A 288,358-nucleotide genomic window follows, 5' to 3' on the forward strand; every position below is an offset into this window, starting at 1 on the left:
GCTGTGGGGGAATGGTTTCCTCCACCTGGATTTCAGTGAACATTAGGGACTACCTGGGAACACAGGCAGTAGACGGTTGCAGGGCTGGAGCCACCGTCGAGAGCCCCCACTAGGGCAATGGCTAGTAGAGCTATAAAGGTGGGTCCACCCCCAAGACACTAGAATTACAATGTGCAACACCAGCCTGGGATAGCTGCAGTCACCTGACTCCAACCCATATACCCAGCAAAGCCATAGGAGTGGGACTAGCTGAGGTCTTAGGGGCTCAACTCCCACCCCAGTGTACCCAGAAGGTGGGCATAAAGTCAAGGAGGATTATTCTTGGAGCTTTAAAATTTAATGTTGTTGGCCTGGCTCAGTGACACTCATTCCTATAATCCCAGCACTTTGGGAAGCAGAGGTGGGTGGATTGCTTGAGCCCAGGAGTTTGAGACTAGCCTGGGCCACATAGCACAAACTCCTAACCCTATTAAAAAAAAAAAATTGTTAGGCATAGTAGTGTGCATCTGCAGTTCTAGCTGCTCTGGAGGCCAAGGTGAGAGGATCACTTGTGCCTGGAAGGTTGAGGCTACAGTGAGCTGTGATCTAGCTACTGCACTCAGCCTGGGCAATAGAGTGAGAGCCTGTCTAAAAAAATTAAATCGATAACATTGTTTACCACATTGGCTTTAGGACTTTCTTGGGACCAGTTATCTCTTTCTCCTTGCTTATTTTTCCCTTTTGGAATGGGAATGTTGATGGTGATTGTGAATCCTAGGTTTTTGTCTTCTAGGTTAAAAGAATTTAAACAAGAGACACACAGCAATAAACAGCATGAAGCAATATATTGCAAAAGAATAAGTATATTCTGAAAGGTAGGTGCAAAAGCAATAATAGTACACTCTGAGAGCTGAGTCAGAGTAGGCTGCTCGAGAGTGAGACAGCATTGACTATTACAAGGGAAACTCTCTTTATGGAAGTCTTACATGATCATTCATAAGGGGGTGGGAAAAGACATTGCTATTGGGTTGGTGCAAAAGTAATTGCAGTTTTTGCTGTATTTTTAATGGCAGAACCACAATTACTTTTACATCAGCCTAATAGTAAGTATATTACAGGTGTTCTCTGGGTACACATGCTCAGTAGCTGTACATGCTTGCTTTGTTTTTGTTTTTGTTTTCGTTTTTGAGATGGAGTCTCACTCTGTCGCCCAGGCTGGAGTGCAGTGGGGCAATCTCAGCTCACTGCAACCTTCACCTCCCAGGTTCAAGCAGTTCTCTTGCCTCAGCTTCCCACATAGCCAGGATTACAAGTACGTGCCACCACACCTGGCTAATTTTTGTACTTTTGCTAGAGATGGGGTTTCACCATGTTGGCCAGGCTGGTCTCGAACTCCTGACCTCAAGTGATCCATCCACCTTGGCCTCCCAAAGTGCTGGGATTATAAGTGTAAGCCACTATGCCCAGCCATGTACATGTTTGTTTATATACTGTGGGTCCCATTCACATCTTAAATCTCCTCCCAGTGGTGTGTTTTTTACTATTATAATGAGCAATGAGTCAGTCTGCGGACAAGTAAAATTAAAATGTGCATACTGTCTACAGGATAAATTTCCTGGCCAGGCACAGTGGCTCATGCCTGTAATCTCAGCACTTTGGGAGGCTGAGGCGGGTGGATCACTGGGTCAGGAGTTCGAGACCAACATGGTGAAACTCCGTCTCTACTAAAGATACAAAAATTAGCTAGGCATGGTGGCGCATGCCTATAGTCCCAGCTACTCCGGAGGCTGAGGCAGGAGAATAGCTTGAACCTGGGAGCCAGAGGTTGCAGTGAGCCGGGATCATGCCATTGTACTCCAGCCTAAGCGACAGAGCGAGACTCCATCTCTAAAAAAAAGAAAAAAAGAAAAATTCCTACTGAGGATAGTTCTGTGCTTGATTATGAAGCCAGTAGTGAGTGCTCTTTGTTTGTTTGTTTTCCAGAGTGCCAGGGTTTTATCACAAATGGAGTTGACTGCTAGAGAGGCCCTTCTCCAATCTTTCTTCTGTACCCTCTTCTCTCCCAAAGACATCCCTCCAGGGGAAGTCAGTAGGCCATTAGAAAGGAGGAAATATGGAGAGTGAAAAGGGGCACTGCTTTTGTCAACATCCTCTGAAACAACCACTGAGTCCTTTGGGCTCCAGTTGAGAATCTTCTAGTGGAAGAGGTTTAGCTCTCATCTTCAAGGTCCTTCATTTCTATGTCCTGGGGGACTTTTGTCCTCTTTTGCATTTTGAGCTGTGGTTCGATAGTCCTGGCTGGCTTTGACGGGCTTCCACCTCCATGGCTGCCTTCTCCATCTGGGCAAGCCGGATCTGCCGGAGGAGTTTTCTAGGCTTCTTCCCCTACAGAGTAATGTTGGCACGTGCACTGGATGCCTGCTTCTTGAGGTGGTGCCGCGTGATCAGCGCTTGATCTATCACAGCTTCGACCACCCAGTGCCTCAGACGCTGCTTGCGGTTCAACACCGGCCTGCGCTGATCAGCTTTTTCTTCAGCTCGGTTCGGCGCCAGTTGATTTTTCCCCCCGGGATCCCCCACAGTTGCTCGGCGACGCCAATATGCGGTCCGTACTTCCGCCTGGGGTTTGTTGTATTGGTGTGGTTTTCACTTCCCGAGGACATGGTTGTGGGGCTTGCTGTTGTGGTGCAGTCGCTGAATCCCAAAGACATGGTTACTTCCCTGACTACCTATCTTGCCTCAGGAATGTCTATGCTATGCCTGTCCCACCACTGTATTTTGGAAGCACATAACGCTTGGAAGCACATAACTTGCTTGATTCCACAGGCTCATGCCTGAAGTAAATTGCCTCCTTGCCATCCTGCCTTGACTTTAGCCTATATCTTATTTAGATGAGACTCTGGGCTTTGGACTTTTGAGTTGATGCTGGAATGATTTAAGCCTTTTGGGGGCTATTAGATGAAATGCATGTATTTTGCAAGAAAGACATGAATTTTGGGGCCCAAGGGAACAAAAAGGCTATGGTTTGAATGTGTCCTCAAAAAAGCATGTGTGGGCTGAGCACCGTTGCTTACACCTGTAATCTCAACATTTTGGGAGGCCAAGGTGGGAGGATTGCTTTAGCCCAGGGGTTCAAGACCAGCCTGAGTAACATGGTGAGACTCTGTCTCTACCAAAAAAAAAAATCATAACAAAAACTTAGCTGGGCATGGTGGTGTACACCTGTAGTCCCAGCTACTGGGGAGGCTGAGGTGAGAGGATCAGTTGAGTCTGGGAGATTGAGGTTGCAGTGAACCATGATAGTACGACTGTACTGCAGCCTGGGTAACAGAGTGAGACCCTCTCTCAAAAATAAATTAATTAATTAAAAGCATTTGTTGGAAACTTAATTTCCAATCTAATAGTGTTGAAAGGTAGAACCTAATAGAAGATGTTTAGGCTATAAGGGCTCCACCACTTATAAGTGGATTAAGGTTGATTACAAAGGGGCTTCAGGCTGCAAGTTCAATCTCTTGCCCCCCCTTTTTTTTTTTTTTTTTTGGAGATGGAGTCTAGCTCTGTCACCCCCAGGCTGGAGTGCAATGGCACGATCTTGGCTCACTGAAACTTCCACCTCCCAGGCTCAAGCAATTCTCCTGCCTCAGCCTCTGGAGTAGCTGGGATTACAGGTGCATACCACCACACCCGGCTAATTTTTGTATTTTAGTAGAGACGGGGTTTCATCAGGTTGCCCAGGCTGGTCTTGAACTCCTGACCTCAGGTGATCCGCCTGCCTCGACCTCCCAAAGTGCTGGGATTACAGACGTGAGCCACCGCGCCCAGCCTTCTTGCATTTTCTTTGCCCTTTTGTCATAAAAGAGTGCAGCAAAAAAGGTCCCTGTCAAATGTCAGCCCCTTGATCTTGGACTTCTCAGCCTTCTGAACAGTGAGCCAATAAATTTCTGTTCATTATAAATTACCCCGTTTCAGATAATCTGTTATAGCAGCACAAAATCAAGTGAAAAACTTGGTGAATAACCCTATTAATGTCTTATTGAATTCAGTTTACTAGTATTTTGTTGAGGATTTTTGCATGTATGTTCACCAGAGATTTTGGCCTATAATTGTCTTTTTTTGTAATGTCCTTGACTGGCTTTGATTTCAGTAAAGTTGCAGGATACAAAATTAACATATTAAAATTAGTATCATTGCTATACACTAACAACAAACTATTCACAAAAGAAATCAAGAAAACAATCCTATTTGTGATAGCATTAATGAAAAACTTAGAAATACATTTAACCAAAAATAAAATTAACCAAATACATTCAGTGTATGAGAGATCCATACACTGAATATTATAAAACATTGATGAAATAAATTTAAGAGAAAAACAAATGAAAATATATACAGTATTCATGGATTGGAGGAATTAACATTGTTAAAATGTCCATATTACCCCAGTGATCTACAGATTCAGTGCAATCCCTGTCAAAAGTGAAATGACCTTTTCCCAGAAATAGAAAAGAACAACCCTAAAGTTTGTATAGGAAAACAAAAGACCTCAAATAGTCAAAGCAATTTTTAGGAAAACAAAGCTGGAGGCATCACAATACCTGACTTGAAAATGTACCAAAAACGTATAATAATCAAAACAGCCCATACTGTCATAAAAGCAGACATATAGACCAAAGAAATAGAAAACAGAGCCCACACATTTACAGTCAACTGATTTTCAGCAAAGCTGTCAAGGACATACAATAAGGAAAGGACATTCTCTTCAATATGTTGGGAAAATTAGATATCAACACCCAGAAGAATGAAATTAGACCCTTAATCTTGTCCCAAGTACACAAGTCAAATCATAATGGGTTAATGTCTTAAATATAAGATCTGAAACTATAAAACCATTAGGGGAAAACAGAGGGAAAGAGCTTCTTAACATTGGATTTGGCAAAAATTTTTTGGATACAACCCCAAAAACACATGCAACAAAAGCAATATTAGACTAATTGGATTGCACCAAACTAATGAGCTTCTGCACACCAAAGGCAACAATCAACAGAGTGAAGAGACTATCTATGGGATGGGGAGAAAATATTTGCAAACCACATATCTGATAAGGGGCCAATATCCAAAATATTTAAGAAACTCAAACAACTCAATAGCAAGAAAACAACCAGTTTAAAAAATGGGTAGGAACCTGAATAGATATTTCTCAAAAGAAGACATGTGAATGGCCAACAGGTATATGAAAAGATGTTCAACATCACTAATAATCAATCAGGGAAATGCAAATGAAAGCCACAATGAGATATCGTCTCACTAGAATAGTCTTTATCAAAAAAATAAAACATAACAAGTGTTAACAAAAATGTGGAGAAAAGGGAACCCTAGTACATTGTTGGTGGGAATGTAAATTAGCATAATTATTTTGGAAAACAGTATGGAGGTTCCCCCCAAAATTAAAAATAAAACTATTGTATGATTCAACAATTATCTTTCTCAGTATGTTACCAAAGGAAATGAAGAGATATTCCCTCCTCCATGTTCATTTCAGTATTATTCATAATAGTAAAGATATGGAGTCAACCTAAGTGTTTATCAACTGATAAATGGATAAAGAAAATGTGATATATATACATAGCATGATACTATTCAGCCTTATGAAAAGAAAGATATCTTGCCTTCCACATGGCAGTCTTGCAACAACATGGATGAATGTGGAAGACATCATCCTAAGTGAAATAAACCAGGCACAGAAAGACAAAAGACAAACTGAATGATCTCACTTTTATGTGAAATCAGAGTAGAATGGAGGTTACCAGGGACTAGGGTGGGTGATAGTGAGGTGGAAAATGGAGAAATATTGGTTAAAGGATAAAAAGCTTAGTTAGATAGGAGGAATAAGTTCTGGAGATCCACTGTGAAGCATGGAGGCAATAGTGAATAATAATGTATTGTATGTATATTTGAAGACTGCTAAGAACATAGATTTTTAAATGTTCTCACCACAAAAAAAAGATAAGTATGTGAGGTGATGGATATGTTAAATCATTCTACAGTGTGTGTGTGTGTGTACATATATCAAAGCATCATGTACCCCATAAATATATAGAATCATTTGTTAATTAAAAATAACTTCAAAATGACAAAAATAAAGATGTTTTCACATGTACATAGGCTGAAAAAAATCAAAGACCAGCATATCTGTATTATAAGAAAAATTAAAGGAAGTCCTTCAGGCACAAGGAAAGTTTTATCAGATAGAAATATATTTATTTCTACCCAAAGGAATGAAGATACCAGAAATGACAACTGTGTGGGCAAATACAAGTATAAGAAAACTTTCTCATTACATAAATATCTTAGATGATAAACAAAGAAACAAAAATAATGTAGTGTATGTATATATTTGTGTATATATATACACATATATATTGCACTAACATGTATGATAACAGCACAAAGCTTAGAGGGAAGAAATAGTATGGCAGTTTTATACTATATATAAAAGGGTACAATAATATTTGAAGCTAGACTCAAGTTAAAAAGAAATACTATAAATCCAGAGGTAATAGCTAAAATCACAAAATAGAATTATAGCTAATTAGCTAATAAACTAGATATAAAGGAACCATAAAAATAATCAAAAGATGGCAAAAAAGAGAAAAAAATGGAATAAAGAACAATTACCAAATAGAAAACAAATATCAAGAAAGTAGGTTTAAATCCAACCATATCAATAATCCCATCAAGTGAAAATTGTCTAATTATCTCAAAAGACAAACATTTTTGAAGTAGATTAAAAAAATAAATGAATACTTGACTATATGCTGTCTGTAAGAAACACACTACCATAGAAAACTACAAAAAAAGTTAAAAATGGATGAAAAAATATACTATGCCAATATTAATTTCAAAAAACAAAACAAAACTGGAGTGCTTATTTTAATATAAAACAATGTAGATTCCATAGAAAAGCCACATCCAGGGATAAAAAGGTCATTTAAAAATGATAAAGTGTTCATTTCACTAAGAGAACATAATAATCTTAAATATTTATGCAACTAATGACAGAGCTTCAAAATACAGACAGCCTCTGACTTACAAATTTTCAACTTTACAATGTGCAAAAGGGATACACATTCAGTATGCTTTTTGACTTATGAAGTTGTGCACAGATAAACACACTGTAAGTTCAAACAGTGGGTGTATCCAGACATAACCACATTGTTGAGGAGCATCTGTACTTAAAAGCAAAAACTGATAGAATTACAAGAAATAGACAAATCCACAATTACAGCTAGGGATCTGAATACTTCTCACTCAATAATAGCACAAATAGATAGACATCAGTAAGGATATAGAAGATATGGAGAGCACTATCAACCAAGTTGAACCAATTGATATTTATAGGTCATTTTACCAAAGAACAGCAAAACACACCATATTCCCTTCATAGAGCGTATTATAGGCCAAAAACAAATACTCAATAAATTTGTAAGAATTGAGTCACACAACTGTTTTCTCTGACCACCATGAAATTAGAAGTTAATAAAAAGATATATGGACAATTCCAGAATATTGGAAAAGTAAATAACAGACTTATACATAACCTACACATCAAAGAAGAAATCCAAAGGAAAATTATAGAACACTTACAAATGAATAAAAAGAAAAGGACAAAATATCAGATTTAGTGGTATGCCGCTAGAATAGAATTTGGAGGAAACTTTTAGGACTAAATATTTATATTAGGAAAGAATAAGGGTCTGAAATCAATGAACTCAACATTTACCTTAAGAATCCAGAAAAAGAATGTAGAAAAAGGGCAAATTAAAGTCCTTCAGGCACAAGGAAACAGAAGAAATAAAACAAAAAATCAATTATAAGGAAAAACAGGGAAAAATCTGAAACCAAAAATGAGTTATTTGAGATCCATCTAAGTGATAAACCTGTAGTCAGACTGATCAGTATAAGGGGAGAAAAGACAGAATTTATCAATATTGGAATGCAAGAGATGACATTAATACACATTCTATAAATATTAAAGATACTAGAATATTGTGATGACTTTATTCCAATAAATACAATAAATTAAATTAAAAATGCATTGAAATATACAAACTACTAAAGCTCACTCAAGAAGAAATAGATAACCTGAATAGCCCTTTATCTATTAAAAAACTGTATTTCAAACATCTTTTCACAAAGAAAATGACAGACTCAGATGGTTCCCTTGTACAATTCCAGCAATAGTAAGAGAAGAAATAATACCAATTCTACACAAACATCCAGAAAATTGAAAAGAAAAGAATATGTCCCAAAGACATTGTATGAAAGCTACAGACCAATATTCATCATAAATATAAATACAAATTCTTAACAAATATATATTTATACATATTTAAATATATAATAATGTTTAAAAAGGATAATACATTGTGATGAAGTGGCATTAACCCCAGGAATGCGAGATTGCTTTAACATTTGAAAATCAATCAGTGTAATTCATATTAACGAATCCAGAGAGAATAACCATATGGTCATATGAATTGATGGAGAAAAAAAGTTGACAAAATCCAACAGCCATTTCTGATAAAAATTCTCAACAAACTAGGAATAAAATGGAACATCATCTTGATAAGAGGATATGTGAAAAACCTACAGCTAACATCATTCTGAATGTTTTCCCCTAACATCTGGAACAAGGCAAGGGTATCTTCATCAACATTTTTTATTTCTATTTTACTGGAGGTTTTAGCCAGTACAAATTGGCAAGGAAGATAAATACAAACCATATAGATTGAAATGGAAGAAATAAAACTGTATTTATTTGTAGAAGACAAAAATCACCTACAGAGAACAAGTGATAGACTTTCAATTATAACTGAGGTTTGCAAGGTTGGAGAATACAAGATCAATATAAGAATAAATTGTATTTCAATACATTAGCAATAAATCATTGAAAATTGAAATTAAAATGCCATTTACAATAGCACAAAAAACAGGGATAAATCTGATGTAAAGTGCACAAGACATACAATGAAAAGATAAAACTTTGCTAAGAGAGATTTTGAAATATGGAAATCAGTGGAAGAACTCTATGTTAATGGATTGAAAAACTCAAGGTTGCTAAATGTCAGTTCTGTATAAATTGGTCTATAGATTCACTGTAATCCCACTGAGCCCACGCCCACCCGGAACTGGCCCTGGCCCACAAGCACCGCGCGCAGCCCCGGTCCCCACCCACGCCTCTCCCTCCACACCTCCCCGCAAGCTGAGGGAGCCGGCTCCGGCCTTGGCCAGCCCAGAAAGGGGCTCCCACAGTGCAGTGGCGGGCTGAAGGGCTCCTCAAGTGCCCCCACAGTGGGAGCCCAGGCAGAGGAGGCGCCAAGAGGGAGCGAGGGCTGTGAGGACTGCCAGCACACTGTCACCTCTCAATGCTATCCCTCCCCCAGTCCCCCAGCCCCAACAGGCCCTGGTGTGTGATGCCACCCCCTTCCCCTCATGTCCATGTGTTCTCATTGTTCAACTCCCACTTATGAGTGAGAACATGTGGTGTTTTGTTTTCTGTTCTTGTGTTAGTTTGCTGAGATTGATGGTTTCCAGCTTCATCCATGTCCCTGCAAAGAACATGAACTCATCCTTTTTTATGGCTGCGTAGTGTTCCATGGTGTATATGTGCCACATTTTCTTTATCCAGTCTATCATTGATGGGCATTTGGGTTGGTTCCAAGTCTTTGCTATTGTGAATAGTGCCACAGTAAACACACGTGTGCATGTGTCTTTATAGTAGAATGATTTATAACTCTCTGGGTATATACCCAGTAATGGGATTGTTGGGTCAGATGGTATTTCTGGTTCTAGTTCCTTGAGGTATCGCCACACTGTCTTCCACAATTGTTGAACTAGTTTACACTCCCACCAATAGTGTAAAAGCTTTTCTATTTCTCCACATCCTCTCCAGTACCTGTTGTTTCCTGACTTTTTAATGATCACCATTCTAACAGGCATGAGATGGTATTTCCTCGTGGCTTTGATTTGCATTTCTCTAATGACCGGTGATGATGAGCTTTTTTTCGTATGTTTGTTGGCTGCATAAATGTCTTCTTTTGAGAAATGTCTACTCATATCCTTCACCTACTTTTTGATGGGGTTTTTTTCTTGTAAATTTGTTTAAGTTCTTTGTAGATTCTGGATATTAGCGCTTTGTCGGATGGATAGATTGCAAAAATTTTCCCCCATTCTGTAGGTTGCATTTTCACTCTGATGATAGTTTCTTTTGCTGTGCAGAAGCTCTTTAGTTTAATTAGATCCCATTTGTCAATTTTGGCTTTTGTTGCCATTGCTTTTGGTGTTTTGTTCATGAAGTAATTGCCCATGCCTATGTCCTGAATGGTATTGCATAGGTTTTCTTCTAGAGTTTTTATGGTTTTAGGTCTTATGTTTAAGTCGTTAATCCATCTTGAGTTAATTTTTGTATAAGGTATAAGGAAGGGATCCAGTTTCAGCTTTCTACATGTGGCTACCCAGTTTTCCCAACATCATTTATTACATAGGAAATCCTTTCCTCATTGCTTGTTTTTGTCAGGTTTGTCAAAGATCAGATGGTTGTAGTTGTGTGGTGTTATTTCTGAGGCCTCTGTTCTGTTCCATTGGTCTATATATCTGTTTTGGTACCAGTACCATGCTTTTTGTTACTGTAGCCTTGTAGTATAGTTTGAAGTCAGGTAGCATGATGCTTTCAGTTTTGTTCTTTTTGCTTAGGATTGTCTTGGCTATGCGGGGTCTTTTTTGGTTCCATATGAAATTTAAAGCAGTTTTTTCCAATTCTGTAAGAAAGTCAATGGTAGCATGATGGGGACAGCATTGAATCTATAAATTACTTTGGGCAGTATGACCATTTTCACCATATTGATTCTTCCTATCCATGAGCATGGAATGTTTTTCCATTTGTTTGTGTCCTCTCTTATTTCCTTGAGCAGTGGTTTGTAGTTCTCCTTGAAAAGGTCCTTCACATCCCTTGTAAGCTGTATTCCTCGGTATTTTATTCTCTTTGTGGTAATTGTGAATGGGAGTTCACTTGTGATTTGGCTGTCTGTTATTGGTGTATAGGAATGCTTGTGATTTTTGCACATTGATTTTGTATCCTGAGACTTTGCTGAAGTTGCTTATCAGCTTAAGGAGATTTTGGGCTGAGACGACAGGGTTTCTAAATATACAATCATGTCATCTGCAAACAGAGACAATTTGACTTCCTCTTTTCCTAATTGAATATCCTTTATTTATTTTCTTGTCTGATTGCCCTGGCCAGAACTTCCAACACTATGTTGAATAGGAGTGGTGAGAGAGGGCATCCTTGTCTTGTGCCGGTTTTCAAAGGGAATGCTTCCAGTTTTTGCCCATTTGGTATGATATTGGCTATGGGATAGTCATAAATAGCTCTTATTATTTTGAGATATGTTCCATCAATACCTAATTTATTGAGAGTTTTTAGCATGAAGGGCTGTTGAATTTAGTTGAAGGCCTTTTCTGTATCTATTGAGATAATGATGTGGTTTTTGTCATTGGCTCTGTTTGTGATGGATTACGCTTATTCATTTGCATGTGTTGAACCAGCCTTGCATCCCAGGGATGAAGCCGACTTGATCATGGTGGATAGGCTTTTTGAGGTGCTGCTGGATTCAGTTTGCCAGTATCTTATTGAGGATTTTTGCATTGATGTTCATCAGGGATATTGGCCTGAAATTCTTTTTGTTGTCTCTCTGCCTGGTTTTGGTACCAGGATGATGCTGGCCTCGTAAAATGAGTTAGGGAGAATTCCCTCTTTTTCTATTGTTTGGAATAGTTTCAGAAGGAATGGTACCAGCTCTTCTTTGTACCTCTGGTAGAATTTCAGCTGTGAATCTGTCCCTTCCTGGACTTTTTTTGGTTGGTAGGCTATCAATTACTGCCTCAATTTCAAAACTTGTTATTGGTCTATTCAGGGATTCGACTTCTTCTTGGTTTAGTCTTGGGAGGGAGTGTATGTCCAGGAATTTATCCATTTCTTCTAGATTTTCTAGTTTATTTGTGTAGAGGTGTTTATTCTCTGATGGTAGTTTGCATTTCTGTGGGATCGGTGGTGATATCCCCTTTATCATTTTTTATTGCGTCTATTTGATTCTTCTCTTTTCTTCATTAGTCTGGCTAGCGGTCTATTTTGTTGATCTTCTGAAAACATTAGCTCTTGGATTCACTGATTTTTTGAAGGGTTTTTCGTGTCTCTATCTCCTTCAGTTTTGCTTAGTTCTTTCTTGTCTTCTGCTAGCTTTTGAATTTGTTTGTTCTTGCTCCTCTAGTTATTTTAGGTGTGATATTAGGTATCAATTTTAGATCTTTCTGCTTTCTCCTGTGTGCATTTAGTGCTATAAATTTCCCTCTATACATTGCTTTAAATGTGTCCAGAGAATGATACCAGAGAATCTGGTATGTTGTGTCTTTGTTCTCATTGGTTTCAAGGAGCATTTTTATTTCTGCCTCAATTTCGTTATTCACCCAGTAGTCATTCTGGAGCAGATTTTTCAGTTTCCATGTGGTTGTGCGGTTCTGAGTGAGTTTCTTAATCCTGAGTTCTAATTTGATTGCACTGACAGCACCTTACTTGTAACAGCAGGAAATGGAGTAAAGAGCCAAACATCCATCAACTGGTGAACTGGTATATCCAACAGCATACTGCCTTGTAAGAAAAGAGCATTAACTACTGATGCACACGCACAGATGAGTGTCAAAATAGCCTTCAGTGAAAGCAAACTGACTCCATTTATAGAAAATCCTTGAAAAGTCTGCAGTGACAAAGATCAGTGATTGCCTGGGAGTTGACAGGAGGGACCCTCTACCTTAGGTTTTTGTTGAGACGAAAGGCAAAGCCCTTAAACATCTTTGGGGCCCAACTGATAGCATCCGAGGCCCACCCTTGAATCTTTGGAGGGCCTAGTCTGAATTCAGCCTCTTAGGATTTCCCCATATTCGTAATTGAAACTGAAACATAACTAACTTTGGAATTAAGGAATAAAGACATCCTTGTTCTGGGCTCTTGTTATTAGCACAAATGTTTGACTGCAGCCAAGATGGCATCTTATTCTATACAATTTAAATCCTTCTAGCTTTTTGAGGGGGATGGGGTGCTATTTAATCCATAGTTCAGCTGGTTTAGTGATAGACAAATTAGCACATCAGTATTTATCAGTGTCTTTTATGGCCTTCCTGTATTGAATCATCTCGAGATGTTTATCTCAAGACCCAACCCCACAACTACTGAATTAAGCTATTAAGTGGGAAAAACCGGGATCAGGGTACTGCCCAAAAATCTCACAAGCTCCCCAGAAAAACCATCACAAAAATCCATTCAATGCCTTCACACAAACGCAGTCTACTGCAGCTTCCTAATTCAGTTGTTTCCAGGATTACAATGTTTATAAAAGGTATACATTAAGCTTACAATTTTATTGAGCAAAATTTATTTTTATATGTACATACAAGAGACATATTCTTTGACATATAAAAAATACAGAAATATTTACATGTATACAAAAATATTAAAACAGATTTCAGAAATAAGGAAAACAAGCAAGTTTTTACAAAGGATACTTTCTTGGGAAATACACACAATGAAAAAAAGCTTTAGAAAGGTGACAACACATTTAATAGACTCCAGAAGTTGATATTTCTGTTGGTATCAATTGAGTAAGAGGAACATAAAATGTCTGAAATGCTAACAGATGGAAAACCAGACATATTTAAGACTGTCTAGGTAAAATTGCATGGGTTTCCTTTACCATAAAATTGAATCAATTTTTTTTTACCCTCAGTATCACTATCTACTTTTCCTTTTTTCTTAAAATATTTAAATTGTTTGATTTGTATTGAGAATTTTAAACTTTTTCTCATTAAATTGTAAAAATATTTTAAGAGGTTGTCTATCCTCTTTATCTTCTGGGGGGAAAAAAACCTCAGGATACTACACCGATTTCAACATAAAATTGAAAATCACAATACAATTTTTTTTAAGTTAAAACCTAACATTTTCTAACTAACATTCATGATCAGTAACAATTGATTTAATAAGAGATCACAATCTTCGTAAATTCTTTTTGCTTTTCTTTGTACCAGGCAGGGGACCTATTTTACAACTGGCTTTGAGGAGCTTGCCATCTGAACAGTCTTTAGTAGTATGATAATTACAGAGACACTTCGTACAATAATCAAATCCACAGCCTTCTCGTTTGCAGGTTGCCCGTTGTAAATAGCAATCATATTTTGCAGGTGAATTACAGCGAATACAGGCTTTGAGGCTTTCGTTCTTTTTCAATGTCTTGGCAACCTAAAAAGAAAAAAAAAACCCATTAACAAATTTCAGCAAGAATTACATGTACTTTAGTTAATAAAACCAAGGACACCCTTGCACCTTCCCCAATTCATGTATGAAATATCACTGTCACACATACGATAACTACTGCCCTAACTATTGCCCTTTATCTATGCATTATCTGATAGATGCTCAATAAATGCTTTTTGAATAAATCTGTATGTTGCATTAGTCATTATGGCATAAAATTTAAGAATAGTTTTATTATGTAGGATTTATATTTACTGATCAACATGAATCAGAAAATATTCTATAATTTTGGTAAGTTATCTAAATTAAGCTTGCAAAGTTATCTACATTTGAGTAGAAATTTTAGCACACATCATTCACTGATCTGAAGGTATAATAGAAGGCCTTCAAGTTCAGAAAGCTTGCCTTTTTCCACTTAACTCTCTTCCTCGGTTCTTAAAAGCGGAAAATGCAAAATGTAGTACTGAGTAATTTTATAAGAAATCTAGGTTTTTCATTATTTCTTCAGTGTTTCTAAATTAGAACTCAAAATCACTGAACTTTCAAACAATGCCAAGCAGTACCTAATATTCATAGAAATACATTTCTACGTACTTTCCTAATTTCATGTTTCTTTTGTTTTCCACATTGAGAGCGAAATGAAGAGGACACTAATGAAATCCCTAATAGTTCTAATTATACTATAATTAAATTTAAATGATCATTAATATCAGGTTTCTTAATGTCAGAGAATAAATTAGTTATTATCTAGAGCAAAGTTACATTTTGACCTTGAAAGTTCTTTTACATTTCTTACTCTAAATCTCTTATGTTTTAAGATTTATGATTAGACAAAAAATTACCTCAGAGAATTCATTGTGTCGACTATAAGTAGAACCTTTCTGATCACCTTGATTGGATAACTTGGTTTGAGCATCTTTTTTGAGAGAAGTCTGGGCTGCTGATTTCTGAACAGAAGCCAGTGGGGTTCTGAACATAACATATTCTCTGGTTGAAGCATGAGGTGAAAATTTATTGTTGTTTTCCTAATTTAAAAAAAAGTTTTAATAGAATTTAGAAATTATTTCCTGTATCCTCAATGAGACATTTTTATGTTTGTACATATAAGAAATGACAAACAAGATTAGGTAAGAGACTTATCCCTACATGCAATTTACCTGCACGTACTTAAACAAAGCAAAACCTAAATACTCACACATATCAAGCCTAACTTATAGACAGAAACTGTGAACCAAATACTATGGGAAATCACTTTAGATGCAGTCTATATGGTACTTAATACCTAAAAAGTAAAACAGCTTTTCCAAATTTTCCAGATGTTATAAAATACACATACACACAACTGGCAACTAAGATTGACTAAATGGTCGACTCTATCTGAGAAATGAGTAATTTTCCCTTTGTTACTTTAGACATTCTATTTCTAGGAAGAATCCAAGAAATAAATGTTGAGTTGAGATTTCTTTATTTTTGAATGTGGTTTCTAAGTTCCAGTATAAGGCTGAAATACTTTATGACTGTAAAGAAGGGTTTCCAGATTACCTCTTTTCTTTTCTATTTCTAGAAGAGCACTAACAGTGCATTTTTAACTAAAAACATCATCTGCAAACACTTACGGTAACTCTTTGTATTGCTTTACTGTACAACTGGAATGCCCCCTTATCATCTTCTAGGATCTTCTTCCAAGTTGTGCTCACTTTAGACACACTGGAAAAGTAAATCACCATAAATGAAATAATTAAAGCATCACAAAGAGCTAAGATGAATACAGTAGAAAAACATCAGCAGTGCAAAAAGATATTTTATATTATTAGTGCTTCTCAAACCTGACCACATTACAATTGCCTGGCGGTTTTAACTGGTCTAAAATGAAGCTCAGGGCTCTGTATTTTTAAAAAGCTCCCTCCTCATTAAGTAATTCTGAGTGCATTGAGGCTTAAGAACCACTGCTTTGTACAGTATTTTTTCACAATATCTGCAAACATCAAATAGTAGCCCCCACTGTATATATGATACCATGTTAGCTATCTGGTAAAAGTAATAGACAAATTTCAAAGTACTCTAGGCACACTGCTATTAGAAATCAACTTTAGAAACTCACTATGTTAACAGAAAAAGTAGAATCTGTGGTACTGATTTGACTGTCCCTCAAGAAGCTGTTTAGGCTCATGCCTGTAATCCCAGCACTTTGGAAGGCTGAAGCAGGCAGATCACGAGGTCAAGATATCGAGATACCCTCCTGGCCAACATGGTGAAACCCTGTGTCTACTAAAAATACAAAAATTAGCTGGGCGTGGTGGCACACGCCTGTAGTCCCAGCTACTCAGGAGGCAGAAGAATCACTTGAGCCCGGGAGGCAGAGGTTGCAGTGAGCTGAGATCGTGCCACTGCACTCCAACCTGGTGACAGGGCGAGACTCCGTCCCCAAAAAAAATTAAAAAAAAAGAAGCTGTTTATATCTGTTTTGCTTTAGCTCTGTTTCATAAAGACCAGTGTAAACTCACACTTGCAAAGAGTACCTCTAGATAATTTTTCAAAAAGCCAAAAAAAAAAAAACAACTCCAGTTAAGTCCTATCTAATTCTAGCCTGCATAATCACCTTAATTCTCAAAGTTATCTGACTAAGTGATTTTCCTTGGTAGATTGAGAAAGAAATGGTGGTTAGCACCAGGTTTCTAAGAAATTGTCATAAACAGAGCCTGGGAGGTGGAGGTTGCAGTAAGCCAAGATTGCACCATTGCGCTCCAGCCTGGGTGACTGGAGTGAAACCCTGTCTCAAAAAAAAAAAAAAGTCACAAATCTCTATTTGTGGATCTTTATATTTTCATCACTGTCAAATCTAGGAGAGCCCTAGCACCAAAAATGGCTTAGAAAGAACAAAAATTACTTCATACTTTCTGGTGTGACAAGTCATAATGCCTATTAGACATGTAGACTGGAACTAGGCTGTTTTACAGTTAAGCCCCAAAGATGTAACTTACATATTAGAAATTTCAAAACTAAAAGGAACAAGGATCCTAATCCAACAGAAATAGTTTTGTAATAGCATGAATATAAAATTTGAAATGACTAGGTTAAATGCATAATTCAAGTTTTCTTTCATCTTAGTGGCACATAGGTAGCAAAACACCAGCAAGTCATTACCGCAATTAAACAACATTGTAAGGTTATCTACAACAGGTTGAGCATCTCTAATCCAAAAATCTGAAAACTTTTGAATGCTGACATGATGCTCAAAGGAAATGCACATTGGAGCACTTGCGGATTTTGGATTAGGGATGTTCAACTGTTTAACCTGTAGGGTATAATACAAATATTCCAAAATTTGAAAAACATCTGAAATCCTTCTGGTACTAAGCATTTCAGATGAGGGACACTCAACCTGTACAACAGCCTTTGCATGAGCTGGTGGTACTGAGCCACTAACAGCAATGTTCAGTGTATTATGCTAATATGTATATTCAAAACAGTACTTACTTGATTAAGTCCATGTCACTGAGTTGTGCTAAAATAGTTGCTAAGACATGTCTGAGTCCCCTTCGAAAGAGTTCGCTGAGAATATCTACACATTCTAGGCCCATTTTTCTGCCAATTATATTCTGCAGTCTAAAATTTCCTCTGGCTATAATTTCCTTCAGCATCTCCCGATCTACTTTAGGATTTCGTTTTGCATTCTTTTTTAATGTTGAACAAACCACTTTTTCAAAATGAAGAACTGGCAGCAAGTTTTTGTTGGGATATTGGTCTGGGCTTTGTATTTGTAGCAGGCAGGATTGTAGACTGTCACCGAAATTCTCCTCCAGGAGGCTACCTTCTTCATGTTCACTGAGGCCACTTTGTAGAGAAAATGAGGAATAGCCACTGTCTTCATAAAGTCTACTGGTCTCTAGTGCTTCTATTTCATTTGTACTATTAAGTGTCTGTTGCACATGTTGATTTTCCTTGTTATGCAAGCGCTTGCTTTCAGTTTCAAGTTGTACAATCCTAGGGCTCACAATCGGTGACCCAATACATGACAGCCTTTCATAGTCTTTAATGCAGTCTTTACAGGAACCTTCCAAATATGCAGGGGTGTAGGAAACTAGTCTTCCAATGTCATCAGGTTTTACCAGTTTAAGTCCGGAATGAACATGGTTACAATTAAAATCACACTTCATTTTGACAGAAAGGGTAGAACTTTCTTCTTTACAACCTATAAAAAGAACATAACATTTACATCTTAATGGCAAAATTTCCACACATCCCTACTTCTTAAATTGGGATATACAAAGATTACTTTGCAATCTCTCAGCATTAGGTATTGTCTACATGTACTTGCTTACATAGCTGTGATGTTATTCAAGTTTAATTATTGATATGACAATAATATGTGAAAATATTACTTAAATCTTATAAGTACATACATATTATATTATTCTTGAGAAGGCACTTCAGAACAGACTGCTTTTGGATCTGCCTGGCTGTAACACCTGACTGTTGTCTATAACTGATTGAGTAAAAAATAGTGGAAAAAGGGGCTATATAATAAACATCTGTGTTTATGGAACAAATGAAGAAATGTGATGTATCAAAAGAGTAGGCGCTATGGTCAAAGTTATCCTTAAAGTAACCACAAATACTTTTAGATTCAGTGTTTATTCCTTGGACTTGAAATGACATTATGGTTCTCTTTGACGTAAGCACAACCCAAGCCACTGACAGCAAAAGTGGTTAAGATTAGTACAGGAGGACAAGGTATAAGGGTGGGAATAATCTTGATAAAAATAATAAAAATTTTGTGTATTATTTCACTATTAACAATGATTGCAAGCCTTAAAATAACTATTCAAGAAATCTATAGGTAGCTTGGAGAAAAGAACTAATAACACATTTAAACATCTATAAATTAAAGTCTACCTGAATTCCCACAGCTCTTATCTCCAAGTTTTATTCTGATGGGTGCTCCTGGTGACCTTCTAATATATTCAAAGCGTTTGTCTACCTTACTGGATAGTAAACTCGAGTACCGGGACATCTCCCTGTACCTTGTCTAATATGTGCTGGAAACTGCTCTTTAATCACTGAACAAAGACATTCCACGACTAATTTACCAAAGAACCGTAAGTATGAATAGTTCTGCTATCAATCAAAAGTAAGTGTTGGTAAATAAGAATGACACTCTAATCAATTAACCAGATTTAAGAATATGAGTGATAGGGCAGCAGGTGTAAATTACTGTTCAATTGCTTTAAATAACTTAAGATAAACTTGCTATTAATGATAAATAGAAAAAAGGGAAAGACTTGTTCAGGGTTTTATTACCACCCTGCTCCAACCCCCGGGATCTAAGAAATCAGTTAAGACACAATGGAGCAGGCAGCATCTTAAGATAGCTTTAAAGCAAGATTTCACCATCCCTGTGCTACAGACATTTTGCAGTGAATACCTCTTTGTTCTCAGGGACTGTCCTGTGCATTGTAGGATGTTAAGCAGCCTTTACCCATTAGACACCAGTGGCAGCCCCCACTCCCAAGATGCAATGTCTCCAGTTACCAGTTATTGCCAAATACTGGGCAGGGAAAAAGGCCAGATGCAAAATTTCCTCTATTCTTCAGTTGAGAACCACAACTCTAAAAAATGATTAGGATTTTGTCAGACAACAGTGGCCTGGGAAGGGCATTCACAATTTGAGCAACGGCACAATGCTGGGAAGGAATATGGTAGATGGGTTCAGAAAACTGTTTAGCATTGTTGAAGGCAGAGAGTAAGAGTAGGCAAACAATGGGGACATGAGCTAAGAAAGCCTGAATCTTAAATGCCAGGTTAAAATGTGCCCCATCTACCATCCCCACACAAGCCAATCATATATAGCTAACAATTTATCCTGTAAGTAAATGTATACAGCATCAGTATGTTTAGTCTGCACTAAATATTGGTAATGCGTTCATATAAAACTTAACCATTTTTTACATAGAGCAAAACTTTTTAACTCAAAGTAGAAATGGATACCTTCATAGAAAGTAACTTGTAGAGAGAAACTGCTTGTAAATTCCCAATGTTAATACAGTGAAAGACACATAGTATGTGCTCCAGGATCCTACTAAACCTAAAATTAAGGGTTCAGCTGCATAAAAAGCAAAGAATATACAAATTCTAGCTCCCTAATTAACCCTAAACCTAGAACAAATGATTCTGAGTGGTTTAGTTTTATTCAGAGGAAAAGTAAAAAATGCCAAGAGATTGCCTCTATTTTTGCCTCAAATCAACTAAAGAATTAGGTTTGATTTATATATGACCACAATTTACATGACAGGATAAAAAAGCAGAAGCCACTTATGAAGGGCACACTCTGCTTTGTTTAGCTGCCTAAACCAAAAAGGCCTGAAAATACTTCAGGAATTCAAAGTCATTCTCTTTCTGCTGTCTTTAGAACAGTTACTGGGGGGTTGTCCTATAGAACCTCTTTCATTCAACACTGTTCTTTGAATATGGACAGTTCCTTAAAATTAGAGCTAATAATGATGCAAATCCTTTATATTTGTTTAGAAGTTTGCAATTTCCAATGCTTACAAACCTTTTGAGGTAGGATGGGGAATTGTTATTTTTACAATTGAGCACACTGAAGTGTAGCTTAGTTTGCCCAATACAGGCAGTTAATTAAATGAGCCAGATTTCTCTTCCTCATTATAATGAGGTGCTCTGGAAAAACAGATCTTACAAATAACATTCATACTGTTTATAAAAATGATAGAAAAGTCAGAATTTATGTTGCAAGCGCACTTAAGGTACTAAAGAAGAAAATGTGTACGTTTCTTTTCTCATGTGAGCTGGCCCTTTTCCAGTCCTTAGTAACAATGACCTTTCCATCCCAGGGGCTTTGTACATCATGCCTTTCCCTGCTTAGAATCTTTTCCACTTCCTTTGCTTATTTAGCTTCTAATCCATTAATCATGGAGAGCTTCATTTTTTGGGGGGGGGGGGGGGGCGGGGGACTTCTCAGACCTCATCAAACTCTACTCTAAAGCACTACCAAATTGAAATTTTAAAAAGTACTTTAATTTCCTTAAAGGCCAGACATAACTGTTACTGCTTATGACAAAATCCAAGCAAATGGCAGTGCCTGACACAATGAAGACATATGATATAAAAATGTGTTTCCCATTTTTTTTTGTTAGCTAATACCAACATTAGAATCTGTACTCTTCCTCACGAAATTAGCACTTAAGGAGTTAAAATGACTACCACGTTCCTCTTGCAACAACAGTATTTTCACATGGATAATTAGATTTAGTATTTAGGTAAGGTGCAGTGGCTCATGCCTATAATCCCAACACTTTGGGAGGCTGAGGTTGGGGGACTGCTTGAGCTCAGGAGTTCAGACCAGTCTGGGCAACATAAAGAGACTCCATCTCTACAACAATTAAAAAAAGAAACTAGCTGGGCATGGTGGCATGTGCCTTTGGTACCAACTACTAGGGAGGCTGAGGCGGGAGAATTGCTTGAGCCCGGGAGGTTGAGGCTGCAGGGAGTTGTGATCATACCACTGCATTCCAGCCTGGAAGACAGAGGGAAACCCTGTCTTAAAAAAAAAGAAAAAAGAAAAAAAAAGGTTTAGTATTTTAAAAGAATTTTAATAAACTTATTTGAATTCACAGAAAAGCTGCAAGGATAGTGCAGAATTCCTGTACACCCATTGCTTAACTTATATTACTAACAGTAATGCATGTCACAACAAATTAACCAATATTGTTGCATTATTAACTAAAATCCCTATTTTATGTGGACTGCTGTAGTTTCTACCTAAAATCTTTTTTCTGTTCCCGGGTCTTATCCAGGATACATTACATTTAGTCATCATATCTCCTTAGGCTCCTCTTGACTATGACAATTTCCTTGTTTATAATTACCTTGACAACTCTGAGAAATACTGGTTATTTTGTAGCCTGTTCCACAATTAGGATTTGTCAAGTTTTTCTCAGCCTTAGTCTGGGGCTGTGGGTTTTTAGACCAGAGGTAAGGTGCTATGATTTGAACTGTTGTTAGCCTTGATTACTTGGCTGAGGTAGTATTTCTGAGCTTGCTCCAAATGTAAAGTTACTCCTTTTTGTTCTTTTTCCATTTGAAACTTTTTGGAAGGAAGTCACTATGTACACCTCACACTTAAAGGAGTGGGGAGTAAATTTATAAATCATTTGGAATTCTTCTTTACAGCAGATTTGTCCATTAATCTCCTATTTATTCATACTACCAATCATTTATATCAGTATAAACTCATAGACTTTGGGTTATAATCCAATACTATTTACTGTATTGCTCAAATTGTTCCAGCTTTTGCTATTGTGAGCTCTTGCAGTTGACATTGGTGTCCATTTCACATACTTAAATCATTTTGTGTTTTGAACATCCCTTACTTTCTGGGACTACAAGATGCTCTAAGTGCATCTTATAATTTCCGTTTCAGCCCTAGAATCAGTCATTTCTCCAAGCACTGTGGTTTCCTTTTTTTTGGAAAAAGGTATTAAATGAGAGTGAAATCTGGATGTTGGTTGTAGATTTAATTTTAAAATATGAAATTAATGTATTTTTCATTTCCATAACAATACTGCAGAAGAAATAGAATAGCATCATATTTTATAAAAATGGAAGCTGAAGCAACTGTTTGCAAAAGGTTAAATCCATTCCTTTTAACTAGCTAAGTGTTTTCCAATGACCAGGCCAAATTTGGGAAATATGTGAAGTATTCATATAATTATTATCCAGAAAGACAGAAAACATTATATGGCTTCATAACCTCTTGAATGAAACAGATGAGGGCTAAGAGTTCAGTTGAACCATTTCACTTATTTATCCAACATCCATTCAGTGACAGGGTAGGGAGAGAGAAAGATATTAATTAGGGATGATCTTTCAGCAAAGCTGACATTCTGAGATCTGAACACCTTATGGAAATCTGGTGGAGGAGTTCCAGATGGTGGGAAACACAGGAAGCAAGGAAAAATGTGAGTGTTCAAGGAAGAGAAATATCTGTAGGGCTGAGTTGGGGGAGGTTATTGAAAATTATAGTTGAAGAAGTAGAATGATCTGCAGATTTGTGGGGTAGGCTGGGTCAAAAGTGGAGAAATTTGGTTTACATTTTTAAAAGATCATTGGCAATTGTGGAGAATGAATTGCAGGAAGGTAAGTAGAAGCAGAGAGAATAGTTAGAAGTGTTTATGACAGAAGTAGAGTGTGGGAAACCCAGACTAGAAGGATTGTAGTGGAAATGAAAATAACTGCATAAATTCAAGGTCTGTTATTTAGAAGGGTAAAGTCAACTTGCTGCTAATCTACTAGATCTGGATATGAAGAAAAGGAGAGTAAAAAAACACCCTGGGGTTTAAGTCTTGAGTATCGAAGGTATACAGTGCTATTTACTGAGTATGGAAAACTGAAGAAGTTAACTCTTAAAACCTCACTTTCCTCATCCATAAAATGGGAGTAAGACAATGAAACAGGACTAAATGCAAGGCAAAGTCCCTATCACAAGGGTCTAGTCAATACAATCTATTTTTAATCACATAAGCCAAATCCCTTCATATTCCTTACATTGACAATCATTAACATTTGAAAGTAGTAAAACACATTTCACAAAGAAGTATATATTTCAGAGTAACACATACTTTTCCATTAGAATGTATAGATTTAAGAATCAGATCCAAGTTTGAATGAAAATCCTTGCTTAGCCTTTTGACTAGCTTTGTGAACTTGGAATGTCCTATTCCTATTTTTCCCCCAAGTGCAGACACTAATAAGACTCATACATGGCATTGTTTAAACTTCTCATTTACCAACTCCCAGCCCAGTCATATAGAGAAAAGTAAATTTTACAATGTTTGATCTTACATTTAACTTTTCAATATAGACCTGATCCTCCATATCAAATATCATAAATAAGGCTGCAGTCCTTAAAAATCTTTGTAACTCTTCTGTTAAATAATTAAGTTCCAGTCTCTAATACCTACAGATAACGACCATGTGGTCAACGTTAGGCATGGCTATTCCTTAAGAATTTAAGAGGCCCAATGCTTGTGACCATAAAGTAATCTTTAAGAGAAAATTTTACAAAAGCCTCCTTTGAAAACTACTTGGAAGTAACATATATGTATTTTTAATTTCATCTCCTCAAACCTGTAAACTGGGGAAAAAATTCCAACAGGCAGTCATTTCTTTCTGAGGAGCAAGGTAGTAAAGACAATTAGAGTTATCAAAAAAGAAAAAAAAAAAACCCTCATAAGGCCATCAAGCTTCAGAATTTCGATGGTAGACTGACGATCCAGGATCTTCTAGAAATATATTTAATCTATTAAAATTAAAATTAAGTATTTTTTTCTAGAGTTCTTTTTTAATAATAGAGTCATTACAAAATAGTACAATGCCGAATTGCTAAATTTTTTCATTTTGGGTTATTTCTCAGGTAAAAATAAGTGCATATAGATTTTATTTAGAGGTAGCAACAAAGAGGATAAAAATAAGCATTTGAGTGCATTCCATTCTCTGCAAGCTTTGAAATAAAGGACTATCTAATTCTTCATGAGTTATCGGGAAAAAGTCACCAATTCTTCGATTCTTACAAAATCATCTTAATACTATGGACAAATTCAAGGTTCGTAGTAAAAATTGCTTTTTTTAAAGTCTTCCCTTTCCACTCCAGGCCCTGAGACTGGGTTAACGGGCAAAGGGAGAAAAAATTGGGAAAAAGTAACGTTTTTGTTTGGATGTCCCAGTTGAGTTTGGTCCAATGAGTTGGGGGGGTGTCTCTCCATTTGGCGGGAGTGGGGAGGGAGACCCTGGAACTCCTGAGGGATCGGTGGGGCTGCCCCTCAGGGCGCGGGACACGCGGAGGAGGCGGGAGATAACCGCGAGCGCGATCTCCCGCGCCCGCCAGCAAGGCTGGGACCGCGAAAAATCGGGGAAACTGCCTTTGGCTGTGAGGGTGCGGGGCAGATGTAGAAAAGGGGCGCAGGGGGAGAAGGTGAGGCACCTGGCCAGGCCCTGGGGGCTTCTCGCTCGCAGCCCTGTCACCGCCGGGGGCCCCGGGGTGGGGGAGGGGAGGGGCATTTGGCGCCTATTCAAGCAGGGTGGGGTAGGTGGGTCTTCCGAGGAGGAAAAAGGGCGCCCTGGGATGCCACGACCCGCACCTCCCGGGGCTGGAGTCCACGGTCGGCGTGGGTGGCGGGACCCCGCGGCCCGCCATCCCGCCCCTGCACATCTGGCTCTTCTGGCTTCCCCCCGACACCCAGCCGCCCTCCTCCCGGACCCAGGAACCGCTGCCGCCGCCCGAGGCCGGGCGTGTGGCATGGCCGCGCGTCCAGGCTCCGAGGGACGTCGGGTCAGGGTCTCAGGCTGCGACCCTCCCCGTGCACCCCTCCTGGCGTGCGCGCCCCCCTCGCGACCGCTCCCCTCACTCACTATCCGAGGGTCGAGGGCGCCCGGCGGCTGTCACTGCGCTGGGGCTGGCGCTGCAGGAGCAGCGGGGTGGCCGTAGGGCGCAGCTGCAGGGGCGCCGGCTCATGCCAGCCGACGTGGAGTCTGCCTCAGGTGGAGGAACCGCTCCGGGGGCAGCTGAGCAACCTGCCTGCTTCACAGACCTGTATCTCTTAAAAGGCGCCAGCTGGTACTTTTAAAATCTTTGAATTTGGTGCCTAAATCCGCGCGGTCCAATGAGACGCGTCGCTTGCATGCGCGCACCAATAGGAGGGCAGTGGGTGGGGGCGCCCTCGTCCGCGCCCAATTGGAGGCTGCCGAGGCGGGGCCGAGCCGCGAAGCCCAGCCCCCTTCCAGCTTACCGGCTCCCCACGTCCGGAAAGATGCTACGGCCGGGGGCGGGACCTCCGAGCACGGGGAGGCCGCGGCCCGGCCACACGTGTGGAGGGTCTATCACGCATGCGTGCGCCCGCCAAGATTCCTTCCGCCGTCTTCTGGACCGGCCTCCTGCAAGTCCTAATCTCAGCCCAAATTCAGCGCTGGCTTCCATCTGGAGATCTTTGATGGGTACAAATGGTAGCCGACTTTCTTCGATCATCTCTCGAACGGGAGTTCGGTGAGCAGCAACTCGGCTCGTCCGGGAATCCAGACTTTCCGGAAGACGGACCCTCCCCCCAGTCCAGCTTAGCCCGCCTCTCTAGGATTTACGCGCGCGCTCTGCTCTCCCTCCTAACTCGACCCTCCCCTTGACCCACGCCTCTGCGCAGGCGCCTTGGCGGGCTGTGGCTGCGGAGTTGGCGGGTCGGCGCCTGCGCACTGGAGTCCCCCGCGATTTTTTCCTCCGGGGTGGGCGAGGAGGCTGTGCGGCCTTCCCCAGCGGCTGTAGCAGGAGACCTGCGGCTGCATCTCCCAGGGCCTTCCGGCGGGGCCGAGGGTAGGACCGAGGCACTTCTTCCTTGCAAGCGCGTTTATTTGTATTTTCAACCACACTTCAGACGCTACTGGTTTATAGGAACGTTAAGTTTACTGAGTGTGCAGCTACGCTCCCCTGGGTTTTTGTTCCTTTCCTTAAAGGGCCAGGTGTAGGAGACAGTAGTCCTGCTCCCAAAAAAAGAATAAATAGAAGTGCCCGCCCTCTTGGGCTGGACCCCCGTGGCCAAGGGAGTTTTTAGTGATGGCTGGCATGGACGTCAGTATGAAAGTGTACCGGAGTATTAGTGATGCTTAACTTTTCACAATTTGAATATGCACTTAAGTAGGGCAGTGCATTCCCTGAACTCAGCTTTATGGCTACAGCCCAGTGAAGCAACGGGATGTGAACTCCAAAACGGCGAATCCTCCTTTGCTGTTTCCCTCTGGTGCCTTTCTGCAGCCTCGGAGTGAGTTCTTGGCTGTAGTCAGTTTTCAGTACCGTTAGTGACGAGTCCGGTGGGGCGCGGCCAGGATTAGGATGAATCATACAAGTGCTGGGTGGATCCTGTCTTTACCTAAAATTTTGATAATTAGTTGTGGGGCGCGGCCAGGATTAGGATGAATCATACAAGTGCTGGGTGGATCCTGTCTTTACCTAAAATTTTGATAATTAGTTCATCATGGGTTTTTTGCCTTTTTCATTTTTAAAAATGTTAAAATAGTGTCACTCTTGATGACTTAAATTTTTTTCATCCCCGTAAACGCACCTGAGGCCTGTGCTTCCTTGCCTCACCCTAACCTGGCCCTGGGGCTAGATCCTGGAGATTCAGGGTTGAAAAGACAAAGTCCTGTCCTTTAGGGAGTTTACAGAGACCAATGGGAAAGAAGTTGACAGTGAACAATTTCAGAACACGAAAGAGGATATGAAAGAATGTAATCGGGGGTAGAGAATGCAGATTAGTATAGGTTAAGGATTTTGGATGGTCAGGACGCTTTCTGAGGCTTTGAACCCAGATGCGTTGAACTGGCAATGCAGGGCTGCATAATAAGCAGAGGGAATAATAAGCAGAGGGAATGCCTGACTACGACTTAGTGAACAAGAGAGAGAGGAGATGAGGTTAGAGAGGTAGGCAGAAGCCAGATCCTGTGGGACCTTGTAGTTTTTCCATGCAGAGTTTAGACTTTCTTCTGATTGCAGTGGTTAGCTGTTGGAAGGATTTTGGCAAGGTAGTTATTTGTTGATAGAATATTGAAATTATAATAGCTTTTTTATGTAAAAAAAAGAATGTAAATGTTAGCCTTTCATTCTCACAATAGGTTAGCATTATTTTCAGTGTACAATGGTCGTGCTTCTCAGTGTGAGTTAATTCTCACTGTGGCTACCAAAACCACACAGCTAGTAAGCGGAGATTCGAGTGCCCGTCTGCAGGATTCAAAAAGTCCATGTCCTTTCCTCTTATGCTATGCTAGCCTATAACACTATCTGCTGGAGTCCTGGTTGGTTTTAGTACATTTCACATTACTTCACAGTTTGACCTTAGAGATAATTGTATTCACCTCTTCTATTTTCAGATGCTGGCATAAATACAAAATTCGAAGCAGGCAAGGTTTCTCATTACATTAGTTTTTATTTGTATTTTTTTGAGACTGAGTCTCGCTCTGTAGCCCAGGCTGGAGTGCAGTGGCGCGATCTTGGCCCGCTGCAGTCCCTGCCTCCTGGTTCAAGCGGTTCTCCTGCCTCAGCCTCCCAAGTAGCTGGGATTATAGGCATGCGCCACCACGCCTGGCTAATTTTTATATTTTTAGTAGAGACGGGGTTTCACCTTTTTGTCCAGGCTGGTCTTGAACTCCTGATCTCAACTGATCCATCCACCTCGGCCTCCCAAAGTGCTGGGTGGCATGAGCCACCGAGCCTGGCTCATTAAATTAGCTGAGCATCTGGAATATAACCTTTGGATCTTATCCTCAGCTTAGATTTGTTCTTCAGCAGTTTTTTTATTCTCTAGAAAAAGGCTGATATATTATTGGAGAAATCAAAATTTCTGTCATAATGTAATATAAAGAACCAAGCATGTTTTGTTGCATGCTAGAATAATTTGTTAGGTTTTTTTTTTCAGCTTATTGGGTTACTGCATCATTGACATTAAATAATGTTTGAGCTTTAATTATTATATTATTCATAACTGTCGATAGGTTCAGTTCACTGGCACCTGTTAAAATTCTCATCTAAGTGAGAAAGTTAGGGCCACTCTGGCGGGGTGTGGTGGCTCATGCCTGTAACCCCAGCACTTTGGGAGTCAGAGGCAGGAGGATTGCTTGAGCCCAGGAGTCAACATGGTGAAACCCCATCTCTACCAAAAACAAAAAAAGCAAAAATTAGCCAGGCATGGTGGTGCATACCTGTAGTCCCAGCTACTTGGGAGGCCGAGGTGGGAGGATGGCTTGAGCCCAGAGGCAGAGGTTGCAGTGAGCTGAGATCGCATCACTGCACTCCAGCCTGGCGACCAAAAAATAAAGGGCAAGGGGACATTCTGAATTTTACTAGAAGCCAATAGATGTATACACCTCATTTTTCAAATCAGCATCAATCAGTTGTTGGGTGTTTAGGTGGAACATGAAGTGCAGAGAGAACTGCCCTCATTCTTTCGTAAAATTCTTATCGCAGACCTATCACATGCAAAACAATGGGATATATGGAAATAAATGGGACATGACACCTGCCCTTGTGCTTATTATCTGTGGGCTTGCCACATAATAGCCATAATAGGTGTTCAGTAAATAATTTCTGAATACCAATCAGGCATATCTGTGGGGGTAAGGTGTATAAAATAAAGCTATGTGGAACACTGGATGAGTCAAATACATTTAAATTTGTGGAAATTTTGGCCGGGACTGGTGGCTCACACCTGTAATCCCAGCACTTGGAAGGCCTAGGTGGGCAGATCACCTGAGGTCAGAAGTTCAAGACCAGCCTGGCCAACATTGTGAAACCCCATCTCTACTAAAAATACAAAAAATTGGCCAGGCATGGGGGCGGGTGCCTGTAATCCCAGCTACTTGGGAGGCTGAGGCAGGAGAATCATTTGAACCTAGGAGGCGGAGGTTGCAGTGAGCCGAGATCACGCCATTGCACTCCAGCCTGGCCAGCAAGAGTGAAACTCCATGTCAAAAAGAAAAAAAAAAATTGTGGAAATTTTCATAGAAAAAAAGGAGTTACTTCTATGTACCAGGATAAGGGAATAATCTGTAGGACAGGGTTTCTTAACCTCAGCACATTTTTGGCCAGATAATTGTTGTAGGATGTTTAGCAGCATCTCTTTTATTCCATCTTCCAGTTGTGGTAACTGTCTCTAAACGTTGTCAGATGTCTCCTGCGGGGGCAAAAGACCCTCTGGATGAGAACCATGGCTGTAGGGGATGTCTTCTGAAGAAATGGGCACAAAGGAGGCCTACAACATAAAGAACAAAATAAGGGAAAGGGTAAATGCAGTTGCATTTATCAGGATAATTTAATTTGATGTGGCATGGGGGGTGGTGTATAAAGTGAGCTAATACAAAATGATGCTGGATACAGATCATGGATGTATTGTATACACAGTGGAAAGCTGGTTTTATTTGGGAGACAATGGGAGCTTTTACATTGTTGAGCAAAGGAGTGACGAGATCAGTCTTGCTTTTTAGAAAGATTAGTTTGGCAGTTACTTATTTGTAACCAGAATTAGACAGCAAATCGGATGCAGGGGAGAAGTCAGGTGACTATTAGTCTGCGAAGTAATTCTGGACAAGAGCAGTGGTAATGGAATTGAAAAGGATTAAAAGTGTTTACCAGGTTTTAGCAATAAATCCAATGCGAGGAAGAGGAACGTAAGATGACATTTTAAATTTGAGAGTGGTAGTACCATTAAAAACTAATGAATTTTGATTAACTAGTGCTTTAGGCCCTTTGAAATTATTTTGAATTTTGGTTCTTTCTGAACAATGCACCAGATTTCTAGACAAATACTTAAGGTGTTTTTAGACATCTATTTAGTGCCTATTATAGCATGGTGTTAGCTTCCGAAGAGACAAGAATGATGAAAATACAATCTTATCCATTAGTGGCATTGTGAGAGGTCTAGCAGTAACTTGTTCATCCTATGCCCTGATCCACCCTTTCTCATTTCCTTATTAAGCACACAATACTGAGACCAGAATAAAGCAGTGCATTTACTACCTTGTGAAGAATGTTCAGGTGTTCAGGTATGGTATCTTCATTTTGTGCTGCTATAACAGAATACAGGAGACTGGGTAATTTGTAAGGAACAGAAATGTATTTCTCACAGTTCTGGAGGATGGGAAGTCTAAGATCAAGGAGCTGGCACTTGTTGACTAGGGCTTTCTTGCTGTGTTCTCACATACAGAAGGCAAGCTAGCAGGATGCTCCCCGAAACCTCTTTTATTATGGGCCTTCATCCCAGTCCTAAGAGAATCCCTCATGGCCTAGTGATCTCTTAAAGACCCCACCTCTTGATGCTGTCACATTGGCAACACTTGAATTTGAGGGGACACATACAAGCCATAGCAAACTGAACATTTCTCCCATGCCAGATAGCACCATGTTCTTTGTCAGTAGGTGGTGGTAGAGGGGCACTGCAGGATAAAGGGGCTTCTTTCACTTCTAAGATGATACTGTGACAGTTAATTTTATGTGTCAACTTGGCGGGGCCACAGGTGCCTAGCTACTGGGTCATACTTTTTTTTTTTTTTTTTTTGAGATTTAACTTTTGCTCTGATTTTCCAATTATAAGGTCAAACATTATTCTAGGTGTTTCTGTGAGGGTGTTTTATATGAGATTGACATTTAAATCAATCAGTGAACTCTGAGTAATGCAGACTGTCCTCCTCGATGTTAGTGGGCTTGATCCAGTCAGGTGAAGGTCTGAAGAGAAAAAAAGACCGTCCTCTTCCCAGAACAAGAGAATCCTCCAACAGATACCTTTGGACTGGACCTTGCACCATCAGCTTTCCTGGGTTTCCAGCCTCCTGCCTCACACTCCAGCTTTTGGACTTGTTAGACTTAATAATAACAACACAAGCCAATCCTTTTAAGGAAGTTTGTCTGGAGAATCTTGACAAACACAAACATCTACTGAGAGTTCCTGTCCAAGTTTTGCTCACACCCTAGCAAGAGGCTTCTGGCTTACCAGTTGGGAGTGTGAGGTTCTTTGCTTGTAAGACCTGATCCACCAGCGGTACACCAGCTCTGGCCCAGGGCAAGACAGGGAATTTCCCAATCACTGAGTAGGCTGTAGCCACTCTCTCCATTAGGCCTGACTTCACCATGGGGAAGGGGAGACCCTTTCAAGGGTATTCTTTCCTGGGGTACTCTCAGTCCTAGGACATCATAGCTCTCTTTCATCCCTCTTAAAAGTTAATACCATTATCAGTTAACAGTTTTTATATTAAAATTATCCCTGTTCAAGTTAATGGTATGGTTTCTGTATCCTGACTGGATATTAGGATACAGTATTTACTGTCTTATTTCTACTACTTTATGTTTAAAGTTTTTCATAATATTTAAACTGAAGTTTTGATCATTCATTAAATATTTACACAGAACAGGACAAAGGATGATTTTCCTTTGTCTAGTTATTGTAAGGTAGCGTCCAAGATTTACCACCACATCATGATTACAGATGGTCACCAACTTATGTTTTAGGATTTTTTGACTTTATGATGGGTTTATAGGGATGCAGCCCCATTTCAAGCTGAGGAGCTCCTTAGGGCTTAGGAATCATACCTCTTTCACACCATGGTAAAGTTGGAAAATTGTTAAGTCAAGCTGTCATTAATTAGGAGACTGCTGTGTTGCTAACGTTATATGCATTTTTAACTTATGATGGGTTTATTGGGAATTAACCACAATGTAAATCGAGGACCATCTGTATATTGTATGATTTTTGCTAATGCATTGAGAGAGATCTGTGTAAATTATCTATGACTTCAGAATATGCATATTACCTCCAACTGTGTTAACTCAACGTTTTTCAAGAGAGTAAGGGTACTTTCACCCTATGTGGATGTACTGTAGAATTTTTCTAAGCTACGAAAGTCTATAAATAACAAATCAACTTAAACTTTTTGGGAAATAATTTCTACTAAAGATTCATAATCGGCGTATTCCTTCAATGACTGTACAAGTTCATCCAGTAGATAATCTCCTTGCATAAAAGTTTCAAGATCATGCAGCGTCTTGTTTATTCTGTGATCTGTGACCCGGTTCTGTGGAAAATTATATGTTCTTATTTTCTCTGATCTTCCTTTACTTCCAATCTGTATATAGAGAAAAAGATGAGATGCAGCTAGATTCAGGGCAATTTAAACCTACAAATTTAACTTATTTGGAGACTTAAGTTCTTGATTTATAACATGAATCAAATGCGAGAACCAGGTTTTAAACACTTAGAATCTCAAATGACATGGGAACATGATATAGAAAAAAGAACACGTGCTCTAAAATCAGATTAATATCTGAATCCTGCCTCAGCCACTTCAATGTTCTATGACCTCGGGCAACTTAGTTTCCCGATCTGCAAAATACAGTGTCTACTACACAGTGATGATGACAATAGAGCCTGGCACATAGATGCTATTCCTATAGTCGCTGAATACATATAATCTCTGTGAATTAATGCAGTCATCTTCCGTGGTAACAAGGTGGTGAGTTTCCCATATTGAGGAATTCTTAAAAGGCTCTGTAGTTATAAAATTAAATACCGGCCAGGCGCGGTGGCTCACACCTGTAATCCCAGCACTTTGGGAGGCTGAGGTGGGTGGAGCACCTGAGGTCAGGAGTTCGAGACCAGCCTGCCCAACATGGCAAAACCCCGTCTCTACTAAAAATACAAAAAATTAGCCGGGTGTGGTGGCAGGCGCCTATAATCCCAGCTACTCAGGAGGCTGCAGCAGGAGAATTGCTTGAACCCAGGGGGTGGAAGTCGCAGTGAGCTGAGATCGCACCACTGCACTCCAGCCTGGGTGACAAGAGCGGAACTCCATGTCAATAACAAACAACAACAACAAAAATTAAATACAGGAAGAAAAAAACAGGAAGAAAGCCAAGTTGAGTTTGCTTTCCAACTTTCTTGCGTAATTAAAATTTCAAAGGATTAAAAATGAATGAGGACTCAGTATATATCTTTATTTTTAGTAACGGATTAAAAGTCTGAGAAAAATACCTTTGAATATAGAAAACAGGGCAGAGATGTAAGATTACTATCAAAGAAGGATAGCCCTTAGACTACTTGAATTGTTTTCAACACAGGTTAAAACAAATATATAAAAACCAAGTTATTTAAAAAAAGCTGAGTTATATAAAAATATTTCTATCCTTTAAAAGCATTTTTAAAATTCTTTTTTTACCTGAATTTTTCTAGCATTCTGTCTTTTATTTATTTCTTCTTCTAGATGCATGCTGTACAGTTTTGCACGTAACTTTGTCATAGCCAGCTCTTTATTTTTCAGCTGAGATCTCTCTTGTTGACATTCAGAAACAACACCTGAATAGTGTTACGAGAATTAAAAAGTTTTAATAAAAAAATCTTCTTTACTTATTATCAAGGAATACTTTTCCTCCTCATCCTTTTTCTTCTTCCTTTATGAGGGGAAAAAACAGAGGACTCTAATAAAAAAGGGAGAGACTATAAGCTTAACTTTTGCAGAGTTTATCAGAAAACTGAAAATTTAAGTTTTGAGCAATAGCACAAATAGCACAAAGTCTTTCTTTCTTTCTTTTTTTGTCTGAGATGGAGTCTCGCTCTGTCGCCCAGGCTGGAGTGCAGTGGCGCGATCTCGGCTCACTGCAAGCTCCGCCTCCCGGGTTCACGCCATTCTCCTGCCTCAGCCTCCCGAGTAGCTGGGATTACAGGTGCCCGCCATCACGCCCGGCTAATTTTTTTTTGTATTTTTAGTAGAGACGGGGTTTCACCTTGTTAGCCAGGATGGTCTCGATCTCCTGACCTCGTGATCCGCCTGCCTTGGCCTCCCAAAGTGCTGGGATTACAGGCGTGAGCCACCGCGCCCGGCCTAGCACAAAGTATTTCTATACTGAAGGCATACATACTAAACAATAAGCATAAATCATTTAATACAGATTGTTTCCCCTCAGCTAGCCACCATGTTTTAAAAGTAACAACTACTTATAGAAACTACGATACATGAAAAATCCTATTACCAGAGAAAATCACTTAACTTTTTTAGGCTATCCATTTTTTCCCCCAATTTTTGTTTCATATTCTGTATTACCTAAGACATCATCCAGTTTAACATAAGGATATTCTCATAATTTAAAAGAACAAAATCGTTAACAATCCAGTACTGGCCTCAACCACTATTAGTTAATAGGGACTATGCCCATTTGAGATCAGTCACAGTAAGAGATTCTTGTTTCCTTTCTAGATAACTGAGATTTGCTATCCCTATGCTCTTTATCACATGTGAATCACTGTGGTGATACCTGTGAAAGACGTTTAGTTCGAGCTACAGTATACTGGAGATTTCGATATAGTCCCTTTGCCTAACTATCTAGAATCAGATCCCCTCGAAGTATGTGAATGAACTTAATGGAAAGAAGCCCCTGCAATTATATGCAAAACTGTATATGTGTTTCTGAGTAGGAGGTCCAATGCTTTCATATCATTTTTTTTTAAAGGAAGCCATGTTCCCCTCCCCTGCAAAAAGGCTCAGAACCAACAATTTAGAGCATTTTCTGATAAAGAACCCATGATAATTACTTCATTGTGAGAATTTTCTTTTTAAGTGTAAAACTCAGAACTCCACCTGAAAGGACCATCCACACCTTCTATAAATAGTAATTAATACAGACATTCCCTGAGTTTGGATCCCTCCCTCTTCCTCGCCTTGCAGTTATCCCACGGAGTATCAGGTAAGGATTCTAAGTAAATCAAATATTTAATAACAATCCTTAGAAGTATATACTTCTCTGGTAACCGAGGATCTATTTCAGTGGAAAATTAGTCATATTATTCCAAAATTGATTTCTTTGGTGTCATATATTGAAGGAATAAGTACACACCTGTTGGAAGATGAACTATCCGGACAGCACTGTCCGTGGTATTTACATGCTGCCCCCCAGCTCCACTGGCTCGCTTAGTGTCAATTCTCAAATCTTTCGGATTAATCACCAGATTAATCTATACAGAAGAAAAGTTGGGATTTTAAAAGATTACATGTATCAACTTTATAAAGGCAAGAGCGACCCATTTATGAATATACAACATGTACAGAATTCATATATTTGGGAGGTTTAATTTTAAGACTAGAGAGTAGCTAGAAGGATACCATTTTAAAACTTTTTTGCTTTTTGGAAGAGTAGGGAATCGAAATAGTACAGGACTGTACAGTTTTGAAAAACAAATCCTTTCTAGTCCTCAAAAACCTGGCTTCCCTTTATCCATTTCTTACCACAGAAACAGCAGAACTTGATACTATTCTGCCTACTTTTAGAACTGAATGTTTAAGGTTTTTTCAAATTTTTCTGAGTTTAAAGAGCCTAGCAGCAGGAAAAAAAAATGGTAGCGTGAGAACTGTGGGAAGGGTCTGTTTTGTTTTATTTCAAACATATTTGGAGGCAAAGATGAGCCAAATGGAAATGGGAGTGGCCAAGAAGTCATGAGTCTCAATTCCTCAACACACTGGGATCTGAGGTCAAGGTAATGCTTTGTCCTAGGAGCCACCATCAAAAGCACTGTTTCATGAACAACTAAGAACCATTCTGTGACATCTCTGCAATGCTGACAGTAAGAATCCTACCATTCTCTGGGCCTTCTACCTCTATGTCTCCCTGTGTTGACTCCCTCTTATGGTTGCTAGAGGAATTAGATGATACATGGACCTCAGTCTCTCATCTTTTCCTGAAAACTTCCACCCCAAGATGGTTAAACATAAGTGACTAGGTTTCTAGATGTGGCTCTTGCCATTTATTCTACTTTACTCTCTCCCTTAACTGCTTAGTTTCTCACCTATGCTTCACACAAAAATTAGATCTAAAGAAACTAAGACCTAAAGAAAGGAACTCCATTAAACCTATTACAGAGCCAAATAGCACTTTTTCCCAAAATTAGCATAGGAACCACTAAGAGTTCCTTCTCAAAGCATTCACACTTCATTCTGAAAAACAAGTCAGATATCTGCTATCACTTTTCAGTAGAAGGGAAATGAGGCAAAACAGAACTCCTACACTAAGTTATCTTAAAAATATAGACTGAGAATTTGCTTTGTGAGAATAAAGTATACTCATTATGAACAGTATAACAATATACTTTCATTTTAATGTAACTGGGTTATGAAGCAGCAATTCTGTTAAGTAATTACCTTTGTTAAATAGGATTGTTGCTGTTAATACCCCACAAACCAGTCACACAAGGCAGAAGTCATTATAAAGGCAACCAGTCCATATTTAAATAGGTTATTATTTCACCCACAGAGATGATCTCACAATAACTACTTATTAGGAAAATACTAATACACAGACAATGCAACATTGTATCATTTACAAATCCTTAATTTTTTAGCATTATAAAATTATATTTTTTAGACTGAGATAATATGCAACTCAAAATACACAAGGAAGACCAAATAGATACTCAATTCAGTAAACTCTGAATGTTAACTCTGGGGACAAGGCACTGTGCTAGGCCCGGGATTCCAAGGAGAGGGGCTTATGCCTTACCTCAGTAGGCTGGGGTAATATTGCTACAGTCATGGTGCTAGTATGGACGCGGCCTTGCTTTTCTGTCTTTGGCACTCTTTGTACTCTGTGAACACCTCCTTCAAATTTCATGTGCCTATAGGCTTCTGAACCCCCAATGCTGGCAGATGCATGTCTAAGGCCACCTTGAAAATACAGGGAAATAGAATTATTTTTATTATTCCTGCCATTTATAAATAATTGACCATCACATCTACTATCTTGAGGTATATTTTTAAAGTCATAAAAGGAGATGAACATGGAGACTGTAAAACATATTAAAATATTCAATGTTTTAATATTTATCTTTACTGCTTACAAGTACTAAACAAAGCATTTATGGGGCTAATCAGTTGACATCAGTAACACATCTAAGACTACTTTTAAAGACTGTTAGCAATTTGATGGTTAGTATTATTGAAAGACTCTCCATTAGATTTTATAGGTCATCTCAAAATTACTGTATGTGCATTCAAATTTATTAGGTAAATGATGAGCATAAAACTACATAAGCATCCTCACAGATAAGTTCTAAAGCCTAGTCATGGTCTTTCCAACTCTTTTCCTAAACACTTTACCTGAAACAAAATGAATAGTTTACTGACCTAGTTCACTTGGAAAATATTCCAGGGTTTCAAAATGCCATCTTTTAAATGCAGCATATTGCTGATACATATCAAATATCTCTGATGTAAACAACATTGCCTCCTGACCTCCAACTCCTGCAGTTACTTCCAGGATCAAATCATTTTCATCTGTTTCTTCTGAGGGAACCAAAAGTAAGATAATCTGTAAATATAAAAATATCACCCCTCCTATAATTAAGATTTAAAATTTATCAAAAAATAAAAAGCTAAATGATTCAGGAATTTTAAATATTTAAGTTTCGCCAAGCAAATAATGTAATATTGCTGAGTACTGTTCAACCACCTTGCCAATTAGAACTGTATAATGTGTAACTTCCATAAAGTATTAATGTTACAACCATATTATAAATGCTGTTAAGATTCAGCTAAAATTTCAGGCTTGTTTTATTGTCTGTTGGAGTTCTTGTATGCTTTGTATCAGTTCTCTCTTCAGTTAATAAGAACTAAGTACTTGCTCTGATTCGGAGATTATACTGTTGTGGAAAGCAAAAGAAGATTCTAGATCCATCCTCTTGAAAATTAAGGCCTAGTATGGCAGAAAACCAAAAGCACTCAAAACTACATTTGTATTATTTTAAGATTTCTTATTATGGAAGAGAAACTTGTAATTTTGAAACTAAAAAGGCCCTTAGAGATTATCTGGTCCAATTCTTTAATTATACATGTAAAGGAAACAGAGCTTAACAGAGATTAAATGACTTGTTTAAGGGCAAAGTGTTAGTTACTGGCCAAGCAGGCACAAGAACACAAACCTTTGTGCCTAGATCAGTCTTCCCTCCATTACAATAGTGTGTTTCTAATCAAGGGGATCTAGAACAAACACTTCTTAGATTAGGTCAATTAATAAGAAAAGCTACCAACATTTTATTGGTTCTTTAATATATGGCAGGCATTCTAAGCACTGTACATACTGTAATTCTTAAAACAATCTTGGGTAAGTATTATTAACAGTTCTACCTTAAGATGTGAAACTAATTTTACAGGGGTTGAATAATCTAGTGGCTCAACATTACCCAACTCAAAAGTTAAGTGGAAGAGCTAGAATTGAACCTGAATATACCTGAGTACACTGCTATCACACTTGACATTGGTCAGAAGCTATGCTAGTTACTACTTTTCCATCTCTCTAGCCTATGCCAATACAACATTATCATTCAAATTTTGAACAAATAATGGATTTTACTTCTGTTTGTTGATTACTAGACACTGAACAGAAACATTTAATACACATATCCTTCTTATTCACACAAAATTTAATTTAGAAAATGGGTAAAATGCGAGCTATACTACACTTTTCACCTTATAGTGGAATTCTCCCCCTCTAACATAGGTTATAGGAACATTAATTTTTAGTAATTTTCACATTTGCCTAAAGGGGAAGCAGATTCTCAAAAATAAGTACCCCCTTTCCTGGCTCCTTCCTTACCTAACATATTCTTTCACTTATCCCCAACGGTAATTGCTGTCAACCTTTAGTCTCTGCTTTACAGAATTAGCAAAGAGTGGCTCTAATTTCATATAATTATTCTTCATTAACTCTATATGTTCTGTAATTCACAAAGATGTACAACCAAAGCAATGTAATCCAATTCTTAAAATCGTGAGGGCTTACTCTAGGTCTGGTATTCCAAATAGTGTCAGAGATGCAAAATAAGTATTCCTGGCCCTGAGGAGCTCACAGTCTACTATCACTCTAACAGGGGACTTCAAGAAGTTGTATTTCAAAGTTATTTTGTAACAAAATAAACTCGTGCTAACTTGTTATAACAAGTCACAGGCTCTAGTTTGAGGTACTAAAAAGGGTATCAGTTTGCAAAGAGCCCCATCAGAGCAATATGAACTCTGTTAAATTGAAGCAAGAACAAACATTAAATTGCTGGTGAAGCTTGGGTGGAAGAATGGTGAAATCATTGATGCTTTATGAAAAGTTTATGGGGATGATGCCCTGAAGAAATCAGCAGTTTACAAATGGATAACTCATTTTAAGTAGAGACAAGATGATGTTGAAGAAGAAGTCCACAGTGGCAGACCATCTGCATCAATTTGTGAGGAAAAAAATTATCTTATTCATGCCCTAATTGAAGAAGACTGATGATTAACAGAAGAAACAATAGTCAAACCACAGACATCTCAACTGGTTCAGCTTATAAAATTCTGACAAAAAAATTAAAGGTGAGCAAACTTTCCACTGGATGGGTGCCAGAACCTTTGCATGCAGATCAGCTGGAGGCAAGAGCAGAGCTTTCAATAGAAATTTTAAACAAATTGGATCAAGATCCTAAAGCATTTCTTTGAATTATAACCAGAAGTGAAACATGGCTTTACCAGTATGATCCTGGAGACAAAGTACAATCAAAACAATGGCCACCAAGAGGTGGAAGGGGTCGAGTCAAAGCAAAAGCAGACTGGCTAGGGGCAAAAGTCATGGCAATAGTCTTTTTGGGGATTCTCAAGGCACCTTGCTTATTGACATTCTAGGGGCCAAAGAACAGTATCTGCTTACTATGAGGGTTTTGAGAAAGCCAGAGTTTTAGCAAAATACCAGGGACAGCTTCACCAGAGTCCTCTCCTACACCAGTGCTCCTGCTCATTCCTCTCATCAAACAGGCAATTTTGAGAGCTTCAATGGGAAATCCATAGGCACTCATGTTACAGTCCTTATTTGGCTCCTCCTTTTTTTTGTTTCCTGATCTTAAAAACTTTGTAAAGGGTACCCATTGTTCTTTAGTTAATAATATAAAAAAGACTACATTGACATGGTTAAATTCCCAGGACCCTCAGTTCTTTAGGGATGCATTAAATGCTGGTATATCACCTTTTTGCTTACCAAAGTGTCTTGAACTTGATAGCTGGTGGCACTTATGTCAATAAATTAAAGTTTATATATATATTTTTTTATCTTTTAATTCCAGTTTTCCACAAACTTTTGAAGTCCTTTCATATAACCTCTTCTGCCCCATGTCTACCTCCAGTCTTCTTAAAAAAAAAAAAAAAAAAAAAGGGAAGATATGCCACTATTTCGCTGCCTTTCCAGAAAATACTATCACTGTGACATTTATCTTTCTGTGAGAGCGCTACAGTACTTTTAGTATGATGAAAACAGGACCATGTGAAGTTTGTTCTTTAAAAACCAGTTTATTGATAGTCATAATCATTTCAAAATGTATGCATATATCAAAACATCACATCATATACCTTAAATATATGCAATTTTGGGGGTCAATTTATACCTCAATAAATCTAGAAAATAAATTTAAAAAACCCAGTTTATTCTAAACAGTAACAAGCTAGTCACTTGTTTTTATAAACCTTTAATAAACTTTAATGCCTAAGAATAGCACAAATGCTTTATTCTTTGCAGAAATACCATACCTGATGCTTCAGCTGAGTTATTTCTTTTTGACACAAAGTGATTTCATTCTCTGCAAGTTTCCTTAAATCTTCATTCTCATCTAGGAAAAAAAGGGCAGAAGTTAAGGTTTTCCTTAATTAGTGTTAAATTGCTAGCAGACTTCTAGGAAATAGTTTTATGGTTATTATAGCTGAAGGGAAAAATAAAATGTATATCTTGTCCTTTCAATAAATACCATTCAATAAATGCCTTTCAATAAATGTCCTTTCAATCAATTTCACCATTTTATACATTAGTTTTCATAAGCATGTAAGTATAAAATTTTTTTTCTGATAAAGTACAAGTACAAATTTCTATAAAAATATAAAGAAGCTAAACTCTTCCATAATTTCATCTCCATGAAATATTCACCTTAATAAATATGCTTTTAGACTTCCAACTTAGACTGTATAATAACGAATGCATTTAGCTAATAAGACAGAAGGGATACAGAAGGTTACACCAGTAAAACTAAAATTCAATTAAAAAGTAGAAATTTATTCTCTTATAAGCAAATGTTTCATTAGTATTTTAGTATCCACCCAAAAACATTTATTAGATTCTGCCTAATGTATACAGAATGTTTATACGAAGTACTCCTCTGTCTCTCTCTCTGGCTTTACCTTTATTGTTGTTTCATCTTTGAATTTTCATTTTTACCTTATAAAACATACTTTCTCATTCCTCTACCCTATAGATGATATGCAGCATATATAAAGGAGGAGGAAAGGGAAAATTTCTGGCTATTAACAAATTGTTCTCTCTATTGAAAGTTCAAACCCTTACAAAGCATCAGTTTGTATGCTTATCTATTAAGAAACAACCATGCTGGGAAGTGGGATAATACATATATAAGACCTGCCCTCAAGAGAGCATTATAGATAATTTTAGTTTCCTTATATTTTTCTAGAAGAGAAAAACAAAAAATAACCTAAACCCTTATGTGACATGGTTTGGCTGTGTCCCCACCCAAATCTCATTTTGATTTGTAGCTCCCACAATTCCCACCTGTTGTGGGAGGGACCCAGTGAGAGGTAACTGAATCATGGGGGCAGATATTTCCTGTGCTGTTCTCATGATAGTGAATAAGTCTTACAAGATCTGATGGTTTTATAAAGAAGAGTTCCCCTGCACAAGTTATCTCTCTTGTCTGCTGCCATGTAAGACGTGCCTTTTGCCTTCCACCATGATTGGGAGGCCTCCCCAGCCACGTGGAACTGTTAGTCTATTAAACCTCTTTTTCTTAAAAATTACCCTGTCTTGGGTATGTCTTTATCAGCAGTGTGAAAACAGACTAATACACTATGTGATTAAATATTAAAACAGTTGTGCCTTGAAGGAATCTGTTGGTTTTGGAATGGGCAGAAAAAGGAAAAAAAGATTAACTCAAGGAGAGAGAATAACAACAGCAAAACTGAGATAAGCAAGTACAGGAAGCACTGCTGAAAATTATTTTGGCAAGCATATGGTATGGAAGAAATTTGGTAGAATGGAAAATGTGTTAGGAAAAGCAAAAATGAATTCTAGCCCTAGCTTAATCGCTAAGGTACTGTTAGGGCAATAGGCTCAACTTCTTTCAGTTATGACAAGAATGAAATGAAAGTTCTGAGCTGGATAATCTCTAAGGTGCCTTTCAGTTCTGCAAAGCTAAGGAGATTGGAACTAGAGTCTAGAAGTAATTTAATTTTAATACTATATTTTATTTAACCCAATATGCTCCAAATATTATTTCAACATGTAATTAACATAAACATATTACTTTTTATACCAGGTGTTTGAAATCTATATGTATTTTACACTTACACACCTCAATTCAGACTAGCCACAAATTGCTCAACAGCTGTGTGGCTACTGGCTACTATATTGGACAGTGCAGCTCTAAAGGGTTTAGAATTAGGAGTTACTCACAGGCAATGGTAATATACTACTTCTTTAATTTCTCTTGAATATTATAAATCAACATATGTTTACTGGACACCTACCATGTGCCTGCCTTCCCCTTTGCCTATAAAGATGTTTATGGTTTCCCATTCTAAATGGGTCCTTTTCTTTTCAACCCTTTAAGTAGCTGCTTATTGTCACCCCTCTTTTCCCACCCAGATTTCTGGAGATAAAATGCCATTTTTATAACTTTTCTCCTGTTAACTCTAATTTACCTCTCAAGCTGTTACACTGGATTCTATAATCATATCAAGACCATTTTTATTCAAGTTACCAATGACAAAATTGCCAAATCTAAAGACTTATTTCAGTGTGAGCTGAAAAGGTTGTTTTACCTTTCTATGTCAGGTACTACGGATTTTTTTTTTTTTTTTTTTTTTTTGAGGCAGGGTCTTGCGCTGTCACCCAGGCTGGAATGCAGTGGCACCATCTTGGCTCACTGCAACCTCCACCTCCCGGGTTCAAGCGATTCTCCCACCTCAGCCTCTCAAGTAGCTGGGACCACAGGCACGCACCACCATGCCCAGCTAATTTTGCATTGTTTGTAGAGACAGGGTTTTGCCATGTTACCCAGGCTGGTCTCGAACTCCTGGGCTCAAGTGATCGGCCCACCTGAGCCTCTCAAAGTGCTGGAATTAGAGGCGTGAGCCACCACGCCTGGCCAAGGATCTCTTACTTCTTGAAATTTTCTATTGGCTTCTACAGCTTCATTTATTTATCTACTTCAGGGTCACAAAGCTCTGGCTGTTTTTTTCTTGACCTTTTATAGCCTTCTTCTCTGCCTGCTCCTCAAATACTGTGTATTTCTGGCCTTGTTAGACTTGTTTCTATCTTAACACATTTTCCCTGAGTGTTCTCATCTACTTCTAAGGTTTAATTTACCACGTACTGTATATCTCGAGAGCTCTCATATGATTATTTGGGCTCAATTTTTCTCCTATGTCAGTAATTTTTTCTCCTAGACTAGTACAGATATCTTTATTGGAATTCCTTTTCACAGGTATTTTTAACTTAATATGGCATTCAATGCAAAACTCATCTTTTTAAAAAATTCGGTCCAACTTTTATACTTTCATCTTAATTAACAGTACCACTCGTGCTGAAGCCAGAAACCTAAGACTTTTCTTAGAACTAACTCTCTCCCTCATCCTTCTCAGGGCATAAGCCACTAAATCCTAACTTGTTTCTCAAAATGTTTTGTGAGTCAGAACTATGCCTATCACCATTTCTTCTTTGGATTGTTTCAACTGCCTCCTCCCTGGCCTGTCAGCCACCAGCGTTTCTGGAGAATACTCCAATTTATCCTCAGCGCATGCCACCATTAACTTTTCTTTACAAAGACGTGAATTCTCTGCTTAAAAACATTTGCTAACTTTCCATGGTCTATAAAAAATAAATCCAAATTCTTTGTCTTGCAAGGTTCTTAACTATTTTTCTGGCTTCATGTTTCTATGACATCATCTCCCACCTATTCTATACTTAGGCCATACTGAATTTCCCAATTTAGTACCTTTACCCACGTATAGGTCTGAGATTCTGAGTCCTAAGTCTGCTATTAACAAGCACTGCCCTGATACTACTGCAAATGGGTCTCCACACCACACTTTGAGAAACACCGCTGTGGAGCCCATCACAGGGACAGTGCCTTATTTATCCTTGCTGAGCTAATGAGCTCTTGCCCGAGTCCACAACTAATAAGCATGTAAAAGGCGGCAGAGCGCCGTGGCAAAGGAGCACAAGAGAGCCCACAGGAGAGGATGGGATCACAGCACGTAATGATGTCCTGACCTCTGATCCAAAATAAAAACGGCTGCAAGTGAGTAAAGAGTTTCAAACTCGGGTAGTGTGGGCAGTGGAAAAGTCAAACGAAGAGTCAAGAATGTGCTCTGACGCCTCTCCCCCGGGCCCGACCCTTACCGTGCAGCAAGTGCTCAGTCTCCCGCAGCTCCCGCTCCTTCTCGTTCAGCAGTTTGATCACCGCCAGCAACTCGGGCCTCCTGACCTTCAAATGGGCTTCAGACCCCGCCTGGCGCTCGAGGAAGGTCCGCAAGGGCCCGCCCCGGGTGAACAGCTCCTCCAGCGGCGGGCTACCGGAGCTCAGGGGCCGGCGGGCTGGGCCAACGGCCCGGCGGGGCCAGAGCCACCGGGCAGCGCCCCACAGAACCCGGGACCGCATCCTTAGTCCGAGATCGCGGACCCTGACCGGAACCGGAAGTTCCGGACACAGCAGCCCTCGCGACAACACCCAGAATTTGGAGATAAGGGTGAGAGCGCACCAAGCCCCGCCCAGCGCAAGCGTTGCTTTTTAAAGGATTTTCCGGAAGCCTTGGCGGGAACTTCCTGCCAAGCGTGAGAACGCTGCGAACTTCCCGGAGGCCAAAAGTTGAGGGGGCTGAGCGGAGCGTGATTGGGGAGGGGCGGGCCTGGGAGACCTTGGGCGCCTCCTCTGAAAGCCTCTTGGTAGGTATCCGGTTGATGGGTGACGTGTTTGGCCGGAAAGGGAGAGCAGCAGATTGCCCCTCTGTTTTCTGATAGTGAGGATTTCTTTCCCATGCACTGAGTCGGGGCCTCCAGAGCCGCAGTGCAGGGCAGTCGAGGGTCCGCTGCAGGGCGGAGGTCACAGCCGCGCAAGTCGTCAGTCTCCGGTGCAGGGCTGCCGCTGAGTCTTCAAGAGCGAGTTTTATTATGGACAGGCGTGTGTTTATTCCTCCTCCTTTTTTCCTGCTTATGTTTCTCTTGTCCACGGTGGGTGAGGTTCGTGGTAATAAGGACTTGATAAGTGTATTATGAGATAACCACTGAATGAATTTGCACAATAGACGTGCGTGCCCTTCATCTGCCGCGTCATTTACTTGCTTTCAAAGGACTTTATTATTCACCTGCCCATTCATTTTCACTTAGTCCCACTTATCGTCAGCTTTTTAAAGAGGTGGAGTGATTCCGTGTTACAGCAACCTACAGCCCAACAAAGCCTTCAGATATCTGCCTCCAGGAGTCCAACCCTCATCCCTTTCCAAAGAACTGGTAGCGGATAGGTGCCAGCAATACCGACATTTATTGGCACAATGCTTTGCACTTTTCAAAAGACCTGTTCACAGCTCAACGGAGAAATAAATATGAGGGAATAAACACAACCAAGACAGTCCTGGGAATGCAAGGGCTAAACGCTCAATCTGAGAACTGCCACTACCTAACTGGTTTGGGCAGCGTCTACTAAGTGGTATTTCACTGTTGAGAGAGGTGATATATTAGAAGTACGAAACTTCTAATTTATTCATAAAAAATAAAATGGTAAAAAATGGGAACCCTTATCAAGGTTAAAATATCCTTAGGTCATCTAATCGAAACTGTTAAGTATAAACATTCTTAGAAAATAACGTTTGCATTGCCTCTCTCTTTTCATCTCTTAGCACGATAACAAATGCAGAGTGAGTGGAAGAATGAAATGACTCTTCAAACATCAGGAAGCAAAAATAGTTTTTTGCTACTTAAAGGCTCCACCTAATTATCTCAGTTCTTTTCACTTTGTGTATTCAAGCTACACAACTTTATACAATCGTTCTGCTGTTGAAACCCATTTTATTTTAATCCTGATCTGAGGATAGAACAGGACTGATCAGGATGTTTTTATCTCTATTAGAACAATTGTTTCCCAAGTCTGAACTTAACTTTGAATTTATCTTAACCATGGAAATGGTGAGAATCACTTGAACTCAACATGGTATATCTCTCAGTTGAGTTCTCAGAACATAAGTCATTTCAACAATATATTTTATTATTTATAAAAGGTGAAACATTTTAATAATTAAAACCTTATAGAACAATGTAAAGAATCTAGCCAGAATTTTATTTTCCCCCAAGTGCATAAGCAATTTAAGTAACACATAGAAGTGTACCTTTTATTCCTATAGTGTTATATACCAATGAGGAAACAGTAACTTTCTAAGGATACATTGTTGAATTCTTTATTAATTCAAAACATTTTAAGAAAGTCAGTGTAATGCATATGCATTTTACAATAACATCCATAGGTTTCCACAATCTAGTAAAATGAAAACAGCTGTATTTTGATTTACTTTGAAAACTCAAACCTATAGTTCGAGACTTCTGAATATTTTTACATTACTGTCATGCTCAAATTCTGTTACATGGTGAAAATTCTAGCATTTTCCAGAAGTATATTATTGTACATAGGTAAAATGATAAAATTGATTCTAGGAAGGGGGAAAAAAAAACCCAGAAAAACTTAAATTGGAGGAAACATAATCTGGATTATCTATTCAATTTGTGAATACCCACCGTTATTCTGGCATTGCAAAATAACCAAGTGTGGTGCCTCTTAAGTTGCATTCATGCATTCAAAACTTCTTTATTGTCCACTGATAAATATTGGTGGAGTACAATATATGGATATAGATTAAGTGTGATGAACATGGTAGTAAAAAATTATACACATTCGATATGTAATTTTACAAAACCAAACACATTGAATTCTTTTTAATATTTAGCAAACATTTAAAAATCATATACAAGAAAGGTGTTTATGACAAATCGGTTAAAGCTAGCGGGAAATAGGTCTTTTACATTATTTCAATATTCAGTGTTCATTGATTAGTGGAGGGCAATATAAAAATGCAATAAGCAAAATGGTTAGTTTAAATTTAAATTACCTCTTATGACAATTAGTAAGATAAGATCTTTAATATCCAAAGTATGTGGAGGATTATTGTAAATTGCGCAGACAGTTCAAGGGAAAAATTCACTTTCACCTCTATTAGGTGAATATTCAGGCTAAGACTTCTGGAGTTTTATTTTTCCACTTCACTGTATTTTCTTTATAGCATTTATTAGTAATCACTTAGTGGAACCTAATATTAGTGTTTAGAATTTGTTTAGCTCAGTGTAAATGTCCAGAAAATTTACCTTCAATATAATCTCTTTAAAAACGCATTACTTTACAGTGGAGAAATATAATAGATGCTACCTCAGCTAAGTGATCAAGGTTAACATCAACAGCTAAGAGTAGCCTAAAGTTTGAGAAACTGTCACAGCTAAGACGAGTCCCGGTGATGGCATATACCTTTGATACCATGTGATGAGCATGGCACTTTACCGTTGTGTTCTTTCAAAAACCAAAAACCTGTGTCTAGTCACGAGAAAAACATCAGACGAATCCCCATAGAAGGACATTCTACAAAATACCAGTTTATTTCTCAAAACTGTCATCAAAAACAAGGAAAGTTGCAGAAACTGTCACAGCCAAGGGAAGCCTAAGGAAACATGACAACTAAATGTAATGTGGTATCCTGAATGGGATCCTGGGACAGAAAAAGGACATTAGGTTATAAACTAAGGAAATCTGAATGAAGTATGAATGTAATGATCAATATTGGCTCATTAATGCCCATAGATGTATATGGGACCTCTCTATTTGGAGTTTTTCTGTAAATCTAAAACTACTCTAAAATAAAAGGTTTAATGGACACATTACTATTTTAAATTTTATACATTTTATTTTTTTCTTAGAGTCAGGGTCTCACTTTGTTGCATAGACATGTCTGGAACTCCTGGGCTCAAGTGATCCTCACGCCTTAGTCTCCCAAAGTGCTGGGATTGTATGCGTGAGCCACCGTGCCTGGCCCATTACCACCTTTTATTAAGTTTTTATTTTCATTGTAAAATTGTTAAAGAAAATCATACCACCTTAATATTAAAAAGAGTGTTTTCTAATTGTCAATCTCTTATAACTTAGTCTTAGCCCTATAACTCATTTATATATTTAGCAAGTAATTTGATATTATTTCTGTCCTTGGGAATGTTGTTTTATTTCCTTTGGAAATAAAACTTTCAAATGATTGATCTTATTTAAACTTTAATTTTAACCTATAATTGTATATCCATTTATCATCTATCTATCATCTATCTATCAATCATCTATCTATCTATGTCATTGAAAGAAACATTTCTATAGATTTGAGGTGATGGTGAACTGAAAGTACTGATTTGGGATCACATTATTGAGAAAAGCAGTAACACTGATATAGTGTTCCATCTTAAAACATGATTGTATGTTTTGATGAGTAGCTAAATCAGATGTTTAACGTATGTTTTGGAAAAAAATAGGGGAAAGTGCATTAAAGTGACATTTAATACAAGTATACAATAACAATTATTGACGTGATGCACTTTGATAAAATAATAATGTATGCCACACTTTATTCTTTCCACGTTTGTTTTATTTAATGCTCATAGTTATCCTGATAATTACGTATTTTATTTGTCATTTGCAGATGAGGAAATGAACTCAGAGAAGATAAATGATTTGCCCAAAGTCACATGAGACAGAAATATAACTTGAAATCAAATTTGTAATTTTAAGTTCCTGATGTTTTTACACTATGCTCCCTAAGTGAATCTGTGGACATACATTTCCATTAGTAACCTTACTCATCTTATAGCTTTTGTCATAGGAAGAAAATCAGTTCCCAAACTGGGACCTTCTATCACCTAGGGCAACATTTTGCCTTTTGTAGTGTTTTCAGTAGAGTCAAAGTCTTGAACAGCCTCTTGAATTCATCTGAAAAGATGTTACTTGGGGCTGGAGAGGACTACACCTGTAAGAGTAATAATTTCAAAAATACCTATAAATAAATCAAATCTGGGTATTCAGAAATAATACTTGTCATTGTGCACCATCTTGTGTTGCAAGGATATTTTAAGCACTGCAGGGAAAATCTGAAGCAAGTTTTGGGTTATCAGTTTTATTGATAAATATTTGCAGTTGTAGCAAGTGAAGAATTAAAAATTTTTGCAGATTGGATATTGTTTTTGCAGGAGAACAAACCCATTGGTCAGAAATTTGAAGATGGAAAACACAAAAATACATGTTTGAAAAATATACTTAGAAAATTATGGTTGTAAACTGTCAATGTAAACAGATAGGCGAAAATATTTTTTGGAAATATCTTTACCATCTTTCAAAATAATTAGGCAATGTGTCAAGATCAAAGTATTCAAAATACATGTTTGATAGGCTTCTATCTATAGGCATTTTCTGTCTAAGACTTAAAAATATTATTATTATAATTATTATTATTATTTTGAGATGGAGTCACTCTGTTGCCAAGGCTGGAGTGCAGTGGCATGATATCAGCTCACTGCGACCTCTGCCTCCTGGGTTCAAGCGATTCTCCTGCCTCAGCCTCTCAAGTAGCCGGGATTAAAGGCACCCACCACCATGCCCGGCTAATTTTGTATTTTTACTAGAGTCGGGGTTTCACCATGTTGGCCAGTCTGGTCTCAAACTCCTGAGCTCAAGTGATCCGCCCTCTTTGGCTTCCCAAAGTGCTGGGATTACAGGCTTGAGCCACTGTGCCTGGCCAAGAAATTTTAGGTGGTTTTCAAATACGTTTTATTTTTGACTTTTTTGATTGTATTTTAAATTCCTTCTCTTTTACATTTCAACACCAAAGCATCTAATAATTGGTATTTTTTGAGATATAATTTGTCACAATTACAATATGATTTTTTAAAGTATAAATAAGTTAAAGGTATAGAAAAATGGATAAACTCAAAAGTAAAAATCAGGCATTATTTTAAATTAGCTTAATGGGATGAAAATGTATTTTTGCTCCTAATAAATAAATATTATTCACTTATCCCTATAGTCCTTTGGCAAAACTGAACTATCAGGTAGATAAACAACACGTATTTCATTCTGTAAGTCAGAACCTAGGCAGCATTAAAGGATACTAATAAACATCCATGCACTAAGACGGCATATCAGAACTGGTCATTCTATGTACATATTTTAAGATTTCAAAAAAAAAAAACATCACATTATGGTCTTGACTTCTGCATTTCGTAACTTTAGTATCAAAGTTGTGTTTTGCTCTTGTTGTTCATGTGCACACTCCAACACTGTCAGAGCATCTCTACTACCTTTGGATAACATCATAACAGCCCGAGTAAAGAAGTGCCATCCATCCATTACTGGTGTGATTAATGTACAAGATCAATCTCTGAAGAAATCTGGCTCTCCAATTTATTTATATATACATAATCTGTATCCTCTACTTTCTTTTATAGATACATCTAAAGTTAGGCACTATAGAAAGTGCATTAATCTCTTTCTGTGTGCATCAGCAAATTCTAATAGTATACAAAGATACCTTGGCAATTGAAAACACAAAGTGTCCATTTTAAAGTGCTAATTTTTCCCCAGGGAGGAATTTACTCACTAGGAAAACTCAAATTCTAAGAAAACAAATATTGTGCTCTTGGAATGGTAGCATAGACACCAGTTGAAGGCTCTTTTGTTTATTTATAATAGCTCTGTAACTTAAACAGAAGGAATTATATCATACTTAGAAAATTAGTAGAGTTGCAAATATACAGACATACTCTTAAATGAGAAACCCTCCCCTCACCCAAAAATACGAGTTTAGCACAGAAATGCTCACATAGCATGGTTATCAACATCTGATGTGTAAATCTGCTCTCGAATCTTTTTTAACTCAACTTCCTCATCAGGTTTCAAAAGGATATACCAACTTTAAAATCTGTGTTCTACAAATGCCCAGGTTAGAGATTAGGACTCTTTATAACGGCCCTTATCTTTTACATTTGGTAAAATATTAAAGATATTGTCAAACAGACAATTCATCTAATAGTCCAAAGTATCTTATAAAGATAACTTATGACTAGCAGGTCACCATCATATATAGTAACAACGAGAATATAAAGTCTACATTTAAAAAGATGGATGCATGCAGTGTATCACAGTATATTACATATTTTCTAGTCATGTGCACCAATTTGTTGAGCCTCACACACAGAAACAAATATGATACTACACCATACATGTGTATATATCATAGTAGCATAATAAACTCAATTCTAAGCAAGAAAAAAATTAAATAATTTAGGAACAATAGAACTTCACAATAGAAGTGATGATTCTTTTAGGTTTTTCTTTACTCTTTAGGAAAAAATATGACTTTTTGTAAACATCTTCATAGCTATCTTTTTTTCAACATATTACTGAAAACTTATTCAAATAGTATTTAAATGACATGAATAAAATATGTCTTAACACACTAACACTTTCAGAAAACACAGGCATTTGTTAAAAGAAATGATTATTATAAATATTTTCTATCTTGCATTTTAACTGCATTTTCATAAATAACGTATTTAAAAGTGCTGAATATGGTAGGATAGTCAGCAACGCCAGTGTAAACAGAATATTTTGTTTTCTACTCTGCAATTTTTAAAAAATCCCATTTTGTCAAACACTGCAACAGTTAAAATATTTGCATAGGGAATAGATAATAGCCCTTTTATTCATGTCTCCTGAATTCTATATAAATTAGAAAATCATACTTGCTTAAAAAAACCATTTTTGAAATGTTTTAAGTTTATGGAAAAAGAAACTTGTGATGCCAACCTTTCAAGTAAAATAAATTTAAAAAGAAACCCCCAAACTTGTTTTTTTAAAAAATATGTTTAATAAATTAAAAAATGAGAGGTAGTTAAAAAAATGACAAAGAAAACCTGTAACTGTAATATCATCCTTAATATAAGGCCAGTGTTCTCAGTGGATATAAATCTTTTTAAAACTTTCATTTTAGGTTACTCAGTATTATATTCATTCAGTTTAATATTAAAAAAATAGTCTTCAGGGGATATTAATATTCAAATGTAACACTTTGATATAAATATGACACTGATTATTTTAATTATCACTTTTATGCATGACAGAATATTGTTTCCTTGAAGGTCAGAAGTACATGACAATGTCAGGCAAGTGTTTTGTCGTAAAGATTTAGTGTACTTATAAAAAATAATATGGCAGCTGGAAGATTTGAGCACTGTACTGCCTTTTAATGATGGATGAAAACTAATAGTTTGGTTTAAACATCTTTAAAATGTCATCCTTAAGATATTATGTGAAAACAGTTAAGGTCTGAAGTAGAGGATTATTTTCTTCATAACCCTTATAAAACTTTTCCTGGTAAAAACTTAGCTTTTCATTGGATTTCACTTTCAAGGAAAATATGCCACAGGACAGATGCTATTCATCAAAATGTTTTACAGTGCTACATGTAGGCATTCCTTTATTAAGTCCTTTTCTTTATATTCCAAAACTAAGTTATCAAGCTTATTATTATTTTTTTCTTGCTGAAGTACATAACTTTACACAACCATTTTAAAACTGGAGAGCCAGTCTTTAATAAATTAATTACAGTATTGGACATCTGATATATACATAAATTCATTTTCTTCTATTACAGTTAAAAGCAATATCACTCTTTTGATTTGTCATTGAGATAGGATATCTTCAAATTGTTTTGTGCTTTTTTCCTTCTTCCCTTTTTTTTTTTTTTTGTTTTTTGCTTTTAGCATAGTAAACTCTCCTGTAATGAAAATGCCACAGTTTTGGCAGTGAACAACCAGAGGAATCCCCATTAGGATTTTCCAACAAACAGAGATAAATAGCTCTTTTTCATGTACAGAAATATTGGCTTCAAAATTAGTGTACTAAACACAGTATATAGAATGTTGAATACCATTGTTACATAGTAAAAATTGCTTTTTTTCTGTCTTAGATTATGTTAAAAAATGCAAACCATGGCCGATTTTTTTGGCAATTATTTCTTAAGACCATATTGCACAAAAGTCCTTAAATACAGATATAAGTTATGCTACTGGATTAAATATTACAACAACTATGTGGCAAATGAAGCATTTTACTTTGCACATGCAGTCTCTGGAGATACACGAGGAGACTGTTCATAGGACTACAAATACACTTTGCTTGCAAGTAGAATGAGTCTTGAATAAAACAAACAATTTGGCAATTCATTGTTTTGTGTGGTATTTTCTCCAAACTTAACCATGGAAAACCTTGATAAAAATGGAGACAAAGACCATAACGGTTGTGTTTTCACAGTAGCCTGAGGAATGCTAAACTGTAGTTCTCCAGGAACTCAGTTTCTGATGTTATTTAACTACTTTTATTTCCCATCTCAGCCCTCCAAAATGATTGTTTTTAAATGAACATTAAGATTCAGAAGAAGAGCCAGCAGTACTTTCAACAAATGACTTATAAATTTGAGAGTTCAAAAACCTTGGAAAAGAATCTCTGTGCATTAAAGTATATATCTGAAGTTGGGCATCTTCATACATGTGAGGATTGGGATCCAACAGATTTCTATTGATCACCTCTCTAACTCGAGAATCAAGACTGACCTAAAAAGAAACAAGAGCAAATACATTAAATAATATTTTTTTCAAAAGACCTCAATTAAGTAACTGTAGGTTTGTGACATTTTAGAGAAACTTTAAAGAGCAAATCCAACTACCAAAAGTCTTGGGTTCATCTTTTGAGACTACACAACCTTATGTACTTTTCTCCTTCAAAATTTGCACTAAATAAAAAAATCCAATTAAGTCTTTTAAACCAGAAATTTAGTTTACAGATGTCTTTGCTTACTTGGTTTTATGGTTTCTATGCATTCATTCAGGAGTTTTTGACAATTTCTAATCATGGTTGAGATACCAGAAATTTCCTAGCCAGAATGTGAATTCACCTCCTGCTATTCTGTGACTGGGGGAGGTTGGCAATATTGATAAGAAGATAAAAATCTACTGGCAGAAAAGAGTTCCCTGGCAAAAATTAACATGCATATAAAATGCCAACTCCCCACAGTTTTGTATCCTAACAAGTCCTACTGTGTCAAAAGTAGGAAACCAAGAGTGTGGCAGGGCATGCAATGAGCAGGTATGCTTCAGGTCTCACATCTACCTGGCAAGGACTAGCAAACATCCTTATATATCCAAAGACCTCTTACTAACGATGAAGCAGATCAGTTGCTTGGAGTGAGATCTTTGAGAGGAGAAATAGGAATAGGAATGCAGAATGACCATTAAGATAATCAATACAGTGTTATTTGAAAAGTGTACAAAAATTAAATTCTGCAATGATTTAGGATCTTCCCCCTTCCTCACTAAATGCAAATCCTCTTGGAACTGGTAAAACATGTTGGAAAGGGAAATGGGGAAAAATACTTGGCAATAAGGGCATGGTTGGAGGAACAGAACTAAAGCCCTGCGCTGAAACACCATGTTAGAACAACCCTACAAGTGGTAAACAACCACTCAAAGTCCAGATTGTTTTCCTCGATCCTCACTGTTTAGCAAGGAATAGGACCTGTGAACCATAGTTATTTCATGACATATTCACATAAAACCTTCCATATTTATATTTAAACATGTTGTCATAAGCATTCTGCAAATGCCTTTTAGTTCTGGCTTCTTTTCCCACCACTGTTCAGACTAAGTCTGGGAACTAATACAGTCTCTTATTGAAGCCTCTCCTATTCCATCCAGTGTCCCCAGGTTCCTGACCTCAACAGACCACGTGGATTTGGGTTGATTGCTACACCCCAGGGATGGCTACTAGATTTGTTGGGAGATGGCAATCCAGACTACATTTCTGTGGCTTAGCCAGACCAACTCATACAGGGACACCTCATTTTACTGCACTTCCCTTTATTTAGTTTTTCGCAGATACTGCGTTTGTTACAAATTGAAGGCTTGTGGCGATCCTGTGTCAAGGAAGTCGACTGGCACCATTTTTCCAATAGCGTGTGCTCACTCTGTGTCTCTGTGTCACATTTTGGTAGTTCCCATAATATTTCACAATTTTCATCATTATTATATATTTTAAGGTGATCTGTGATCAGTGACCTTCGATGTTACTCTTGCAATTGTTTTAGGAGGCCATGAACCATGCCCATATAAGACTTAATTAATTCTTAATTGATGACTATAGTGTGTATACTGACTGTTCCACTGACCTGCTATTCCCATATCTTTGTCCCTCTCCTCAGGCCTCCCTATTTCCCACAGAGAAAACAATATTGAAATTAGGCCAGTTAATAACCCGCCAGTGGCCTCTAAGTGTTTAAGTGAAAGGAAGATTCACACATCTGTCACATTAAATAAAAAGCTAAGAAATGGTTAGTTAAACTTAATGAGGAAGGCATGTCGAAAGCTGAGACTGGTCAAAAGCTGGGCCTCTTTTGAAAGTTAGCCAAGTTGTGTAGGCAAAGGAAATGTTCTCAAAGGAAATTAAAAGTGTTACTCCAGTGAACATGTGAATAAGAAAGCAAAACAACCTGTTGCTGAAATGTAAAAAGTCTGAGTGGTCTGGATAGAAGATCAAACAAGCCACAACATTCCCTTAAGCCAAACCCTAATCCAGAGCAAGGTCCTAACTCTCTTCAATTCTGTGGAGACTGAGAGAGGTAAGGAAGCTGTGTAAGAAAAGTTTGAAGCTCACAGATGTTGGTTCATGAGGTGTAGGGAAAGAAGTTATCTCCATAACATAAAAGTTCAAGGTGAAGCAGCAAATGGCTGATGTAGAAACTGCAGTAATTTATTCAGAAGATCTAGCTAAGATAATTGATGGAGGTGGCTACACTAAACAGCAGGTTTTCAGTATAGACAAAACAGCCTTATATTGGAAGAAGATGCTATCTAGGACTTTCAGAGCCAGAGAGAAGTCAATGCCTGATTTCAAAGATTCAAGGACAGGCTGACTCTGCTGTTAAGGGCTAATACTAACTGGTAACTTTAAACAGATACGAATGCTTATTTACCATTCTGTAAATCCTAGAGCCCTTAAGAATTATGCTAAATCTACTCTGCCTGTGAACTATAAATGGAACAACAAAGCCTAGATGACAGCACATCTGTTTATAGCATGTCTTACTGGGTGTTTTAAGCCCACTGTCGAGCCCTACTGCTCAAAGAAAAAAAAGATTCCTTTTAAAGTTCTACTGCTCATTGACAATGCTCCTGGTCATCCGAGAGCTTTGATGAAGATGCACGAGGAAATTAGTATTGTTTTCATGCCTGCTAACACAGCATCCATTCTGCAGCCCATGGATCAAGAAGTAATTTCAACTCACAAGTATTATTTAAGAAATACATTTCAGAGGCCAGGCGCGGTGGCTCACGCCTGTAATCCCAGCACTTTGGGAGGCTGAAGTGGGTGGATCACGAGGTTAGGAGATCGAGACCATCCTGGCTAACACGGTGAAAACCCGTCTCTACTAAAAATACGAAAAATTAGCCAGGTGTGGTGGTGGGTGCCTGTAGTCCCAGCTACTTGGGAGGCTGAGGCAGGAGAATGGCGTGAACCTGGGAGGCAGAGCTTGCAGTGAGTCTTGATCGCGTTGCTGCACTCCAGACTGGGCTACAGAGTGAGACTCCGTCTCAAAAAAAAAAAAAAAAGAAACCCATTTCATAAAGCTATCGCCGCCATAGTGATTCCTCTGATAGATCTAGGCAAAGCAAATGAAAAACCTTCTGGAAAGAATTCACCATTCTAGTCATTAAGAACATTTGTGATTCATCGAAGGAGGTCAAAATATCAACATTAACAGGAATTTAGAAAAAGTTGATTCCAACCCTCCTGGATGATTTTGAGGAGTTCAAGACTTCAGTGGAGGAACTAACTGCAGATGTGGTGGAAATGGTAATAGAACTAGAATTAGAAGTGGAGCCTGAGGATAGGACTGATTGCTCCGATTTCATAATAAAACTCTAAAGAATAGGGGCTTGCTTCTTATAGATGAGCAAAGAAAGTGGTTTCTTGAGATGGAATCTATTCCTGGTGAAGATGCTGTGAACATTGTTGAAATGACAACAAAGGATTTAGATTACATAAACTTAGTTGATAAAGCAGCAGCAGGGTTTGAGAGGATTGACTCCTATTTTGAAAGAAGCTCTACTGTGGGTAAAATGCTACCAAACAGCATTACATGCTATAGAGAAATCTTTTATGAAAGGAAGTCAATCGATGTGGCAAACTTCATTGTTTTCTTATTTGAATAAATTGCCACAGCCACCCCAACCTTCAGCAATACCAGCCTGATGAGTCAGCAGCCATCAATGTCGAAGCAAGACCCTCTCTCCACCAGCAAAAAGATTATGACTTTCTAAAAGCTCAGATGACTGTTAGCGGTTTTTATCAATAAGGTATTTTAAAATTAAGGTATCCACATTTTTAAGACATAATGCTGTTGCTATGCTATTGCCAAGTATTGTTTATACTATGACTACAGTATAGTATATCTTTTTTTTGTTTTTTTTTTTTAGTCTCGCTCTGTCGCCCAGGCTGGAGTGCAGTGGCGCGATCTCGGCTCACTGCAAGCTCCGCCTCCCGGGTTCACGCCATTGTCCTGCCTCAGCCTCCTGAGTAGCGGGGACTACAGGCGCCCGCCACCACGCCCGGCTAATTTTTTGTATTTTTAGTAGAGACGGGGTTTCTCCGTGTTAGCCAGGATGTTCTCAATCTCCTGACCTCGTGATCTGCCTGCCTCGGCCTCCCAAAGTGCTGGGATTACAGGTGTGAGCCACCGCGCCCAGCCAAGCATATCTTTTATGTGCATTGGGAAGCCAAAATATTTGTGCGACTTGTTTTGTGGTATTTGCTTTATTGTGGTTGTCTGTAACTGAACCTGCAGTATTGCTGAAGCAAGCCTAAAAAACATTACTTGGCTGAACTACACATTTGTCTTTATTGGGAATTCTTTAAAAATAAAAATGTTCTGGAAATGAATTGTTCAGTTTTTATTTTCTGTTATTACCACATGAGGTCACTATCAAGTACAAAGTAATTTTAAAAAGCACAGAATATTTTTCCCCAACGTTTTTATTTTACCTGAAAATGTATTTTTGCATTTATATGCCAGAGGGAAATGCTGACACTGGAGTTTAAACTGAGATAAACTGATTTATCTTATTCTGGAACATCATGTTATGGTAAGGTAAATTCTTACCAAACACACTCCTCTGTTTTCTTTCAAACTTGAGAAAACTTTTTGTTTCAATAGAGCAGGAAACCTTACATTAGAGATTAAAAAAGGGGGGGTCATTTACTTCTTAAAAAGTAGTATCATTAAATATAGTGTAAAAGTTTCTTCTCAGTAGAAGGAATCATTATTATCTTAAGACAAATAAAATAAACTATTAAATGGCTTATGTCCTCATTGTTTAATTTTTAATTTTTTTGCAAGCTAAAAACAGTAGTGAAATATTGTAAAGTCATACAGTTCAATATTTAGTAATCTATAACAAAAATGCATTTGTTATTTCTATTTAAAGAATAAAATATTTACCTTAATATCAGGTTGTTTGTCTGAAAAGGCTGTCGATCAGTCAAAAGAAGTGTAGCGAGGTCAAATAATAAGGATAAACCCCATGGGGATAACAATCTATTGTTTCATCTTGTGCCATCTTTGTGCTTCAGAATGTGGATCATCTATAATACAAGGTATTGGTGGTGGATCCCAGTTGGGCCTGGGCCACAGTCACCCTAGGATTCAGGTGTGTCTGGATGGCTTCTAAAGCCATCTTATCTGGGCTCCATTGCATGAGGGACTGAGGAATTTCCTGTAAAGAACTCATCCTAAGGGAAGAGAAAGTTGAGTAGCACAAGATAAGAGCTATCCTCGGGCAATGCATGTCTCCTCTTATCTCAGGCCACAAAGACCCATACCAAGGTGGTGTGGAGAAAAGAGTGCATTCCAGCAATAACAGAATTTATAGCACAAAAGCACTACCCTTGTGAGACAGGGCACAAGACAGCATGATAGGTTTGACCGCATTTAACTGGCAGTTTTAGCAGTGCTGAAAAGTCCGGCAATGTTGAGACATAGCAACTGAAGTTTTAAAAAGACACAAGTGACTTTGCAATAGGTCTCGGTGAACTTGGAAGCATTCATTCCCACAGGGAGCAGGAGACAGGGAGGCAGAAAAGCAAGGGACTTGCAAGCAAAAAGTCATGAGAGCGAAGTGGTCAACAAAAGTATGGAGGTAAAGCGAGGAGAATGAAGACAGAGAAATCTTGTTAGTGTGGCTTGGGAAAATCTGGGCTAAACGGAGTCATATACCCTGGTTAATCTTACTAGATTTCCTATTCATTGAAGGAGGACATGAAGGTGGGTTAGCATTGCTGAAAGGGGGTACACCAACTTTTCACCCTGCCTTTTTATTCCAGTCATCAAGATGCAAGGGAAAATTTGATCCTATGGACATTTTTGGCATAATTATACGAGAATATTGAATTTTTACTGAAAGTCTTTTTCTCTGTAGAGAACCTTTCTTTATGTTATTTAATTCCCTGAACAATGTTTTTCACGTATCACATCCAAGTGTTTTCTCCATTTTTCTCTCTTATTTTTACTGTTACTGAAGTTGCTTTATTTAGAATTCCTTTCCAAGTAAAATTCTGATTAATTTTTTCCCTTTATAAGTCCATATCAAATTTTACCAATGGTAACATCTGCCACTGGAAATTTTCTTTTCTGCTTTTAATTTGAACTAAATTTGGTATTCCTATGTTAAATTTTATAAATCTAAAGAATACATGATCCTCCTATCAATTTTCATTTTTACTTTGTGTACATTTAGTCACATTTTATTTTGTGCTTGTTATTTCTCCTGAAAATAATGGCACATTGCAAATAAGACCAGTTGTTTGAATTTCTCTCTTAGAACAAAGATTATTGGTAGGGTAAACTGTAATGTAATACTCTTGGTGGTGTCTGGATGATAGGAAAGTATATCCTGCTGGTCTAGGGGAGGGTTCAGGCCTGTGGTTAAGGTTGCTATTTCTCATCATGTGTGAAGTTCTACGGTTGGGTTTATAGAAATCTAAGGTAACATCAGGAAGAAAATATTAGGCAATGGAAGAATTAATCAGCATGGTATATTTGGAAAAGCACCACATTTGGAATCAGAAGATCTTGGGCTTGAATTCTATCTCTACCAGATATATTTATAATTTCCTCAAACATTCATTTCACCTCTTTGAGTATCAGTTTCTTTTGCTGTAAAGTGGTACCATCGGTCCTCGTGGCTGAAAGATTGTTGTGAGACTCAGACTGTAATAATATAGGCAAGATCACTGTGCCAATAATGAAGCCAATGTAAAGTAATTAATAATAATTGATCATAATTATGACATCATCTTGATCAAACCCAATGTGTTTGGCTTTTGCATCAATTTGAATTTTACCTTCTCAGAATGACCTTACCTGACTACTTCTATTCCATCTAATTCAATCTCCAGCCCATCACAATTTTTAGTTACTTATTTCAACAAGATTTGTCTGTCTTCCTAAAATGTAAGCTCCATTAAGGGATCGGCCAGTGTCTCTTGTTTATCATCATATCCCCAACATCTAGTCCAGTGCTTGGCTCATAGGAAATAGTCAATATTTTTTGAATGATAATATGCGTGCATAAAAATACATTTAGGAAAATACAGTCAAGTGAGTTCTGTTTAGAAAAACTGACTTAAATCATTGAATGTGCTAAATTCACATAATTTCACTTAAAGACATATCTACATGGACACACAGAATCTGCATGTCTATCACATAAGCATTATTTTGTAGATAATTCTGGTGTTCAAATAGGTCTATTACTTTTTTCTCTCAGATGGTAACTGGGAAGTTAGAAAAATCAGAAAAAGCAAACTCCTACTACGATTACAATTACCATTCCCCAGAGCTTGAACATCACAGATATCACGGGTTTTTGGGCTTTCCCCATGCCTTCATTCATAACACTAGGACGTGGAGGTTCCAGCGCACTAAAGCGAGCTGCTAAGTGGCTCACAGATGGTAAGTGACAGATGCAGTTTATAGTCCTGGTAACGACAACGCCATCACTAGGCAGATTTCTACCTAACTGGACCATGGTTTTCTTCAATTCAGATACATATCTTATATTTATTGAAGGATTTATAGTTATTTCTTTGTTCAGTAGCTTAATGCTGTTTACAGTTGATAAGAGCCTCTAAGTAGATTTTTTATTCAAGTTATTTATTTTGCTAGGTTTGTCTTTTGATATCGTTTGGATGTTTGTTCCCACCCTAATCACAGGTTGAAATGTAATCCCCAGTGTTGGAGATGGGGTCTGGTGGGAGATGACTGGTTCATGGGGGCAGATTTCTCATGAATGCTTTAGCACCATCTTCTTGGTTCTGTCCTTGATATAGTGAGTGAATTCTTGCGAGATCTGGTTATTTAAAAGTGAGTGGCACCTCCCCACCCCTTGCTCCTGCTTTGCCCATGTGATGTACTTGATCTCCCTTCATCTTATGCCATGATTATAAGCTTCCTGAGGCCTCCCTAGAAGCTGAGCTGATGCCAGCACCTTGCTTCCTGTGAAGCCTGCAGAACTGTGAGCCAATTAAACCACTTTTCTTTATAAATTACCCAGTTTCAGGTATTTCTTTATAGCAATGCAAGATTGGCCTAACACATCTTTTCAATAATAAATATAAGCTGCCACCAAAATCTGCAATGTGGAGCAAGTCTACTATTAGGCTTAAAGGCCTCTTTATTATCTTCATTTGTTTTCCCTTGAAGACATCACTTTTAAAAAATTTACTTTTTAAAACAAATGTGTAAATTTCTAGTTTTTTTTTTAGTTTGGCCTTTTCCTTCATAAAATGTACACTATACCAAGAACAGAAGTTATGTCACCTCCTAATTGCAAATATCTTAAAAAAAAAAAATATATATATATATATATATATATATATTTTTTTTTTTTTTTTTTTTTTTTTTTTTTTTTGAGACAGAGTCTCGCACTTTTGCCCAGGCTGGAGTGCAGTGGCACGATCTTGGCTCACTGCAACCTCCGCCTCCCAGGTTCAAGTGATTCTCTTGCCTGGGCCTCCCAGGTAGCTGGGATTACAGGTGCCCGCCACCACGCCCGGCTAATTTTTTGTATTTTTAGTAGAGATGGGGTTTCACTATGTTGGCCAGGCTGGTCTCGAATGCCCGACCTTGTAATCCACCCATCTTGGCCTCCCAAAGTGCTGGGATTACAGGTGTGAGCCACCGCGCCCGGTGATATCTCTTATTTTATAACACAATGCTCAAATTATTACAAATGCATAAAACATATTCTTAAAATAAGGTAATGTAATTTTTAGCACATTGACTTCAATAGTTTCATTAGGGGAAAAAGTTATCTATATATAAATGATTTTTAAAATGTAGTTGTTTTTCTATATTTAACAAAGAGGAACACAAATACGCAATCAAATTAAGGTAAAATGAAAGTCTAGTGAAGAAAAATGGCCTTCTGTTTAACAGTAAAATCATGACAATTTTTAGGCATTACCATTTTATAATGAGTCAAATGTTCATGTTCTTTAAAAATATTCTGAATAAGTAGAAACATGCATAGAATTTCAGAGGTAGAAAGCCAAGATTGTCTAGCCCCAAAATGAGAAACAGATAGGAACTCAGATTGGTATTAACTGCCTTGAGTACTGTGTTTAAGTAGATTCTGAGGTTCAGTGTGGGGACAGCAGTAAGGAGGACCATGATGGATAAGCTATGCCATTAGGTAGAGAGGATGAAGTAGTAGCACAAATACTCTGAATAAATAGAAACATGTATAGAATTTCAGAGATAGAAAGCCCAGAACGGCCTAACAGACCTTTTCAATAGCTTCATAGCCTTACAGTTGCCATTATGCATTTGGTTTATTAGTTTCTGTGCTTATTTTTATTGTTATTTTTGTAAACAAATGAACTGAATGTTGAGACTCAGAGGGGTAAAGTGATTTATCCCAGGCCACACAACTGGGATGTAGCAAAGGCAGGATTAAAATCCTGTGCACCTGAATATTAGTCCAGTGCTCTAATTCCGGTATAATCAGGACTCTCTCAATCTGACATGTGCTCTCTCCAATGTTAGAAAACAAAATCTGAAGAGTGGTAACTTGATGTAAGTCAGTAATGTATTGTGGCTGATTAGAAATGGATGACTTTTTGCACAGGAAGTTCAGTGAGGTACATAATAGATTGAACTGGCTTCGGAATAGCCGGAAAGTGCATGCCATGCGCTGAGTATATCAATGAGTCGAGTCAATGAACAGGATACCTTGGTTTAAAACATAGCTTTTTAACAATTATCTTTTATAACTGAAAATATCTACTTTTGCTTGTTTGTTTTTGCCATTAAACAATGATTAAATTTAATTACTCTGTTGACAGGATAGAAATCAGCTGGCTAAACAATGGCACTTCAATGGTCTATTAATTTCTATACCAAGAGTTAATTACAAGTCGGCAAAATTAGAACAAGTTGAATTTCACCTCTGTCTCTGTTTCTTTGTGATATTTTGAGGATATTAAAGAACGGGTAATGGCCAAAATATGGGTATTAGGAAACATAAAGGAGAGAGTAAATATGGTTACGACACTAAACATTAGTGTATGTCATTCTGGAAAGGTCATGTTCTTGATCAGGAAATGAGATTTTAGTGACTTTCTGGTGAAACTTGTGTTCAAAAGAAAGAAATTAGGTGAAAACGGCCAGGCGCAGTGGCTCACACCCGTAATCCCAGCACTTTGGGAGGCTGAGGCAGGCAGGTCACTTGAGGTCAGGACTTCGAGGGCAGCCTGGCCAACATGGTGAAACCCTGTCACCACTAAAAATACAGTAATTAGCCCGGCGTGTTGGCGGGTGCCTGTAATCCCAGCTACTTGGGCGGCTGAGGCAGGAGATTCGCTTGAACCCAGGAGGTGGAGGTTGCAGTGAGCTAAGATCGTGCCACTGCACTACAGCCTGGGTGGCACAGTGAGACTCCGTCTCAAAAAAAATTAGATGAAAACAAACCTCTATTACTTTAGCAAAAAGAATGGAAACTCACTAGTTTATATTTAAATAATCACTATTGTAACTCTAAACATGCCTCAAAAAGAAAAAATTAAGTATTCTACAAAGCTCCATCAATCAGTGACATCAGAAAATCAGGGGCTGTGTGGATAATAAGAAAATGTTTTACATAAAAAACTAAACATTAAAGAACAGAAACTGTAAAAATAAGGGACATAGTATGGAGAATATTTTTTCTCCTAACACTGAAAAAGAATGGAACAGTCATCATTTTAAGATGCTACAAATATAGCACAAAGGAATGGACTAAGTAATCTAGACAACTATCACTTTAAGATGTCACATCTTACATACTTTGGGGGCAGAAATGGGCTTGATAATCTTCCCAAGGACTCTCATTTTGTATAATTACAGGCAAAAGAAGCACATATTTGGGCACATTTGGATCATCTGGTTTATTTGCTATGTGCAATAACTTTAAAATAATAAAAATTAGCATAAAATTATTATACTGATAAAATACAAGTAGAGTTGTTTAGATACTAAAATTCGAGGCAGGCTAAAAGCCTGAAGAATGCAGTTTTAAGATGCAGAATTATACCGGTGTTAGAAATACAGTGTGACATCAGTAACAAATGTGTTGAGGCTACATATTTATTACTGATGTCACACTGTATTACATTTATTAAATTCTCCCCACCTTGCTTTTATGAATACATTTTTCATGTTCATGTAGGAAATAAAAAAATAAATCAATCCTTTGTGCGTCTAATTCTAGAAGGTTTCTCATTTTGTAGAGACAATAGTCCTGGAGCACTCTGGAATACCAATGGCATTTTAACCTAACTAATTAAAAAAAACTATATAACTTAGGTACTGTATATCTTATTAGAAGTGAAATCGTTTATGTAGCATTCCAAACTTAGAGGTTAATAAAATAGACACTAATTCCTTTTATAGATCTCAAAGCAAGGAGTGTAAGGCAGCCTGGGACCATGCCAGGTATTGGAGGAGGAACAGATGACTGTAGCCCATAAATGTTCAGGTGCACAAGAGAGGGGCATGCCATTTAAATGCAAAGGTAAAAATCACAGTTGTTTAGGAGAAACAAAAAAGACAAAAAGAGGCTGGGATGGAAAAGAGAAGACATTCTAGGAACCTCTATGTTCTCTAAGTGCTTTGAAGCCCTCTGGAGCTCCATCACACAGGGCTCCAAGGGCCTGGCCACATTATTAACCACTCTTTCACCAAATGCTTTTAACTCTGTTAGCTGGAACATTTCTCAAGAACAAATTAAGTTTTAAACAGTCAATGGAAAAGTGCTATTTGGTTGCTAGAAGTATTGCTTATTGATTAGGTACATTTTGGCAATGGGAAAGACACTTGCACTTTCAATAACAGAAAACCTAGAATAAGTAATATAATTTCCATTTCCCACCTAAGAATATTAGTGGTCAAGGATCATTTTTCATTTCTGTAAAGAGTCAATCATAAACATCAACAAACATGTCAGATTTCTTTTTTTTGAGTACCTATACCAGAGGTTTTCCAACTAGTATGTATGTGGAAAACTTGTTAAAAGTGCAGATTTCTGGGTCCTATTTCCAAAAATTCAGATTCAGAAGTCCTGGTTAGGCCTTAAGAATTTGTTTTTTAAACAAATGCTCCAGGTGATTCTCATTCACATGATCTAGGGGTCATGCTTTGCGAAATACCACCCTAAAATACATTCTCTCTTTCCATTTTCGTTTGTCACAGCAAATTGTGTTTAAGCAGGCTCCTTAGTGTTAGTTCTGAAAAGCAAGTGAACTACCACACAAGTCAGCTAGAGATAAACAGTCAAAGCATAGTAGGGAAACCTAGCCTTCAAACATGTGTTCAAGGAAATTCTCCCAACAGAAGCTGAATTATCTACCCAGTGAAATCTTCTACCCTCTCCACACCCCATGCCCTACCCAATGTGGACAGCCATCCCTTGACGGTTATCCTTGGTCTTAGGAAGCCCACCTCAATGTTTTCCAGATTTTTACCTCTTTTGGTGATAGTATAGAAATGTAATCTTCATATATCATCCTAGCCTTTTCTTCAATTACTTTTTTGTTCTGCTCCTTCTTTAAGTCTTCACAAGCAAGCCAGAAAAGTAGGTTCTCTTCACTGTATTCTGTTCGGAGGAACTCTCTGAAAAGGTTTCTTCCTGCTGGGGCCTTCATCATCTTGTCAAAATTTTGAGACCAGGACAAGACTTCCTCTGCAGTGGGGTTTTGGCTGCAGAGACAGAACGGGGCCGTGATCAAAGGGAACTTTGTGACCAGTGAATGCTAGACCAGGTAAGGAGAGGAGCAGATAGAAATTCTATCAATTTGCTGCCATCTAGTGGTCAGTATTTTGCCACTCAGTCCAGCCTGATGTGCCAAATAAGTATCTGTCAGGACTACGTCAGTTATTTCAGGGTTTTGACAAAAATTCACACAGGCATAAGAGACATGTAGGGAGACAAGCATTCAAACAGCAAGGGGCCTAAACATAATATGCATGCAGTCATCGTACATTCCTAATGAAGCTTGGAAATGTTCAAACTTTAACAATGTGTTGCAAGTTGATAGAAACTGTCTGTAAGTGACTAAGGACAACATGAATTTTTTCTTTGCCTCTAATCAGGATTTCAATTTTCCAGCCATAAGATACAGTTTTTTTTTCTCATCTCTGGTGGCCATTTTTTTCATCTGTCACTTGATTTAAAATAAGAATACACTGTGTGCACTTGTCACATATTTTCCTAAACTTTAATAATTTTTCTGTTGGGCATGGTGGTTCATGCCTATAATCCCAGTGCTTTGGGAGGCTGAGGTGGGAGGATCTCTTGAGTCCAGGAGTTTGAGGTCAGCCTGGGAAACATAGCAAGATCCTGTCTCTGCAAAAAAAAAATTAAAAAATTAGCTGGGTGTGCTGGCATGTGCCTGTAGTCCCAGCTATTTGGGAGTTGAGGCAGGAGAATCACTTGAGACAGGAGCTTCAGGTTACAGTGAGCTATTACCATCCCATTGCACTCCTGGCTAGGCAACAAAATGAGATCCTGCCTCTAAAAAAAAAAAAGGTTTTTTTCCTACGAAAAGTTAATGTACGAATTGTTAGTCATGAATGGAGTTATCATAATTGGAAGCAGAGTGCTTCTATAATGACACTGACATTGGGGAATTTAAAACTATATACAGATCTTTTAGTGACTAGGTGACTGCAAAAACCACTAGTAATTAATCCACTTGCTTATACATTAAAGAAGTAGAAGACAGAAACTTGGAGAGTCTTATGGTTAAAATGATTCTGATCTTCCTTTCCTATTCAATGATTTACTTAATAATTTTCCAATCTAAAAGACATTTGGCCAAAGAAGTATGTTTATATATATATATAAACATATATATATAAAAACATATATATATAAACATATATATAAACATATATATAAAAACATATATATATAAACATATATATAAACATATATATGGTAAATACATATACACATAAAAAGGTAAATACATATATAAAGGTAAATATATATGTATTTACCTTTTTAACCAGGTATTTCAAATAGATTGTTACTATTCCATAATCTCTGCACTTCCTCATTCACTTAAAACAATTTTTAATTTTAAAAAGCTTAAAAATGACCATGAAGCATCATTAAAACCTTCTCATAAAAAGCAGAAAAAGAAAGCACTTACAATTATATGACTGGACTATTTGTATTTTGATTTTAGTCCATAGGTACCTCTCGTTTGGGAGGCAGCACGTGGGGAGAGTCTGCTCTGGTAGAAAAGGAACCAGGAGTCGCTGGGTGCCCTTCCTCACTCACTTGGACATTCCATATCATTTGTGTGTGTGTTTAGACACTTCTCTTATAAAGAGAAAAACTTGAATTCTCAGAAATGAGAAGTAATGAATTAGGGCAATTTTGGGTGCTAATTCATAAGACAATCTTTATTTTTTTTAAAGAGAAAAGTAAATTTAGATCATGTTTTAGCCAATAACTTAACATAGCTAATAGAAAAATTGCTGAAAAGCAACAGCAATGACAAAATAAGATCTTCCAGATTGAATTTGCATTCACTTCCCAAAATCATTTTGAAGAGTACCATGAAGCAAGGGGTAATACTGAGGCACGCAGTTGATGTAAATGGCATATAAATGCAAGAAACAATAGCTATGTGGTTCTCACACTCACCATTCCTCTAGGACCTGGATACTCTCCATTTTTGTAGTGTGTGTGGGTCTTCCCGCATTTTCCCCTCTTTCTTCATTCCTCACAGTGAGGCTGTAATGTAACAGAACATTTAATTTTGTCAAGGGAAATTCAATCAGTTGAAGAAAAGAATAAATTTTTCTGGGGAAACATTTCACAGGAGATCTTATATTCAACTATGTGAGAATATTTAAAGTATAAAAGAGCAATACCATTTTTAAATGATGGGCAAGCCCATGTCAAAGGGAAGAGAATAATTTTTAAATAAAATTATATAGTAAATCAGACTCCCAAAAGTGGATATTGTTAAATATTCTGACTTCATCCTTACATAATCTGAATTACTGAATATTTCTGAGATATATGATTAAATGCCTTAATATTATATATATATGTATATACACACACACACATATGATTACCTTACTCTTTAAACAAAATGTCATTTTGATTTTTGGTTAATTCTATTCATAGTCTGTTTTCCATTAATTTTCCCCGATTGAGAGCTAATAAGATACAATGTGTCAGAATCTAATACAGATTTTGCTAAATTTACATTGTTACCGATAATATCATTCCTTCAATTGCTAAAATCAAGCTACCGGATTTATATTTGACTTTGTTTTTGCCCTTTCACCCCAGTAAATCAATGTCCAAGGTCTTGAAAGGGACAGACCAGTAACTGAGCATTTGGAACAGGTGAGCATTGGGTGGGAGGGGTGTGTGTCTGTGTAGCATAGGTTTGGGAATTCTACAGCATCATAGAGGACAGAGGATAATGCCGAAGGTTTTAGTAGCCCAGAACAAGAATAAGAATAAGAATTGTCCAATGACAATTGCTCCCTAAAGCTGAGCAGTGCTTTAGGGCAAAACACCGAAAACTCTCGGTGTGGACTAGAAACAACAGGTGAGGTCATGGGAGATACTAAGAAGCAGGGTAGGGAGAATAACTCAGTGGCTCGGGAAAATTTGAGCTCCCAAATTAGCCAACTGATCCCTCTGTCTAGAAGCCGAGGAGCTTAAGAGCCTGGCAGAGAGCACAAGAAGTTCAGATAACATCTCTCATTTGTTCCTTCTTTCACTTACTTACTCAAAATAAGAAGCAATGGAAATGATGATTTTCTAGTGCCTGTTATGTGCTGGGCACCATTCTTTTACCATTAATATTATTATCCCCATTTTACAGATGAGCAAAGTGAGGTGCAGACCCGTCTGGGAGGCTGGCCCAAAACCGAACACTAAATAGGTGCTATAGTTGGAATTGGAAGCCTACCCTGTTCAACAACCCTGTATTTCTGAGTGCCTGCTATGAACCATGGCTGCTGATAGACACTGAGGTCATAGACCACTTACTATGTGAATGCAAAGAAGGGTCACTAAACATCGTTGGTATGGAAAGAAAGTGTTTAGGAAGAGGTGCCCAACAAGCAGTTATTCTCAATCTGGAAAGTCTGATAAGAGAAACCAAGACAATGTCTCCTTAATTCCTTCTTTCATTCTCAAGTGCAAGCGTGAGGACGGAGAGAATGGAGCAAAGGGAAATATTAATTTCTGACAAGCGGGCCCATCTACAATGGAAAGTGAGGCTAGATAGGAAAACTGACCTGAGAGAGCAGACTCACTGGAAAAAGGAGAACCCAATAGGAATTGAAAAGGATTCTGTAGTCAGGAAAAGGACATAGAAAACATAGGATTTCATAGTGAAATACATTGAGTTTGCCTCTACCCATTTCTAGGGACAGGGGCAGGTTTATTGGTGTCGAACCATGGAGGGAAAGGTAATGTAGCCCAGAAGGATTCTGGGGAGCAGAAACTAGAGTGGATGGTCCCTTGGACCTGCTGCACATTGACTAGACCCCTGCTGGAGGCAGCAGTCCCAGGGTTAGAGACAGCAAAGCCTTTAGCGTAGTGTAATTTTGGGGAGGAATTCAGAGACAGTGCATAATTTTGGAGGTATTTGCGTGTGAGTGCTGTGAATGTGTCTGAGGTTTGAGATAGCCTGGGAAACCTCAGTCCTCTATGTCACTATACAAATAGGCCAGATAAGTATTTTAGAGGAGATTCATGAATGAGTAAGAAAGTTCTTCTCTGGAATTTGATGTATTTCCAGTCATGATGGGAAAAGTGGATGGGGGGGGATACACTGCTGACAATATTCTGTAAAACTTCCTGTATATATAAAATGTACAATTTTTTGGTAAATTCTATTCAGCTCTTTTTAAAATAGGAAATTGATACTCATTCTGTCAACCTTTATTGAGCTTCTATGTGTGTGTGCAAACACATATTAAGGCACTATAACACAACTAGCAAAAGAGCTTTCATCCCCTGCTTAAATAATAAACTCCTTGAGTTTATTTTTATTACATTTCCACACAGTGTTCTACAGAAGGCAGTACACATGACGCAGGTATACTTCATTTCATTAAACATCTTTGAGAAATTTTTTTCTCCGTTGTGCCTTTGCCGTAGAGTGACAAATCTGGAGTCTACAGGCATGAATCACGAGTTTCTGAACATGAATTCTGGCTCTTCTATCTGTTTCTGTGATATTTACAAACATCCCAAATGCTACCATATTAGAGCGATCATTACGAAATATTAGGTTGAGTTTACATCTTTCTTTTCTACAGGTGGTAAAATATGGACACACATTTGGACTAAAACTACTTACAACAGACATTCAGTAAATGTTTAACTATTCACTGTGCAGCTCTTGATCTACTATTGGCCACAGTCTTGCCCTGTAGAAATTGAACTTTGGCAACAGACAAATTGTCCTTTTTATTAACTGTCCTTTACTACCGGTCTTAAAAAATGGGTTTCAAGGTTTCAGTTATCAAGAACTGCTGAAAATACCATTTTAAGTTAAAGAGAAATGGAGAAAATAGACAAGGGATTAATACTTAACAGTTTGTCTGTCTTGATATTGACTAATGTCTGTCCTACCTGGTCCTGCTCCAAGTAGTGCATTGTTGTTGTTGTTTTTATTAATTCACTGGAAATATTTGCTCTAGACCAACTTATATATGTTATATGTGTTTGAGGAAAGCCCTAAAAGGAAAATACCAGATCAACAGTTTTGAGGGTCCCATAGAGACACTTTTTTTTTTCTTTTTCTTTTTCTTTTTTTTTTTAAGACGGAGTGTTGCTCTGTTGCCCAGGCTGGAGTGCAATGGCATGATCTCAGCTCACTGCAAGCTCCGCCTCCCGGGTTCAAGTGATTCTCCTGCCTCAGCTTCCTGAGTAGCTGGGATTACAGGCACCCGCCACCATGCCCAGCTAATTTTTGTATTTTTAGTAGAGACAGGGTTTCACCATGTTGGTCAGGCTGGTCTTGAACTCCTGACCTTGTGATCCACCCACTTTGGCCTCCCAAAATGCTGGGATTACATGTCTTGTTTTTTCTTTTTAGCCCATATCTCTCCAAGAAGAGACACTCCCCCACTGACTTTTATGTATGTAACATTTAAAACTAACATTTCTACTTTTTAAGCAATAAAAGCCACAAAGAGAACTAAACACATACACAGTGCTCACTGTGAGGGTCTTGATCAAACCTTAAATACTTTATGGAAGAAAAGTGCCAATATCCTTGGCCAAATATACTAAAATAAGCATTTAAAATCCCATTAGAGATTTTCTAAATAGTGACTTTGAAAAGGGAGGAAAAATACTTGTGACATTTGAGAACTTAAGAAAATGTGCCCCCTCTCTATGGGGGTGGATTGTTTGTTTACAGGGGAGTGTGGACAGTGGAGTGAGAAAAAACATTACCTGCTGCCAATTATACAGTTTATCTACTGATCTGTCATCATGGATATGCGCAGGGTCTATTTTGGAAGACACTCTTCTATTGTAAGGAAAACAATTGGTTCTTAAGAAAAACTGTTAAAATGGTTGCAAAGAAGATAAAACTTACCAGTAGCCATGGTAACTCTGGGATAGAGGCTGGTCAGGAAAGCACATATATTTACAGAAAAATTAAACTGAAGAATCAATAAGATGCCTAAATTTAATACAGTGTGACATCAAGGCTCCAAGAGAGAACTACTGTCACTGGTAAAAGCAGTCTATTCAATATTGAAATAGTCTCACATTGTGATATCAATCTTTTCTTTTTATTTAACAGCTTCTACCTCAAAGTTCCTGGTGCAAAAATGAAATCAACATCCTTCAGGCTCTGAAAATGAATTGGTAGATTATTCTTTAAATACTTCATTTTCAGCATTCAAGATATCACAGTAAATACTAGAGGAGTTAGCAATACTTTAGTAATGTGTATGAAACACTGGTTCATGCAACATTCCCTGGTTGGACATAAAAGGTGAATAAGACAAAGGCTCTGCTACTGAGGAGCTCAGACGGGTAAATAAACATCACATGGCATTGTGATAAGAACTCGGACAGAACTGTGCATATGGGGTTTCTTAGACACCCTTGATGGTACCTGTGCTTTTGCATAAGAGAATTGAGAAAGGCTTCACAGAAGACGTAAAGATTAAATTGGGTTGAAAATGGGCAGTTGTTTGCCAGATGGAGACCTGGAAAAAGGGGATCTCATTCAGAGTGGGGATAAAATCATGCAGGGGCACAATACAAATGTAGAACAGAATGGACATATCAGATGTTGCAGGGCTGGAGCAGGAGAATAAAACAGGCAGCAAAGTATGTGTTATCCAAGAAAATGATGAGGTGGACTCCAAATGTAGAATATACCTCCTTTAGGATGGTTTAAGCTTTCCATGCTTTGTTTTCACCATTCATAATGGGGATAATGGCAATGAACTACTTCACAAGGATGTAAAACAAAAAATAAAAGCTTGTGACAAAAAGGCCCATTATTACAGATGCTTAGTTGAATGGAAGGGCAAGTTGGTTGCATATTAAAATTCCAATTCCAAGTTTACCAAAGAGCTTTTTATTTCCACCTGAGTAAATAGAGACTTCTCCTTTGTCATTATTACACAACACTTCCTCATCCATTACCTTGTCACTTCCTCCTCACAATAGTCCTTGAAGGTAAGCAGCAGAGTTGTTATTAGTCATTCTTGTTTTATTTACAAGGAAACAGTTATTGGGGTTGACTTACACAATACCCACAACTCAAAATTATTAGAACTAGGATTGGAATTCCCATCTTCTGACTTCCTGTCTCAGGCTCATTTTCACTCTGCAATGCCATTTCTCTTTACATAGAAGAGTTAATTGTGGTATTGCAAGTGTTTACACAAGTGATTTTTCTTAAGGTTTGGAAAAATAAACCTCCTAGTACAATCCAGTACATTGAGTATAAATGCCCTCTCTAAGTATCATCCCACAGCTATCACTCCATAGGAGCTGTTGCCCAGAGGTCTGAGTTTGCAGTAGAATTTGATGAAGAGTAACTTCTCAATTCCCTGGAATTTGAGATGAACAAAAAGGAGTTGTTATAGAAGGTTTTGACAGCAAAGTGTGAAAGAGGAAGGACAAAAGTAACACCGTTAATGACTGCAGACGGTGTTGCTATGGCTGAGGAGGGCCATCCTGGGAAGTATGACTTTCTTCCATTAGCAAAGATAACTTCAGGACAGGGCAACAAGGAAAGGAGAATAGAACTGATGTTTCACTTACAAAAGACTACCCACCCCCCAAAAAAACTAAAACCCCAAACCAAAAAGACACCAGAAGATGGGCTGGTAACCACATAATATACAACATTTCAGACACATAGAAACTCAATGTTAAACCTATGATTTGAACTTCACCTCTTTCATTTCTACATTTTTATAATAGAGTATGGTTTTGAGTGGGGTGTGTGGGGATGGGAACAGTGGTTAGAAATTTGTGTCTGGAAATGTTATAAAACACCTGCCTAAAAATACCCCATGTTGCCCCTCTAAAGGCTCACTCCACATTTTGTAATCATGTGCCGTGTGTCATGAAACAAGTATTTCATTTGGCTTAAGCTTTTGTTTCATGAACTTAAACTCAAGTAAAATAATCAGCTATCAAATATCTGTCCACTAGATGGCTGTGTTACCTTTATAAATACAATATTTTAACCAAGTCAGAATAAAGGAAAAACTGAAAAAAAGTTTCTGCGGGTAAATACCCTTATTTGAAAAAAAAAAAAAAAGTCTATTCATTCTCTTAAGGAGTTTTGATAATTATATCTTTCTAAGGAATCTAAAAGGAGTCATTCAGTTTTTCGGTGAGTGTAATAATCAAACTCGAAGAGGATAAACTTAATCTTGGGAGGTTTGCATAACTGCAACCATTTTTCCTTTTTGGTATTTACAAAATATTCTGAATAGATCCCGGCCCAAAGTCATTTGATTTGGGAATACTTTAGTCTTAAAAACAGGCAGGCATACTGTTATTAACATTGTCATTATCGTTTCCGATAAGAAGTCGTTTTGCATTCCACCGTCTCATGCTGGGATAATACAGAACTTAGGTCATACATTCTTAGAACAAATAAATTAGAAAAGGGTTTTAACTACCAATAGGTAGGAAATATTTTTAATTTACAATATTTTAAAAGAGCCATCCTGAGAATGGATTCTCCACACTATTTCAATTTCTGTTTGGGTGGTACGTGAACATTCATTTCTTCTTTTGACCCATGGAAACTGAAGACAAATTTCTTCATTCTCTGATTCTCTCTCTCAGTTGCCAATTTCTTTCTATATACGCATCTGTTTGAAAAGATGGGTATCAAAAATTCCATCTTTTTATCTATATTCAATTTTCATTTGAAACCCCAAGGCCTGGATTTCCTTCATGGACATATTGATTTGATTTGGAATGCCAACTTCATTTACCAAGTAATTACATGGTGAAAATAGAAATCTACACGGTACGTTTATGTTCAGTTAGATGACCAAAGCTTCTTATTTAGCATAAACAGAGTTTATTTTTCCTTAAAATTAAGAGAATTACAGGTCTGAATACAAAGATATACTTTACATAATACACGCCAGGCCAAGCATGGTGGCTCATGCTTGTAATCCCAGCACTTTGGGAGGCCAAGGTGGGCAGATCGCCTGAGCTCAGGAGTTCGAGACCACCCTGGGTAACATGGTGAAACCCTGTCTCTACTAAAATACAAAAAATTAGTCAGGCATAGTGGCGTGCGCCTGTAGCCCCAGCTACTCAGGAGGCTGAGGCACAGAAATCGCTTGAGCCCCAGAGGTGGAGGTTGCAGTGAGCTGAGATGGCACCACTGCACTCCAGCTTGGGCTACAGAGTGAGACTTCATCTCAAAATAAATAAATAAATAAATAAAAATAAAATAAAAATAAAAAATACATGCCAATCATCAGAATCTTCTATACCTCAGTTCTCACGTTGATTAAAATCCTATTTTAAGCTATTCCTTCAACCCACTGTAATTTTACCTATAATTTATAACTAAGTGAATGCCTTAATGGGAAAGCAAATATCTTAGATGTGAAAAGGCCAAATGGACTTCTATTTAGTTAGGAGCAATAATAGTGTGACTGTTATTAAAATGGCATGCGATCATTTGTGTCAAGTGCATTAATTCAATTGGAGCTCCAGTTTCTGACTTTAGAAGGCTGGGTCCCTATCATAAAAAGGAGAGTGAAAAAGTTAAAACCCTGTTAGTGAATATTCAGAAATATATCTGATAGCTGGCAGGACTGCTCATTCATCTACCCATTCATCCTTTCCCTCGCATTTTCCAGTTAGTGTGTGTGTGTGAATACGTATGGGATGAATGTGCGGGGCTTCCTTGAGAACAGACACCATGGAAGACAACAATCTTGATCTGTAGAGAAACAAAACCCTGCTATATAAAAGTTACAACACTCTGGGAATCCTGCAGCTGTGCAGTGCATGCTCCAGGGCTGCTCTGACGTATACCTGTGCCGATTAATGTGAGGGCTGGGAAGCGCGAAGTGATACAGACTGAAGAAACAGCATCCGCTACCTTAACTGACAACATGCAAACAGAACCTTGCCAAGCCTGCAATAGCCAGATCCTACACAGTCTGGTAAATTCCTCTGGGCCTGAGACTTGTAAAGGGACAGAAATAATACCTATCAATAAAGGATTACGCAGGGATTTGTGTACATGACTAATCGCATTTTACTGAGGAAGAAACCGAGGCTCAGAGGTAGTAAGTAACTTGCCAAAGGTTTCATAGTTACATGTGATAAAACTGGAATGTACTCAGGTCTGTAAAATTCCAGTGCCATGGGTCTTTCCTTATCCCATACAGCCTCTTGAAAGTCAGCTTTCCGAGGAAGACATGCCATTAGAATTTGCGTGTAATTGTCAAATATGGCAAGACTACCTCTAGAACGAAACACATGAAGTTACTGTTCCACTATTACGATGGAATTGGCAGTTAAATGGCTCTGTACTTTTAAATAATCTATATTGCTTTGGCTGCGAGCGGCGGCTGATGCCTATAATCCCAACAATTTGGGAGGCTGAGGCAGGCAGATCACTTGAGGTCAGGAGTTTGAGACTAGCCTGGCCAACATGGTGAAACCCTGTCTCCACTAAAAATACAAAAAAAAATTAGCCAGGTGTGGTGGTGCATGCCTGCAGTCCCAGCTACTCGGGAGGCTGAGGCAAGAGAATTGCTTGAACCTGGCAGGCAGAGGTTGCAGTGGGCCAAGATCGCACCACTGCACTGCAGCCTGGGTGACAGAGCAAGACTCTCTCACAAAAAAAAAAAAGTATATTGCTTTATACACAAAGTGTCAGTGACAGAAATTTGTGTTTCACTTAGGAACAGATATTCCCATGCAAAAAGATGTACATTAATATGTAACATATTAATGTCTGAAACAAAGATATGGACTTTATAGCATTTATACATGCTATATTTTATAGCACCCAGTCCAGCATGATTATTATAAAATCAATTTCATTTTCACAAAAAGTGAATTTGATTGTCTTATCTGACAAAAACAGAACAAGTAATTCTTGAATCATGTCCTAAAAGAGCAGGCAGATTGTAATAGGTCTACCACACCTAGACCATGAAAGACAGTAGGTTAGGCCCATAAGAAATAATGAAGACTTTTAATGAGAGAAGCAAAAGTAGGGTTAATACTTAATTTAATCAGGTGTAACACAACTATGAAATTTTATAAATAAGGGTAGCAAAGAAGTCAGCCTCATTTTTGCATTATTGATTGGAATTTTCTGGAGGAATTTGTTAAATATTGTCCAGGTAGCTAATAAAGTTGACCTGGATTTGGAATGGTTGAATTTCATATTGCCTTGGAAAATGAATAATTTGCTTTGAATGAGTCAGGAAGGAAAATCCAACTTCTCTCAAAGCAAACCTTCACCCTGAAGGAGGAGCATATGGGGTCTTAGAGTCTTCAAAGAGGGGCTCACTCATTTTCTCTGTCAGTAGCTTTTCTTTCTCCAAGTTCTTCCTCGTTGTACATCTTACAGAGAAGCTTGGTTCTCTTAAAGTTCACCAAGAAGCCCTCCTGGCTGGTCAAATCACAAAATGTTTTATGATTCTTATTGTATTGGACTTCTCTGGTGTATCTGCAACCTCAGACTTCCCTTTGTGAAACTCTCAATTCTCTTGGCTTCTGTAACAGTCCCTTGCTGTGTTTTATTTTATTTTTCTGAGACAGGGTCTCACTCAGGCTTGAGTGCAGTCATGTGATCATGGCTCACTGCAGCCTCAACTCTTGGGCTCAAGCCATCCTCCTACAACACTCTCCTGAGTAGCTGGGACTACAGGTGTGTATTACCACACTCGGCTAATTTTAAAATTTTTTGTAGAGATGGGGACTCACTATGTTGCCTAGGCTGGTCTCGAACTCCTGGATTCAAGCTTTCCTCCTGCCATGTCCTCCCAAAGTGCTAGGATTACAGTTGTGGGCCACTGTGCCCGGCCCCCTTGCTGCGTTTTGCATGTCATTTCTCACATCACTTCTTCTCCACTGTGTTTGCAACTCTCTCACTCCTCCATTGTTCTTTAAATGTGGTGTGTCCTGAGGTTTCTGTCTGTAGCTCCCTGCTTTTCACCCTGGAATACTCACCAGGGCGAATCATTCTCATCTCTTGCAACTGATGAGTCCCAGATTGTCATATTTCATCCACGCTTGTCTTGCAAGCTTCAAATTCATTTATACAACTAACTCTTGGATACCTCAATCAGAGCAAGTTGAACTCATCTTTGTATCCTTGGCCTAAATAACTTCCTATTGCAGTGTCCTCTCATTTGATGGGATCACCAGCAACCCAGCTACTCATGCAAGCAATATGGAGTCATCCTTCTCTTTCTTGTCTATCATTAATTCTTGGCAGTATATCCTAATTTTTTCTTGAATATGCACTTCTCTCCATCCCTTTTATTGTCTCTTTCTGTTGTGCCCCACCATCTCTCACCAAGGCTATTATAAAAGTCTCTTAACATCCCCCTTACTTTTTGTATTTTCTTCCATACATTTTCCATTCCCTCAGGAGAATACTTAAAATATAAAATGGACTTTGTCCTCTCCTTACTTAAAACCCTTCAATTGCTTCCCATCTCTAAAAAGGTGTAAACTCCTTAATAAGGTGGAAAAGATATTTGATTATTTGTCATTGCCTATCTCCCTAGTCTTCTATTTTGTTCTTCTTGACTTTATATCCCAGAAATGCTAAACAGATTTAGTGCTCCCTCCCCAAATTCATTCCCTCTGTACTACTAATTGGTAGTACTACCTTTAAAACACACACACACACACACACACACACACAGACACACACACACACACACACAGGAGCATGAAGAAAAATGGTGCATAAAAAAAAATCTGGTGGCCTGGGAGAATGTGCCTGTAATTTTTGAAAAGAATTTCTGTGACACAAGTTTTTATATTTCATAAAGTAGGCTCAATTGGCAAATCCAAATCCATCACCCATTCAACAAATGTTAAACACCTACTAATACTGGCCAAATAATGTAAGCCAAAATATGCATTTTTTACTTTTTTTTTTTTTTTGAGACAGAGTCTCTCTGTTGCCCAGGCTGGAGTGCAGTGGCGCAATCTTGGCTCACTGCAACCTCAGCCCCCCAGGTTCAAGCGATTCTCCTGCCTCCGCCTCCTGAGTAGCTGGGATTACAGGCGCATGCCACCACACCCGGCTAATTTTTGTATTTTTAGTACAGACGGGGTTTCACCATGTTGGTCAGGCTGGTCTCAAACTCCTGACCTCGTGATCCACCCACCTCGGCCTCCCAAAGGGCTGGGATTACAGGCATAAGCCACCACACCCGGCCTATTTTTTGCTATTTTAATGCATGAAACTTCAGTTATCTGTTTACAAAAATGCCTGGCAGCAATGACCAATATGGAGTTTTGTGAATTCAAATACAAGATCTATGTAATATAATTTTTACCAAAGGTATTAACCTAAAAAACAACAACATGGGGCAGACAGGAGTATCACTCGTATAAAAAATGGTTCAGTGGGTTGGTGAGTCAAACTCTGACCTTTCATGTGTTCAGCCTTCTCTAGGGCAGAGGGAGCCATGGCCATGGGTATGAACAGCACCAGTCTATTACCAAGGTCATCCCCAAAGCTCCGGTACATCCTGGCCCATCCAGACATAGATAGTCCTCACTGCATTGCCATGTAGAGTGAGTCAGCTTTGGCTGAAATTTGAGTTTTTTGTCCGGGTCTGAACCTTGAAGCTGACTGGGGTATCTGGGGTCAGCAGACCTCACCGTGCAGAGCCCTGTCACCAAATGCACCTGCCACCTCTTTATCTACAATTTCTTCCTCCTGGCTTCTTGGGACTCTGGACTTCTTCACCAGAGTGAGGCTCCTTCTACCATTAACTCTCATTCAGTCCATAGTCCTATTGTCCACTCTGGTTTTGTGTATATGGCCTGAGAAACTTGGGTTCATTTTGATAGATGTCTTTTGATTGTGTAAAGTTGATATAACTGATAAAAACATTGAGGAAATTTACCCATGCCATGGCAAGATGGAGTTTCCCAACTGGAGACTTCCGTATTGCTACTTTGTAAGTGATATGTATGATGGTCTGTTTACAAGTACTCTGGAAATCTTGTGCAGTGTGAGTTATTCTGCAGGAATAACGTATTCTGCCATGTGAGATGAATCAGCTCTCTGAGGGTGACAGGCACAGAGGAAACCATGTATGCTCTGGTGCCTCAGATGAAATGATTCACCTTGCCTGTGTGAGGAGTTTTATTTCCAGGGAGTGGTTTCTTTACCATGGTGCAGGCATGGATTTTTGTTTTTCCTTTCAAAAAATATCCTTTGACTTTTAAAGCATGCATCTTAGTATTTCCTTTGGCAGAGAGCGAAAGTGTGACAGCATCAGAGGATAAAACAGGACATTATTTTTGCACTGTTTTGAATTACAGAGGCCATGGTACTTGTTAGAAACGGAGGGAGGGGCAGCCCAAAGCATATTTATGAAGCACTTAACATTTACTCAGTGAGATCCATCCCATGGTCTGGAAACTCTGGGAACTAATGTATCCAAAAAAGAGACAATTTTAGCTTTCAAAAGGCTAGTTAATTTACTAAATTCAGTCTGTGACCAATTTCTCTTGAGAAGAGTCCAGTGCAGTGGGCCAAATCTCGTGGGCAATACCGGGAGAGCATGAGATTGTGAATTCAACTGAGAAAGTTGTGTTTGGAAATGGCTCATATCAAACCTGGAAATGAAAAGCTTGGAAGTGTCACATTAAAGTGGACCGAACAACGGGACTAGACATTCAGAGGCTTGCATCTCAGTTCCACCTCGATCCCTAATGGGTCTACTGACATCAGCAAGCCATCAGTTTCCTTACCTGTAAAAATAGACACAACATTTTCCAAACGTTGCTGTTGTTGTTGTTTTTTCAAATGAAAGCTTTTACCTAAGTCTAATTTATAAAGTAGCTAAAGACAGAACCATTCTCTTGGAAACTGCAAGCTGGAGCCAGGGCTGTGGCCAGTGATACTTCATTCTTCTCCTCTCCATAGCCGTCATCTCACCACCATGATGTGCCAAGCAGAGGGCAACGTAAACATTTTGGAGAGATGGTAGCTGAGGTCTCTGAAGTTCTAATTTTTACACACAGGGAACCCTGTTTTGCTTGATGGGACACCCACAGAAGCGTCAGTATTAAAAGAGGAATTAGTACCTGAAGATTTTATGTGAAAAAGTAGCATGGGTTATTTTAATGCAACCTCTGAATGATGTTGCAAGAGAGTTCGTAGGACAATTTGAAAATGAGCTTTAAGCTCATAATAAACTTTGAAAGCTCTGCCTTTCCTATGGCCATTTTGATGCCCCTCCTTTTTGTAAGCACACAGCAGTTTCTAGTCTGCTCTGCACTTTTATATGTGTTATCTCACATGTGAGCATCTGAACAACCTCACTGCTTCACGCTGTCCTGACTGAAGGCAGTTTGAGAGGAGCCTTCAGTATCTTTCAAAGTTTTCTTTCTTATAAAGAAAAGGGAAGAAGGTTACTATCTGAAGAAACGAGACATTCCACTTGCCAGTGTCAACCTTGAACCTGTAGACAAATGGTCTTGACAAAATGGTCTCTTCACCCTAGCTTGGTCCCATGAATAGAAGGTCTTGCATGTTTATAGAGTGTCCATTTTATGTGTATTTAAGGATGTTAATGGTTCTAAACCACATCCTCCTGTTTTCTCTTCTTTAATTGCAAGGGCTATGAGGAGAAAAGGGAGATAAGGAGAGAGACTGACGTGGGGGGAGAAAGTGCCTCTATGACAGAGATAGAGAATGGACCAGCTTAAATCACTATGAAGCCTGTCTAAACAGTTTAGAATTTTGAAAGAAACTGTGGAAACATTCAGCAGTTATGTACTCACTCTCTGTATCCTCCCCGCAAAAAATGTGGTGGTAATGTTATAAAGACAGGAATCTATTTAAAAATGAGAGAAGAGCTGACAATGAAATATGAATGAGAAGTGCAAATTTGAGGGAAATATTACACTGTTAAAAAACCCATAACATGAAGCTTAGGGTGAGGTATTTATATTTATTACTAGATACAGAAATTTATTTTCTTACCACTCTATTTCCTTAAAAGGAAGTAAATTCAGCCACATGACAACTGGTCCCATTCACGAATGACAGTTACTTCATATTTTGATTTCTAACTTTTTTTTTTTACTCCCTAAATTACATTTTTAGTGTTTCTTTTTGTTCTGCTCCTTTGACCTAGCCTGGAAAATCTGAAGAACATTTATTTCTTTTTCTTTTTACTTCAGAAAGCCTGTACAATTTTCTTTTATAAACTTGAAGTATAAAAATAATAATATTTTAAAAACATATGGGTAAAGGACATTTTCATTTGCAATAAGACAATATAGTCATAATTAAAATCCATAGTTCAAGGAACTTTAACTTTTATCCTTTTAAAAAAATTAAGTGGCCAGGCACAGTGGCTCATGGCTGTAAATCTCAGCACTTTTGAGAGGCTGAGGCATTTTAGGATTGCTTGAGCCCAGGAGTTCAAGAGCAGCCCAAGCAACATAGCAAGATGCTGACTCCACTAAAAAAAAAAAAAAAAAAAATTAGCCAGGTGTGGTGGCATGCACCTGTAGTCCCAGCTACTGGGGAGGCTGAGGAGGGAGGATCACTTGAGCCCAGGAGTTGGAGCTTACAGTGAGCTGTGACTGTGCCACTGCAATCAAGCCTGCATGACAGAGCAGATTTTGTCTCAAATACAAATAAATAAATAAATAATAATCAAGTGGTTTATAATAATTAGAAATTTTCTATCATTTATCATATATAGAAGGACTTGTAAATTTACAGACTGTATATTTTATGGCCTAGACTCAGGCATCCAATGTTCATTGACAAGAAATGCAGTTCCTGACAAGGGCATTGCTAGTCTAGAGCTAACAGAGCATGCAGCCAATGTACCCAATGTTTGGGGATCTACTCTAGAGGTGTAGAGAGTTGATGCAGCTTCCGAAAGCTGTTTTGTTCTCCATCTATTGCCTGTGTACTGCAATAATCTCTTGCTCATGTGCTAATGTTAAATGTTTTGTTATTTAATGTGTCCTTTAAAAATTGATAAAAGCAAATCTCACTAAATATTTATATGGCAGCTAATACATATAGCACAAAGAAACTTCAGTATTCTATCTGTTCTGGTGTTTTAATCCCAAAGCAATTCAGAGATAAGTTTTGGCAGCTAAGGAAAATCATATACCGATTACAGGAACCTGGTATAGTGCAAATGAGCACTAGAAGTCTATTCCTCAACCCTGTGTAACAATATATTGGTGATGTTTTATACAGAATTTAAAATAAAATAGCTTTTCCAAGATAATTTTTGTGTTATAGCCACAAACTGATCTTTTTTTAAAACAGTATTTCAAGCCAGTTCCTCTTTAAAGTGATCTTTATTTTCCAATATGAAGTGTTCCATAGCCCAGAGAGCTAACTCTTATTAAATGCTTACTGTGTGTCAGACACTGCTCTTGGCTTGTTATGTATTTTATCTCATTTAATTTTACAATGGCCTTACGAGGCAGGGATTTTTATTACTGGCATTTAACTAACTTGCTGAAGGTCACACAGATAGAGATGGGTGAGGATAAGATTTGAACCCCGGCAGTCTGACTTCAGAACCACTATAGTAAGTCATTACATGGTACTTCACAGATTAAGACCAGAGCTAGATAATCTCTTTAGGCATGACACAGAAAAAGATTACACAACTATGATTGAAATATTTACTTCATCTCAAACTCTGTTTCCTCCATCTTAAATTATTAAGGCTTAATAATGAAAGGAAACAAATTATGTATATGATATGGTTTGGCCGTGTCCCCACCCAAATCTCATTTGAATTGTAGCTCTCATAATCCCCATGTGTCATGGGAAGGACGCGGTGGCAGGTAATTGAATCATGGGGATGGTTTTTTTCCCACGCTGTCCTCATGACAGTGAATAAATCTGACGAGATCTGATGGTTTTATAAAGGGCAGTTCCCCTGCACATGCACTCTTGCCTGCCACAATGTAAGACATGCCTTTGCTCCTCCTTTACCTTCTGCCATGATTGTGAGGCCTCCCCAGCCCTGTGGAACTGTGAGTCCATTAAACCTCTTTTTCTTTATAAATTACCCAGTCTCAGGTACTTCTTTATAGCAGCATAAAAATGGACTAATACAGTATGACTTTCTGTAACAAAGAATCATCATCTGGGAAGCAATATTGATATCTATAAAAACTACTTAAGCTTTCCAGATTACTACAATGACTATGTTTTTCTGAAACTGGAGTTTTCTAGAGTGGATGGAACTTGTTCGTCACCAAGGTTACCACTCTAGTACAGCCCTCTTTACCTTCTTTTGGCCACAATGATACAACATTTTGTCATATCAAAAAAGAAACCTCAATATATGTTGGGAAACTGTAGAGATAATACACAGAGAGATGACTCCAACATATGGGCCTTTCTCTAGGTTCTGAATTAGTCTGGGGAGACCCAGAAGACCACTGCTGGGCTAGAAGATCCACTTGTAAACTGTATGTTAAAAGACCCCAAAATGTATGGTTCAAAGGAAAGTTCCATGAAGTCTAGCATCCCCTTGAGGAATCTCATCTGCATAAATGTTAGGCACTTTACGAATCCGGAACTCGAGCAGGTTCTCTGAGCTCCCTGGATCATGGATGTTCAGCACTAGATGGCACCTTGGGAATTAGCTTGTCTAACTCTTCATCATTTTGCCAATGAGGAAATCAAAGGACAAAGAGATTATGAGTTTGCATGATGTCCCAGAGCCTGCCAGTGATAACACCACAATGGGAAGCAGGTTCTCTGGCTCTAATTTCAGGATTTTTCAATGAACTGAGTTGGACTTCATTCCAAGCACAGCCACTGACCTTTTAGATAGGTAGTTGTGAGTCAATGACTCTTCTCTCTGTCCTTATTGGCAGGAATTCTGGGCAGAGGTTGTTACCCTGACTTACAGTTATCTGGTCATACAGCTGAATGCTCAACACCCTATCAAGTAGCAGCAGAGAACTAAAAAAAAAAAAAAACACATGCAATACTACATGCAATATTACTAGATGTTATTTTAATGTTCTTGCCTGTAACATTGGAGAATATTGCTTATTGATAAATACAAATGTAACTAAAATCTTATTTTTACCCATATCTTTAAGAAGCATGGATGGAGAAAAACATGATATAAAACACCTCTTCATTTTTTTTACCTTATTATCAATTTAAATGTAGATTTTGGGGAAATATTATATATTTTGTTTGTGAAAGTATTTGCATTAAACCAATGATAGTCTTCAATAAGTCCTACTTGCAAAGAAAGAACAAAAAAAGACATGTTGAGCAGTTTCTACAGTTCTGAGATTTGGCATGCATGTTCACACTAGTGCCTGCCAAGCCTGGGTGTGGCATCCTACAGGTAACATGACATACCAGGAGCAGCTGCAACAACAGCACCAACAAAAGCAACAGGTGTTGTTGGGCCTCTGGTTTCCAGGAGCTTGAGACACGGCAGGTGTTCCTTCATTTTGGGACTGCTGCCTTTTTCGCATTTCAGCTACTTCAGGACCCAGTTGGCTGAAAGAGATAAAACAAAAAATTGGGTATGAAAAAAGCAATAAGGATAAGTTGCGTATGCTGAAGGAAGGCTCATTTCACTAAGGAAGGAGGGAGGTAATTTAAGAAAAGGTAAAATAAGGAAACTTGAGAGGCCAAACTAAAAATTCTCAGGAAAACTTTTTAGAAGGATATACTAAAAACTTTGGGGAGGAACGTCTACCTTTATCTGCTGCATAAAATTATAGCAACAAAGTTGCCACGTAATCAAGATTGTTGGTAAAGTAAATATGATAAGGTTTGAAAATTTATTTTTAACTTCCTTCTTTACTCAAGAATGATTAAATCTGCCTTTTTTATGGACACCATTCGGTGATTATAGAGGGTGTATGTAACTCGTTTTTCCACTAATGTTTACAGTAAGGTAAATTGAGCTTTATAAATGATTGTTGCATGGTTTCTAACTATATAAGAGTATGAGGAAGATCAAGTTTATTCTTGGCGCCCTCTCACTTCCTTTGAAACACAATATCCTTTTTGGCACTTTTGACTCATCCTCCAGAGGCCTAACCTTAATAACATTACCAAAAGGCCTTATTTTCTGTTAGGTGTCAGTGTTGCAAAGGCATTAGCTTCTCTTCTTCCATCCCCCAAATTTATCTTTATTTAACGGAGAGTTGGGGGAAAATAAAAGTCATCAAATTCAGGGGAATTACTCTGGTGGAATTTATATATCATGGCAGATAAAATAAATATTGGGATACAGAATGTCCTATCTGTGATCTTACAAATAAGGCCAAATGAGTTGCTACCTATTTATAGGACCAATCCTGATCTAAGACTGTACTGAGGATTAAAATAAAAAGTTTTGTCTTTGAGTAATATCAAATTTAGCATGAACTCTTAGAAAAAGTAATGCAATCTACTGAATGATGTTTTTCATAAATAGGCAATGTATGTAAATCATACACATATATTGTCAAATGTGTGGCTGAGAGCAGTACTTATTAAAACTATAAAGTGCTTCAGGTTATTTTGGCATTATGAGCTATTATTTTAAAATGATATTTTCAGTTCTGAATACAATGATAAACACTTTAAAAAATACTGCATTCTTGAAAACCAGATAAACATATTTTTCGACCAGAAACAGAGCAGAAAACCACAGTTGTAGGTGAATGGGGTCTAAAGCCACAGTAATTCTGCAATTCAGATATTGAAACAGAAGCGGGCAAAGGTCCACACTCCAGTGAGGTGTTAGATGCTCCCCTAGGAGGAGTGGGAGTCTGATTCCAGGTTGCCTGCAAAAAATCAGGGGCTGTGATTGTGCCCTTCATAAAAAGGTACTGAAAAAATAATTTCTACTATTCAGTAATGCCTAGCTGCAGAAAGGGTAGGATGCAGAGAAAGCCATCCAGATCAGACTTCAGCCAATCAGCTTATTTGTTCAGTGACTGGGTCAGGGAATTTTCCAAAATCACTGGCAGATGGCAGGGAATCCTGAGATACTGATAAAAGAGCTGCTTCAAGACTAAGGGTCTTAAGGGATTAGTGGAAACAAATGAAAAGCATTACATTATGAAGAGTAAGTGACAGTAAGAAATACATCTCTCACTCAATGTGTTACCTGAAAGCAAAAATCCATATTAACACCAGAAAACAGACAACCAACTCAACAATTAGGAGATTAATATATTCCTGATCAAATGCTAATAACAGAATCACCTAAAATTAGTTTAACAAACATATATTTAAGATAAACAATGTGATAAATGAAAGAATACAATTTAAATGGGAGAACAATAAATTATAAAACTTATCTGACTTCCCCTTTTCCAATTTGGATGCCTTTTGGATACGTGCACCTCCATGTTGACTGCAGCACTATTCACAATAGCCAAGATATGGAATCAACCAAGGTGTCCAAAACCAGATTAATGAATAAAGAAAATGCGGTATATATACATCATGGAATACTAATTTAGCCATTAAAAATAATGAAACCCTGTCATTCACAGCAACATGGATGGAACTGGAAGATATTATATTAAGTGAAATAAGCAAGGAACAGAAGTTAAATACCACATATTCTCACTCATATGTAGAAGTTTAAAAAACATTGATTTCATAGAAGTAAAAAGAAGGACATAGCATACCAGAGGCTGGGAAGGGTAGGAGTAAGGGAGGGATATGGATACATTTTTTAAGGGATATAAAATGGCAGCTAGATAGGAGGAATAAGTTATAGTGTTCCACATCGCTGTAGGATGACTAAAGTTAACAATAATATATAGTTTTAAATAGCTGGAAGGAGGATATTGAAAATTCCCAACACAGAGTAATGATAAATGTTTAAGACGATGAATATGGTAATGATCCTTTATTACCATAGAGTGATAAGTGACCTTATCACTCTACATTTTATGTACTGGAACAACATTATGTACCCCATGAATATGTACAATTATTATTTGTCAATTAAAAATAAATAATAAAATAAAATAAATTATAAAACAAAAATTGGCAAATATGAAATAAGAAAAGACATAACGGGAATGTAAAAACAAACACAAATAGCTATTAAAAGATTTACACATAATCATTTCTTTCCCAAACAATCCCGAAGATGGTGCCAAGGAATATACTCAGAATTCAGCAAAGAGTGAAGAAAAGCTACAACATGAAAAGAGAATTGAGATAAGCAGACCAGTAACATTGAAAGGCCCCAATATATACCCAACAAGATTTTCTTCATAAGGGGAAAAATAATGGATTGTCAGGAAAGTCATAATATTTTAAGGAAAATTGGCCAAGAACTCCCTAGAACTGGAAGAAAACAAAACAGAACAAAGCCTCACATAAAGGAGTATACCACATGCTGAGTAGGATGAATAAAAATAAAAAGAAATCTACACTTATAAACAAAATAGTAAAAACACATCTAGATGATAAAGACAAAAGCTGAATTACCCACACACAAGTAATGCTTTGATTGACAGTGGACTTTCCATGAGCAATATTAGATGCTGAAGATGGTGGGCAATGGAGTTATGTGTTCCAAGTGCTGAGGGATAATAATCATCCTACAATTTTATATGCACCTAAGTAAAAATTCAAGAGTGAAGATTATTTCTGATAAACTCACTGAGTTGATTACTCAAATATTTGCTGGAACCTACTTCAGTCAGAAGAAAACAAAATTAGAGGGAAGGGGTAGAATATAAGAAACAGAACTGAAATTGGTAAAATAGGATGCTGAACTTAATGACCTGGCTAAAATAAAAGTCTATGTTTCTCTGTTTAGATACACTCAAGAATTAAATTTAAGACTACATCAATTACGAAAATGGGTGGGCTGCCCTAACCCTCTAATGAAACAGATTTTGTAGACATCTCAATGTCCGCATATTATTAAGTCCAAGAGTTATTTTGCCATCTCCTTCTGGGCCAACAGCATTTTACACTACAATGGACAGAATTTGCCCTTGCAAAATATATTTGTTGAAGTCCAAACCCCAATTGTGATGGTAATAAAAGCTGGGGCCTTTGGGAGGTAATTAGCTCATGATAGCTGAGCTCTCATGAATGGGATTAGTGCCCTTATAAGAAGAGGCCAGGGAACTGGATTGCTTTTCCCCACCATGTGAGGATACAGAATGACAATCTTCTACAACCAGGAAGCAGGCCCTCACCAGACACCAAATAGGCCACCATCTTGATCTTATACTTCCCAGCCAACAAAACTGTGAAAAACAAATTTACGTTGTTTTTAAGCTACCCAACTATGATACTTTGTCTACAGTAGTCCAAACTGACTATTTTAACTCCACCCTCTTTGAAATACTTTCTTCTCTTGCCTCCTGGGCACCATACTCACCTGTCTGCTTTCTCATCACTTCTTTGCAGTCTACTTTCTTGTTTCCTTTTCATCTTCCTCGCTTTCAAATTTTGAATGGCCACAGTGTTCTGTCTTTCTTCTCTATCACTTCTTTGATGAACTCATTGAGACTTTTTTGGGTCTACCAGCTTTCTGCACAAAATCCTCAAATTTACATGCCCAGTGAAGATAATTTTCCTGAATTCAGGATGCAAATATCCAACTACCTACTCAATATCTTCACTTGGCTTTCTCAAACTTAACATGCTCTAATCTGCCCTCATTATCTTTTCCCAAAAACATGTTCTTCCCACAGTTTCTCCAATTTTACTGAATGAAAAGCCTCATCCTTCTCATTTTTCACACCAAAAAATCCTGGACTCATCCTTGATTCCTCTATTTCATCTGGATGTCACATCAGCAGATCAGCAAATGTGAGACTTCTTAACTGGTATCTGCTACCCATCTTCTGTTTCTACCACCTCCTATCTCCTTCTATTACAATTCCATTTTATTCTATTCTCAAGACAGCAGCCAGGATGAGCCTTTCAAACCTAAGTCAGATAATTTCAGCAAAGACTCTTCCATTCAAATCCAATCCAAAACTTCCAGTGGCTTACCATCTTATTCAGAGTGAAGTTCTTACAGTCTGCTTTTTTGTTACTCCCCTGAATGTATCTCCTTTTCTCTGCCTCTTGTTGTCTGTTTCAATCACAATGGCCTCCTTGCTGCTCCTCAGCCATGCTCGGTACAATTACGTGTCAAGACCTTTGCACTTGTTTCACACTTAGGGTTTCACTCCTTCAAGTATTTACTGAAATGTTACATTCTCCTTGAAGCCTTCATGACCATCTTATTTAAAAATGAACTCCCTCACCTCATCCCCAGTATGAGCTGTTACCCTTTCCTGTTTAACTTGTCTCCATATAATGTATCATCACTAGTCATACTACAAGTTTTACCTGTTTGTTTGTCTAACCAAGGAGCCAATAAATTTCATGAAGGTAGGCACTTTTGTCTGTTTTGTTCATTGTTGTAACAATGCTTGGCACATACTAGGTACACAAATATTTGTAGAATGGTGAATTTTACAGCATTCCTATTAACGATAAGAAGAAAACAATAAAGTCTATATACCCAACATTCAAAATTATTAATTTTGCAGCCAATGCAACAAAATTAGAAAAAATAAATAAAAATTGGAAAAGAAAATACAAACTTTACTATTTACAAATGATATGGTTATCAACATAAAACTTCCAAGAGATTCGGCAGATAAGTTATTAGAGGCAGTTCAAGAGGGATGCCAGTTTAAGCTTTAAAATATCATATACTTCTAATACACTAGTAATAATGAATTTGAATATATAAGAAAAATAAAGGCATAGTTCAATAGCAAAACCAAAACAGTAACTGGTAATATTTATAACAAAAATTGTATAAGAACTCTATAGAAATATTACGAAACTTTATCAAAAAACATAAAATAAGACCTGAATACAGAGTTGGGTTATCTTCTCAAGTGGGAAGACCAAAATCTTAATTGTCCTAAATTATTTTATAAATTCAAGGCCGGGCATGGTGGCTCACACCTGTAATCCCAGCACTTTGGGAGGCCGAGGCGGGTGGATCACGAGGTCAGGAGATCGAGACCATCCTGGCTAACATGGTGAAACCCCGTCTCTACTAAAAATACAAAAAATTAGCCAGGTGTGGTGGCGGGCGACTGTAGTCCCAACTACTTGGGAGGCTGAGGCAGGAGAATGGCATGAACCTGGGAGGAGGAGCTTGCAGTGAGCCGAGATCGCACCACTGCACTCCAGCCTGGGCAACAGAGTGAGACTCCTTCTCAAAATAAATAAATAAATAAATAAATAAATTCAATGTGATCACAGTAAAAATTCTAATTCAATCATTCATGGAACTTAACAAATGAATTCTAAAACTTACATGGAAGACTGAAGACATGTCTGAAAATAAAAATAAGTGGGGGTGTTTGTTCTATCAATAATATAGAAGTCATAATAATTAGGCAATGGCATGGGAACAGATATGTAGATCAAAATAATAAAACTCTCAGAGAGCTGAGTAACCTTCAGGCATTTATGCAGTCCTGGCTTAAATTAGAGTATGCAACTTTATCATTCAAGAATGACAGACTACTCAAAAATGGTGTTGAGATATTTGCACTTACATATAAAAAATTACACCTCCAAGTGATAATACATGCAAAAATAAACTCAAAACATGAATACAAAAATAGATGTTACAAATTCTAAAACTGTCATAAAAACGTAGACTATAGCTTCAGAGCAGAAAAGGATTTCTTACTATAAGATCAAGCTCAAAAGGAAAAGCTTTTTTTTATATAGTTTAATTTATTAAAAAGTTTTGAGCAAATAAGGAAACAATAAAATAGAAACAAGAAAAATAGAGAATCATACTGGAAGATACAAAGGAATATTATCCGTAATAATAAGTAACACATTGCAATTTAACAACATAAAAACCTAATAGAAAAATTGGCAAACAAATTTGCAGGCGGGTCATAAAAGAGGAAAATATAAATACTCCAAATTAAATGAATAGATGCTCAGAACTATTAATCAGAGAAATGTGGATAAAAAAGTATTCCACATTCAAATTTTCCACTGTTAAAAAGTCATACAATATCAATTTTGGAAGAGTACTTGGGTAAATTAAAAACTCCTCACACTAATGGTAGGAATATACATTGAGAAATCACTTTGAAGAACAATATTGACTACATGTAGTTCACAATACACATAACCTATGACAAATTCCATTTTTATGTTTATACACTGGAGAAACTCAAACCTTTATTTGAAGACACTAATTACAGTATATTTAACACCTTAAATTGGAAACAACCTGTTATGGACTGAATGTTTATGTCCCCCTCAAATTCATATGTTGAAATGTAATCCCAAATGTAATGATATTTGGAGATGGGGCCAAATATAATGATATTTGGAGGTGGGGCCTTTCAGAGGTAATTAGGTCACAAGAGCAGAGCCTTCATGAATGGGATTAGTGCTCTTATAGGAAGAGGACAGAGAGTTGGTTCTTCTTCTCTCCATGTGAGGACACGGAAAGAAGATAGTCATCTACAACCAGGCAGCAGGCCCTCACCAGACACCAAATAGGCAATCACCTTGATCTTGAACTTTCCAGCCCCCAGAACTGTGAGAAATAAATGTCTGTTATTGATAAGCCACCCTACATATGGTATTTTATTATAGCAGCCCAAACTAAGAGAGAAATTGGTACTGAGAAGTGGAGTGCTGCTATAACAAATACCTAAATATGTGAAAGCAGCTTTGGAACTAACCAAGAGTTGTGAAGTACATCTAGAAGAAGCCAAGATTGTCATGAAGGGACTTTTAAAGGTGATTTGGTTAGGGCTCAGAAAGGGAAGAGAAGAGCTGTAGAGAAAGCTTCCATCTTCTTAAAGAATACATATGTAATCATGGACTGAATGTTAGTAGAAATATGGATAGTAAAGGCCATTTTGATGAATTCTCAGACTGAAGTAAAAACATGTTATTATCTTCATTAACACTAAATTTCACTGTCCTTTTCTCCATCTTGTGCAATGGAGAACAGGCAATCCTTGTTATTAAGCGGCCAACAACTTGGGTGAATTGTGTTCATATTATTAGTGTTTTGTGGAAGTTGGGACTTGTGAGCAATGAAGTTGGCTATTTAGCTGAGGATATTTCTCAGCTAAGTACTGAAGGCACGGCTTTGTTCCTCCTGACTGTTTAGTAAAATGTGAGAAGAGAGAAATGATGTGAAGAGGGACTTATCAAACAACAAGAAACTAGAACTTATGAGCTTGGAAAATTCTCAGCCAATCCATATTGCACAAAATGAGAAAGCATGTTTAAAAGAGAACACTAAGAGTATTACCAAGCCACCATTTGATAAGGAGATTAGTATGGTGTGAAGCATGGACTGAATTAGCTACCTCAGCAGGAAAACTGCCAGTTTGAACTGAATGGGAAGGAATGAAGAAATGTTGTCAGATTTTTTGGATTTTACAGGGAAGACCATAAAACTTTTCAGCTGCAAACATGATCTATTCTTAAAGACAAGGGAAGAATGACTACAAAAAAATGATTCAGAGATCATCAGGGCTTCATCCTATGTTGCAAAGGGTGGAGGAAGAATTGCCTGATTTTCAACAAGTTAGATTACCTCCAATCAAAGGCATGGGGGTAGGACTGGGAGGAGCTGTGGAGGTTTGGTGCCTGCCCAGCAGAACCCTGGGATTGAGATCCCAATTTGGCAGAGGTGCAGAGCAATATCTCAACTCTACTGGGTCTGGAAAATGGGACCTCTGCCCCCAGTGGGCCTGGAGTGCACAGCATCAAGCACCAGAGGATTATTCTCCAGCCCTGAGATATGGAGTTTGACTTGCTAGGTTCTGGACTTACTTAAAAGCTATCACTCTTTTCTTCTTTCCTATTCCTTTGCTTCTGAAATGGGGATATCTATTCTACATCTGTCCCACTACTGTAGTTTGGAAGCACATAACTTATTAGGTTGGTGCAAAAGTAATTGTGGTTTTTTGCCATTAAAAGTAGCAAAAATCGCAATTACTTTTGCACCAACCTAATATTTGGTTTTACATGTTCATAGCTGGAGAGGAGTTCTGTCTCTGAATGAATGATACCTTAAGAATCACTCATATCTGATTTAGATGATAGTTAGATAAGACTTTGGACTTCAGACTTGAGAACCAATGCTAGAACAAGTTAAGACTTTTGAGGCTACTGGGATGGAAATAATGTATTCTGCATGTGAAGACATGAATTGTGGAGGGCCAGGAGCAGAATGTTAAATACTGAATGTGTGTGTCCTCCTCAAACACATATGTTGAAATCTAATCTCAGGGTGATATTAAGAGGTGGGGCCTATGGACGGGGTCATTAGACAATGACGGTGGAGGCCTCATGAATGAGATTAGTGCCCTTAAAAAAGGGACCCCCAGATTACTCTCCTGCTCTCTTTCCATCCTGTGGGGATAAAACGAGATATCAGTAGTCTGCAGCCTAAAAGAGGGCCCTCACCAGAACCCAACCATACTGGCACCTTGATCTCAGACTTCAACTTTCAGAGAAATACTGTGAGAAATAAATTTCTGTTGTTAAGTTATCCAGCTTATGGCATTTTGTTATAGCAGCCTGAGCTAAGACACAACCAATATTCTCATTTTTCCAGGAATGAATTTTAAAATGGTGATATTGTTATATGTTAATATATAAAACAGCTCTTAAAATGAGTAACTTAGATCTATATGAATCAACTTGAGGCAATCACAAAACAATGTTGAATAAAAAAGCTGCAAAATATTAAATACAGTATCAACATAATTTTCATAAGCATACAAAACAAACAATAATACATATCTTTTCTGGAGAATATGTGTAACATACGCAGTTACAGAGCATGGACTGGATCCATTACTGGGTGTTCGGGAAGATAACGATCAGGCTGTGATTGCAAAAGAAAGAATTTCAACTTTAATCATTTCTTTAAAAAAGATCTGAAGAAAAAGCAAAATATTTACAGTTACATGAATTTGGTATTGAGGCAGAGCACGGTGGCTCATATCTGTAATTCCAGCCCTTTGGGAGGACCACTTGAGGCCAAGAGTTTGAGACCAGCCTGGTAACACAGTGAGCCTCCATCTTTACAGAAAATAAAAAATTTAACCAGGCATGGTGGCATACATATGTAGTCCTAGGTACTTGCTACTTGGGAAGCTGAGGTAGGAGGATTGCTTCAACCCAGGTGTTCGAGGCTGCAGTGACCTAGGATCGCACCATGTACTCTAGCCTGGGTGACAAAGCAAGAGCCTGTCTCAAAAAAGAAAAGAAAAAAGAAAAAGAAAGAAAGAAAAATAGAGTTTTGGGTATGGGAGTATTTATTTTATTATGTTTTATACTTATCTATATTTTCTTTTTCACATACATACATACACACATTATATATATATGTATATATATGTATATATAATATATATACATATATATTATATACATATATATGTATATATGTATATAATATATATACATATATACGTATATATGTATATAATATATATACATATATATGTATATATGTATATAATATATATACATATATATATACACACAATATTTTTTATATATATATATATATATATGTGTATATATATATATATACAGCTTTATACCAGGCAGGAATTTCTTATTTATATCCTGAAAATTTGCAGAAAGACTCAAAAACTTTCTTGAGAATTGAATACCTTAATTTTCTCACTGTTAAATACTCAATATTGAAACATTCAGAGGTAAATGTCATCTTGGATATCCATTTATTCACAAAATCTCTGAGATTGTTGTGGTTTGAAATCACTGTAGAGGGGTTCAAATATTAGTTGTTAGATTTGCAAGACCGAGGCAGGGCATGGTGGCTCATGCCTGAAATCCCGCACTTTGGGAGGTTGAGATGAGCAGATCACTTCAGGTCAGGAGTTCAAGACCAGCCTGACCATACATGGTGAAACCCCATCTCTACTAAAAATACAAAAATTAGCCAGGCATGGTGGCGGGAGCCTGTGACCCCAGCTACTTGGGAGGCTGAGGCAGGAGAACTGCTTGAACACAGAGGGTGGAGGTTGCAGTGAGCCGAGATCGCGCCACTGCACTCCAGCCTGGGCAACAGTGCATGACTTCATCTCAAATAAATAAATAAATAAATAAATAAATAAATAAATAAATAAAAAGATTTGCATGACTTTCACTCTCTTCTATGTCTTTCAACCGGCTTAAAAAAAACATCATAGGCAAACGCTTTATTTGCGCTCTTCTGAAGTAATTGTGTATGTTGTCCCATAATCATCTTCCTTCTGGAAAGAAATTCCTACTCATTGATTTCCTTTGTGTAGTTCCCATACCATTTGGAACAGATCACTCCTATTTTTCTGACTGATAGAGAATTCTCTAAGTCCCTGAATACCAGCAGTTCAGCATCTTATCTGTGTTTCCAGTCTAAACTTCTGGACCGCCCAGCAAGCAATGAGGTATAATATTTTGCTACATAGCTGGGGCGTCTGAATAATTAGACACACAGAGCAGGCGGAAGATGCACTATCTCAAAGAGCTGCTTAGTGACAGTGCCTAGGAAGGTCCTTCCCAAATCCCTGAACGTGGTAAGTAAGCACGGAAAATTGCTGCATGCCCTCAGGTGATCACATCCTGGAACCCCTATTTGCTTCTACTTCCTGTGCACCACTGCAAACTGGTGCTGAGGGGATTGGTGTGGGTTTATCAGTAAATACAGAAGGGAAAAATCTGTCTGCTGTTTTTTTTCCCTTGAGTTCACCAATTCTAATTTTTTAAGCCAAACACATTTTCTTAATGTTATAAGTTAAAAAATGAAAAGTTATGTAAAATGAAGCATAACTATGGACTGAAACTCTCAAATATTTTTGAATATGTGGAGGTCAATTCTTTTTTGTCATCCCTACCTCCCTATAGAGGAAGAGTGTCAAAAACCCATTTGACTTCACATGGTGGAGAAGAACAAGGCAGGAGAAACTGGTCTCTCCTTTGCAAAGAAGGACATACCTGTGCACAAAACTGGGACTTCAGATTTTTTTTTGAGCTGAGCAAGGATGGAAAGTGTTTTACAGCTGGCATCCTACCTGTAAAAACACTTCATCTAGTCCTTACGGTGAGGTGCAGGGAAAGTTGGTATGGAAGAAATACTAACGGACCCAAGCATAATGGTTTTCCCCTCAAAGCTTAGGCAAATTTATTAATAAGGAACACACATAAATCAGGTGTACTAATCAGAGAAGGTTTTTCATTGTCGTGCATTAGTTATATCTTCCAAGAAATGAGGGGAAATTCTGCTCTAACTTCTAGCTGTCCACAGTTTTACTCTGTTACTTCTTTCCCTTCCCCAGGGTCAGGTGCAATGATCAAAACCATCTCACAGGTTGAACAATGGGCCAAATAAAACAAAATACAATGTAAAAAGGATAAATGTAAGGATATGAACTTGGGTCTAAAAACACTGTTAAGGCTAGGATGGGAGAAACATGGTTTAACAGGAACATATGAAAAATTCGGGACAGTAAATTCAGCATTAACCAACAGTATGATGTTAAAATAGTCAATGGCAATTTAGAATGCATTAACAGAAATACGTTTTCTAAAACAAGATGTAATAGATATTCTCTGGGCTGGTTAAACAGTTATGTTCAATTCTGCTCACTACAATTTAAGAAATAAATTGAAATATGTTCAGAAGACTAAAAGGAGGAGAGTTAACAAAAACTCATGAGCGTCTCATAAGAACACTACTTTTAGAACAAAGGTGTTTCCTCTGAAGAAGAGAAAGATAATCAGAATCATAATTTTCTAATCACTGAGATCAGTGACGCCATGCACAGGATAAGAGGATATGCATTCACTTGTAAGATCCCAAAGGTTAGAACATGGATTAACGAATAGAAGCAATAGAAAGACTCTTTATTCCATATATGGAAAGTCTGACTGATACTCAGATAAGATCTTAATTCACCTGTAAGAAGAGCCTCAAGCCAAGCATTCTTGAGTATTTAAGTTACTGGTGAACAAGTCCTTGAAAGAGGTTGATTTAAAGGGGCCTCAAGTTTACATAGATGATTAGACAGAAAATCTCTCTTGGTTCTGAGGTTACTATTCCTGAAATGGGCTGCCTAACCTAACTGCTGTCTTCAAAATACAGCTGGGAGTGAGATGATGAATCCCTATTTCTATCAATTTGTACATTCCTATAGATTATATTGTCAATCTTTGTGCACTGACTAATATTATTCTTCATCCTTTTGTTTAGATATTGTTTTCCAATAGGATTGAAAAACTCTTAAGAGGAAGGGCTGTGTGTGTGTGTGTGTGTGTGTGTGTGTGTGTGTGTGTGTGTGTTTTCCTGGAATCCTAGTGTTCTCTATTGTAGATGCAAAATAAGTATTAATTATTGAGGATGATGAATATGACAGATTTCTCTGATTATTAAAAATATCTATTTTCCCAAGGCAGAGATTTGGAAGTTTCACATACAATTCTTACAGCCCTAAAGCACAGTGTCAAGTCTGAATGGTGCTCCTCATCCTTTCCCAAAGTATCCCTCACAGAGGAAGGGAAAAATTAAGTCTGAATGACCTGCTGCAATGTAAACTCTTATATTTTATTTTAAAATCCACATAACATCTGGGTATTTTGATATATATTATATATAAATATAAAAATAAAAGCTTCATATTCTTAACTTGGGAAGAAAAAGAATGCTCCTCCATCTTTCTTAATGGTCAAGATGCCGTTGCAGTAAGATCAATTTTGGAAAATTAGGCTGAATTGGAAAAGAAATGAGTCTACACATCAGAATTAGCTCTCATCTCACTCTTGAAGTCACCAAATTTTTAGGACTTAAACTTACAAATATAAACAGGGCAGTCTCTCGTATCACCACTCCCAAGCTGTATTACAATATGGTGAGTAAACAAGCTCTAGAGTCAGGCTGCCTCTGTACAAATCTTGCCTCTGTTATCAACTGGATGACCTTTGGTTAGTTACTCCAGCGGTCCCCAACTTTTCTGGCACCAGGGACCAGTTTCATGGAAGACAATTTTTCCACGGATGGGTGTGGGGGATGGTTTTGGGATGATTCAAGCACATTACATTTATTGTGCTCTTTATTTCTATTATTATTACATTGTAATATATAATGAAATAATTATGCAACTCACCATAATGTAGAGTCAGTGGGAGCTTTCAGCTTGTTTTCCTGCAACTAGACACTCCCATCTGGGGGTGTTGGGACACGACAACAGATCATCAGGCATTACATTCTCATAAAGAGTGTGCAACCTAGATCCCTCACATGTGCAGTTCACAACAGGATTCATGCTCCTATGGGAATTTAAAGCCACTGCTGATTTGACGGGAGGCAGAGCTCAGGTAGTAAAGCTCGCTGGCCTGCTGCTCACCTCCTACTATGTATCCCAGTTCCTAACAGGCCACAGACCAATACCTGTCCATGGACCAGGGGTTGGGGACCCCTGACTTTACCTATTCTTATCCTTGTTTCCTCATTGGCAGATAATAATTGATAATAATAGAACACATAAGTACATCCATTCTGCTATAAGGGCTGAATGAATTTGACACATAAATACTTGGAACAAATCTTTGCAATTACAGTAAGTGCGCAGTATGTGGTAGCTCTTTCAAGGTAACACTGAGGAGAGTTGTTCATAATGTTGCCAAAAAGTTAGTGTGGTTCAGTGTTTTAGTGCTACAGATGTTGAAGGTTTTCATCATTATCTTCCTGCTGAGAGATCATTTCACTTATATGGTGGGATGTAAAGTTTTTGTATCCATTGGCTGGGATCTTCCTATCTCAGGGTTCTACACAAAGGCTTAGTCAGTGAGGAAGAAAGACTAATGGTTTGGTTTATTATTTCACCATTGACACTGTACTTTTTATCACATGTAAATGAACTGAGTCTAAAGTGACTCATAGTACCCACAATCAACTCGTTATCCAACAATCAAACTTCATTATAACCGTCGCTGTCTTGTCATGGTTGTTGAAAGCATCCGGTTTTACCATGTAGTTGTTGATTCAGTGTGGGGCCCCACAAAGTTATCTGCTAAATAAGCCAAATTTGTGAAGCCCACTTCAGCACTGGGGTGGACAAGGAAGCAATTCACCAAGTACAGATAGTTATTCTTAGTTGTGACGAATTTTTCCTGTGAGGAAAAGCAACTCACTTCTCAATTTAAAATTTCTGATAACTACCCTGCTTCAGCTAAGCCAGCATATATCTATGCAACTGAGCAAGCTTTCAATGTCACTTCTTAGTTCATGACCCATTTACCTAAAAAGAGTTGTCCTGGAGTAATACTACTACTCCTGGAAGGGTATACTCGTTAGCGCATTTTTTTTTTTTCAAAATCGCCATTTTTATGATTATATTAAAATGATCAGAAATTCAAGAAATAAATTCTTTGTGCATTCAGAGTGAATAATTACTAAGAATATGGTTCTGGTCCTTACTCTGGGTGGTCACAGTCTGGCTCCATCAGTGAATATACCCATGTAATTTCTTTTCCTACTTGATATACAGTCTTCACTGAAATGTCACTTGATGGTGAGTCAGCAATTCTCTCTTCATGTTCATAACATTTATATATACTTAGTTACAGATAAATATATAAAAAGACTATAAAATAGTTGCTCCGGTGCTTTCCCCTATTAAAGTACTGAATCAGATTAGCACCAGCTGCCTCCTTGTTTTGGCTCATGTATATCTATTGGTCGCATTTAAAAGCATTATTCGACAGAGCTGTTTGACAGAGGCACCTTGTGTAGCTCAGCTGCTAGTTTTCATCCCCAGAAGGTTAAGCCATTTCTATGCTAAAGGTCATCACATTTTTCACTCTTATTATTCTGCACTTCTATCAACTTTCTATTTGCTTCTTTTGACTATGCCCTTTAGGGGGTACTGGCTCTGGAGTAAGAGAGATCTGGAATTGAATCACAAAGTTCTGCCTTGTACTGGCTGTGTGGCATTGAATTAGTCACTTAACCTCTGCCTTTGTTTGCAAAATAGGAAAATATTTACTTCACTCAGTAATTGTAAGGAATAAAAGAAACCCTATTTATTGCTAGTTTTTACTAACAACTGTAACAAGGAGCCAAGTGAAAAGCACTTGATAATTTGTAATCCCAACTGTAACAATTGTTCCTAATGTTATTATTACTCCTGGACCAACTTCTGTTTCCATATTTACAATAAAAAGCTGATGATATTTCTTCAGAATTTCATAATGGGTTTTTAAATATCAATGCAAGGGTGATAGATGTATTTGGTAATTACCAAATAACAATTTTAACATAAGTCAAAATTTGGGTCTTTGCTATTCAAAATGTAGTTCCTGGACCAGCAGGTGGCATTCCACCATCTGGGAGGTTGTTAGAAATGAGGATCTCAAGCCCCACTTGAGGCTTCCTGTGTCTCAATCTGCATGTTAACAGTATCAACCAATACAGAGTTACAGGTCAGGTCTCAGGTCACTGAGACCTAGGAAGCACTGGCTCAGGCCACACTGAGTTGTGACCCTGAAGGTCTCACCTACTAGGCATTGTGATTGGTGTGCAGGGGAAGTCTGTTTCCCAGAGTCAGAAGGACACGGAGTGTCCTAGTGAAGCCCCAAGTGAGAGAAAAGATTAAGGGCTTGTTGAACTTCTATTCTGTGTTTCACCCTCTCTTTCTGCTCTTTGGGCAGAAATAGGCCCTCTCAGTGTTCACACATAGTACTGTGCACCTGCCACTTTGAGTTGTATTTATGTACAAGCTGGCTTCTCTCACTGGACTCGGACATCCTAAACAGTCTCACCCTTTTTGGTCTCACCAGCACCTGGCAGAGGCACTTCCCCCAGAAAATCTTTGCAGACCCTCCTGGCCTTTGGGAAGGTGCCCAGCACTGCTCCATCTTCTTTGGCCTGTAATTCCCTGCTGACTTAGAGTTTTGCCATTTGTAGGTTTTTCCTACAAGGCTCTGAGCTCTTTGAGGGCAGAGGCTGGGTCATTCATCTTAGTACTCTTGGTACACAAGAAAAAATAATTATAAGTTTCAATTAAGTTCCAACGAAGCACTGATATTTTGTGAGCTGGAGCCATTGTTCTATTTTGCTCAGAGAGGAAAAAAATAATCTAATCAGGAGAAATGTCTCTACTAAGGTTTATCGCACTTTTTTTTTTTTCTTAAAATGTCGGTGCCTACTAATGTTTGTGTATTTTGGAATTCCAAATACACAATAAATCTATCACAATAAATCTATCTTGCAGTGATATTTAAAAACCCATTATGAAATTCTGAACCCAGTATTTCATCTAGAACAACCATTTAAAAATTATTTTGATGCTAGTATTTTGAGAATGCCATGTGATAAGAAGCATCATGAATAACCTTGAGAACCAGTGAGTTCAGTAAATGTATGTTAAATGAGTGAAAAAAGGAGAATGAGAAGGCATCTTTCTAGTGTAGGTGAGCACTTAGGTTCTCTAACAGAGGCCAGATATGTACAGTTAAAATGAAGTGGAAAGTCATTCAATTGCTTAGAAATTTTAGAAAGACTGGAAGACAAATATGGACAAAGTAATGCTTTTAAAAATCCAATTTTTACCTGACTTATTCAGGCTTTGTTTTATTTTAGAACAGCAGCATTAGCTTGGGGTGAACATCTTAATGGGGACAAAAATGCATTACAGTTAGAGCAGCTTTTGTCAGAAATACTGCATGGTGACAACAAGAACCTTTAGAATGGCCCTATTACATTCACTGTGCCATTCTAAAATAAAAACTCTCTGTTTAATATAGAGTCATAATGTGTTTACTTAGGAAAATACTGACAGCACTTTCATCTATGTGACATGTTCATTTTGAGATTCATAAAACTGTTTTTCAGAGAGCAGACATGCTCAATATTTCAATACACGTAAAGAAGATAAGGTTAAAATAAGGAAAGAAGAAAAACCACTTAAAATGTGAAAAAATATGCAAAACAAAAACAATAACATTTGAAAAAGGGTATTCCAGAGACTGTTTCCCCTAATAGTTATTATTCATATAATGATTTAAGATACTTATACAAACAGGGATAACAGCTGTGGAAATTCAATACAAGACAATGTTTAAATATCTTAAATGGGAATGAAGAGATTAATACTATGTGGAAATATCCCCAGAAGGAGTTAAAACACATGAAATGTATCCCATTTATGTTTGTGTTTAATGTAACATACCTATATGTTATTTTTTTTACAACTAAAACAATGTAGGTTACCTGTGATTCTCTCTTTTGTACTTCATAATACCTGTATATTGAAGAACAGCTTTACTTGGCCATCTCTCCAGATATTAAGCATATGAGAGCAAACATTATGCTTTCCAAAGCTACATTCTGTATATTCTGTCTTAAACCTAGCTGATATCTATACGAAAGATAGAATCAAATAATCAGTTAACCTTTTCAAAAAATCTGTGTTCTACTCAAGGTAAAAATTTGTTGGAGAGTGAATAAAGATGGCATTGAGAAGGTGGAGCAAGATGGCAGATCCCCGTGCCTCCCGCCCACCCCACCCTTCACAAGGACACCAATTAACAACTATCTACACAAGAAGAGCACGTCATAAGAACTAAAAATCAGGTGCATACTCACAATACCTGGTTTTAATATCATGTCACTGAAAGAGGTACTGAAGAGGTAGAGAGAAACAGACTTGAACCACCATGTAAACTGCCACCTCTCCTCCCTACCCCCAGCAGTGGCCAGGTGTGAAGAGCATCTCTAGGCTCTAAGGGAGGGACAACACAACAATTGTAAGGCTTTGAACTCAGTGGTGTACTGTTAGAGAAGAAGGGAAAACTGGACCAAATTCAGCTGATGCCCTCCCACAGAGGGTGTGTTTATATTAGCCCTAGCTGGAGGGGAATCACTACTCCCAGAGGCTGGAACTTGAGTTCCCTCAAACCTTGCCACTGTGGGCTAAAGTACCCTAGGGCCCTAATGAACTTGAAAGGCAGTCTAAGCTACAAGGACTACAACTTTTACAGGAGTCCTAGTGCTGAATTGGGTGCAGAGATAGTAGACTCAGGGGCACGTGACCTATCAAGACACCAGCCAGGGTGGCTACCAGCTACTGGAATGCTGTTATTCCCCTCTTCTAACCACAGGCTGCACAGCTTGTGGTTCCAAAATAGATACCTTCTTTCCACTTGAGGAGAGGAGAGGGAAGAGTGGGGAAGACTTTGTCTTGCATCTTGGATACCAGCTCAGCCAAACAGGATATGGCACTAATCGGAGTCATGAGGTGCTCTTTTAAGGCCCTAGCTTCTGTATGACATTGCTAGACACACCCTGGGCCAGAAGGGAACATGCTGCCTTGAAGGGAAGCACCCAGTCCTGGCAGGATTCATCACCTGCTAACTAAAGAGCCCAGGACCATCAAGGCAGTACCTGTACAAGTCTGCAAGAACCACAGCATTACTGGGCTCGGGGTGCCCCCTAAAGCAGACACAGCTAACATCACAACACCCAAGTCCTATCTGCAAAGTTATCCTGAGAAGGATGGGTACAAAGGAGCCCAGGCAGTGACGACTACAATAAATACTTAACTCTTTAATGCCCAGACACAGACAAACATCTACAACTATCAAGACACTGTTGATAGTTGTAGGAAAAAAAGGACCTCACCAAATGAACTAAATAAGCCACCAAGGATTAATCTTGAAGAAACAGAGATATATGACCTTTCGGACAGAGAATTCAAAATATCAGTTTTGAGGAAACCCAAAGAAATTCAAGAGAACACAGAGAAGGAATTCAGAATTCTATCAGATAAATTTAACAAAGATAATGAAATAATTAAAAAGAATCAAGCAGACATTCTGGAGCTGAAAAATGCAATTGGCATAATGAAGAATGCATCTGAGTCTCAAAAGCAGAATTGATCAAGCTGAAGAAAGAATTAATGAACTTGAAGACAGGCTGTTTGGAAATATGCAGTCAGAGGAGAAAAAAGAAAAAAGAATAAAAAACAATGAAGCATGCCTACAGGATCTAGAAAATAGACTCAACAGGGCAAATCTAAGAGTTGTTGGCCTTAGAGAGAAGGTAGAGAAAGAGAAGGGTAGAAAGTTTATTCAAAGGGATAACAGAGAACTTCCCAAACCTAGAGAAAGATATCAATATCCAATTACAAGAAGGTTATAGAAGGTTACAGAATACCAAGTAGATTTAACCCAAAGAAGATTATCGCAAGGGATTTAATAAATAAATTCCCAAAGGTCAAGGATGAAGAAAGGATCCTAAAAGCAGCAAGAGAAAAGAAACAACATACAATGGACTTCCAATATATCTGGTAGCAGACTTTTCAGTGGAAATGTTACAGGCCAGGAGAGAGTGGCATAACATATGTAAAGTGCTGAAGGAAAAAAAAACTTTTACCCTAGAATAATAAATATGACAAAAATATCCTTCAAACATGAAGGAGAAATAAAGACTTTCCCAAACAAACAAAAGCTGAAGGATTTCATCAACACTAGACCTATCTTACAAGAAATGCTAACAGAGTACTTCAATCAGAAAGAAAAGGAAGTTAATAAGTAATAAGTAATCACCTGAAGGTACAAAACTCACTGAAAGTACACAGAAAAACACAGAGTACTATAACATTGTAACTGTGGTATGTAAACTACTCTTATTCTAAGCAGAAAGACTAAACTATGAACCAGTCAAAAATAATAACTTCAACAACTTTTCAAGACATAGACAGTACAATAAGATATAAATAGAAACAAAAAGTTAAAAAGTGGGGGGATGGGCAAGGCACGGTGGCTCATGCCTGTAATCCCAGCACTTTGGGAGGCTGAGGCAGGTGGATCATGAGGTGAGGAGATTGAGACCATCCTGGCTAACATGGTGAAACCCCGTCTCTACTAAAAATACAAAAAATTAGCCGGGTGTGGTGGCGGACGCCTGTAGTCCCAGCTACTCGGCAGGCTGAGGCAGGAGAATAGTGTGAACTCAGGAGGCAGAGCTTGCAGTGAGCTGAGATCCTGCCACTACAGTCCAGCCTGGTCAACAGAGCAAGACTACATCTCAAAAAAAAAAAACTGGGAGGATGAAGTTAAGGCCTAGAGTGTTCATTAATTTTCATTTTGCTTCTTTATTTGTTTATGCAAACAGTGTTAAGTTGTTATCAGTTTAAAATTAAGGATAATAATATAGTATTTGCAAGCCTCATGGTAACCTCAAACCAAAATACATACAATGAATGCACAAAAAATACAAAAAACAAGAAACTAAATCATGTCACCAGAGAAAATCACCTTCACTAAAAGAAGACAAGAAGGAAAGAAAGAAGAAAGAGAAGACCACAGTACAACCAGAAAACAACAAAATGGCAAGAGTAAATCCTTACTTATCAATAATAACATCGAATGTAAAGGGACTAAACTCTCCAATCAAAACATACAGAGTGCCTGAATGGATAAAAACATAAGACCCCTTGATCTGTTGCCTATAAGAAACAGACTTCTATAAAGACACACATAGACTTAAAATAAAGGGATGGAATAAGGTATTCCATGCCAACAGAAATCAAAAAAGAGCAGGAGTAGCTACACTTATATCAGTCAAAATGAATCTCAATACAAAAACTGTAAGAAGAGACAAGGTCACTATATAATGATAAAGAGGGTAATTCAACAAGAGGATATAACAATTTTAAATATATGTGCATCCAACCAGAAATAAATAAAACAACCAGATATATACAGCAAATATGATTAGATCTAAAGAAACAGGCCCCAGTACAGTAATGGCTAGAGACTTCAACACTCCACTTTCAGCATTGGATAAGTCTTCCAGACAGAAAGTCAATAATCATCAGACTTAATCTGCACTATAGACCAAACAGACTTAACAGATATTTACAGAACATTTCACACATACTCTTTTCCTCAGCACATGGATCATTCTCAAGGATAGATCACATGTTAGGTCATAAAACAAGTCTTAAAACATTAAAAAACTGAAATAATATCAACCATCTTTTCTGATCTCAATGAAATAAAACTAGAAATCAATAACAAGAGGAATTTTGGAAACTATGAAAATATATGGAAATCAAACAACATGCTCCTGAATGACCAGTGGGTCAATGAAGAAATTAAGAAGGAAATTGAGAAATTTCTCAAAACAAGTGGTTATAATAACACAAAACACCAAAACCTATAGGATACAGTAAAAGCAGTACTAAGAGTGAACTTTATAGATGTAAGTGCCTACATCAACAAAGAAGAAAAACTTCAAATGAATAACCTAATGATGCATCTTCAAGAACTAGAAAAGCAAGATAATACCAAACCTCAAATTAGTAGAAGAAAAGAAATAATAAAGATCAGAGAGAAATAAATGAATTTGAAATGAGGAAAACAATAAAAAAAGATCACTGAAACAAAAATTTGGTTTCTTGAAAAGTTAAACAAAATAGGAAAACCTTTAGCTAGACTAAGAAAAAAAGAGAGAAGATCCAAATAAACAAAGTCAAAAATGAAAAAGGAGACATTACAGCTGATGCCGCAAACATTCAAAGGATCATTAGAGGCTACTATGAGTAACCGTGTACTGATAAATTGGAAAATCTAGAAGAAACGGACAAATTCTTAGACACATACAACCTACCACGATTGAACCAGAAAGAAATCCAAAATCAGAACAGATGAGGAGAAAAGGGGGAACCATTGTACACTGTTGGTGGGAACATAAGATTATAAGAATGTAAGTTGGTGGGAACAATAACAAGTAACAAGATCAAAGTCATAATAAAAAGTCTCCCTGTAAAAAAAAGCCTGGGACCTGATGGCTTCACTACTGAATTCCATCAAACATTTAAAGAAGAACCAATAACAATCCTACTCAAACTATTCTGAAAAATAGAGGAGGAGGGAATACTTCCATTCCATGAGGCCAGTATTATCTTGATACCAAAACCAGACAAAGACACATCAAAAAAAGAAAACTACAGGTCAATATATCTGATGACTATTGATGCAAAAGTCCTCAACAAAATACTAGCAAACCAAATTCAACAATACATTAAAAAGATCATTCATCATGACCCAGTAGGATTTATCCCTAGAATGCAAAAATTAATTCAATATATGCAAATCGATCAATGTGATATATCACATCAACAGAATGAAGGACAAAAAACATATGAACATGTCAGCTGGGCGCGGTGGCTCACACCTGTAATCCCAGCACTTTGGGAGGCCAAGGAGGGTGGATTAAGAGGTCAGGAGATCGAGACCATCCTGGCTAACATGGTGAAACCCTGTCTCTACTAAAAATACAAAAATTAGCGGGGCGTGGTGGTGGGCACCTGTAGTCCCAGCTACTCGGGAGGCTGAGGCAGGAGAATGGCGTGTACCTGGGAGGCGGAGCTTGCAATGAGCTGAGATCGCACCAATGCACTCCAGCCTGGGTGACAGAGTGAGACTCTGTCTCAAAAACAAAACAAACAAACAAAGAACATGTCAATTGATGCTGAAAAATCATCTGATATTATAAAATTCAACATTCCTTAATGATTAAAAACCCTCAAAAAACCGGGTATAGAAGAAACATACTTCAACATAATAAAAGCCATATATGACAGAAACACAGCTAGTATACTGAATGGGAAAAAAATGGAAAGCCTTTCCTCTAAAATCTGGAACATGACAAGGATGCACATTTTAACCACCATAATTAAACATAGTACTGGAAGTCCTGAGTAGAGCAATCAGATTAGAGAAAGAAATAAAGGGCATTCGAATTGGAAAGGAAGAAGTCAAATTTTCCTTGTTTGCAGACGATATGATCTTATATTTGGAAAAACCTAAAGATTCCACTTAAAAAAAAATTAGAACTGATAAATTCAGTAAAGTTGCAGTGTATAAAATCAACATAGAAAAATCAGTAGCATTTCTACATGCCAACAGCAAACAATCTGAAAAAGAAACCAAAAAAAGTAATCCCATTACAACAACCACAAATAAAATTAAATACCTAGGAATTAAGTTAACCAAAGCAGTGAAAGATCTTTATAAGGAAAATCATAAAACACTGATGAAATAAATTGAAGAGGACACCAAAAAATGGAAAGTTATTTCTTGTCCATGGATTGGAAGAATCAATATTGTTAAAATGTCCATACTACCCCAAACAATCTAAAGATTCTATGCAATCTCTATCAAAGTACCAAACACATTTCTCAGAGAAATAGTAAAAGCTATCTTAAAATTTATATGGAACCACAAAAGACCCAGAATTGCCACAGCTACCCTGAGCAAAAAGAAAAACTGGAGGAATCACATTACCTGATTTCAAATTATTCTACAGAGCTATAGTAACCAAAACAGCATGGTACTGGCATAAAAACAGACACACAGATCAATAGAACAGAATAGAGAATCCAGAAATAAATCAACACACCTACAATGAACTCATTTTTGACAAAGGTACCAAGAACATACACAGAGGAAAAGACAGTCTCTTCAATAAATGGTGCTGGAAAAACTGGATATCCAAACGCAGAAGAATGAAACTAGATCCCTATCTTTCACCATATACAAAAAATCAAATCAAAATGAATTAAAGGTGGCTCATGCCTGCAATCCCAGCACTTTGGGAGGCCAAGGCGGGTAGATCACCTGAGGTCAGGAATTTGAGACCAGCCTGACAAACATGGTGAACCCCCCATTGCTACTAAAAATACAAAAAACTAGCTGGGCATGGTGGTGCATGCCTGCAGTCCCAGCTACTTGGGAGGCTGGGGCAGGAGAATCACTTGAACCCAGGAGGCAGAGGTTGGAGTGAACCGAGATCGCGCCACTGCACTCCAGCCTGAGTGACAGAGTGAGACTCCATCTCAAACAAACAAAATGAATTAAAGACTTCATCTAAGACATCAGACTATGAAACTTTTACAAGAAAACACTAGGGAACATCTCTAGTACACTGGGCTGGACAAAAATTCCTGAGTAGTATCCCACAAGCATAGGCAACCAACGCAAAAATAGTCAAGAGGGATCACATCAAGTTAAAAAGCTTCTCCACAACAAAGGAAACAATCAACATAGTGAAACGACAAGTCACATAATGGGGGACAATATTTGCAAACTGCCTGTCTGACAAGGGATTGATAACCAGAATATATAAAAAGATCAAACAAATTCATAGGACAAAATATAATAATCTGATCAAAAAATGGGCAAAACATCTGAATAGATATTTCTCAAAAGAAGACAGAGAGACGGCAAACAGGCATGTGAAAATTTGCTCAACATCAAAGATCATCATAGAAATGCAAATCACAGCTACAATGAGATATCATCTCACCCCACTTAGAAGGGCTTATATCCAAAAGACAGGCCATAACAAATGCTGGTAAAGATGTGGAGAAAAGGGAACCATTGTACACTGTTGCTGAGAACGTAAATTACTACAACCACTATGGAGAAGAGTTTGGAGGTTCCTCCAAAAACTAAAAGTAGAGCTACCATATGATCCAGCAACCCCACTGCTGGGTACATACCCAAAAGAAAGGAAATCAGCATATTGAAGAGATATCTGCACTCCCGTGTTTGTTGTGGCACTGTTTACAATAGCCAAGATTTGGAAGCAACCTAAGTGTCCAGCTACAGAATGAATAAAGAAAATATGGTACATATACACAATGGAGTAATATTCAGCCATAAAAAGAATGAGATCCTGTAATTTGCAACAACATGAATGGAACTGGAGTTCATTATGTTAAGTAAAATAAGCCAGGTACAGAAAGAAAAACATTGCATGTTCTCACTTATTTGTGGGATCTGAAAATCAAAACAATTGAATTCATGGACACAGAGAGTAGAGGGATGGTTACCAGAGGCCAGGAAGGGTATTGGGGTGTGGGGTGGGAGATAGGTGGGGATGGATAATGGGTGGAAAAAAAATAGTTAGAAGGAATGAATAAGACCTACCATTTGATAGCACAACAGTGTGACTGTAGTTAATAATAACTTAATTGTACATTTTAAAATCACTAAAAGAGTATAATTGGATAGTTTGTAACACAAAGGATAAATGCTTGAGAGGATATGCTGTTCTCCATGATATAATTATTATGAATTGCATGCCTGTATCATAACATTTCATGTACCCCATACATATATACACCTCGTGTGTGTGTGTGTGTGTGTGTGTGTGTGTGTATCTACTGTGTAGCCACAAAAATTAAAAACTAAAAAAAAATTGTTGGAGAGGATTTATGGTCTTCTTTCACTTCAGTACGTTATTTATTATGTCTGTTGAATCAAAATCATGTCTTCCCATTATTCTACCTTTAATATAATGTATTCTCAGCAAACTGGTCCTGTTACAAAGCTCATGCTGGTTCCATCTTTGTCCTTTTTGTTTTTTTAAAAAACACATCAACTTCCAGGAAGTATACAAGTGATAGAATCAATTCACTCAGCACTCCTCACATAGCAAAACATTTTTGCTCATTCCAGGAAGAGTGGGCAGCAGCTACTAGAAAGACTTTGCATGATGATGAAGGAATAAAGGCTCTACTCAGCAGCCCTGACACAGCTATTCCCAACCTCCCACTAAAGTACTCTCTGATATACAGAAGAAATAATAAGTAAAATGACAAGTTGTTTTCTTTTTTGGTGGGGGTGTGGGGAAGTATGATGATTCTCTATTCTCACATATCCATGGAAGAGCACTGGTAATGAAAGCAGCCCAGTTGGTTCAGCTTTTAGCAAAGAATAACTCTTGGGAGAGAAGTGGATATTGGCAGCAAAATATAGAACATAATCAGATAAAGGAGGCACAACAAATATCTACTTTATAAATTTCTAGGATGTTAAATAGTTATGTCTATGTATACAAGTTGGCTCTCCATAACTTTGGGTTCCACATCTGTGATTAAATTAACAGTGGATTTGATCTGATCCCTCAAAACCTGAGCATACAGGACCTGTGGATATGGAGGACCAACTGTAAGGGACTTGAACATCAAGAGTTTTGATATTCTTGGGGGTTCTAGAATCAATCTTCCATGGATACTGGCTGTATATATACAGCCATCCCTCAGTACCACATGGAAGATTGTGTGTGTGTGTGTGTGTGTGTGTGTGTATATACATATATATATACACATATACATATACACATACATAGACGTATATGTGTGTATGTATATACATATACACATATACATATATACACATACATATACATATACACATATACATATACATATATACACATACATATACATATACACAATACATATATAACATGCATATGCCCATATACGCATATGTACATATGCGTATATGTACATATGTGTACATGTGTATCTGTACATGCACATGTGTATATCTACATGTGTATATACACGTGTATATGTACACACATGTGTGTATATATGTACATGTGTATATGCACGTATGTGTATATGTATATATACGTATATGTACATGTGTATACGCATATGTACATATACGTATATGTACACATGTATATATACACACTCATATATATCTTAATATATAAGTACATATTGTATATGTACATATGTGTATATGTACATATACACACACTCATATATATCTTATATATATCAATATATATACACACAGTCTATAGACATAGATATAAACACACATACACATAAACTATAAGGTACTGAGCATATATATATAATATAGTACTATAAACACACATACACATAAACTATAAGGTACTAAGCATAACAATGGGCACAGAGTAGGTACTTGGCTCTCATCAGCTATTCATATTGTCATCATAATTCCTACTTCATCCATGACACTTTCCAACCTCACTAATCCTCCTGGTTAGAAGAGTGACTCTATCAATGGTGTAGGACCAAGGTGGTTTTTATGTTGTTTTGTTTTTAAATTTCCAATCAGCCATGGAGCACTACTTTTGTCAAATACAATAAAAATGAATAATAAAGTGAAAAAAACTTGCAAAACACAAGCCCCAATTAGTTTTCACTATTAGATTTAATAGACATAAAACTGCTGTGTCAAATTGCTATAAAGGTTTCTAAATGCTTGTTCTCAATTTCTGTCTTTGTTATTGGTTTAGAGAAATAATAACCAATAACAACTGTTTTGCAAATGAGCACAGGCCCACAGATTACATATTGAGTAGCCATGTTCTAACACTTCTTGTCTGTATCAAATATCAGAACTAGCATTGTTAGGGATAATCTATTTTATAGTAGTAGCTGACAGTTAAAACTGTACCTCTACCTCTTACTCTTTGGGCAAGTTATCTAAACTATTTCGAGCACTAAGTCATGCAATTATAAAATTGAGATATTAATTAATTTACCAGGTTGTTGTTTGGATTGTGAGTATTAAATAATAAGATCTTTGTAGTTAGCACAGCACTGGGCACATAGTGAGCTGTCAATTGATGTTAAGTCTCCTTATTTTTATACTTTTGTACTTTCTCTACAAGTCTTTTGAGGCTAAGAATCCTATCACATTATTACTTGTATTCCCAGCATCTAAGGGAGTGTCCAACTGCCCAGGCTGCTCAGTTAATGATGATTATTTGTCATGAAGAAGCAGAAATATTAAGAAATATGAAAAAATATAAGCAATTCACCACACTGATGGAAAACATATAATAGCATTGCTCTATTCCAAATAATTCGTAAGTAATTAAAGCATTAACAAATAACACACATAGGTTATCATAGGTCTCAGCAAAAGTCAGTCTCATGAAGTAAAGGTCTTCAGCAATGTGTTACCCAGTTGGGTAGAAATAGGTAATATAATTAAATAGAAATGGGATGCACGTAGCTCTTCTTTTATTGAGGAGTTTTTACATAGATTGTCATACAACTCTCGTAACAAACCTATAGGGTAGACATTGCCATTTTATAAATAAGGAAACTGAAATCAGAGAGATCACTTCGTTACTGGATGTCCAGTTAATATCCCTGCACATTTAAATTTAAGACTGGTATCTCCAGAGTCTCTGATCCTTCTTTCTCTGTCAAGAATTCCTAGGCAACATGATCTAGCACAAACTTCCAGGGCTAAGCCCTCAGAGGGCTCAAGAAGTTATCACAGCTAGCAGAAGTAGAGGCCTCATGCCCTGAAAGGTTGGTTGGCTGAGTCCATCCATGATGCATGAATTGTCAATCTTCCTCCATGGTCTAGGCTTCCATACTTTTCTGTAATAACTTGGAATCACTAGAGTTAAATTATTTTATTCAGCAAGGGAGCCTATAAATTCAGCACTTAATACCTGTTCATGGTTTATCACACACATAAACTTACAGTATTTGATTTCCATTTCATATGAGTTGTGAAATATTTGATCCAAAGTTAAAAAATATATGTCTTATGGCTTATAACTAAAGCTTTACAAACTCAGAAAATCAGCAAACATGCATGTATTAAGTTCCTACTACACACACATCAGGCCAAAGGCAGTGTCTTGCTTTCCATCTCGATGACATAACAATTCCATTGAGTTAGTTTGTAATGAAAGTTTGTAGGATGTAGGTGTCCCCTTCACTGCAAATGCATCTACCAATGGGCTTCTAATATATTTCAGAAAACAGTGTAAATGTTATTTCACTAGAATTACCATAAGGAAATGCATCTCTCATCTTCTGTGCAATCATCCTGCTCTGCTCCATTGTCTCTTTCAATCCCTCCTCCACCCCAGCCCAGGAGATGCAGTAACTGTCTTTTCCTCCAAATGGGCTTGCTCCACTTTAGAGAGTCTTATTAGCATCTACGACTTTTTGATTCAGCTTGAGGTGCCACAGACATGCCTTTGAAAATCTGAGGATACTCTATCAAAGAAGGTTTAGCAGTCAGGGTCCCAGAAAGTAACCAAGGGTGCAGTCAAACTTAGAGTGTTTAGAAATGGGTTGTTTAAAAACGGTGTTGGCAAATGTTGAGAAACCCCAGGGACAGTGCAGCACCCTGGGATTAGGTGATAAGCAGTAGGTGATACTACCCTTCTGAGGCATGCAGGCACAAGGAGAGAAAGTAGTTAACAGAATCTAGTGACAGAGAGGGATGGGTGGAGAGTGGTCTTCCCACCAAAGCTGTGAATATAGGTAGGTCAAGAGAAGCCATCAGCTTAGGTGACTGTGCAGGAAACAAATATTCCCAGCCACTCCATCCTCCCTTTCATCTCCTGTCAGTGCTTGCTATGGGTCCAACCAATTGATGTAACCATTATAGATCAGTCTCCTGGGACAGAGGAGGAAAGGGAGAGAAGGTAATATTCTGCAGGGGCAAATGGTGGATATCCAGCCAGGAGGACTGTCCTGTTGGACCATTTTCCCTCAGGTTCTGTGTACTGATTGCTTGATGATAAAATATAATGAGAGAGATTTCAAGCTTACTGTATGTTGCTAAGTGTAATATCCAGACCTAAAATAAGAAGGAAATGAAACTCAGATCTACCTCAAGTTGTGTAACAATTCCGTTGCATTTTAGCACTATTAAGACAAGTATTTCATGTCACTCGATATATAAAAACAAGATTGTTTTCAGCGTTTAAAACATTCTTGATGAGGAAATGAACCCCAACATCCTCCAGAAAAGAGCTACCCCTACTTATGAGACAAACTTACACAATTTTTTTACATTTCCAAAACTGATCGTGTTTTCTGTGGCTTGTTTGTATAACACTGAATTTACTTCTGGCTGTTCATTTATACACAATCAGCACAGCCAGCAGTGCTTGCTCTGTTGATTGCAAGTTAGTGTTTCAGGGTTTTAACAGGTAGGCAAAATCAATTCAACATGAGTAATCTTTCTCTTAATGCATCCTCTTCATTTAGTTTGGGTCTGCATTCTTAACTTTAACCAGTCACATAAAAAGTTACTAAGAACACTCTTCATTTCCAGCAGCTTCCTCACTACAAAACTCCCTGTTAAAGCAGAATGGATGTTGGAAATCGCTGGAACTCTTTAATTACCATGTTGATACAACTGTGGAGCAGATGGAATTAAAAAATGTTTCTTTAATTCCGTAATTGATGGGGGAAAAGGCTGCCTTCATAGTTGCCAGGTATATAGATGTTATAAACAGGATACGGTTTATTAGAAATTCCTTCTTAGTTTTTGTAAATTGGATGTTGTCAGCAATCTTCGCTCTCATCATTAATTGGGCTAATATTTTAAAAAGGATTTTTTGGTATATACAACAGTCCATGGTTGGTATCAGAGACAGATTATTTACTGACTGACTGGTAGTCTGCTTTCTATATGGATATCTCAGTTTGGGAAGAAAACTAAAATCCACTCTTTAAGCTCTTCTTTGGAAGCACACTTTTACGAAAGACTTGGCAAGGCAGGGACCATCATCTGCTCCCGGTTTAGTGCAGTTCAGCATGAAACCCTGCACTGCCCTCCCCGGATGCTGATTAGTACTAAGAGCAAGATTGGGCTGATTATTTCACTTGGATGAATTTATGAAATGATGAGTAAGAAACAATATAGATAAATGAGTTCATACATTTTATTTTGTGTTATATTTAAAAAGTATTTGCAAAGATAAATTAGGTAATCTAGCTTTAAGTAAACTGAAACTTTTGTTTAAACTTTTGTTTAACTGTCCAACATTAATCCTAGCAACTTGATAAAGGTAGAACACCAACTACACCCCAGCAATTTTGCTTCTGATAAAAATGAGACCCTGACTTGTAAGTTGCATCTGAACTAGGGAGAATTGTAAATAAATTATAAGTACCTTCACTTTTGTAACTGGGCATACGTCTCATGGAGACCCTGAAAACTGTGTCTATTCAACTGTTCCAAGAGATACTGGCTTCTGTGGGAGGCTGGGTGCCTCCCCCATCCCTACCTCTACCCTGTCTGATGTGGATCTCACATTCTTGCACCTGAGATGTGTCACCTAGAGAAAAGAGCTCTTGAACTGCCTAGTGGGCTGTCACTGGCACGGACTGCTGCATGGAACAATAGAGAGAAACAACTGATGTTGCCCCCAGGGTTCTCATCCTTTATCCTTCTAAGCAGACTGAGAGTCTTCTGAGTCTGAATGGTTAGTAGAGCCTAAGAAAACTCCCTGGAGGGCACTGCACATCTATAAAATGGAGAACTGTGCATCTGTCAAAAAAATGAGAAAGATCTCTATAAACTGATATCGAGTAATTTTCAGCATATGTGTTAAATGAGAAATGAAAAAGAAAACAATGTATTCATTTGTGTATGTGTATAAAAAAGAAAAGTTTTTGTGTGTGTATACACATACATACACATTCATACATACCTGCATACACATTTGCTTACTTTTACAAAACAATGACACATAGGGGACAAACCGATGGTAATAGTGCTTATTTACAGTAGGCGGGTGGGAATACAGTAGTGGAAATAGGGACAGTTAGAAGTCAGATTTCTTAGAGTGTAACTTTTTACAGAACTTTGACTTTTGAGCTATGTATTTAATGCTCAAAATTTTTTAATTCTAAAACTGAATACAAACACAAATAAACCTTAATATATGCTAAATTGTTAATATAACTATACATGGAAGAATCCATTTAGGCAAATTTTAAACATTACACTCTGTATATCCTTGGTTGGATATAAACAAGGAAATCTTAATTTCACCTGGTAGGATTCTGTTGGTAGTGACACTGTTATTGTCATTATGAAACTATTATATACAATATAATAACAAAAATATATAAAAATTTAAGTAAATGGAATATTCTTATGAACCAATATTATCAACATAAGAGAAAAGAGAAATACAGAAGTTAAGAAAAACTGTAATATTGCAACTGAATTAGAATTATTCACAGGACCCTGTGATTTTTAAAATGTATTTCCTTGCTCTTTCCACTGGAAAGTCTCAGAAGCAATGATACGGCAGTAGCGATGAACATATATAGAGTATCTGGATCCCGGGTTCTAAATACCATTCCCCACAAAAAGGAACCAGAGCTGGATGGAGAAATAGTGATTCAAGGTCTGACACAGAAAAATCCTAAGGTGAGCCAAGGGCATCTTGTGCCAGACAGTAGAGAAATGCTTAAAGACCAATGGGTTCACATAAACAGAAACAGAAGTCAGTTTGAAGAGGCTCCTGGCCAAAGTCAGAGTAATTTAAGCATCTAACAAATAATATATGCAATAGATTTTACTAGACTGAATAAATACAAATTCATGTCCATAGTAACACTAAATAGGGGAATACAAGGCTTCGTCTTACAGAAAAGTGCGAGCTAATGATAGAATGAAAAAACATCATTTTTCACCAATAAAATAATTGATTTACTCAATGATTACCAATGGATTCTGAAACTGTAACATGAGAGACTGAGAACAAAACCTTTGTATGGGGCCCAAATATCACATATTCTGCACTAGTTATAAGGGAAAAAAATGTACTTTCATCATGAAGCAATGTTTTAGTGACCACTTTTAGAAAACATCACTAATGAGGGACCACCTGACATTGTGTGCCTCATAACTGATGCAACAGGAGATACTCACTCATCTACTAGTCTTCCCACAAAGTATTTAACTTGAATATCACCAAATTTCTAGACCTAATTTTCAAGTTACAGAAACAAAAAAGACAAAGGAAGAAGTTGAATGATATTAAGAAGAAACAATAAGACATATCAAACATGGGAATTTCTAAAATACAGTTCTCTTGGGCTCCTTGCAAAATCAGTGCTGTGTAGGGGAAAAATACAGGGAGATTGTTCTAGGTGAGTTTGGATTAGATCCTGCATGGGAAAAAAATAGCTGTATATAATAGTTGGGACAATTGGGGAAACTCTGGATATTAGATGAGACTATAGAATTATTGCTAATTTGACTAGCTGTGATAATGGTACTGTGATTAAGTAGGAGATGGCCTTTATTCTTTGATAATATATACTGAAGTAGTTCAGCAGTAGTTTTATGACATCTGTGGCCTTTTAAATGGTATATCTTTCTGTAGGTTTTAAAATGTCATTATTAGAAAGTCGGGGCAAAAAATAAAAGGAAGAAAATTATCATTGACAACAAAACTAAATTGTGGTATATCTTTCTGTATGTTTTAAAATTTCATAATGAGAAAGTTGGGGCAAAAAAGTAAAAGGAAGAAAATTATCATTGACAACAAAACTAAATTGTAGCTACTTAGAATTATGATGAAATTAAATTTATTAATTTTTTTCTCTCATGGCTTATGCTTTTTGTCTTCCAAGACATACTGACCATATATCTGTGAGTTTATATTTGGAGTCTCTAATGTGAGCAAATGACTTACAGTATCTTTTTTATTTTTTTTTTTTGAGACAGAGACTCGCTCCATCACCCAAGCTGGGGTGCAATGGCATGATCTCAGCTCAACGCAACCTCTGCCTCCCAGGTTCAAGCAATTCTCCTGCCTCAGCCTCCCAAGTAGTTGGGATTCCAGGCGCCCACCACCACGTCTGGCTTATTTTTGTATTTTTAGTGGAGAAGGCGATTCACAATGTGGGCCAGGCTGGTCTCGAACTCCTGACCTCAGGTGATTTGCCTGCCTTGGCCTCCCAAAGTGCTGGGATTACTGAGCCACTGCGCCCAGCTGACTTACACTATCTTTATAGGAAATTTATCATCAGCTTTTGTAAGCCTCTCTACTTTGTGCTTCTATTTCAAAATTGTTTTGGATAGTCTGGATGCTTTGCATTTCTGTATACATTTATAGAATCACTTTGTCAATTTCTACAAAAAACCTTTTGGGATCTTCATTGAGGTTGAATTAGATTAACTAGGGGAAATTAAAGGTCCTAAAAATATTAACTCTACTGGTCCATGAACATGGTATCTCTTCATATATTTATATCTTTTTAAATTTCTCAGTGCTGTTTTATTGTTTTTTCAGAGTTTAGGTCTTGCACATTTTTTCCTTTTAAAAATATTTTATTACTTATAAAATACAATAGGGTTTATAATGACACATAAGAAACAATATAAACTTACAAATTGCTTTTAAAAGTTGGTGTCATAATTTTATATAGTAAAATAATACTTTATTAATGTGATATATTGAGTAATCATAAAACTTTCTGGCTCACTTTTCTATAAATTAATGAGGTTAACAAAATTTATACTTTTAGCAACTTTATTTTCAATCATATAAATGAAAACAATGTCAGGCGCTTTTGGTAAATGGCATTACATACTGTAAAAAGATTTATCTATATATATTTCAGATTTTAAGTAATATTATAAATGGTATCATTTAGTTCCAATTTCTAGTCATTCATTGCCAGCATACAGAAATACAGTAGGCTTTGGCATCTTAATTTTGTATCCTGACTAAATTTACATCTTAACTCTAGTAGTTAAGAAAAAAAAAATCCTCAGGATATCCTACAAAAACCATGTCTTCTATAAATAAAGGCAGCTTTTCTTCTTCCTTTTCTATCTGTATTTCTTTTTCTCACCTTATTACACTGGTTAGAGTATCTAAAACAATGTTGAAAAGAAGTGATAAATTTTTTTTTTTTTTGAGATAGAGTCTTGCTCTGTCACCCAGGCTGGAGTGCAGTGGTCCAATGTGGCTCACTGCAATCTCTGCCTGCCGGGTTCAAGCAATTCTCCTGCCTCAGCCTCCTGAGTAGCTGGGACTACAGGCATGTGACACCACATCTGGCTAATCTTTGTATTTTTAGCAGAGATGAGGTTTCACCATGTTGTCCAGGCTGGTCTTGAACTCCTGACCTCAGGTGATCTGCCCGCTTCTGCCTCCCAAAATGCTAGGATTACAGGTATGAGCCGCAGCGCCTGGCCAACATTCTTGGTTTGTTCTTAATCATAATAAAAAGGAAGCAGATTTCACCACTGTTGTGGTGTTTGCTATTGATTTGTCATAAATGCTAACAGATTGTGGGAATTCTATTTCTACTTTGCTAATTTCTTTTTAATCACAAATTAATGTTGAATTTTGTAATTTCTTAAATATGTACTGATGTGATCATATGGCTTTCTTTTTTATTTCACTAATACAAGAAATTCTATTAACTGACTTTGAAGTATCAAATCAAACTCATAATCCTGGAATAAACCTCAGTTTGTTATGATCTCTTATCTTTTCTATATATTGCTGGATATGAATAGCTAATATATTTTAAAGGTTTTTTGTATCTATCAATATAAAGGATATTGATCTGTAGGTTTTTTTAATTTAATGTTCATACAAGGGCAGTGATGGTCTCATTAAATGAATTGAGAAGTGTTCCTCCTTTTATTTTTTGAAATACTTTGTGAAGATTCATATTAATTCTTTAAATATTTGAGATAATTAACCAGTTATTTGGACCTTATTTGGGGAGAAGTTTTAAAGTTTTGGATTCCAAACTTAATAGTTATAGAGACATTTAGATTTTTCTGTTTTTTATTTTTATTTATTTTTTTAGACGGAGTCTTGCTCTGTCGCCAGGCTGGAGGGCAGTGGTGCGATCTCAGCTCACTGCAACCTCCGCCTTCTGGGTTCAAGTGATTCTCCTGACTCAGCCTCCTGAGTAGCTGGGACTACAGGCACACACCACCATACCCAGCTAATTTTTGTATTTTTAGTAGAGACGGGGTTTCACCATGTTGGCCAGGAAGGTCTCCATCTCTTGACCTCCTGATCAGCCTGCCTCGGCCTCCCAAAGTGCTGGGATTACAGGCGTGCGCCACCATGCCCAGCCTCTGTTTCTCATTTTGATGTCTTTCAAGAAATTTATGTAAGCTGTTCATCATTGGCATAAAGTTGCTGATAGCATTTCTTTATTCTTTCAATAATTATAAGATTTATCGCGCTACCCTCCTCTTTTTTTCATTCTTGATATTGGTAATTTCTGTTCCCTCCCCTTCAGTCTCATTAGAGGTTTATCAGTTTTATTATTATTACAGTTAACCATCTTTTATCAATAATCTCTATTGTTTGCTGGATTTTTATGACTTCTAATCTAAAATCATTATGATTATCAATATTGTATTAATTTTATCAATTCTGTTTGCCTGATTTTCATGATTTCTGCCTTAAATCATTATTTCATTCTAATTTTGAACTAAAATTTCTCTTATTATTTTAGCTTATTTTTTTGAAATTGTAGGTAATTGAGTTCTTTCTTCCTTACTAACATAAGAAGCATTGAATGCTGTAAAAAGCATTGAATGCTGTAAAATGTCACCTAAGCACTACTTTAGCTGCATTATAAAAATTGTTATTTTCATTCAGTTCAAAACATTTTCTCATTTCTCCTGTTTTTTTTTTAATCCATGATTTATTTGGAAAGGTGTAGTTTGACTACTATTTGTTGTATTTTTCAGATATCTTTCTCTTGTTAATTTCTAATTTAATTCCATTTTGGAATAAATATACTGTGTATATTTAAAATTTTACCTTAAATTTAGATTTTTTTAAATTTAAGAATAATTGGTTAATGGCTCAGCATCTATTGTGATATATATTTATGTGTACTTGAAAAGGATGTATACTCTGCTGCATTTGGATGCAGTGTTTTATAAATTTCAATTAGATTGGCTGACAGTGCTATTCACTCTTCTTTATCCTTTCTCTAGCCTTTCTACTTGTTCTACCAATTATTCGGAAAGGAATGTTAAAATCTCCAATTATTATTGTCAATTTTTCTGTTTCTCCTGTCAGTTCTGTTAGTTTCCTTTTTGGATACCTTGAAGTCCTCTTATTGTTTACATGCACATTTATCATTGTTATGTCTTCTTGATTAAATGTCCTCTTTTTGGCTGTATTCTTTATTCTGAACTCCAGGTCTCTGATATTCATATGTTCTTCCAGATTTCTTATGGTTACTGACTTGGCAGTATATCTTTGTTTATCCTTTTAATCTTTGCCTACTTGTACCTTATATTTTAAGTGAGTATTTTTGTAGATCATGTATATGGTTGGGTCTTGATAATGTCTAGCTTCTAAGTGAAACGTTTAGACCGTTTGCATTTAAAGTGATTACTTATACGGTTGGTTTTAGTCTACCACCTTGCCATTTATTTTCTATTTGCCTCATCTCCTTCTTTTTTTCCCCCTCTTTTTTCTTTCTTGAGCATACTTTGATTTTACATGCCCCCAGTTCCCTGTGCTATTATTGTTTTACATGGTATTTTTACATGTTATTAATCCTACAATACATGTTACTCTTTTTGTTTTAACCAATCAAGAAATATTTAAGGAAAAAAAGAAAAGGAAAGAAAGTATTTCATGTTTACCCACATTTTCCATTTAAGACAGACTTCACTGCTTTGTGCAGATCTGTTTCTACATGGTATTACTTACTTTGTGGCTGAATAACTTTAATACTTCTTGCATTACAGTTCTGTTTGACACATATTTTCTCAGTTATTGATGACTGGATAAAGCTTTTATTTAGGCTTCAATCTTGAACGATAGATTGGGGAGAATATAAAGATTCCTGGTTGTTTCTTTCAGCACTTTAAAATGTCATTCCATTATCTTCTGGCTTGCATAGTGTTTGGGAGAAGTTTGTAGTCATACTTACTTTTGTTTCTCCATACACTGTGCATGTATCTGGTTTCTGGCTCTTTTTAAGACTGCTGTTTATTACTGGCTTTTACTAATAGTGTATATTGGCGTGGTTTATCTTGCTTGGAGTTTATTGAACTCTTTGGAACTGTGACTTTACAGAATTCATCAAATTTGGAAAACTGTTGGCTATTAGTTCTTCAAATAAATTTTGTGCACTGCTCCCTTCCAAATTCTGGAAGTTCAATTACATATATGTTACACAGCTTGACACGGAGGCTGTGTCAATTTTCATTTCAGTATTTTTTTTCCTCTCTGTGTCTTAAGCTGGATAAATTCTATCACTAAATCTTCAATTATCACTAAATCTTCCATTTTTTCCACAATCTAATCTTTTGTTAAGCCCATCCAATGGTTTTATTTGAATTTTTACCTATGAGTTTTACTTTGTAATTTTTTTATATCTGCCATTTTCCTTCTCATCATGTTCATGTTTTCATTTAAATTCCTAAACATTGTTATAACTGCTATGCTATTTATATACTAGTTCCATATCTACATTCTTTTAAAATTCTGTTTCTCTTGGATGATATTTCTCCTGGCTAAGAATCATATTTTACTGTGTTTTTGCATCTCTAGTAATCTTTCACTGGATACTATGTTAATTTTACATCATTAGATACAAAAATTTTGTTCTCATCTTTTAATGGAAGTTAGACTTAGTCCTGACAGGCCATTAATCATACCAATCAAGGCCTATATTTAAGCTTTACTGCATGAGTCTAGAGTAGCCATCATTCCAGGGCCAGTGCAGTCCTACCAGCAGGCCTGACCCCACCAGAGTCCATATTAAATGCTCCAGGTGATTACTTTGGACTCTGTGTCCATTCTGGCTGGAGTCTGAATGGCTTTCTGCCTACTGTAAGACCTGGGAATCTTTTGGTTTACAGCTCTTCTCCTTTTTAGCTTGGCTTTGTAGAATTTCACTTTTACATTCATGGCCTAGTACTCCGGAAAGACTCAAAAAGACCGTAGGCAGATTTCTGAAGTTCTTTATCTGAAAAGTTCCCTCCTCTGAAACTCTCCCCTACAAATTATTGTCACCATCTTCTCCAAGATAAGATTGTATCTCTAATTAAATGTTTATCTGAATTGCAATGGTGAGAAAACATTTGTGTCTTGTTTACAAAGAATACATCATGAGACTATGAAAATTAGTTTTCTTCATTAACTTTCAGGAAATAGAGTAAAGAAAATAGTTACAGTTGTCATAATAGATTTTTTAAAATTCTCTTTTGGAAAAAAGCCGAAACAAACCAAGGTCTATGCCGTTGCCAGATTTATGGAGACAAACATTTTCTAATTTCTTTTTAATTTTTAACTAATGGATCATTTCCTAACAGGCAAGCTTGCAGAAGAAAAAGCTGGCAGAGTGGTAAGTCTGTTTTTATGGAAATAAGGTAATTAGTACTAATCTTTGATGGACACAATTCATTAACTTTTGGACAATATTTATAGGGGAGGACAGAAAGGGAAACAAACAAGAAACTGAATCAGTAAATACCACTTTATGGCTTGGATCTTGGAATTGAAATGCAAGTAAAGTATTGCTACCACATCAATTACATTTAAACAGAGGAGCCTTATTTTAACAAAGAAAAATCTGAAATGGCAAACTGAACTTGCTTGAATTTGTTGATGCCACAAATTATATAATGGTATTCTCATTTTGCATAAACAATGTCAGTTTTGCCACATGAAAAACTGTAATACAGCTCTCCTGATAAAGGGCTTATTTTTGAAGACATACACACACCTATAAAATATGCATAAATATTAAAAATCATTGTAAATCTCATTTTATGAAATAGGAATATTTGCAGTATTGATGCATAACATTCAGGTGTGACAGGTGGCCTCAGGCTGTCAGCATGTAGTGATGAATAACTCACTGAAATTTTGATGAATGACTATTTCCTTTATTTAGCAGAAGGAGGAGACAGCCACAATGGGGAGAATTGGTCTTCTGGCATACAAGGTAGTAGAAGGATTTGGTTACTCAAGGATGAGAGTAGCAGAGCTACTACCATCCAGCCTGGAGCTTTATCAATGCAGAACAGAAGTAGCAGTGGTGTTTTCTCTACAGTTGCTCCATTTGGGTCTTACTCCTAGATGATCAGTTATAGAGCCTGTCTTCCTGGCCCTCTTAGAGACCTGGGTGCTACATAAAATCCCTTAACAAATTTGTTTTCTATTTTATTCTAGAGTGGATTCTAAAACCAACTGACATAGAAATAAAGAGTCAATGGATTTAATTACATGGGGGTCACTGCAACCAGAGAAGGTCTGGGCTGTTAACAGAGACATAGGATGGTGGACTGATTGAAGGCGGGTGAGGGACAGAGAAGTGAGCAAAGGGAGCCACTTGGCTTAAATGACTCATTCTAAAAGGTTGTGAAAGGGAAAGGAATGATAGAGAACAGCTGGAAAAGGCTGCAGGGTTAAGGGAGGAAATTTTATTTTTAAAAATGGAAGTGATTTAAGGTTCCTCAGAAGACTGGAATACAGTCTCAAGGAGAGGTGGACAGACAGCTTTAGCTAGGAGGAGCTGTGCCTCCATTAATGTAATAGGACGTTTTGTAAGCACTGTCCAGCGAATGGTGTCTTTGACCAGAGTGGCCAAAAGTATACACACATTTGCTCTGGAAAAGCCTTAAGTGGTGCAAGAACAAGGAACTGAGAGATGCCATAGGAAATTCCAAATAGTGAAAATACGGCAGTTCCATCCATTAAAGTACTTAGAAAAAGACTTAAAAATTGTACGGATATTATTTTTGAGTACGTTTGTATGCTATGTATTTATATTTGTAAATAAGATAACGTTACGAAAATTCAGATAAAGAAACAAAATGAATGTACAAGTCATAGTTTCAGAATGCTTTAAAACTGTGTTTTAATTTACGCTCAGTCTTCTCTCTTATATGTACTTTTCCATGGTTGTAGTAAGGTATATATACAAATGGCACAGGACATACTGTTTGTTTTACTTATTATAATCATGTTTCTATCTTGTATAGTATCCATAGTCAACACTTTGATACTGATATTTAATTTCCATGATTGACTTAGCCTTTTCTCTATTGCTAGCCATGGCTATAACTAACGTAAATGTAATCATTGCATAAATTTGAATTATAGCTCTTCGAGGGACTTCAGAGATTATCAGGTACCACATCCTCCTCACGCAGAGAAGACCAAGATACAAAGCACTTAAGTGAATTCCATCAGGATAACACTGGAAATGAGCAGCTGGGTCAAAACCAGACCCTTGTGCCATAACATGTACAGAGGGCAGGAAACAGAAGTGACGTCACCTGCAATACTCCAGCTCAGTACTGCTCAAAGTTCCAGTCTGTAAAATGTTTATTACCGGTTCACACTGAGATAAGGGGCTTGCAAAAGAATAAGGGAAGCAGTGCATTAATTTATATTCTGTTGCTGATCAGAAGCTATCAGTCACATACCAGGATTAGTCCCAAGGATAATAACTTTTGAGTAGCACAACTCTGAAAGAAAAATCACAAAATGTCTGATTCTCTCCGTAACGATGAATGGCATTAATAAATATTACTGAAGTTTCATAGCTACATTTCCTTCATTACTCTTACATTTTTTTCTTTAACAAATCCATTAAGTGTCCAAGAGATTACCCTTTAAAAAATAGAGCCCATGTACCCAGTCTGCAAGTATGAAAATCATGAGCTTACCATGCAGATTTAAATGACTTTATTTAAAGAGATTCATACAAGAAAAACAACTGTAGAGGGGGCAGGCTGTCCTTCTAACCTGGTCACTTTTATTGTCTGACAATTCAGGAAAGTTCTTGGGAGTTCATGGGATCATATTTATCTGTGTATGTCTGAGAGACAGACTTCTGAAAGATAATTACGTCCCTACTAACTCATGGGTTTCAGCTATCCTGATTACTGCTAAAATAATTGTTTTAGAATTATTTTATAAATTTAATCATCACATGAATCATGATCATCTGATTCTTGTATTTTTCTAAACAGAAAAAATGAAAAAATACTAAAAAAACACAGAATGACATGATGCCATGATTCATCATACTCAATATGAATTGATTTTTGGAACTAATGATAAATTTTGATGTAGTGGTTTTAGAAGTATGTTTTATAACTCATAGGCTATCTGAAAGTTCATTCTAAGTATGAAAAAAATTACTATTGTATCACCAGGGTAAAACAAAATACCAGTGATGACTGATTTCATTTTTCACTTTATAAATTGGCCTGCCCGTAAGTTATGCTGAAAAGAAACTGTGAACGATCTCTAGAGGAAGAAGTCATGCCACAAACACTTTGATAGATAATACATTTATAACCACCTTGAAGGAAACGCTAAGTCCTACAATGTTGCTTCCAGAACAGGTATCTTCTTTCGATTCCATGTGCTTACACACCATTATTACTATTGCTAATAGCAGCAGGCAAAATTCTAAGCACACAGAATATATTAAATCACTTAACTGTCACAAACACATCAAGAGGTAGGCATTATTATTTAACTAACTCCATCATATAGAGGAAGAAATTAAGATACAGCGAGGTTAATAACATAACTTGCCCTAGACTAAACATACACACACATGTCCCATATGAACCCAGGAGTTTATCATGCAACCTTCTCATTATGACTTAGCTTTCACATTATTATTCATGCAGGAAAAGAATGCTAGCAGTAATATTTCTTGACATGAATTAGTAAGTTGGTAGTATAATTTACACTTTTTTTGGTCTTGTGATCTGATAGTAAAAATCAGTTCATTACATCATCATTGGGTATTTGAATTAAGTAAGTTTTCTCCCATCCTTAAGAAAAATACAAAAGGCCGGGCACAATGGCTCACACCTATAATCCCAGCACTTTGGGAGGCTGAGGCGGGCAGATCACCTAAGGTCAGGAGTTTGAGATCAACCTGGCCAACATGGCGAAACCCCATCTCTACTAAAAATACAAAAATTAGCTGGGCGTGGTGGTGCACGCTTGTAATCCCAGCTACTCAGGAGGGTGAGACAGGAGAATCACTTGGAGGCAGAGGTTGCAGTGAGCCAAGATCGTGCCACTGCACTCCAGCCTGGGCAACAGAGTGAGACTCCGTCTAAAACAAACAAACAAACAAACAGCTAAAAATGTGTACTGGAGATGATGTAGAAAACACAGATATACATAATGATGAAAAATATTTCACAACCTAGGAATAATGCTTAATGTTTGACTATCTATCGAAAGCTATCTATCGAATCTATATCCTCTAATCTTCTATAAAAACAAATACACATACTAGTCAGCTGCAAACACATGCTGCTATCCCAAAGTAAAGAAAAGATAACTCAGGCAGATCTGAGAGCCATGGAAAATCATTTCTAGGCTTTGCAATCTAATGAAGAACTTTCAACATTTGCCCAGTTGGATGTCAGGATTTCTAAGAATCAGTGGCTTTTTTGAGCTTTCCATTTCCCCTTTCTGAAATGTTTATAAGCAGTTATCCTTTGTGTGTCTCACCACTGTATGTTGGGTGTGTAGGAGGCAGATAATGTCTCATCTCTTCAGTCTGCAGTGAAGAGAGAGGATACTTAATGAGCTCTAATTAAGAAACTACCCAAGAAGCCTTCTCCATCCCTGGATCTAATTTCCAGGTGATTATGTAAAGGGAGAAGACTTCTGAGGACCTTGAGATCACCCATAATGATCCCTGCCTTCAAGTATTCCACACCAATGTATAATCCTCTCCCCTTGAATGTGGGTTACATTTACTGACTCACCTCTAAGGAACAGAATAAGACCAAAGTGATGAGATGTTGCTTCCAAGGTTAGGTTATTAAAAGATCATGGCTTCTGTTTTGGGCTCCCTCTCCCTTCCATTCCTCACTTTGTCATTTCATGCCAGGGCACAGGTAGCAAGGAACTGATACAGTCCTTGCTAGAGGACCAACAATCAGGGTGGACTAGGGGTCTCCTGCTAACATCCACGTAAGTGAGTTTGGAAGTGAATTTTTCCCTAGTTGAGCCTTGAGATTACTGTTGCCCACAGCGAACACCTTAATTACAGCTTTGTGAGATGTTCTAAGCCAGAAGCACTCAGGTAAACTGTGCCTCAATTCCTGACCCATAGGAACTGTGAGATAGTATTTATTGGTTTTGCTCCTAAATTTTGGGGCAATTTGTTATATAACAGTAAATAACTAATACAGATGTTGAGTTTGATATAAGACTGAACCCTTATTTTGTTACTCTGATTAAAGATTTCATATGCATTGAACTTGGCCAATTATTCATAAGTTTACAAATAAATGCCTAAATTTAAATAAAGCACATTTTTCTTAAATTGCTTTTTTATTCCCAATATGTCTAATTGTTTCCTTTTTACATGTTTATTTTATAAGCGAGATATTTGGATCTTATAAACTGAGGAAATCATTATTCTTATGTTAGAGTCTTTTATTTTGTTTTCTCAGGTGTCAGTTCTTCAGCTTGTTGGCATCTCTTTCATGGTACTGGTGGTCTTCCTTGTACTCTTCCTGGCATGAGAGATTCCTTATTTGCCCAAGTGCAGATGCTTTTGGTGACTGTGGGGTGCAGAGTGTGGCATACTGGAAGTAACTGTGCAGGTAGCTTATTTTGGGGGTATATCCAAAATAGTTTATCCATTCATATTTCAGATTAGACCTCCCTGAGATAGTACCATGTATTTTTAGCTAGATTCAGTACTTTGGCCTAGGGTAAACACTGCAGCTGTCCGCAGATTATTGTAAGGGAAAAAGAAACGAGTAATATTTCAACTATTTGAAATTGCTCACCTAATGATTTTCCCTGGAACACATCCTACTTTGTGTATTTTGTGACTATGTGTTTGCAGAATCTCAAGAACTGCTCCCACCTATAAAAGGATTTTTTTCAAACACTGTTTGGACTGTGCTTTTTTTCTTATAGTGTGTCTTTTAGGGACGCTTCAAAGTCTCTGATCACAATGGTACACTTTTTTTTTTCTTTCTGCATTATTGGTATGCATGCATTATGAAACACATTTTACAAATGTGCATAGGTATATATGTATATATGTATATATGTATATATATTTATTTCTTATTAAGAGGTTTGAGTAGGGGGAAGTAGACATATGTGGTTTTTGCCAATAGAATCCAATTAATAAAAAACATTTATATTTTTGAAATTAGAACTCTAAGAGTTCATCTAGAAATAGAAATAAGTCCATTTTTGATAAAAATGAAAATAATGGATCTAACCCAACTGTAATGCTGGTGATTAAGCAGTCAAAATGAACAATTAGGAAGTGGTCCAGTCATTTAGTGAATGTTGCTTCTGCCATCAACACATTAAGGAGACATGGTACTTTAGTCTGCGTGTAAGAAAATGATATTTAGAAAATCTAAGTAGATGTGTTCAAAAAGTGTTATTCTGAAGTTGATAAAGACGACTTGGTGATTTTTTTTTTCCTAAGGGAAATTAACCACATTCATGATCTGTTTGGACTTAGTTTTTCTCTGCTATCACTGCATATTTTATAAGCTGTTAAATAAATAAATCTGGTAATAGTTTAACTGACTGTAGAGAAAAGATAAAGATGCATTAAGTTTTTTAAAAAACACCTATACCTGTATATGTAATATAAGTATATATAATTTTAAAAATTATTTTGTAACTTTTATAGCATGCTGGTTAATATGTCTAGATTAAGTCTACCAAATGTGTTATGAATATTTTTTTCCACATAAAAGATAAACTGTTAATAAATCTTTTCCAGGCATCAGTGTCTAGTCCACATAATCATTAGCAGACAACTCCCTTGGCAGCAGCATCTTACTCTTGATTAACTGCTTCTCTTAGATTAACTGAAGGATTGAACAGTGTATGAATAATCATTTTTTATTCCCAGTTTAAATTTTCCTTTTCATAACTGCTATCTGCTGTATGATGTTAAGGAAACCGATCAGTTTAGCTAAGATAAAAATTATTATCAATTTATGAAAAAGGAAAAGTTGGGAAACTGGTAACTTCTTGGTTACTGAAGGTGTTTGCTTCTAAAACAGGTAGAGGTAAAAATATAATACCCGACTCTCTTAACTGTGGTTTGGCTTTCTGTGGTTTTAGTTACTCAAGGTCAACTATGGTCCAAAAATATTAAATCGAAAATTCCAGGCCCGGCATGGTGGCTCACATCTGTAATTCAAGGACTTCAGGAGGCCGAGGCAGTAGGATCTGCTGGGCCCAGGAGTTTGACAACAGCCTGGGCAATAGTGAAACCTCATCTCTACTGAAAAAAAAAAAAAAAAAAAAGTAGCCAGCCGTGGTGGCACACCCCTGTAGTTCCAGCTACTCAGGAGACTGAGGCAGGAGGATCACTTGAACCCAGGAATTGGAGGCTGCAGGGCTGCAGTGAGCTATGATTGAGCCACTACACTCCAGCCTGGGCAACGAAATGAGGCCTTGTCACAAAAAAAAAGGAAAGAAAATTGCAGAAATAAACAATGCATAAGATTGAAATTGTGCACTGTTCTGAGCAGCATGATTAAGTCTCACGCTGTCTCCAGCCCAGGATGTGAATCATCCCTTTGTCCAGCGTGTCCATGCTGTATATGCTACCTTCCATCAGTCACAGCTGTTTCAGTAATCAGATTGAAAAAACACAGCACATACAGGGTTCAGTAAAAAAACATAGTATATATATATAGGGTTCTGTGGTTTCAGGTGTCCACAGGGGTCTTGGAACTAATCCCCTGAGGATAAAGGGACTACTGTACACATTTTCCTCTGGTGGCTTATGCCCTACAATAAGAACATTTAACAAAGTAAGACCATTTAACAAAACAATTTAAAAATAATAAATCAATGATTTAGGCAAGGATGAAAATATTCATAAATACCAAGTAATGTAAACATTTATATATATTTTAAAGAAAATTTTGGAATTTGCATTTCCTTAATTATATAGCCAGAAAGTTACAAGGGAAAAAGAATTTGGTTTAGAAATAGCATGAACCTGGGATAGATTCCCACTCATTAATCTTACTTCAGAATGATATTCACATGTTGTTGCTGCCTAGGAAAACAATCTAAAGGCACAAGTGATTCTAAAATACACTCCCCTGGTTTCCTGAGATGTTGCATTCCACTCTTGAACATGAAGATAATGGCTAGTTTGGAGAACCATCTCAAATGATTTTGCCAAGTGTAAACACATGAATATTTTTAAGAAAATGTCTTCATTAATGGCTGTTGAGCTAAAATCTCCATAACTACATATTATGCAAAGATATGACACTTAACATCCATACTTTACAGATTTTTTTTTTTTTTTGAGACGGAGTCTCACTCTGTCACACAGGCTGGAGTACACAGGCTCTGTCACACAGGCTCTGTCACACAGGATTGCACACAGGTGCAATCTTGGCTCACTGCAAACTCTGTCTCCTGGGTTCAAGCAATTCTCCTGCCTCAGCCTCCTGAGCAGCTGAGGTTACAGATGTGTGCCACTACACATGGCTAATTTTTGTATTTTTAGTAGAGACGGGGTTTCTCCATGTTACCCAGGCTGGTCTCGGACTCTTGACCTCAAGTGATCTGCCCGCCTTGGCCTCCCAAAGTGCTAGGATTACAGGCAGGAGCCACCATGCCCAGCCGGCATACTTCAAAGATTGTAATAAAAGTACTTGACCTTAAAACATTGTTTCCATTTAATCATATTCTGTAAATCTGGGGAAATGAAAAACAAGAATCTCAATTTTTAATCAATATTTGACCAGACACATCTTTAGATCAAGCCACGAGCTTTTTAGATAAAACAGAAAAAAATTCCCACCTTTGGGAAAACTAGTAGAAATGCGATGTCCAGATTCAGCTGGATATATCTCAAGATCGATATTTACCACTATATTTATTACTACCTGAAACTCTTAAGCCAATCATTAAAAAAATTCCAAAAGATTACTGGACTTACTCTTTGAATTTTTGTCTTTTAAAAATATAGACATAATTCAGCTTATTTAAACCCACCTACACAAGTCCTGTGTTCAAATTTTACGGGGCATAGAACCGTTCACTTTGGGTACTTCTTTGCCTGTATAAAATGCTGTCATGTTGATATATCTAAACACCAAGGTACAAATTTAACTATACGATTTTGAAGGAAGCAGTTGAAGACTCAGGTAACACTGCTTTAGGACAAGTCAAAAGAGAGTTTGCTGTTTGGCTTTTGACACTGAAGTTTCTTACCAATATGTTTCATGAAGCTCTCTCTAGGAAACTACAGTATTTTGGTATCAGTTCTCTAAAGCAACTGCCTGTGAGTTAATGTGGTTGTTTTGTCACAGCGTGCCTTTTGTCTCCACCCGCCTCCAGTCCCATCTTTACTCATTCTGCCTTTTGGATAAAACATGTACAATTATATATGGCTTGGTGCGGAATGGGCTTGGGATGCCACAAAACTAAAGTGGCACACTTAAAAAATACCTCTCAGCTACAGAGTCAAATAAGACTTGGAAATGCTAGAGGTCAGAACATTGCTCACAAATTATCCTGGTTCAATTTAGCCTGTGAATGTTTTGGAATTATACAAACAGTGTCTGATGACTCATATAACTTGTAACTTAAGTGCGTTTTGCTGTTGTGCATCCTTTTAGTCCAGCTACCCCCTAAGGAACAAAGTGTTACAGAAGCAGTTATGGTTTCAATTTCCCTCTATGATTCGCTTTCATTTGAAAACCAGTGAAAGGTGGGGGGAAATGGACTGACTAACTCCTGACACTACCAGGGCTTCAGATTACTCAATTTCCACGCTTCCTCTATCAGGGGAGAGAGTCCTAACAAAGACTAAAAATAACTTAAAGAAACCAAAAAACATAAAGATGCTACTTAGGAAATATTATTATCAAGAATTAATTAGTCTGCCAACCAAGTATTATGTACTTGAAACATTCTTTTATTTTTTAAGATATCATACATCTAGTGTCTCATTTGATTCTAATTTTGAATAGTCATTAATACAATAGAGGTTTGCATTAATAGCTATTTAATGGCTATGAAAACAGTGGCTATTGTGTGAATGGCTATAAAAACAATGGCTCTTTTTATGGTGCGTTCATGCTATCTACAGGCAGATGAACTGCATTTTAGATTATCAATCTGATCTGATTTTCTCTGTATCTCTGAAACTCATGGTTCTCCAAGGATGACTTCTCACTGGTACCCAGTGTGGTGAACCTTTTTGTAAGTCAATGCAATATTTGCGACTATAGTCTTGGTTTGGTTCATCTTTCTTTTTTCCACTAGGAAAATGTTCACTTTATCTTCCACAATCTTCCACAAGCTTCTTCAGTACCAGGCAAGGGACTCAACTCCTGATTATGATCATTTCTTGCCTTACTTTAAGGATGAGGACTAAACAAGGGAAAAAGTGGTGAGAATACTGGAATACATTTCGGGCAAGGTTCCTAAGGGGGAGGATAAATCGTACACACACTTTACAGAATCCACGTAGTCAAAGAGAACAGAAAGGCACCCAGAATGGCACCTACTCAACACAATCTTGACTTGGTAGATAAGGGGATTAATATACAATAAATTTCCTTTTGCAGCTTTCTGGAGACTCAAAGTGCTCTAGTGAAAAGATCATTGATCTTGCAGTCAGGGGACTTGAACTTCAGCCCTACCTATACTAAATCCCTGGGTAATCTTTGACAAGTCACTTAAATTTACTTAGCCTTAGTTTTCCCAACTGTGAAAACAGGAATGAAATTCTCTAGTACCCCACAGGATTGTTCTCGGGCCCAAATGTCACAATGTATATGAAAGTGCATTATATAAATACGATTATGTAATATCTGGTATCATCAATGGAGGAGGCTTTCCATATGTACTATGCCTAAATATATTACACACATCTATACTGAACTTTTTTTTTTTTTGACTGACTCTCATTCTGTCGCCCAGGCTGGAGTGCAGTGGCATGATCTTGGCTCACTGCAATCTCTGCCTCCCGGGTTCAAGCGATTCTCATGCCTCAGCCTCCTGGGTAGCCGGGACCACAGGCACATACCACCACGCCCGGCTAATTTTTGTATTTTTTTTAGCAGAGATGGGGTTTTGCTATGTTGGCCAGGCTGGTTTTGAACTCCTGGGCTCAAGCAATCCACTCGCTTCAGCCTCCCGAAGTGCAAGGATTACAGGCGTGAGCATTGTGCTCAGTGGCCTACTGAACTCTTTAAATGATATGCATTTAAAGTTGGTAATTAGATAATATCATAATAATGTTGATAATTAGATAATATTATAGATAACTTCTCATCCTTGTACCTTTGCTTTTCTCTACCTAATTTCCATGGTTTGATTTTGATACTTTTTGAAAATCAAATAAGAAAATTCAGAACACTGAACACTTTTAAGAAGGTTGACTCAGGATTACTAGGAAAGAGATCAGCTTCAACATAATAATTTTAATTTTTTGTCAGGCTTTTCTTGTAGTGTTTTGAGATACTCTCGATATGTCAGTAATTTGAAAATTACACAATCAATCAATGGGAGAAAGAATGGCAGGTGGTCTCAAAATAATTTTTTGGCTCTCTTTCTTTCTTTTCCCTTCCTCATTTACACATGGCACATATCTTCATGGAGGGCTTTTATACCTTCTTTCAAAGAGTATAACCAGTTTTATCAATGAAAGCTCTATAAATAATTTCTGAATTAGAATATTTAATTTTTAAACATTTTAAATCACTTTTTATAATTACATTCACAATATAATTGTGAATTGAATTTTGTGATTAACATAATCTTCATACATAAAAGAAGATAAATACTTGTCTCCAAAAACAAAAATATTAATAATGATGCATAATCTCAGATATATCCATTAAGAGTTTAATATGGTTGGCTTGGTATGTGTTTCCGGGAATTTCTGAAAGAGTCATGTTTTTAAGAAAATAATTTGGGAAAAATAGAAATTTAAGTGGCTCATTTTTTGTGGTTAGGTTAGTATTTATGAAATTTGGTTTTGTTTATTTCTCAGCGAATCATTGAGATCCTGAGTAACAGAAAGAGAAAACCATTATGTTTCATAATGAAATATTCTTGGATATTGAAGATAGTCTATTAAAACATTTAAGTGTTATATCTTGGTCACCATGTAATAGATATTTTTTTAAAACTGAAGTGGCAAAAAGAACACAACATGAATAAAATAGGAAAAACATTTCTGAAATAGTATTGTTATGTTCACAATTTAAAATGTTTCTACTTTGTGCTCTGGAAAAATGCACACTTAAAAAAATAAATTTTGAAATTAAATACCAGGTGTATTTACTCTAGGAAGATGTACCCACTTAATAATTGAATCTGTAATATAGCAGGCTTTGGGATATTAGATACATTATTTTATAGAGATATAAAATTGAATTTCGAAAACTACTTCATGGGATTCTCTAAAGTAAGTATTTAAAAAGGAAAGATATCAAACTGGTTACCAGAATGCTATATGTGCAATTTTATTGGCAGATTATGAGAAGTGATCTAATTATACATATTATTCATATTTGTTGAGGAATAAAAGGACGCATAAATCTCTGTATGGGAAGGCACTTAATTCTTTAGGGTCTATAATATATAGCTTGATTTGCAAAACATTACAAATGATACTTAGGATCCAAATTGTTTTCATCTCTTAAAATTCAAAGCAGCTTCAGCTTTCTAAAACACACAGTTTGTCTGTAGTGTTATAATACACAACCAATTAACATGGTAGGCATCTTCTGTGTTCTAGATATGTGTTAGGTCTAAGAAATGTAAGGAAAAATGATAAGCAGGAGTTTTCAAGGAGCAAATAGTCTTGTGGGAAGAAAGATCTGGGTAGAAATCTTATAATCTGGGTAGAAATAATTTCCAAGATAAACAGCTTTGACAGAGCTTTGAACAACGTGCTACTGGAACTCAGAGGAAGGCTGGAGTGGCTTCTCCAAGTCATGATGTTTCAGCTGGCTGCTAAGACGAGGGAAGGAGGGTCAGCAGGCCTGCCAGATGGAAGATACATCATCATCTGCAAGGGCATAATGTTAGCCAAGAGTAGCAAGTGCTGAGGAAAAGTGGAGTTCAATGTGGCTGAGGTCTAGCTCTGTCGTTAACTTGCTGTGTAATATAGAAATGTTATTTAGCCTCTCTGGGCTGTTTCCTCATTTAAGACAATAAAACCTATCCTCACTGAGGGTTTTGCAATGCATGTAAAGTGCTTGGCAAAGTGTTTACTCCCGACTTAAATGCTCAATAAGCATTAGTGGCTGCAGATTGGAGATTCTGAGTGTCAGTTTGTGTTCATTTCTTTATCACGTCAAGCTGGCCGTTTAATCTCTTTGGGCTTCCTTTTCACTTTTCTGTAACAGGCAAGCAATCAAACTAGATGTTGATCTCAAGTCCCTTCCAATTCAAAGACTGTCACAGCTATATGATCGTTGCCACATAAGTAAAAATTCACATTAAAATGTAAAATGTATGTAAACTTTAGGAAATTTTTTCTATGAGGAATATTTTATATTACTCCTTTTAACATATCAAGTTGGATGAATAATAGGGTCATAGAACTGGCTTTTAGGTCTTCAGGTTGGATGACTTATTCAAAACTGAACACTTCTAACTTTAATTTCTATTTCAGGTAAATTTACTTTTTTTGAAAGACTTCAGAAAGATGATAGACAGCATCTGAAAAACATGGCCCAAAGTGGACTCTCCCTTCTTCATACCAGGGCCTCTTCCTCTAAATATAACAACATTGACAATAGGGGAAGCATCAAGAACCTGTTTGTTTTCTGGCTGTTTCAACAAGTTGCAACTTGTTGGCTTGCAACTTCAGAACAAAACGTAATAGCTTAACAGGCACTTTGATTTATTTGTTCCTTAATCATGGAAAAAGTAAACTAGTCAGCTATTCTTTGTGGCTTTTAATAAAATGTTTGTAATTGCATGAAACAATTATCAAATATTTCTTATGAGCAAAAGCAAGGAAAAATGACCTATGGATGTAAATTTTGATCCCAAATGTTTTCTCTCCTTTAATTCAATGGTTATTGAACAACCATTATGTGCTTGGTAGGGCTTAGACAATAGCGTTTTTTTGATTTTTTTTTTTTTTTTTTTTTTTTTTTTGGGAGACAGAATCTGAGTCGCCCAGGCTGGAGTGCAGTGGCACCATCTCAGCTCACTGCAACCTCCACCTCCTAGGCTCAAGCAATTCTCCTGCCGCAGCCTCCCACAATAGTGATTTATAAATGATTTTTTTTAAAAGAAAACTTTGGCACCCAGGAATGATAGGACATTAAGGGACTAAAGAACAGTAAGTTCATGAATTTTAGGTCCTTTGTGCAGCCAAAGGATCCTTGGAAGCCTGGGAGCAGGGCGTGCAGTGGAGTCAAAGACTTGGGCAACACTGAGAAGAATCTCAGTGTTGTAGACTGAATTCATGCCTCAGTCTAAGGAGATATGACATGGGAGTGAATGTCTAGTATAGTGTGGAGGACAAGATCACTAGGAAAGAGAAGGTCAAGAAACTCTAGGAGGGATCTCTGAAGTGATTAGAAAGAGGAGGAAGGTTGTGAGAGCGACAGTATGCCTGGAGTGAAGATTGGTGAAAATTAGGGTGAGTGACACAGGAGTAAGAAAATGATGGCAATAATGAGTGGTACAGGGTGATCTAATCTGATGATGTGGGGCTCAAATTTGGAGATTTTAAGGGAGCTCTTGCAAATGACAGTTTTTCACCCCTTTCTACCACTGTTCAATAGGTGGAATAAGTAATTCTTCTCACTCCTCATTGCCTCTTTTCTGCCTCTTGGGTAGTGGTAGAAACGGGTGAAAAACTATCACTTCCAAGAGCTGCCAGGAAAGTAATGACTTAATGGAAAAGTCAGGTTTCTTAGATCGAGAAAGTAAAAGGAGTATCCAGAAAAGAGGGTGGATGTACAGTGATTACTGCTGCTGCTGAAGGCCTATCAGCAATTAAAGAGAAGTGGGTTACAGGAATAAAAGAGGGAAATATAGAGTCTTTCAGGTATTGGAGTATGGATGAGGGGGTGACCTTAGTCAGGAGGAGTTCCTGTAGTGGCTTATATAAGGGGAGAGAAAGTAAACATTTCCATGATGACCAACTAATATCTTCAATGATGACATATCAGGAACCACTGCTTTTAGATTTCTCACTTAAATTTGTTTTGGAAAAATTTATTCCAGATTTTAACACTTCCCACTCTTAAAACCGAATATGCATTCAACATATTTATTGATTCTAAAATGTTATAAAATACCTGCTTTTGTTTGGCACTTTGCTTGTCTCCTTCTTATATCATTATTGTATCTTTCATGCAGTGATTTCTGTGGTCTCAGCCCCCCACATGGTGATCAGCTACCTCAGGGAAGTCCTGTGCTACTTTGCTTCTCTCCATGAATTATAAACCTAAGGGACAGGCAATTGAGAGGAACCACAAAGAGTTCAAAGTAAACAGGGTTTAATCAATGTATCAGATGCCGGGTGGCAACTCTGTTTTAAAAGTCAAAGTCAAGTTAAAGTGTGGGGTTGTCTGCCACATAAGGGGACCTCAAAAATCAGATTTTTAATAAAGTTGCTTCCAATAAGAATACTATCATTCTATGATCTTAACAGACTAAACCTGAATCTGAAATTGACATTATAAACCAGAAAATTAGCCAGAACTACACCTGGTGCATTGATGGAGTAAAAGAGAAGGAACCGACAAAAATACTAGAGCAGCAGATTTTTGGGGTCAATGTTAAGTGATCATTTATTCTGATTTGCTTGGAGATGTTCATGGTTGTATCTCTTGTCCCCCCGTCCAAAAAAAATGTTTCCAGTGCCCCTTTTCACGTTCTAAAATGAAATTGACTTGGATGATGAATTATCTGATCACTTGAGATACAGTGGATTGAAAAATGAAAATGAACACACCAGTAAGATACACAGACACTAAATACACATGATTTAGTTGAAATAAAAGTGCCATCTACTCACTCTGCACATACTTTTAAAATGAAAGCATGACTTTCATGCTTCACCTTCTCTTTTTCTCCTAGCAAGAGAGAAAAGCAACTTTGTCTCTTTATTTTTAACATTTACTACTTATTGATTTATGTTTAGATAGCTTTAGGACTTTTAATTAATCTTTATTTGAAGACTTAGTGGAGAATATTTGGGCTAAATTTTAAATATCTCTGTACAGACAATTAAGTTCAAATAAGTATTACCCTGACTTAACTTGAATTATTTTTTTTACCCTGCTATAATTAGAGAAGCATAAGTGAGACAAACCCTTTTCTAAAATATATTCGGAAAAAAAATTGCTGTATCTGTCCTAGAGGAAGTGTGCATTTTGTCCATACCAAGTTTCTCCCTTGCTGGAATCTGAGTGATTTTGTATTTCACAAGTGGCTTTGTGAAGAACAATACAAAAGCGTTTGGGTAGAAAAAAAAGATGTCAGGATTTGTAATCAGAAGTCCTGTATTTGTTTCTGGTTGCACCATTCATTAGTTCAGTAACTAAGCGTAAGCAGATTACCTAAATTCTCTACACTTCAGTTTCCTTATCTGTACAATTATTATTCCACAAGCAGAAAAGCACTTTCAGAGTGGGTGAAGATTAAATAAGAAAATATGTATGAAAGGGCTTATCACAGCACCTGGCACCCAGTCCCTCAAATGTCACATAGCGACTCTACTTCCAGTTTCTGTTTCAATCTATAGCTTGTTATATGAGAACAGCTTTTAATAACGATATTTTCAAGATGCTACTAGTTCCCAAATCAAGGGCTATATTTAGTACATTCTCCTTGATAGGGCAGAAAGGGAAATTAATACACTTTCAATTTGGCAATAATTTTTCCTAAGAAATTAAAGAAGACTTAATAAATAAAGAAGCCTTAATTAACCTGGCAGACCATTTATCTAAAGACTACATACCCTGGGCATTCTGATTAATCCAAATTTTATATGAGGCTAATATCAGGCAATTTATGTAGTTAAAGACCAAATTAATTTTATTTATGTGCACATACTGCCACGTTTTTCTTGTCTACATCATATATTTTTTGTAAGAGGCAATAATAAACTCCTATTCATCACATAGTTTATCTGTTCTTTCTTCCAGAAACTTGTTATTTCTCCCAGATACTTGTTTATATCCTGACATAATTCTCCGTATCAACCTTTGACTAGAATCAAATGTTAGAACTGGAATTAGAATTCATACAGCAAAAGGCTAATTATCCCAATTTGATCATTATACATTGTATACACATATTATCAAACTATCACTCTATATCCTATATGTATGTAAAATTATTACCCATCACCTAAAAAGAAAAAGAAAAAAAAGGAAAGGAAAGAAAAAAAGGAAATAGTTTAAATGCCAATATATCTAAGAATTATTGCTAGAAGTCTTCCTTTTATCTAACTTACTTCTTATAGGAACGTTCCTAGAGGAATGTCTACCAGGTAAATGTTCTCTCCATTTTAGAAGTCGTTAAATCAAGTTTAGCCTAAAGCAGCCCCTTAAATATTTTAAATTTGGCTTAAAGCTTTCCCCAGACATCATGAACTATAACCTAAATGAAGGTGTAAACAGACCGTAACCTACTCTTGTGCCAATCTCCAAGTTTTGGCCAAAGGTGGTCAACTGTTCAAAACACGTTCAAAAAAGGCAAATGCCAAGCTGTACCCAATCTGGCTGTTTCTGCCCTCAGTTCTGTTTTCTGAGCATCACTTTCCTTTTTCTGTCCATAAATCTTCTAACATGTGGCTGTACTGGAGTCTCTCTGAGCCTATTCAGGCTCAGAGGCTACCAGATTCACAAATCAATCTTTGCTCAAACTCGGTTAAACTTAATTTGGCTATCGTATTGCTTTTAACAAAATGAAATCTGAGTTTTGAAAAATTTAAGTAATTTGTCCATGTTCCAAGCAACGGAATAAAAATTTGAACCTAGTGTGTTAGATTTCAAAGACTATGAATACTCTATACAGTTGACCCTTGAACAACACGGATTTGAACTGCGGAGTCCACTTATACACAGTTTTATTTTTTTCAACCAAAAGTGACCTGCAAGTACAGTATTCACAGGATGCAAAACTGCATAGTATAAGAAGCACTGACTTTTCCCATATGTGGGTTTTGCAGGGCCAACTGGGCACTTGAGTGTACATGGATGTGGTTATCCTCGGGTGGTCATGGAACCAATCCGCCATGGAGGCCAAGGGAAGACTGCATCTATTAGTGATCATATTGTATGCTACCGATTTAAAAGTGATGGCAGATGTCATTTCTATATACGGAAGAATTCCTTCATAAAATGGAACTGGAGACTGGTAGGGTTGGCCTTAGCAGTTAACAGTATATGCTACTGTTGGTGACTACATATGTTATGTGGTGATATGGTTTGGCTCTGCGTCCCCACCCAAGTCTCATCTTGAACAGTAATCCCCACATGTTGAGGGAGGGGTCTGGTGGGAGGTGACTGAATCATGGGGGCAGACTTCCTCCTTGCTGTTCTTGTGATAGTGAGTGAGTTCTCGTAAGATCTGGTTGTTTGAAAGTATGTGGTACTTCCCCCTTCACTCTCTCTCTCTCTCTCCTGCCACCAAAAGAAGACATGCCTTGTTTCCCCGTCACCTTCTGCCATGATTATAAGTTTTCCTGAGACCCCCAAGTCATGCTTCCTGTTAAGTCTGCAGAACTGTGAGTCAACTAAACATTTCCTTGATAAATTACCTAATCTCAGGTAGTTCTTTATAGCAGTGTGAAAATGGACTAATACAGGTGGTTATGAATTGGTACCTACCAACAAGGTATCAAATCCATTGTTTGGCATTTCTGCCATCAATGCAACGATCTGCCTTTGTACTTGAAGGCATTTTGCTTCTGCACAGTCTTCTATTAAGGAAAATGATAAGCCTTATCACTTAACTCAGTGCTAACAGTTGGACCCCAGCTGATGCTCTGAGAGAGTCTGATGGGACACCAGCAAGGAGGACAGGAAATGGAACATGACAGAGACACACTTTGTCTCTAGTTTTTCTCTAGGGGTAAAACAGGCAAAATTAACACATCTTACCTGTCAAGTAAAATTACAAGAATAACATGTATGTATGTAAGTGAACCTGTGTGAAAATTCAGACAGACTAGTTCTAGAGTTGTCACATTCTTACCAATGTGATTTGGACTATGCAGGAACAAACCAATCAATTATACTGGAACTCTATATATTGATACATATCTTTACTAGTAAAACAAACAGGGTCTGATATGGTTTGGCTCTGTGTCCCACTCAAATCTCATCTCGTGTTGAGGGAGGGACCTGGTGAGAGGTGATTGGATCATGGGGGCAGCTTCCCCCATGCCGTTCTCATGATAGTGAGTGAGTAACGCTGTCAATGTCACAGAGATGGTTCCTTAGAGTTTCTCCAGGCCCCTCTCTACATGTGGAGGAATCTAATCACAGTTGTCAACTGAGGCCTGGCCTATGTGGGCAGATCCTCGAATGTTTTTTCTTTTCTGAATATTACTTTCTTTCAAATGCTAATAAGGGTTAGGCCCAAAGCATTTTGTTGTGCCCTTCAAATAAAGAAAAACTACAATGCAAACATTAGGCATTCCATGTTCATTGTGTATGTGTCTTGTTTTATGCATTCTATCTTAAAATATTTATTTTTAGTCACTGCCCTGATACTCAGTGGCTGGCAGTTGGTAGACTCTCAGCCATAACTGCTGAATGAATAAAATGAATTCTACAACAAGCTTTTGCTATTGAAAAGCATTATGGTGGTATATTACATCCATCTCAGAATTTTTATAGCTCAGTGAATAAAGAATATGGCTAATGGGTGTAGAATTTCTTACAATAACCCAGACAGCACTCTTCAGTTATTCTTTTCCAATTTCGTTAGCTGAAAACCAGGGACAATACAATAAATCACAAGATATACAGGAGGATCTAACATTTGAGTAATGACCTGCTGCTGGACTGTAACACAGCATTAGGAGTTTCAGTTTAATCAAACAGTGGTTAAGGAATAATGGGCTGAGATGTTTCATATCTTTATGATGACATCTCTAGAAGTAACTTTTTATTCCCTTTGTGTTCATAATTTATTTAATATATGCCATAATTATTACCACTGATACGATAGTTATATTTCCGTGACCTTCAGCAGAAGGCGGGGTGGAGGATGCTGTTGTGAGCTGTTGGCTTCTGTCACCGGCTCCTCCAGGACAGCAGAGCCACACTTCCTCTCAAGTGCTGCTACCACCCTTTTCTCCTAGCAACCATATTATGTTAAAGTGCAGTTGCTGAGGTTGCCAGGATATTCGTCTATTCTTGTCCTCCATGATCAAACCAAAGGCAAGAGAAAGTGTAAACCAAACTGAGGCAAACACACAGGTAGAGAGACCCCGAAAAACCAAATGCCAGCCTATTCTTGAGAAGAAATAAATTGAGCAAATTATTCTGTTGTTAATGCTTTAAAAATGTATCTTATCTTTTCTTTTCTTTTGGGTAAAATCAGGAAACAAATTTTAAAGACAATCCACAAAAGAATGGCTATTAAACGTTTTAAGACAAAACCACATTATCATTAGTCAGTAGAAGCTACTTTTTCCCAATAGAGGAAGAGAGGTAAACATCTTAAAATTGTCAGAGTGACCTGGAAGATTCTAAACCATAATTACCATCCAGCTTCACATATAAAAGCTTTGAAGAGGATACCACATCTTATTGAACCAAAGATATCATTGATTGTAAAATGTGTACTGATTTCTGGAATGTGAAAAATATGTATCTTAGAATTATTGAAACATGACACATTACTCATTTGATATTTCAATCAGTTGTGAGATAAAATATCCTATGTATTTACAGAAAAAGAGCAGAACCCAGGTTTTCAGAGTCACATAGCTAATAAGGGGTAGAGACATAATTCAAATCCATATCTGTTTGACGATTATGTTCAAACTCATCTTAATTCAATGTTGTTTCTTCAATTCATTGCACAGATAGTAGATAAAAAGTGTTATTGAATAACATGCTTATAGAACTCGATAGCTGTTGACATGTTTGTTATACTCCTAGTAATTCACTAGGTATCACTAGGCCTGTTTTTATAAATGGGAATAACCGGGCCTAAAAAAATTGAATGACTCACTCAAGGTCATATAATTAGAAAGTAACAGAGCCAGGAGTGAAACCCAAGATAAATGACTCTGAATCCAGAACATGTTTGACTAAAGTCAGACATTAACCAGCTCCCAGATCTGAAATTAGAACATGGACGTAAAGATAATTCAAAGAGAAATGTATCTGTTGGATACATAGGAAAAGCTGTTGCACATGTCAGACGGATTCATTAATTTATTCAATAAACATTTACTGAATGGTTACTGTGAGTTAGGCTCTATTTTAGTACCTAGGATACAGTAGTGAATAAAATACCTAAAATCACATGGAACATTTAAGAGTTATAGAGAGAAACAGGTTGGAAGGAGGAGGATGGGGGAATTTATATTTTAAATAGTGGCTAAGGAAGGTGCTTGCAGTGAGCAGAGATCACGCCACTGCACTCCAGCCTGGGCTACAGAGCGAGACTCTTGTCTCAAAAAAAAAAAAAAGAAAAGAAAAGGAAGGCACCCCTGAAAAGGTTACATCTGAGAAAGAAAAAGGAGATAAGAAAGTGAGCTACATGGATATCTGGGGGAGGAACATTTCAGGCAGGAGGAAGGAAAATGGCCTGGTTGTGAATGTCCTGGCTCATTATTGCATGAACAGCTGAGAGGCTGGATGGCCAGAGCAGAATCAGAAAGGAAGAGCCTGGAAGGTGATCAGTACCAAAGGCATGGGGGTGGACAGACAGATCACACTGGGCCTTGAGGGCCAATGTAAGGACTTTGGGATTTACACAGAACTAAATGATGACCTTAGGGACAGCAGCCTCATGGAATTCAGAACCCAGTCAGGTTCAATAACTCTGTCCTAGGCATCCCAAATACGTCTACTTCATCGTCCAATTTAATCTCAGGCTACCTGCCATGTAGTTGTTGTTCTGTCTACCTTGTTGCTGTGCTATAAACTGTGGCTTATTCTAGAGAGGGTTGACAGCTCCATGGACAGCTAACAAATAAATATTTATTAAGGACCTATTATCTGTGCTGGGCATTTAGAAAAGCGCCTACCGCATCCTGCTGCCACCCCGGGCTCAGCCTCCTACCAAAAATAAAATAAAATAAAAAATAAAAAGATGATTTAGTTGCCACTCACAATGAGCTTATAACTTAGCTGTGAAATCATGAAGGTCTATACCAAGTGTTCGCTGCTGGAGAGGCAAGCTCAGAATTATGATCATGCCAGGAGTAGCCAGAGACAGTTTAATTTAAAAAAATGCTTGAGGTGAGGTCTGGCAGCAGTATGTAAGGTGAAGTCTTCCAAGTGGATGAAGGCAGGTAAAACATCTCATCCAGAGGTGACAGCATGGACAAAAACAAGGAGGCCTAAATAGCATGGCTTACTTTTTAAAGATTCATTCATTCATCAGTGTGGCTGAGGCATAAGGTGTCTGAGAGGTGGTGGCAGCCAAGGACAGACAGGCAGAAGGAATCAGGGGAGGAGCCATGCAAAAATCTCTAGATTTCATTCTGTAGGTAATGGGGAGGCACTGAATGCTTTCAGACTGTAGTGTGGCATCAGGAGTCTCATGTGAACACTTTGGCACCTGCATGGAAGAGAAGTGGAGCGAAATGGCAATGGAGGCAGGGAGGCTGCCACAACAGTCCAGGCAAGAGGATGATGGGAACTGGGAGAGCAGAAACGGAGAAACAGAACAGAGGTAAGGAGTCCTGAAGAGGTAGACTGAGCCCTGGTTATGGATAGTTTACATATGGGTGTAACTGAGAAGGGGGTCAAGGTCGACTCCTGGGGACTGTGTAGAAGCCACCCTTTGGTAAGAGTATGAGAAGGAAAGGGGTTACTCATAGAGAAGACAGGAATGCACATGTCACGTTCTGATGCAGGCAGTTTCAATGGAAGCGGACGTCACTATGAGGTGGCCAGGCAAGGAATCATAAAGGCCTCAGGACTTTACCTTAGACCTTAAAGGATGGTTGGGACTTAGAAAAGTGAAGGGAAGCATGCACAGCATTTCAGGCTGAAAACAGCTGAGGAAAGGCACACAGAAGTGGCAAAAGAGAAACAATTTTCTGGGGTAAGTATATGGGATTTTGCAAGCAGGAGAGGGTAGAAGAAAAGGGATGAAGAGGCTGGCCCTTGAATGGTTTGGGGTTTACATTCAGGACTTTTTTTTTTTCAGGAAGGGAGAATTCACTAAGTTCACTGTTTTGTAAGGCAACTGCTTTCACTGTTGATCAACAATCCTGGAGAGTAATGGTAGCCATCATAAACATGCCAATGACATTAATTCATAGTAATTATATATACATAGACATGGAGTTTCCCTCTTGTTGCCCAAGCTGGAGTGCAATGGTGCGATTTCAGCTCATTACAACCTCCACCTCCCGGTTTCAAGCAATTCTCCTGCCTCAGCCTCCTGAGTAGCTGAGAATACAGGCACACCCAGCTAATTTTTTGTATTTTTAGTAGAAATGCGGTTTCACCATGTTAGCCAGGCTGGTCTTGAACTCTTGACCTCAGGTGATCTGCCCACCTCGGCCTCCCAAAGTACTGGGATTATAGGCGTCAGCCACCGTGCCTGGCTGTATGTATAATTCTCTGTCATACTAGGATTCACAGAGTTCTACAGCCAGAGCTAGAACTCATTTCTCTTGATGGCATCTCTGGATTAAAATAATATTTTAGTAGTTTGGTATTCATAAGCCGGGCATGGTGGCTCACGCCTGTAATCCCAGCACTTTGGGAGGCCGAAGAGGGTTAATCACCTGAGGTCAGAAGTTCAAGACCAGCCTGGTCAACATGGTGAAACCCCATCTCTACTCAATAAACAAAAATTAGCCGGGCATGGTGGTGGGCGCCTGTAATCCTAGCTACTCGGGAGGCTGAGGCAGGAGAATCGCTTGAACCCGGGAGGTGGAGCTTGCAGTGAGCCGAGATCGCGCCATTGCACTCCAGCCTGGGCAATAACAGTGAAAATTTTGTCTCAAAAGAAAAGTAGTTTGGTATTCATAATCACTGGCACCATGTTCTCTCCAAACACCTAATATTGTAGTTATGTCTGAAATGTCAAAAACAAGTTTAATACAAATTTAACAATACTTTATTTAAATATTTTATTTCATCTTGAAGCCTTTAGCTGTTTTTATAAGTTAAACCAAATAAATTCTGTAATGAATGTTTTATGCTGTTTGTAAAAAAAAAATTCAAGTACAAAATCAACTTCTTAAAGCCTATATTATATTATCTATTATATTGGGGACTATGGTAATGAAATTTTAACTCCACCCAAACACACAACTTAAAAAAAATAATATTTAAAAGTCTTAGCTGTAAAAATATCACTTGCTCTGTTTCACCTGAAATCGTTGCAAGTGTTGGTTGGGTACCTGCTACGTCTTCTCCACATCTATCATTTCAAAACAAATAAAACACCAACAGGTGCATTAGCTATCATTACATATTTTCCTGGAATACATTCAGATTCTTTTCTTTCATTTTCCCTTAGCAGCAATCAAATCCCTAACAGCTCTTGATAATTTCTCATTTCTTGCTTCAGTGCCATTCTTGAAAACAAAGCCATCCGTTATTGTGTATATGTCATTTAAAAAAATCACAGGTAAAAGGGGAGCTCAGATTGCTCCAAATGAGTGCTTTCAGGAAATAGTGCTTCTCCTATGATATGATTGGAAACCCTGAGTTCATGTCAGTTATGGGGCAATCTCCAAAATATCCATCCTCTCCCGTCCCCCAAAAAGTGCCACCTCCTTTTTTGTTATTTGAGGCTGCTTCTGCTCTTCATTCATTTCATTCCCATTCTGGCTGAGCACATTATACAGCCTCCGTACATAATTTTCCCAAAAGTTTAGACAAAATAAAATTGCTGCATTCCATCTTATCACCTAATATGCATCTGAGGAACATATTCCTTTAGGTTTTCTATCTCCATTAAATGTGATCTAAATGTTCTGGTATATCTCAAAATTCTTCTGCTTCAGTTAATTATGCTCTAAATTCTCAGAAATGTACCTCAGAATACTAGGAAACAAGTTTGGCAGGCAAATGGCAGAAATGGCACAGGGATGAAGATGAAACAGGCATTCATTCCTGGGAAATTCCTGGAGGGAAGTCAGATTTCCAGCCTGAGAAAAAATAAGCTCACTTCTCCCCCTTGTGCCCAGAACTTCAGATGCTATGAGCCATATATTTCCTTGAATGAGAGAAGGCAAGAGGGTGGAATCTCCTTCTTTTGACCTCTCATTCCAACATTTCTATACTGCAATTAATACATTTGTAGTAGTACAATATATTGGTTTGAAACAGACTGATGTCAGTTTTTAAAACAATTAAGGTGTAGAAAATTCCCCTACATTCCAATCTGATACAGCCACTACGCCTCTGGTACCCCTTCACTTAGCCTTATGTATTTGTACCTAATTAATGTATGAATGCAAGAGTGTGCATGTGTGTGTTTGCGTGTAGACAGACAGATCAATCTTTATAGCCTTGCTCTACAAAGGAGTCCAAATGGAGCTCTATGAACCAATTAAAAAAACCTCAAAGACCAAGTATAGCCATCTCATGGGGGCAGGCATTTTTGTCTGTTTTGTTCCCTAGTCAATCTGCATCTCTCAGAACAGTGCTAGCACATAGTGGGTGCTCAGTAAGTAATTTGTTTAATCAAAATCACTTACTCCTCTTTCCCAGACTATTTCTATAAAAGCCAAATGCAATCAAACATTAGAAACAAGCAAATAAACGATAATACAGGAAGTAAATGTAGTTTCTTACTCCATGGTTTGAAAAATCTGCAGCTAAACGCCATTTTTTTTTCATTTTTATTATTTCAACTTCAATTTCCTGTTTATCCCCTTCTTTTGAATGACAGTTCACTGTTCTGCCTTCACATAAGAGACGAGTGTATATTAAAATCTACCTTATTTCACATTTGCATTCCAAAGGGTACTTTGCCAATGAGTTTATGAGGCAATTATTTTTCCTTTAAATGTTCATTTCCATTTTTTAAGAGTATCTTCTTACTTGGTCAATTGCACACAGGCAACATTCACTAGATTGGACATCCTCTTGTGGAACAATCTAACAAATTATAGTCAGGAAAGTCTTTGCTTACTTGTGTGTTTGTTTTAGCAGCCGCACATTTGGTTAATGGACTAAGTAATACAGACAATATCACGATCAAACCTCCTCTTTCAGCATGGAAGGAAAATTAGATTGTATTTTAATCTGTCCTTTGCAAAGCTGTAAATACTTTTTATCATTTCAGATGCTTCAAGTAAAGCCATTAGAAAAAAACAATTTGTAACATTTGTCTCACAACATCTTTCTTCTGGTTAGGAGTTAAAATATTAGAGATAAGGAGATGAGGAAAAAAAGGACCCATGGACTTGGAGAGTGTCAGGGTGCCATTTAAACTTATCATGCTATATGAGTCTAAAACCTTTTGCTTGTCCGGAACCTTGGGGAAATTCCACTATCTCTAAACTGCAAACTTGCCCCCTGGGGCCCTGAGGCAAAGCCCAACATGGTGCCTGAATAATCAAAATTTCTTCCAAACATGAGATCTAACCTAAAAAACATACAAATAGATAAACAAATGAATCCATAAAAATGATATACTGTTTCCTAATATTTGTTTTTACTTTGATATGGAAACATTTTAAATTTCTCAAGAATGAATACAATTGATATTCTAGGAAATACCATGGTATTTTTCCTGACCCTTCTCCATTGATAATTTTGCTTTTCACGGCCAAGAAGCTCCATAGACCCAAAATCAGTGTCAAGAGAGTTTTGTTTGGTTCTACTACCCACCTCAGGCTGCTGTTAAGTTTCCTCTAGTTACTCTTCTCCTCTCCGTAGTTCTTTTAAACAACGAGTCCACATTCAAAGAGATGTTTGGCTCACTTCCTAGTCTATCTCCAGTCTTTCCTTTCCTGGTTCTAGTTTCCTCTTCAATTCTGATGAGCTTCTCTCTACCAGCACCTCTGCTTTTACATTTGTATGTCAGCAACTTGCTTTATACTTTAGGCAATTTTGATGGACTCTTTACTGCCAACATACACACACACACACACACACACACACACACACTTCAATATAATAAGGGTTTTGTTTTTAGCTACCAGGAAGGGTCATAAAAGGATGCATTGACTAATGACTCTTAGAAAGAACCCTGCGACATTATTAATGCAATAATAGCACAGATAGTCTCCAAAATTTAAATGGGCACTATATTAGTCTGTTTTCACACTGCTATAAAGAAATACCTGGTGGCTGGCAAGATGGCCAAATAGGAACAGCTCCAGTCTGCAGGTCACAGTGAGATCAACGCAGAAGGCAGGTGATTTCTGCATTTCCAACTGAGGTACCCAGCTCATCTCATTGCGACTGCTTAGACAGTGGGTGCAGCCCACAGAGGGCGAGCCGAAGCAGGATAGGGCATCGTCTCACCAGGGAAGCGCAAGCGGTTGGGGAACTCCCTCCCCTAGCCAAGGGAAACCATGAGGAAATGTGCTGTGAGGAATGGTGCACTCCGGCCTAGGTACTACACTTTTCCCACGGTCTTCACAACCCGCAGACCAGGAGATTCCCTCAGGTGCCTACACCACCAGGGCCCTGGGTTTCGAGCACAAAACTGGGCAGCCATTTGGGCAGACACCAAGCTAGCTGCAGGAGTGTTTTTTTTTTTCATACCCCAGCAGTGCCTGGAATGCCAGTGAGACAGAACTGTTCACTCCCCTGGAAAGGGGGCTGAAGCCAGGGAGCCAAGTGGTCTAGCTCAGCGGATCCCACCCCCACGGAGCCCAGCAAGCTAAGCTCCACTGGCTTGAAATTCTTGCTGCCGGCACAGCAGTCTGAACTTGCTGGGATGCTCGAGCTTAGTCGGGGGAGGGGCGTCCGCCATTACTGAGGCTTGAGTAGGCAGTTTTCCCCTCACAGTCTAAACAAAGCCGCCAGGAAGTTCAAACTGGGCTGACCCCACCACAGCTCTGCCAGGCCGCTGTAGCCAGACTGCCTCTCTAGATTCCTCCACTCTGGGCAGGGCATCTCTGAAAGAAAGGCAGCAGCCCCAGTCAGGGGCTTATAGATAAAGCTCCCATGTCCCTGGGACAGAGCACCTGGGGGAAGGGGTGGCTGTGGGTGCAGCTTCAGCAGATTTAAATGTTCCTGCCTGCCAGCTCTGAAGAGAGCAGCAGATCTTCCAGCACAGCACTTGAGCTCTGCTAAGGGACCGACTGCCTCCTCAAGTGGGTCCCTGACCCCCATGCCTCCTGACTGGGAGACACCTCCCAGCAGGGGTTGACAGACACCTCATACAGGAGAGCTACAGCTGGCATCTGGTGGGTGCCCCTCTGGGACAAAGCTTCCAGAGGAAGGAACAGGCAGCAATCTTTGCTGTTCTGCAGCCTCTGCTGGTGATACCCAGGCAAACAGGGTCTGGAGTGGACCTCCTGTAAACTCCAGCAGCAGGGGGGCCTGACTGTTAGAAGCAAAACTAGCAAACAGAAAGGAATAGCATCAACATCAACAAAAAGGACGTCCACACAAACCCCATCCGAAGGTCACCAACATCAAAGACCAAAGGTAGATAAATCCACAAAGATGAGGAAAAGCCAGTGCAAAAAGGCTGAAAATTCCAAAAACCAGAAAGCCTCTTCTCCTCCAAAGGATCACAACTCCTCACCAGCAAGGGAACAAAACTGGACGGAGAATGAGTTTGACGAATTGACAGAAGTAGGCTTCAGAAGGTGTGTAATAACAAACTCCTCTCAGCTAAAGAAGCATGTTCTAACCCAATATAAGAACCTTGAAAAAAGGTTACAGGAATTGCTAACTAGAATAACCATTTTAGAGAAGAACGAAAGTGACCTGATGGCACTGAAAAACAACATGAGAACATTGTGAAGCATACACAAGAATCAATAGCCATATTGATCAAGCGAAGAAAGGATATCAGAGATTGAAGATCAACTTAATGAAATAAAACCTGAAGACAAGATTAGAGAAAAAAGAATGAAAATGAATGAATAACGCCTCCACGAAATATGGGACTATGGAAAAGACCAAATCTACGTTTGATTGGTGTACCTGAAAGTGACAGGGAGAATAGAACCAAGTTGGAAAACACTCTTCAGGATATTATCCAGGAGAACTTCCCCAACCTATCAAGACAAGCCAACATTCCAATTCAGGAAATACAGAGAACACCACAAAGATACTCCTCGAGAAGAGCAACCCCAAGACACCTAATCGTCAGATTCACCAAGGTTGAAATGAAGGAAAAAATGTTAAGGGCAGCCAGAGAAAAAGGTCGGGTTACCCACAAAGGGAAGCCCATCAGACTAATAGCAGATGTCTCTGCAGAAACCCTACAAGCCAGAAGAGAGTGGGTGCCAATATTCAACATTCTTAAAGAAAGCAATTTTCAAACCAGAATTTCATATCCAGCAAAACTAAGCTTCATAAGCAAAGGAGAATGACATCCTTTACAGACAAGCAAATGCTGAGAGATTTTGTCACCACCAGACCTGCCTTACAAGAGTCCCTGAAGGAAGCACTAAATATGGGAAGGAAAAACCAGTACCAGCCACTGCAAAACATACCAAATTGTAAAGCCCATCAACACTATGAAGAAACTGCATCAACTAACAGGCAAAATAACCATCTAGCATCATAATGACAGAATCAAATTCACATATATCAATATTAATCTTAAAGGTAAATGGGCTAAATGCTCCATCCAATTAGAAGACACAGACTGGTAAATTGGATGAAGAATCACGACCCAACAGTGTGCTGTATCCAGGAGACCCATCTCATGTGCAAAGACACACATAAGCTGAAAATAAAGGAATGGAAGAATATTTACCAAGCAAAGGGAAAGAAAAAGAAAAAAAAGCAGGGTTGGCCATCCTTGTCTCTGATAAAACAGACTTTAAACCAACAAAAATAAAAAAAGACAAAGAAGGGCATTACATAATGGTAAAGGGATCAATGCCGCAAGAAGAGCTAACTATCCTAAATACATATGCACCCAATACAGGAGCACCCAGATTGATAAAGTAAGTTCTTAGAGGCCTATTAGGGACTTACACTCCCAAACGATAATAGTGGGAGACTTTAACACCCCACTGTCAATATTAGACAGATCAACGAGACAGAAAATTAACAAGGATATTCAGGACTTCAACTCAGCTCTGGACCAAGTGGACCTAATAGACATCTACAGAACTCTCCACCCCAAATCAACAGAATATATATTCTTCTTAGCACCACATTGCACTTATTCTAAAATTGACCACATAATTGGAAGTAAAACACTCCTCAGCAAATGCAAAAGAATGGAAATCATAACAAACAGTCTCTAGACCACAGTCCAGTCAAATTAGAACTCGGGATTAAGAAACTCACTCCAAACCGCTCAACTACATGGAAACTGAACAACCTGCTCCTGAAAGACTACCGCGTAAATAATGAAATTAAGGCAGAAATAAATAAGTTCTTTGAAACCAATGAGAACAAAGACACAAAGTACCAGAATCTCTGAGACACAGGTAAAGCAGTGTTTAGAGGGAAATTTATAGCACTAAAATGCCCACAGGAGAAAGCAGGAAAGATCTAAAATCAAAACCCTAACATCATAATCAAAAGAACTAGAGAGGCAAGAGCAAACAAATTCAAAAGCTAGCAAAAGATAAGAAAGAATTAAGATCAGAGCAAAACTGAAGGAGACAGAGACACAAAAACCCCTTCAAAAAAATCAATGAATCCAGGAACTGGTTTTTTTAAAAGATTAGCAAAATAGATAGACTGCTAGCCAGATTAATCAAGAAGAAGAGAGGGAAGAATCAAATAGACACAATACAAAATGATTAAGGGGATATCACCACTGATCCCACAGAAATACAAACTACATCAGAGAATACTATAAACACCTCTACACAAATAAGCTAGAAAATGTAGAAGAAATGGATAAATTCCTGGACACATAAACCCTCCCAAGACTAAACCAGAAAGAAGTCTCATCCCAGAATAGACCAATAGTAAGTTCTGAAACTGAGGCAGTAATTAATAGCCTACCAACCAAAAAAAGCCCAGGACCAGATGGATTCACAGCTGAATTCTACCAGAGATACAAAGAGGAGCTGATATCATTTCTTCCGAAACTATTCCAAACCACAGAAAAAGAAGGAATCTTCCCTAACTCATCCTATGAGGCTGGCATCATCCTGATACCAAAACCTGGCAGAGACACAACAAAAAGAAAATTTCAGGCCAATATCCCTGATGAACATCGACGCGAAAATCCTCAATAAGATACTGGCAAACTGAATCCAGCAGCACATTAACAAGCTTATCCACCATGATCAAGACAGCTTCATCCCTGGGATGCAAGGCTAGTTCAACATATGGAAATCAATATATGCAATCCATCACATAAACAGAACCAATGACCAAAAACACATGATTATCTCAATTGATGCAGAAAAGGCCTTCAATAAAATTCAACACCCCTTCATGCTAAAAACTCTCAATTAACTAGGTATTGATGGAACGTATCTCAAAATAATAAGAGCTATTTATGACAAACCCACAGCCAATATCATACTGAATGGGCAAAAGCTGGAAGCATTCCCTTTGAAAACTGGCACAAGACAAGGATGCCCTCTCTCACCACTCCTATTCAACATAGTATTGGAAGTTCTGGCCAGGGCAACCAGGCAAGAGAAAAAAAATAAAGGATATTCATATAGGGAGAGAGGAAGTCAAATTGTCTCTGTTTGCAGATAACGTGATTGTATATTTAGAAAACCCCATCATTTCAGCCCAATATCTCCTTAAGCTGATAAGCAACTTCAGCAAAGTCTCAGGATACAAAATCAATGTGCAAAAATCACAAACATTCCTATACACCAATAATAGACAAACAGAAAGCCAAATCATGAGTGTACTCCCATTCACAATTGCTACAAGGAGAATAAAATACCTAGGAATACAACTTACAAGGGATGTGAAGGACCTCTTCAAGAACTACAAACCACTGCTCAAGGAAATAAGAGAGGACACAAATGGTAAAACATTCCATGATCATGGATAGGAAAAATCAATATCGTGAAAACAGCCATACTGCCCAAAGTAATTTATAGATTCAATGCTATCCCCATCTAGCTGCCATTGACTTTCTTCACAGAATTAGGAAAAACTACTTTAAATTTCATATGGAACCAAAAAAGAGCCCGTATAGCCAAGACAATCCTAAGCAAAAAGAACAAAGCTGGAGGCATCACACTACCTGACTTCAAACTATACTACAAGGCTACAGTAACAAAAACAGCATTGTACTGCTACCAAAGAAGATATATAGAGCAATGGAACAGAACAGAGGCCTCAGAAATAATGCCACATCTACAATCATCTGATCTTTGACAAACCTGAGAAAAACAAGCAATGGGGAAAGGATTCCCTGTTTAATAAATGGTGTTGGGAAAACTGGCTAGCCATATGCAGAAAACTGAAACTGGACACCTTCCTTACACCTTATACAAAAATTAACTAAAGATAGATTAAAGACTTAAACGTAAAACCTAAATCTGTAGAAACCTTAGAAGAAAACCTAGGCAATACCATTCAGGATATGGGCATGGGCAAAAACTTCATGAGTAAAACACCAAAAGCAATGGCAATGAAAGCCAAAATTGACAAATGGGATCTAATTAAACTAAAGAGCTTCTGCACAGCAAAAAAACTATCATCAGAGTGAACAGGCAACCTACAGAATGGGGGAAAATTTTTACAATCTGTCTGTCTGACAAAGGGCTAATATTCAGAATCTACAAGGAACTTAAACAAATTTACAAGAAAAAAGCAAACAACCCCATCAAAAAGTGGGTGAAGGATATGAACAGACACTTCTCAAAAGAAGACATTTACACAGCCAACAAACACATGAAAAAAAGCTCATCATCACTGGTCATTAGAGAAATGCAAATCAAAACCACAAGGAGATACCATTTCACGCCAGTTAGAATGGTGATCATTAAAAAGTCAGGAAACAACAGATGCTGGAGAGGATGTGGAGAAATAGGAACGCTTTTACACTGTTGGTGGGAGTGTAAATTAGTTCAACCATTGTGGAAGACAGTGTGGCCAATTCCTCAAGGAACTAGGACCAGAAATACCATTTGACCCAGCAATCCCATTACTGGGTATATACCAAAAGGAGTATAAATCATTTTACTATAAAGACACATGCACATGTATGTTTACTGCAGCACTTTCCACAATAGCAAAGACTTGGAACCAACCCAAAGGCCCATGAATGACAGACTGGATAAAGAAAATGTGGCATATATACACCATGGAATACTAAGCCACCATAAAAAAGGATGAGTTCATGTCCTTTGCAGGGACATGGATGAAGCTAGAAACCATCATTCTCAGCAAACTAACACAGGAACAGAAAACCAAACACCACATGTTCTCATTCATAAGTGGGAGTTGAACAATGAGAACACATGGACACAGGAAGTGGAACATCACACACCAAGGCCTGTCAGGAGGTGGGGGACTAGGGGAGGGGTAGCATTAGGAGAAATACCTAATGTAGATAAGGGGTTGATGGGTGCCACAAACCACCATGGCACGTGCATACCTATGTAACAAACCTGCATGTTCTGCACATGTATCCCAGGACTTGAAGTATAATAATTTAAAAAAAGAAAAAATATAAATACCCGAGACTGGGTAATTTATAAAGGAAAGGGATTTAATTGACTCACAGTTCTGCATGGCTGGGGAGGCCTCAAGAAACTTACAATCATGGCGGAAGGTGAAGGGGAAGCAAGCTTGGACTTTCTCACATGGCAGCAGGAGAGAGAAGAATGAGAGTGAAAGGGGAAGAGCCTCTTATAAAACCATTAGCTCTTGTGAGAACTCATTCACTATCATGAAAACAGCATGGGGAAAACCGCCCCCATGATCCAATCAGCACCCACCAGGTCTCTCCCTAAACACGTGGGGATTATGGGAATTACAAATCAAGATGAAATTTGGGTGGGGACACAAAGCCTAACCATATCAGGCACTATCAAACAATCTCATCCAATATGAGAGGAAAAGGGGTTTGCCATGATATAGGACTCTTTGTACTCTTCCCACTTAGGCTCCGCCCCTTATAATCATGATCAATTCATATTAGTACCATTAATATTAGTACTCCTGCACCTTGTGAGTGGACAGAAAAGTATACAGAGAATATGTGCTCTTCCTCCAAACCCCAGTGTTCTTGATATTCTCAGGACAAAATTATGTCCTTATCATAATTATCATCTTCTTCTCAGCTAACATTTTAGGAAGCATTTACTCCATGCCCAATACTACCATCCTATTTATTATCACATCAGTACTGAGCTGAGTTCTTTCCCATTCATAAAACATTCATTCCTTCAACATATCAATCACTGGCACTGCTTGGTGTACTAGCTTACATTCTAGTTTCTGGAATGAGGGAGACTAATAATAAATACAATAATTTAACAGAGCAGTAAATACTGTTAAATAAAATGGATTATTGTTAGAGAGTGAGAGATATGAGGAGGGATGAAGAAGGGACCACATTAGGAAGACAGTTCTTAGAGTCTCTTTGAAGTGGTGACATTTGAATGGAAACTTGAATGATGAGAAAGACTGGGGGACAGCTTGTTAGGCAGAGGGAGTGGCAAGTGCCAAGGAAAGGAGGTTGCAGGGCACTTGGTGCTGTCTCTCCTCACGTTCATGGAACTATCCTTGCATCTCCTCTCTTGGATGTCCTCTTCCCTAATGCTCTCTTATGCTGATTTTTCACACCCAGGAGTATTCAGATGCCCATCTGGTCTATGCCCACAAGAAATATTACTGCCTTATTGGCTTTTACCAACCTCATCTTAATATTGCACACTTGACCTTCAAGGCCTTAAAGAAACAGCAACTTAAAGCAAACCTGCATCTTCAGCAGAACCACTGTTCATCACATTGTCTAACATGTCACTGTCTCTTATCTAAGAATGTATGGGATATACTCCTCATAGAATTTAGTGCCAGGAAACAAAAATTCTTCTGAAGATCTGTTTTCCTTCGTTAACCAATGAATTATAGGTAATCTTTCCTGTTATCCTTTTATTTTGGCTGCCAGGAACCACATAGCTAAAACGTAGTGCTCCTATTACAAAAATGATCTTACCCAGGTTTTGTGGTACATTCACTATTTCCCCCATTTATTTCTCTTGATGGTTTCTCATCTTTATTTTGTTTTTACTGCCTTGTGTGAAAGTGCTTTTATTTAAGCTGCCCCAAACTTTTTGGAAATAGATGATGTATAAATCATTAATCACCAAGTGCTTTTAACAATCACAAGTAACTTCCTCATTGCAAAATCTGATGTGTCATCCTGGTCTTGATCTTACTCACCCTTTCTGCCACATGACATAACTCACTGATCTTCTTTCTAATCTTTGGTGTAGGATTATTATACATATGAATAAAACTGGTAAAAAAAATCTCCACATCCTCGGTTTTATGGCATATTACAGTGTCTTCATTCTCTTTATAACACATTTTTATCCTATCTTATGTATGAATGTGTACATATATGAATATATGCATGTATACATGTATGTATGCATGTGTATATATTTAGTTTCCTTCTTTTTCCACATGCCCATTCATGCAGATATGCTCCAGGATTCTATTCTAAGCTCACCTGCTCTCTGCTCTCTCTCCTTTGACACTTTTCTACTATTGTTACCTGTATGTAAAAGACTTTCAAGTTTTATTTCTAGCTCTAGTCATTCTCTTGGGTTTGCAGTCCAAATTCTCTGGTACCATCTGGACCTCAGAGTTAGAATGAGGCCTTGTAGTTCATTCACCCTCCCAGTCATTGAGTTTCCTCCATGACATCTCTGCCAAGTATTTGTCCACCCTACATTTTTTCAGTGACATTAAACTTGCTACCTTTCAAGGCAGCTTACCTAACCAGCTGGCTATGACTCTTAAAAGTTATTTCAAGCCGGGCGCAGTGGCTCATGCCTGTAATCCCAGCACTTTGGGAGGCTGAGGCGGGTGGATCGCCTGAGGTCGGAGTTTGAGACAAGCCTGACCAACCTGGTGAAACCCTGTCTCTACTAAAAATACAAAAAAAATTAGCTGGCTGTGGTGGTGGGCACCTGTAATCACAGCTACTTTGGAGGCTGGGGCAGGAGAATTGCTTGAACCCGGGAGGTGGAGGTTGCAGTGAGCCGAGATCACGCCATTGCACTCCAGCCTGGGCAACAAGAGCAAGACTCCATCTCAAAAAAGAAAAAACGGTTATTTCCAATAGGATGGCAACATCTTTGTGATACATGTCCGCTGATTCTAATGCTATTCCTAAGGTAACAATAAGAGCTAAGACACATTGAATATGAAATGTGTTCCAGGGGCACTGCACATATTATCTCTCCACAACTCTGCAAGGTGGTTTTATTATTTTCATCATATCATTGGGACAATTTAGAATGTATAATCTTTTTCCACGGCTTTTCTCCAAATGGTGAAACACACATATCTTCCAGGGAAACCACTGTCTTCCAGGTTAAGAAAGTACAAATTCCTCCAACCATGTCTCACACAAATTATTTTGTTTTGTAAGTGAATTTCACCACCTATATTCTTGACCTCTAACCATGGTGTCAAAAATAAGTTCAAAATAACATTGCAATTGTGACTTGGATATGCAGAATAGAACGTAACGATTGCCAACTTCATTCTGGACGCTATATGGCTCTACTGACATAGCCTAAGATCATACTTGTTACTTCCTACTTAATCAAATAATATCCCTGAGGCTTTTTAATCAATGGCGTGCTAAACATCTGCAAGAATTCTGATGGCTATGTCAAACTACTGAACTCAACTTATTTCCTCACTAACCTCTTCATGAGTTTGACTTGTCCATGTCTTATGACATCCTTATTTCCCAGACTCATAGGCTAAAATGCTCCCTGACAGCTTTATAGCTCCTCTTACATCTTCTAGATCTTTTTGTTCACCAAGTCTTGAAGGCTCTGACTCAAACATTTTCTCACATCATCATCTTCCCATGGACCCTGCCTTTTGCTGTTTCTCAGTTTAGGCCTCTTCTCTCACCTGGACAGCTGAAATTGTGGTGTTCCTACTTCCCTTGACCGCCCCCCTGCATGGACTGATGAAGCGCCTGTCCCATAGCACAGCTCCCGCCCGGTAATCCTCCGCTTAGAGAGCTTCAGCAGCACTCTGCCTAGCAAGGAAAATTCCACCTTTTTACTCTGATATTAGCAGCTGCCAGTATATGTCTTCTTTTTTAGCCTTATCATCTAGTGATTTCCTGCGAGTACTGTATGCTTTTGAAATATTGTGCACAAAATGGTTTTAATTTTCCTGATTCTGCATCTATCTTTATTTACATTGTTTTTGAGCCTGGAGACACCTTTCTTTGTCTGTCAAAATTCTATCTTTCAATAATCCGAGAAAATGTCACAACCTCTATGACACTTTTGCCAGATCCTGGTCTAGCCATTTAAAATTAATCTCATGCTGCTGAGTTCTCACAGCATTTTAGTTCTCTCCTAGAATATAATAATAACAGAAATTTACATATAGGTCTTATCTCTTTATTCTTTAGGCTCCCTCAGACTTGTTCATGTTTTTTTTTTTAATTTTGCTATTCTTTGGTACAGAGTAAGGATTGAATTACACAGCACATTAATTAAGAAAAAGGAGGCAGAAAACAGAAGAGGTAAAACTGATGAGTAGCAGAAACTAAAGAAAACTTGGAAATCTAATGCAAACACTTGGAAATTCAGACCCACACAGGCTGTATTTACCAATGCACCGAAAGACTTTTCTCTCTTTCCTTTGTTGCTGCCTCTCTCTAACATAACATTTTAGACTGTATCCTCTGAACTCTACTTTCAGGAACATAACCTATTTCTTTTTCCCTAAAATCTAACCAGACTAGAACTCTCTTGGGGGCAACAGTCAGAGGCCAGCACACCAAGTGCCAAAGTTGATTTTGGTTGCAATCAGCCACCTCACTGAGTAACTACATTCAGTGATCCTACTAAGCCATAAATCCACATTCTCTTAAAAATAATCTCAGTGGCAATGAGCAGACAAGCTTTTCCAAGCTCACTTGTTACTCCCCCAAAGTCTTAATAAATATTTTAGATATTAAGTCATTGCAATGTCCTGTTGCTCAATAAAAATAAAAAGCTTATCATACACATTTATTCACTGCTGTTATTTTGAAACAAGACATAAAGGTCTTTACATCACAAAGATACAGTTGATTTTATATAAGATGTACTCGAAATAGTTGCATTTAGAAAGAAAACTTGGGAATAGATTCTTTATCAATGTGATTGAATTTCAGTATCACCTACGAGAATTTTAAACTATTTAACATAACCTATGTTAGGTCAAGAAAAGGGCTTCACATTTTTTCCTTCCTGGAATTAACATTTATTTAATGGAATTCTACCTTACGAAACCCCACTTGCATTACCCAGATGTTCAGTCAATGAAATTACTGAATTAATGGGAAAAAATTACCTTCTTAAGATTAGGTCACATGAATTCACAAAACTGGAAGTGGTTACATAATATAGCAGAGTTACATAATAACGTATTGAATGATATTATACTTTAAGATATAATGAGTTTTTAACTAATAGTCTTGTTTTCTGAGCCCAGCCTTCCTGCTTTTTACTTGACTCTCCTTCTCATCTCATTTGTGCCTCCCCCTCTATTCTCAAGTATGTATCCTTTCTTCCTGAATATTTGGCTATGATTACGTAGGCACCATATCAGTTGTTTCCCATAAATAAAAGGGGAAACATACATATATGCATACATTGACACATAAAATCATCTTTTCAAAATATTACATTTTGGAGACAATTCCAGTGTGGGAAGGATTTCTCTATTGTTTGGTTTTGAGTACTCAAAATGATAAATAAATGTAACTTTCAACTAAATCCATCATTTATATAAACATAGGTGGGTCATTAGACATTGAATTTACTGAAAGTAATTTAGTTTAAAATGTTTCTTCATCAGTGAAAATTGAAGTTACTGGACTTGAGTAGATGAAGAAAACATGGACTCCAATAGCTTGAGTCAAAATTGCCAATATTATTTACTGATAAACTAGCATAGAAATTACAATCAGGGCAGTTTATTCCTACCAGAAGAAAATAAGACAGTAGGGTTTTTTGTTTGTTTGTTTTTTCCTGGCAGATAGAACATTTGAGCTCTTGATATGTTTTAAATTTCAGGCAACAAAATTATGTAAATATCCTAAAATTACATAAAATATGAGTAAACACCTATTTTTCTATGAACTATTAGATGTATGAAAAGCAAAGATGCTCCTTTCTCCTCAATTTATCTATTTAGAAATACTAATAACAATAATAATCATAAGAGAGTGTGGGGAAAATCAAATGTCAAGCCTCACCCAAACAGTAGGTAGGGAAAATGTTAGTATTCCAATTCACAATGAAGCCTTTTACTCCAATGTACATTGGAGTAAATTGGAGTATTTAATACTCCAATGTACATTGGAGTACATTGGAGTACATCAGAGTACATTGGAGTATTTAATACTCCAATGTACACTGGAGTAAATTGGAGTATTTAATACTCCAATTCACAACACGGCATTCAGTTAATCATAATAGTTTGTAAATTATATAGGTCATTGTATTGCTTTATAGCATGTCTATGCCTTAGTGCCCTAATAAAAGACACTAGTTTTCCTTTGCTTTTATCTAGTGAATTTTGATCATACTAAACTCATAGGTCACAGGTAAATTACTGTATGGTAGTGCTGAGTGGCAATAAATTGAGAAAGAAATAGGTTCAAATCTTACATTAGCATACATTTTTACTTATTAAGAGCCCGGTCAAAGATTTAATGACAAGAATGTTAAATGTAGTGGCTGACAGGAGTGCTGAGCTTACCTTCAAGTTAATTCATTCCTAATGTCAATGTCTTTCATTTCCATACTTAGATATATTAACTATCTATTCATCACATATTTCTAGAACGGGTTTGAAGTCTTCACTCTGATCTTATAAATCATACAAAATCTTTCCAGATCGGAGCAAATCTAACTGCTAGATTTAGAAATTGCCCTAGTGATTTTAACAAGTTGATATTGGAGATGGTTTTCTTTCTCAAACTTAAATGTATTTATTCTTCATCCAAACTGAGGATTCTGGGGTTTTGGTCAAGGTACTATATTATAAACAGATTGTAATCAAAGATGGAACTGCAGCAGTATCAGGAAAAAATTCTAAAATATTGCTAGTGCATGGGAAATGTGGACCCGGAAGAAGGGCAGGGATCTCACTCTCCTTCCCTTTTGTTCATCCCCTACACCAGCGTTTTAGAATATCTTACATTACAATGATTACGCAGGGTAGCCTACAAGTGAGAGGGGAAAAGGCATAGTACAGATGTATGTACACATTTTCTTTATTTCAATGAGAAGGAATTGGGTGTTGAGGTCGGTTCACAAAGAGGGTTAAGCCTCCAGTCTGTTGTTGTTCTGATACTATGGTGGAGGTTGTTAAATCATCCACCAACAGAGCCACTTCCTGCTTTTCTTCCCCTTATCTCTGAGTCTCTGCTTAGCAGCTTGCTTGAACATTAGTTGTAGAGGCTCCTAAATTTTGAGATCAATTGGTCTATTGCTAAACCCTAAGGAAATCATTGCCTATTACTCCCATGTTGTATTTAGCTATGACTTCAAAGCTTAGAATGACCAGTACTCACTAGATAAAAGAAAAATAACTTGAAGAAGCTTATATGTGAACTCCTTGTGGAAAGGGGCCACGTTTAATTAATCTTTGTATCCAAAAATATCACACAGCCTAGCACATAGTGGGTGCTCAAATATGTTTGTAAGCAGGTTGGTGAAACAAACTAGTCAGGAAAGGATAACACACGAAATACATGGAGAACAACCTAAACATTAATAAGGACCAATTAGTTAAGACAAATACTGGCACGAAATTAAAACCCCTTCAAGCCCTTATTGTTTACATGATGTTTCTTGTACCTATTTTGATTTATTAAGTCTAATACAATACCTAACACTTCCATACTGAGTACCAATATATGAAAGATTTTATAGACATAATTTCTTTTAATCCTTTAACATTTTTAAATTGTCTTCAGTTTTACAGATAATGATACTAAGGCTCAAAGAAGTGAAGGCTAAATCCCTGGTTATTTGAATCTAAAACCTGGGCTCTTTCCACCAAATTACATTCTCTGCTTTTAAAGTCTCCTTCTTTTAAGGGCAATTTTCCATAAGCTTTTTTACTTCATGTGAATTAAATAATATGGATTGCTGTGTTTCAAATAGCAAACTTTCAAATATTTGTTGAGTTTGATTAATCAAATCCTGAAAAAATAGGAGAGTTTAGGGTAATAGGACGTGGACATAGGGTCGTCTACCAAGAGCCAAAACTGACTCATAAAATCTGTAGATTACATGACTTATCATAAATACACCAAAATAACAGGCTCCCACCTTTCATAGAGACTGGAAAATAGAGAAAGTGACAACTTTCACAAGAGACTTCACTGGATTTAACTCACTATATTATTGGGAAGATTCAAGAAAATTTTTAAAATGAAATAAACACTCACCTGCTCATTCCATTTATGTCATAATTTCCCCCAGGTTGTGTCTGTTTTACTGTAATGCCATGGCTCTTGAATTATAACCTGTGTATTTCAACAGCCAATCAGCAGTACTGTACTGTGAAAAGCCTGTGACCCAAGATAAGGAAGTAAATATTTGCTTTGTGAACCACAATCATTGACTACAATAGAATTATATTTACTGACACAGGGAATTTTTAAAAATCTCACATACAAAGCTTAAGAAATTCAGTGATTTTAGATATTTATTAATCATGCTAGAATACTAAGTATAAAATACTTCTATAATTTCATGAAAAAGCCTGCATATCTAATAAATAGTAGAGTAAAAATTCAAATCCATTTCTATTTGAAATAGATTTTATTTTCCACCATAGGTCATTGCTTCTCCTATAGGGACCTCCCATCATTATAAATTCTGAATTACTCAGGTTTTACTGTATTTGATAAACTGGTACCACTGATGATTATAAAATTTTACACTTTCAGCTGGGCGCAGTGGCTCACGCCTGTAATCCAGCACTTTGGGAGGCTGAGGTGGGTGGATTGCTTGAGCCCAGGAGTTCAAGACAAGCAAAACCCCGACTCTACAAATAATACAAAAATTAGCTGGGCGTCGTGGTACACACCTGTAGTCCCAGCTCCTGAGGTGGCAAGATCACCTGAGCCCAGGGAGGTTGAGGCTACAGTGAGCCATGACTGAGCCACTGCACTCCAGCCTGGGTGACAGAGTGAGACCCTGCCTCAAAAAACAAAACAAAAACATTTATACTTTCTAGATAGTTTAATACCTAAGGACTTTATAGATTTTCCAAGCTAGATAATTAAACTTTTGAAACCAAATTTGTCAAAAGTTATAGAACTTAAAAAGTCAAAAACAGGAGCTTACAAGACCACTGAATCATGTGAAACATTGCAGATACAGAGCTCGTTAAGGTAACACATTAAATTCTTACTTTTAACATGTGTAAATTTCACCTAGAGCTTAGTAGTTGAAGTAAGGTATGATTCTAACCTGACATGGTTTTATAATTTAGCTTAACTGACTCATTCTGATGAGAAATCAAATGAATGTCCCTATGATCTCTATGTACTCCCATCTTTCCTTTCAACCCCTTTATCTCAGAAAAACTCAGAAGTTCTTCCATAACATTGGCAACTGGCAGAAACAATCCACGACTATCTGGGAACTCTTCAGACACAAGCTTCTCATAGTAAGGTGTTTGTGAGCAAATTGTTTACTGATTCCGGACTTCTAAAAAGAAGTGTAAAGGTTGGAAAACTCAGGGGTGTAGCAGTATATGATGAACCCCAATGCCCTGGCTGATCCAGCTTTTCTGGTTTAGCCACAGTGATCTTTGTCACTGAGCATTTCCTTTCCTTGTTTGCTTCTGCCTTTTAAAAAATTAATATTAGCACTCAAACAAATAAGAAAAATGTACCAGAACAGCAGTGGAAACACAGGCTAAAGACTTGAACGAGCCATCCTCAAAGACAAAAACTGCTTATCAGTATGTCAAAAAGTAATCAGTCTTATTGGTAGCCAAAGAAATAAAAGTTTGAAAAATATTATTTTCACCTATCAAGTTAGCAAAGATTTTTTAAAGAATGGCATTATGTTGGCAAGAACTAGCTGTTCTAAGCATCGTGCCCAAAGGAGAAACTGCAATAGAGATACGCATACAAAATTTAGGCATGAGGATCAAAATCCAAAGATAAAAGAATGGCTAAATAAAGACATTCATAAGGTGAACTATATCACTAAATCGCATTAAAAATATCAATTTTAATTTCTTGAGAAACAGCAACAAAGGAATGTTAATTTTTTTAGAAATATGAAGTTCTAAAACAGCCATCCCAACCTTTTTGGCACCAGGGACCGGTTTCATGGAAGACAATTTTTCCACGGATGGCAGTGGGGGTGGGGGAATAGTTCTGGAATGAAACTGTTCCACGTCAGCTCATCAGGCATTAGATTCTCATAAGGAGTGCACAACCTCAATTCCTTGCATGCGCAGCTCACAATAGGGGTCACGCTCCTATGAGAATCTAATGCCAGCCGCTGATCAGACAGGAGGAGGAGCTCAGGAGGTAATGCTCACTTACCAGCCACTCACCTCCTGCTGTGCTGCTGGCTTCCCAACAAGTCATGGGCTGGTACCCGTCTGCAGCTCAGGGGTTGGGGACCCCTGTTCTAGAATATGATTCAAATTCTTAAAACAATGGTACGTTTATATAAAGCAAATAAACTTGTGGTAAACCATGCTGTGTTTTCAATAGCAGTTCTTTAGGTATTGAGATAATTATAAGCACTCAGTACATGCCAAGCACTATGTTCAGTACTTTATATACATTGCATTGTATTTATGCTTGCATCCTGCCTTCATCCCTCTTGTATGTCTGAGGAAACTGAGGCTCAGGACAGATTAGTAACTTGCCTACAGCAATAAAGTTTTTAAAGGGAGGAGCCACAATACAAGCTAAAGCCAGCTTGACCCAAAATTCATGCTCTTCACATCCATATCTGCCTATAGGTAATTTTGTATCGTAGGGGATCTAAGATAAGCAAATATAGAGCTTTTATAATTGGGAAACAAATCAGTAATATAAATGTTGTATTAAACACATATATATTCCCAAAACGACAATTCTGAAAATTGCTTCCTCCAAAGATGTAGGACCATAAACACGAGTTTTAGGAGCCCAACTAGTGTACTTGGTAAACAGTGTAAGTGCTGATTTTAAAAATGCAATTCTTACCTTGGAAGACTTTTGCGAGCCATGTCGACCCTGCAAAATTTATTAATTTAGGAAAAATTATTTTACACCTGCCTTTGCCACATACTGTGCCAGGTGCTGGCACAATAGCAGGAATGATCGTCTAAATGAATTTCTTTGGAAGTTAGGAAAGTGTCTTTTTTTCAGAGATAAGTGTGGGTAGGGAGAGAAGGAAGGTGGGAGTATCCATCAATCTCACACTGAAAGTCTTGGCTACCTATTGGCTACCTATAGCAAAGGATTATTTTAAGGTTTTCCATAAAAATATATTTGTCTGAGGACCCTTGACACTCCCTTGGAAATGTCATATAATTTTACGCCTCCACAATGCATTCACACTTACACTCTAACTATACCAATCAGGTGAAATAAAATGCTTTTAACATCACATAGCATTATTCTCAACCTCTGGGTATATAGCGGTCCTTCGATTTGCCCTCTTTGGTAGTGCAGTATTCTCAGTGTTAAGTAAGCAGAGTTGGAGAGTATCAGAAACAGGATTCTCAGCAGAAATGTGGTTGAATGGACTCCCAGCCCTCTTGGCATCGTACCTCATCATCCATGCCTACCTTCCTTTTCCAGGAAAGCCCATGTATTTTAGCAAACGGACTTCTGACACAAAGGCCATTATCTCTACGGCTTTAGATTAAAAGGTAAAATCTTTCTTAGACTTTACTCTGCAAGTCAACCAGAATTTTGATCAATTCAGATTTAAAATTTTCACTTTTACTTGGCTGTTACAGTAAGATCAAACGGGTAAGAATATATATTTCTCCTTTTCTTCAAAGACCGTGGCCCTCGTGGTAGGAAATGTTAAGGAAGGTTTATTATTATTATTATTTATTATTATGCAAAAGTATAAAATGGTCACAGGAATAAGGAACTTAGACCTTAAACATGATGAATTCAAATAAATAAGTACCTCAGAGGAAGAGCCCTACAACCAAAGAGATACCTATTTGAGAAGGAAATGCTGTTTGCCTTAGAATGAACAGGATAGTAAATTAACTCTCCTTGTTAATTCCCTTCCGTGGGGACTAAACGCCAAGGAGTAGTTGCGGAACTATAGCAAAAAGGGTCGAAATCAATCAGCATAACAGACACCTTATGTTATTTGTTCTGTAAATTCGACGGTTTTCTTAATCGTTCAGACTAATTTCAGGAGGAAGGATGAGTGCCCCTGGCTCTGAGATCACGTGTCATTGCCATGGAGATTTATCTTATTTAATAAGTAATACCACTCAATCTTTTTGTAATAACGAACACTTCTTTTCTTGTTACCTCAAACTAAATAAACTACTCTCCTATGGTGGCTCTAAGTGCGGGTTTCAAAAGACTATAAAAACTAGTGAATAAATCCAGTCTCCCATGAGTGTGCTAATTACTGTTTTAGTTCATGTTAACAGAAGAAATGGCTTAACAACAGTAACAACTGGAGGAGGTCAAACTTCTCATTCATTTGTATTAAATCACCCTTCCATTAGATAGGAGTGCTATAATGCATATTTCTTGGATAATACTCTCACTACAGAAGACTTCGGAAACAAGTACAATGTACTTTAAATGTTTCACGGTTTGCAAATTATTTCGTACACGCAGCGTCTGGCAGTTGTGAATCGAGGAGGAAAGCATTATTTTCCACTACACTAATAAAAATCAATTCTCACGTCTTCAATTAAATGATTTTCAGAAGGGTTCATCACCCGGAAAACCAGTATGTATGAACGCCGGAAATGCAGATGGCACCCAGCCTCAGAACTGCTTATTCTAGATGGGAACCAAACTAAGATTTCTCTTTATTATTTGTGAAAGCCATCCCACGCTGGAGAGAATCTCGCCGTAAAACAATTTAAGAAAAGAAAGAAATAACTCTGAAGAGTGTGAAGTTCTCCAGACAAATCTTATAGTGAATCTTTTGAAAGAAGCATTTATGGAAAGGTCAGGGGAGGTCAGGAGAGTTATGCCAGGAGCCAGGGTCAATCGTCCCCGGGCGACAGGGGTTCTCCCACGTGAACCGACGTCCCGGGCTCCGGGCGAGGCGCAGGGCTCAGGGCGCAGGGCGGGTCCCGTACGCAGGGCGGGCGCGCGGGCATCTTTGTGGCCAGGCGACCCCGGCTCGCTCTCCCGGAGCCCAGGGACTCCCGAGGCTGGCGCGGGCTGCCCGCGACAAGGTGCCAGCAGCCTCGGGCTCGCGAGGAGCAGCTCCCACCCGCGGCTTCCGAGTCCAGCTCTGTCCCTCCGCCATCCCCTAGTCCTCCGGCATTTATTCAGGGAGACAGGGAGGCAGAGAGAAGAGGAGAAAGCGGCCGTGTCTGCACCCAGCCTCTGCCGCAGCACTCGATGAGGGACAGCAGGGAGGCTGGCGGGGAGGCAGAGATTAAACTATGATTCCATCGATCACGGAAAGACCACCATCACCTACAGCAAAGGAGGCTCCGATGCGCCCACCCGGGCAGCGACTCGCGGTTGGTGGGCGTTCCTCGTCCTCGCCCCCTCGGTGGCTGTGGAATCCACCCCGCGCCGCACACGCCAGGACTCCCTTTCCTTTGACTAAGGGGAGGGGAAGGAACAAAAGAGACCCCCCACCCCCTATACATACATACACATACACACACACACACACACACACACACCCCTCCGGTATTTTACTGCTGGTCAAAGGATTCATTTTCGCAACCTCTTCTTCGAACACCTTCCCCACCTGAGCAGTGCATTTTCCCAAAGGTAAAGAGAGATAAGGGAGGAAACACAGCACCCAAGGTGATCAGTCGATTGGACACTGTTGATGGCACATTCTCCTCGTTCCCAACCAACCGCACAAAACCCGCAACACCTCGCGTCCCCGCGGGGTCTCCCGCGCCCCTGGCCCGGCCCTCCCGGCCGCCCCCAGCAGGCGCCCCGCTCTCCGCGGGAACTCTGGGACCTGGCCGAGCGTTCCCCGGCGGGCAGGACACTCGCCCGGTTCCCTGCAGCAGCTGAGGGCGGCGAGCGGACCGCGTCCAGGCAGCGACGCGGGATTCAACTTCCCGGACCCGCGGCGCGGCCCCCGCTCCCGCTCAGGGCGCCGCGGCCACAGCTGAGACCCCAGCGCCGCGCAGCCGCCCCCGCCGGGGCATGGGCGGTCGCGCTCTCCGCCCCCTCCTTCCTTCACCTCCCCCCTACCTTGAAAAAAATCCATCCATTGGTGCAAAGCAGACATTTTGATGTCATTTACTTAGCACCGCTTGTTTTGGAGGCAGCGTCTTACCCGGTCGCCTGGAGGTGTGGGCAGCGCGCCGATGGGTCCGGGGGAGCGGGGCTGGGCGGCTCGGTCCTCTAGCGGAGCCGGTTTGCTGCCATCCGCCCAACTTCAGCACCCAGCGGGCGAGGAGAGAGGGAGAGCGGCGAGGATGCAGAGGAGGGGGAGGGGGAGGAGGGAGCGGTGGGCGGGGAGGGAGCGAGAGCCGCTCGGCAGCGCGCATGCGCCTCGCGGGCCGGCGCAGCCCCTCGCCCGGCGCGGCCGGAGGGGCAGCTTCCCAGCCCCTGCGCGCGGCCGCGAGAGTCCCGGCCCCGCCCCCTCCCCGGGCGGCCCCCGGCCCCGCCCGACCTCGCGCGCTCGCCTGGGCGCGGCGCCCACCGTGCGGAGGGGCTCGGCCGGGACTCTCGGCTTCGGTGACGCCCGTCCGGAGCTTCGCGGGAGGCCCGGAGTCCCGAGAGCTTCCCTGGGTGACAGCGGCTCTCCGCCCGGGCCCCTGCAACTCCACTCGCCCGTAGCCCGCGCGCTGCTGTCCTGGGCTGCGCGGGAGCCTTGCACCCAGGAGCCGGCCTGCCAGGCACAGCAGCCTGCCTGCTCCGGGTCCCGGAGGAAGCATTCCCTGCGTGGGGGTTCAAGGAAGTGTGAAGTTAAGCAAGTTTTGCTTCCCGAAGGACTTTATGAAGCGTCCTTTACTTTATTGACTTCCTCGCCCAGAAAGAGGACCTTTTCTCCTAAGAATCAGTGCAGGTGCTCTCTGGCCTAGCCCATGCCAGCTGCCTCAGGCGCCCGGACCACTCGCTGGAGCAGAGTTTTGAGTGAGAAAAGCCGATGACAAGGCAAGAGTGGAGAATTATTAACGGAGGTGCTGATGCTTGGGGCCTAGAGCATCCTTAGGGGACAGCTTGGTAGTTACCAGGTCTGATAATCGTTCTGTGCCCAAGTGGAGCCCAGCTTGGTAGGGAAGGAGCTTGGGATACTTAATGCAACCCGAGCGCTAGATTGCATCTCCAATGATTAGACTAAAGTGTTTGTGCGGAGGAAGTGGAGAAGCAGTGTCTTGCTCTTCAGATACCACATCTGTGGGAAGAGGAGGGAGTTCCTGCAGGAGTGAATGGGCTTTTTTTTCTTACACCTAATTAAAACAGATTACTTGTAAATCTGTGTGAGTTCCCCTTCCTTGTGTGTTCATGTAAGCAAGCGTTGTGTTATTTCAGCCTACTGAACTCTCCTGTGCCTCCATCCTCATAGACTCACGGGTACTTGGGTTAAATATGTCTCAGGGCCTCCTCCAGGGCCTCCCATGGCTTTGAGTACTAGTGCTCTTCAAAGTGTCTTCATTTTTGTTGGATTTCACAGAAGTATTTGTCTTTGTCTTCCAGGCTGCTATAACAAAATACCATAGACTGGATGGCTTATAAACAACAGAAACTGATTTCTTACAGTTCTGGAGACTGGGAAGTCCAAGATCAAGATGTAGGCAGATACCTTATTTGGTGAGGGCCCAATTCCGAGCTCATGAACTGCTGACTCCTTGCTGTGTCTTCACGTGGTGGAAGTGAGCAAGGGAGCTCTCTGGGGTCTCTTTTATAAGGACACTAGTCCCATTCATGAGGGCTCCACCCTCATGACCTAACCACCTTCCAAGGGTTCCACCTCTTTATATCATCATCTTGAGGGTTAGAATGCGAACATACGAATTTTGGAGAGACAAACACGGCTAGTCCACTGCAGTATTGATTCGCGGTGGATAAAGATAAAAGTTCTTCACCAAAAATGATTTGAGCAGCGTTGAATCCTATATAACTTTCAGATTTATGTCTTCAGTCCTGTCCTGGCCTCACACAGAACTCTTATGTCCTTCACTACCTTTACATCTCCACTTGAGGAATAATTGTCGTAGCTGGTATTTATTGAACAATTACTACATGCTAGGTACAGATCTAAATTCTCCTCATATTTCGTATTCGTTGTTCACAACAACCCTACAAGGTAGATACTATTATTATCATGGTTAACAGGCATCTCAGAAGCGGAACTCCGGATATCCACCCCCTCCAAACCTGTTCCTCCTCAAATTGTTCTACTCTGTTGTTCATTCCAAAAATTTAGAAGTCATCCTCGTTTTGTTGCTTTCTTTCATCCCCGCACTCAATTAATTAGTCATGTTTTCTTCACCTCCAAAATATATTTCCAAGGTATCTACTTTGCTCCCTCTCTACTGCCATAACCTTAGTCCAAGCTATTGTCATCTCTCACCTGGGCAACCACAAAAGCCCCTATTCTGTCTGCTCATTTCTATCCTCCACAACCCCGAACAACACCCTCCTAATGAGAGGTGACAGCGTGCCGGCAGTCCTCACAGCCCTCGCTCGCTCTGGGCGCCTCCTCTGCCTGGACTCCCGCTTTGGCGGCACTTGAGGAGCCCTTCAGCCCACCGCTGCACTGTGGGAGCCCCTTTCTGGGCTGGCCAAGGCCAGAGCCGGCTCCCTCAGCTTGCAAGGAGGTGTGGAGGGGGAGGCGCGAGCGGGAACCGGGGCTGCGCGCGGCGCTTGCGGGCCAGCTGGAGTTCCGGGTGGGCGTGGGCTTGGCGGGCCCCGCACTCGGAGCAGCCGGCAGGCCCTGCCGACCCCGGGCAATGAGGGGTTTAGCACCCGGGCCAGCGGCTGCGGAGGGTGTACTGGGTCACCCAGCAGTGCCAGCCCACCGGCGCTGCGCTCGATTTCTCACCGGGCCTTAGCTGCCTTCCCGCGGGGCAGGGCTCGGGATCTGCAGCCTGCCATGCCTGAGCCTCCCACCCCCTCCATGGGCTCCCCTGCGGCCGGAGCCTCCCCGACGAGCGCCACCCCCTGCTCCACGGCACCCAGTCCCATCGACCACCCAGGGGTTGAGGAGTGTAGGCGCAGGGCGCGGGACTGGCAGGCAGCTCCACCTGCAGCCCCAGTACGGGATCCACTGGGTGAAGCCAGCTGGGCTCCTGAGTCTGCTGGGGACGTGGAGAACCTTTATGTCTAGCTCAGGGATTGTAATACACCAATCGGCGCTCTGTATCTAGCTCAAGGTTTGTAAACACACCAATCAGCACCCTGTGTCTAGCTCAGGGTTTGTGAATGCACCAATTGACACTCTGTATCTAGCTACTCTGGTGGGGCCTTGGAGAACCTTTGTGTCTAGCTAAGGGATTGTAAACGCACCAATCAGCGCCCTGTCAAAACAGACCACTCGGCTCTACCAATCAGCAGGATGAGGGTGGGGCCAGATAAGAGGAGAAAAGCAGGCTGCTGGAGCCAGCAGTGGTAATCCACTCCGGTCTGCTTCCACACTGTGGAAGCTTTGTTCTTTTGCTCTTTGCAATAAATCTTGCTACTTGCTCACTCTTTGGGTCCACGCTGATTTTATGAGCTGTAACACTCACCGCGAAGGTCTGCAGCTTCACTCCTGAAACCAGCGAGACCACGAGCCCACCCGGAGGAACGAACAACTCCAGACGCGCTGACTTAAGAGCTGTAACACTCACCGCGAAGGTCTGCAGCTTCACTCCTGAGCCAGCAAGACCACGAACCCCCCAGAAGGAAGAAACTCCGAACACATCCGAACATCAGAAGGAACAAACTCCAGACGCGCTACCTTAAGAGCTGTAACACTCACCGTGAGGGTCCGTGGCTTCATTCTTGAAGTCAGTGAGACCAAGAACCCACCAATTCCGGACACACTAAGAGCTGAAGGATCTTTTAAAAACAATCAGAGGCCGGGCGCGGTGGCTCACGCCTGTAATCCCAGTACTTTGGGAGGCCAAGGCAGGTGGATCACGAGGTCAGGAGATCGAGACCATCCTGGCTAATACAGTGAAACCCTGTCTCTACTCATACAAAAAATTAGGCGGGCATGGTGGCGGGCGCCTATAGTCGCAGCTACTCGGGAGGTTGAGGCAGGAACATGGCGTGAACCCGGGAGGCGGAGTTTGCAGTGAGCCGAGATGGCGCCACGGCACTCCAGCCTGGGCGACTGAGTGAGACTCTGTCTCAAAAAATATAAAAATAAAAAATAAATAAAAACAATCAGGTTGTGTCATACCCTTTCTTAACACGCTCAAATGAGTTTTTTTTTTCATTGCACTTCAAACACAATTTGTAATTCTTAAGACAGCCTGGAAGGTTCTATATAGTATTGTCCCTAACTAGTTATCTTATACCACGCTTCTGTAGATCATAGCTAGTGTGTTTTAGCCATGTAGACCTGCTTATTTGGGTTTCTTGAAGAAATCTAACTTGTAATATTTGCTGTTCTTTCTGTTGGGAATCCTGTGCACCAGATCTTTGCATAGCAGACTCCTTAATATCACATAAGTGCCTCCGGAAATATCACTTTTCAGAAGGCTTCATCTGACCACCCAATCTAATCTGCCCCAGCGAGTTCTTTTCTGTTGGATCCCCTTATTTCATTGTCTTTAAAACACTTCACTATCTGAATCAGCTTGGATTCATTTGTTTGCTTATTCATTCTCCTCAGCCCCTGCTAAAGTAAAGAATCTCAAGAGCTTTGCTTTCACTTTTCAGTGTTTTATCTCTAGTGCCCAGAACAAGATTTGACACATAGTATATGCTTAGTGAATGAAGGATGGATTGAAAAAATAACAAACTTAGAAAAAGTGTTCTTTATTGTTTGCTGATGCTTCTTCTTGGATCCTAATTGCCGCCTTTCAGAATCTGTTGCTTTTCAGAAGTGAACAGATAGACCACGTTGTTTCCTCTGCCCAACCTATCACAGATGGTGCCATGATAGACTACACTGTTTCCTCTGCCTAGCTCACCACACATGGCTGCATGCAGGGGTGCTCCTTTAAACTAGATGATAGGGTAAGGTTCCCAGAACCCACTTTTAAAACAAGCATATTCAATAAAAAAGGGACCCTTCCATAAATTCTTATAATGGCTATTTGGGCAATTTTTATATGACAACTTGGCTATTCTGCTATTCATTTAATTGCTTAAGCCAAATGTAACCCCTTGGTGACTTTCTTTCATGGTTGTAGTTTTTTGTGTAATCCCTTATGCATGAGCCAGAATCTGTAATAATAGTATTCTAGGACTGAAAATGTTGCCTACCATCTGAGAGTTGACTAGATGGGTGGAAACAACCACAGCTTTAATGACATTCACCTTGTGGAGTCTGATCACTTGCAGTCCCTGTGTATATCTTGGTGGTATGGTTTGAGTTTGTTCCCTCCAAAACTCGTATTGAAATTTGATCCCCAACTTGGTGGTGTTGGGAAGTGGGGCCTAGCAGGAGGTGTTTGGGTGCTGACGGTGGATCCCTCATGAATGGCTTGGTGCAGTTCTCCAGGTAGTGAGTGAATTCTCACTTGGAGGAGACTGGAAAAGTTCTCATGGGAATAAACAAGTTCCCTAGAGGGGAGATTCTTACAAAACCAGGATGCTCCTCAGGCCTTGTCTCTTTGCATGTGTCCACTTCCCCTTTGACCTTCTTTGCCCTGTTGTGATGCAGCCTAGAAGCCCTCAGTGGAAGGCAGGGCCAGGCCCTTGAATTTCCCAGCCTGTGGAACTGTGACCTAAATAAACCCGATTACTCAGTCTCAGGTATTCTGTTGCAGCAACACGAAACAGACCAGGACACTTGGTCTAGGGAGTTATCTGCAACCCCACTGACATCAAGTGATGACCAGATCAATAATTCAATTCAGTAAACTTCATTAATATCTACTATATGCCTAGTATTATGTCTTCAAATTTTTTGCAAAAAATGTAAATGTTATATAAAATTATCCTACAGGACTCAGAAATGGATTTCAGTTCATTTTGGCAATGGGGATGCCTTCTCTTTATACAGAATTTCAGAGCTCACTGGGCCAGTCATCATTAAACAGCTATGTGGTAATTATGAAAAGGAGCATTTGATCATGAGCATTTCCCTACCATAATGAATGTGTTTTTTTTTCAAGTAGAGAAATTCTGGACACAGCAGCAGTTTAGGTATAATGGCTTTACAGTAAGGCACGAAGGAGATTTGCAGAGAAGATATTTGCAGACAGAAAATATTGCAAAAGTGCAGACTATCAACATCAAAGTATTTAGTGTACATTTATCCATAATTAGGAATATTTGTCATTATTAGGAGAGCTGGAAATTACCTCAGTGAGTTTGGTACCCTACAAAAGTATTTCCAGGAAGAAACTATGTAGCATTTTAAAATTTCATTCTCTTTTCCTACATGCTTATTTATTTAAAAGAAGCTGTTTTTCCTTTGAAAAGCAGAGGGAAAGGAAATTAATTGTTTGCTTGAATCTAGAAAACCCTGACTGCTCCAGCCAGGCAAACTTCTCCAGAGTGGAATGTGGAAGGATAATTAGAACATGACTGCTTCAGCAGACTTCTTCTATACTTTTAGTAAATAGAGCTAAACATGTTTCTCCAACTGATTTTAATCAAACCATTGAGACAGGTTCATCCCAGGGAACTTATTTAGATGGGAAATACTTGTGTTTCTTCATCAGTATTCAAAGAAGAGAAGAGAAAAGAGAAAAAGGAAAGATAGTCTGTTCCCCAAAAGCTAAAAAATGAAATATAGAATTTTATATTTTCTATGTAATGTACTTAATTATGTTTTTCTGTTTTTTCTTTTACTTTTTTTTTTTTTTTTTGAGAAGTAGTTTCACTCTTGTTGCCCAGGCTGGAGTGCAATGGCACGATCTTGGCTCACTGCAACGTCTGCCTCCCGGGTTCAAGCAATTCTGCCTCAGCCTCCCGAGTAGCTGGGATTACAGGAGTGCACCACCACGCCTGGCTAATTTTGTATTTTTGTGGAGACACGGTTTCTCCACGTTGGTCAGGCAGGTCTCGAATTCCTGACTTCAGGTGTTCTGCCCACCTCAGCCTCTGAAAGTGCTGGGATTATAGATGTGAGCCACTGTGCCCGGCCTGTACTTAATTTTGAATAAATCATTAGCTATTAATGTTCCTTTGTTTAACTTACCAACTTTGAAGTTAAAAGGCTCACTATTACTCTTTCAGAATAGTGCTAGTAAATTTATATCTCAAGGTAATTGAGTGAGTCCCTAGAAATAGATATAAACATCTTTATGGGATTTTAAAAATCATTTATGCCCAATTTTGTATATCATATATTCCCACAATATTCCCACAATGGCTTGACAATGTAGAGTTGGTTTGGGGTCACCCTAAATACTTCATAAAAGTATTCTTTAGATGGACCCTGCATATTCCCATTCAGCAAACCTATCATATCTATCATATTGTTGGATAACAGTCTTCCTTGGAAAATAAAGCAAAATTATCTTATCTAGAGAACATGACAATGTTTAATTGTTGTAGTCAGATTTGCCTAGTATTTCAAATATCTGTTTTAGTCAAGAGAGTCAAATAATTTGGAAAAAGGGGATTCACAAGTATCAGGGCCATAGTTCTTGAAGAACCCCCACACTGTTGTTTTCCCTCCAAAATTAGTACTTTGAGAACAATGTATTCACTTGGTGAATAAGCTTGGGTAATAAAAAGTTGACTTCTAAATTCATTTCTTAGGATTTGATACATACATTGGCATATTAACATCTCTGAAAAGCCCCTTGATCAAAAAAAGGCACAATGCCTTCTAAATACACACAAATTCTCTCTCTCTCTCTCTCTCACACACACACAGACACACACACACACACCACATACACACAACACACAATAGAACCAGAACTCAACCCCTTGCTTTCTACAGACCTTGATTCAAAATATCACCTTGTCAGCGAGGTCTTCTTTGTAACCCTACATATAATTCCTAACCCCTTCTAGCTTACATGCACACATACATAGATATATACACATATGCATATATATGTGGTATCAAGGATCTCAATTTTATTGACAGTGTAATCTAAAATTAAAATTAACTTCAGTCATAGTCAGAATCTGCTCTACACAGATGTGTACTACACCTCTAGTTTTCTTAATTCATTCAGCCAATATACGCTGAGCATTTATTATGTGGCTGTTTGGCAGGCTCTGTCCCAGGTACTGAGAATACAGCAAGGAACAAAAACAAACAAAAGTCTCTGCCCATACAGGGCTTATATTCTAAAGAGGTAGACAGACAAAGATCAATGTAAATAAGAAAAAAATATAGAATTTGACAATTATAAATGCTAAAGGAAAAAAGCAGGTCAGGAAAAGGGGATAGGAAGTATGTATGCATGTGAGTAGGAAGGGGTTATGAATTACATGTAGGGGTGCAAAAAAGACCTCACTGAGAAGGTGAAATTTTGAGTTAAGGTCTGAAGAAAGCAAGGGGTTGAGTTCTGGATCTCTGGAGAGAGAGCATTCCAGCAGAGGAAACAGCTGGGGCAAAGGCCCTCAGGTCAGGTTATGCCAGTCATAGACAAAGAACAGCAAGGAACAAATGAAGGGAGTGGCAAGAGATGATATTAGAGAAAAGGAAGGTAATTATGTACCACCTTTAGCTTAGGAGGTTGGCTTGTACTCTGGGTGACTTGGAGATGTATTAAAGGATTTTCACTGAAGGACTGCCGTACAAAAAACTGCTAAATGTAAGTAAGAAAGAGACAATAACCAAATAGAAAATGAGGCAGAATAAGAATAGAATGATGCTGGCTACTGCATTGGGGATAGGCTGTATGGGGATGGACAGAATGCGGAAGGCGCTGGGCTATTGGAGTTGACTATGCGGGGGATGATGATGGCAAGGACCGGAGTACTAGAAGTGAAAGTGTTCAAGAGTAGTCAGATGCTGGAGATATTTTCAAGGTTGAGTTTGTAGGATTTGCTGTTTGGATATGTGGCATAAAATAATTTGAGGAATCAAGGAAGACTTCACTGGCATCGGTCTAATCACAGAAACTTTCCTTTAATAATGATGTGCTTGAATTCCTGCTCCTAGAGCCCTCCAGTCCCCACAACTGAGACCAATAAATTCCTGTGAATAGGCTTAACTCACTGTCCCTGCCGGGCTGCCAGGTATAAAGAGAAAAAGGGATTCCAGACAAAGGAAATTCAGAGGGACCTAAAGCACAGCCTGGCGGCTCAGCATCTGTCAGCCTCTTATACTGGTGCAGCTCGGGCCTTGTACCCCAGCTTCAGACCTTGCTCTCTTGTGTCAATCCTCATGCCTCTGAATGCCCATTTTTGTTGTCTGGGATAGGAGTGACATTCTATCACCCAAGTCCTTCAACGGGATGAAGTCTTGATATAGTGCTGTACTGCTGGCTACCTACTTCCAAAATCCCTGATGCCAACCACCTGCCTGCCTGATTTTCCATCTATTTCCTGTTGCTAAATCTGTTGACACAGGGCCTGCCTGACTGCCAGGACATCTGCCTGCTGCCTATGGTTGGACCTCTATGATGCTGGCACCTTGCCATCCTGGCCTGGACCTTTGCCAGTTGCCCACTGTCACTGTCCCCTAAAGCTCTGTGGCTCTTTCCACGTGTTCAGTCTTACCAGTTCTTGAGTTAATTCATTCATTTAAGGATTGACTCATTCATGTTTGTATTTGTGCATTCAGACTAACTGTGGTTAGTTTACTAAAGGCTAACTGTGGTTCATCTGTCTCTTAGGTTCATCTGCCTCTTAGGTTCATCTGCAAAAGAAAGGTGAATAATTTAAAAAAGGATGGAGTCTTCCGTATGCTTTATTGTCTAAGTCCTAGAGAATCTCTTATAGTCGAGAAGGACATAGGCTAATGGTGAAGACAGATATTTGAAAGGGAACTGTGATAATTTCCCTCTATCTATAATCATCTTTTTTAAAAAAACTAAGACTTTTTTTTTCCTTGCAAATAGTGTGGTGCAGTGTTTTACAGCTTGGGATTGGAGTTAATCTGATTGAGGCTGGAGTTTTGGCTCTCCCACTTCCTAGCTGAGTTTCTTTGGCAAGTTAATTTACCTCTGATTCCTTCATCTTTAAAATGGGAATAACAACTAGATGTCTTACTGTTTTGGGGAAAATTAAATAACGTGTTCATGTAAAATGTTTTACCATAGCTTCTGACACGTACTAAGACCACAATAAATTTTAACATGTCTTCATTTTCTTCTTCTCTTCCTCCTCTTCCTTTTTCTAACAGTCTAAATGGGGGCAAAAGGAACAGAGAAAGGGAATTCTTGGTAGGAGGAAAACATTCTCTGATCACAGTGGCCTGGATAGGAATCCAGGCTTCTCATAGTGACCTGCTCTGATCTCAGTCATAACATGGTTTAGTAATTGCCTGTTTATTTGACCCTCTCCCTCATGAGACTTTTGTCTCTGTGGGCAGGGACTTTGCTTGCTAACATTAGCAGGTCCAGCCTCTTGCACAGTGGCATGTATGACGAAGTGCCCAATAAATATTTGTTAAATAATAATAACAATAAAAAATAATAGAAGAATTCCTGATGGTGATGTCAGTTGCATAAATTAAAAAAAAAAAGAATTCATCAGATGAAGGAAGAGCCAGATTGTTTCAAGCATTAAGGATAATGTGAGCAGAGAAGTAAGATATGAGACCTTTCCATGTGTTTAAGCAATCTGAAGTAGTGCTGGAGTCTAGGATATAGGATATTTATCTATCTATGTGGTGCATGAAATTATGAATTTTGAAAGGTTGGCAGTAATCAAATCAAAAAGGATTTGATTTGATTACTGGTGCTGGGCACGTTGGCTCATGCCTGTAATCCTAGCACTTTGGGAGGCCGAGGCAGGTGGATCACCTGAGATCAGGAGCTCGAGACCAGCCTGGCCAACATGGGGAAACTCTGTCTCTACTAAAAATATGAAAATAGCCGAGCGTGGTGTCAGGCGCTTGTCATCCCAGATACTTGGGAGGCTGAGGCAGGAGAATCGTTTGAACCCGGGAGGCAGAGGTTGCAGTGAGCCGAGATGGCGCCACTTCACTCCGGCCTGGGTGAAAGAGCGAGACTCCGTCTCAAAAAACAAAACAAAACAAAAACAAAAAAACAAAAAGGACCTTGGATGTATGCTAGCTAAAGAGTTTGTACCTTTTTCTGGTATGCAGAACACCTAAGAGTAGGAACTAGGCCGGGCACAGAGGCTCACACCTGTAATCCCAGCACTTTGGGAGGCCAAGGTCGGCGGATCACTTGAGGTCAGGACCAGCCTGATCAACATGGAGAAACCCCGTCTCTACTAAAAATACAAAATTAGCCAGGCATGGTGGCGCATGCCTGTAATCCCAGCTACTCGGGAGGCTGAGGCAGGAGAATCGCTTGAGCCTGGGAGCGGGAGCAAGATCGTGCCACTGCACTCCAGTCTGGGTGACAGAGTGAGAACCTGTCTCAAAAAAAAAAAAAAAAAAAAGAGTAGGAACTAGGTACTTGAAGCTTTTCACCATTTAGTCCTTACTTCTCTTTTTCAGACTTTTCTCCTTGACTAAAAATTTATGCTCTGGCAACACCAAAATGTTTGTATACCACCCGTCCCCCACCCCGCTGACATCACAATGCTTGTTTCTCTTGCTTTCTTTGCTTATGTTGTTCTCACTGCCTGAAATGTTCCCTTCCACTCCATCACCAATACCACAATTCCCCCATCACCAGCATCTCTTTCTCTCTGTTGTTACTCACACTTTAGCCCTTACTCCCAGCCAGTCATTAAACTTCACATTCAGTAAGAGCTCACATGTGTCAAGCCTCCTGTTGAGTACTTTGTATCCATAATTCGATGTAATCCTCACAATAATCCTACAAATAGGTACTATTATTATTATTTTTTTAAGTTGCAAACTTAAAAACATACTTTAAGAAATTATTCTACATTTTATGCATAAGTAAACTGAAGTTTAGATACGTTATCTACAGTGAAAGAGTGGCTAAACTATAGCCCTTGATACAGGAGCTACAATCCCCCTTGAGTTTTAGCATTACATTCTGCTGCTTAACAGAGATCATGTGACCCTGCCCTGTGACCCCATAAACATCTATGTAACATTGTTTTTAGCAGTCTTGGTTGGGTCGAATATGAAGTTGACAGTCTTCTTTTTTCCAAATACAGTTTCAAACTTTTCTGTGTGAAATTCCTTTTCCCATTCCTTTATGATATCTTGGGCAGATTCCATAATTATCTGGTCACTTTCCATTATTAAACTAACTCCAGTACAGTTTAAAATTTTAATTTATCTGTTCTACAACTTTTTTTCTTATTACAGGACAGGCTTTTGGCTGAAGGGACTTGGAATGCAGACCGGGTACAGTCTGCTCCGTCATTCCCTTCCCCACCTCCTTGTGCTACGGTCCAGTTCCACAGGGTGGGAGGGATCAGGGAGGAAAGATGTAGAGAAAAGGGCAAGCATGTCTTTGCTTAACTGGTCTTGGCCACAGTTCTCTCCCTGTGGCTGTTTGTGCTTTGGAGACAGACACTAATAGGCTGGCATGTTCATGGGTGTGGTGAGGACCAGACACTGGGAATATCAGGGACTACAGGTGCACCATTGGGTTCTTCGGAGGGGTAGTGCACAGACGTCTCCTGTACAGTTCCCTGATATTTCAGATGCAGCTGCTGCTCCAGTACTGCTACAAGCCCCTCTCACACCAGTTTATGCCACAGGGGGTCTCCCGGCAGACTTTTATTGCTGAGGCCTGCTCAGTGAGTAGATGGCCTTCGTGACTGGGACTCCAGTAAGTTGGCTCACAGGTAAGTTTCATGATCTCTACGCAATCATGAGAAATTCACACAGCCTTGCTATCCCAAAGGGTAGAGAACACAGGAAGCTCTCCTGCCATCTCCACTCTCTGCCCTGTTATCCATCTAGTCACAGGGCATTGAGAAAATTCCCATCTAGGAGATGTCCATTCAGTGTACTCAAGGTGATGCTCCTCTGCAGCAGACACTCTAGCCTAGAGCTTTTGTCTTTAAACAGTTTTTTTAAATATAAAATATATCATTTAGATTGGGCATGGTGGCTCATGCCTGTAATCCCAGTGCTTTGGGACACCAGGGTAGAAGAATCACTTGCGATCAGGGGTTTCAGGCCAACCTGGGCAGCATAGCAAGATCCCATCCCTAAAAAAAAATTAGCTTGGCATGGTAGTGTGCACCTGTAGTCCCAGCTACTTGGGAGGCTTATATACACTTTATTATGAAATACATTTCATAATAAATATATACATTTTATAATAATGTCTATATATATTTCATAAGTATATATTTCATGATTGAGGTACTCTTCTATTTATCGTGCTTGCTGCCTGAATACCTTGGGTTTTTTTTCATTGTGTTATTGTTATTTAGGTCCTGTGAGATTTATGCTTTAAAGAGATTCCATTTTGGTGTATTTCAAGGATTTGTTTCAAGATTTAGAGATCCTTTTAACAGTTCTTGTAGTTCTGGCTTGATAGTGACAAATTCTCTCAGCATTTGTTTGTCTGGGAAAGACTGTATCTTTTCTTCATTTATGAAGCTTAGTTTCACTGGATAAAACGTTCTTGGCTGATAATTGTTTGATTGAAGGAGACTAAAAATAGGACCCCAATCTCATCTAACTTTTAAGGTTTCTGCTGAGAAATCTGCTGTTAATCTGATAGGTTTTCTTTATAGGTTACCTGATGCTTTTGCCTCACAGCTCTTAAGATTCTTTCATTCGTCTTTACTTTAGATAACCTGATGACTATGTGCCTAGTTGATGATCTTTTTGCAATGAACTTCCCAGGTGTTCTTTCAGCTTCTTGTATTTGGACGTCTAGATCTCTAGCAGGCCAGGGAAGCTTTCCTCAATGATTCCCTCAAATATGTTTTCCAAACTTTTAGATTTCTCTTCTTCCTTAGGAACACTAATTATTCTTAGGTTTGGATGTTTAACATAGTCCCAAACTTCTTGGAGGCTTTGTTCATTTTTTAAAATTCCTTTTTCTTTGTCTCTGATGGATTGTGTTAATTTGAAAGCCTTGTCTTCAAGCTCTGAAGTTCTTTCTTCTGTTTGTTCGGTTCTATTGCTGAGACTTTCCAGTGCGTTTTGCATTTCTCTAAGTGTGTCCTTGATTTCCAGAAATTGTGATTTTTTTTTATTTATGCTCTCTATTTCACTGAGCAATTTTCCTTTCATATCCTGTGTCATCTCTTTTATTTCTTTAAGTTAGACTTTACCTTTCTCTGGTGCCTTCTTGATTAGCTTAATAATCGACCTTCTGAATTCCTTTTCTGACAATTCAGATATTTTATTTTGGTTTGGATCCACTGCTGGTGAGCTAGTAAGATCATTTAGGGGTGTGAAAGAACCCTATTTTGTCATATTACCATAATTGTTTTTCTGGTTCCTTGTCATTTGGGTAGACTGTGTCAAAGGGAAGATCTGAGATTCAAGGGCTGCTGTTCAGATTTTTTCATCCCACAGCGTGCTCCCTTGAAGTGGCATTCTCCCCTTCCCCTACGAATGGGGCTTCCTGAGAGCCAAACTGTAGTAATTGGTTTTGCTCTTCTGGGTCTAGCCACCCAGCAGAGCTACCAGGCACTGAGCTGGTACCGAGGAGTGTCTGCAAAGAGTCCTGTGATGTGATCCATCTTCAGGTCTTGCAGCCATGGATACCAGCACCTGCTCTGGCAGAGGTAGCAGGGGTGTCAAGTGGACTCTCTGACGGTCCTTGGTTGTGTTTTTGTTTAGTGCACTGGTTTCGTGTTTGTTGGCCTCTAGCCAGCAGGTGGTGCTTTCAAGAGCACATCAGCTGCAGTCCTGTAGAGAGCATGCAAATTTGCCTTAGGGACACCTGGCTAAGTATTCAGGTTTCTCAGGCAGTGGGCAGGGCCATAGAGCTTCCAAGAGATTATGACCTTTGTCTTTGGCCACCAGGGTGGGTAGCGAAAGACCACCATGTGGGTCAGGGATAGATGTGTCTGAGCTCAGCTTCTCCTTGGAGGGAGCTTGCTGCAGCTGCTGAAAGGGATGGGGATATGATTCCTAGTCCAATGGAGTTATATTCCCAGAGGGATTATGGCTGCCTCTGCTGAGGCATACAGGTTGCCAGGGAAGTGGGGGGAAAACCAGCAGTCACTGGCCTCACCCCGCTGCCATGCAGCCAACAGTCCTAAAGGCCAGTCTCACTCCCACTGTGCCCCCCTAATGGCACAAAGTCTATTTCCAGGCAGCTGGTGACCAGGGCTGAGAACTTTCCCCAGATAATGAACCTCCCCTTTGAGAAAGCAAGCCCATTAACAGTTTTTCAGCAACTCAGGGAGCCTGCAACAGTAATCCAGTTCCTTCAAAGTGTCTGCAGAGTCTCTTGGCTTTCCTAGTAATTTCCTGTAGTAGTTCTTAGAGCAAAAGTTCACAGTGTGAGTCTCCACATGCTGCTTTGTCCATCCAAACAGGAGCTGCAAGCTAGTCCTGCTTCCTGTCTGCCATCATAATCCACAACTCCTCCAAAATATTTTTTGAAAATATATACATGTGGTAGGCAGAACAATGCATCCCTCCCACCAGATATCTACACCTATTCCCTGGAACCTGTGAATATAGTTTTACCTTACATAGCAAAAAGTACCTTACATGGCAAAAAATATCTTGTAATTATGATGACATCAAAGACCTTGAGATGAGGAGATTGTACAGGTGAACCCAATCTAATGACATGGAACCTTAAAGGCATAAAATCTTTTCCATCTGTGGTTAAAGGGAGCCATGACTAAGAAAGAGGAGTCAGAGACAGGCAATGTTGCTGGTTTCAAAGGTGGAAAATGACCATGAGCCAAGGAATATGGGTGGCCTCTGGAAACAGGAAAAGGCAAGGAAATAGACTCTCCCTGAGAGCCTCCAGAAGGAAATGCAGCCCTATGGACACCTTGATTTCAGCCCAGCAAGACCCACATTAGACTCCAAACCTACAGAACTATAAGATCATATATTTGTACTGCTTTAGGCCACCAAGTTTGTGGTAATTTATTACAGAAGTAGTAGAAAACAAATACAATATACATGTAGCAAAGTTATTTTTTAATATACTAGAGTGAATCAACACAAAATCCAGAATTAAAGAGTGTGCTCAGGGACTTCTGAGGCATTGGCAAATGTTTTAATTCTCCAAAGTGTACATACACGTTATTTTGTATTAATATGTTTTAAATTGCTTATATACTCTTTATTATGAAATATATATGCACCTGTTGTCCCAATACTACATTGGTACTACATCCCAATACTACATTGGGACTACATCCCAATACTAACATTGACTATAAATGGCCTAAATGCTCCTCTTGAAAGATACATAATAGCAGAATGGATAAGAATTCACGAACTAAGTTTCTGTTGTTTTCAGGAGACTCATCTAAAACATAAGGACTCACATAAACTTAAACGGTAGAAAAATATATTCTATGCAAATGTACACCAAAAGCAAGCAAAAGTAGCTATTATTATATCATATGAAACAAACTTTAAAGCAACAGCTGTTAAAAGAGACAAAGAGGGACATTATATAATGATAAAAGGACTAGTCCAACACAACAGGAAAATATCGCAATTCTACATATATATGCACCTAACACTGGAGCTCCCAAATTTATAAAACAATTACTACTCGACTTAAGAAATGAGATAGACGGCAACACAATAATAGTGGGAGACTTTAATAGACCACTAACAGCACTAGACAGGTCATCAAGACAGAAAGTCAACAAAGAAACAATGGATTTAAACTATACCTTTGAACAAATGGATTTAACAGATATTTACAGAACGTTCTACCCAACAATTACAGAATATACATTTTATTGATCAACACATGGAACATTCTCCAAGATAAACCATCTGATAGGCTACCAAACAAGCCCCAGTACATTTAAGAAAATTGAAATTATATCAAGTACTCTCTCAGACCACAGTGGAATAAAATTGGAAATCAACTCCAAAAGGAACTCTCAAAACCATGGAAATACATGGAACTTAAATAACCTGCTCCTGAACGATCATTGGGTCAACAATGAAATCAAGATGGAAATTAAAAAATTCTTTGAACTGAATAATAATAGCTACACAACATATCAAAATCTCTGGGATAAAGCAAAACCAGTGCTAAGATGAAAGTTCATAGCATTAAATGCCTACATCATAAAGTCTGAAAGAGCACAAATAGACAATCTAAGGTCACACCTCATGGAACTAGAGAAACAAGAACAATCCAAACCCAAACCCAGCAGAATAAAAGAAATAACAAAGATCAGAGCAGAACCAAATGAAACTGAAACAACAACAATAAAAACAATACAAAAGATACATGAAGGAAAAATCTGGTTCTTTGAAAAGATAAATTGATAGACTATTAGTGAGATTAACAAAGAAAAGAAGAGAGACAACCCAAATAAGCTCAATTAGAAATGAAACAAGAGATATTACAACTGATGCCACAGAAACACAAAAGATTATTCAAGGCTACTATGAACACCTTTATGTGCATAAATTAGAAAACCTAAAGGAGATGGATAAATTCCTGGAAATATACAACCCTCCTAGATTAAACCAGGAAGATATAGAATCTCTGAACAGACCAATAACAAGCAGCGAGATTGAAATGGTAATAAAAAAATTGCCAACAAAAAAAAGTCAAGGACCAGATGGATTCACAGCAGAATTCTATCAGGCATCAAAGAAGAATTGGTTCTAATCCTGTTAATACTATTCCAAAAGATAGAGAAAGAGGGAATCCTCCCCAAAGTATTCTCTGAAGAGAATGTTCAGTTTTTCCTTCCTGAGTTACTTCACTTAGAATAATGGTCTCCAATTCCATCCGGGTTGCTGTGAATTGAACGCCATTATTTTGTTTCTTTTTATGGCTTCAGAGAATACTTTAGGGAGGATTCCCTCTTTCTCTATCTTTTGGAATAGTATTAATAGGATTAGAACTAATTCTTCTTTGATGTCGGATTAGAACTAATTCTTCTTTGATGTCTGATAGAATTCTGCTGTGAATCCATCTGGTCCTTGACTTTTTTTTGTTGGCAATTTTTTTATTACCATTTCAATCTCGCTGCTTGTTATTGGTCTGTTCAGAGATTCTATATCTTCCTAGTTTAATTTAGGAGGGTTGTATATTTCCAGAAGTTTCTCCATCTCCTCTAGGTTTTCTAATTTATGCACATAAAGGTGTGCAGAAATCATATGGCAAGAGAGGAAGCAGGAGGTAGGGAGGTGCCAGGCTCTTTTAAACAACCAGCTCTCATGGAAAGTAATAGCATGAAAATTCACTCACTCCCGACAAGGGAAAGTATAAATCTATTCATGAAGAGTTTGCCATCATGACCCAAACACCTCTCATTAAGCATGGGTATTATGCTATGTTATGTGCAAATGTTTATAGCAAGTCCTGGGTAGCTCCAACACTTTAAAAGGCATCATGACTTTTATAATGTGAAGGTCAGTGGTGAAGCAACAAGTGCCAATACTGAAGGTAATGAAGCTTTTAAGGAAAAGCTGCATAGGATAATGTGGCTGAGAAATATTTGCCAGAGTAAATATTTAATGTTGATGAAACAGATTATTCTGGAAGTGTATGCAGAGCATACTATACTCTTCTGTTTTGCATTGCTATAAAGGAATACCTGAGACTGGGTAATTTGTAAAGAAGAGAGGTCTATTTGGCTCATGGTTCTGCAGGAGGCACAAGCATGGCACCAGCATCTGCTTGTCTTCTGGTGAGGCCTCAGGAAGCTTTTACTCATGGCAGAAAGCAAAGGAGAGGCAGATGTGTTATATGGCAAGACAGAGAGAAGGAGGTGTCAAGCTCTTTTTAAACAGCCAGCTCTTGGGTGAACTAATAGAGTGAGAATTCACTCTTTATTGCAGGGAGGGCACCAAGTCATTTATGAAGGATGCACCCCCCATAACCCAAACACCTCCCACTAGGCCCCATCTCCAACAGTGGGGATCACAGAGGTGAGCCACAACAAGGCTCGCCCTGGTGCCCAGAGACAGAAAGAGTGAAGCTGCTGACCCTGAAAGCGAGGGACAGCTGGCCATGCAGCTGCAGGCGTGGGGGTGGCAGGTGCCACAGAGCCAGAACAAACAGCTGAGATAAAGGTGAACAGTGTAGAGAGCTAGTGTGAGGAAGCCGCTGATGAGAGCTGCTGCTGAATAAAATCAACTTTTACCTGCCTACGGCTCCCTGAGTGTTCTTTCTGCTCATTCACCCACTCCCCTCGGACTTCAGCATGGGCTGGACCTTGACCACAGGATCTGACAATTGGCCATGAGGATGGGATGAGGTGAGTGGGTCTTCAGCCCCTGAGGGCTCCTGGGTCGGCTATGTGGCCGCAGCAAGAGCTGTGGTACCTGGTGGCAGTGGTGCTGCTTGGATGGGTCCCAGTGGAAACGTGGGAGACGGTGCACTGGTCTCCCATGAGTGTGGAGAAGGAGCTGAAGCACCTGGAAGTGCACAGCACCGAGAAGTATGCCTTTGCCGCAGAGTCAGATGGGCGTTTGTGACTGTGCTGGTGGGAGGTGCATGCCCAGTCCCTGCGGGACACAGCACAGGGAGAAGGAAGAAACCCCGTTGCAGGCTCGCCCAGGGATGCACCGGAAAATAGAGCATGAGCAGCTGTTGGGCCCCAAGGGTGGGCCCAGAGCCCCTCTACTGTGGTGGAGCACACTTCCTCTGGTCCCTGTGCCCCCGCTGAGTTGTGGGAGTGAAGTAAGTAATGTCGGCAGTCATGTACAAACTTACTGCAAGTCATTCGGGAGAAGGACATTGCTGCGCAACCCGGTCCTGCCCAAGAGTTCCAGTTCAAAAAGTACCCGCTGCAGCTGGCGGAAGTGTAAAGCCTTTTCTGTTTGATAAGAGAACTGGCCGAGATGCCTGGCTTGTGCGGGGCACCAGACAACCAGAGCCACATGTGGACTTGGCAATCTGCTGGTCCCTGAATCTGCGTAAGTTTTCAGGCAGAGCTGCATTTATTAATGGCTATAAAGGCTGGTCAGTGAAAGTGAAACCTCTGTCTCTGCATCTTAGCATTGGCCGCTTGGCTCTCCTCTTATGCCCTGTGTATGTCTCTCCCATACCTGAGGACACTCCGGGGGCGGATGTTTTGCATGGCTCGGCAGCTGTGCTGTCTGTCACGGACTTAATGGACCATTTGACAACGGAACTGAGACAATCCACCGAGAGCCTGGAACAGTTTGCCTTCATGGGAGGGCGACAATGGACTTTTACAGTGTTGCTGCGGGGCTATGTGCATAGCCCCATCGTGTGTCATGATTTTGTTAATGACGTTATGTTAACTTCCAATTATCTTGCAGGTTTAGAAGCGGTAACACCCCCTTTTGCCTGAGATTGGGATGATAAGGCTGAGACAGCCTTTCTAACCAAGGATGCCCATTTACACTAGATGTACATGTAATCACAGATAGTTTTGGCTAGGGCCTATAGCAGTGCATGGAACGCTTGGAAGCTCCAGTGGGCTGTTAGTCCCAACTATGGAAGGGAGCTGAGCTCTGGTATTCCTTAATAAAGAAGCAGTTTAATAGCAGGATTGGTGTGTTCATGGATAACCACTACCTCGGACTGGGAAAGCAGTTGGTAACTGTATATACTGCCCTTCAGGCTCATAAGAGTGTGGCGGGATGGGCTACAGTCGTCGTGCAGATGACTTACCTGACAGCAGGGTGGGTGTGTTCATGGGTTGCAAGCCCTCAAAATGGGACGGTACAGACATCCACTTTAGCGAAGTGGAGCGCTATTTAGAGCAGTAAAGTACCCTGAGTACAAGTCCCTTACCAGCAGAGTTACAAGAGATTTTAGGGTCTGTAGCCCTAATGCAAGATAAAGCCATGGGGCCTGAGGCACCCCTAGACCCTGAGCCTTTACCATAAGGAAGGGCATACCCCCATTCCTGATGGGGCATGGTATACAGATAGATCCAGCCAGAGTACTGCTGCTGCTGCAGTATTGACAACAGCCTAGTACTGACACCATATGGTTTAAAACCAGGTGTGGGTGAAGTAGCTAATAAGCTAAACTCAGGGCAGTATGAGTGGCAATCACCAAGGAGGAGACATCTGTGGTAATCTGCATCAATCACCAGTTTATCAAAGCCTATGTGTATGTATCGGGCCTGTGTGCCCAAACCTGTGTATCAAGCTTGCATGCCCATAGCTTGTGTGTGAGGCTTATGTGTCAAGCCTATGTGTATGTATCGGGCCTGCATGCCCAAAGTTGATATGTCAGGCCTATGTGCCAAACCTGTGTATCAAACCTGTGTGTCCTAGGCCTATGTCTCCCTCGGCCTAGAGGGTGGAGTGTAAGGTACATGAATGTGCTTTGGTCAAGGAATAGGCCAAGGCAGATGTCCAGGCCTGCATGACTCAGTGAGTTTGGGGCACAGGTGCACACCTCCATTTGTTATATAACCTGTTTGTGTAAGTTCATACTTGGCTCTGAGCCACTATCGTCTGTAAAAGGTATAATTGCCTTGCTAACACCGTACAGGGGCTCTTGAGGCTCGGCTTGGCTCAACATGGCTTAACACAGCGGGTGCACTGGCACCCAGAGAAAGAGAGAAAGAGAACCAGAGCTGTCCTTCTTGTAGGTGGACAGAGGGGAGCCACAGCACGGCTCGCACTGGTGCCCAGAGACAGAAAGAGTGAAGCTGTTGACCCTGAAGGCAAGGGAGAGCTGGCCATGCAGCTGCAGGTGTGGGGGCGGCGGGAGCCACAGAGCCCCAGCAAACAGCCGAGATAAAGGTGAGCAGTGTAGAGAGCTAGTGTGAGGAAGCTGCTGATGAGAGCTGCTGCTGAATAAAATAATCTTTTACCTGCCTACAGCCCCCCGAGTGTTCTTTCTGCTCATCCACCCACTCCCCTCGGACTTCAGCATAGGCTGGACCCAGACCCCAAAATCTGACACACAGTATGCTATGCTTTTTAATATTTTATTTCAGAAAATATTTTTCAATTATAATTTTAAATATTTCTTCTTTTTCATTATTTTTATTTTCTTCTTTGAAGACATCAATTTTATGTATGTTAGCCCTTAGGTTTCCTATATTGTATGTCTATCACATTGCATTCATTTCCTATTGCTGATATTTGTAGCAAATTATCACAAGCTTAGTGGCTTAAAACAACACAAATTTATTTTCTTATAGTTCTGGAAGTCAGAAATCTAAAATGGGTGGGCAGAGCTGTGTTCCTTCTGCAGGCTCCAGAGGAGAATCAGTTTCATGCCTTTTCCAGTCTCTAGAAGCTGTCTGTATGACCTGACTCACGGGCCTAGATCCCTAGAACCTCTCCTTCCATTGTCACCTCTCCTCTGACTCTAAACCTGCTGCCTCTATGTACCCTGGTAATGATATTGCACCCACCTGGATAATCAAGAATAATCACTTCATCTGGACATCCTCAGTTTAACCACATCTCTAATGTCCTTTTGCCATGCAGGGCAACTCTCATAGGCCTCAGGGTTTAGGATGTAGACATCTTTGTGGGGCCATTATTCTGCCTATCAGGCAAATATTTCTCAAATCCTTTTTTTTGAATCATTAAAAAATTTGTTTCATTTCCCCTCAATTTTCTTCCTTCTTTGTTCTTATTTACTTTACTCTACCTTTTATGGTGTCATTTTGCTTTTGTGTTTTTCTAATTTAGTCCTCTTTTGTGAAATTATTTTTTTCTTAATTTTTTACTGATTATTCACTTGTTCTGAGCTTTTTCTATTGCTTGTTGGTGCTGTTTTTGTCAAAGCTTTCATTCTTCTCTAATACTTAAATATTACAGTTTTCATCTGTTCCATGACCTCATTTTTCTGACGAATTCTCTCTGTCTTAATTTTATTAAGACCTCATTCAACTTTTTATTGTAATAATTTGGTATGGTGCTAGAAAGTTGTTTTTTTTTTTTTTTTTTTTTGTCCATGATGTTTGAACGAGGAACAAAATAAGATGGAACTTTCTGGGTTAATAGGAGAAAGACAAGACAAGGTAGCTTTCTCTGTAGCACAGTTTAAGAATTTTTTCTCTGTTTTTACCAGGAAAGGTTAAAAATATGTCCTCTCTCTATGAGTCACTTTGTTTCTCTAAGCCATATCTGGTTAAGAAAGCTTTCCTTGGCTGGGTGTGGTGGTTCATGCCTGTAATCCCAGCACTTTGGGAGGCCGAGGTGGGCCAATCATGAGGTCAGGGGTTCGAGACCAGCCTGGCCAACATGGTGAAACCCTGTCTCTACTAAAAATACAAAAAATTAGCTGGGTGTAGTGACCGGCGACTGTAATCCCAGCTACTCGGGAGGCTGAGGCAGGAGAATTGCTTGAACCTGGGAGGTGGAGGTTGCAGTGAGCCGAGATCGCGCCATTGCTGCACTCCAGCCTGGGCAACAGCGTGAGGCTCTGTCTCAAAAGAAAAAAAAAAAAAAAGAAAGGCTTCCCTGCCATTCATCTGTGAGGTCCACTGTCTTGTCCTCCATGGCTGTGCTCTCAGTATCAGGTCTTGCATTTACTCTTTTTGCTCTATTTTTATTTATCCGTTAATAATGATAAATATTTTCCTGTATGTTCTGAATTCTTTTTTTAAAAAATTGGATTGTGTGTATTTGAAGATTACAGCATGATGTTATGTAGATAGTAAAATGGTTACTATAGTGAAGCAAATTAACATATCCATCATCTCACATAGCAACTTTTTTTTGGTGGCAAGAGTAGCTAAAAAGCATTTGCTCTTAAAGTACTTCCTGAGACTTCCTTTCTCTGAGCTTGTCAAACATTCTCTCATTCTCTCTCTCTCATTTCTCATGGTTCCTTCCTTTTTCAGTTTTGCTATTTCCAATGGGATGAGGCATTGTCCTACTAGAGGGAAGTATGTGAGATTTTATTGAAGGCCAGAACCACCATACCCATGTTAGTTTCCCCAATATCTGTGTAATTTTGGCACTGATCTGCAGCTCTGAGGCTGTGAGGACTTTTTCCATTATCACGAATTGTTCTTAGACATTTTTTTCTTCCCAGATTTCCTCTCAGGGCAAAATCTTTTTTTTTTTTTTTTTTTTTGAGGCAGGGGCAGCGGGGGTCATGTTCATTTATTACTGACTTTTTGGTTTTTATGACTTTTAAGCTATTTAGCTGTCTTTCACTTCATGCTCTCTCACCACAACTGTTGATCGTGCATGTCCTGCTGCTGTAGCTGCTTCGTCCCCAAGATGTACCCACACTCTTGGGGCTGTTGTTCCCATCGTCTTAGCTATACTAGCTTCTCTATTTGATTTTCAAGAGAAGTTTGGGACACTTAAAACAACTACACTGCTGATATAATCACTTTACAGAAATTCTGACATACATTTCAAGAGAATCACTATGATTCCTGGGTTGAGATTAGACTATAGGAGAATGAGTAAGGAAGCAGGGAGAATAATTTTTAGACTATTGCAATAATCCAAGTGACAGATGATGATCACTTGGAAGATGACTGTCAAAGTTAGATTCTGGATGTCTTCTGAAGGTGGAACCGTAAGATTCTCTGATGGATTGGATGTTGGATGTTAAAGAAAAAGAGGAGGTGGAAATAGCATTGAGTCTTTTATTTTAATATTTCAAGGGATGGAGTTGTCATTAGCTGGGATGTGGCAAATGTGGCTAAACCAGGTTGAGTGTCATATTAGGTTAGGGTTAGGCCATACTGCAGTAACAAACCCTAAACAATTAATTTATTGCATAACAAATAAGAAGGTGGTGGGGAAGGGGGGCCCTCCTTTATCATTTAGCCCTGCCATCATGAATACATTTTCTTTGCTTTTGTTTTAGCAGAGGGAAAGCTAGCTGGAGGATCAGAGATTGGGGTTGGCAGCTGCTTCTACTTCTGTACCTTCTTTTCCTTTTTGTTTTCCTCCTTCTCTTTGCCTACCCTCTCTTCTTCCTCTTACAATTTTTTTTTCTCCTCCTCCATTTTATTTCCTTCTTTTCCCAGAACCATAAGTGGCATTCATCATTTCTGCCCATATCCCATTTTCCAAAACTCAGTTATGTGCACCCAATCTAATGGCCAATGAGATGGAAAATTTATTTGCTGCCCATTTGAATTTCATTTTCAGTGAATTGCTGTTCAAATGCTTTACTAATTTTTCAATTTTTTATGTATAGGAGTTTTTAATAAACTCTGAAAAAATAACTTATTGCATGTTAACATGTTTCAAACATCTTCTCTAGTCTATTGCTTGTTTCTTAGCCTTGTTTATAACTACTTTGTCATGTGGAATACGTTAATTTTGTAGTGTATTCTTTGTGATTTGAGTTTCCTACATTTTCTTTAAGAAATTTCTCCCTGTCTTAATATCATAAAAATATTACTCTATATTTTTGTCTGAGTTTTGAATTACTTGGCTTGTTTTATGTACTTGTTTATTTAATGCATTTAGGATAGTGTTTTATTTTATTTTTCCATCGGACTTAATTCATGACACTGCCTTGGTCATATATGGAGTTTTTATTTATGTGCAGGCCCATTTTTGGTTCTTTGTTTCCATTGTTTCCAAAGTTGTCTCCGTTGATGTATTTGTTTCTCCCTGTGGAATAACAAAATGTTTTAGTTGCCATTATTATAAAATAAGTCCTGCTTCTTTATTTAGTATTTTGTCATTTAATTTCTTGGTCCTTCTTATACATGTACAAAATTTTTCACACGCATTTTAGAATCAGCTTGTCAATTTTCAGCAAAAATTTTATTGGTATGTTGATTTCGATTGCATTGAATTGTATATATAAACTTGGGGAGAAGTGAAATATATATAATATTAAATTCTTTCTTCTAGGACATTGGCATATCTTGCCATTTGTCCATTTACGTCTTTCAATGATATTTTCCAATTTTCTTCATATAGGTGTTATCCATCGTCTATTCGGTTATTCCTAGCTTTTTTATCTATTTATTTATTTTGGGAACTAGATTTTTTCTTTTAAAAAATATTGTATTATTTACAGGAACATTGTTTTATCGTGTACGTTATGCACACATCCAACTGCTTGCCAGACTTTAAAAAATTACAATATTTTACCTAAATAATCTATTTTTTTGTAAAAATGTAGTTTTTGTTAATAATTTATTTTCACTAAGTTATTTTATATACATATATAAACAGCTTAGTAAAGTGTCTGATACAATAAGGGCCTAATAAATGTTAAATTGTATTATAATTGTTTTCATTACTATTATTTTCTTGGTATGCAAATGTGTCACTTGAAAATGACACATTTTTGTTTATTTAAATATTTACATCTCATTTCTTTTTCTTGATTTATTGTGTTAGTTTGGAATAGCATAAATGATAATAGGAATGCATTTATATTTCAACATGAGGTGCGATTTTTTGCTACTGTGGTTGATTAATTCTTTTATTGGGTTAAGGAAGTTAACTTCTATTTCTTTTTGGCTAAGAGCTTTTGAACAATCATGAATACAAGTTGGTTTTCACAGGATGATACTGTTTGCATTTATTAAAAGAAGGTTTATGCTCCTTTGGTAGTTACTGTGCAAATTCCATTTCCAGTCACTGAAATATAGGAAGGAAAGCCCAAGAGAGGGCTAGAATTGGTGTTGGGTGAGCCAGTGTATCATCTGTGCCCCACTACATCCTTTGGACTTTTCAACATTTCATCCCTCTCCATCTTCTGATATTTAAAGTTCCAAATAAACTCATCATAACTTCAAAGTGCTACTGCCTAACATAATGCATCTATTCCTTGTACAAATAAAAACAAACCATCTCTTTGAAAGTGATGACACAGTCTCATCAGTTCTTGCATTAATTTCTGCTTTATGTTTATCCTCTTTTTAGTTTATAACTCAGCAGCATTTTGGTATCCTGTAATCTCTGCACTGAGATATTACCTACACATCCTGTATAAAATCACAGGTAGAAGGGAGGGTGGAAAATAAAAGGAATTATATAAAAATGAGAACATAACAGAGCAATGAAAAAAATAGGGGTGCTCATGATAGTTCTCATTTTTACAGCTCTTCATGAGGTCATGTTTGATATACAATAATTTCTTTTGTAACTACTCATTTCATATTTCCTTTGCTTTCAGCCAACACCTTTATTTGAAAGTTTCCTGAGCTGACAGGTCACTTGAAATTTATTCCTGAGAAGTTTGCACTCTTGATCCTGCATTTATAAGATGCTGAATTGTTTCCTTCACTCCTTCAACTGCATGTGGGCAGACTAGGAGGCAACTAGCAGGATTCCCTGAATAATAGACATACTCCTCCTTATCTCCAATCATACATTAACAATCCTACCTCTCTCCTTGATAGTAAGAATCATTTACCATAGATAACACAATAGATAAGGAATATGGTAATTGAAGTTCTTCCCACTTGAAGGTGTTTCCATTCCCATTGTCCTTTTGGACCACTCAAAATGGTAAAAGCAGAGGCCTAACGATCCAATTTTGTGTGGTGCCAGGATGCCATGAAGAACCATCTGTGAACCAGACTTGAGGGTTTTTTTTTTTTCTGAACTAGTCAGAGGGAATTCTGAATGATGCCCAGGTGTTTCCTAGGGGCTAACTACTAACATACAGCAGGAGTAGGCATTGATATGGTTTGGCTGTGTCCCCACCCAAATCTCATCTTGAATTGTAGCTTCCATAATTCCCACATGTTGTGGGAGCGTCCCAGTGGGAGACAACTGAATCACAGGGGGAGGGAGGGCAATTACCGCCATACTGTTCTTGTCGTAGTGAATAAGTCTCATGAGATCTGATGGTTTTATAAGGGGAAACCCCTTTCGCTTGGTTCTCTCATTCTCTCGCTTGCCTGCTGCCATGTAAGACATGCCTTTCACCTTCCACCATGATTGTGATTCCTCCCCAGCCATTTGGAACTGTGAGTCTATTAAACCTCTTTTTCTTTACAAATCACTGAGTCTAGGGTATGTCTTTATCAGCAGCATGAAAACGGACTAAGACAGACATCCTGGAAATGTGAAGATCCCACCCATGTTACTGTGAACACATTCAGGAGCTGCCAAAGCCCGATAAAGTACATATCTTTCCTACTTGGAAACAGAGGCTTATTTAGTCCTGCCTGTCTTCAGTAAGTCTATAGTATATCAGATGACACCCACTTGATGTCATGCTCAGGTCACTTGATCACTTGGTGTCTATATTCATGTGTTTAGTCTGTATCAGGATTTTAACAAGCCAGGAGCAGTTTCTCCCTTCCAAATACTAACCAGGCCCCACCCTGCTTAGCTTCCAAGATCACATGAGTTCAGGTGCGTTCAGGGTGCTATGGCAATAGACAGGAACCATTTCCCAAAAAGACAGCAGCTACTTGTTTAGGAGGGCCTGTAATCCCAGCACTTTGGGAGGCCAAGGCGAGCTGATCATCTGAGCCCAGGAGTTCAAGACCAGCCTGGGCAACATGGTGGGACGCCATCTCTACAAAAAATACAAAAATTAGCTGGCCATGGTGTCCCAGTACCTGTAGTCCCAGCTACACCAGAGGCTGAGGTGGGAGGATTGTGTGAGCCTGGGAGTTGGAGGCTACAGTGAGCCAAGATTGTGCCACTGCATTCCCGGCTAGACAACAGAGCAAGACCCTGTCTTAAAAAAAAAAAAAAAAAAAAAAGGAGGGCATACCTTTGTCCACAGCTATGATTTTGAATTTAAGACCTACCATAGGGTTGTTACAGAAACCTGTTCAGCCACAGATAATTTGAGTGCTTTGGATCCATTGACTATCATAGATTAACGATGGCTGCATTTTCATTACAACACTCACTGAAAAGTTTTCTAATCACTCTCTGCTTGAATCTGGTCTAGCTTATTAACTTGCTTAACCAATAAAGTATGGCAGAAGTGATGCATAGCCAATTCTGAGGATAGCCTCTTAAAGGACCGGCAGATTCTACTTTTCCCACTTAGAGCCCTGAGCATCCATAAGGGAAATTCAAATATCCTAAAGGTGTCATGCTGTAGGGAAATTCAAGCAACATGGAAAGATCATAGGTAGAGACCACATGGAATGATTCCAGTCCCCAGCCATTTGCATTAGCTCAACTGAGGCCCAGACATTGTAGAAGAGGGATGAGTCTTCTCCATAGAGCCCTGCCAAAATTTCAGATTTGTGAGTTAAAGACATGATTGTTGTGGTTTTAAATAATTATGATTTGGGGTTATTTGTTATGGCATAATAGATTACTGGACAGTAGTTCATAGAGACTAGTTAACATGGCTTCTTACATTGGGACCTGACCCAGCTGAATGCAGTTTTACTGTCTTTACTTGTACAGATTCCACTCAAAACTGTCAGCCTCATGGGCTACTTGGTAAATAGAGCAGAATATCCTAATGCAGTATGTAATGCCTCCAAAGTTCAAAGAGGCAACCGAGTGTTGTGACATTCTCTTAGCGATGGAATGTACAAAATAAAGCAACATGCATTTCATTGTGGACCTGAAAGGAACAGTTCAAACATTAGATACCTAAAATTTTGTTGTGGTTACAGCTCCCTGAATTTCCTGGTAGTTTATCATCTGCACTCTGGAATACACATTTCTTAACAAGGTATTGAGGATACACACATGCTACTTCCTGCTCACTAGGTCCCATTAGTGAGATGTCATAAATATGGTGAGCCATTGTGATTTTCATAGACACCATGCTGTTGTTCAGTGTTTATTCAACCTTCAACAAAGACAGAAGTGTAAGACAATTCCCTTTTCTGACCTAGATCCAGGAGGAAGACAATATTTATTTTGGTTTTGGATGGTCATTAGGCATTTGTTTTGTGTTCCCTGGGCTATTCTTTTGGGTTTTGAGATCACTGATTTTGCTAGAAAATAAGAGTAATAAAGTTTTTTGTTGAACGTCGCCACTTTATTTTAACCATGCACTGAAGAATTAATAGCATTGTTTATGCTCATTTGAGAAGCAAGAGTCTGGAAAACGTTATTGTTAGACATCGGATGAAGACTTGAGAAAGGTGGAGCAGTGATTAAGTAGTCATCATAGGTGAAAACTGGCCGCAAAGACAAATGTGAGATATCTCTTTTGAGTACCAGCAAGACTGTAGATTCCTAATGTGAAAAAAAATGGTCTTTGCATTTTTAATTTATATATTAAAAGGGAAGTTCTTCTCTCCTGAAAGCTGGAGAAGATGGATTTAAATAAATCCTTGAATATTAGGTCTAGGGATATTTATATGACAATAAGGTTTGGGTCTGTTCTCACCCAAATCTCACCTTGAATTGTAATAATCCTCAGATGTCAAGGTTGGGGCCAGGTGGAGATAATTGAATCATGGGGGAAGTTTCCCCCATACTGTTCTTGTGGTAGCGAATAAGTCTCACAAGATCTGATGGTTTTATAAGTGGGAGTTCCCCGGCACACGCTCTCTTGCCTGGCGCCATGTAAGACGTCCTTTTGCTCTTCCTTCACCTTCCTCCATGATTGTGAGGCCTCCCCAGCCATGTGGAACTGTGAGTCTATTAAACCTCTTTCCTTTATAATTGCCCAATCTCAGGTATGTCTTTATTTGCAGCATGAGAGCAGACTAATACATATGAAATATAAAATTACAAAACTAAGTGTGGTATAGTAAAAGATATACCATAGCATGCTCATTATTATACATGTTATAACTAAAACAACTGAAAATACATTCCTGTTTGAGATATCTGTGCCAATTTATCAAGAGAAGCTGGAAGTATTTGTGTATGATTGATGTTTAGTAGCACCATTATTTTCATTTGCTTAATTTACGGCAAATGAGAACTCCAGGTGATGTACTATGACTGATCAAAATATCCAAGCATTTCTTTTGGTAAAGATATATAGCAGAGAACTAATTCCTTATCTCACTCTCAGATATGCTTTTGAATAGAGACAGATAGGGAGAGAGAGAGAACTCATATATTCCTTAGGATTTCTCAGGTAATTAGCTAACAGCAGAACCCCTTTGATCACTTAAATGACTTCTTTACAATTCAGGCAGAGTAAATTAGTGAAAAGCTCTTGCCTGAGAGTCTCCTGACTTTGCTCCTTAGGGCTTGTCCTGGAGTTTGCAATCATGTCTGAAAGAAAAACGAAGATGGAGCTTCCTCAGTGGCACATCCTTTTTTAAGCATTAGGGTGAATTGGGTGTTACAGTTCTCTCGGGCAAGCTGAAGTGCACCTGGTCAGTACTTCGCTCACTATGACCTTACAGAAACCTTGGGATGTTGCTGCAATATAGTATTATGTTTCCTTATCCCACTTTGTAAGTTAAGTCCCTTAGAATCAGACACGATTTAGCAATTTCCTCTAGGAGCAAAGGCAAACATTCTAAGTATATACATATAATTGTTGTTAAGATGACACATCCTAGCCAAGTGGTCAAGATGTATTTTACCCTCATTAGTAGATGTAAGACTAGTTCAGACAAGTGTAAAACACTTGCCAGCTTTTTATTTTTAGGCCAGATATTTCTATTTTCTGTCTTCTTGGTGAATATTCAGTCCATTAGTACACGGTATTACTTAAAGAATTGTTGGTGAAGGGCATTCATTAGGGGCTTCTGGACCATAAGTATTTTCAACCTACCAATAATTGTTTATGTTTTAAAGTAGGATGATAGTAAGTAAAAGCCACACTCCCCTTTTTAAAGTTAGGGCTGATAAAGGATCCTCCCCTGCTCACTACTACAATGATTTGTGTGTGAGCATATGTTTTGGGAAAGAAGCTTTTCTCTGTGTATTTTTCAGGATTAGTATCTGTTTAATCCTCCAGAAGGAGCTGGAAGTGAAGCAACCCACTCCTGTGTTCACATCACAGACATACATCCTTCGCATTTGCAGCATGTCTATTTCAATGCTTTCGAGTGGGAGAGGTTTGTTGGTGAGTGTGGCTGTTGGAAACAGATAAAGAGGAAAAACTTAAAGATAAATTGGCAATCCTTTTCCTAAGTGACTTTCATTTTTAAAAAGAGAAAACAGAAAAGCTTCTATTACTCCTTGCTTTAGAACTTTTAATGGAATGCCATTAAGAAATGAGATGTGTGTATTTCATAGTTACTGGACTACTCAATATAATTTAATCATAGTATGTTCAACCATTACTCATTTCTTTCTCCATACTAGTACAAATTAGGAAATTAGGAACTATTAAATTAATATATACTTTAATGGAGAATAAATTATGAAAACAAAAAGTTCTTTGGAGGGAGCTATATGTTAATATCAGGAACAGGTAATCTGCATGTCTCTACACAGAGTACATAGCTTAATGCATTTAAATTACTGGATGTCTAAATTATAGGTTAATTATGAAGTTATCTACATATCATACATACTTGTAGAATCACTTTGCTTATGTTTAAAGTATGATAATTAGTTCTGGGTTGTCATGTACAAAGGTGCCTAAAAAATAAATTCCAAGTTTTACACTTTGAGAAAAATAAAATAAGAATATGAACACAGGCGTCAATTGGAAAGGGGATTAAGCTTAAAGACAGGCAATTTTTTTGTGTGTGTCTTACAAAGTTTTATGGACTAGATGACATTCTTAAGGTATTTTAAAATAAAGTTACATTTTTTAATAATCAGGCATGTACTTTTAGTCAAGGAAGGAACAATAGAAGGAAAAAGTCCTTTATATAACCTTTGAAAGAGTCTCTCATAAAACTGTAACAGTGTTATATACTATTTAAATCAGGTGGATGAGAAGTTGTTATTAAAGAGCGTGACAGTATCTGGATTTGAAGGTGTTCTCTGCTGCTGTGAGTTTTGTTTGAAATGCTTCATTCATATTTGTACTTTAAAAAAATTACTTTTGCACCAGCCTAATAAAACTATATTTTCATCATGATATTGCTGAATTTTGGCTCTAGAATATATTGCAAATTTAAAATGCCAGTGAGTTTATTCCCTCTTATAAAATACATTTTAAAATATTGAACTAAGAATATAAAGTTTTAAAGGCAACTTAAGAAAATAAAATATTGGAAATAAACATTTAGAACCATATAATATTAATTATTGTATTAAAGGTGGTTTTTACAAATAAATTGGCATTAGTAATTAGGGAAATGCAAATCAAAATCACAATGAGCTATCACTTCACAGCTACTAGGATGGGTATAATTTAGAAAAAGCAAAATAACAAGTGTTGTTAAGGATGTAGAGAGACTGAAACCTCCTTTACATTGTGAATAGGAATATAAAATGGTGCAGCCATTGCGAAAATGTTTGGTAGTTTCTGAAAAAGTTAAACACTGAATAGAATACGATTCAGCAACTCCCATCATAGGCATACACTCAAAATAATTGAAAAAAAGACTCAAAGAGATAGTTATATGACAATGTTCACTTGTTCACTGCATCATTTTTCACAATAAACATAAAACATGAAACATAAAAAACCAATCATAGTGAGAACTTGTATCAACTAAGTCTAGTTTTAGTAACTTTAAAAATAAACATTATAACATTTATTTGCTAATGAAATCCTAAATATTTGATACATTGTGAGTACATGAAAATTAATAAAATATGAAAATAGGAAAGAGTTGAGAGAAAGGTTAGTCTATTCCAAATTATCTGCACAATTGGAGTAGGTGATGAAACAATCCTAACTAGACAATAATACAGAAACCGATTATTTTGATATTCGTTAAATTTTTAAACTTTCTTGTGATTATGGTCTGGTGGTCTGGGATCATTCAACCTTTGGAACCAAAGAGAAGCATGGGAAAGGTGTCCAGCTTCCCCCGTTCCACACCTGCATGCAGAATCATTGTGGCACTGTGCTTTGTTCTCCAATTCATCAAGTACTCACATTTGTGGTTGCTTCCCCACCACATTTGCAATGGGTCTTTCAGCCCACACCAGTGCTTACCTGTACTATTGCTTTTCAAGTTGGCCTCATCTCTCACTGAGAGCTTCTTTTCTACCAGCAGCTGAAGGCAGGATCTCCCTACTGCCTCCATTAAAAAGTGCTCATTGCAAGAACACATGGACATAGGGAGGGGAACATCACACACCGGGGCCCGTTGGGGAGTAGAAGGGCAAGGGGAGAGATAGCATTAGGACAAATACCTAATGCATGTGGGGCTTAAAACCTAGATGACGGGTTGATGGGTGCAGCAAACCACCATGGCACATGTATACCTATGTAACAAACCTGCACGTTCTGCACATGTATCCCAGAACTTAAAGTATAAACACATAAAAATAAGTGCTCATTGCTAAGTTCTGGCACCTCAGTCCTCTAACTCCTGCCTTGCTTTCCAAAATGTGGTTTGGGGCTGGTCTTTTCTCTGCCCATCACCTTCCCTTGTTCATGAGTCTTGACTCTAATTAGACACTTTGGATGACTACTGTATTAGTCTGTTCTCATGATGCTAATAAAGACATACCCAAGTCTGGGTACTTTATAAAGGAAAGAAGTTTAATTGATTCACAGTTCTACATAGCTGGGGAGGCCTCACAATCATGGTTGAAGATGAATGAGCAGCAAAGTTACATCTTACATGGCAGCAGGCAAGAGAGCGTGTGCAGAGGAACTCCCCTTTATAAAACCATCAGATCTCATGAGACTTATTCATTATCATGAGAACAGCACGGGAAAGACCCACCCTTATGATTCAATTACCTCCCGCTAGGTCCCTCTCATGACATGTGGGAATTATGGGAGCTACAATTCAAGATGAGATTTGGGTGGGGACACAGCCAAAACATATCAGATACCTTAGCTGCAATGATTATTTACTTGGCTTTGACTTCAATTTTTACCAACAGTGGTGGAAGAATAAGGGGTGGTGGTGGACTGAGGCACAGATCAAACAGATAAGATGTCCAGTCTTAGGCTGTTCCTTTCCCGAGTCCATTGAAATAGACTTTTAATTGGTTTTATGCTCTTCAAACTCTCTGTATTGTCTTTCAAAAATATTTTTCCAAATGCAGATGTGAAAATGTCCTCTGCTTAAAAATATTGTATGAATTCCTGTAACGACATATTTTCTTTACAATTCTATTTCATAAAATAATGGCAGGATAGGAATTACCTATCTATGACGTGTCTACCATTCTAAATAAAGTCACTTTTCAAGTTAAGCTTCCTGGTTCTAAGTATTTATATGGAATAATCAAATAGATATACAGATTATTATAAACCCACTTCTGGTATTAACTATGCAGAACATCTCATGATTTCTATCTTGTACAACCTCTATTTATTGGACAATCAATGTAAATAGAGCAGGACAAGAAAGAGGAAGGTCCTACAGTTTAGGAGGACTCCCTATTTTAACTCACCAAGACTTGGTTTTAACAAAAATCAAGTAAATTTGCACATTCTATCATGTCTTCTCTTGAAGAGGGTTTTTAATAGGGCCACTAAAATTCATAGTAGTACTTCTGCAACATAGTACTTTCTGAAATATTCCAATTGTTTTTCTATGTCTATTGTTAATTTTCTCCTTTCAGAGTTTCAGCAGTTCTTGTCACTAAGTGTGAGATCTGTAGAGTGATTGACTGGGTCTAGCACTTCCCCAGTGTGACTTTTCAGAAAAGTGGCAGCCATTTTTGGTTGTGACAGTCCTTCAACGATTATGTGACATGGCCTTGCCTAATATTTCAGATTCTCATAAACAGACTGCACTGGCTATATTCTGTAATCTTAAGCATCAGTCCCAAAAAAGGACTCTGTTGCCTCAGTTTATATTCCTTTGCACACCACCCTAATAAAGCGAGGTTGGTTTTTGTTCTCAAGCAGTGTTTTAATTATATAGTTTGCATTTATAAGAGTAATTGTGACTTAAGTAGATATGAATGATAATCGTTGGTTTCTTTTCCACATTAATCTATCATCTCTCAACTTCATTGATTGGAACATACTAACTTATGAAAAACTCCTCATGATCATGACTTGATCCTCAAACAAACTGCCTTGAAAAGATGACCATGCAGCCTAATGTGAATAGAATGATTTATCAGAACAGTCTATAATCTTGCTAAGCAAGCAGCCAAGTTGGAAAATCTTTTCTGCTTCCTATCTTGTGAAACGAAGGGCCGAAAATCTGTGTGGCCCTGAATGATTTGGGAATCGCAGTAAAATGACCCCAGTGGATGAATGGGGTCATTTTACTGAATGAATAAAATGATGAGTAATACAAAATTGTCCTGTTAAGCTGCTCGTTACCTAGATTCCCTGCTAAGCTGCAGGAAGTCAGCAAGAGTCCTCAGCCACCAGTGCTGAAAAATATTGATGGCCTAAATCATTTTGTGGAGTAAATCTATACATAATTATAGGAGATTGTTTAGAAATTATAGTAATTTGATATTATGTTGATTTTCATGAACATTTAAAAATTAATATAAATATCTTGTGCTGTATGTTTGTTTTCCCGGAATGTACTTGTTAAAAATTAAGCGCTGACTCACAGAAACATCTGGGCAAGAGTGTGGATGACTCAGGACAAACTCATCACTGTTATTGAAACACAGAGAGTATGGCTTCCTGAAAATGAGTTGTGAACATTATATTCTCATAAAATGGGCAGTGGTCTCAACTATTTCTCCACCCTACTCATGCATCTCAGTCCTCCCCACATGATTTGGATAGATGTGCAGCCTTCACCGGTGGAATATTGGCAATAGAATGAAAGCATGCTGCTTTTATCTTAAGCTTTTTGCTTGCATTGTTTAATGACTTTTCACAGTAGTAACCACAGAAACATAATTTCTTTTTACAAATGATACTGATAAAGTCATGAAATAGGAGAATCGTGAATAACATGGAAGGAATACTAATTTTTTTGGTTATTGCTCACCATGGAAATTCAAGAAAAAACAGAGAGGCAGTTCGCCATTTTCATGTAAACTAATCCTAATGATTAACCTTGCTAGTCTCAAGAAAAATTACTGAAAAACTTTATCACTGCTATATCTAAGCCATAGTTTTCATGATAGTGGTTAATGTATAAATAAGATTGCACACACTCTTTTTAGATTGAGTAAAGTACAGAATTGCATAAACATGTCTTTTAAAAATTCTTGTCTTAAATATGTTTCTAATTGTGCGATACTCCTGTGCTTACAGTATTTAGACCACATGTTTAAATCAGAGTTTTTAGTAAGGGATTACAGCACTTCTATTCCAAAGAGTGCTGGCTTTCTTCTTTCCTTTCTTTATAAAGCTTGCCACTGTTTGACACAGGCTGAATCTTTGATGTACATATAAGGTTTGATTTTTACTTTAATGTTTTAGTTTATGATCTATTTTGTACATTGAGGATGACATTCTGGGGTTGAAAAAATGGTGAAGTTATTTCTAGAAAGAAAAAAAGATCCTTCACCCTGGAGCAGCCATTTGGAAATTATTTAATCACACTAAGAGTAACCTTAAAAACATTAGGTTATTTTCAAATGATATTCCCAGAGGTGAGCAGCCAAATTCTCACTAAGAATAAGTTCATCTAGCATTGACGTTGCTTCAGTATCAAAAGCACAAAGTACTACTGAGCCATGACAGTTTCGTTTAACCAATGATTTTAGAGAAATCTGGGTGGTTTTCCATGTGTTGCCTGGTGCTGGGCAGGTTGGCTGTTGCATGTTTGTAAGGTTCAGCTGTGTCCAGAGAGAAATATAAAATAAATTAATTTAATTTAATACTGTCTCTGAATTCTAATAACATAGTGTACTATTTGTTCCTTAAAAATGTGAAAAAAAGTTCCATAAAGTTAGATCCTTAGACAAGTTTGCTATAAAGAGTATAAAAAAACAAATTAACTTGGTCAGAATTTTATAAACAGTGATTTATTTAAAAATTAAACACAAAGAAAATTGCAGCTGAATTTTGCACATGGTCAGGATTTATTAGCAAATAAAACATTATGCCTATATAATAATTGTGAGAATCCTCCTGCATTTGCTGAGGACTTACTATGTACCCACTGTCGCAGTACTTTTGCTGGTATACTTTCCCTTCCATTTTGTATTGGGAGCTTGGTCTTGTTAGTGGGTCTGTATTCTTCTACTCTTTACTTTTTTTTCCCCTAGTTGGTTTACCTAAATGCTTTCTAGGACCTAAGGATGTTGAGGGAGCAGCATCTCTGTGGCCCGGGGCACACAGATTACAGGGTTAACACTTGGTATCTAGTTTATGTCTTGGATTTCAGAGTGAACTTTTCAAGTTTTTATGGACTGTGACCAGCGAAACCGAAATACTAAGATCATTGGCATATTTAATAACAATAATTTTAAGAGAAAAGCTATGGATGGATTCTAGGGTCATAAATTTAGTAGCAATTATTTTTATTTATCCTAATATATAAAGTTTGTGGTTCACTTATTCATTAAACATTGACTTATTATATCTATGTGCCAGATACTGTGTTGGAACCTGCGGACACAAAAATGAGTCCTAATAGACGTCATTTCTGTCATCACAGAGCTCAATGTTGGGGGTCGGGAGAAGACAAGAAACACAGAGAGAAAGACATAACCAAATAACGACACACACACTAATACAAAATTGCATCTCTGATAAATACGTGAAGGAGTGATTCACATGCTTTCAGAGTTCTAATTGTAGGATGTAGCAGACAGAGGAAAGGATGCTCTTAGGAAATGATTTCTGAGCTAAGATCCAAGGAATTATTCAGAGTTAAGTGTGAAAAACGTGGGATGAATCCAGGGAGAAGAACATGTGCAAAGGTCCTGTGGCATGAGAGACAGTGGCAAGAAGAAGGATTGAAAGAAGGCTGGAGTAAATAGCAAAGGAAGAGAGGTTGGAAAAACATGATGCTGGGTTGTTAGGTGGAATCCAAATTGAGATCTTCATAGTTTACATAAAAACATTTCGTTTTGTCTTAAAAATAATAGGTCTTAAAATGGGAGGGTTTTAATTAGAGGTGGGAGGGTGACACAATTAGGTGTAATTTTTTCATAATCACGTTTGAGAGAGACCAGAGTGGATGCTGGTAGACCTGGAGCAATTTAACATAGTTGTCTAGTTGAAAGATGATAGTAGGTTTTACATCTGGTTCTTTAAAAAGTCTACATTTCTTTAAGCACAAATATGAAATGAAATAGTTTTATTTTATCCCCTTACTTCTTTCAGATCTCATTTTCCCATCCCTTAGTGACATCTGAACAGATCCATACCGAGTGCACATGTTTAATCATTTAGTCCAGTTCACGTGGGGCCCATTTAAAACTTCAGTCTCATGTTCACATTCGAATGCTCCTCTCTTCCAACTTTGGCTAAAGAACTTCCAAAAATGACAAAGTGCTATCTGTGCTTCCCTACCTTCTCCCCATTCCACTAGCCATTTCTCCTTTCGTATGTTGAGAACTTGGAGAAGAGATGAAGGGAGAAGGGGTCAGATGCTTTTTCTCTTAGTGGTGATGACGATGCCATCCTCTCTTGACCATCATTGTTTTTCTGGTGAATTCTAATGTGCTTCAAGTGTCCCCTTTGGGACAGCTCCCCAAATGCCGCCATCTTCCATGGAGCATGTGTGGGTTCTTTCCGTAGCACATAGTGGGGCTCCTTGCTGCCTCGTTGCTCCACTGCCCTTGCTCCCATCTCTCATGTCCTGCTTGTGCCTTCTTACTGCTGGCTCTTCCTTGCCCAGCAGCCACCATCCTGCATAAGGTGCTGGCAAGATGAGTCACACCCCAGGAACTTCCACAGTGTCTACCAGACCCATGGGACACTTACTCATCCTTGCCCAAGCAAAGGTAGGAAATCAGGCTGTTTCTGGGCTGCCTCTCTAAATTGACATCTCTTTTTCAGTTCTTTGTTTTCTTCACTTAAATAGACACAAGTGTATTGTGACTACTTAAGTATATGTAAACTGTATAAACAAATCTACCAGAAAAAGAGAAGCCAATGAAAATCCATCTTCCAATCTCTATAAGAGATTTTCTTGGAGCCCACTTCACCTGAGTTTATGGGAGTAGGGATGGTGTCAGTGGGGGTGATGGTGCATCACAAAACTACAGACCGATGCTGTAACCATAACTTCTACTATTCTCCTTGAGTCCCTTCCTTCCTCATAGTCATCTTATTATGTAGACTGGAGGGAGTTGATGGGATGATAGCTGTAGGTTTTAGCTGGTTTGGATGTTTAATAAATCCCAAGGATGTATCTGGTCCCCAAATGCTTTCTGGGGTGTTTAGCATGTGAAGTAATTTTTACTTTATATTCCCAACTCTGGCTTTTGCTTTGATCTAGTGTGGCAAAAAGCAACTTATTCAGAATTCTGTATGGTTTGGACCTGTAATGATGTCAAAGGACATGGAAACACTGGGCTAGGCCAGAAGAATACCTGATAAAACACATGTTACGGCTGGGTGTGGTGGCTCACGCCTGTAATCCTAGCACTTTCGGAGGCCAAGGCTGGTGGATCACCTGAGGTCAGGAGTTCGAGACCAGCCTGACCAATATGGTAAAATCCCGTCTCTACTAAAAATACAACAATTAGCTGGGCGTGGTGGCACAACACCTGTAGTCTCAGCTACTTGGGAGGCTGAGACAGGAGAATTGCTTGATCCTGGAAGACAGAGGTGGAGGTTGCAGTGAGCCAAGATTGTGCCACTGCACTCCAGCCTGGGCAACAGAGTGAGACTCCGTCCCAGAAAAACAAAAAAACAAAACAAACAAAACACAAATTATATGGTGATCGATTGAATATCGAGGATGAGAAAGAAGAAGGAAACAGGATGACTGTTAAGTGTCTGTTTTATACTCTACGTACCTAGTGGATGCTGGTATAAGGGAAAACACTGAAAGAGGCCCAAGGTTCCCCATAATTGCTTCCTGCCCCATGGGAAGAGGGAGCCACAGGATGGCATGATGTGTGTTCAGCTTGGATATTTTGAGAAGACATTGAATAGACAAGGCTGGAGCTCAGAGGAATTATTTGGGCTGAAGGTGCACATCTGTGAGCTATTTTTTATTGGCGATAACTGAAGCTATGAGTATGGATGGCATTGCCAGAGAGAGAGTTTATAGTGAGATGTGTGCAGTGTATACACACACACGAATGTGAATGTGTGTGTGTGTGTACACTGTGAATATAGACACTGTGTGTGCAGTGTCTGTGTGTGTGTACAGTGTGAATATAGACACCTACAGAAACACACACAAAAATTAGATAAATTTTTAAAGGTTTGTAGACTTACTGTCATTATGAGTAGTTACATACTCTAACTCTCTATTTCTATATGTCTATGAAATGTGATATGGTTTATCCTATAATCCCAAGAAACTAATTGGTGAGCCCACATATTGCTTCTAGATCCAAAAGGTGTATAACTTCCTTTGATAACAAACACAACTCAATTATTTTTGAATACAGCATTCAGACAGGAATAGGGGAGCAGGGAATAGAGACTAGTCCCTTACAAAATATGGCTGGGTTATAAATCTAACTTTTCTGGGATTCTAAACTCCATATTTTGTGGGGAGGCATTTGCACCTACCTTAGGACAGAGGTCCCGGTGGGAACAGCATTGTGCCAGTCTCCGGGTGTGGTTGCATCCAGGCACAATGATGCCTCCAGGAGGGAGGAGCCCCATGGCAGAGAGGGGCAAGCAGAGACTGCAGCTGCAGCAGATAGGATTTTGAACAAGACTGGGGACTCTGCTGGAGAACTTGGAGGGGAAGATTCAGGGATTTTGATAGAAGTGGTTCAGAACTGAGAATGGTTTTGTTTTGTTTTGCCGTTATTAGTAAACATTTTCCTCCTAAAATAATGATTTTAAAAATTAGCATGGGATCTCTAAGATCACCTATTAAAGCTGCAAGAAGAGATGTAATAATAAATAATAATGGCAGCAATGCACACAATTAACATTGTTCACATCTTCCCTCATACTAAGTGAAAGCTTCCCTTTTGGTGCTTGGAGAATGGAAGCTGAACCTGCCTCCCAGATGCCTCCCAGATGGCTGTGATTGTCACATGGCTCTGCCCTGGTGAAATCTCCTGTGACAGCAGGTTAGAGACTGCTGTGCAGCTCCACCTGTGATCTATTCAGAGGCTGGAAGCTGTTCACACACTAAAATGTAAATCCAAAATGCTCCAAGCACAGTCAGGTAATGGGAACTTTACTTTGAAAACCTGGCCTGTCCAGAGAATGTGTCCTGATGCATTATTAATAATCCTCTCTTACTTTGGGAAAGAAAGATTTATGCTAATTTAATTGGTATTGTGCTATAATCATTTGAGGCTGTAAGAAAGGAGTACATTTTACTTAAGAGCACAATTGCATTTTAATTGGCATGTTTGGGGTGATTTTAGGACTTTTAGGACATGGCTAACTTTGCAATAAAAAATAGCTATTTACTCTAGTGATTTTCACACTGTTTTTCGTGAAGAGAAGCTTTTGAAAGAGGTCAATTAAATATTTTGCCTAAAATATCCCAACTAATGGAAGAGATTTATTGTTAAGCCTTTGGGCTTCTTTTTCTTCTTCTTCTTCTTTTTTTGTCTTTTACATTGTTAATAAAATAATTTGATTTTGGCATGCAATAGTCTCATTAAGAGCAGTTTAGGCCGGGCGCGGTGGCTCACGCCCGTAATCCCAGCACTTTGGAAGGCCCAGGCGGGCAGATCACGAGGTCAGGAGATCGAGATCGTCCTGGCTAACACGGTGAAACCCTGTCTCTACTAAAAATACAAAAAAATTAGCCAGGCGTGGTTGCAGGCGCCTGTAGTCCCAGCTAAGCGGGAGGCTGAGCCAGGAGAATGGCCTGAACCCGGGAGGCGGATATTGCAGTGAGCGGAGATCGCGCCACTGAACTCCAGCCTGGGCAACAGAGCGAGCCTCCATCTCAAAAAAAAAAAAAAAAAAAGAGCAGTTTATCCTCTTAAAATTAGTTTTATTATATGGCTTCATTTTCCTGGCTCCTAATTTATTCAGTCATGAGAAAATCTCTGCTGTTACAAAGATCCTTAAATGTCCAACGGGGAGATGTGGGGAAGACAGTGCCAGAGTCTCAATGGAGTAGCTTCTCCTATGTGACAGTTTTCCAGGTAGCTTTTGTTGTTTAGGTGGCCAAAAAAACTGTGAATTGCCCACGATCCTCCATTATGGTTCAGGTTATGTTTCCTAGAATAGAAATGGGATCCCTCTGGCTTTATGCGTATGCAGACGCCAGGGGTGAAGAAAATAGGCTACCTTTGCAGAAATATAAATAACTTAGTATAGAGGGGTGTACACATAGGGAGAGAAAGAGAAAAGATTATTTTATGTAAAGCAGCATTTTCCATGCTGCGTGCTGTGAACTATGGCATCCCTCCACAAGCGTGAAGATGTCTCCCAGGAAGCAGAGGTAGACAGACACTCAACAGAGAGCAACAGCCCGGCGCATCAACACTAACGAAGCAGTTCTTTTTTTTAACCTCCATGTTCATGTTTGAGAGCTATGACAGCATAATTTAAAAATGCTGCTTGCATGAATTTGAAAATCTGTGCATATGAGACGAGTAGAAGGTTTGAGGATTTGGGTGAATAATCTTCTGGTGATTTTTTAAAAAGAATAAAAGGAATATTTTATTAAAGCATAATCTAAAATATTAATTATCGATATTTGAGACATTCTCTAAGGCAAACAGGTGCTGCATGTCACTCATACTGATTGGTCATGAATGAGTTGTAGGTGTCCAGAGATACTGATTCCTTCTCTTCTCAGGAAAGGCCAGGCGGGGCCTGGGGCAGCTCCAGCTGCCAATACTCTGGTTGGTTTCATTCTTGTGCTGTATGAATATTGTCCTTTTCTCTGAATGTCATGATGGGAAATGGATGGGAAGCACTGTGCTAAGGTCCTTTTCTTGATTTTATCACCAGTGTATTTCTGTACTGTCTGTGGAATTTTGATCTGCAGATGTCAATGTGTCTTCTACTAAAGAGAGATTGTACCCTCTCACACTGTAAGAATTCAGCCAGCATTTTTTGAAACATAAACACCTTTCATAAAACCGTTATGAAATATTTGATAATCAGTTATTTCTGTTTCATGAAGCCTTAGGGGAAAATAACATTATTATGTAATTACCGAGCAGACACTACATGCCAGGCACCCTGATAATCTGTGAGACTGGTCTATTATTTGCCGTTAGAAGACATACAAGTGAGTGTAATGAGCAGGTTAAAATTCTAGCACCACCATTCACCAGCTTCAGCAAGTTACTTAACATCTCTGTCCCTCAGTTTCCTAATCTATGTAATGGGGCTAATCATAGGATGTGCCTCATTAGTCAGTTGATCAAAATGAACAACCCTATTAGTTACCTGATAAAAGTAAGTCATCTTTGTGTAATGTTGTGAGGATTATTATGTATGTGGGGTTTAGAAAAGTGCCAGTCACGTGGTAAGTGCTATAAAAATATTAGCTATTATATTTATTTTCAGAGATCCCCAAGGTAGGTGGCGGGCATGGTCATCAAGGTGTTCCTGCCTGGGTAAGAATTCAAAGATTCAGCGGGTATGTCTGAACTGCTTCCCTGCATCTGAGATGCCTGTGCTGCAGGCTCCAGAGATGTTGTCTTAAGCAGAATGTTCCTGTGTGTTATTTCACTTCCCCTGATTTCTGAGCCTTTTATGAGCCTATAGTGGGGCTACTCTTCAGGCTTTGAGCAATCCAGTAGCCTTCCAATACATTGCTTTCTGTTTGATTTAGTCTGAGTTGGTCTCTGTTGTTTGTAAACAAAAACTCAGATTAGTACATCCCTATTTGATATTTAAGAAAAAGAGGCTCAGAAGGATTACAAGTCTTACGCAAGTTCTTGAAACTAGTAAAGAATTAAGAGAGAATTCAGCATGCATTATCCCTACTGCAATACCGTGAGCTCCTTTTACTAGAATAAATCCTTGCAAATGCTTCCTTTAAAATAATGACTGAGTTTTGTTAAGTTTTCTGTGAAAAGATTAATCAATATTTTTATTTAGTGAATGATTAAATAGGGTTCTCTGATATTTGAAAGAGGGTTGTGTTTTGTTTTGTTTGTTTTGAGCAATGTGAGGCAACTACCACTGGAATACTAAGATATTTACTGAAACTTCATTATGTGGCACTTTTGTTGGTAAATGCTCTGCCCAATATTATTATGATCTTGATGTCTCTGTCTCTCGTTCTGGAGTACCCTCTGTTGTACAAAGGTCAGTGTAAAATAAGTAAATTTTCAGATATGATACAATGTGTGCAATAAAGATTAAGTGATGAAGTGTGAATTACAGAATTTTACCGTATTAATTTAGTTAGTTGGTAAAAGTGAACTCTAACTTAAATAGTTAACGTAGTTACTAGAGAAATTTTAGGATATAGTATGAATGGAAGGGAGCCCTAGAAAGACCCTTCAGAGAATGATGAATGCTATGAATTTAAATTAACTAGGTTTCTGGCTGGGTGACATTTCCTTAATCTGAACTATCCTGTATATAACTATTAAGTTATGACATCAATTCGTGAGCCTCGGGGGTGTCGCTGCAATGTCTTCAGAATTGTATGGTGTCTTGTAGAAATGATTTGGTCTATGGCAGTCTCACACTGTGGTGTTTAGGTTTTGATGATGATGATGGGGTCACCAAGGTAGTTTAGGGCAAAAAATGCCAAAACCAAACCATAAATCAGGGGATAAGCAGGAATTGGAATTGGGTTATTAAACCAGAGACAGATCTTGCGACAAGTCCAGGTTGAATGTCGTTAAAATAAAGAAGGCCACAATCTATGTCAAGAAAGGATGACAAACGTGGAGGATCAGAGACAGGAAGAATTGGGGAGATGAGTAGTGGACAGAGCCGAGAGAAGAGGCAGTGAGCCTTGTGTCTGGACTGTCTAATGAGTGTTGCCCAAGATGGCGATTCTCCACCTTGGGCCACACACAACGACTCTGTGATGAAACATGTGGGATTTTGGCTGGGAGTTTCTGGGTAAATGGATCTGACCTTTTCATATCCTTAAGGACTGTGTAGTCAACCCAATGCTTGTACCAATTGGGAAACTAATTCAATAAGTTATGGCTCATGACATCTAAACATTGGAAATCCAGCCACTAGTCAGAGAAAATCGTTCTCTCTTCCACTAATCTCCTTTAACATTTTAATATTAATATTTTCAATCAATTTGTGTACAAGATACAAATGAAATAAAACAGAAAGATTTTTCTCTTCTTTCTTTATTTTTTTGAGACAGAGTCTCACTCTGTTGTCCAGGCTGGAGTGCAGTGGTGCCATCTCGGCTGACTGCAATTTCCGTCTCCTGGGTTTGAGCAATTCTCCTGGCTTAGCCTCCTGAGTAGCTGGGATTACAGGCACATGCCACCACGCCTGGCTAATTTTTGTATTTTTAGTAGAAATGGGGTTTCACCATAGTGGCCAGGTTGGTCTTGAACTCCTGACCTCAAGTGATCCACCCACCTCGGCCTCCCAAAGTGCTAGGATTACAGGCGTGAGCCACTGTGCCCAGCCAGAAAGACTTATTAGAATAGAAAAACAATAGTCCCCTGTATAACTTCGACATTTCCAGTTCCATTTTCCAGAGAAAACTAATATGAAGAATTCATATATTTTTTGTTTTGGTAATTCACTCTCTTGTATCATTTGATTTGCTGATTTACCTATTTGCTTAGATTCAAAAGAATAGGATTTAGCTTACCGTATGCTCTCCCCTCCTCTTATTATACTTTTTGATAAGGCTCTTCTTTAGTTACACTAAGTAATAGGCTCTATTTCTTATTCCATCAAATTTAAGCAATATCACTTGAGACCCTTGACCCCCTTGAAGGATGATGCTACCAGTGACTCTACCATTGTCTTTGCTTCTGCTTCTCACAGCTCTCCCACCTTATATCAACTCTGCCTTTACTTTTACATTCTCAGGGTTACATTTGTACTAAACTTGCAACCACAAGAAATATTTCATCTGTGCTCATAGGCCGATTCCAAAAAAAAAAAACAAAACTATACTATTTCGTCTGTTCCATGTGTTCTCTTGGAGGTTTTTCTTTCTTTTATTTTTTAGGGCTATTGTTTTTCTCCATGTGCCTGGTAATCTTTAGTTGTTTGTTCATGTCTAAGATTCAGGACTTGGTTGAATTTGAAGGAAGCTAGTCTGGGTTGCTCTCCCAATGTTGTGTGTGTAGGGTGTTTTCCCACTAGGTCTTAGTGAATAGAAAACATGACTGTGATCTCTGTGTCTGGGAAAGGGCTTATCAATGGCAGGCTTCACTTGAGGATGAGCAGGAAAGGAGCTGGTTTTTAGACTGGGACCTCCAACCTGCCAGAATGGGTAAGGTTTTCCTGGAGCTCCAGAAATCTTCCCATCAGCCCTTCATTTCCATAGTTATTTGGTAGATTTATCTGGAGTTCTCAGGTGTTTGCCAGGGTAAAACCTGGACTGCCTTGGGAGTGTGAAATGAAGGTGATTTCAAGCTTAAGGCACTAGTTCTGAAGGTTCTATGTCATGCCCCCTTTGTTCTCGTGTCATCCTTTTTGCTTGTTAACCTGTGTCTGGAGCCTCTCTGGACTCTGTCCTTTAAGACAAAGATAAAATCTCTCCTTTGCTGTCATATTCCTGTGCATATTTTTCAATGCTGTTTTAAATCTGTCAACAAGTTTTCACTCTGTTTCTGTCTTTCATAAATGTGTTAAAAACCTCTTGTCTTAGGATGGACCATTCTCTCTGATGTAGTAAGCTTGTTTATGTGTGATTATTTTATCGGGGTCATTGGAAGTAATGGAGAAAAGCATCTATTCTAAGTCTGTACTCTTGATGAGACTTGCTCAGACTTGATCAGACTCGATCTGAAAACTAACAATGACTTTTTGACACCTCTTTGGAAAGATTTTACAAACTCTCCTGAAATTAAAAGTAAAAGAAATTAGTTGCTATATTTATAATGCTTTGAAATATGCATGAAGCTACTTACATTTTTAATATTATTCATCAAGGACATAGAGCTACATCCTAATCTGATATAATTGAGGCATCAGTTTTCTCTGTCAAGTGAACCCCTGAAAGTTTCCTGGAAGATGAGAGTAAGATAGACATCTAAATCTTATAGCAAATTATGATATCTTCCATGATGACTGAGGTTGTTTTTGTTTGCCTAATACCTGTTATCTAGAGTGACAAAGAATAATTGAAAAAAATCTCAGGGCAACTTTTACTGGAAGTCTTTAAAACCCAGCTTCTTTCGTTTCATGTTTCTTTGCTGGTTGACTTTGAAATTTCAGTATGCTCAGAGAAGAGTCAGATGACCATGAATTGAGAATAGAGCTGAGGCATTTCAGTTTACATGGTGAGGATGAGAGAACCAGGCTTCATCAACAAAAGGATTAAAATAAGCATGAGATCAAAGATTTCTAACAAATGGAAATTAGGGAAGGACTCTTAGCTGCAATACAAAATGGAAGCTTAGGAATGTAGCATTATTGAACAATCTAGCTGCAGATTTCATGTTTCCAGGCGTGGGGTACGTTTGGGTCAAGAACTAAAAATCATTTGTTAAGAGTTAGTTTGTTCATTTTTGTATTTAATCATCTTTTATTCATTCTACAAATATTTATTGAGCAACAATTAAGGTCTTATTATGAGAATTCTGGGGATCCAGTGGGGAAAATGTAGACTTGGTTTCTGTTCATTGAAAGATTAAGATCTGATGTGGGGTGCAACAATTAAAGAGACAATAGTCTTTGCTAAAATCTAGCTAGAGCCAAAGCACATCAGGATAAGTCAACAATTTCTGCCATGACAGATGTGTTCTTATATGCTGAGTATAGTTAAGTAATTTGTTAGTTTTTTTTTCAAAAATAGATATTGGCATTAATAAAGTAAATACATTCGACAGTGTGGGCAGCCTTAACCATCAGCTGAAAATTACTTCAGTAACGTACTGTTCTCAGCAATATTCACGTACAAATCATGTGGGTTCCCAAAAGTTTGTAAAGAGAAGCTATAGGTATTTTCCGAAGCCTAATGGCACTGAGGGGTTTTGATGGACACTTGAACTTCCAGCTGAGGAAATGGAAATGTAACCACTGGTTCACTCTGGCCAGATTCCAAAATCATTGTGTTGTTTTTTGTTTGTTTGTTTGCTTGTTTGTTTCTGAGGCAGAGTTTCGCTCTTGTTGCCCAGGCTGGAGTGCAATGACACAATCTTGGCTCACTGCAACCTCCGCCTCCCATGTTCAAGTGATTCTCCTGCCTCAGCCTCCTGAGTAGCTGGGATTACAGGCATGTGCCACCACATTCAGCTAATTTTGTATTTTTAGTAGAGATGGGGTTTCTCCATGTTGGTCAGGCTGGTCTCGAACTCTTGACCTCAGGTGATCCACCCACTTCGACCTCCCAAAGTGCTGGGATTACAGATTTGAGCCACCACACCCACCGTGTGTTGGGTTTTGATCGATGCTTGCATTCCCCTTGTCCTTGCAGGTCCTTACCTGAATGTTTGCAATTCTGAGATTTGATAGGGCAAGTGGAAGAGTTAGAGGTGGGTCTAAAAATGCTGTCTACCTTTAGGAATCAGGCTGAGAAAGAGTTCGATAGGAATAAACTGAGCATGCATTTAACAAGCTAAATCTACATCAAAGGGACAGAAAGGAACCACTTGATAATAAAAATGTTGCTTTGATTGAAACTGGGCAAAAAGCCAAAGGTACTGGAAGAAGACTCTGAAACATACTGAATTGTTTTTGATCAAACACTCCATAAATCTAGGGTAAAATGTGAATTTTTTCCAGTAAATTGTGAGGCTACATCAAAATGGTCCTCTTGCTGAGCTCCAGAGTTGAGCTCTTGTTCATAAAGTCCTTTTCTCTCTAATGAAATAACAGTTATAGATACATGCATTAATTCAAAATAGATTTACTGAATATCAATCATGTACAAGAATTTCTTATCAGGAATTATGATGAGAAGTTACAGATTTCTTCTTTCACTCATTTCTTTGATTATAAAGAAGTAATTTAACAGATTTCACCATAAATTCTTATTAAAACAAACAAGCATTCTTAGAGTGTAACAGTACTCATTTGTAAAGCAACTTTATTTGGACATAATAAAATTAACAACACACTCTATTATATTTCAGGCTATTTTATTCACTGCTTTGTCAGTGTTTGGGAGTAACTGTTTAAGATTTGTTTCCTTTATTATACTGTAAAATGCTGGAACAGGAACTATGATTATTTTTTTTCAAGACTAGCCCATAACAGGGAATCAATAAAATGCTACCAAATGAAGCTGTCATACATCGAGATATATTGAGAAAACTAATATGTATGACTTGATATCATCTTTCTATATAACCATGGTTTGTGTCTAAGTGGGAGAGAATTTATAAGATTTAGAGAATTTTCATATGAATCTATCTAGCTCACAATCAGAGACATTAGAGATAAAATGATGAAAATCTGATAAGACAAAATTAAGTGCAGGTCCAGATAGTTAATTGGTGTCTTAGAGGTAAAACAGCTTATGAAGCAAAAACAAAACAAAACAAAACAAAACATAACAAAACTTTCTCCTGGGGAGGCTGAGTGTCAGGTAGCCAGGCAATTCTCCACTGGAGACCTGTGATAACCCTGATATCCATAGTCATCAAGCATTTAGGAGCTCCAAAGGCAGGCTTGATGCAGGGCAGTGTTAGATAAAAATTAGTTTTACCTATGAATGTGTCTGCTTTCTGCAGCCCAAGTGACAATATCCAAGAAAACATACAAAATAAAGTTCTAGTGTAGCTGATGTCAATTTGAAGGGAACAGGGTGAAACAAATTGCCCTTGCAAGGGTTTCTAAGAATAAAATCATCCTTTGTATTGGATGGATACAAGAGCCAATTAGCAACAACAGGTAACATTTTTTGATACCTGGTAAAAAATGTTTGATACAGGTAACATTATTTGATAATGGCACTTACTATTTGCAAGCACACTATGAAATAGTTTGCATGCATCATCTATTTCAATCCTCACAAACTCTGTAAATTCTACACTCATTAGGTCCATTTTACGGATAAGGAAACTGAAGATAAGACAAGTCAAATTGACCAAGAAGGGGCAGAGGGAGGACCCAGATTCAGGCTACTTGTCTCCAAATCTCACAGCCTTGAGCTCTGTGTAACACTGCCTCATCTCGGAGAAGAATGAGCATAAGGGCGAAAGAACAGAAACATACCCTGGGGAATGAGCCTGGCAGGTGCTGTACAATGAGCATCAGAGTGGAACAGCTTTGAGGGAAGAGCCTGTAAACCAGTAAAGAAGGTTTGCTAAGAACAGTGGTTTAGATAGGGAGACTGCAGCTAGATGTTCATGTGGATACCTCATACTCTATTCTGTTGCAGGTATAAGGTAGCAGAGAAGGCACTTCTGCTTAGTAAGGAAGGTGGTTTCATTATAATGCCAAATCCACTACTGTCCTAGGAAACTGATAATCCATTGCTGCGCCCAGAAAAGTGGTGTCCCTATTGCTCTTCATTATACGATGCCAAGTCAAATCTTTTTTTTTTTTCTTTCTCTAAGTATGATACAAACAATACAGAGAGTTTGGGTTGAGGAAAGTTGTTATTGTTTGAAGATATTCAATTTATTAATAGAGTTAATAAATACCTATTTATTAAATAGATATGGAGGTATCTAAACAAATATCTCTCATGTGCCAGACATTGATCTGGAGGCATAAAATATACTATCAAACAAATAGACATATGTTTTTATGTACTTGGACCAGACAATAAATAATGAATATAATACAGTCATAAACTGTATGGAATATTAGAAGGTATGGTGGAAAAATTAATCAGGGTACAGGTGGGTTTGGTATTGGAAGTGCATTGTTATTCTAACTAGTTTGGGCAGACTAGAACTCTCAGAGAAGGTGACATTTGAGCATTTATTTGAAGGGGGGGAATACATTGGTCCTGGGGATATCACAAGGAAGAGTGCTTCAGCAATAGGAACAGCCAATGCAAAGGTTTCTGATGTCCTATATGTTCTATATTTGCTCCACATATGTGCCGTATGTGTTCCCGGGTAGAAGTGATGGTGGTGTCCATGAATGTTCTTCTCTGATTGCTTCTATTTTCTCAGTGAAATAATAAGCAGGATTGTTAGCTGAGAGTGAGGATGGAAAAGGGAAAGGTGGTTTGAAGGAAGATAAGAGTGGGTGATACAGTCCTCTATCAGTATGGGAGAGGGAATGGGCATGTCAGTCTGCTAGGGCTGCCATAATAGAGTACCATACTGGTGCTTAAACAACAGAAATTTATTTTCTCACAGTCCGGGAGGCTGAAAGTCTGAGAGAGCTTTAAGGCAAAGATCTGTTCCAGGCCTCTCTCCTTCATTTGTCAACGGCTGCCTTCTCCTTGAGTCTTCACGTAGTCTGCCCTCTGCACCCAACTGTGTTTACATTTCCTTTTATTCAAAGGACCTCAGTCATATTTGATTAGGGCTCATCCTAATGATCTCATTTTAACTCAATTACTTCTTTAAAGACCTTGTCTCCAAATACAGTGACATTTGAGGTACTGGGAGTTTGGACTCAATATATGAATTTTGGGAGGACACAATTCATTCCATAACAATGGACAATATACAGCTAGAAGAGTCAGGAGTTAAGAATTAATGAGAAAGAACTTCACTAGGGGTGAGAATTGAGAGTTTATATTCAATTTTTAAATAACCTCTACTCAGAAGCTCTGGATGTAGCACTTTAAAATTTCTCACCAATATCCGAGAAGACACAGACAAATGTGAAAGCTCAAATGGCAACATAAAAATAAAACGAAACAACAACTGACCTAACAATTAACAAGACATAGAGGACAAAAAAAAAAAAAAAAAAAAGACACACAAAAAAACGTGGAACAAGCATGGCAAAAGTGGGTTCTGTGTATGAGATTTATTTTTTTTTTAACTCAGAGAAATGAAATAATGAATAGAAGAAAAGAATCAACCCCAGTGAAGCAAAACTGCACCAGATAAACTATCATTGGAGACTAGATATTGACCTTGGGATTCTGCACAGTAACCTGCTCTCTAGCTATAAACCTGAGAACACAATTGATCTGTCACTCACATAAGATTAGCAGTGTCATGGGCAAATCACATAACAGATCTGTTGACGAACGCTTCATCTCTGTATGTTCTGCTTTATTGGAAAAAGAGAAAAGTAATAAAATCCCGTGAAGAAACAGTGCAGAACCAGGGTAAGAAACATCATCATGAAGATGCAGGTGAGAAGGTGAATTTAAAAATTATTACTAAAGCATTGACTAGAACACATTAGGTAGATAACAAAAAATCCTAATAGGATGCAATAATACATCATTCCAATGAAACAATCGAAAAAACCCTAAAAGGAGATATAGGATGTGATGACAAAATATATACCTGAGACAAAGAAGGACAGCAAGGAAAATAGAATAATAATCCACCCTGGATTGGGTAACCGTCAGAATTAAAAAGGGAGAAATGGGAATAATTGTTTGGAAGATAATATTTACAAGTTTTTTGAGAATGCAGAGGTAAATGACAGCAATAAGAAAATAAAAGAACTGATCTTATTGCTGAAAAAAATATTAAAAATCAATAGGAGAGAAACAATAGTTAAAACTATAACTGATTAAAACTACCTTGCATGTGCAAATTGAAAGGCTCGTTAATAATGAGAACAGATTCACACTGTGACATATCCTAAGTCTGTTCAAAGAAAGCAAAATTAAAAAATCAAATGACCAACCCCTTCCAGTACAACAAACTCCTTATAAAACATCCATGGAGAAAAAAACATCATCTACTAAAATGTTTGATGCAATCCAAAATGCCAAAAATATAGAGCATATTTTGCAAAAGTGTAATTCGATCTAATAATTGTATAATTAGCCAACTTGTCTTTTGTTTGTTAAGGGAGACAAAAGTATATTCAAATATAGAAATGGTACATAAAAGTGCCACCATTATGATATTCTTTTAAAAAAATCACTTAATAACACCAGTTCACAGAAGTGAAATGAAAATCAGATGTTGAATGACAGGTTGAGGAGATAAAAAAAGAGTAATATAAACTGTAGTATATTGTGATTCAGTGGAATGATGAAGAATATTGAAATATTTTATTTTCTAAAATGTATAATTGACATATAATAATTCTGCATATTTATGGGAAACAAGGTGATGTTTTCATACATGTATACATTTTGTAATGATCAAGTCAGTGTAATTAGCATATCCATCACTTTGAACATTTATCATTTCTTTGTGATGCGAATATTCAAAAATTTCTTTTCTAGCTGTTTTGAAATTTACAGTATACATTATTGTTAACCCTAGTCATCCTACTATAGATGCAATAGACCAACAGAACTTATCTCTTCTTTCTAACTGTAGCTTTGTACCCATTGACCAAACTCTCACAAAACCCCTTTTCCCCATTCTCTGGTTATCACTGTTCTACTCTCTACCTCTGTGAAAACAACTTGTATATTTCAGAGTGAGATCATGCAATATTTCTCTTTCTGGAGACTGAAGATAATCTCCAGATTCATCCATAAAGACTGCATTCTTTTTTGTGGCCAAATGATACTGCATTGTGTATATATACCACTTTTTTTTTTTTTTTTTTTTTTGAGGAGTATCTGTCTGTCGCCCAGGCTGGAGTGCAGTGGCGCGATCTCGGCTCACTGCAAGCTCCGCCTCCCAGGTTCATGCCATTCTCTTGCCTCAGCCTCCCGAGTAGCTGGGACTACAGGCGCCTGCCACCATGACCGGCTAATGTTTTTGTATTTTTAGTAGAGACAGGGTTTCACCGTGTTAGCCAGGATGGTCTCGATCTCCTGACCTTGTGATCCGCCCGCCTCAGCCTCCCAAAATACAACTTTTTTTTTCCATTCATCCATTGATGGACATTTAGGTTTATTCCGTATCTTGGCTATGGGAATAATGCTGCAATAAACATAGAGTGCAGATATATCTTTGACATACTGATTTCATTTCTTTCGGATATATACCCAGTAGTGCGGTTGCTGGATCACATAGTAGTTCTATTTTTAATATTTTGAGGAACCTTTATAATGTTTTCCATAATAGCTGTATTAATTTACATTCCCACAAGCAGTGTGTAAAGGGTATAAAGGTTCCCTTTCCCAACAACATCACCAACACTTGTTATCTTTTGATTTTTTGATAGTCATTATTCTGATTGGATAGTGCCTGATCTCCTGGTAGTTTTGATTTGCGTGTCCCTGATCATTAGAGTCATTGAGCATTTTTAAACGTATCTGTTGGCTATTTGTCTTCTTTTGATAAATATTTATTTAGGTCTTTTGCCCATTTTAAAATTGGGTTACTTGCTTTGTTGTTGTTGAGTTGTTTCAATTCTTTATAATTTTGGATATTTGTTGCAAATAAATTATTTCATTCTGTAGGTTGTTTCTTTGCTCTGTTGATTGTTACCTTTGCTGTGCAGACGCTTTTTAGTTTGACATAGTCCCATTTGTCTGTATTTGCTTTTGTTGCTCATGCTTTGAGGTTTTATCCAAAAAATCCTTGCTTAAAACGATTTCAGGGAGCTTTTCTCCTATGTTTTCTACTAGTAGTTTCACAGTTTCAGGTCTTATGATTAAATCTCTAGTTTATTTTGAGTAATTGATAAGAGTCTAGTTTCATTCTTCTGTATGTGGATTTCTACTTTTCCCAGCACATTTATTAAAGAGGCTGTTCTTTCTCCATGGTGTACTTAGCACCTTTGTTGAAAATCAATTGGCTGTAGTTGTGTGTGTTTATTTCTAGGCTTTCTCAATTCAGTATCATTTTTCTATGTACCTGTTTTTATGCCAGTACCATGTTGTTTTGGTTACTATAGCTTTGTGGTATATTTTGAAGCGAGGTGGAGTGATGCCAGCCAAAAACAGACAAACCCAAAATAAGGGTGGAAGGGAAAAAATAATAAATATTGGAGCAAAAGTAAATAAAATACAGAAAAAAAGCCCAGGAGAACAAAAAAAGTTGGCTTTTGAGAAGATAAACAAAATTGGCAAATTTTAGCTAGACTTAAAAAAAAGAGAAGACTCAAATAAATGAAGTCAGAGATGAAAAAGGAGTCTACTAACAACAATTAAATAAAATAAAAGTGAAATTGATATGTACCTATGCATAAAGCTATTTGCTATAACTTGGGTACATTGTGTATTTCTAAAGAAACTAAAAATCTATCAAACTCTAAAAAAAAGAAAAGAAAAGAAAAGAAAATGGAGTCTGGCATCACAAGATACAAAAGATCATTAGATACTATTATGAACAATTATATACCAACAAATGGGGAATCCTAGAAGAAATGGACAAATTCCTGGACATATACAATTTATTCAGATTGAATAATGAAGAAATAGAAAATCTCAATATACCAGTGAGTAACAAATTAAATCAGTGATAAAAAAATCTTTCATCAAAGAAAATCCCAGGATCAGATGGCTTCACAGCTGAATTCTACAAAACACTTAAAGTGGAACTTATACTAATTCTTCTCAAATTATTGCAAAAAAATCAAAGTGGAGTAAATTCTTCCAAATTAATTCTATGAGGCCAGCGTTGCCCTGACACCAAAACCAGACAATACAATGACACAACAGAAAAAGAAAACTAAAGGACAATATTTCCGATGAACATATATGCAAAAATTCTTTTTTTAAATTTTATTTTATTTTATTATTATTATACTTTAAGGTTTAGGGTACATGTGCACAATGTGCAGGTTTGTTACATATGTATACATGTGCCATGCTCGTGTGCTGCACCCATTAACTCATCATTTAGCATTAGGTATATCTCCTAAAGCTATCCCTCCCCGCTCCCCCTACCCCACAACAGTCCCCAGAGTGTGATGTTCCCCTTCCTGTGTCCATGTGTTCTCATTGTTCAATTCCCACCTATGAGTGAGAATATGCGGTGTTTGGTTTTTTGTTCTTGTGATAGTTTACTGAGAATGATGATTTCCAATTTCATCCATGTCCCTACAAAGGACATGAACTCATCATTTTTTATGGCTGCATAGTATTCCATGGTGTATATGTGCCACATTTTCTTAATCCAGTCTATCGTTGTTGGACATTTGGGTTGGTTCCAAGTCTTTGCTATTGTGAATAGTGCTGCAATAAACATATGTGTGCATGTGTCTTTATAGCAGCATGATTTATAGTCCTTTGGGTATATACCCAGTAATGGGATGGCTGGGTCAAATGGTATTTCTAGTTCTAGATCCCTGAGGAATCGCCACACTGACTTCCATAATGGTTGAACTAGTTTACAGTCCCACCAACAGTGTAAAAGTGTTCCTATTTCTCCACATCCTCTCCAGCACCTGTTGTTTCCTGACTTTTTAATGATTGCCATTCTAACTGGTGTGAGATGGTATCTCATTGTGGTTTTGATTTGCATTTCTCTGATGGCCGGTGATGATGAGCATTTTTTCATGTGTTTTTTGGCTGCATAAATGTCTTCTTTTGAGAAGTGTCTGTTCATGTCCTTTGCCCACTTTTTGATGGGGTTGTTTGGTTTTTTCTTGTAAATTTGTTTGAGTTCATTGTAGATTCTGGATATTAGCCCTTTGTCAGATGAGTAGGTTGCAAAAATTTTCTCCCATTTTGTAGGTTGCCTGTTCACTCTGATGGTAGTTTCTTTTGCTGAGCAGAAGCTCCTTAGTTTAATTAGATCCCATTTGTCAATTTTGGCCTTTGTTGCCATTGCTTTTGGTGTTTTAGACATGAAGTCCTTGCCCATGCCTATGTCCTGAATGGTAATGGCAAAAATTCTTAACAAAATACTAGCAAATCATATCCAACAGTATATGAAAAATTGTTCACCATGGCCAAATGGAATTAATCCCAGGGATATAAGGATGGTTCAACATATGCAAATCAACAAACATGATACAATACATCAATGCAATGAAGGACAAAAACCATCTGATCATCTCAATAGAAACAAACAAACAAACAAAAAAGAATTTGATAAAATTTAACATCACTTCCTGGTAAAAACTCTCAACAAAGTGGGTATAGAAGGAACATACCACAACATAATAAAGGCCATACATAAACAATCCATAGCTATTATCATACTACATGGGGGAAAGCTAAAAGCTTTCTTTCTAAGATCTGGAACAAGACAAGGATGCCCACTTTCACCACTTTCATTCAACATAGTACTGAAAGTTCTATCCAGAATAATCAGGCAAGAGAAAGAAAGGGCATCCAAATTAGAAAAGAGAAAGTCAAATTGTCTCTGTTCGCAGACAACACGATCTAATATACAGAAAACCCCAAAGACTCCAGCCCTGCCCAAAATGAAACTAATACATTTAGTAAAGTTGTAGGATACAAAATCAACATACAAAAATTAGTAGCATTTCTATATGCCAATATAGAGTTACCTGAAAAAGAAATCACAAAGCAATCCCTTTTACAATAAGTACAAAAAAACACTAGAAATAAATTTAACCAAAGAGGCGAAAGATCTTTACATCAAGAACTAGAAAACATTTATCAAATGAATTGAAGAAGACACACAAAAAATGGAAAGATATCCCCTGCTCATGGGTTGAAATGGACATTGTTAAAATATCCATACTAACCAAAGCAATCTATAAATTCAATGCATTCCCCATCAAAATACCAATGATATTTTTCACACAAACAGAAAACAAAAATCCTAAAATCTGTGTGGAACCACAAAAGACCCTGAATAATTAAAGCAATCTTGAGCAAAAAGAACAAAATCAAAATATTTTCTAAATTAAAATGAAGACATTTAAAACATATAATATTAATAGCAATTGCTGTATAATTGCTGATGTAATATTACATTAACAAAGACCAGTATGGGAATTAGAAAAACTCAAAAAACTTAAATGTTAACACAATAGAATAGAATGTATATCTTCTGAAACACTGCGGATCCTATAAGTAAAATAAAACTTCTAAAAACCCTATATAGTAAAGAAAACAAAAGAAACAGCAAGATCCTGAAACAAGAAAACAGAAGCTAGAGCAGATATATGAGCTAAAATTGAGCTAAGAAAAAAACATTTGTGTGTTCTGTTTGAGAGGAATGAGTTATTATAAGCAATAGCATTAAAAAGATACCCATTGTAAATATTTTGTGGCAATTTTTAAAATCACAAAGGTAAAGAAAAATATTCTAAAATCATATAAAATATTTCAGAAGGCTGTTTTAATTTAAAGATGGAGCTCTTTGGTAAGGTAAAAACAAAAATCTTACTTATTAAGAGTGTCATAAAAAAAGTACAAAAGAATTTCCAAATAAAAGAATAGGCAAAGATTTACCAGGCAAATGAAAGGTTTACAATATTAGTGTTAGAGATTTAGAATTCCAGGCAAAGGTCATTTAATAGTTGGAAATCATTAAGTGGGGCAAAGGAAAATTAAAATAAATCAATGATAAAATTAAAAGGCAAAGGCAAATCTGGGAACTATTTGCAATGTTTACTACAGTCAATAAGCTTTCAGTATTTAAAAAATAAACACCTCTTCAAGGCAACATAAATAGTTGAGGAAAAAAAATAAGAGAAGTGGAAGGAGTAAATAAGTGTGAAAAAGTTTAACCCACTTAGAGAGCAAAGAAATGCAAAATAAAGTGACAATCTGTTTTTCACCTACTAATATGACAAGTATGGATTTATTTTTTGTCATTTTGTTTTTAAAATAATAATGGCAACTTCGAGTTTGTAGGTAATTGAAAATTCTAATACATTGTTGATAGATCTATGAATTACCAGTCTTTTTTGAAGGGAGAAATATTCATTTCCTTTGATTCAGTAATTTCACTTCTCAGCATTTATTTTAGGGGAAAAAAGCATGTAGTCACACAATAATGTGTTACAAGAGAGTTCATCATAGTGGCATTTGTGCTACTACAAAACAAAAACAGGTTTTTCTTTCCTATTTTACTAAAGACAAATTTTAAAGTAGACTATGTTGTAACCATTTAAAGTTATGTTTCTGAAATATATATGATGATAGAGACAATCCCCATAGTTAATAATGTTAAATAATAAAGAGCAGGTTAATAGATTTTCATTTCAAATTCTATTTATAAAGTATCTTTATAGAAAAAATAAAACAAAATATAAGAATAGAAGTGGATATTTAAGCATGGTAGAATTCTGAGTGATTTTTGTTTTACTTTTTATTTGGTGTATTTCCAAAATTAACTGTAATCATAAATCAATGTTAGAATAAAATTTGACTTAAAAATACTTGCCCGGTGCTGAAAATAAAATAATGTGGAATTTTTCCTTAGCTTGAATCATTTGACTATTTTTCGAACTCAAAGTTATTCCTGATTCCTCAGGTAGAATTATGTTTTGTGTCAACTACAGTATGCTTTATGCATTTCCCTGAAGATACCTAAACTGTGGGGGTTTTTGGACTTAGTTGATAACATATTTGTCTCTATCTTTAGGACTATGACTATATTAGTCCGTTCTCACACTGTATAAAGAACTACCTGAGACTGGGTAATTTATAAAGAAAAGAGGTTTAATTGCCTCATGTTTCCACAGGCTGTACAGGAAGCATGGCAGCATCTGCTTTTGGGGGGGCTTCAGGGACCTTTTACTGACGGTGGAAGGCAAAGAGGGAGCAGATGTCTTACGTGGCAGGAGCTGGAGGTGTCACACGCTTTTAAACAACCAGATCTCACGAGAACTCACTCACTCACTCACTATGATGAGAACAGCACCAGGAGATGGTGTTAAACCATTCACGAGAATTCTGTCTCCATGATCCAATCACCTCCCACCTAGCCCCTTCTCCAACATTGAGAAGAACAGCTGGACATGAGATTTGGCTGGGGACACAGATCCAAACCATATCAGGGACTATGAGCCCCTCAGTTTGAGGTATCCTATTCTATTAATATTTTAATATGAAATGCCTCAACAATGGGCTGTTTCCCACATATTGATAATGCTTATCAAATATTGGCTGAATTGAATGAATTTATTCTACTTTGATTATGGAGATAGAAACTTACAGGCAGAATAAGTGGTTTATAAAATCAGTTAATAATACAAAGCATTTTGGATGTGGGTTTTTTAATGTTGTATTCTCCTAATTTACCAACTTAACCTATTTCCTGCTTACCCTGAGAAATAAGCTCTGGCAGCAAGCTGCACTTTTCTTTCTTTCTTTCTTTCTTTTTTTCTAAATGGGAAACAGATTAAATATTTACATGTTCAGGTAATTTGGTCCCATCTTATTTATCTTCTCTATTTCATAGATATGATATAGTTCTAAGTAACCTACATAAAAATCCTTTTACTTACACATTTTTAGTAAATACTGGGCTTGAAAAAATGTATAATTTAAAAATCTCATAGTTTCATAATTAAAAAGCCATCATGCTTGAATTGAAGACTGTCCTACTAAAAGGTGCAATGATTTCCCACAACTTGAAATGCCTACAGTCAGTAGAATTTACTAATTTTCATATATATTACATTTCTCCTTTACATAAAGAAGTAATATTTTTTCTTTCTTTGGAAATTTAAAAGAGGGAAAATAATGTGGTAGTGTGTATCAGGGAAACTAGCTGGATGACCTCACGGTATCATTGATGTGTAAGGGCACAAACAGCAAGTATGCCTTGGGGAAGAGTGTAATAAATATGAACTGGAAAAAAACTACCTGAAAGGATATTGCAGCTATAATTAGTGAATCCTCTATAGAAAGAGTCTTTTATATTTATCATTTTACTCCAGTCAATCAAGTGATATTTTTAAGGTCTCTTCGGTACTGTTTTGTGATACATGGAGACTTAGAATTTAATTGGGCAGAGTAAACAGAAAAAAAATGATAAAACTATCTGAATGTATGATGAGTATGTGGTTCATGCCTATTTTCTTAGGGTAATTATTAATAGCATTTATTTTCACTCATCTATGTGTCAAGGATAATTTTTATGGTCACCTTAGTGTGATGGTTAATATTAAGTGTCAACTTGATTGGACTGAAGGATGCAAAGTACTGTTCCTGAGTGTGTCTGTGAGGGTGTGACCAAAGGAGATTAACATTTGAGTCAGTGGACTGAGAGAAGCAGAGACACCCTCAGTATGTGTGGGCACCACCCAATCAACTGCCAGCCCAGCTAGGGTAAAGCAGGCAGAAGAAGGTGGGAGAAACTGACTTGCTGAGGCTTCTGACCTTCATCTGTCTCCTGTGCTGAATGCTTCCTGCCCTTGAACATCAGACACCAAAGTTTTCAGCTTTTGGACTCTTGGACTTACTCCAGTGGCTCTCAGGCCTTCTGAAGGCTGCCCGGTTGGCTTCCCTATTTTTGAGGTTTTGGGACTTGGACTAAGCCACTGCTGGCTTCCTCGCTCCTCAAATTGCAGATGGCCTATTGCAGGACTTCACCTTGTGAGCATATGAGTCGATTCTCCTTAATAAGCTCCCTTTCATATAGACATCTATCCTACTAGTTGTGTCCCTCTAGAGAACCCTGACGGATAGGGTACATTTAAAAAAGACAAATGATGGATAGATATATGTAAAACTGAAGGACTTGAGACCTGAGATTTTTCCACTATGGCCTTCATATACCCCTGTCCGTGGCAGCTGTTCCAGCCTCTCTTGCATGTAACATAAACCCTAACTATTTCTCTTCACTCTTTTGATAAAATCCAGGCTGCCCAAACAATAGCTGCTAATCCACATGAAAAATCCTTCTGGAAATGAGAAGCGTTTCCAGAAAGAGTTGAACTTTGACCAACCTCAAAGTTTCCTGAAATATTCCACTCCCTTCCCCAATTTAGAATGTTTCTACCTTCCTTCACAGTCTTCTCTTGCCAGATATTTTTGAATAAAGTCTTATGGGAATGGTGCGCTGGTTGATTTTCTTCCCCAAGCAGAAAATACTACAGGAATTCAGAGGTGAGGTGGGTGAGATTATTTTGAGCTTTTGTGATCAAAGGAGATTAAGGGAGTGAGGAAGTATTTGAATTCAGCTTAAATGAGTGAATTGTTTACAGATTAAAAAATACATTTTATATATTTAGAGTTTATTATTGGAGATAAGTTTTACCCAAGTGTTCCTACATATATCAAGGCTAAAAATATGTGTAAAACAAAATTAGAACCTGGAAAACTCCTTGTGAAGGTAAATATATGAATATATGCACCAATTAAAATGTAAATAAAGCCAGGAACTGTGGAAAGCCTTATTGCAGACAGTACTTCAGTTTGAGCCATCTTTTTTTTAGTTTTGATGTGGATTTCTAAAACCTGCATACATTCTAATCCACAGAGTCTCAAAAATTTCATTCAAAAGGAATTTTTAAATGAAAAACCATTTACTTGGCATGGCAAAAAAGCCAGAGCTTTCAAATAAATATTTTTAAAACCCTTTGATTTATTATAATGTGACAAGAACATTATCACTAAAAACAAATATAAATGTGTTATTTAAGGTATAAATACAGAAACAATATAATCATCAGAATATTTATGTTAAGTTCTCAGCCACTTATAACAGCCAGGTTAAACATGTGTTCATTCCTGCAAATTTCAATTGCCCCTAAATGTATTGTTTTGTCCTAGTCATTATGCGTTTCAGTGCAGAGTACTGTTCTTTTCAGATATGGAAGAAATAAAGTGGGACCTATTTCTGTCTCTTTCAAGTGGGATTTGAGTGTAGTTACAGAGCATTGTGTTTACCTGGTCTACTCTTTGGGTATCTATGGTCTGAATGTTCATGGTCCTCAATGCAATAGTATTAAAGTGTGGGGCCTTTAGGAGGTACCTAGGTCATGATGGCAGAGCCCTCATGAATGGGATTAGTGTCCTTAGAAAAGAGGCCCAGAGAACTGTCTCTTCCTTCTACCAAGTGAGAAGGCACCATCTGTGAACTAGTGAGCCTTCAACAGACATCAAATCTGCTGGTGCATTGACTATAGTTCCCCAGCCTTTAGAACTGCAAGGAATAAATTTCTGTTATTTATAAATTACCTAGTTTATGGTATTTTTGTCATAGGAGTTAGAATGGGCTAAGGTAATATTTTAGATTAAAGGACCAAGGCTCTGCTTATGGACCAGTGGTGTGCTGGTAAATGTTTTAACAACAGGCTGTTCTAAAAAAAAAGTAGGGAACTGATTTGTAGTGTTTGCCAATTTTCGTGCTATAAATACTATCACTATGGCCATTTCAAACTACCAATGCAATGTCACCGAAATACAGCTGGAAAGAGATGTACTGAGGGACACCATTATAAATATTTTCATCGCACAGGCATGACAGACGTGAATAACTTCAAGGGCATAGATCAAAGTAAATGTAGGAAATTAATTAGGAAGTGATGAGTTTTGCATATTTATTTTCTTTGCTTTAGTATTATTTATCTAATTAGAAGTTCATGTAATTTAACTTTTAATAACCACTATGGTTTTTTTTTTGGCTATACAAATGCATACATTTTACTAATTGGATACAGAATCCATTAAAACTCTGAAGAGATAAGAATTGAAAATATTTGTAGACAGAAGACAATCAGCCAGTCAACTGAGGTCTTTACCGAACCTTTAAAATAAAGTTTGGCAGAGAATGGTTTCTAGATTTTTTTTTTTTTAGGAATAAAATTCCATTTATATCTTTGGGTGCCACAAACTTAGAAACTACCATCAGAGTGAACAGGCAACCTACAAAATGGGAGAAAATTTTCGCAACCTACTCATCTGACAAAGGGCTAATATCCAGAATCTACAATGAATTCAAACAAATTTACAAGAAAAAACCAAACAACCCCATCAAAAAGTGGGTGAAGGATATGAACAGACACTTCTCAAAAGAAGACATTTATGCAGCCAAAAAACACATGAAAAAATGCTCATCATCACTGGCCATCAGAGAAATGCAAATCAAAACCACAATGAGATACCATCTCACACCAGTTAGAATGGCAATCATTAAAAAGTCAGGAAACAACAGGTGCTGGAGAGGATGTGGAGAAATAGGAACACTTTTACACTGTTGGTGGGACTGTAAACTAGTTCAACCATTGTGGAAGTCAGTGTGGTGATTCCTCAGGGATCTAGAACTAGAAATACCATTTGACCCAGCCATCCCATTACTGAGTATATACCCAAAGGACTATAAATCATGCCGCTATAAAGACACATGCACACATATGTTTACTGCGGCACTATTCACAATAGCAAAGACTTGGGACCAACCCAAATGTCCAACAACGATAGACTGGATTAAGAAAATGTGGCACATATACACCATGGAATACTATGCAGCCATAAAAAATGATGAGTTCATGTCCTTTGTAGGGACATGGATGAAACTGGAAACCATCATTCTCAGCAAACTATCGCAAGGACAAAAAACCAAACACCACATATTCTCACTCATAGGTGGGAATTGAACAATGAGAACACATGGACACAGGAAGGGGAACATCACACTCTGGGGACTGTTGTGGGGTGGGAGGAGGGGGGAGGGATAGCATTAGGAGATATACCTAATGTTAAATGACGAGTTAATGGGTGCAGCACACCAGCATGGCACATGTATACATATGTAACAAACCTGCACATTGTGCACATGTACCCTAAAACTTAAAGTATAATAATAATAAAAAAAAAAAAGAGAGAGAGAACTGGGATAACCACTATGTTTAACCACCAGCTTGCAAAATTCCTGAAAATTTAACAACAGGTTTCCATAGACTGGTAAGAGCAGGCTCCAGAGCAGCACATGTTTTGTGTTTACTCCTTTGTTTTCGAAATATGGTCCTACAGACTGACACTTCATCAACACCACCTAGAAATCTGTTATAAATGCAGAATCTCAAGTTCCATGCCAGATATACCTAATCAGATTCTTCATTTTAATAATATGTTCAGATAATTTCTACTCAAGTTACAGTTTTAGAAGTCCTGGAAATTTTACTCTAAGTCCATGCCAGGCTCAAGGATGGGACAGTTCTTGATTAACTGAAAAGTGTACTGCTAACACAAGTTTTCAAATTTGGAGGGATATATTTTTAAAGCCTGTAACTGAAAAACTCAATCAGATTTTAAATCTTGAAAGCTAGGGGGAACATGGAATTGGGACACAGGTTAAAGTAGTTGTCTATGTGTATAATCCACATGACTTTAGATATAACCCAATTAAAAATAAATACCTACTTAATTGTCACAGCCATAGGAAATGCCTAATGATATAACAAAGAGTGTGTGTGTTACGGCACTTATGTCTTCCATGATGAAAACATCTAATTTTAAGTTGGATGTCAACAATCAAATTTTTCTTCCTAAAAGTAAGTATTTAAAATTCTATTCATAATGAACAGATCTGCACATGAAGAATGGAAACACTGGAAAAGACAAAAATGCAGAGATGGACTGAAAGTACTACTGAATGTAGCATTCCATAGACAGGCAAAGTAGGAGTTCTGAATTTTGCAGAGGATTTTGGAGAAAGGTGTTCCTCTCTTCTTTCTTTCTTTCTTTTTTTTTTTTTTTTGAAACGGGGTCTCGCTCTTGTCACCCAGGCTAGAGTGCAGTGGCGTGATGCCTCACTGCAACCTCTGCCTCCCCCAGGTTCAAGCAATTCTCCTGCCTCAGCCTCCCGAGAAGCTGGGATTACAGGTGCCTGCCACCACGCCCGGCTAATTTTTTTGTATTTTTAGTAGATACGGGATTTCTCCATGTTGGTCAGGCTGGTCTTGAACTCCCAACCTCAGGGGATCCGCCTGCCTCGGCCTCCCAAGTGCTGGGATTACAGGCGTAAGCCACCACACCCAGCCCGAAAGCTGTTCTTAACAATTTCAATAATCAGATGGATAACTTTAGGTGGATATCAATCTGCATATTCCTCCACCCGCTCAGTGCTTGATTTTCGATGACCTCGGAACAGAGAGACCGTGATGACAGAGATGAAGCTTCTCTATGAGCAGAACAACCGAGGCTTTCCCTTCAAATAGGCTGTTGTGGCTACTGATTATTGCTGAGTACCCAGCCTCCCCAAAATAGAGAGTAAGGCTGGATCCTCAATGTGGCACTGAAGCCTGGGTGATCCAGCCCGAGACGTGGTGGCTGAGAGGTTACACCAAACTGCTTCCATCATGGTGGGTATAGAGCCACCTTCACTGGATAAGGTATGCATTCTGCATATAAATTTACCTTCCCTGACTGTGACATTTTTGCCAGTATGACTGTCCATGAACTCACAAAATGCACCATCTACAGTCATGATATCCTGCTCAGCATTGCTTCTTCTTCTTCGTATTTTTTTTTTTTTTTTTGAGACAGAGTTTCACTCTTGTTGCCCAGGACAGAGTGCAGTGGGGTGATCTTGGCTCACTCCAGCCTCCGTCTCCCAGGTTCAAGCGATTCTCCTGCCTCAGCCTCCTGAGTAGTTGGGATTACAGGTGCCCACCTCCACACCCGGCTAATTTTGTATTTTTAGTAGACACGGGGTTTCACCATGTTGGCCAGGCTGGTCATCAGCTCCTGACCTCACGTGATCCACCTGCCTTGGCCTCCCAGAGTGCTGGGATTACAGGCCTGAGCCACCACGCCTCTGATCAAGGAACTCATTTCATAGCGAAGGAAGTGCAGCAGTGCCTCATGCCCACGGAATTCACTGGTCTTCAGACATACACTGTCAACTGGTCTACTGGAAAGGTGGAATGGCTTCCTGAGGTCTCAGTGACAATGCTACTTAGAAGACTACACCTTGAGAGGAGGGGCTTTTATCTTATAGGACACAGTATATTCTTTGAATCAGCACTATGGGATGTTTTCTCCCCCTTAGTCATAAGACCTGGGTCTGGGAATCAAGAAGTAGAAGCTGGGTGGCTGTAATATCATTGAAGTCAATATAGGTATGTAGATATGACAGATATAAAGGAGGAGCTTATGCCAGTTATTAATTTATTGCCTCTCAGCTCCCAACTCACCCTGGTTTGCCTTGCTTTGTGATGTTGCAACTACACCCTGAAGATTGCATGTGCCTGCACCAGCTGGCTTGAGGTTAGGCTCTCCTGAGAAGACACTGGAGCACTGGAAGAGGAGGGAGGGATTTTTCAGCTCCTGTATTCTGTTTCCCATGGAACATTAAGGACGTTGGCATGAAGGGAACACAGCAGCACACCTCTTAGCTGCAGTGCCCTCTGTGGTTTACTCAAGACACCCCCTGGCACATATGTTCATCACCACTGCAGTGAACTGCTTCTGTGCTTCATGAGCAGCATCCTCTACCAAGGTTCTTGGTCACTAAAACGACAAGATATTCTCGTGGTTCCACCATGAGTGGTTCCATTACGTTTCTCCATGACCCACTGGTGGCAGCATGTGGCACTCATGCCATCTCCTCCAAGGTTTAAATCTCAGACTTGCAGCCTCCTCAATATTTCTTTTTTTTTCTTTCCTGTTTCTTTTTCTTTTTTTGAGAAGGAGTCTTGTGCTGTCTCCCGGGCTGGAGCGCAACGGCGCAATCTCAGCTCACTGAAACCTCCACCTCCCAGGTTCATGCAATTCTCCTGCCTCAGCCTCCTGAGTAGCTGGGATTATGGGTGCACACCACCATGCCCAGCTAATTTTTTTTTTAAATATTTTTAGTAGAGATGGGGATTTCACTAGGTTGGCCAGCCTGGTCTTAAACTCGTGATCCTCCCGCCTCGGCCTCCCGAAGTGCTAGGATTATAGGCCTGATCCACCTCGCCCAGCCCTTCTTCGATATTTCTAAGTTTCTTCCTTGTTCATCATTCCCTCGGCCCTGGGAAGATTTGCTGGTCTGTGGCTGCTCCCTCTGTATCCCTTGCAATCAGGTTTTACCTCTTAGATATTCTTTCCATTTTCCCTTTTCAAATTCTTCTGACTGGATCCTGACTGGTAAATATAACTTGCTTCTTAAAAAGTTTTTCTTGGGTGTGAACTTCTCACAATAGCCTCTGTAATTTATTAAAATACTTATTAAGTTAAAGCTTAGAATTAAATGGAGTTCTCATGCTACCGTATGGGTTTTAAACTAATCCTTTTGTGGAACTGAAGAACTCTTCTGTGTATTGTTATATGTACACACTCATTCTCTGGGACTTTTTACTGTCATTATTGTTTTAAATGTTTTACCACAGTACCAAAGTTTTCTAGGTTTGCTCTAACAACAATTGACTACAACTGGGTGGCATAAACAATAGGAATTTAGTCTCTCATAGTTCTTGATTTCACATTTGTAGAGTTAAATGCATAGGGGAAACCCTGAGAAACCTGTAGGGGAATCCTTTCTTGCAGCCTCTGAACTTCTAATGGATTGCTGGAGGTTTTTGGCATTCCTTGGCTTGTGGCAGCCTCTCTCCACTCAGCCTTCATTATTATATGGCCTTCCCCCATGTGCCTCTGTCTTCAGGTAGCCATCTTGTTACAAGGACATCAGTTGTTTAGGTTAGGGCCCATTTTAGTCCAGTACGATCTCATCTTAACTAATTACTTCTGTAACTACTCTGCTTCCAAAGCAGGTCACATTCTGAGGTACCAGGGGTTAGAACCTCAGCGTATCTTTTTGAGTGAGATATATTTCAGCCCAAAACACTTTCCAATAATGAAATATTAGCCATTAAATTTTTTGACATGTAAGTATCCTCCTGAAATACTACCAGGCAAGAAACTAGGTTATTAAATAGGCTTTATCCCATTTTTCTAAAAGAAAATACATGTTTTATAATTAGAAAATATATATTAGTTTATCTACTTAAAATGATAACAATAGTTATCTCTGCATTAAAGAATAGTGGGATTATAAAAAATTTACCTATTTATATTTTATAATTTTTCCCCAGTGAGTTTGTATGAATTCTGTGATAACAGTTTTTTAAATTTAAAATTGCTAACGATGTTGTTATAGATAATGCATTTGTGGGAAAGCCTACTTTCCAGTTTTTAAAAACGTTTTGCATTTCTAAAAATCCAATGTTTTAGACAAGGTATTGGTGGCAATAAGTAGTGGTAGAATGGGAAAGGAAATTCTGGCTTGATTGCAGACTTGAGTGTTCGAATCAGGCTCTGGGATAACTGATTGGGTTGTAGAGATGAACAATTGTCTAGAATTGTGGTAGGGGTTGGGGGAGTCAGGGTGAGATTTTTTTCTTGTTCTACATGACTCAAAAATTAAGCTTTGACACAAATACACAAATATGGGTGTGGCCAACTTGCTGTTGTCTGTGCTAAAATTGTTTCAGAGTGACCAAATTAAACTTAAAGGATTAGACATGAAGAAGTCGCTGCAATCTGTCTCTTGTAAATGATGCTAAACCATAAATAAAGTCTATGCACTTATGTCTCTCTCTTGCAGTATTTCCAGAAAAAAGTTATTTGCGGAGTTGTTCCAAAGTGATATGAGAGTCATGGCCAATGCAGGCGTTTACTTTTCGATTTCTGGATTCTACATCTCTGTGGCTTCTGATTTGAATTTCTATCCCTCTAAATGATTCCCTCTAAATAAAGGAAGGCTTAGTGAAGAGGTATTTTGGTTGTAAGGCAGGATAAAACACTACAACTCTAAGCATAAAAGTCAATACAAATAATATTAATCCCCGTATCTGGCATATTTGGCAAGAGTTCACTGAGAATTAACATAGGTAGTTTTCAGACATCAAAAAAGGGCCCTTAGATAGTTTTTTTTAATACTTCAGCATAAGGAAAGCATAGTTATGGAGTTTGGCTAAAGACTAAAATAAGTTGGGCAAGTAAATATCTGGGCTACTTCCCCAAATTTACTTGGTATGGTCCATATAACTTCTGGATACTTTCTAGGGAAATTTCAGGGGACATTCCTTAACTGCTTTTGGTATTCCTTTATGAAGAGTTGAAGCTTAAGATGTCAGGAAATAAAGTAGTGAGTTAAAGTTGGTTTACCTAGATGGTATCTACCCAGTTCATTTCTCTCTGGAGACTCAACTCTCTCACCCACCACACGTCACAGGTCAAGTCTTATCACTTAGTAGCCAGTTTAATGATATGTCACTTTGCTCCCTTGGCCATAGATACTCGGACTAAGGTTGAATACTTGATCCAAACTGGGCATAGTCTATTTGGCAGTCAACTTGGATTGCTCAGTAAGAGATTGTAGTCTTTGCTTTGCTGGTCTCTATCTACAAAACCTTGAGATCATTTCAGAAACGTTTGTCACTATATAACAGTGTAAAAATGAGCAGAATTCCATGAAATCAACTCAAATGCAATCAATTTATTTTACATGGATTTCTTCAGACAATTAATTAAGTACACAGAGGGTTACCAGAAATTTTGTATATTTTCCTAGCACCTTTATATTAGGTTGGTGCAAAAGTAGCTGTGGTTTTTGCCATTAAAAAGGGTAAAAAATGCAGACTTTTATCATTCAGGGACTTCCAAAAACTTGTGCATTTCAGCTCCAGTCAAGTTGAAATGTCATCTCTTCTCTTCCCTGTGGTTGGCCCAAAGTTCATTGCAGGCTACATTGTTGTCTGCTCTGCTCATTGTCTGTCTGAGGTCTGCTTATTGAAACTTTCTCCGTTGTCACCATCTCAGAATTGAATTTTTTTTGCTGGTGTTTTCCATTCTTCGTTTAGCAAATGTGTATTAAGTACCTGCTTTCTGCTAGAAGCTGGATACAGAACTGGCAAGCTGTAGTGACAGGACAATCTTCTGTTCTCACTGAGCTCACATCTTGGAGAACAGAAACATTAATAAAATATGTATGTATTTTTTCAAATTGAAAAACACAAACCCTATATATTTATAATGGACAACAGGATGTTTTGAAGTAATTATATGTTGGAGAATGGCTAAATCAAGCTAATTAACATATGCATTACTTCACATATTTATTTTCGTGTGTTTGATGAGAACACTTAAAATCTACCCTCTTAGCAATTTTCAAGCTTACAATACATTGTTATTAATTATAGCACCAAGAATCTAAATCAGTTTGTTTAACAAATTTAGTAAATACTTATTATTTCCTATGTATTCCTCACTGTTCTAGATGTCAATAATAAAGTGTGAAAAAAATGATAAAATACCTGTTCTCAAGGAGGTTACTTTGTAGTTGATATAAAATTATAAACACTGATACAAATGCAAAGAAATATTACAGAGTTCAATTGTGACATATACCAGGGAGACATAATCTGAACGAGCAGTTTGAGACGATCTCCTGAGTTGTGATGTCTAAGCTGAACCATGAAAGCTCAATTAGGCAAAGAGGATGAGCAGTGGAAAATATTTCAAGTAGGGAAAAAACATTAAGAATCTGAGCTAGTTACCAAGTAATCATGAGAAAAGTGCTGAAATATGAAAATTCAAAGGTAATTAAAAGTACTAGCAATTAGTCCTAAATCCCTGATCAATTAAAATTAATTAAGTGACCATAGAGCTAGTTTCTCTTGAGACTATTTCCAACATTCAATTTATGTTAAAAATATTTTATTTATATTATTAAAAATATATATTATTCATGCTGTATTTGAAAGTGAATATTCATTAGGGAATTCTTATCAAGGATAGGAAACTATAGAAGATTAGATTTAGGATAAACTCAGTTATGTAGAAATATGTTAAAATTGGATTGCCAAGACGCAAGCACAAATTCATAGTCTATATAGTTTTGAAGTTAGTGTATTTAAGATATATGTGCACTATTGACTTTTTTTTCTTTTTTACAAAAGAAAATAACAGCATCAAAAGATTTCTTTTTTCTATTGTTGAGCTTAAATGATGATTGCAGGTTAGAAAATCAGAAAGTTATATTCTAAGTCTGTGACTTTATTTTGTTGAAAACATAAAGATTCATATGAATTTTCATGGTATAAATGATTATGAAGTGAAATAAATTTTCTAGTATTATGATTATTCTTGAGGATAATATAAAATATAATAGTCTAATATAAAATATTCATAATGCATTATAGATATGAGATTTAATAGAATTAGCTGAGTAATGAGGACACTAACAATTGTTAGATTAAAATGTGTTTGATTATCCCCTCTCTGTTTATGTATCCTAACTTCTTAGTTTTTCATATTACTTTCACTATAGTAATTTGTTCTTCCCTAACTACACATGTTCATTTTTTTCTTCTAAAAAAATCCAATGGCCTAGGATAAAACAAGGAATACTTACAATACAGATATAATAATTGATAGGGTGGAAAGTAAAATTTTCACCAAGGACAGTGTAGAAGATGACTTGTTAATGAGGTTTCACAATGCACTAAACATCCTGTCCATAGGTAGGTTTGTGACTTGGGTGCATTCAATCCTATTTCTTCACCTCCTTTTCCAGGCTGCCCCAGGTGATTGTTGTCATTCAAACAAGTTCAGCCAAGGTTATCACTACATGTGTAGATGTGGAGTGAGAAAGGGTCATTTTTTTTTTTCTCTGTAGGTATCAGAAGCCTAGAGCTTCTCTTGACCATTTTTTTTTCTACTACATGGAGTACGTCTGCCTAAGAATAAGGTAATCACAAAAGAAGGCAGAGCTGAGTAGTGAAGAACGGTATAGAGGCTGCAAGACTACATTTGAGCACTTGAAGCAGGAAGAGTTCAAAGTCAATTATGTAACTCTGGACTTGTCAGTTCTATCAGCCAACATGAATGTATGTATTACGTGTTTGTGCTTAATGCAGTTTAGATTGGGCTTCTGATAATTAAAACCAAGCTGAAGAGATGTGACAGGTGATACCCATCAAATTTTACAGAAACAGATAATTTATATATTATTTAAGCTCCCTGGGGACATAGATGTCTTCCTAATCCAACTTGACAGCAAAACTTCTGTAGTTTTCTCCAAACATACACTATATTACAGAGATATTCCACTTATAACTATAGACAAAAATATTAAACATGAGTAAATAAAGCCAAATACCACAAAAATAATTGAATAGCGCTAATGATTTTTTTTAAGGAATTCATCAATAGGAATCGTATTAACATAGTTTTTCATATTCATATCCAAGGGAGAATTTTGATCATCTTGATAAATATGAAGTTATAAAAAATGCAACTTCATTCTAGATTATAAAATAGAATGAAAAGATTTTCATTTTATAAGAAATATCTTGAATTAATAGCTAGCTTTATATTACATTTTTAAAATTAGAAACATCTACAATCTATTTTGGAACAAGAAATTGTTTTATAAGTTATAGCACATTGAATTAGACACAAAACCATAAATAGTAGTTATGTTATTTTCAGACCACATCATTACATAGATGAAAAGTATAAAATGGCCAAATCAAATAATATTTGTTTGATTGAAAAGGAAATACATAAATGAAAATAGTCATCATTAAATAGTAAAAAAGTAGAATAAAAAAGATACAGCATTCACAATAAAATCTACTTCATAAATTTCTCAGGAATAAGATTTAAAAAAATTTTCTGCTAGGTTGAATATTTCTACCTTATATTAAACTCCTTTATAGAGCTTTCATCCCTAAACACAGATCATGTTAGACTAATTTTACTAATGATTTATGTTGATGGCCTCCCTGTATTCCATTGTATTCTGCACTATAACTTAGCAGTCCTCTTCCACCTTGACTTGGCTCAGTCATGTGTCTTGCTTGGGCCAAGAAGAAGTGAGCCAGTGTGATATAACATAGACTTGAGGGATTCTTACACATTAGGACTTATCCTTTTGTGCTTGCTCTCTTTCTTCTCTTTGGTTCCAACCAAAGCCATCCTAGGCTATTCTAGGACCACCGGACCCCCAGTACATGAAAGAACTCACCCAGGATCCTCGAGTTTTCCACCCACCTTGAAGCTAGCTGTAGGTATGTGATTGAGCTCAGCAGTGATCAGAAAGCACTCTAACTGACTTTCAGGCTCCTAAACAAGACTAAATTCTTAGTGTTTGGGTCACTGAGCTTTGTGGGGTTTTCTTATACAGCAAGGGTTAATTTAAACACAAATAAATAGATTAGAAAAGACAAACCTTGGGGTCTTTAGAGGAAAAGAGTGATTCTTTAATACATGGTAACTGGGTAACGTTTTTGAAAATAAATTGGCAAGCTAATCAAGTTAGAAACGCATCTCCCATCTTAAGCCATACTGAATTTGAGATGAATAAAAATATTGGAAATAGAAAGAATGTTCATTGTAAGCATCACCTTACATAGAAATTTTAATTAAAATATTATATTTCATTAAGTAATGAAATAAAAAATCTTTTGCTCCATGAAATTCTCCTTAGGAAAAAACTTACCTGTGTTTTGGAGGATGCTCTGTGTAAAGCACTTTATCCGCTAGACCTGAATGTTCACCCTGGCAAACACACTCCTAAGAATGAAGGAACTTGCCTTGCAGTAGTGTAGATAGCCTGAAAGATTACACAACACGTGTTGATTGATTAGTTTTGGATGGTACAATTAAGATTTAATTTACTTTTCTTTACATGGCTTTGTGCATTTCTTGCTTTTTTTCTGTATCCTCTATTTTTTGAAAAATACCACTTTCATAATCATGCAGTTCTAAATATTTTGTACTGTGTATTATTATTTTCTCCTTAACCCACAAGTTATTTGTGAGTGAATTCGTTTTTTAGGTTCTTAACTTATTTTTTTTGATAGGAAGAGCTTATTGACTTGTAATTTTTTTAGAATGGGTTAACGAACAATATATGTGATAATAACTTTGGGCCTCATTGAGACATCATGTAGTTGATTTAAAGCACATTATTGCTATTTTTTTTTTTTTTTTGGAAAGAGGGGTTATATAGGAGACTAGATCTCTGTTAGCTCAAACTTATTAATCGCGTTCCTCAAATCTTCCTTACCTTCTCTATTTTTGTCTGCTTGGTCCAGGAGTTTCTGAGAGCCGTGTGCCAATACATCCTGATAATGATTTTGGAGGTGTCAAACTCCCATTAAAGTTTTATCTATTTTAACTATGTTTTTAGGGACATATGGATAATTGTTTTATAGTCAACTTTCTCAGTAACTATGCAACACGTCCTCCTCTTTCCTCAACTCTTCAATATCCACTTCCTTATTCTCAGCTGATAGCTTACTGAGAAAATAGAGACAACCAGAAGAGGCTTTCCACATTCTTTCTCCATCAAATCTGCCAAACTCGTGCTACCTGATATCCTTCTTGTCACAATGAGTGATTGCCCATCTCTTCAAGAGCATAGTCATCCTTCTAGAGAACACAAAGATTTGCCCCTGCAATTGTCTCTTTCCTTCATCATTAATTTCTTCCTGTAGTTCTATTTTCTTTACAACCTCCCATCTCCTGTTATTCTTCACATAAATTACCTTCATTCAAATGAAACCAGCATGGCAGCCCCTCCTTTCTTGACCACATTGTATGAGATATCATGGGATCTTCCTCGGATTAGCCTTTTGCTGATTCCAAGTGCTGGGGTAGTTTGAATTCTATTTTATTGGACGGGGGTAAAGGGTAAAAATGCATCTGGTTTTTCACTTCCAGTTATTCCATGGCAGTGATCCTTCCTAAAACACACAAAGGTAAACATACTTTGTCAATACAAGAATTAATTCTGTTTCTGCTGGAGACTGCTGGTTTACGTGAGGGATGCACATTCTTTCTGTGAATATAACTTCCTTGCAAAAATGATGTAGTTGACCCTGCTATGTAAATACACATTCTTTCTTGGCCTGATTTTTATTATAAAGGCTTATCATCTTAATTAACAAAGACACAACTGCCATGAAGGAAAGTGTTCTATTTCTATCCTAATAGAAGGGTAGGGTATGTATATGTGGGACTGGGAGCTGGGTGAAGAAAACTGGAGTTGAGGAATGTTCAGATTACTTTGTCCTAACAGTAGGCTTATAAATCTATTTCTAAAGGATTCAAGCTGCTTTTATAGTCTTACAGAAGCTGCTCTTCACCTCATCTGTTTTGAAGACCATGGCCACTGTTGATTTCTCCTCTCTCATGATTATAAAGAAATGGAAGACTCACTAATCTGATGGGTTTTTGGGGTTCACCCAGTTCTCCTAGAAATCCTGGTTGGATATAATGACGGAATTTCAGGTCATGCAGAACTGGATACAAAATTTTATTTCTCCACTTACTGTCTGTGTGATTTGAGCAAAGTTATTTAGTCTCTGTCTCTGTTTATGAAAACAGGAAAATCTCATGGCTTGTGGGAGAATGATATTCTACAGAGTTTTTGTTAGGGATTGCATGAAATAACAGACATAAAGTGCCTAGCACAGTGCTTGTCATGTATTAAGTACCCTATAGATGTTTCATTTTCTCCTGCTGAGTATCTGTAGACACTGGAGCCCTCCACCTGCAGAATTGTGTTAAGATTCCATTCAGGGGACTTGAAAAGTATCTTAGCTTTTTCTATTTTTATTGTCCCCCCCACCCCCCTTGATATTCATGTCCCCTTTCACAAGTGATACAGTCAAGCCACACTTTTGTACAGCATATATAAAGTCTGTAACTTTACCCCAGTCCTTAAGTTAGTGGGGTGGGAAATATGTTGGACACCCCAGCCAGTGCTTAGGGGATGTCTTTAAGACACTCACTTGAGTAGGACAACCGTCCAGATTGCACTAGGAGAGGAAGTTCTGTTTTGCATTTCCCTCAAGCAGACTCTGCCGTGGTCTCATTTGTACATGATCTATATCCAAATTGGAACAGAGTACCTTTCCAGAAAATCCTTTTTTCCCCTTTCTTTTAGAAAGGCTCGTTTATCCCAAATCGCATCCCACATGCTTAGGAAACACTTGACGGCTTGACTCGCAAGCCTGGAGAGACACTTGCACGTAGTCATTGCATTTTCTCAGATGACAGCTGGAGAGCCTCTCCTGCGCAGCTGCTCCCTCTGTCGCAGCCAATCCAGCTGGCAGGGGACAGCACGGCCCTTTCCTCCATCAAGTGCAGCACAGGGGCTGTCTTTCCTGGTTGCTTGCCCTACATAGGACTGCTTGTCTGCTAACCAGAGACAAAGGATAAAGTGGCTTCACTCCATCTTAGACACAGAAAGGATTTTACAGAGAAAATGAAGACAGCCAATATTCTCTCATGTCTGCTTTGGAAGTAGTCACTAATTTCAGTAGTTAATGTTAGCAGGAATATCTTAATGGCTGGTAACCATTATTGGTTATAGCACAGAATATTGTTAGTGTTATAATTGCTTTTTTAGAGCAGAGGTGTGGGTTGATTTGCAGTCTTAAGAATTAGCAATACACTTTTCTGACAATATCTGCAACTACCAACCCAACAGAGATTCCAGTTATTAATAGTTATGGTGTGCTCATTTTCACTGGACTTCTGGCATGTGATAACACTTATATTTTATGCCTGTTTGGAAAAGGATAGTAACACTTTTTAAATTATTCTTGTTGTATTAGTTTCCTGTGGCTATTATAACAAGTTATCACAGACTTGGTGAGTTAAAATAACAAAAATTTATTCTCTCACAGTTTTGGAGGCTGGAAGTCTGAAGTGAAGGTGTTGGCAGGGCCATGCCCCCTCCAGAGGCTTTAGGGGAGGATCCTGTCTTGTATCTTCCAGTTTCTGGGGGCTGCTGGCATTCCTTGGATTGTGGCCACATCACTCCAATCTCTGTTTCCATCTTCACAATGCCTGTGTGTGTGTGGGAGAGATCCCTCTGTCTTTCCTATAAGAACGTGTGTAATAGCATTTAGGGATCTCCCAGGTAATCTAACACAGCATCCCCATCTCAACATCTTTATGTGAACTGCATCTACAAAGTCCAAATTTCTAAATAAGGTGACATCATTTCCAGGTTCCAGGGATTAGGACTTGACATTTTGGAGGCCACTGTTTAGTCAGTATACTTGGTAAGCAGCACTGTAAATTGATGGTAAATATGATACGTATGATTTTAAATATGGTAGTATTTGAAGAAAAGGGACTTAAAAGTTTATTTACTTCTTTTGGACACTTTTTAAATTTAACTTTTTCCTTGTCACTGACACATAATAGTTGTACATATTTATGGGGTACAAGGTAATGTTTCACTGCATGTATACATAGGATAATTGTCAAATTATGGTGATTACCATACATAAATAAATTTAAAATATATCCTAAGGTAAATAGCAAAAACGTGCATAAGACCAAGAGAAAAATAAATTTGTGAATGAGATTGTGAGGGACGGCAAGGCGAACAGACAGAAGAGAAAGGAGAAGCCGAGAAACTGGCTTCTGAAAGCATTCGAATAATTCTCATTGCTAAGGAAACCACAATTTCCTGTCTCTATCTCAGCTCTGAACAGCTGCTTTACTTATAATTTGGCTTCTCTGAAGGACTTTAATTGCTAGGTGAAGAAAAGCCAGAGTACCAAAGTTAGAATGGAAAGAAAAATTATGGTGATACAAAATGACATAAAAACAAATTATTTAAGATAATTTATAAAGCTGGTGCTTTTAAAAAGGAGGTTATTGCTCCTCTCTTTCTTCCTACAAGTACCCTAAGGATGGTGACAAAGTTATTGAAAGTGATTGCTTAAAAGCAGTCCTTTTAACCTTTCTACAGATGAAAAAACATGAGGTGATAATGTTAATTCATTTTTCTCAGCTGGAACTGCCTGTATCAAATGGATATTTTGCTCCTTCACCCTCTTTCCCTTCTGTTAAGTATTTTATTAAAGGAAGTCAAAATGAATGGATTGCTGAAGAACCTCAAAGTGCCTCTGTGAATGGGAAGAAAACCTCAAAGTTTGCTAGCTCCAGCTCTATGGGAATGTAGTTTTATCTTGGGCTTTTTCATGTAGAGTTCTATCAAGAGAATCTTCTCTTCCATTCTCCTTTTTCATTTTCCTCTTTGATTGCACAGAAGAGACCAACAGCTTTCCTCCTCCTCCTCTGCTCCAACACTAGTGGGAAGTTTGAGCCTCTCTTTTCCATTCTATTTTTCTGCCAAAAATTATTTTTTTCTATTTAAATAATTCTTACAAAATAGAGGGTAGTTATGGATATTAATAATTGCAAGCTATTTAAATACGTTTTTGTGCATAGATAATACCAAACAAAAATTCAGAATTACTTTATCTTTTACTTAGTGAAAACTCAGGATGCTCTGGCAGAAATAATCAAGTAATACTTTCAGCATCAACTTAAAAATGTCTCTAGATCAATAGCATCCAATAGATCTATAATAAGAGAAATGTTCACATTCTCCGTTGCCCTATATGATAGCTACAAGCTGCCAGTTGCTGTTAAGCACTTGAAATGTGGCTGATGTGGCTGAGAAAAGTAATTCTAAATTTCATTTAATTTTAACGCATTAAATTTAAATAGTTGTGTGTAGCTAGTGGTTACTGTATTGGACTGTGAGGCTGTAGATGGTTTGCACTGGCATTATTTTCTTCATTCTTATTCCACAATATTTCTGGCTATGTTGCTGCTTTTCACCCAGTGAGGGTAAGCTACATCAAAAGATACTTTTGCATTTAGAAAAAAATGTTAAATCCTGAAAAAACTCAAAATGCATTTGGAAAGAACACTAGGATAATTCTGTGCACCTACTTGACTTGGTAGTAATTTAGGTGATACATGGTGGGGAAAAAGTTGTAACAATATTATAGACATGATCTTATCATTTTATTTCAGTTAATACCTGCCTACTCATATACAACTAATACATGCTGAAGATTAAAGCTGGCTTTTCAGTATCTCAAGTTTGTCCTTGACTATGGGTTATCTAAATCGCAACCCTTAGGAAAAGGACAGATACAGGCTAAACACATAGTCTTAAGTCATGCTCTTGAGTAAGAGGGTAGGATGGAAGGAAGTGCTAGAATATTTGGAAAATTACATGCCCTAGGAAAAACATGTCTCCATCTCATCATTTCAAGAGCTACTGAAATCTCATTCTGTTGTAAAATCTGCCCAGATCTGTTGGAAATCCAGACAAGAAGTGTGCCAACTTAACCTGTACTTGCCCTCAGCCCCCAGTCCCTATGTAGCTATTCATCTGATCAGGAATCATTCTCCTTCACAGTTACTAAAAACTGCCTTTGATTTTGATATGTTATTGCCCTTCTGGTATTATGAAGAATAACAGTATAATACCAGAAGGGCAATAATATATCAATATATTCTTTATAAATAAAACAAAATGATATATCATAGATTGTTAACTTCTAGGGGGCAGGGATTATGCCTTCCTCATTATTGAAGTTCATTATCAACTTTAACATCACAAAGGTTTAAACAGTTAATAAAAAACCCTTTCTGTCTTGCTGCTGTATGAATGAGTAGAGCTCCAAGCTGCAGCAAAAACATCATTTCTTTTTTTACAATTGATATCCCTCAATGATCATGTCCAGCATGACTTGGAAAAATGTTAAATATTTTGGAAGTTGAGAGTGAGGAAAATAAAAGAAGGAGTCTGGTGTATAGCAAGGAGTGCAGTTGCTTCTGGAAACCCGTGAGCCTGGAAAGGGAGTCTACTTTGCAGAGAGGTGAATGGGGAGAGGGGGACAACAGAGGAGAAAATGTAGCTCCTTCCTGTTTTTCCTTTCAAATCATCTTGCTGTTAAGCAATAAAAAAATCTAAATTTCCTAATCTGAGTTCAATGACTTACCATGGTATATTCATGCTTGGTTCATTTTCACTGTATATTATAAAATGGACACTGTGTGTTGGTTATTTTAAATTGTGAATATGATGCTGCAGAGTGAAAAATAAGAACAACTGACATACCTGGTTTTCCAAACCAAACAGAGCTCCTACCCTCTTTTCTATATCTAGTAAGTCACTCTGGTGTCCCCTCCTCCCCATCCACTCTGTGATGGAATCCCTATTTCTGACTCTGGCAATCCTGAGATTTGAGTTGCCGTATATCAGGATGCTTGAGCTTTGGCAATTAGCTGTTGGTTCCCACGTGTTGATTATTAAAAGAAGTGAAAATGAGTGTTAATTGCCACTCCATTTAAGAGGTCTAAAAATAACTAATGAAAGTCTTTTCCATAAGGAATATAATGAGATTACCAATTAATTTTATGAAAGCCCTACAGAGGCTACCATATGATTCCTTGAACTGTTTTGTCCGGGTAATGAGGGGTGATTTCCCTTTAAAACTCAGCATTTGTGTTAGAAAAAAAAAGACAATATCCTGAGTTTATTTAAAAAGTAAAGAATGCTAATATCCTAGTGAATTAATATAAATCCTAAAGAAAACATTCATTTCCAATTAGTACAACAGAAAAAAACCACAAAATCCAATTAAACTCAGCTTTCAATTTTTCATTACTGCATATATGTATGTACGTTTATGTAAATATCTGTATATACATACGTGTGTGTGTGTATGTGTGTGTGTGTGTAATACTAGTTTTCTAGTGTTGCCATAACCAAATACCACAGAGTGGGTGACTTAAAAAACAGAAATTTGTTTTCTCACAATTCTGGCAGCTGGAAGTTCCGGATCAAGGTGTCGACTGGTTTGATTTCTGAAGCCTCTTGCCTTAGCTTGTAGATGGCTGTCTTCTCCCTTTGTTTCCAACATGGTCTTCTCTTTGTTCGTGTCTGTGTTCTAATCTCCTCCTGTTGTAATGACACCCAGTCACAGTGGATTAGGATTCATCCTGAGGACCTCGTTTTAACCTAATCACCTTTATAAAGACCTTATCTCCAAATACAGTCACATTCTGAGGTACTGGGGATTAAGACTTCAAGGTATATATTTTGCGGAGATGCAATGCAGCCCATAACATATAGTTCCTCAAAACTCACTTATCTTGAATTCTTTTTGCTTCCTCAAGAATTTACTTATTATTTTATAAGGTGCAATATAAGTAAATGGGACAAAATTGTAAGAGGCATAAAGTATCTGGACTCTCTTTCAAAGACCACCAGCACTCATCCTCAGAAGCAGCCACTGTTATCAGTCGCTTGTTTAATCTTCCAAGAGATGTCTGTGTGTGTCCATGTATTATTAGGTAGAAGCAAGCAGGATGCAGAGGAGTGCGCATAGTGTTTCTATGTGTATTTTAAAAATAAAATACCTACAAGTATATATGTATATGTGTTTACGTATATGTTGAATTATGTTGCCATGGTTTTATAATTTAAAACAATTTAAATGTTTGATGCATTTGGAATTTATTTATGTTTAGGCATCGTTTGGATCCCACTGACATATATATTTCCAAGTATTTATCTCACTGTCTCAAAACTGTTTGCTTGAGTAATCTATCTTTCCTCCATCATTTGGGATTCTACCTTTATCATGTACTGAATCCCTATATGTGTTTGGATCTTTTTATGAACTTTTTCTTCCAATTTGTGGAGAGACAGTTGTCCCCTGCTATCCCCGATAGCTCTCTCTGCATTGCCTGACAGCACACTAGTGGAGACCTGTGGCTTCTCTTCCTCCTGGTATGAAGGGTTCACTTGGCTTCAATTTTCCACAAGGTCTTCGGGTGCTTCTAGCACAATTGTGCAGCTTCTTTGGCCAGACAGCATCTATATCAACCTACAGGAATGAGAGCAGCAGGCTGGTAAGGTCTTACTGTCAGAGCACATTCCAGGATAAAAGTGTAACTTGCCCAGCCCAAGTTTGTGTCTCCATGGGATTGGGAGAGATGGGAAACATCTGTGTCCTCTTCCTGTGGGTTCCCACTCACACTCTGTGATGTTTGTAGAAATAGCCCCAGACCTTCTCACAACACTGTTGATTTCAAATAAGATTGGAATTTTGTAGCTTTATATTTGAATATGTTCTAAAGTTAGTCTTCCCCTTATTATTCTGTTTTTCAGATTTTCCTGTTTTCACTTATTTTCTTCTATAGTTCCAAGAACATTAATTTATAAAATATTCTCTCTTTATAGAGTAGATGTTTATTCTCTCTGTCTATGAGACAGCTTAAGGGTTTGAGACTGACTCTCACTAAGAGAAATATAAAAACAAGAGGCTGGGGCTGCCTCTGCTTGATAATGGAGTAAAGGCGCCTGCATGGAGAGACATTTACTGTTCTGTAGATAACAGTGCAGTGATACAGGTGTCTCGGGACCAGATGTGACTCCTGTGAAAGGGACATAGCATGAGGTTATCTTGAAAGGAATCTCACTGGACAGCACTGCTTGGAGGGAAGATGTGACCCTGAGTGGGTGGGTCGCAAGGGCCCAACACCCGAGGAAGTGATCATTAAGTTGACAGTCAGAGGCAAGGCACTGCCCTCACGAAGAGGATGTGCCTGCAATGAGGTTTTCTGTTTCCTCATTCCAAGTCCATTTGCAGCTCTTCAGCCTCAGCGCCTGTGTGCTGTACTACTGTGCATTGGGAGAACCAGGGCAACAATCTTAATGGCATTTGTAGAATTGCATTTAGGAGTTGGAGCCCTCTCCAATTGCTCTTACATGGGATATTCTCACACGTTCGTAGATCATCCCCTAGTGGAATCAGTTATCTCATGTTCCCTGCTTTTAGTCAAGAGGCAGGCACCACCATTGGCCGCCTTCTGTGAGTGTGCAGAGATACAGACAGAAGGATCAGGAAAGTAGACAAAGGTCCTTTAGCTCACAAATGCTGTCATAATCTAGGCATTTATAGGCCTTAAGTTGTAAAATTTGAAACGGTGGTATTTATGTTGTTCAAATATTTTTTATTTTTTAAAACTTGACTGATTTATCAATTACTAAGACCCATGTTAAAAATTACCTTATGATGGTGAATTTGTCAATTTAGCATTGCATTTTTGCAATACAAATGACCAAATTGCCCACACAAGATACAGAAACTGATACTTCAGAAAAATTATTTTTACAAAGGAACAATAGCCAATTATGGCAGTGTTTTATAAATTATTCTGAGGCTGGGCACAGTGGCTCATGCCTGTAATCTTTGGGAGGCTGAGCCGGGCAAATCACCTGAAGTCAGGAGTCTTGAGACCAGTCTGGCTAACATGGTGAAACCCTGTTTCTACTAAAAATACAAAAAATTAGCCAGGTGTGGTGGTGGGCACCTGTAATCCCAGCTACTTGGGAGGCTGAGGCAGGAGAATCACCTGAACCTGGGAGGCGGAGGTTGCAGTGAGCTGAAATCGCACCATTGCACTCCAGCTTGGACAACAAGAGTGAAACTCTATCTCAAAAAAAAAAAAAAAAAATTACTCTGGAGTTGGAAAAAATAATGAACATTTAAAAATCTTTTTATGAAATTAGATGATTGACACTGAAACCTAAAGATAAGGTAATACAAACAAAACACAAACAAAATAAAACTATAGTTCAGTTTAATTATAAATAATTAAGGTTAATTATAAATAAATATAAGGTTAAAAAATTCTAAATTTAGCAAACAGTGCATCAACACATTAAAAGATGATTTCATCATAAATACATCCATTATAGAACTAATAAGATAGTTCAACATTAGGAAATAAATGAATAAAATTCATATTAATAGAAAAAAATAGAAAAAACAGAGATAAGTTAACATTTACTAAAAAAGGAATAAATATGTTCATGATACTTCACACTTTAATATGTTAAGTTGTACATCTGTCTATTCTTTATCTAAATTTGTATTTGCTTTGCATTTTACTGAATGGACTAAACTCAAAGAGGTACAAGTAGCAAATGTGTTTGTCTCTTTGCCCTCAAACATTTTCTGCCTATTTCTCCTTTCCCCATTTCTTTAATAGTATTTGAGGCCGATCCATCCACTTAGAGGTATTAAGGTTTCCAATCAGGTTCAAGCTTACATCGGATGGAAGCCTTCTCCTTCTCTCCAGCTCAAGCCCCAGCTATCATTAGTGGGCCTGCAGCAGAGAAGAGTGGGAGGAAGTCTGTTTATTCTGTTCTTGCTTGCTTTTCACTTCCACTTTCCCATCATTTCGATGCTTCCAAGTTTCCCTTTCTTCCTTGGTTACCAAATCCAGGGCATCCAAGTTGAACTCTCCCAAGAACTCTTTTACCAGTTGACTTTGGCGCACTGGTGTGGAAATAAACATCAAGCCAGGGAGGGAGGTGCCAACTTCTCATTCTTACAGAAAACTTCCATCTCTTCAAGCAGATCTCTTGGAGAGCCCTCTTTTGGAGCTCTCTGTGAGCAGGGGGCAGCATCTCTCCTCTTTTCTTCATCCATAGGCCAAAAACCTACTTCCAGCACAGGTTCTTTCTTCTAGACATACCTCAGTCTTCTGCTGATATGGGCTGGACAGGGTGACAACCGGTTGCATTGCTGGACAATCCCTGGAGAGATAGGAGTGGCAGCTTCTTGATCACTCCCTAGAATGCAGAATTCCTACCTACTCCTCTGCTTTGAGGTTTAGACAAAATTTTAAGAACAATAAATTTCTCATTATATAACTTATTAGGTATATATAGTCCTGGGTTTTCTAGAGTTTAAATCCTGATCTGTGGGCTGTTTTCTAGTTTCTGGACAAAATTTGGGGCAGGCAACTTCATAATTTTTTGTCATTTAAAGATGGTTTTGGCATAGTTTCATAATTACATAAATTTTATATCACAATTTCAGCCTTATCTCATTCAAAGCTTCCCTCAGGCCCAGCACGGTGGCTCATGCCTATAATCTCAGCACTTTGGGAAGCCAAGGTGAGAGGATTCCCTGAGACCAGGAGTTCTAGACCAGTCTGGGCAACATGGTGAAAACTTATCTCTATAAAAATTTTAAAAATTAGCTGGACGTGGTGGTGCATACCTGTAATCTCAGCTACTTGGGAGGTTGAGGTGGGAGGATTACCTGAGTCTGGAGTGGTCAAGTCTGCAGTAAGCCGTGATTGAGTCACTGCACTCCAGCCTGGGAGCAAGAGTAAGACCCTGTCTCAAAAAAATAAAAATCAAAAGATAAAATAAAACTTCCCTCATCTACAGTGTGAGCGTTTAGAATCCATACTTCCATGCTATGCAAAATGGTGGAAGGCCAGTCTTCCCCAGTTGCTGACCTTTCTCCTCACTTTGCTAAAGCAGGCTGCTTTAGCCAAGGTGGTAAGTACTTACCATAAAAGGTAATAATCTCTGAGTGGCCTCTCATAAGAGGCAGTCTCCTACGACAAGAGGACCCCCAGTGCTAAGATCATGTGGGATGGACTCTAGAGCCTTGAGCCTGAGGGCAAGTCCCAAGAGGACAGCTGGAGCATGTCCTGTTCACATTAAGGGCAAATGTGTAAAACAGAGAAATCTCTGGAGAGATCTACAAAGACTGAAATTTAGTTGGAAATAATTAACAAAATATTACTTTTAACTGCTATGTGTTATGAAGTTGAAAAATTAAAACTAATCATAACTCAAAAATAATTTTGAAATTTAGAAACTATTTTGAACTAAATGATAGCAAAAATATATATCAAATCTTATGGATACAGCTAAAGTAGTACTTACAAAAAATTTATAGAGCTTCCCTCCCCTCCCCTCCACTTCCCTCCCCTCCCCTCCACTTCCCGCCCCTCCCCTCCATTTCCCTCCCTTCCCCTCCCCTCCTCTCCCTTTCCCTTCTCTTCCCTTCCCTTTTTTGACAGGGTCTTGCTGTGTCACCCAGGCTGGATTGGTGCAGTGGTGCAATCACAGCTCACTGCAGCCTCGACCTCCTGGGCTCAAGGGATCCTCTCGCCTCAGCCTCCAGAGCAACTGGGACTACAGATGTGTGCCACCATACCCAGCAAAAAATTTTTAGTCTTAAATTCTTATTTTAGGAAGACTTCTTAAGGATAGAAGAATGCAAAACAAATAATGATAATGAAGTCATAATTGAGAGGATCAAAAAGGTACAAGAATCTTTTAAAGAAAAATCAGTTCAACAAACTTTTGACAAAATTGATCAGAATAACAAGAAAACAGTCAGAAATACTTTGTTAAGAAATGATTAAGGGGGCACAATTTAGCTACAGTGCATATTAAAAAGATAACATAGAATATCATAATAACTTGGTTTACTGAAATCTGAAAACTTAGGATGAGTGAACATATTTGTAGAAAAATTACTATCCAAACTGAATTCAGAATAAATAGAAAGGTGAATCATCTTATATCATTAAAGAAGCTAAATTATTAGTAACAATCTTTACATTTACACAAACCCATACTCATATGAATAAGATGAAAACAACACATGGCAAGGACAATTTTATAGATAAGTTACTCCAAACTTTCAAAGAATAGGTAATTATGATTTTTAAATCCAAACATTTTATGTTCTCACTCAAAGTGGGAGCTAAGTTAGGAGGATGCAAAGGCATAAGAATGATACAATGGACTTTGGGAACTCAGGAGAAAGAGTGAGATGGGGTGAGGGATAAAAGACTCCACATTGAGTACAGTGTACACTGCTCAGGTGATGGGTACACCAAAATCTCAGCAATCACTACTAAAGAACTTATTTGTGTAATCAAACAATGCCTGTTCCCCAAAAACCTATTGAAATAAAAAAAGAAAACGTGAAAAAAAAGAAAACAAACCACCACGTTTAAAAAAAAATGTAGAAGTGCAAATTGTGTGTCTCTCTTCTCAATGCAGACAATTTATTGAGTATTGGTACCCTTAAATCAGACACGATGGAATAATTATACCACAGAAATAGGCAAATGTTATAAGTCAGGGTTTTGAAGACAATCAGTTAATTATTTACCTGTATGCCATTGGGTGGGGGAACTTACTTTATTTTGGATTATATTCTAATGAATATATGATATTCACACAGAAAAGAACAAGTATATAAATGGAACAGAATATAGGGACCAACAGTAGATATAAATATATGTGAGAAATTAAAATATGACAAGGTTGGTATTGCAATTCAGTTGCAAAAGAATGGCTTATTAAGTATATGATGTTAATGTAACCAGCAATTCTTCAACAAAATCAGAGATACACTCTCAGCTTACATTACACAGAAAATAAGTCCTAGTTAGACTAATCACTGATACAAAATGAAATGATAAAAATTTTAAAAGAAAATTTGTATGGTACTTGTAGGTGATTTGGTTGAAAGAGTAAAGAAATTATGGAAGAAAAATTTTTTCCAATCCCCAATTTTAGAATGTATACGGCGAAAGTCAGCTAAGAAAACTTAAAAAAAGTAGAAAAAGTACTTGTAACAAACATTTATTTTCCCTAGCATAAATTTTTCCTAGAAATTTATAATTAAAAAATAAAGGCCAGGGGCAGTGGTTCACACTTGTAATTCTACCACTTTGGGAGGTTGAGGCAGGAGGATCCCTTGAGTTCAGGAGTTCCGGACCAGCTTGGGCGACATAGCAAGACCCCATCTCTAAAAAGAAAACAGACAAACAAACAAAAAACAATACTAGAGTAAAAAGAAAACATAAATAGGTATGACAAAAGAAAAACTACAAACACCTAGTAAAATTATGAAAATGTACATAATTCAAATGTAGTCCGAGAAATGAAATGAAGGCAACTGTTGAATATTATTTTTACCATTCAACCAAAATTAAAGGAACATGTAAGATCAAGGCTAGTGAAATGTAGGGAAACTAACTTCTGCAAGTATTATAGCATTAAATTTCTCCAGCTTTTTTTTAGAAAGCAATTTGGCAATAGTTACTAAAAGTAAGAAAACACAACAGCACACATGCACATTTTTAGGAGACAATTTTCTATGGGTCTACCATACTTCTGTACTTCTTGAAAACAGAGACACTGATTGCCTTTGTTCCAAACTATATTTTCAAAAATACTTGTATCGTGAAGAACCTTGGAAGACAGAGCTGGTGTCTCCATCTGGAGCAAAAAGCAGGTGCGTTTACTGCTAATTATGAGAGAGATTCACGTTTCTTTTACTTTTCTTTCTTATTTATTTATTTATTTTACTTATTTTTTTGAGACAGAGTCTTGCTGTCACCCAGGATGGAGTGCAATAACCCAATCCCTTCTCACTGCAACCACCGCCACCTGGTTCAAGCAATTCTCCTGCCTCAGCCTCCTGAGTAGCTGGGATTACAGGTGTGCACCACCACACCTGACTAATTTTTGTATTTTTAGTAGAGACGGGGTTTCCTCATGTTGATCAGGCTAGTCTCGAACTTTTGACCTTGTGATCCATCAGCCTTGGCCTCCCAAAGTGCTGGGATTACAGGCATGAGCCACCATGCCTGGTCTCAAGTTTCTTAAGTTTAGTTTCTTCTGTTGTAATCAAACCCACTGTGACTGCCTGGTCCTTTCTATATCACACTACGGGAATTGCAACTTGAGGAACTGGTGGAAATGCTACTGCTATAAGTAATAAACCATTGTTTTTCTCTCACCCTTGGATCGCATGTCATCTGCCAACATTCATGAAATTGTCGCAGGGTACCTTGTTAGCTTGCAGGAAGGAAGAAAATCTGAATTTTCACAGTTCTTTACACTTTTGGCCCAGCAAACATGTTTTTTTTAGAATCTATGCTATGGAAATAAAAATAATAAGACATAAAAATATAATAATAAGAAAACAATGGTCAAATAACTAGAAACAATCTGGATGTGCATCCATATTGAAATGAAACCATTTGTACTCTACTTATCTTATTAAATATTATGAAGCATAACAAATGAAGTTGAATTTATATCTTTTGAAATTTAGCGTAACTATTCACATAAGAAAAACTAATTGTAAAAACAAGCTGGGATCAATGTGTTTGATTCCATTTTTTGTAAATTAAAACAAAATGAAACTGATCTAAGTGTTTGAACATGGAAAGAGGTCTAGAATTTCTCATCCTTGATTACTTGAAGGGAAAGCCCTTTCTAAATTCTACCAATTATTTTCTATGAACGTTTCAATTTTCTGGCTGCAAGTAGCTTGCCTTGGGAGTTCTGACTGGGATTCCCCAAACCAAGACCACGTCCATAAGGCTGTTTGCATTAGGTGGAGCCAGGTGGAAGCTTTGTACCAGCTAAGACAATAGGTCTGGCATCTTTGTAAGAAATTTGGTGTCCACTTAAGAGTCAAATGCCTGGCATTTCCAAGGAAGCTTAAAACATTTTCTCAATTGAGTTAACTGGGATAACATTGCACAAATTTGGTTTTCTGCCTGGAACATCCAGGACCAAACCATGCATTCCCCTAAACTGAAATTCCAACTTTAATGTGGTCTCCACACACGCCCTTTTATTGTCTGGTGGTGGCCCAAAACCATCCCTGCTCATGCGGGGCCCAGATTTTCCCTTTCTTCCTTTCTTCAGAATTTAGGAAGACTTGGTGCAAATACATAAGCAGCTCAGATTGAGGCTGGTAATTTAAATCTGAAATCCAGCTGGGTATGACACCTTGGCTTTAAATCTTGGCTTCAAACCTTGGCTTTAACTCCCATTACCACCATCAAATATAACACTTGGAAATGCTGACCTGGGTGACTCAACCCCACTGTTGAAAGGGAAACGTCCTGGAAAGCAAGAGTAATTTCAAAATCATACAATAATGGGAACACTTGGTCCTCAACAGGCCTTAAAACCTCCCTGAATTTCCTTTTCCGTCCACCTGACTCACCCCAAAGCTGCTCCCATGCCCATCATTCTCCAGGCCACAATTTTTCTGTAACCTTTGTGAATCTCACATTTTCCTCATACCCTCTTGCCTTCCTCCAATTCTTTCTCACAAAAGCCAAAACACCAGGTCTAATAAGAAAGGTCCTCCATAAAGCAGAGTGGGTAGAAAAGAGAACCAAATGGGACAACTTAGAAGATCCTGTATGAGGGTAGGGCAAAGGAAGGCTGGGAGCGCTTGTAAGTTAATGATTTTTATACTGACATAGGGACAATTTAATATTCATCTTTTTAATATTAAACAGAGAGTATAATTATATGATCAATCTTAAAGTCTGTGGATCTGAAGCCACTGGCAAGTTCCTAGGTCATCCAAACATCTGTATCTATTGCTCAGGTAGACTACAGACAAAGCTTTTATATTCCTGAACAAGAGAAACTGTTTCTCTTAAGCAGCGAGCCATAGGTATTCATTACCCTTATTCCTCCATTAATACTTGTGTGATGAACAGATTCTGGAACTTCAGTTTCCATTGACACAAGGTAGCTATTGACAGAAGTGCTTAGAATAAATTACTTTACATTCAATATAAAATCAATAGATATAATGGGATAGCCTTAGAAAACTCACAAAAGTGGTGCATTCTGGGTTTTTTTTCTTCCATATATACTTTTTTGGGAAGAAAGATAAGTGGACTATTTTTAACTTCAGAAATAAACTCCAATTATCATAATCAGATGACCAAGTAATGGAAACTGCTAAGTCCCTTCTCAGTCTTGCAGTTCGACACTCAATAAGAGATTGCAAAGTGCTGAAAGTTTCATTAGAGTCAGTCAATGCACATCAATGAGGCTTCCACCCAAAGAAAGAGGACTCTGAAAGCAACCAGCTATACAGTGAAGGCAGCCATGGATAATTCACAGAACTTTGATGTTGTTTATAAACAAAAACTAGAAACGGTGTCACAGTAGTTTTCTACTTACAGAAAGATAAATCAACAGATGAGAGCAGCAGGAAAACCAACAGAGTGGGTCAGATGGAGACATCCTGTAACGTAAAAGATAAAGATTATAGCAGAGAAGGGATATCCTGTAGAAAACATTTAGAAGATGGCCTTTTTTCTATCAACTAAATTCAGAAAAATATAAACTATGTGGCATGAGAAACAAAAGACAAGATAAAACAAAAAGATGAAAGAGGAGCTAAGAGGCATATACAAAATTAACAGAAAAGTGAGTGAAGTGAAAAAGATGTGTTTAAATTAATACACTTACAGAGTTTCCATATACACCTTGTCATGCACGGAATTGTGTGACCCCAAAGTTCATATGTTGAGGCTCTAACCTCAGATATGACTGTATTTAGGGATAGTGTCTTGAAGGAGGTAATAAAGGCCCCCTTGAATGAGGTCATAGGGTGGATCCTAATCCAAAAGACTGGTGTCCTTGTAAGAATAGGAAGAGATACCAGGAGTGAGCACACACAGAAGAGAGGCCATGGGAGGACACAGAGAGAAGGTGGTGTCTACAAGCCGAGGAGAGAGGCTGCACCAGAAACCAACCCTGCCAGCAGTTTGATCTTGGACTTCAGCCTCCAGAACTGTGAGAAAATAAACTTCTGTTGTTTAGGTCCCCCCAGCATTTTAATACGATACAGCCCTAGTAGACCAATACACACCTCAAGCAGTGACAGGCAGAACTGAAACTGGAGAAAGTTAAAAGACTAATATGGAGTCTGGGTGTGGTGGCTCATGCCTGTAATCCCAGCACTTTGGGAGGCCGAGGTGGGCGGATCACCTGAGGTCAGGAGTTCAAGATCAGCCTGGCCAACACGGTGAAACCCCGTCTCTACTAAAAATACAAAAATTAGCTGAGCGTTGTGGCACATGCCTGTAGTCCCAGCTACTTGGGAGGCTGAGGCAGAAGAATTGCTTGAATCCAGGAGGTGGAGGTTGCAGTGAGCAGAGATTGCACCACTGTACTCCAGCCTAGGCAACAGAGCAGGATTCTGCCTGGAAAAAAAAAAAAATAGACTATACTGAAGAATCATAACTTCAGAATCTTTTTCAGAATGTGGAGAAAAATAAAAACCAATTGACAGAAGGGAGCAGGGAGATGTAAGACTTGGGAGACAGAGAATAGGGATTCAACTTATAGGTATTGGGTATATTTTTTATAGGAAAAATATAACAAAAAAATTTTAAAGGACTTAAAGGATTCGTTTAAACCACAAATATTACAAATAAAAATGGATCCTTATAAGCAAACATATTTAATTATAAGAGACCAATACTTTCATGTAGCCTGATAGTATTATACAATTTCAAGATTAAGAAAAGAATCTTGTGGTTCCCAAACTGTGTGCCAAGATGTCTGGGGGTATTACCATAAACTGACACAATGGGATATTTTCAGTTTTTGAGAGAAACAGAGGAATACAGGACATCTTTTGTATATGTGTAAATTAGCTTAAGGTAGTTCATAAATTTGATTGTACTTCATTTCTTTCTATGATGTCACGTTTTTGCGAAACTGGATTTTTGATGGGTGTTTTGATAAAAAAGCACATCCTATATGAAAATCGATGTGTAACAAGAAATGAGGCTGGAGGTGTTCAATCTGATTTCAAGATTTGAGAAGTTATGGCTGTGATCAGTAGGCACATATGCTTTCATTAATGTGTAATTGTGGTTATTGAATAGTTTAAGCGTGGTTATTAAGTAATATTAAATTATTTAAGGGTGCCACGAACCGAGGAAGTTTGGGAACCTCCAATTAAGCAGAAGGGCATTTGAGCAGGAAAAAAAAGAGAATACAAAATATTTCTTATAAAAATAATAAAACTTAGCTTGTCTTAGTCTTATCCCACAAAAGTAAACCCCAGATGGCTAAAGAAGTTTCTATTAATATATAGGCAAATTAATCTCATTTTTTTTCAGTTTTTTTTTTGGTGAGAGCATGTTCATGGTATACATTTTCTTAGTTCTGAATGTCTGCTATTACCTTTTCGATAAAAAGAATTACTGAAAGATATTAAAAGAAGAGGTGTTTAAACTAAACAAGAAATACATCAAAATTACTAAGCTGTAGGTGAGATTATAATATAAATTTATCTAAGGCATTTATATATATATATATATATATATATATATATATATATATATATATGGTTTCAAATCCATTTAAAGGACAAATAAGCTATTTAAAAAGAAGACAAAACGTTTAAAATACCTTTTTCTTTTGAGACAGGGCGGAGTGCAGTTTTATGATTTCACCTCACTGCAACCTCCGCTTCTGCCTCCCGGGCTCAAGCAATGGTCCTTCCACCTCAGCCTTCTGTGTAGCTGGGACTACAGGCATGTGCCATACACCACCATCCTGGGATAAATTTTGTCTTTTTTGTAGAGACGGAGTTTTGATATGTTGCCCAGGCTGGTCTCGTACTCCTGAGATCAAGGGAATCGCTCACCTTGGCCTCTCAAAGTGCTGGGATTACAGGTGTGAGGCACCGTGCCTAGACTTAAAATACATTTTAATAATAAAAATGTATGTCTACAACACTACTTTTTCAGATGATGTATGCTAATATGATCAACACAAATATTTTATCTGTTAAATTTCAATTAAAATCTCTTTTTTCATGCTTTCTTGAGAGAATACCATGTGCCAAGTAAGTACTTATGAGGTGTTGGACCAATTTCCTAATGTGTAAAGATTTCTTATGACATTTTATTTACTCTCTAGGTTATTTAGAGAATAAATGTTTAGAAGTTATAAAAGAGTAATTTTTAATCCTGTTTATATATGATGATAAATTGAAAGGAAAAGAACCCAAGAGAATGTGATTTTATTTGATTTTTGAGATTTCAAAACATAATATGTAGGAAAATATGTAGTAAAACATCTGACTTTCATACTTTTTATGTTGAGTTTAGTAATAGAAATTTATGAAATAAAAATATTAAGAAAAGTACAAGCAAAAATTAATATTCTTCCTAGCTAATTTAAAATGCTGGACATTTTTATAATATGCATTTTAATGATTTCATAAATAGCAAATTGTAACAAGTTAGGCATATGCACTTGGCTTTTATTTATATATTACTCACTTATCAAACTATTTTTTTAGATTTCTAGGATGTTATTGAGGTAGGAGAATGGGGTCTGGAGACAGGGAGCCTAAGGCAAACCTGCAGCTGACTTCTTGGAATTGGACTGAGAGGAAAACCCTACCTCTCGATGCCCAAGTGACAAGAGGTCAGAGGCCCTTCCCTCTACAAAACCCCTTCCCCCCATGTCAGAAACAGGAAATGCCTCTGATTGGTCTGGGCCAAGCCTTCACTTCAGCCTCTGATCGGTCATGGACCAAGCCTTTATTTGCATAGGGTGTAACCAATTGGAGGCCTCTAAAAGGTACCTAAGGGTGTTACCAAATTATTTTAGTCTAATAAAAACCCCAAAGAACAGTGCAATCAGGGCCCTTGAACTGCTTGCTGTAGCCCATTCCCACTCTGTAGAGTGTACTTTTGCTTCAATAAATCTGTGCTTTCCTTGCTTCGCTCTTTGTTGCTTTGTTTGTGCATTTTGTTTAATTTTTCGTTCAACAAGCCAAGAACCTGAACAACTCGCAGCCAGGACTTTCCATCTATCTTTCAACCAACGTTATCTATCTTTCAACCAAAAAAGTACCATGAGCTAAAATAAATTAGTCCTAAATACACAGATTTGTTTTAAATTCAACAACATAAATGTCAAAAATTATCCCAAAAACCTATACAAGTAAAATATTAAGATAATAATAAAAATAGGGCTTTACTCAATTATGTTTTGGAAATAGGCAGAAGTGAAATAATTTTTGCAGGTGTAGATTCTGTTTTCAGGTTTGAGATTAATATGGTCTTGCTTATATTAGAGGAATGTTCATATCCTCATCAGAGCCTTTCCCACAAATCCCTGATTGGTTTAAGAACAGTAGGAGTTTGCGTTTAGTAGGGTTTTGCAATATGCTGGGGACGAGAGCCCTTGATACTGCCCCTCTTAAACTGCAGGCGTGAGTGCATTTCTGGCACCTACCACGTGGTTCTTTGAAAAAGCAAGATCCCTGGGAATATACATCTCAAATTCCTTTCTAAAATATGACAGGTTAGTGAAGTTCATTTTCATGATCAATGTCTTGCTAATGTTTTGAGATTTTATGGACAAAGAAAAATTTACAGATGTATATGTATTTTGCTGCCAGTAAATGAACCACTTTTAAAACAGTACTCCTTTGAGTTTTTTATTGGTCTGAAACACATGCAAATAGTTAATATATTAATATTTTATATACCAGTGCTTTTCAAACTTTAATGTGCCTAAGAATGACTTAAGGATTTGTTAAAATGTAGATTCTAGTTCAGAGATCTAGATTCTGCTGTTCCAGGGACTTTGAATAGCAAGGATGAGAGCGATGACCAAATTCAAGTGTAACTGAAAATGAAGACTTGGAAATGAAGAGCCTTATGAACCAATATGAGAGTTTTTAACTCTATTTTGAAAGCTAAAGGAATTTGATCTGTCATGACCATATTTTTATTTTAGAGAAATCACTCTGGAAGTTGTTTGAGTATGTATTGGAGGGGAATTGGACTAGAGCCAGAGAAACTACCTAGTAGACAAAAAGTAATCTAGTTACCCAGGTACAGCCCGATTAAAGGCTGCAGGTCCAAGGACCACAGAGAGCCAATCTATAGATGACACTAAACTTGACAAAAATATAGTGCCAGTTAAGCCAGACTTTCACTTATGGCCTTAGGTAACTGATGAAAAGTAAAATGATCCTGCTTCTTGCAACATCGGCTATAGATTTGAGCACAAAATAGGACACCATGTCTTGTTTCTCCTAACGTATGTCTTGTTGATTTTTGTTGGAGGTAGAGGTGAATACTATAAGGGGCAACTTAGACCTCGTATTTGACCACAAGACCAGCCAACTGAAGCCTCTTGAAGTTTGAAGTTTCTTTTTACCATCTGTTTCCTTCTAAACTGGAATAATGCAGGAGGTAGTATGGTAACATGGAAGTGAACTGTACTTTACCATCTAAATATACCTCCTGAGATACGGCATAGTTCATGAAATTGATGTAGTGAAAAAAGCCACTTTTAGTATATCCAAGTAAAGTATCTAGATGCCCAGTAAATACTAGTGACTAATGTTATCTGGTAATGAATGAAGAAGACTTTGAAGTAAAACAGAATTCCAAATAAGTAAAAATGCAATGTTCTATCACTAAACATGATCAGTCCTTTATTTTGGACATAAAGAATATGCTAGACATATTCTAGCTGGGTTCAGTATGCCAACAAAAAATGGAGGTTGAACCAACTGTTTAGAGAGTATTTGTTTGAAAAGGGCCTAAGTAATGGCCTTGTATTTTCACTCATATGTATATAACTGTAGGTGGGATTTTGAATACATTTACAAGAAATTAAACAATAAAAGAAATCAGATAATGGAAAAGGGAAAGTGTTCATTATAACTCCCTTTATCTGGAGAGTCTTATCTAACACATATAAGTAGGAGTGTCAAGGAAATACTTTTATTTGAATAGACATTTTTGAATTAACTCTGGATGTTTTTCTCTTCCTGGTAGTCTGATTCCTCCTCTTGCACTCTTTCCACTATTTTTAGTGCTAGTGAAGAATAGGCTGGGGTGTCTGTGTGTGTGTGTGTGTGTGTGTGTGTGTGTGTGAATGATTCTGAGGTAGGAGAAGGTTCTGATGTACGGGAAGTTGTTATCCCTCAGGAAGAGAATGTAGACATCTTTCATGGGAAAAACAGAAGAGTGAAGGAAATCCATACAGCTGATATTAAAGGGCTATACTTAGTTTCACATTTAGGGATTTGCGGGGGGAGATCACTTCGCAGTGTGCAATAGTGCAGCCATAGTAATTGAGAAGTGGTGATAGTGCATTCAGACAGAAAAAGAGCAGAAGTTGAGCTCCTCCATGCATGTTCTGTCTAAGCTCCCATGTGGCCCAGAAGGCATTTAGAAATTCCCAGGGGGGTAGGGAAAGAAGATGAGTTTGGAAATTTCAGACCTATTATTGGGCTTCTACAGAAAGGGGCAGTGTGACCTTAGGACAGAAACAAAGGTTCAGGGCCTAGACAGAAGCCACACTGAGAATATGGCCAAGATCATGGTGGGCTGAGTCAGGAAGGGGACACTATGCTCTGAGCTTACTGAAAAGAACAGACCACTAGATTCACCAACTCTTGACTTCAGAAGTGGGTGTCAGCAGGCACCAGCAAGCAGAAAGGAAAATGCCATTGTGTTGCAAGGGCGAGAGGGCACTCAGAACATAGGACAGTATCTTGCACATGGCTCCAAGGGCCTTGCCCCCTTCTGCCATGATTATGTATAAGGATTCCCATATCCAAGTACCATCTGGAGTTGGAACTTAATATAAGGTGTCATTACTTTAAGAAAATGGTTACGTCTTAAAAGTAACCATGCCTTACATTGTTTTAAATAAAGAAAGAATTGGTTATAATTTCTTTGCGCTTTACTTGATTAAAAGCTAAACAAATGTGACATTTTACCTTTCAATTTAAGCAGTGTTAGTTTTCTAACCTTGGAATTTAAAAAAAAATTCAATTTAAATTCAAACTGCTCATTACAGAAAGTTAAGAATGATCTTCTCTAGCACAGTAGTCAGTATTTTATCATTATTATGCCTATCTTACATGGTAATGAAAGTTGTCGAGCTTGTGAAATAGGATATAATGACTAGGGATATTAAAATTGATCATATTTCTCAAATTCATTAACAATTAGATTCTTGACAATGCCTTTAATTATTTTCCTTCTGTAGCATGTTGGCTTGGGTAGTTTTTACATCATGGAGGGCATAAAATGTTTTAACATGTTTCAGGAGAAAGTGGTTTGCTTGTAATTTGTATCTTCCTCCATGTGTACAACTTTAATTTTGACATGGATATGGTCCAAAGATACATGAGAAGGGTGGACAAATGATTCACTTTTAGAGGTTTATAAGACTACTCCTTAGTTCACTGGAAAAACTCATTTGCTAAATGGACCCTCACTGCTCTGTGAGATGTTTACTTTGCTCTTATGTAAGTTCAGACTGCTTCGTTCTTCTAGCATTAACTTAGTTTTGGCTATTTCTTCTTATCCCTTTTCATGGTATATAAATGCTCAGCAGACACTTAAAATCATGTGAAAGACAAACCAAACTACTTTTATTTTAAAGCTAATTTTCTGAGTGTAATTTTCTTATCTGTGAAATAAGAGTTGCACCATAGAAAAATATTTTTTTAAAAAAATGAATGAAGCAAATCTGATCACTTTAATCTCTTTGTTGTTTAAGGTTAACATTCCCCTAAACACCCTGAAATGTAAAAGAAATTTTAAACAAATTGAGGGTACTCTCTATATTTCCTTAATTAGTATATTTTTGGAAAGAGTATGCTGTATACTGTTTTTGTTCAAAATCTTTTCCTCAGATAAATAATAGGGACATTGAATAGAAATAAAATGATGCAGAGGGTAAAAGGCTATTGTGAGACTTTGCTTTCTTTCAACAATTAATATATATGTTTTCACATTCAGTTGCGTTTGGTGATTACAACAGAGAATTCCTTGAAAATCGCAGAAAGATCAGTACCTGTCACATGCTAAATGTGGTATAAATTATGCCAGCTGCGTTTCTAGGCGCCAACACCAGACGGCGCTAAAACACTGCAGTTAGTTGCCTGCCTGCCAGTCGAGGTGATGTTCACACTTCGTTCTACGCACAACGCGTGTTCTGTACATATTGCTAAACTGAGGGATGGGCAGAGAAGGGCAAACTGTAACTACAGTTTATTTTAGCTCATGTTTAAATACAGGATATACTCTGTTTTCCTTCTGTACAGGAGAGGGAACTCTTCACAGGTGAGCTCAAGAATGCATTTCATTACCCTTTGTCTCTTGTTCTTGTTGGCAAAAATCAGTGGTTAGGTGCCTGAGTGTGAGCAAAGAAATAACTGGCTATATCCGTCTAAATTAATCACTAGTAAGGAAAATTAGGGAAGTTACAGGAAGTAAAGACCCTCAGGCAAAGGCTCAGGGATAATTTAGAAAGAACTAGAAGGGTGCATGGTGGGAGTGTAGTGAAGAAGCAAACTTGATTTTTGAAAACCCAGAAAAATATAAGAACTAGTTTTCTTCTTTTTCCCTGATGCTATTGCCTTTCAAAACGATGAAATAGTAAATGGTAAATTTTGAGATTGCATGTTATAGTCAATGCAAAAGTTTTTAAGAAAAGCAGATATACTTGCTGCTTCTTGAGTTAGAATATAGAATGAGAGATCTAACACAGCAGTGGCTGTGTTATAGATAGAAAATGTGATGGAAAGCAGTTGCAAAGCTGGGCATAATTCCATAAAATTTTTCTTTTTTTAAGATATATTTGCTAGTAAGGCAGTATACACACAACAGAGCACTTCAGTTTCAAATTATGTTAAAACATCTATGAAGTAGTCAGCAGTATCATAGATTTTTTGCTTCTGCCATTCAATGAGGCCCTGTCATTGACAGAGCTTGGTGACTACCAATTGTTGATGTTGATGGGCTATGCTGGGGCTCTCAGGAGAGCTGGGGTCTCTGTTCTCTGAGGTTTTCTAAAATTCTGAGATCATATGGTTTCATAACAATGAAAATCACTTGATAGCAGCAATGGAGTTGTCGTTATGAATACCGATTTGTTTAACTGTTAGTTGTGAACACCTAGGAATGAATTTGCTTCTTAATGGCCATATTATATTGGACATTCTCAGAAAAAAAGGTTTTTAATGAAGAAAATAAAAACCAAATTTCAAAATATACTACAATTATATTTTCTATTCATTAGACAAAATAAGAGAAAATGAAAAAACCATAAATTGATGACTTTAAAACTAAAAATAGGTTATTTATTCTTAAACAAGAATTTATTTCTTCTTTAAGAAATATAATAGCTGAGAACCTCAAAAGAAACCTACACCTAAGGAATGATGTGAAGTAATAGGTACCTATGACTTCTAAACTTATTGTGTATGAATTTATTCACATCTATCATCATTTATACAAAAAACACTTAAAATTTCACAATCTCTCCTGTTCCCACAATTTATAACAGAAAAAAATGAGGAAAACAATTAATAGGAAAAATTACTGTTAGACAATACAATACAATACAATACAATACAATACAATACAATACAATACAATACAATGCAATGCAATGCAATACAGTACAATGCATGCTTCTGCAAATTTTGTAGAGAACATATGTGATGACAGCACAGCAGTTAACTTTTGTTAAGATTAAAACAGTCGTGGTGCGGTGGCTCACACCTGTAATCCCGGCACTTTGGGAGGCCGAGGTGGGTGGATCACCTGAGGTCAGGAGTTCGAGACCAGCCTGGCCAACATGGTGAAACCTCATCTCTACTCAAAACACAAAAATCAGCCAGATGTGGTGGTGGGCGCCTGTAATTCCAGCTACTCGAGAGGCTGAGGCAGGAGAATTGCTTGAAACCGGGAGACCGAGGTTGCAGTGAGGCCAAGATTGTGTAACTGCACTCCAGACTGGGTGACAGAGAAAGACTCTGTCTCGGAAAAAAAAAAAAAAGATTAAAACAACACAATTGTGATTTTGCGATTTGATAGTGAAGAGAGATTTTCAAATTTATTCCTCAGTTTTTTCTGAAAATGAAAATGTTGTATAACCACTTAACAATTTACCTATTTTCAGGAAATAATATTCGATAAAACGTTATACCATCACTGATAGGAAGGAAAAAAAGCATTCTTAATTTGTTTTTTGTTAGTTGACTTGTTTTTTTTTGGCGGGGGGCACAATTTCTTATGACAAGACTTTGAAAAGATCAAGATCTTCAAGATGGCTTCAAACTTATCAACTTGTAGGTATTCTTGTAAATATAAAGAGAAATGTGAAAGTAATATGCTTCAATAATCAAATTAAATTAGCACAATTGCAATTTTTGTTTGAATCAAGATGGCTTAATAGTTTTATGAGGCTACACATTATGGAGAATATATTTTACTCTCCTAAGCCAAGAGAAAACTTCAGGACCAACTAAAGTGTACCCAAATATGCATTTATCATATTTTATTTGTCTATATTACTCTTCAATATAATGGTTTTATGATGTAGAATATCTTGATATTTTATACCTTTATCAGAACCTTTATACATGAACACAAACTGTATACCTACATCTTTAGATTTTGGTACTAAGACAAAGGGGTCAGTTACAAGTGTCTGAGAGTTGTTTGGTTGGTAAAACTTCTAGAAGATAGTGAGTTCTGAGAAAATCATGGTAACAGAAAGTAAAACTTGCACATGTGGTGTTGTGAAGAAAGAAATTGAAATGGCAGTTACCACTTAGGTAAAAGGCTAATAAACCCGATTTTAGAAGACATGAATATCTGCATTTTAGGATTCTTTTCTTGGTTTGAATAAGTGATTCGAGAATCCCAACTGGACTGTCAGAATGGATGTTAACTAAATAGAAAAGGATTCTTGAGAAAAAATGGATAATGTAACACACAGTACAAATTTGAAAAACAACAAACATTTGTGATGAAATGCAAAGAAACTGGAGCTCCTGGCTGGGCGCAGTGGCTCACGCCTGTAATCCCAGCACTTTGGGAGGCTGAGGTGGGTGGATCACCTGAGGTCAGGAGTTTGAGACCATCCTGACCAACATAAAGGAACCCCGTCTCTACTAAAAATACAAAAAATTAGCTGGGCATGGTGGTGCATGCCTGTAGTGCCAGCTACTAGGGAGGCTGAGGTAGGAGGATCACTTGAACCTGGGAGGCAGAGGTTGTGGTGAGCTGAGATTGTGCCATTGCACTCCAGCCTGGGCAATGAGAGCAAAACTCTGTCTCAAAAAAAAGAAAGAGAGAGAGAGAGAGGGAAAGAAAGAAAGGAAGGAGGGAGGGAGGGAAGGAGGGAGGAAGGGAGGGAAGAAAGAAAAGGAAGGAAGGAAGGGAGGGAGGGAGGGAGGGAAAAGAAAAGGAAGGAAGGGAGGGAGAGAGAGAGAGAGAGAGGGAGAGAGAGAGGAAGAAAGGAAGAAAGAAAAAGAAAAAAGAAAGAAAGAAAGAAAGAAGGAAGGAAGGAAGGAATAAAGGAAGAAAGAAAGAAAAGGAGAAAGAAACTGGACCTTCCACCTCCTGGGTAGTTTGGAATTGCTCAGTCTAGCATCCGATTTTGTAACTCTGATAAGTCTGAAACAAATACATATATTGATGAAAAGTTGACGATAAATAAAGCTAAAATTATCATCACATCTCCAATAATCTTTTATAAGAGATGATACAACTGCATTCCTTTTGACTTTAGTTAACGACTTTTAGTGAAGCTCTTCAGTGACAGCTTGCATACAGAATCAAACATGTTAGAACTATAACATCCCCAGAGCAGGGTCAGAATGAAGCCTACAGTTGGGATAGAGTGCATGTTTTGCCTACCTGTTTAACACATTTAAAGAATGGGGTCATGATATATACTACATAAGTTCATCTCAACCCACTATGCTGCCTTCCAGATACTTCCACAAGCAACTTAAAATTATAAAATGAGTACACATACTCATTTTATGATTATGAAAAGAGTACTCATACTCATCTTACTCTTACTTATAAGAGTAAGAGTACCCTTACTCTTACAAAATGAGTACATGTACTCATTTTGTATATGTACCTGTACATATATAAGTTGCTTGTAGAAGTATCTGGAAGACACTTCCACTAAAAAGTAACAAGTCAGATTATTATAATTTACACAAGTTAAGTAATATACTGATATTAAATCATATTTTGCATTTTACTCATCTATGTTAAAATGTACTTAGTGTGTCCTTTATCAATTTTGATTAATTTGCAAACTTTAACATATTATATTCTAATTAAAGTTCATTTAATTTATTATATTCTCCAGTTGCGTTTTTTTTTTTTTTTTGGTTAGCACACAACACTTAAAACCGTTAATCCTTAGGGTTTTGGTTAATTAATACTATCTTATTAATGAGTTTTGAGTACTTATTAACCAGGAGAAAAAATAGTATCAGTCTTAGCATCTGAAGTCAGAAAAAATATAGTTAAAAAGGTTAAGATTTGTAATCTCTTTATTATTGGATTTATCCCGTAAGAAAATAATTTTGAATTTTCCTCTTTGGGAGACCGAGGCGAGTTGGTCACGAGGTCAGGCGTTTGAGACCAGCCTGGCCAACATAGTGAAACCGTCTCTACTAAAAACACAAAAATACCAAAAATTAGCTGGGCATGGTGGTGCCCACCTGTAATCTCAGCTATTCGGGAGGCGGAGCAGGAGAATCACTTGAACCTGAGAGGCGGAGGTTACAGTGAGCTGAGATCGTGCCACTGCACTCCAGCTTGGTGACAGTGGGAGACTGTGTCTCAAAAAAAAAAAAAAAAAGAATTTGCCCTTATTGTCTTACATTCTAATCACTACATAATGCTCCTTTTTTTTTTACACCAAAATCGGGTCACTCAGATCCTCAGCATGAAACTCTCAAATGGCTTCCCATCTCCATCAGAGTAAAATCCAAAGTTCTCACAGTCACCTACAAGGTATGGCGAGATCTCTGAGCACGCCCTGACAATATCTTCTCCTTTCTTCCTCATTCTCTCCACTATACCAACACTGGTTTCCTTGCATGCTCCTATATCCAGCACACTCTAGCCTCCCATCACTGCTAGGGAGCTCCCCTTCTCCAAAACATATCTTCCCTAGACACCCAGGCAGCTGATTACTTTGTGATCTTTCAGTCTTTGCTCAGCCTTTCTCAGTGAGACCTTTCCTGATCATCTTATATAGGAAGACTTCCTTCTCTATCCCCTCATCTGCTTTATTCATCTTCACAGAACTTATTTGTTTTCTTTACCCTTTCCTTCTTCAGGTCATAGAACTTATTGCCACCTGTGCTTTACATGTTCACGTTTCACTGATTATTTCCTTCAGTAGAGTGTAAACTTCAAACATTTTTCCATATATTATTAAAGTTATAACTTTAGTACTAGAATAGTGCCAGAGACACAGTGAATACTGAAAACATATTTATTAAGCATGGAAAGCTCCTAATTCTTTGAAAAATCATTTTAGCTATTCTAGTTTCTTTGCCTTTCCATATAAATTTTTAAATTATTGGGTGAATTGTGCTAATATTTTTGAGGAATCTTGTCTAAGATGTGAAATGTATGTGTGTCTACTTGTTTGTACTGTCTCCTTCCTATTCTTCTGATGTCTCCATAATCTGTAGTGATGCTTCCTGTTTCATTCCAGGTATTGATCATTTGTGTCTTCTTTTTCTTTTTTTTGCCAGATTTGCTAGAGAGTTGCCAATTTTATTGATCTTTTCAAAGAACCAGTTCTTTGTCACATTGATTTCCTTTGGATTTTCCCCAGAGTCGGGGGTGCTCCTCATTACTATTAAATGGGGGAATGGATAGGAATGGATATTCCACCTTCCCATGTGGTCTCTGCTGACACGTGGTAGGGGCAGTCTAGTTACCACTGGACAATGGTTATAGTTCTTACTTTCCATGAGGCCTCTTCTGATGCTACCCTAGCAAGGAGGAGCCTCAATATCCCCAGTGGGAATGGAAGTTTAGGCTTCCCACGTGGTCTGTAGTGACACCATGGAGAGGGCCTTATCTCCGGCCAGCAGGGTAGAAAGTCCTGGCTCACTGCTTGGTTTTCTCTGGCACTGATCCGGCAAAGGTGTTGAGGCCCCTCTTCATAGCTTCTTAAGGACGGACATCTCAGCTTTTTACTTGGTCTTTGCCAGCATAGGGGGGATGCAAAATATTTTTTTCATCATTGTCCAAAAATTTTCTGTCTTGCTAGGCTGCCCTTTTCCTGGTCCTGTGGTTAGAGAAAGCAGAGATTTTTCCAGTGTGTTTTTTCTTTGCACCTGTTTGTGTTTCCAGATCGCTTTTCATCAGCTCTACATCTGGGATATATGAAGCTGAAAGAAAATCTACAGAGCTCACAACTCTGTCATCTCTTGGATCCTGAGATTCTTGTCCTGTCCATCTTCCTCTCTACATCTTTGAGAGTCTTCTTGTGTTTGCTTTAAACATAATGTCCAGTTTTACTTAGTTGTACTTAGCAGGAGGAGTAGTTGTACTATATAGTTGTACTTAGCAGGAGGAGTAGAAGAAAATGTGTTTGTTCCGTGTTTCCCAAAGCACAAATCTGTCTCAAGCACACATTTGTAACTGGTTTGTTAGGGGAATTTGATGGTCTTATATCTCTACCTGACTGCTTCCGTGCCCCAGGAAAATTGCTGACAGGTGAAATATGTCTTGTACTTTATCAAAACAATCAAACCAACAAAAGCATGAAGAAAAACAAATTCTTTCCCTGAAAGAATCTCCCTCTCTTCATTTTCCCTGAACATGTAATTTGTAAGGGCACAACTCTTTTCAGAACGTCCAGTTTGTTTACTGAAAGAATTTTGTGCCTTTGTGTCTAGAGGCTGTGACTTCTCTCAAATCACAAATTTTGTTACAACTATTCTAGCCTAAATTAACCAGTCAGGATATAGAACGATACTGTAATACAACAGTTCTAAATTGGGGTCCATTTGACCTCTGAGGGGGCATTTAGCAATGCCTGGAGAAATTTTTGTTTTTCACAACTTAGAGTGCTACTAGCATCTGCTGGGCAAAGGCCAGGGATGCTGAAAACATCCCCGAACGCACAGTACATACTCGAATAATAACAAATTATCCTGTCCAGACAGTCAATCGTGCTAAGATCAACAAACCCTGCTGTAACAGGGTGTGTAACCCTTACTAGAGACACCAGTACCATTCTGCAAATAGTAGATGGAAATTGCTTTCTGAGAGGGCTACCTTAGGAGAGAGTGTAGCTTTCAATTTATAGGAGAGAATCAGTAGAGAAACTGTAGTCTGAGACAGTCGGAATTGAAAAAATGATTCTACGAGAGAAAGTGATAGCGTAATCTCACAGATCCATGAATAGCAATAGGCACAACCAGTGAGGTTGTGTACAAAAGAGGATTCTCCCACATTGCTAGTGGGAATGTAAATTTGTACAAACTCTGAAAAATTGCCAGAGAGTATCTAGTAAAGTTAACAATACACTTATCCTATGACCCAGAATTCAAAGCTTAAGAATAGAGCCTAGAAATCTTTGCACATTGGTACCAGGAGACTCATAAATAATTTACAGAGCAGCATTTTTCAAAATAGTTAAACATTGGGAAGAACAAAATTTTCCTCCACTGTAGAATATATGCTAAATTATGGTCCATTCGTGCATGTGAATGCTATAAAAAGGTGAAAATAAATGAATTACAGTTATATGTATCAACACTGAAAATTTCAAAAAAGCCTCAGCAAGAGAAATAAACCAGTATTCAAAAAATATGTACAGTATGATTCTATTTATAAGAAGTTCAGGCCAGGTGTGGTGGCTCACGCCTGTAATCCCAGCACTTTGGGAGGCTGAGGCAGGTGGATCACCTGAGGTCAGGAGTTCAAGACCAGCCTGGCCAGCATAATGAAACCCCGTCTCTACTAAAAATACAAAAATTAGCTGGGCCTGGTGGCATGCACCTGTAATCCCAGCTACTTGGGAGGCTGAAGCAGGAGAATTGCTTGAGCCCGGGAGGCGGGGGTTACAGTGAGCCAAGATTGCGCCATTGCACTGCAGCCTGGGAGACAAGAGCAAAACTCCATCTGAAAAAAAAAAAAGTTTGAACACTAAAACATTTTGTATAGCAGTAAGTACAGATTTGTTTAAATTTTTAAAAAGTCAAATAAATAATTGTCTCATGTCAGGACAGTAGTTTTCTAGGAGTTAAGGAGAGGGATGTGATAAGGAGACAGGCATAGGTCTTCTGTGTGTGGCATGTGCAATGTTTATTTCTTACTCTGCATGTTAGTTACAAGATTATTTAACTATTATTTTATTGATCACAAATATATATTTAGTACACTCTTTATGTATGCAAGGTATCTCACTATTTGGAGATGTTAACAACAAATAATGTGGAAAAATGTGGTGTTAAGGAGTAGTAATTTTTCAGGACATATATTTTAAAAAGGAATGAAAACACAATTTATCAGTACACATTGGTAGTGTCCAAGGTAGAAAGAATCTAATCATTTGGACAAGAGATAACAAAAAGAATCATATACATATCATTTTAATTATTTTATCTTGGGCAAAATAAGTCTTGTCTGTCACCTACCCTTCAACCACCAAACCCAGCTAATTGCCTAAATCTCTTTGTTGTGTGTTAGATGGAAAAGTTGAATTCTGATAATTAATTAAACTTATATTGCAAATTGATGACAACCAGGAATGTTCTGGTTATCGGGAAAACAATTTAAGTGAATTCACTTACATTCTGGTGTATAGATCAGTCACACTAATCTCCCAAGACAAAATGAGCTTTCCATGGCTTTCTGCACCAGCAAAGCTCAAGGCCATTCCTGAGCATGGTGATCCCACATTTATTCTACTTTACATCCTGATAAGGTTTTGCTGTGTGTCTCCACCCAAATCTCATCTGGAATTGTAATCCCCACACGTCAAGGGAGGGAACTGGTGGGGGGTGATTGGACCATGGGGGTAGTTTCCCCCATTCTGTTCTCATGATGGTGAGTTCTCATGAGATCTGATGGTTTCATAAGTGTTTGACAGTTCCTCCTTCACATTTGCTCTCTCTTGCCTGCTGCCATGTAAGGTGTGCCTGCTTCCCCTTCTGCCGTGATTATAAGTTTTCTGAGGCCTCCCCAGCCATGCAGAACTGTGAGTCAACTAACCTTCTTTTCTTTATAAATTACCCAGTCTCGGGCAGTTCTTTATAGCAGTGTGAGAACAGACTAATACACATCCCATCTACTAAGCTTCTGTTGTAATTTCTACTATTACAAGGTTCTGTACAATATTACTACTTTATATCTGCATAGAACTTTTGAATACTTTTCAAATTTTTCATTTGTATTTTCTTATTGGAACTTAATAATCACATGGTGAAATAGGCAGAAGAGCTATCATTATCTGCCTTTTTAGTTGAATAATAAATAGGTTAAGTGGCAAATACAGTGGAGAATTATGTGGACTAGCTGTGTACTGGCAGTACAGATAGATTTTTAAAATAGAGTGAAGTGAAAAAAATGCAAAATAGAATGAGGCTTGTGAATATAGCACAGTTTATGTAAGATAAAAATATGCCCCAAACAATGTAACATATTTAGAAAGCAGCACAAAAAATTTATAAAAATGAGACATATTAAAAATGGTTTCTTATAATGGTGGAGAGGTGAATGGGAATTGAGAATAGGAGAAAAATGGGAATAAATAGAGAAAACAAGAAGATTCAAGTGCAGACAAAACTAAGATGATTTGGAATGAACTGAGAAGAGTCGTTTCTTGTTTTTGATCGTCGTTTTTGTTTTTAACTCACTAGCTGCATTATTTAAATAGCCAGTGATAGAAACCAGATCTCTAGAATAAAATAAAACAAAAAATTAAATTGTTTTTCGCCTGTACTTCTTACTATGTACAAAACAATGCAGTAATAGTTGTGCAATGACTGAAATTCCAAAACATAATTTTACCCTTAAAGAACTTAGATCAAGTTTGAGACAAAACATTTAATTGTAAAAAGTATTCATAAAATATAATAGTAGATTGAAATAATAGTTTATGTTAACTACATAATTGATGCCTCAATGATTAGGTATGTAAATGACTTAATCTAGCAACAATTACTGCATATCATTCATGAAAATATCAGTTATGTGCCAGATTTAAGATCCATCAGTTTACAAAATAGAAATTTCTTACCTCATGAAGCTTATATTTTATCCTGGGGTGTGAGTCTATAAGTAATGAACATAATGAATAAGCAAAATGTTAGATAAAAAATACTAGGACATAGTAAATGCTTTAGGAAAAATAGAGCAGTATAGAGGAGTTTAGAATACGGAATGTGGAGGTTTGAGGTACAAAATTTTAAATTAGATACTTAGAGTAGATCCAGCAAGAAAGTGACATTTGAACAAAGACTTGAAGAAAGTGAGGCAGGGAACCATGTGGATATCTGTGAAAATAGTATCCCAGGCCATAAAGTGAGGTGGTGAAAACTGTAGGTAGAATTGTTTTGGGAAAAATCAGACATTCAGTTTTGGATAAGTTTATTTTGAGATGACTGTTAGAAATCTGTGTTAGTCTGTTTTCACACTGCTATAAAGAATTCCCAAGACTAGGTAATTTACAAAGAAAAGAGGTTGAATTGACTCACAGTTCTGCATGACTGGGAAGGCATCAGGAAACTTACAATCATGGCAGAAGGGGAAGGGGAAGCAAAGGCCTTCTTCACATGGCAGCAGAAGAAAGAAGAAAAAGTGAAGGGGGAACAGTCAAACACTTATGAAACCATCAGATCTCATGAGAACTCACTCAGCATCATGAGAACAGCATTGGGGAAACCAACCCCATGATCCAATCACCTCCCACTAGGTCCCTCCCTTGACACATGGAGATTAAAATTTAAGATGAGATTTGGGTGGGGACACAGAGCCAAACCACATCAACATCCAAATGGAGATGTGGCTTACGCAGTGATTATATAAATCGAGATTTCAGGAGAGATGTCTAGGGTAGGGATACAACTTTGGAGTCTTTGACATTTATATTAATTTTCAAGCCATGCTGTTATGTGAACTATCTAATGGAGTGTGTGTAGCTAGAATGAAACAAAAGCAAATGTAGTGTTCTGGAGGCAAAATAAAGTGTTGGAACAAGGAAGTGATTAATGGAGTCAAATGCCACTGGTCTAGAAATGACAGGATAATGACATTAAGATGAGAACTTTTAAAAAAGGTATTATAAATATACTTACAGATTGATAGTAAAACTTGTACATATGAGATGATAAATAAAAGATATGATCAAATTTGCCAACTAGAATTTATAGAGATGAAAAATACAGTTTATTTTTAAGAATTGACTGAGATTTCACAGCATATAAAGTGCTCTGCAAAATAAAAGAACATTGAACTTGAATATATAACAATAGTACTATTAAAAATGAAAAAAGAAGAAATTGATAGAAAAAAATTGAATAGACCCTCAGTGACCCATGAGACAATATCCACTGGTCCAGTACACGTGAAATTGGAGTCCTAGGCGGGGAGGGGAGATATTTCTACTAGTTTCCCATCCTAGTTAGAGGCTCTTGAAGGCTTTTTTGTGGAGTCATTTTCAGGAATGAATTACACACCATTCTGTTATGCCCTCCAACTTCAAAGGATTCCTCTTAGGCTCCCTAAGTGTGTACTTGGAACCCTCTCACCAGGTTTCAGATGGTGTAAGGAAGACTTACACACTGAGAATTTTCTCGAAAGAATGCTTTCTACTGCCTTCATCTCAAGGTTTTTATTGCCTCGAGGTGGCTTGAAGGTTGCATAACCTGTTTTTAACCACCTCAATTCCCAGTCCAGCACAGGTGGTCTAGCAGTGCACCTTGTAATGCAAGAGTATTTATACTCACTGTTTTGCTCTAAGCTTTTTGAGACAATTTCCACAATCTTAACATAATTTTAAGCTTAAGTATAATTTTGCTAAATCCTAAACAATTCCTTGTTCTCACGTTAGGAAGATTTCTAGAATTAAACCAACTCTTTTAAGTTCCTGAGGTACCCTTATTAATGTTGTAAATGTGCTTTACAATTCTTATAAAATGTGATGTGATGTAAATACAAAGTCATAATAATAGTTGAGCATAATCTTATGGGATCTGCATGAACAACTTTGATGATTACTGAAAGTCAACATGAATTGATCAATCCTTGTGAATATAATGCGACTGTTTCAGATGTTTTCAAAGCTACAATTGCCTGTAATCTTTTGCTTCAATTTTTATCACGAGAAAATGACCTTCCAGGCTCTACCTTCCATCATGTACTTCTTTTACCTTCAGACTTTTGTTCCTACACTACTTCTTTGTCTTAAATAACTTTCCTCAAGTTTATTTTTCTAAATGGTCAAATATTGCCCATTATTCAAGTTTAGGTTTCAGTTATATGTCTTACTATTTTTTTTTTCAGATTTCTCTATTTGTAGTTTTTCTTTTTCTTTGAATTGCTATAAAGCTTCTACTTTGAACTATGGAACTTGGCCCTTACTATGAGTTATGACATATTGTTATGTTTCTTTTTTTGAAAGCCTATGAGTTTTTTTTTAATTTTTAAAAATTTTGATAGCTTTTGGAACACAAGTGGTTTGCAGGTACATAGATGAATTATATAGAAGTGAATTATGAGATTTTTGTGCACCCATCCCCTGAATGGTGTACGTCGTACCCAATATGTAGTCTTTTATCCCACACCTCTATCCCATCCTCCCCCTTCTGAATCTCCAAAGTCTATTATATCACTCTGTATGCTTTTGTGGACCCATAGCTTAGCTCCCACTTATAAGTGAGAACATACTGTACTTGAGTTTCCATTCCTGAGTTACTTCACTTAGAATAATGGCCTCCAGTTCCATCCAAGTTGCTACAAAAGTCATGATTTCACTCCTTTTTATGGTTGAGTAGTATTCCATAGTGTATATATAGTACATTTTTTTTGATCCACTCATCGGTCGATGGGCACTTAGGTTGGTTCCACATCTTTGCAATTGTGAATTGTGTAGCAATAAACATGTATGTGCATGTGTTATGTTTCTTGAGTTTAATTATACAGATGCTCCAGAGCTGGGTGAGTAGACAATATACAGTGGCAAATTGTTGTCAATGGAGATGGTGGGCTGGAAGCTCAGAGACCTTTCCACTGGATGACATCCTTATTTTGATGAATTCATCACTGGTTAGCTTTCTCTCCTTCCTCCACTCTCATCTTACAGTATCAGAAATCTGATTTTTTTTTTATTATACAAAGAATGAATCCATCTCTCAAGAATGATTTCAAATTAAATGAGCTTTGATATTATTTGGCTCTGTGTTCCCACCCAAATCTCAGGTCGAATTGTAATCCCCACATGCTGGAGGAGAGGCCTGGTGGGGCGTGATTAAATCATGGAGGTGGATTTCTCCTTTGCTATTTTCATGATAGAGAGTGAATTCTCATGCAATCTGGTCGTTTGAAAGTGTGTAGCCCTTCTCCCTTCTCTATCTTTCACTCTCTCTCCTGCCACCATTTGAAGATGTGCTTGTTTCCCCTTCTGCCATGACTGTAACTTTCCTGAGGCCTCCCAAGCCATGCCTCCTGTACAGCCTGTGGAACTGTGAGTCAATTAAACCTTTTCTTTATAAATTACACAGTCTCAGGTAGTTCTTTATAGCAGTGTGAGAACGAACTAATACAAGCTTCCAAAGACTGTTGCATGAATCGATACTTATATACTACTTTACAAAGAATTATAAAAGCCAAGAGGATTGTGCGATTATATTTTCTGACTTACAAATTCTTTCCCTGAAAAGATAGGCAAGGAGCCAAGTTATAATTAGAAGGAAGCTTGGTGTATGTGAGATCCCAATGAGCTAGGTGAATCTACTTAATTTTAATATTTTGTGAATTAGGCTAAGAAAGCCTGATGCATCCATTTCTACAGCTAAGGGCTGCTAACTGGGCCAGGCTATTCTGGTCTTTGAGTCAAAGTTATCTATTTCCTGCACAGTTAGGATAATACTGTTGGTTTTTGCCTCAGTAATATTCATTTTTATATCATATCTGGGCTCAGAGAAACAATCTTACTTTAGATAATACAGTCAGTTAGGTACCAATTAAGTTTTGCAGGCCTTGGAGATATTCATTGTTTTTAAGGTGAATGCTATAGCTCTAATCCATTGTGTACTGATTTCAGAATTTAATGATTTCCTTATT

General features: G+C 38.1%; 3 protein-coding genes and 2 pseudogenes across 16 annotated transcripts, besides 12 other annotated features; all 5 read right to left on the reverse strand.

The window, feature by feature from the left end:
* Positions 1 to 2,188: 2,188 nt before the first annotated feature.
* On the reverse strand, positions 2,189 to 2,690 carry C11orf98P2 (C11orf98 pseudogene 2; annotated as a pseudogene).
* A 10,756-nt stretch (positions 2,691 to 13,446) lies between these two features.
* FBXO5 (F-box protein 5) lies at positions 13,447 to 26,491 on the reverse strand. 2 transcript variants are annotated; one of them, NM_001142522.3, is made up of 5 exons: positions 26,146 to 26,491; positions 17,819 to 18,533; positions 15,958 to 16,048; positions 15,184 to 15,366; positions 13,447 to 14,326 (listed from the first exon to the last, which is right to left on the reverse strand). In NM_001142522.3, the coding sequence occupies exons 2-5, from the start codon at positions 18,496 to 18,498 to the stop codon at positions 14,075 to 14,077; spliced, it is 1,206 nt and encodes a 401-aa protein (NP_001135994.1). In that variant the 5' UTR covers positions 18,499 to 18,533; positions 26,146 to 26,491; the 3' UTR covers positions 13,447 to 14,074. The 2 variants fall into 2 exon arrangements, with proteins under 2 accessions (NP_001135994.1, NP_036309.1); NM_012177.5 differs by lacking the exon at positions 26,146 to 26,491 and adding an exon at positions 25,769 to 25,953.
* Positions 25,387 to 25,456: a silencer, noted in NCBI's record as "silent region_17691". NCBI's record gives its function as "represses an Ori minimal core promoter by ATAC-STARR-seq in GM12878 lymphoblastoid cells {active_cell/tissue: GM12878}" and the evidence as "EXISTENCE:reporter gene assay evidence [ECO:0000049][PMID:35858748]".
* Positions 25,937 to 26,256: a silencer, noted in NCBI's record as "silent region_17692". NCBI's record gives its function as "represses an Ori minimal core promoter by ATAC-STARR-seq in GM12878 lymphoblastoid cells {active_cell/tissue: GM12878}" and the evidence as "EXISTENCE:reporter gene assay evidence [ECO:0000049][PMID:35858748]".
* Positions 26,287 to 26,506: an enhancer, noted in NCBI's record as "active region_25291". NCBI's record gives its function as "activates an Ori minimal core promoter by ATAC-STARR-seq in GM12878 lymphoblastoid cells {active_cell/tissue: GM12878}" and the evidence as "EXISTENCE:reporter gene assay evidence [ECO:0000049][PMID:35858748]".
* Positions 26,797 to 26,916: an enhancer, noted in NCBI's record as "active region_25292". NCBI's record gives its function as "activates an Ori minimal core promoter by ATAC-STARR-seq in GM12878 lymphoblastoid cells {active_cell/tissue: GM12878}" and the evidence as "EXISTENCE:reporter gene assay evidence [ECO:0000049][PMID:35858748]".
* Positions 27,447 to 27,546: an enhancer, noted in NCBI's record as "active region_25293". NCBI's record gives its function as "activates an Ori minimal core promoter by ATAC-STARR-seq in GM12878 lymphoblastoid cells {active_cell/tissue: GM12878}" and the evidence as "EXISTENCE:reporter gene assay evidence [ECO:0000049][PMID:35858748]".
* MTRF1L (mitochondrial translation release factor 1 like) lies at positions 30,274 to 45,621 on the reverse strand. Of its 10 annotated transcripts, none has more exons than NM_001301871.2 (7): positions 45,339 to 45,621; positions 41,462 to 41,541; positions 38,048 to 38,206; positions 37,425 to 37,588; positions 35,769 to 35,886; positions 34,097 to 34,233; positions 30,274 to 33,007 (listed from the first exon to the last, which is right to left on the reverse strand). In NM_001301871.2, exons 3-7 carry the CDS (start codon positions 38,142 to 38,144, stop codon positions 32,807 to 32,809), a joined length of 717 nt encoding a protein of 238 aa, NP_001288800.1. In that variant the 5' UTR covers positions 38,145 to 38,206; positions 41,462 to 41,541; positions 45,339 to 45,621; the 3' UTR covers positions 30,274 to 32,806. The 10 variants fall into 10 exon arrangements, 9 of the variants coding, with proteins under 9 accessions (NP_001288800.1, NP_001288799.1, NP_061914.3 ...); NM_001301870.2 differs by having other exon boundaries at positions 38,156 to 38,231; NM_019041.7 differs by having other exon boundaries at positions 38,048 to 38,231.
* Positions 45,369 to 45,428: a silencer, noted in NCBI's record as "silent region_17693". NCBI's record gives its function as "represses an Ori minimal core promoter by ATAC-STARR-seq in GM12878 lymphoblastoid cells {active_cell/tissue: GM12878}" and the evidence as "EXISTENCE:reporter gene assay evidence [ECO:0000049][PMID:35858748]".
* Positions 45,439 to 45,548: a silencer, noted in NCBI's record as "silent region_17694". NCBI's record gives its function as "represses an Ori minimal core promoter by ATAC-STARR-seq in GM12878 lymphoblastoid cells {active_cell/tissue: GM12878}" and the evidence as "EXISTENCE:reporter gene assay evidence [ECO:0000049][PMID:35858748]".
* Positions 45,778 to 46,778: an enhancer, noted in NCBI's record as "NANOG-H3K27ac hESC enhancer chr6:153324001-153325001 (GRCh37/hg19 assembly coordinates)". NCBI's record gives its function as "activates a minimal SCP1, AML or CMV promoter by ChIP-STARR-seq in naive H9 embryonic stem cells {active_cell/tissue: H9 hESC(naive)}" and the evidence as "EXISTENCE:reporter gene assay evidence [ECO:0000049][PMID:30033119]".
* Positions 45,869 to 45,978: an enhancer, noted in NCBI's record as "active region_25294". NCBI's record gives its function as "activates an Ori minimal core promoter by ATAC-STARR-seq in GM12878 lymphoblastoid cells {active_cell/tissue: GM12878}" and the evidence as "EXISTENCE:reporter gene assay evidence [ECO:0000049][PMID:35858748]".
* Positions 47,371 to 174,194, reverse strand: RGS17 (regulator of G protein signaling 17). 4 transcript variants are annotated; one of them, NM_012419.5, is made up of 5 exons: positions 174,036 to 174,194; positions 86,812 to 86,955; positions 69,366 to 69,455; positions 67,174 to 67,408; positions 47,371 to 54,674 (listed from the first exon to the last, which is right to left on the reverse strand). In NM_012419.5, exons 2-5 carry the CDS (start codon positions 86,928 to 86,930, stop codon positions 54,486 to 54,488), a joined length of 633 nt encoding a protein of 210 aa, NP_036551.3. In that variant the 5' UTR covers positions 86,931 to 86,955; positions 174,036 to 174,194; the 3' UTR covers positions 47,371 to 54,485. The 4 variants fall into 4 exon arrangements, with proteins under 4 accessions (NP_036551.3, XP_047274590.1, XP_047274592.1 ...); XM_047418634.1 differs by having other exon boundaries at positions 173,951 to 174,194; XM_047418636.1 differs by lacking the exon at positions 174,036 to 174,194 and adding an exon at positions 173,211 to 173,633.
* Positions 58,686 to 58,868: a silencer, noted in NCBI's record as "fragment chr6:153336909-153337091 (GRCh37/hg19 assembly coordinates)". NCBI's record gives its function as "represses an EF-1alpha promoter that drives an FKBP-Casp9 reporter gene in an ReSE screen in K562 erythroleukemia cells {active_cell/tissue: K562}" and the evidence as "EXISTENCE:reporter gene assay evidence [ECO:0000049][PMID:32094911]".
* Positions 154,286 to 154,965: an enhancer, noted in NCBI's record as "H3K27ac-H3K4me1 hESC enhancer chr6:153432509-153433188 (GRCh37/hg19 assembly coordinates)". NCBI's record gives its function as "activates a minimal SCP1, AML or CMV promoter by ChIP-STARR-seq in primed H9 embryonic stem cells {active_cell/tissue: H9 hESC(primed)}" and the evidence as "EXISTENCE:reporter gene assay evidence [ECO:0000049][PMID:30033119]".
* Positions 174,076 to 174,125: a silencer, noted in NCBI's record as "silent region_17695". NCBI's record gives its function as "represses an Ori minimal core promoter by ATAC-STARR-seq in GM12878 lymphoblastoid cells {active_cell/tissue: GM12878}" and the evidence as "EXISTENCE:reporter gene assay evidence [ECO:0000049][PMID:35858748]".
* Positions 202,132 to 202,257, reverse strand: RNA5SP224 (RNA, 5S ribosomal pseudogene 224; annotated as a pseudogene).

Source organism: Homo sapiens, chromosome 6 (assembly GCF_000001405.40).
Source record: "Homo sapiens chromosome 6, GRCh38.p14 Primary Assembly".
Taxonomy (NCBI): domain Eukaryota; kingdom Metazoa; phylum Chordata; class Mammalia; order Primates; family Hominidae; genus Homo; species Homo sapiens.

Excerpts from the sequence above, each read along its gene's own strand:
- FBXO5 (NM_012177.5), bottom strand. The coding sequence starts at position 25,871 with ATGAGCCGGCGCCCCTGCAGCTGCGCCCTACGGCCACCCCGCTGCTCC. Across the intron at positions 18,534-25,768 it reads GCGCCCTCGACCCTCGGATA|GTTGTAAAGAAGAAAGTTCT; the intron begins GTGAGTGAGGGG and ends TTCTTTTTATAG. Across the intron at positions 14,327-15,183 it reads GACACAATGAATTCTCTGAG|GTTGCCAAGACATTGAAAAA; the intron begins GTAATTTTTTGT and ends TTTTCTTTTTAG.
- MTRF1L (NM_019041.7), bottom strand. The coding sequence starts at position 45,597 with ATGCGGTCCCGGGTTCTGTGGGGCGCTGCCCGGTGGCTCTGGCCCCGC. Across the intron at positions 38,232-41,461 it reads TAACTCAGCTGAAGCATCAG|ATTATCTTACTTTTGGTTCC; the intron begins GTATGGTATTTC and ends TTATATTTACAG. Across the intron at positions 35,887-37,424 it reads TATTACCCCAGCCTACTGAG|ATTAATCTGGTGATTAATCC; the intron begins GTAAGGCATAAG and ends TCTTCTGTATAG.
- RGS17 (XM_047418634.1), bottom strand. The coding sequence starts at position 173,970 with ATGGATGGATTTTTTTCAAG. Across the intron at positions 86,956-173,950 it reads ATGGATGGATTTTTTTCAAG|CCAACTGGGTCCTGAAGTAG; the intron begins GTAGGGGGGAGG and ends TATCTCTTTCAG. Across the intron at positions 54,675-67,173 it reads CTATACTATCACCAAAAGAG|GTCAGTCTTGATTCTCGAGT; the intron begins GTAAAAATCTGG and ends GTTTCTTTTTAG.